The 218,662-nt window shown below is 36.7% G+C and overlaps 12 protein-coding genes and 6 long non-coding RNA genes across 30 annotated transcripts; 9 read left to right on the top strand and 9 right to left on the bottom strand.

Moving 5' to 3' along the window:
- Window positions 1–3,065: 3,065 nt before the first annotated feature.
- Window positions 3,066–6,120, top strand: LOC122974449 (type-2 ice-structuring protein-like). The gene is made up of 7 exons (XM_044342482.1): window positions 3,066–3,127; window positions 3,245–3,339; window positions 3,441–3,491; window positions 3,850–3,959; window positions 4,699–4,833; window positions 5,019–5,127; window positions 6,053–6,120. Exons 2-7 carry the CDS (start codon window positions 3,279–3,281, stop codon window positions 6,118–6,120), a joined length of 534 nt encoding a protein of 177 aa, XP_044198417.1. The 5' UTR covers window positions 3,066–3,127; window positions 3,245–3,278.
- An 8,130-nt stretch (window positions 6,121–14,250) lies between these two features.
- Window positions 14,251–80,445, bottom strand: LOC122974450 (butyrophilin-like protein 2). The gene is made up of 13 exons (XM_044342483.1): window positions 80,359–80,445; window positions 79,414–79,532; window positions 78,739–79,080; window positions 77,468–77,749; window positions 77,293–77,381; window positions 76,345–76,555; window positions 61,918–61,991; window positions 61,169–61,271; window positions 60,507–60,848; window positions 17,169–17,462; window positions 16,953–17,075; window positions 15,946–16,641; window positions 14,251–15,399 (listed from the first exon to the last, which is right to left on the bottom strand). Exons 2-12 carry the CDS (start codon window positions 79,514–79,516, stop codon window positions 16,526–16,528), a joined length of 2,079 nt encoding a protein of 692 aa, XP_044198418.1. The 5' UTR covers window positions 79,517–79,532; window positions 80,359–80,445; the 3' UTR covers window positions 14,251–15,399; window positions 15,946–16,525.
- LOC122974326 lies at window positions 25,604–25,993 on the top strand. Its single transcript, XR_006400333.1, has 3 exons — window positions 25,604–25,629; window positions 25,747–25,841; window positions 25,943–25,993. It is a non-coding gene; the product is annotated as an uncharacterized LOC122974326 (long non-coding RNA).
- On the top strand, window positions 27,306–34,499 carry LOC122974350. The gene is made up of 2 exons (XR_006400361.1): window positions 27,306–27,346; window positions 34,431–34,499. It is a non-coding gene; the product is annotated as an uncharacterized LOC122974350 (long non-coding RNA).
- Window positions 50,878–53,933, bottom strand: LOC122974339. The gene is made up of 3 exons (XR_006400350.1): window positions 53,830–53,933; window positions 53,143–53,154; window positions 50,878–51,988 (listed from the first exon to the last, which is right to left on the bottom strand). It is a non-coding gene; the product is annotated as an uncharacterized LOC122974339 (long non-coding RNA).
- On the top strand, window positions 65,456–69,339 carry LOC122974221 (Fc receptor-like protein 5). Of its 3 annotated transcripts, XM_044342205.1 has the most exons (6): window positions 65,465–65,968; window positions 66,076–66,120; window positions 66,446–66,709; window positions 67,498–67,740; window positions 68,484–68,691; window positions 69,172–69,339. In XM_044342205.1, the coding sequence occupies exons 1-5, from the start codon at window positions 65,938–65,940 to the stop codon at window positions 68,654–68,656; spliced, it is 756 nt and encodes a 251-aa protein (XP_044198140.1). In that variant the 5' UTR covers window positions 65,465–65,937; the 3' UTR covers window positions 68,657–68,691; window positions 69,172–69,339. The 3 variants fall into 3 exon arrangements, with proteins under 3 accessions (XP_044198141.1, XP_044198140.1, XP_044198139.1); XM_044342206.1 differs by having other exon boundaries at window positions 65,456–65,968; window positions 68,493–69,339; XM_044342204.1 differs by having other exon boundaries at window positions 65,466–65,968; window positions 68,484–69,339.
- A 968-nt stretch (window positions 80,446–81,413) lies between the features above and the next one.
- On the top strand, window positions 81,414–100,064 carry LOC122974451 (Fc receptor-like protein 5). Its single transcript, XM_044342484.1, has 4 exons — window positions 81,414–81,691; window positions 81,799–81,843; window positions 98,819–99,082; window positions 99,790–100,064. Exons 1-4 carry the CDS (start codon window positions 81,661–81,663, stop codon window positions 100,062–100,064), a joined length of 615 nt encoding a protein of 204 aa, XP_044198419.1. The 5' UTR covers window positions 81,414–81,660.
- LOC122974181 (butyrophilin subfamily 1 member A1-like) lies at window positions 87,259–95,377 on the bottom strand. The gene is made up of 6 exons (XM_044342145.1): window positions 95,325–95,377; window positions 94,282–94,400; window positions 93,030–93,371; window positions 91,404–91,685; window positions 91,227–91,317; window positions 87,259–90,032 (listed from the first exon to the last, which is right to left on the bottom strand). The coding sequence occupies exons 2-6, from the start codon at window positions 94,382–94,384 to the stop codon at window positions 89,903–89,905; spliced, it is 948 nt and encodes a 315-aa protein (XP_044198080.1). The 5' UTR covers window positions 94,385–94,400; window positions 95,325–95,377; the 3' UTR covers window positions 87,259–89,902.
- Window positions 100,065–108,595: 8,531 nt separating the features above from the next.
- On the top strand, window positions 108,596–119,759 carry LOC122974128 (erythroid membrane-associated protein-like). Its single transcript, XM_044342041.1, has 6 exons — window positions 108,596–108,825; window positions 112,893–113,246; window positions 114,636–114,849; window positions 116,071–116,135; window positions 116,883–116,996; window positions 118,614–119,759. Exons 1-6 carry the CDS (start codon window positions 108,774–108,776, stop codon window positions 119,318–119,320), a joined length of 1,506 nt encoding a protein of 501 aa, XP_044197976.1. The 5' UTR covers window positions 108,596–108,773; the 3' UTR covers window positions 119,321–119,759.
- A 2,768-nt stretch (window positions 119,760–122,527) lies between these two features.
- LOC122974216 (Fc receptor-like protein 5) lies at window positions 122,528–125,584 on the top strand. Of its 2 annotated transcripts, none has more exons than XM_044342196.1 (5): window positions 122,528–122,604; window positions 123,185–123,490; window positions 124,426–124,668; window positions 124,815–124,958; window positions 125,106–125,584. In XM_044342196.1, exons 1-5 carry the CDS (start codon window positions 122,574–122,576, stop codon window positions 125,168–125,170), a joined length of 789 nt encoding a protein of 262 aa, XP_044198131.1. In that variant the 5' UTR covers window positions 122,528–122,573; the 3' UTR covers window positions 125,171–125,584. The 2 variants fall into 2 exon arrangements, with proteins under 2 accessions (XP_044198131.1, XP_044198132.1); XM_044342197.1 differs by having other exon boundaries at window positions 125,109–125,584.
- On the bottom strand, window positions 124,568–127,719 carry LOC122974303. Of its 3 annotated transcripts, none has more exons than XR_006400302.1 (4): window positions 127,630–127,719; window positions 126,062–126,172; window positions 124,770–124,888; window positions 124,568–124,659 (listed from the first exon to the last, which is right to left on the bottom strand). It is a non-coding gene; the product is annotated as an uncharacterized LOC122974303 (long non-coding RNA). The 3 variants fall into 3 exon arrangements; XR_006400303.1 differs by having other exon boundaries at window positions 124,770–124,933; XR_006400301.1 differs by having other exon boundaries at window positions 124,770–124,972.
- Window positions 127,720–128,103: 384 nt separating this feature from the next.
- Window positions 128,104–155,183, bottom strand: LOC122974189 (myelin-oligodendrocyte glycoprotein-like). 4 transcript variants are annotated; one of them, XM_044342160.1, is made up of 6 exons: window positions 154,995–155,183; window positions 151,553–151,933; window positions 151,359–151,445; window positions 150,614–150,729; window positions 150,111–150,513; window positions 149,482–149,924 (listed from the first exon to the last, which is right to left on the bottom strand). In XM_044342160.1, the coding sequence occupies exons 1-5, from the start codon at window positions 155,020–155,022 to the stop codon at window positions 150,487–150,489; spliced, it is 639 nt and encodes a 212-aa protein (XP_044198095.1). In that variant the 5' UTR covers window positions 155,023–155,183; the 3' UTR covers window positions 149,482–149,924; window positions 150,111–150,486. The 4 variants fall into 4 exon arrangements, with proteins under 4 accessions (XP_044198094.1, XP_044198095.1, XP_044198092.1 ...); XM_044342157.1 differs by lacking the exon at window positions 154,995–155,183 and adding an exon at window positions 152,751–153,284 and having other exon boundaries at window positions 151,556–151,933; XM_044342156.1 differs by lacking the exon at window positions 154,995–155,183 and adding an exon at window positions 152,751–153,278.
- LOC122974222 (sialoadhesin-like) lies at window positions 137,855–142,459 on the bottom strand. Its single transcript, XM_044342207.1, has 5 exons — window positions 142,345–142,459; window positions 139,909–140,172; window positions 139,561–139,821; window positions 139,044–139,184; window positions 137,855–138,015 (listed from the first exon to the last, which is right to left on the bottom strand). Exons 1-5 carry the CDS (start codon window positions 142,373–142,375, stop codon window positions 137,963–137,965), a joined length of 750 nt encoding a protein of 249 aa, XP_044198142.1. The 5' UTR covers window positions 142,376–142,459; the 3' UTR covers window positions 137,855–137,962.
- An 8,802-nt stretch (window positions 155,184–163,985) lies between the features above and the next one.
- On the bottom strand, window positions 163,986–175,783 carry LOC122974133. The gene is made up of 13 exons (XM_044342051.1): window positions 175,534–175,783; window positions 173,252–173,436; window positions 172,896–173,036; window positions 171,145–171,283; window positions 170,214–170,388; window positions 169,917–170,058; window positions 167,417–167,560; window positions 167,058–167,110; window positions 166,920–166,976; window positions 166,710–166,787; window positions 165,884–165,946; window positions 165,534–165,634; window positions 163,986–165,450 (listed from the first exon to the last, which is right to left on the bottom strand). Exons 1-13 carry the CDS (start codon window positions 175,693–175,695, stop codon window positions 165,403–165,405), a joined length of 1,488 nt encoding a protein of 495 aa, XP_044197986.1. The 5' UTR covers window positions 175,696–175,783; the 3' UTR covers window positions 163,986–165,402.
- A 2,366-nt stretch (window positions 175,784–178,149) lies between these two features.
- LOC122974297 lies at window positions 178,150–185,903 on the top strand. The gene is made up of 8 exons (XR_006400293.1): window positions 178,150–178,395; window positions 179,221–179,385; window positions 179,559–179,641; window positions 179,955–180,053; window positions 180,489–180,614; window positions 182,374–182,441; window positions 183,186–183,269; window positions 185,834–185,903. It is a non-coding gene; the product is annotated as an uncharacterized LOC122974297 (long non-coding RNA).
- A 1,040-nt stretch (window positions 185,904–186,943) lies between these two features.
- LOC122974238 (low affinity immunoglobulin gamma Fc region receptor II-b-like) lies at window positions 186,944–197,041 on the bottom strand. 3 transcript variants are annotated; one of them, XM_044342238.1, is made up of 6 exons: window positions 196,054–197,041; window positions 195,658–195,754; window positions 191,843–192,109; window positions 191,495–191,755; window positions 187,006–189,453; window positions 186,944–186,954 (listed from the first exon to the last, which is right to left on the bottom strand). In XM_044342238.1, the coding sequence occupies exons 2-5, from the start codon at window positions 195,686–195,688 to the stop codon at window positions 189,314–189,316; spliced, it is 699 nt and encodes a 232-aa protein (XP_044198173.1). In that variant the 5' UTR covers window positions 195,689–195,754; window positions 196,054–197,041; the 3' UTR covers window positions 186,944–186,954; window positions 187,006–189,313. The 3 variants fall into 3 exon arrangements, with proteins under 3 accessions (XP_044198173.1, XP_044198172.1, XP_044198175.1); XM_044342237.1 differs by having other exon boundaries at window positions 187,006–187,564; window positions 189,313–189,453; window positions 195,658–197,041; XM_044342240.1 differs by having other exon boundaries at window positions 191,843–192,106; window positions 195,658–197,041.
- On the top strand, window positions 192,101–195,251 carry LOC122974313. 3 transcript variants are annotated; one of them, XR_006400315.1, is made up of 3 exons: window positions 192,101–193,677; window positions 193,723–194,794; window positions 194,932–195,251. It is a non-coding gene; the product is annotated as an uncharacterized LOC122974313 (long non-coding RNA). The 3 variants fall into 3 exon arrangements; XR_006400316.1 differs by having other exon boundaries at window positions 193,723–194,782; XR_006400314.1 differs by having other exon boundaries at window positions 193,723–195,251.
- An 18,399-nt stretch (window positions 197,042–215,440) lies between the features above and the next one.
- LOC122974239 (gastrula zinc finger protein XlCGF67.1-like) lies at window positions 215,441–217,733 on the bottom strand. The gene is made up of 2 exons (XM_044342241.1): window positions 217,317–217,733; window positions 215,441–216,662 (listed from the first exon to the last, which is right to left on the bottom strand). The coding sequence occupies exons 1-2, from the start codon at window positions 217,401–217,403 to the stop codon at window positions 216,054–216,056; spliced, it is 696 nt and encodes a 231-aa protein (XP_044198176.1). The 5' UTR covers window positions 217,404–217,733; the 3' UTR covers window positions 215,441–216,053.
- Window positions 217,734–218,662: the final 929 nt, after the last annotated feature.

Here is a 218,662-nt window from a genome sequence, read left to right on the forward strand (position 1 = left end):
ACTCATGGGTCTCCTGAGACATGGATTGGAGGCTCTGACAGCCATGGGGTATGTCACGTATAATAACAAAAGATGTCTTATGAGCTTGAAAGTTCATTCTTGACTTTTGAAATTGTACTTTGACACCCATTGTCTGAGGAAGGCCCGAGATGTGGCTAAAAGCTTTGGAAATATCAAATAAATAGACTTTGTAATAAGAATATCAAACCTTTTGGCATTTAGAGTGGTGTTTACATTAGGTTATCTTTATTTATATGCATCAATTGTCTTCCATTCGATCTTCTAGGAGGGTGTTTGGCTCTGGAGTGATGGCACACCTTTCGCCTACTCATACTGGTGCAGAGGAGAGCCTAATGACTACTGGAACCAGGACTGTATTCAGATGAACTACGGAGGTAAACCATAAAATACATTACTTTGCATGAGAGAATTATGTAATTATGTAGAATTATGTAATTATGTAAGTGGTGTAAGAAAGGACGCATGACAAAAACAAGGTGACTTCATGAAAAACTAAAAATGTGCCTGCATGGACATTTCATTGATGATTTTGCTGGAAAACCTGTGTGTCCATAGGCTCTATGGGCTCAGCTTGTTTCTCTGATAACTTAAGATTATATAACTTATAATTTCAAGTTAATTAAACCTAAAATACATTTAAAAAAAATTTTGGTACTGAAAAATACTACTTGAACTGATTAACTAGGAACTGGCCTGCTGCTACGGTGTCCAGTAAGAACTCAGCCAGAGATGTTGAAGTTAAATCCAGGATGTTTATTTAGAACCAGCTGAACTGGCAGATGATGTGTGGTTATTCTGCAATATACATATTAAAATTTAAAGCACATGAGAGGTATAGTATATTAAACTATGTTAAATATAGTTAAAAATAATGATAAGCAAACTACCAATAGCTCAAAAATCTGTAAGAAATATACATAATACATAATATTCCTGACTCCCCATGCCTAAAAGGAATTGAGTTGAAAATTTACAGAGATGTTCTTCAGTGAAATGTGTGAGTGATTAAAGATAATTTGTGGCATTCACCGATTAAGGAAAAGAAAAAGAAAATATTCTTGCATCTAAAGTCTGTTACTCCACCGACCTCACTGCGAGCAATTTTCATTAGAACTACTTTCTATCAAAGAAAATGGTCCTTAAAGTGACAGCATGTCACCTATTGGTTTATCAAGAGTTACAAGTGCAAAGACAATGCTGTTTAAGTTCTTTAAAGGACAGGTTCACAATTTTTCAAGTGTGTCTTAAAACAACAGTCAGGAGCTCAAATGAACATTGAAACATGTTTTTCTTGCTGTAATTATTCCTCCTGTACATACTGACCATTAGAAGATCCCTTCATAATGCACTTACAATGGAAGTGATGGAGGACAAAATCCACAGTCCTCCTTCTGTACAAAAATATATTTAAAAGTTGATCTGAAGCTAATATGAAGCTTCAGTGTCCAAATGAGTCAAATCAAGTAGATATCTTTCAACATTACAGTGTTTTTGTTACTATACTTCCACCACAGCTCAACAGGGAAACATATCGGCATATAACCTCATATTAGCTTCAGATAAACATTTAAATACATTTTGGCTCAAACAAGAAAGCCACTTGTCAAAACAGAAAGTCAGCACTGAGTTACATCATCAGGGTGTAACATGTCTGTCTCTATACTTATTGAAGGAAAGCATCATATAAGGTCTGCATCATCTCCACCATGAAGTTGCTGACCGTGTCTGTACTCATTTGTTCCATGATGGGTCTGGCTGGTCCAAGAACCAATACTAAGTAAATACATTTTAGTAGAAAAACTGAACTCTTTGTTTATTCTGTTTGTTTTGATTTGCACACTTGGTAACTTCCTCATCTAACTTTAGTATCATCTCAATACTCACATTGTTATTTTTTCTGGGCAGCTTTATCAAGTTGCAAAGTGTGAAGAGCTATTTTGGGCACATCTGGTCCATTTTTCCCATAGACAACATTAGGTCACTAACAGTTGGAACATTTCTACAGATTGGATTGACATGGAACTCTTCCAGTTGAATCATTAGTAGAAAAGATGAACAACTGCATTAGATAATATCTGCTACTTTGATGGAAAAAACAATCAAAGGTACAAACTGCAAAACGTCAAGGTCGAAAATAATTATGAATCCCAAGTGCATCCAATCCACTATAATGCCTAACAGTAAATCTTAATTAAAGAAGTAGCTTAAAATAACTTAATCTTGGAAATAAGTTGGAGTCACTCATTTTCGTGAATTTAACATAACTCAATGAATTGTTGAAGGAACTCAGTTGTTTTGAGTGCAATTAAATTTTTGGAGCATTTTGGGTATTGGTAATATAATTCCATTTTGTTAAATCGACTCATTTTCTTAAAGTTGTCTTTACATCATTACAAAAATGCATGCCCTGCCAATGGGCAGCTATAATGCTGAGTATGGTTTTGGATGTTTTGATTTTTGTTTTGTTTTTCAGTTATAAATCATCATATTGTACCAAAGTAAACCAAAGAATGGGTTCAAATGATTCTTTATCATTATTGTAATCATCTCCCAAAGATTTGATGTTAGTTGCATTAAAAAAGTATTACAATCAATCAATTTTGATAATTCATTAATAATGTAAGTACATTTTCAAGTAAATGGCCATTATTTTATGTTTCTAGCTTCTCAAATTTTATAATTTTTTGCTTTTCCTTGTCTAATAAGAAAATTGAATATTTTGGGTTTTGGACTGTTGTTAGTACAAACAAGGCATCTGATGATATCACCAAACAATTAAAATAAAAATCAGCAGATTTATTGAAAATAGTCATTAATTGCCCACCTAAACTTTGTTCGCTCTCCATTCGTATTTGGGCAACCCAGTTAGTTACATCCTGTCCAGAATGCAAACAGTGAACCTGCATTTCACTTTGTCATCTTTACGCCATGGTACTGAAAATCAGGGAGGCATGACCGTTTCGGCCCAGTTTGCACGGATGAAAAGACTAATATTTACTTTAAACAAACTATGTGATGGTTGGACAGATGATACTAGGTATATAAGAGCTGGTCCTTCTCTTGTTCAGCATCTACACTCAGACGGAGGAAAATTATCCAAAAGCAGGTTTGCTTTGCTTCTCTCTCTTCACACTCTTTTCTTCTATTTGGTTCTCTCTCATCATTCACTAAAGTTTATCTGCTTTAAATATCACTAACATGTCTGTCTCTATACTTATTGAAGGAAAGCATCATATAAGGTCTGCATCATCTCCACCATGAAGTTGCTGACCGTGTCTGTACTCGTTTGTTCCATGATGGCTCTGGCTGGAGCTGCTGGTGAGTATCTGACTGAATTTGTGTGTTTTTGTCTTTAGACCTCAATAAATAATAATAATAATATTAATAATAACCTCTAACTGATGTCTTTAACTGTCCAGCTCTTCAAGAAGCAGAGAAAGACAACGAGACAGAGGCAATAATTCAAGAAGGTGAATACATTTATTTATTCAGATTAATATTAGCTGAATGAACACTTACAGATCAAATTTGACCCATGTTTACATTTGAGAGCATTAAAAACACCACAAACATCTTTCTTTTAGCCAGAAATGTTTTTCTTAACATGACCCTGAATATACAAAATTGGAAATATTTTTTATGCAGCTGATACATATTTCTGTACATAGATGATTTTCTGGGTTAAATTTGATCCATGTTTATTCAAAAATTCTAAAATCACTATTCAAACATGTTGTAGGATAGCTACTGTCAGAATGTAAGGGTTTAAGTGCATCACACTGTCTGGAAAGTCAATGTGACCCACTTTTCCCCACCATTTGTGTTCAGAGGAGCATCGTGTTGACAAGAGGTCAACATCTTGTCCCTCCCACTGGACTGAGTACAATGGCCGCTGTTTCCTCTTCATTCCTCGAACCTTGACCTGGGCTCAAGCTGAGGTAATCGAGACGATTTGTATTCACTGAAGAACACTTCAACATTTTCTTTGACTTGCACACTTGGTAACTTCCTCATCTAACTTTAGTGTTCTCTTATTACTCATGTTATTATTTTTTCTGGGCAGCTTTATCAAGTTGCAAAGTATTTTGGGTGCACCCACTTCATTCTCCCCATAGACAATGTTAGGTGACTAACAGTTGGAACATTTCTGCAGATTAGACTCTTCCAGTTGAATCATCAGTAGACAAGATGAAGAGCTGCATTAGATAATATCTGGTACTTTGATTTAAAAAAAAAAGAGAAAGAAAATCCAAGGTAAAAAACTACAATCTGCAATGTAAATCAGCTCAGTTTTTATTTCTGGATCACTTTTGAGTGAATTCTGCAACTATGGCATCACCTTTTGTTTGCAACTTCTACAACAAAGGGTTTTAAATTTATTAACGCAGTGATTCTCACTTCTGACTGGCTTCTTCTCCATAGCAACAGCAGCTGAGGCTCATGGGTATTGTCATATCTTTAGCTGTCCACCAAAATGAGAGACAAAACATGATTTCTCAGTAACAGAGTTGAAATAATTGAAGCTGGTGGTCACAACATAGACCTATCGTATTGTTATAACATCAGTAGAGTCTTGTGTTTCTGTGTTCAGTGATATTGAGGATATTGTTTAAAGAAAGATTAGCAGCACCTTCCTATTCACATCTCTACTCTGTTGTCTGTTTATCTCCACTGTAGAGAAACTGCCAGTCCAAGGGTGCACACCTTGCATCGATTCATGGAACTCGGGAGTACAACGAGATTAAGAAGATAATATCAGATAGAACTCATAGCTCTCCTGAGACATGGATTGGAGGCTCTGACAGCCAAGGGGTATGTCATGTATAATAACAAAAGATGTCTTATGAGCTTGAAAGTTCATTCTTGACTTCAAGTTACTTGATATCAAGTAAATAGACCTTGTAATAAGAATATCAAACCTTTTGGTATTTAGAGTGGTGTTTACATTAGGTTATCTTTATTTATATGCATCAATTGTCTTCTATTCGATCTTCTAGGAGCGTGTTTGGCTCTGGAGTGATGGCACACCTTTCGCCTTCTCATACTGGTGCAGAGGAGAGCCTAATGACCACGGGAACCAGGACTGTATTCAGATGAACTACTCAGGTAAACCATAAAATACATTACTTTGCATGAGAGAATTATGTAATTATGTAGAATTATATAATTATGTAAGTGGTGTAGATAAGAAAGGACGCATAACAAAAACAAGGTGACTTCATGAAAAACTAAAAATGTGCCTGCATGAACATTTCATTGATGATGTTGCTGGAAAACCTGTGTGTCCATAGGCTCTATAGGCTCAGCTTGTTTCTCTGATAACTTAAGATCTAGACGTCCAATGATTAAAATCCTTCATCCGGTTAAAAGCTATAGTTAAAAACAACCAAGATCTAAAAAGTGTTTCATCAAAATGTGGCTTAAAACTGAGTAAAAAGTCCATTTATGACTTTCATTGTCTTGTGGACAACCACAATGCTGACACATGCACAAAGGGGAAATTACATCATTAACAGGTGACCAAATGAAACAGACCATTACATTGATTAAAATTACGGATTTGTCTGGGTTTGAATATTGTTGGAAACATTTGGGATTACATATGTACACAACTTAACAAAATATATAACATAGGTCTAGTCATTTTTAGACATTTTAATGCGGAAAAGTTACATATTATACCTTTCAGGTGTGTTATCCTAGTAGTTAATCTAATGTAGCCTGGAGCTGCTAGCCTCCAGCAGAGATGAGGAGCAGCTACATGGGTCTGGTAACCTCACTTCTTTCTAACTCCACACCCCCACACTTGTAGTATTCAGCCCCAACAGACAATTTATCAGATGTCACACAGCTTCCTCTGGAGCCACAAAAGGCTTATATGACTTTTTTCATCAACCTGGAAACAGACTTTGATGTGGAAAATCAGCTGAGTTCCCCTTTAAGAAACGATAATCTAATCTACATCTGCATCAAAATATTACATGATATGATTGACAATCATGCTGACGTCCTGTGTTTTTACTAATTGCAGGTAACAATTGCTGGGATGATTTACAGTGTGATGCTCACCGGCCATCTGTCTGTGCCAAGAAAATCTGATGATTCCTGAGCAGATAAGAGAGGCATGAAATACCTGTGAAAAGCACAAACATTAGTGGATATGTGTTTGTGTTTATGGTCACAAGTTAATGTGTCATTTTATCATCAGTCTCATATATAACCTTACAGCTTTATAAATCATTATTCATCTTTATTTCTATCTTGCTATCACTGTAAAGCTACTTAAGGAAGGAAGCAACAAGTGACACAAACGGGAGCTGGATTGTCTTTTAGGTCTTGTGCCAAACTGAATGTGTTATGAAAAGAATGCTTTTTCTTACTCTGGAGATTGAACTGTTCTGTCTCATATTGTGCAAATTAAAGATGCAAGCATGAAACAAGCTGGTTTGTAATTCTATTTTAAATGGAACAATTATTATGGGTATCACAGTCAGATCAACATCTACACTGTAAAATATCATTCAGAGAAAAATTGGTACTGAAAAATAGTACTTGAACTGATTAACTAGGAACTGGCCTGCTGTTACTGTGTCCAGTAAGAACTCAACCAGAGATGTTGAAGTTAAATCCAGGATGTTTATTTAGAACCAGTTGAACTGGCAGATGATGTGTGGTTATTCTGCAATATACACATTAAAACTTAACATAGTTTAATATACTATATATTAAGTATAGTTTAAAGATAATGATAAGCAAACTACCAATAGCACAAAAAAATCTGTAAGAAATATATCAAATATATGATATTTATGACTCCCAACAGCAATGGAGGTAAAAGGAATTAAGTTGAAAATGTTCTTAAGTGACACGTGTGAGTGATTAAAGATAATTTGTGGCATTCACCATTTAAGGAAAAGAAAAAGAAAATATTCTTGCATGCAAAGTCTGTTACTCCACCGACCTCACTGCAATCAATTTTCATTAGAACTACTTTCTATTAAAGAAAATGGTCCCTAAAGTGACAGCATGTCACCTTTTGGTTTATCAAGAGTTACAAGTGCAAAGACAGTGCTGTTTAAGTTCTTTAAAGGACAGGTTCACAATTTTTTAAGTGTGTCTTAAAACAACAGTCAGGAGCTCAAATGAACATTGAAAGATGTTTTTCTTGCTGTAATTATTCCTCCTGTTCATACTGACCATTAGAAGATCCCTTCATAATGCACTTACAATGGAAGTGATGGAGGACAAAATCCACAGTCCTCCTTCTGTACAAAAATGTATTTAAAAGTTGATCTGAAGCTAATATGAAGCTTCAGCGTCCAAATGAGTCAAATCAAGTAGATATCTTTCAACATTACAGTGTTTTTGTTACTATACTTCCACCACAGCTCAACAGGAAAACATATTGGCATATAACCTATTAGCTTGAGATGAACATTTAAATACATTTTAGCTCAAATTAATGCTTGTGGGTTTTGCTCCCATCACTACATTGTAAGTGCATTATGAAGGAATCTTGTAATGGTCAGTATGAACAGGAGGAGTGATTACAGCAAGAAAAACATATTTCAATGTTCATTTGGGCACTCATTTTTGAGTTGCACAAACTTAACTCCATTAACCTCCAATGCCATCTAAAACCTTCAAGAAATGAATCCCAATCTACCTCCATGCATAGATGCAACTAGAGGACTGTGAGAAGTTATAGCTGTGTGTCATTTTGGTGGACTAACCCTTCAACCTCCTCTGTGGAGCCAATTAGAGGCCAACAGCTTCCACGCTCCTTTATATTTACATCTACTCACTTCTCTGGAAATTCTTACTATCAGTGGGGCAGATCCAAAACCATCCAATAAGAAAGCCACTTGTCAAAACACAAAGTCAGCACTGAGTCACACCATCAGGGCCATATCCAAGGACCAATACTAAGTAAATATATTTTAGTAGTAATAATATGAAAGTATTAATTCATATGTGATATAAATTGATATGTATAGTTTATAAGTAAATTAATTAAATGGATAATGCTTTATTTTTCAGATCGCTTATTTTATATTAATTTCCTGGACATTTTCAGAGTAACTTCCTGGTATGTAATGGGTAACTTTTAGGGCATTATACAGAAAAAAATCAACATCTGTGCTTCAAACAAAAGCAAACAGATCTGCAGAGGTCAAATGTCGCAAATACCTTAGAATTATAATGTTCTATATGGCATTTTTGGCAAAAATTATTCACATGAAACTATTCTTTGACAAGTTATTAACATTTTAGGTTTATTTTTTATTGCTGCATCGTTGGCACTAAAATTTGAGAAAGGAAAAAGTTCTATCGCAAAAATCAATCTCAAACTTGGTGCTGTAAGGTTCCATCTGCAAAGCACCAATCAGTGCTTGGAATGCAGACAAAAGGACCAATCAGGTTCTGCCTCTTTACCGTGTGACCTCATTACTCTGTGACTGTGATTGGAACATTGGTCGGACAGACTCGAATTATCTACATGACACACCCACTTGGGAAACACCAACTGAGTTAAAGTCAGTTTTCTATCTTGTTTGAACTCAGTGAGAAGCAGAATTTTAACTTTATATACCATGCTAGTCAGCTAGCTTTCCAAGTTTAATTACATAGTTAGCACAGTTGTTAGCAATAATTAACTGTTATTATTGTAAATAAATAAAAAACAAAGGCTTATAAATTTGAAATGATATGCTTACAACTACTCTATAAAATAGACTTAATACTGTATTATGACTTATATTTGTGGTCTGAATAAGACTCACTTTTATAGAAGTTAGATGAAGCATGTGGAATTGGCAGAATTAAATTCAGAAGATGACATACTTGCTGTGTGAAGTGTCATTTCATTAGACTGTAAAGTTAAATCGAATGCTTTATTTTTCAGATCACTTATTTTATATTAATTTCCTGGACATTTTCAGAGTAACTTCCTGGTATGTAATGGGTAATTTTTAGGGCATTTTACAGAAAAGGTGGTGCAGTTTGTTACAAATTATAAGAAAAAATAGAAAAAAGTTAGTAGTGGCCACACATTATATTTGGGTTCATTGTTGTTAGTTTGCAAAAAATCTTATTAAATTAGACTCTTGACAATTATTTAAAGGATAGAAAATACTCAGTTTTCAGTCATTTGGTTTGTCAAAAACTAGATTTTTAGATTATATCGTAGAAAATCCTTTTGACTTCAGTTATACATAAGTTACTTTTAGGAAACCGTTGAGGAAATTTCCTAGAAATTAGTAGGAAAGTAAGGGATCCGTAAAATAAAGTGTTAACGAAATAGTTTAGATACTCTTTCATTATAGTCTTATTAAGAAACAACTTAATATGCTAATATATTTTTGACATACAAAACTACACACTGAAAAATAAATTGTTACAGTCTATTAAAATAAATTCTCAATATAAAATATTGAGAATCAAATTTACTAACAATTTTTGTAAATTAAGAACAACATATTGATCCCCAAAACAATCAAATAAGAATTATACCATCATAACACACAATATACTGGCAGGGTCATGTCCAAGGACCAATACTAAGTAAATGCATTTCGAACCATGAGTTTTGTGATCCGTTGCACCCCTAGTGTTTACATGTCAGCTTTGTAGACTATATTTTGTATGTCGTGCACATAGATAAGAGTGTGTAAGTCATGTATTTGATACATGTATTAATACTTTCTGATGTGAACCTGCACTTTTAGATCTGTGAATGTTTTTAGTGTTCAGTCTTTCTAGTATTCAGCACTGATCTGTTCCTGTATCACATTATAAGCTTTGTGCTACTTTATATATTTCTGTATACTAAGAAAATACATACAGGAAACACGTGTAAATCATGTGATATCTTGTCTGTTTTTGATGAGAACATAAATCTGTTGTCACAATAGAACAATACTGTAAATTTGAATTTCACTTTGTTGGTAAAATCACACATCTGAACCAGTCCATGGCTAAAATGAGCTCTTCTTTGTTTAAAAAACAAAATGTATATGCTAAATGTCTTTAAAGAAGCAGCCTTTACTCCACTCAGAGGTTTTTGTTTTTAAAAGCAAATTGTTTTATTGGCATATAAAATTGCCCCCCACCCCTCCGATTTCATCAGGTGGGGGACAATGATATAGTTTGATGCGGTATGTTGGTTTTCCTCCTGTCCTCCCCAATCTTTTAAGTCACCAGCCGCCACTGGTGTTTTGCAAGAGAGGCCTGAGAACAAGTTACATACAGTATTTACAAGATCACAATAAAATGATTCATTCACATCACATACACTACTTAAAACATCAGAATCTGAATGAATCTGAATCATCTGGATGCATTTCCAAATTTGATGATTTGGTTTTCAGATAAAACGAAGGATTATATGCTCTGTTGTGAGTTTTGAGGATCCTCCTTAGAATGAACCTTAAAACATACACATAGTACAACAACACCAACAAAGATGACCAGAGGGAAAGCATTCCAGTAAACAAGAGCTTCGTTGTGGACCATGATGAAATCACCCGAAGTAACACAGAAAAGCATTGTATATATTTAGAAATATATTTCAGGAAGCAGTCATAGCCAGTATAGCAGGTGCACTTCTACCTGGAACAATAATGTGTGTCTCTCTGGTCTGGTTGATGTTGTTCTGTTGGACTCTACAGGTGAAGTTGTTGTTGTGTCTCTTCTCTACAGTCACTCTGCTGCTGACAGTATAGAGGTCATCAGGACCTCTGACTGTCTCTGTAGGTCCGGCAGAGAGGAGGTTTCCCTCACCGTCCAGCCAAAACACCTCAGGCTCTGGATACCAGCCTTTAAACTCACACTGTAAAACCTTAATGATCCGTGGGGAGACAGCTCCTAATGTTGAAAAAGAACAGTGTGTTTAGATCAATCACATATGCCACTGATTTGTATCATTGTCAAAATATATTAGAAGCAGTTTTAGAGAAAAGGTTGACAACTTCTTCTCTACACTGGTACCTTTTTAGCAAACCATCACCCCCAACTACTAAGTGAAAATTAAATGATTTCCATTTATTTTCCTCCTCTACATTTTGAAGTATTCATCTTCTACCTGTTTTCTTTGTTTTCTCTATGGTTGTTAACTTTTTCAACAAAATTGCATTACTGCTCAGAAACCTGCAATTCATCATCCCCGTGCTGATGGCATGCTTTTGCATCCTTTATGCAATAGTAGAATTTGTGATACATATATCAAAAGGCCTTTTCCTCTCCTAAAAAGCTCAGCCTGACTTACCAACAATGAGTTGGATCTGAGCTTCCATCTGTCTTTGAAAGATGCAACTGTATTTCCCTGCATCAGAGATTTTCATTCTTAAGAGTTTCAGGGAAACATTTCCGTTTTCCAGCTGACCCAAAAACAGAGTTGTACGAGAATTATAAATGGATTTTGACTCCAATTGACCAGTTGTCCATCTTGGTGAACATGTATGTACTTTTGGTCCAAACCAGGTTTGGTCCACTCACTCTGCTGGAACTGGCATTCATGGGAGGTGACATGGGAGAATGACGTCATCACCAAACAAGGCTATGATTGGTTGAGATGGGCAATTCAACTCTATCTGCCCTTAAGGAAAAACACATAACAGTTGGAGAGTCAAAACTGATATAATCAAAATGAATTCAATCAACAGATATCAACCCTGAAGCCATGTAAGAAAAAAAAATCAACATCTGTGCTTCAAACAAAAGCAAACAGATCTGCAGAGGTCAAATGTCGCAAATACCTTAGAATTATAATGTTCTATATGACATTTTTGGCAAAAATTATTCACATGAAACTATTCTTTGACAAGTTATTAACATTTTAGGTTTATTTTTTATTGCTGCATCGTTGGCACTAAAATTTGAGAGAGGAAAAAGTTCTATCGCAAAAATCAATCTCGAACTTGGTGCTGTAAGGTTCCATCTGCAAAGCACCAATCAGTGCTTGGAATGCAGACAAAAGGACCAATCAGGTTCTGCCTCTTTACCGTGTGACCTCATTACTCTGTGACTGTGATTGGAACATTGGTCGGACAGACTCGAATTATCTACATGACACACCCACTTGGGAAACACCAACTGAGTTAAAGTCAGTTTTCTATCTTGTTTGAACTCAGTGAGAAGCAGAATTTTAACTTTATATACCATGCTAGTCAGCTAGCTTAATTTAGTTTAATTACATAGTTAGCACAGTTGTTAGCAATAATTAACTGTTATTATTGTAAATAAATAAAAAACAAAGGCTTATAAATTTGAAATGATATGCTTACAACTACTCGCTGTGTGACGTGTCATTTCATTAGACTGTAAAGTTAAAGTCTGTGAATCATTGTTAGGCTCCTGACCTTAATTACTCTGGTTTATCAGCTGCTTCATTCAATTTAGTTTTACACAACAGCAACAAATTGCCAATAAATGAAAGTAACATCTTAAGGACTGTGTTCACCCTTGTGATGGTGGTTCTGCTGCTGCTGCTGCTGGTGGGACTACTTCACTGTGGGAAACTCAGAGTTACACATAATAACTGATAGTCACATATGAGAGAAACTCACTGATACATGATCAATATAGAGCATGCTGGCAGCTAGTTTGGTCATTATGATAATGAACAAAAACATCCCATCATGCTTTGGGTCTGGGAAAGTCTGGTAGATCCAAAGATACATTTTAAAAACAATCAAAAAGATTTTTATTTTTTTTACTTTCTTCAGCTTTTTAATTCACCTTTATGTTTGATCAAGTCAAATGTTTGCTGTCAAACGTCTCTGCATTACGTGTTCATGCTTGCAGTGGCTGCTGGTGGACTTTCTCACAAGCTAAAAAGGTTAAAAACCACACAGGTACCGACTGATGTATCAACTATTTTTAAAACATGTTTTCTCAGCGCATGTTGTTCTGTGTTTTATTTTAGACGCTTTATATGCTGCTGATGACATGAGACAATGTATTGATGTAAAAGAGAGTTTGTTTGATAGCTTGAAGAGTAAATTGTGTCTATAAGAATTTATATTAAAGGGGGATATAACATGCTTTTCATGATTTTCTGTTATGTTTACTGTTATAATGTTGGATATTAAACACAGTCAAAGTTACAAAACTTGAGGTGAACGATGGCGGTCGTTCCATGGGTTGTTCACGTTGTCTACTGTCATATTTCAGATTAGGTTTCTTCTCAGACATGTATGAATGTATTTGCGAAAAGAGACAGGGGCTAAAACGGCCTGTTTCGGACAGAGGCTGAACTGAGGGGCTGCATAAAGGGCCAGTATAATATAAATAAGGAGTTTTTAACTGTAAATCATGCAAAGATATTCCAGTAGAGCCCCAGAATATAAATATGGACATGTATGATGTCTTTAAGAAATATAGATTGTCTGTCCCAAAATAGCAGAACAAACTCAAAACAGACTTTATACTTAACATAATAATAATAATTAAGGGTGAACATACAGTGTGGCTGCTACTGTACCATGATAGCATTATCACTATGAGCATGGCATTTTTTAGAATAGCAAAGTCATGACACAGCCTACTCTGCTTCTGATTGGCTTACCCTTATAGTCTGACCCTAACTCTAACCAGTCTCACTCCTCATGCCTAAAACCAACCAACCCAACTGACAAAGGCAACAAGTACCAGCCAATCAGAGGCAGAGTAGGGTGCCACTTGCAAACGCTCTCCTATATCATATCTTTAAAAATAACTTAAAACTATTGCAAATATCAGGCTTTGCTGATGAAAGACACATTCTGATGTTCACAAGTCACAGCTGCAGCCACAGACTGTTTTACTTCTTTGTAACATTTTTTAGTTTTAAGCAATTTTGGAGAATACACTTAATGATCTTATTTGTTTATTTGAAAACAAAATGAGTAAATAAAAAAAAAAATGTTTCAAGATGTTAACAAAAGTTTGTCAGCAAAACTAATTTTTCAAAATATCAAAGAATGTACAAATATCAAAATGAACACAAAGGTGGTATCACAACACAATTTAAAAAAAAACAAAAACATTTTTGGTACTTCATATTACTCAAAGCAAATACTGTCAAAAACGTACATCAGTATCTGGACTCTTGAATAAATGGAGTTTCACAAGGTGTAAATTGAACATCTGTTTATCTAGCTTTTTATCTCTTTCTATTATTAGAAAAATGAAAGAAGAAGATAGATTTCTAAATCAACAGTTTATAATGAATTGCAAACAACACAAAAAAAGGAACAACAAACAATATCTTTATTATCAAGCCTGAGGATTTACAGTCAACTGAATATGAAAAATGAGTTGTAGAGACAAGACATGACCACTGTACATTTGTGTTATATCATGTTTTTTTTTAATGAAACAGAGCAATTAATTATCATGATGTAAGTAGTTATTTTAAAAAAAGATGGCACCACCATTTGTTGTCATGGCCCTGAGCTCCTGGCTGTAGCAGGCTTGAGGCTCAGAAACTAGGTTTACATCCTAATGTAGCGAAAATGTGATCATTATAAAAGAAAATTGGAATTAAAGCACGTTTCCATCCATCGCTGTTTTGCAAATATACGTTGGTTCATCAAGATAAACAGCTGGCGGTGCTAATTTTCCATGTAATTTGATGTAAAAAAAGAGTCAGTCAAACCTCAAACAGTGAAAAACATGATGGAAATATAACATTTCTGTCTTTGAGAAGCATTACAGCCTCCTCATCGTTCTGATATGTTTGTCTGTTGCTGTTTTTGTCTCCACAGTGAAGCGAAAGTGTGAGCGAACATTTAAATCACATTATTCATGGACATCTTGATTTATTTACTAAATCTGTTTCCATTGCACTTTGTCATGTTTTCGCCAAGTTTTCCATGTAGCCAAGCATAAAAACCTTTTTGCTATATTTCAGGATATTTTTGAACTTTCTCCATTCCCCTCAGGTTTTTTTTATGTGTATTTAATTGAGAATGAACAAAATGAACAATTTAGATTGATGTTGATGTTGTTCAATAACTGAGATTTAGGTGTGACATTTTGCCTTATCAGTGAAGAGGTTTCTCAATAAAATATATACACAGTAGCAATAAAATAATTACAGTGCTTTACAAATAAAATACAAAGCCAGATCTGCACTTTTCATCCTATTTCAATCAGAACATGTTTTGAATTGTTGAATACAGCACAAGAACAAAAATATGATAATGGATTTGATATCTGAAAAACAAGTGTGGTTCAGTTTATGGTTTCTAGATCAACAAGTTGTGTGATCATGTGTTAACAAACTGCAGGAGCAATTACTGCAGTATTTGGTCACTGCAGGATGATCTGAGTCATGCTGTCCCTAAATCATGTCTGTTGCCTGTGGTTTAGGTTGTGACTTCTCATGGCCATTTCCTGTTGGTGAAAGAGAAAGCAAAATTGTGAAATTAATTTAGTTACTGTTTCCAAAAACAAAGATACACACACACACAGACTCCTGCTGCGCTGTGGCCACTGTCCAGTGAGAGCCAATCCACACCACCTAACTCACACTAATATGTGTCAATCAACCACCCAAACCTGACCCGACCTGCAAACTGCCAACCGTGTTTAGTAAACACCAGTAGGTTCAGTGAGCTGTGGTCAGGAAGCAACACGCTGCTGTTTTGTTGTGAAATGTGAAATATTACAACCTTTGGACTACCAACATGAAAAACAAAAGGGGTAAATTATGTTCTGCTATCGCTCTGGAGCTTGTTTTCTGCTCCTTGTTGAGGAAATAATCAGTCCACAGGCTGATACAGACAATCCAGAAAGTCAGTGAAGGTCTCATTTTAACATAATTTAAACCTTTAATACTACAAACTGAAATATGTGACAGATTGAAAACTCAGGTTTCAGTCTGGACTTGTCTACACTATAGATGACATTAAGAATGTGACTTTAAATTATAAGATGAACCTTCTTGTTCTTGATCTCCAGCTCCTCCTGCTGCTCAGATCAGAGATGAACAGACAAGATGCAGGATGTGATTTTATTTGGGCATGTGAGTAAAGACATACATCACGACACATGAAAGACAGAATATATCTCAGGGTTTGAATTTACACACAACAGAAAAACGTGTAAGACTTTGTTCACCAGTTTATGCAGTTGTCAGAAAATACAAACAAATCTTCAACCAAATTATTTTCAAAGTGAACTTTGAGTTCTGTAGTGTTTCATCCTGCCAGCAGTAAATCTAACACGTCACTTCCTCTCCTGGTTTTGTCTTCAGTCCTTTCATGACTTTTATACATTATTCATTAAATCAAACACTTCCAGTGATCATAAAGATAAAAAGCTGAACTCAATCACAATTAACTGCCTGATTGATTTAAGTGAAGTCATTTGTGCTCCATGTTTCCTCTTTTGAAACCACATCTTGTTTCTTTATGTAAATATTTATTATCTTCTTGCTCAAACCAGACTTTTATTTCTTCATCTTATCTAAGTTGCTCTTGTTTCTTTTTTCCTCAACTGGAAATGACTCTGTTGTGAATTAACTTACATGTTTTTCTCCTTTTAGAGCGAGAGGCTGCATTTCAACATCATCACTTTTAGAAAGATTCTCATTTTCTCCTCTTTCAGTTTTGTACATCTGGTTTCTCTTGGTCTCTGCGTAAAAATAAAAGCAGTAGAATTAAAGAATAAAATACTTTTACTCATATTTTAGGAGGTTAAGTGATGTCAGTCTAACAGGACATAAAATAAACATAAAAACATGAAACCTGACAATATGACAGATTGGAAGTAAAAATAAACACAATGAAGAACATTTTTCAGTAATCCATAACCTATAAAATACTGACATTTTAATCTTTTTAATTTAATTTACACATTTAAAATTTAGATATGAGTATTCCCATTAAAGCCTGTGAGAATAACTTTTAACATTTACAAAGCACAGCAATTGATTTGGGACTTACTGTTTTGTTTCAATTTCTGCACAAAAAAGACAAGTACGCCACTAAGAACGATGCAAACAGCTAAACTAACAGCCAATCTGATTATGGCAGGAGAAGAACTGGACTGGAGCTTAAAGAAATCATCTGAAATTATAAACATACAGAATAACAGTTATACACCTCAGCTATTTGAAATTAAAACAGTAATCACATTATTAAAAAATATTTAATTTCTACCTGAAACAATAATGTGTGTCTCTCTGGTCTGGTTGATGTTGTTCTGCTGGACTCTACAGGTGAAGTTGTTGTTGTGTCTCTTCTCTACAGTCACTCTGCTGCTGACAGTATAGAGGTCATCAGGACCTCTGACTGTCTCTGTAGGTCCAGCAGAGAGGAGGTTTCCCTCACCGTCCAGCCAAAACACCTCAGGCTCTGGATACCAGCCTTTAGACTCACACTGTAACACCACTCCTCCTCTGTCCCTGTCAAGTCCTGTTAAACTGATGACAGGTGAGGAGACAGAACCTGATGCTGAGGAAAAAAAGTCATTTTTAAAACAGTGGTGAGCAACACACTAACAAAATTAATGATTAAGAAAGATCCACAAATGTAATTGTACAATTGTAAAGCTAATTTAATATGGTAAAGCATGTGTGTTCTGTATCTGATGATCAGTCAGTCTCTTAAATCCTTAACTGTGGATCCTTTTAAACCATTAAACACAGTTGGTTCATGAAGTGCTGATGGGTTGTCACATATCTTATTGTAAAATTGGAAATTCAAAAAAATTAAAAGCTGTGAGCCCTGAACGTATTTGATGTCAGTGTGATTTTCTGGGAGTTTAGAAATACAGTAACTGTTGAGATTTTGCAGCCACAATGACACAGCAGTACTCAATCCTTTAACACTGTGGTGGTACAGATTAACTATAGCCATTGTTTGGAGTTTTGTCTGCCATCTTTGCTTATTAATTGGCCATCCTCTAAACCTTTCCCCCAAGCAGTGATAGACTCTTTTGGCAGACATTTTGACTCTTCCAAGCAGGAAAAGCACAGGTGGAATTATTAGCATTCATGATAGCTGCATTACATTTAGGTGAGTATTGTGCACGCTCACTCACTGACATGGCCTACTCTGACAATTAATGGAGTCATTGTTAATGTTAATCATTTATATCTGGGCTTTTCCTGCTTTGAAAGGTCAAAAAGGGTCTATATTCAATCATAGCTCAGTAACTATAACTGGGCACAGAAGGCCTGTTAAGCTTTGTGTTCCATAAAAAGCGTTAAACCTCACTGAACTATAATGGAAATCCATTTTAAAACCTTTAAACTTTAGATATATGATATTAATTTTACTATACTGATATTAATATGCATGAACTTGCTCCACTGCGCCCCCTGCTGGTCGCTCAGCTACACGTTCAAATTCATGTACAGCAGATAAATCAAACCACGTGAATCCAAAACGTTTGATTTGACCTTAAATATTACACGCGATTGTGCACGAGAGTTTAGTTTCACTTTCATCTATAACTGAGAAAAAAGAAAAAAGAAAATATATGAAATGTATCGATTGAGAGCAGACACTTTGATTTTTAAACGTCAAAATGTACAATGGCTGAAATATATTTGCTGTATAATTTCTTACACAATGTATATTTTGAAACATTGCTACGCATTAAAAAAAAGAAATCTAGATATGCGACAGTAGAAACGTGAAACATCTGTGGCTGAGAGAAGACCACCAAACGTGATTTTTTGTGTGTATTTCTTTCTTCTTTTACATAAAAAAACCAAACAAACACTATAAATCCATATAAAGTCTAAGTCGAACACATGATACACGCTGTTTACGAGCATTTCTTCCTCATACCTGTCGTGTGTCTCTCTTCTTCTGCAGGAGCTGCGCGGTCAATTTCCGAGGAACGGGGGAGATGCAGCTTCCGGTCAGCTGCAATAAACGCTGAGCCCACTGTTTACTGGACATCTGTGGTTTTCACCGTGGGATGTAGAACTACTGCTGCATACTGTGAGAAAATATAATAATAACAATAATAATTGTATTTGTATCGCACGTTTCATACAAGGATTGCAGCTCATAAGTGCTTTAAATGACGAAGTCAGGACAGCAGGACAAAAATCACATCAAATGTCAATGAAAATAGATAAGAGGAAAGACAAACAAACTCCATAGAGGGCCAATAACACCTGAAAAAAAATCATTTAAAGGTCATTTAAAACAGAGGCTGGTTTACAGGAAGAGAGGCAGCTGATAAAATATCAGGTTGTAGAAATATTGCTTAGTTGTTTTTTTGAGTGGCCTCCCTGATATGTGTTGGTAGAAAATGCCATAAATCTGTGGCATAGTCTAAAAAAGGGAATTATGAACACATATAATGTAATATAATGTAGGAAATGTTGGCATTTGAATAAAAATAAACTGCTTACAATAAAAAGGGATTGTATTTATATGTTAAAAGCAAAAACAAACAAAAAATGATTTCAGGCAGTTTTGTGTCATTAAGGAGTTATTGTTTCTTTTTTTTTTTACATATATGAGCTTCTTCTTTTCTATTTTTTCTTAAATGTCTTTTCATTTCTGTGGGAAAATGAAAACCTCAACACATGTAGTTTGCTGATTTTACAGCAGGGGGCAGAGGTGGACTTCTTATAAATGCTCAGCACATCTACAGTATGAGATATCAGGAACATAGAGGTAGATACATTTTCTTTTGCTAGTTATTTGTTTGTTTAGCATATTGCAGGTGTAGGACCAGCATGCACCTGTGGAGGGTGTCTATGTTTTTGTGTGAGCTACAGAGGCAGCAGGAAGTGTTTTTATGTTAAAACATGTCTGGAGAATGACTTAACACTAAATCCAGTTAAAACATTACATGTACAGTCACTTTATTACATTATAAGTGTGTCATGGAGAGTAGCAGGAAATGAACCCAAATGCAGATCAGAACAAAACAGAATACAGAACAAGACTGAACAAACAGAAAAGAATGAAGGATCCAACAAAGACGGAACTGAAAACCAGGAAATAAAAACAGGCAGAACTTGTGAGGGAGTGTGGAACAGGTGACTAGACAGAAGGGCAGGCTGGGAGTTGATTGGCTGGGGAAGACTCTGGGAGCAGGGCAGGTCAGAGAAGGGCAAAGCCAACAAAGACAAAGACAACATAAACACCCACACTACACACACACAAAGAGACAGACTGGGAGGCAGAGAAAAAACACCAGGAAGACATAGAGAACAAACTGACTAATTAAAGCTGCAAGCAGCGTTGAACGGGCCCTCGCGCCTCCATACATGTCGGGCTGCGGTGCAATCAAAGGGCTTCTGTCACGGGCATGTAGATGTCTTCAGACCCGGGCTGTTTTCAGACAGTGCAAGAAGGAGATAAACATCACTTCCTTTGTCCACTATTTTGCCTGCTGCTGGGGCTGCTTCCCTGAAATATCATAGGGGGCGACATTCAGCCAGTTTACACGTTGTAGACGTTTTCAGGCCGGGAGAAGTTTGGTGCAGACTGGAGCATTTACAATAAAGTTATAGCAACTTCCTCTGTCATGGCGAAACATCAAATCTCAACGGTGTGAGGATGAGAATTTTCTGCTGGGTGAGACATGTCTGTCTTGCTCAAACCTGTGTCATCAAAATTATGCAAGTTTTGGGCCCATTCACTTGAATTTCAATTAGTAAATTGAAAACTCTTGATGAGTTTGTGTGTAAAACAAATTAATTTCCTAATTTTCATCAAGTCTATTTTTAGAAAAGTAAAGACTTTTGACCCACATGATCTGGTCAAAGTTTGATTGACATGTGTACTGTCAGGTGTGTAGAGACAATAAGTAACTGCAGCTGGACACAGAAAAATACTCATATATTTAAATGGAGAGTGTGAGTGAACTGCTATGTGCTCGGGCCCTAATAAAGAAAAAACTGCAGTACAGAGCTACAAATTTTAGTTTTGATGGTATTTTTCTACAGCACTTTATCAGTAAACCGTCACCCTCACTCCATTTTTTCCCTTCCCCTCATAGGTCATCCCCACTACTGAATTAGACCTATAATTATTGTAAAATAAATGATAATAACACCAAACTTCATACAAAGTTTGCATATAATGTATTGTATGTATACAGGCCTTTCTGCTGTATCCTACAAAAATGAGCTGTATTCAACCCCCACACCCATCCCCCCCTCCTATTGTCTCTCTCTCTCCCTCTCAGTTGGAGAGGAGAATGTCACTCTTCTTGTGAAATCTCCTCATAAATCCCATGACTTTGGCCAAATCTTACATTACAAATCACATTTTTTAGTAGGAAGTTTCGTGGGGAATCCATTGATACAGGTTTGAAAGTGATCAGACTTATAGTTTAGATGTCAGAAGCCTTAGTCCATGCCTCCCCCATTCATTTACATTGTAAGGGGTACATGTGATGTGATGTGGCACAGCAACTTTCAGGGTTTATAAAATCCAAACCGCTCAAGTTTGGCCTCTGTTTGTTCGGAGGCCAAAATTGAGGCAAAGTCTTATATTGACAGGCTAATTGTGGACTTCCTGTTGGATTTAGGTTGGGGGTGTCAGTATATGATTTGTAGGTCTTGATGAGACAAATAATTGAGTTTTGGTTTGATCTCTCTACGACATTCATACGGGCCGTGGCGGCCATATTAGTGACCTAGGTGGTGCTAGAGAGCACATTTTGGCACTTTGGGGGTCAAATTTTTTACCAGACCTGATGTGCGTGGCAAATTTGGTGAGTTTTTGAGCATGTTTAGGGGATCAAATTTAAGGTTTAAGTGGCAGAAAAAAGAAACAAACACATGAAATACAAGTGGGCCTTCGCCCTTTGGGCTTGGGCCCAATAAAGGCAACTAAAGTAAAATCATGTCAGATAGTCTTTCAAAAGTCCAACTCAGAATAAGCCCACACAGTCCAGTCCAAACAAACAAGGGGAAAAGTTTGAGGGTCTCTGGAGGACTGGTGGAGAATGGCAGCTAAACATAGACCCTAGAATCATGTCAAGTGTAGTGTTCATTACAACAGAAGTTCTTTTTTCTTTTTCCAGAGAAAGTCCAGTAATTCAGTCCTCTAAAGGCGCCAAAATCTGTGAAAAATCTATGATGTACCCTGGGACAACATCCCATTTAAAACATAATGCATAAATAATTAGCCATACATATACAGTGTCATCTCTGTGGTCAGTTCATATGTAGCTTACTTGCTGTATTGAGAAAATATTGGCTTTTAATGTCACAGGAGTTCAATCAAAAGTTTCAGTTTTTGGTTTTTGTAGCTCTGACTGACTCCCAGTGGTGGAAGAAGTATTCAGATCCTTGTTAATGTTACAAAAGTATTATCAGCAATCTGTATGTAAAGTATTAAAAGTAAAAGTTCTCATTATGCAGACTGGCTTCTTTTAGAGTGTTATATATCATACGTAGTATATTATATTGTTTGTTTTTATCATTAACACATACATGTAATAGCATTTTAATGGTGTAGTTCATCACTGTGGAGCCGATTTTAGACACATTGGGTAGATTAATGATAATAGTACTGCATCATATTATATGTTTTTTATCATAATAATAAAGAAACTTTTAATATAGCACCTTTCACACACTAACGCAGTTCAAAGTGCATAACAATTTTATATAAAAAAGAAAAGAGCAGACAATTTAAACAACAGTTAGAATATTAAAATATGTTATTTGGTGTAGAATCTTAATCTGAAAAATACTTCCCTCTGAAATATAGTGGAGCATCAGATGGAAATACTCAAGTAAAATAGATGTGCCTCAAAATTGTACTTAAGTACAGTACAGGAATAAATGGACTTAGTTACTTTCCACCACTGGTGATTCCTGTGTTTCCGCTGTTCAACTGCTGGAATGCACTTTTATTAATAAAAGGCCACTCTAAAATGTGCAGTTTTATCACACAACACAATGCCACAGATGTTGCAAGTTTTGAAGGAGCATGCACTTGGCATGCTGACTGCAGGAATGTCCACCAGAGCTGTTGAGATCGTCTGAGACCAGCCACCTGGACAGCTGATGCAACAGTTGGTTTGTATGACCAGAGAATTTCTACACAAACTGTCAGAAACCATCTCAGGAAAGCTCATCTGCATGCTGGTCATCCTCACCAGTTTGTCGTCATAACCGACTTGAGTGGGCAAATGCTCACCTTTGATGGCACTTCTGGCACTTTGGAGAATTGTTCTTTTCATGGATGAATCCTGGTTTTCACTGTACAGGGCAGATGGCAGACAGTGTGTATGGTGTTGTGTGGCGAGCGGTTTACTGATGTCAGCGTTGTGAACAGAGTGCCCCATGGAGGCGGTAGGGTTATTAGACATAAGCTACAGACAACAAAGACAGAAGCATATTATTGATGGCAATTTGAATGAACAGAGATACTGTGACAAGATCCTGAGGCTCATTGTCATGCCATTCACCCACAGCTATCGCCTCATGTTGCAGCATGATAATGCACGGCGCCGTGTTGCAAGGATCTGTACACAATTCCTGGAGGCTAAAAACATGCCAGTTCTTGCATGGCCTGCATATTCGCCAGACATGTCATCCATGTTTGGGATGCTCTGGATCAGCGTATACAACAGTGTGTTCTGCCAATATCCAGCAACTTTGCACAGCCATTGAAGAAGAGTGGACCAACATTCCAAAGGCCACAATCAACAAGTCTGATCAACTCTGTGCGCAGGAGACGTGTCGCATTGCACGAGGCAAATGGAGGTCACACCAGATACTGACATGTTTTCTGCCCTCCCACCCAAAAAAATGCCTATCTGTATCCCTAGTCATGTGAAATACATAGCTCAGTGCCTAATGGGTGTATTTTTTCCAAGATAAAACTGCACATTTTATTGTGACCAGTCCAATGCACACTTGTGCAATAATCATGCTGGTGCAGGTGTGTGCAGCTGTGTTAGTGCACAAGGTATTCCTGAAGAGGATGCTTAATAAAATCCATCCCGGATACATAAAGGTACAAATCATATTTACCATGGATGGTGTCTTTATATTTATCTAAGGCCTACTCCCTTGTTTGGAAATTCTTACTAAAACTGGCACAGATCCAAAACAATCAAATAAGAATTATACCATCATAATACATCATGTACTGGCAGGGTCATGTCCAAGGAACAATACTAAGTAAATACATTTCAATTGTAAAAAAAGGAACTTAATTCATATGTGATATTTATATAAATTGATATGTATAGTTTATATGTATATTAATTAAATTAATATTAATTGATTTATACAAATTTCCTGGACATTTTCTAAGTAATTTCCTGGTATGTAATGGGTAATTTTAGGGCAATTTACAGAAAGGTGGTACAATTTGTTACAAATTAAAAGAAAAGAAACTGAAAAAAGTCTTATGTTGGTAGTGCCCACGGTTATATTTGGATTCATTGTTGTTGATTTGCAAAAATTCTTAATAAATTAGACTGTTGACAATTCTTTAACAGACAGAAAATACTCAGTTTTCAGTGTCATTTGGTGCGTCAAACAAGATTTTAGCATATTAGATTATATCTTAGTAAACCCTTTTGAACAGTTACACAGAGGTTACTTTTAGGAAATTGTTGAAGAAATTTCCTGTAAATTAGAAGCACAGTAAAGTAAAGTGTGACCAAAATTGTTCATAGATGCTGATTCATTATAGTTTTATTAAGAAACAACTTAATGTACTGATATATTGTTTGACACACAAAACTACACACTGAAAAGTACGTTTTTACAGTCTGTCAAGAAATTGTTAAGAATAAAAATGTTTTGCAAATTAAAAACAACATATAGATCCGCATATAAACCAAACTTTTCTTTTTCTATTTTTCTTATAATTTGTATCAAATTGCAACAAAGTGTTACATACAAGTTACATACCTGCAAATTACCCAGGAAACCTGTATATATATAAAATTATGGGACCTGTGAAATAGAGTGTAACCATTAAACTTTCAATTTAACCAGTGGTGTATGGTGGTGTCCACGCAGGTACAGGTTCTGCACTCAAGGTACAAATTTGAGGTACTTATACCTGACTTGAAAAATTGTGAACATATCCTTTAAACTGTGAGTCAGATCTGCTCTTTGTTGGGGGTGGTTAAGGTGACAGCTGTGGCCCAGGAGAGACATGCTCTCCATTGTAGTAGAAATTTATGGAGAGGCCTTTAATTCAAAACTCTACCCAAACTGTACACCACCTATCCAGTTACCAGACACCACCTATCCAGTGGCAGCACAGGATGACTGGATAGGTGGTGTGCAGTTTCACATGGGCTATGTTGGTGTTGGTCAGGACAGGGGCAAATACTTTTTCACAGCACTGTAAATTTTTATAATTAAACATGGTCAAAGTTCATCAGAACTGTTTATAGCTTGCAGGTGACAGATTGTCTCCCATTGTCAAGAGTGATCAGTAAACATGAGTGATGCTATTTGAACATCATAAAATCTAGTAACCATTTAGATGTCTTTTATATATTAGACATCTGTTCAATAATACACCATCAAGTGGGATGGAGCAAGTTGATGTATTTAAACAAATTGTGTGACGCTCAGACAGATAATTCTCTGTATATAAGAGCTGGTCCTTCTCTTGTTCAGCATCTACATTCAGACGGAGGAAAATTATCCAAAAGCAGGTTTGCTTTGCTTCTCTCTCCTCACGCTCTTTTCTTCTATTTGGTTCTCTCTCATCATTCACTAAAATTTATCTGCTTTAAATATCACTAACATGTCTGTCTCTATGCTTATTGAAGGAAAGCATCATATAAGGTCTGCATCATCTCCACCATGAAGTTGCTGACCGTGTCTGTACTCGTTTGTTCCATGATGGCTCTGGCTGGAGCTGCTGGTGAGTATCTGACTGAATTTGTGTGTTTTTGTCTTTAGACCTCAATAAATAATAATGAAAATAATAATAATAACCTCTAACTGACATGTTTAACTGTCCAGCTCTTCAAGAAGCAGAGAAAGAGCACGAGGCAGTGGCAAAAATTCAAGAAGGTGAATACATTTATTTATTCAGATCAATATTAGCTTAATATTAACCATTACGGGTCAAATTTGACCCATGTTTACATTTGAGCAGTAAAAACACCATAAAAACCTTTCTTGAAGTCAGAAATCTTTACGACTTCTCCTAACATCACCCTGAATATACAATTTTTGTTTTATTTTTGTGCAGTTGATACACATTTTTGTACATATAGGATATTTTGGGTAAAATTTGATTTGTGTTTATTCAAAAATTCAAAAGTCATCATTCAAACCTGTTGTAGGGCAGCTACTGTCAGAATGTAAGGGTTAAACTGCATCACACTGTCTAGAAGTTCAAACTTACCCACTTTTTCTCCACCATTTGTGTTCAGAGGAGCATCATGTTGACAACCGGTCAACATATTGTCCCGATGGCTGGACTAAGTACAACATCCGCTGTTTCCTCTTTGTTCCCGAAGCCTTGAGCTGGGCTCAAGCTGAGGTAATCAGGATGATTTGCATTCACTGAAGAACACTTTTATCAAGTTGCAAAGTGTGAAGAGCTATTTTGGGCACACCCACTTCATTTTCTTTAGGTGACTAACAGTTGGAACATTTCTACAGATTGGATTGATATGAAATTCCAGTTGAATCCTCAGTAGAAAAGATGAACAACTGCATTAAATTATATCTGGTAATTTGATAGAAAAAGAAAATCATAGGTACAAAACTGGGTAGAAGCTAATTACAACTCCCAAGGTGCGTTCAATCACAGAGCCTAAAATTCAGTCATGTGCGCCTCTAACGGCGGGAAGAAGCTAAACATTACAGTGTTGGAAAAAACAATTTTACAATCTGCAGTGTAAATCGGCTCCTTTTTTTTATGGGTCACTTTTGAGTGAAATCAGCAACTATGGCTTCAAGTTTTGTTTATAACTTCAACAACAAAACATTTTAAATTTATTAACGCTCTGATTCTTGTCTCTGACTGGCTTCTTCTCCATAGCAACAGCAGCTGAGGCTCATTGGTATTGTCATATCTTTAGCTGACAAAACATGATTTCTCAGTAACAGAGTTGAAATAATTGAAGCTGGTGGTCACAACATAAACCTATAGTATTGTTATAACACCAGTAGAGTCCTGTGTTTCTGTGTTCAGTGATATTTAGGATATTGTTTAAAGAAAGATTAGCAGCACCTTCCTATTCACAACTCTACTCTGTTGTCTGTTTATCTCCACTATAGAAAAACTGCCTGTCCATGGGTGCACACCTTGCATCGGTTCATGGAACGGAGGAGTACAACCAGATTAAAAGTATGATTGAAGAAAAAACTCATGAGTATCCTGAGACATGGATTGGAGGCTCTGACAGCCAAGAGGTTTGTCACTTCTAATTACAAAAGATGTCTAGAGTGGTGTTTACATTTAGATTATCTTTATTTATATGCATCAATTGTCTTCTATTCTATCTTCTAGGATGGTGTTTGGCTCTGGAGTGATGGCACACCTTTCATTTTCTCATACTGGTGCAGCGGAGAACCTACTACGCAGCAATGTTTACAGATGAACTACGGAGGTAAACCATGAAATACATTACTTTGCATGAGAGATTATGTACAAGTGCTGTAGATATTAAAGAATGCATGACAAAAACAAGGTAACTTAGTGCTCTGAAATATTGAAAATCCGCTTTCACACATCTCACTGATGACGTTGCAGAATCCCAGGTGTTTATAGGTGACCAATAAAAATGGGCGTTTTTGGGGTGCAGAAAGCTCCGTCCCAACGAAATTCTGAAACAACCAATCAGATAGCAGCCTCAGGTCACCTGCTTGCCAAAAGTTGAAGGATTTACATACACACTCATTTGGCTGGAGCCCCTCACACAGGAAGTATACAGGATGTATTCAAACAGAAATCAACCAAAAACAATTTGAAACAAATGTTTCATAATTCTACGAGACACAGAGTAAGAATAAACATTTTTATTTCATAGTTATTTTGTAATATATATTTAAGTCATGTTTAACATGAGTCTTTCTTCTCTGGATAATTGGAACAGGGTGATGCTCTGCATTAATGAGCCGCCACTGATTACTTAAGTGTTTACATTAAAACATTAAAACTCAAGGTTCAACCTGTAAATCACTAGTTTGAAACTAGTAGTTTCTAAGAATATAGAAAGGACTTTAAGATTGTCTTGTTTAAACCAGAGAGCAGGCAGGCACATTAGCAATTAAATGTTCAATTAGAAAGCATTTGGAAAGTCTGGCATTTTTAGCGCCTGACTTAAAACTGGATAAAAAGTCAATATATCACAGCTTCTGGTAGACAACCACAACACTGATACATGCACAAAGGGGAAATTATACCATTGACAGGCAACCGAATGAAACAGACCATTACCCTGATTAAAATTATGGATTTCTCTGGGTTTGAACATTGTGTGAAACATTTGGGATTACATAAGTACACAATTCAACAAGATACATAACATAGGTCTAGACGTTAATCTAATCTACATCTGCATCAAAACATTATATCATATGATTAACAAGCATGCTGACATCCTGTGTTTTTAATAATTGCAGGTGACAAATGCTGGGATGATACATATTGTGATACTGCCCTGCCATCTGTCTGTGCCAAGAAAATCTGATGATTCCTGAGCAGACAGAAGAGGCATGAAACACCTGTGAGAAGCACAAACATTAGTGGATATGTGTTTGTGTTTATGGTCACAAGTTAATCTGTCATTTTATCATCAGTCTCATATATAACCTGATAGCTTTATAACTCATTTTTTCATTTATTTCTATCTTGCTATCACTGTAAAGCTACTTAAGGAAGGAAGCAACAAGTGACACAAACGGGAGCTGGATTGTCTTTTAGGTCTTGTGCCAAACTGAATATGTTATGAAAAGAATGCTTTTTCTTACTCTGGAGATTGAACTGTTCTGTCTCATATTGTGCAAAAATCAAAGACTCAAGCATGAAACAAACTGGTTTGTAATTCTATTTAAAATCTGACAATTATTATCACAGGTATCATACTCAGATCAACATCTACACTGTAAAATATCATTCAGGGATTTAGTGGAATTAACTAATTTTGTCCTTAACTTTACTTAAATATGTATGTTTTATAATTTCAAGTTAATTAAACCTAAAATACATTTTTTTGTAATTCAGTACTGAAAAATAGTACATGAACTGATTAACTAGGAACTGGCCTGCTGCTACTGTGTCCAGAAAGAACTCAGCCAGAGATGTTGAAGTTAAATCCAGGATGTTTATTTAGAACCAGCTGAACTGGCAGATGATGTGTGGTTATTCTGCAATATACATATTAAAATTTAAAGCACATGAGGGGTATAGTATATTAAACTATGTTAAATATAGTTAAAAAATAATGATAAGCAAACTACCAATAGCTCAAAAAAATCTGTAAGAAATATATAAAATATATGATATTTATGACTCCCAACACCAATGGAGGTAAAAGGAATTAAGTTGAAAATGTTCTTCAGTGACACGTGTGAGTGATTAAAGATAATTTGTGGCATTCACCGATTAAGGAAAAGAAAAAGAAAATATTCTTGCATCTAAAGTCTGTTACTCCACCGACCTCACTGCGAGCAATTTTCATTAGAACTACTTTCTATTAAAGAAAATGGTCCCTAAAGTGACAGCATGTCACCTTTTGGTTTATCAAGAGTTACAAGTGCAAAGACAGTGCTGTTTAAGTTCTTTAAAGGACAGGTTCACAATTTTTTAAGTGTGTCTTAAAACAACAGTCAGGAGCTCAAATGAACATTGAAACATGTTTTTCTTGCTGTAATCATTCCTCCTGTTCATACTGACCATTAGAAGATCCTTTCATAATGCACTTACAATGGAAGTGATGGAGGACAAAATCCACAGTCCTCCTTCTGTACAAAAATGTATTTAAAAGTTGATCTGAAGCTAATATGAAGCTTCAGCGTCCAAATGAGTCAAATCAAGTAGATATTTTTCAACATTACAGTGTTTTTGTTACTATACTTCCACCACAGCTCAACAGGGAAACATATCAGCATATAACCTCATATTAGCTTCAGATAAACATTTAAAAACATTTTAGCTCAAATTAATGGTTGTGGGTTTTGCTCCCATCACTACATTGTAAATGCATTATGAAGGAATCTTGTAATGGTCAGTATGAACAGGAGGAGTGATTACAGCAAGAAAAACATATTTCAATGTTCACTTGGGCACTCATTTTTGAGTTGCACAAACTTAACTCCATTAACTTCCGATGCCATCTAAAACCTTCAAGAAATGAATCCCAAACTACCTCCATGCATAGATGCAGCTAGAGGACTGTGAGAAGTTATAGCTGTGTGTCATTTTGGTGGACTAACTCTTCAACCTCCTCTGTGGAGCCAATTAGAGGCCAACAGCTTCCAGGTTTCTTTATATTTATCTAATGCCGACTCACTTCTCTAGAGATTCTTATTAAAAGTGGGGCAGATCCAAAACCATCCAACAAGAAAGCCACTTGTCAAAACAGAAAGTCAGCACTGAGTCACACCATCAGGATGTAACATGTCTGTCTCTATACTTATTGAAGGAAAGCGTCATATAAGGTCTGCATCATCTCCACCATGAAGTTGCTGACCGTTTCTGTACTCGTTTGTTCCATGATGGTTCTGGCTGGAGCTGCTGGTGAGTATCTGACTGAATTTGTGTGTTTTTGACTGACATCAATAAATAATAATAAAAATAATAATAATAACCTCTAACTGACATGTTTAACTGTCCAGCTCTTCAAGAAGCAGAGAAAGAGCACGAGGCAGTGGCAAAAATTCAAGAAGGTGAATATATTTATTTATTCAGATTAATATTGATACACATTTTGTACAAAGGGGATGTTCTGGGTTAAATTTAATCTGTGTTTATTCAGAAATCACCATTCAAAAATGTTGTAGGGTAGCTACTGTCAGAATGTAAGGGTTAAAGTGCATCACACTCTGTCTGGAAGTTACCCACTTTTCTCCACCATTTCAGTTCAGAGGAGCATCATGTTGACAAGAGGTCAACATATTTTCCCTATGGCTGGACTAAGTACCACGGCTGCTGTTTCCTCTACGTTCCTTGAGCTTTGAGCTGGGCTCAAGTTAGGTAATTGGGATGATCTGCATTCACTGAAGAACACTTCAACATTTTCTTTGTTTATTCTGTTTGTTTTGACTTGCACACTTGGTAACTTCCTCATCTAACTTTAGTGTCATCTCATTAATCACATTGTTATTTTTTCTGGGCAGCTTTATCAAGTTGCAAAGTGTGAAGAGCTATTTTTGGCGCATCTGGTCCATTTTCCCCATAGACAACATTAAGTCACTAAGAGTTGGAACATTTCCACAGATTGGATTGATATGAAACTCTTCCAGTTGAATCATTAGTAGAAAAGATAATATATCTAAAATAATCTTAAATAATATCTGGTACTTTGATGAAAAAAAAATCAAAGGTACAAAACTGCAAAACTTCAAGGTCGAAAATAATTATGAATCCCGAGTGCATCCAATCCACTATAATGCCTAACAGTAAATCTTAATTAAAGAAGTAGCTTAAAATAACTTAATCTTGGAAAAAAGTTGGAGTCACTCATTTTCGTGAATTTAACATAACTCAATGAATTGTTGAAGGAACTCAGTTGTTTTGAGTGCAATTAAATTTTTGGAGCATTTTGGGTATTGGTAATATAATTCCATTTTGTTCAATCGACTCATTTTCTTAAAGTTGACTTTACATCATTACAAAAATGTATGCCCTGCCAATGGGCAGCTGTAATGCTGAGTATGGTTTTGGATGTTTTGATTTTTGTTTTATTTTTCAGTTTATAAATCATCATATTGTACCAAAGTAAACCAAAAAATGGGTTCAAATGATTCTTTATCATTATTGTAATCATCTCCCAAAGATTTGATGTTAGTTGCATTAAAAAAGTATTACAATCAATCAATTTTGATAATTCATTAACAATGTAAGTACATTTTCAAGTAAATGGCCATTATTTTATGTTTCTAGCTTCTCAAATTTTATAATTTTTTGCTTTTCCTTGTCTAATAAGAAAATTGAATATTTTGGGTTTTGGACTGTTGTTAGGACAAACAAGCCATCTGATGATATCACCAAACAATTAAAATAAAAATCAGCAGATTTATTGAAAATAGTCATTAATTGCCCACCTAAACTTTGTTCGCTCTCCATTTGTATTTGGGCAACCCAGTTAGTTACATCCTGTCCAGAATATAAACAGTGAACCTGCAGTTCACTTTGTCATCTTTACGCCATGGTACTGAAAAACAGAGAGGCATGACCATTTCGGACCAGTTTGCACTGGATGAAAAGACTAATATTTACTTTAAACAAACTATGTGATGGATGGACAGATAATTCTCTGTATATAAGAGCTGATCCTTCTCTTGTTCAGCATCTACACTCAGACGGAGGAAAATTATCCAAAAGCAGGTTTGCTTTGCTTCTCTCTCTTCACGCTCTTTTCTTCTATTTGGTTCTCTCTCATCATTCACTAAAGTTTATCTGCTTTAAATATCACTAACATGTCTGTCTCTATACTTATTGAAGGAAAGCATCATATAAGGTCTGCATCATCTCCACCATGAAGTTGCTGACCGTGTCTGTACTCGTTTGTTCCATGATGGCTCTGGCTGGAGCTGCTGGTGAGTATCTGACTGAATTTGTGTGTTTTTGTCTTTAGACCTCAATAAATAATAATAATAATATTAATAATAACCTCTAACTGATGTCTTTAACTGCCCAGCTCTTCAAGAAGCAGAGAAAGACAACGAGACAGAGGCAATAATTCAAGAAGGTGAATACATTTATTTATTCAGATTAATATTAGCTGAATGAACACTTACAGATCAAATTTGACCCATGTTTACATTTGAGAGTATTAAAAACACCACAAACATCTTTCTTTTAGCCAGAAATGTTTTTCTTAACATGACCCTGAATATACAAAATTGGAAATATTTTTTATGCAGCTGATACATATTTCTGTACATAGATGATTTTCTGGGTTAAATTTGATCCGTGTTTATTCAAAAATTCTAAAATCACTATTCAAACATGTTGTAGGATAGCTACTGTCAGAATGTAAGGGTTTAAGTGCATCACACTGTGTGGAAAGTCAATGTGACCCACTTTTCTCCACCATTTGTGTTCAGAGGAGCATCGTGTTGACAAGAGGTCAACATCTTGTCCCTCCTACTGGACTGAGTACAACGGCCGCTGTTTCCTCTACGTTCCTTGAACCTTGACCTGGGCTCAAGCTGAGGTAATCGAGACGATTTGTATTCACTGAAGAACACTTCAACATTTTCTTTGACTTGCACACTTGGTAACTTCCTCATCTAACTTTAGTGTTCTCTTATTACTCATGTTATTATTTTTTCTGGGCAGCTTTATCGAGTTGCAAAGTATTTTGGGCGCACCCACTTCATTCTCCCCATAGACAATGTTAGGTGACTAACAGTTGGAACATTTCTACAGATTAGACTCTTCCAGTTGAATCATCAGTAGACAAGATGAACAGCTGCATTAGATAATATCTGGTACTTTGATTTAAAAAAAAAAAAAGAAAGAAAGAAAATCGAAGGTACAAAACTACAATCTGCAATGTAAATCGGCTCTTTTTTTCTCTGGGTCACTTTTGAGTGAATTCTGCAACTATGGCATCACCTTTTGTTTGCAACTTCGACAACAAAGGGTTTAAAATTTATTAACGCAGTGATTCTCATTTCTGACTGGCTTCTTCTCCATAGCAACAGCAGCTGAGGCTCATGGGTATTGTCATATCTTTAGCTGTCCACCAAAATGAGAGACAAAACATGATTTCTCAGTAACAGAGTTGAAATAATTGAAGCTGGTGGTCACAACATAGACCTATCGTATTGTTATAACACCAGTAGAGTCCTGTGTTTCTGTGTTCAGTGATATTTAGGATATTGTTTAAAGAAAGATTAGCAGCACCTTCCTATTCACATTTCTACTCTGTTCTCTGTTTATCTCCACTGTAGAAAAACTGCCAGTCCAAGGGTGCAAACCTTGCATCGATTCATGGAACTCGGGAGTACAACGAGATTAAGAGGATAATATCAGATAGAACTCATGGGTCTCCTGAGACATGGATTGGAGGCTCTGACAGCCAAGGGGTATGTCACGTATAATAACAAAAGATGTCTTATGAGCTTGAAAGTTCATTCTTGACTTTTGAAATTGTACTTTGACACCCATTGTCTGAGGAAGGCCCGAGATGTGGCTAAAAACTTTGGAAATATCAAGTAAATAGACTTTGTAATAAGAATATCAAACCTTTTGGCATTTAGAGTGGTGTTTACATTAGGTTATCTATATTTATATGCATCAATTGTCTTCCATTCGATCTTCTAGGAGGGTGTTTGGCTCTGGAGTGATGGCACACCTTTCGCCTACTCATACTGGTGCAGAGGAGAGCCTAATGACTACTGGAACCAGGACTGTATTCAGATGAACTATGGAGGTAAACCATAAAATACATTACTTTGCATGAGAGAATTATGTAATTATGTAGAATTATGTAATTATGTAAGTGGTGTAAGAAAGGACGCATGACAAAAACAAGGTGACTTCATGAAAAACTAAAAATGTGCCTGCATGGACATTTCATTGATGATGTTGCTGGAAAACCTGTGTGTCCATAGGCTCTATGGGCTCAGCTTGTTTCTCTGATAACTTAAGATTATATAACTTATAATTTCAAGTTAATTAAACCTAAAATACATTTAAAAAAAATTTTGGTACTGAAAAATACTACTTGAACTGATTAACTAGGAACTGGCCTGCTGCTACGGTGTCCAGTAAGAACTCAACCAGAGATGTTGAAGTTAAATCCAGGATGTTTATTTAGAACCAGCTGAACTGGCAGATGATGTGTGGTTATTCTGCAATATACATATTAAAATTTAAAGCACATGAGAGGTATAGTATATTAAACTATGTTAAATATAGTTAAAAATAATGATAAGCAAACTACCAATAGCTCAAAAATCTGTAAGAAATATACATAATACATAATATTCCTGACTCCCCATGCCTAAAAGGAATTGAGTTGAAAATTTACAGAGATGTTCTTCAGTGACATGTGTGAGTGATTAAAGATAATTTGTGGCATTCACCGATTAAGGAAAAGAAAAAGAAAATATTCTTGCATCTAAAGTCTGTTACTCCACCGACCTCACTGCGAGCAATTTTCATTAGAACTACTTTCTATTAAAGAAAATGGTCCCTAAAGTGACAGCATGTCACCTTTTGGTTTATCAAGAGTTACAAGTGCAAAGACAATGCTGTTTAAGTTCTTTAAAGGACAGGTTCACAATTTTTTAAGTGTGTCTCAAAACAACAGTCAGGAGCTCAAATGAACATTGAAACATGTTTTTCTTGCTGTAATTATTCCTCCTGTACATACTGACCATTAGAAGATCCCTTCATAATGCACTTACAATGGAAGTGATGGAGGACAAAATCCACAGTCCTCCTTCTGTACAAAAATATATTTAAAAGTTGATCTGAAGCTAATATGAAGCTTCAGTGTCCAAATGAGTCAAATCAAGTAGATATCTTTCAACATTACAGTGTTTTTGTTACTATACTTCCACCACAGCTCAACAGGGAAACATATCGGCATATAACCTCATATTAGCTTCAGATAAACATTTAAAAACATTTTAGCTCAAATTAATGGTTGTGGGTTTTGCTCCCATCACTACATTGTAAATGCATTATGAAGGAATCTTGTAATGGTCAGTATGAACAGGAGGAGTGATTACAGCAAGAAAAACATGTTTCAATGTTCATTTGGGCACTCATTTTTGAGTTGCACAAACTTAACTCCATTAACTTCCGATGCCATCTAAAACCTTCAAGAAATGAATCCCATCAAGTTGCAAAGTGTGAAGAGCTATTTTGGGCACATCTGGTCCATTTTTCCCATAGACAACATTAGGTCACTAAGAGTTGGAACATTTCTACAGATTGGATTGACATGGAACTCTTCCAGTTGAAGCATTAGTAGAAAAGATGAACAACTGCATTAGATAATATCTGCTACTTTGATGGAAAAAACAATCAAAGGTACAAACTGCAAAACTTCAGAGTCTAAACTAATTATGAATCCCAAGTGCATCCAATCCACTATAATGCCTAACAGTAAATCTTAATTAAAGAAGTAGCTTAAAATAACTTAATCTTGGAAAAAAGTTGGAGTCACTCATTTTCGTGAATTTAACATAACTCAATGAATTGTTGAAGGAACTCAGTTGTTTTGAGTGCAATTAAATGTTTGGAGCATTTTGGGTATTGGTAATATAATTCCATTTTGTTCAATCGACTCATTTTCTTAAAGTTGACTTTACATCATTACAAAAATGCATGCCCTGCCAATGGGCAGCTATAATGCTGAGTATGGTTTTGGATGTTTTGATTTTTGTTTTATTTTTCAGTTTATAAATCATCATATTGTACCAAAGTAAACCAAAAAATGGATTCAAATGATTCTTTATCATTATTGTAATCATCTCCCAAAGATTTGATGTTAGTTGCATTAAAAAAGTATTACAATCAATCAATTTTGATAATTCATTAATAATGTAAGTACATTTTCAAGTAAATGGCCATTATTTTATGTTTCTAGCTTCTCAAATTTTATAATTTTTTGCTTTTCCTTGTCTGATAAGAAAATTGAATATTTTGGGTTTTGGACTGTTGTTAGGACAAACAAGGCATCTGATGATATCACCAAACAATTAAAATAAAAATCAGCAGATTTATTGAAAATAGTCATTAATTGCCCACCTAAACGTTATTCACTCTCCATTTGTATTTGGGCAACCCAGTTAGTTACATCCTGTCCAGAATGCAAACAGTGAACCTACAGTTCACTTTGTCATCTTTACGCCATGGTACTGAAAATCAGGGAGGCATGACCGTTTCGGACCAGTTTGCACTGGATGAAAAGACTAATATTTACTTTAAACAAACTATGTGATGGTTGGACAGATGATTCTCTGTATATAAGAGCTGGTCCTTCTCTTGTTCAGCATCTACACTCAGACGGAGGAAAATTATCCAAAAGCAGGTTTGCTTTGCTTCTCTCTCTTCACGCTCTTTTCTTCTATTTGGTTCTCTCTCATCATTCACTAAAGTTTATCTGCTTTAAATATCACTAACATGTCTGTCTCTATACTTATTGAAGGAAAGCATCATATAAGGTCTGCATCATCTCCACCATGAAGTTGCTGACCGTGTCTGTACTCGTTTGTTCCATGATGGCTCTGGCTGGAGCTGCTGGTGAGTATCTGACTGAATTTGTGTGTTTTTGTCTTTAGACCTCAATAAATAATAATAATAATATTAATAATAACCTCTAACTGATGTCTTTAACTGTCCAGCTCTTCAAGAAGCAGAGAAAGACAACGAGACAGAGGCAATAATTCAAGAAGGTGAATACATTTATTTATTCAGATTAATATTAGCTGAATGAACACTTACAGATCAAATTTGACCCATGTTTACATTTGAGAGCATTAAAAACACCACAAACATCTTTCTTTTAGCCAGAAATGTTTTTCTTAACATGACCCTGAATATACAAAATTGGAAATATTTTTTATGCAGCTGATACATATTTCTGTACATAGATGATTTTCTGGGTTAAATTTGATCCATGTTTATTCAAAAATTCTAAAATCACTATTCAAACATGTTGTAGGATAGCTACTGTCAGAATGTAAGGGTTTAAGTGCATCACACTGTCTGGAAAGTCAATGTGACCCACTTTTCCCCACCATTTGTGTTCAGAGGAGCATCGTGTTGACAAGAGGTCAACATCTTGTCCCTCCCACTGGACTGAGTACAACGGCCGCTGTTTCCTCTTCATTCCTCGAACCTTGACCTGGGCTCAAGCTGAGGTAATCGAGACGATTTGTATTCACTGAAGAACACTTCAACATTTTCTTTGACTTGCACACTTGGTAACTTCCTCATCTAACTTTAGTGTTCTCTTATTACTCATGTTATTATTTTTTCTGGGCAGCTTTATCAAGTTGCAAAGTATTTTGGGCGCACCCACTTCATTCTCCCCATAGACAATGTTAGGTGACTGACAGTTGGAACATTTCTGCAGATTAGACTCTTCCAGTTGAATCATCAGTAGACAAGATGAAGAGCTGCATTAGATAATATCTGGTACTTTGATTTAAAAAAAAAAAAAGAAAGAAAATCCAAGGTAAAAAACTACAATCTGCAGTGTAAATCAGCTCAGTTTTTATTTCTGGATCACTTTTGAGTGAATTCTGCAACTATGGCATCACCTTTTGTTTGCAACTTCTACAACAAAGGGTTTTAAATTTATTAACGCAGTGATTCTCACTTCTGACTGGCTTCTTCTCCATAGCAACAGCAGCTGAGGCTCATGGGTATTGTCATATCTTTAGCTGTCCACCAAAATGAGAGACAAAACATGATTTCTCAGTAACAGAGTTGAAATAATTGAAGCTGGTGGTCACAACATAGACCTATCGTATTGTTATAACATCAGTAGAGTCTTGTGTTTCTGTGTTCAGTGATATTGAGGATATTGTTTAAAGAAAGATTAGCAGCACCTTCCTATTCACATCTCTACTCTGTTGTCTGTTTATCTCCACTGTAGAGAAACTGCCAGTCCAAGGGTGCACACCTTGCATCGATTCATGGAACTCGGGAGTACAACGAGATTAAGAAGATAATATCAGATAGAACTCATAGCTCTCCTGAGACATGGATTGGAGGCTCTGACAGCCAAGGGGTATGTCATGTATAATAACAAAAGATGTCTTATGAGCTTGAAAGTTCATTCTTGACTTCAAGTTACTTGATATCAAGTAAATAGACCTTGTAATAAGAATATCAAACCTTTTGGTATTTAGAGTGGTGTTAACATTTAGATTATCTTTATTTATATGCATCAATTGTCTTCTATTCGATCTTCTAGGAGCGTGTTTGGCTCTGGAGTGATGGCACACCTTTCGCCTTCTCATACTGGTGCAGAGGAGAGCCTAATGACCACGGGAACCAGGACTGTATTCAGATGAACTACTCAGGTAAACCATAAAATACATTACTTTGCATGAGAGAATTATGTAATTATGTAGAATTATGTAATTATGTAAGTGGTGTAGATAAGAAAGGACGCATAACAAAAACAAGGTGACTTCATGAAAAACTAAAAATGTGCCTGCATGGACATTTCATTGATGATGTTGCTGGAAAACCTGTGTGTCCATAGGCTCTATAGGCTCAGCTTGTTTCTCTGATAACTTAAGATCTAGACGTCCAATGATTAAAATCCTTCATCCGGTTAAAAGCTATAGTTAAAAACAACCAAGATCTAAAAAGTGTTTCATCAAAATGTGGCTTAAAACTGAGTAAAAAGTCCATTTATGACTTTCATTGTCTTGTGGACAACCACAATGCTGACACATGCACAAAGGGGAAATTACATCATTAACAGGTGACCAAATGAAACAGACCATTACATTGATTAAAATTACGGATTTGTCTGGGTTTGAATATTGTTGGAAACATTTGGGATTACATACGTACACAACTTAACAAAATATATAACATAGGTCTAGTCATTTTTAGACATTTTAATGCGGAAAAGTTACATATTATACCTTTCAGGTGTGTTATCCTAGTAGTTAATCTAATGTAGCCTGGAGCTGCTAGCCTCCAGCAGAGATGAGGAGCAGCTACATGGGTCTGGTAACCTCACTTCTTTCTAACTCCACACCCCCACACTTGTAGTATTCAGCCCCAACAGACAATTTATCAGATGTCACACAGCTTCCTCTGGAGCCACAAAAGGCTTATATGACTTTTTTCATCAACCTGGAAACAGACTTTGATGTGGAAAATCAGCTGAGTTCCCCTTTAAGAAACGATAATCTAATCTACATCTGCATCAAAATATTACATGATATGATTGACAATCATGCTGACGTCCTGTGTTTTTAATAATTGCAGGTAACAATTGCTGGGATGATTTACAGTGTGATGCTCGCCGGCCATCTGTCTGTGCCAAGAAAATCTGATGATTCCTGAGCAGATAAGAGAGGCATGAAATACCTGTGAAAAGCACAAATATTAGTAGATATGTGTTTGTGTTTATTGTCACAAGTTAATCTGTCATTTTATCATCAGTCTCATATATAACCTAACAGCTTTATAAATCATTTTTCATCTTTATTTCTATCTTGCTATCACTGTAAAGCTACTTAAGGAAGGAAGCAACAAGTGACACAAACGGGAGCTGGATTGTCTTTTAGGTCTTGTGCCAAACTGAATTTGTTATGAAAAGAATGCTTTTTCTTACTCTGGAGATTGAACTGTTCTGTCTCATATTGTGCAAATTAAAGATGCAAGCATGAAACAAGCTGGTTTGTAATTCTATTTTAAATGGAACAATTATTATGGGTATCACAGTCAGATCAACATCTACACTGTAAAATATCATTCAGAGATTTAGTGGAATTAACTAATTTTGTCCTTAACTTTACTTAAATATGTATGTTTTATAATTTCAAGTTAATTAAACCTAAAATACATTAAAAAAAAAAAAATTGGTACTGAAAAATAGTACTTGAACTGATTAACTAGGAACTGGCCTGCTGCTACTGTGTCCAGTAAGAACTCAACCAGAGATGTTGAAGTTAAATCCAGGATGTTTATTTAGAACCAGTTGAACTGGCAGATGATGTGTGGTTATTCTGCAATATACACATTAAAACTTAACATAGTTTAATATACTATATATTAAGTATAGTTTAAAGATAATGATAAGCAAACTACCAATAGCACAAAAAATCTGTAAGAAATATATCAAATATATGATATTTATGACTCCCAACACCAATGGAAGTAAAAGGAATTAAGTTGAAAATGTTCTTCAGTGACACGTGTGAGTGATTAAAGATAATTTGTGGCATTCACCAATTAAGGAAAAGAAAAAGAAAATATTCTTGCATGCAAAGTCTGTTACTCCACCGACCTAACTGCCAGCAATTTTCATTAGAACTACTTTCTATTAAAGAAAATGGTCCCTAAAGTGACAGCATGTCACCTTTTGGTTTATCAAGAGTTACAAGTGCAAAGACAGTGCTGTTTAAATTCTTTAAAGGACAGGTTCACAATTTTTTAAGTGTGTCTTAAAACAACAGTCAGGAGCTCAAATGAACATTGAAGCTAATATGAGGTTATATGCCAATATGTTTCCCTGTTGAGCTGCGGTGGAAGTATAGTAACAAAAACACTGTAATGTTGAAAGATATCTACTTGATTTGACTCATTTGGACGCTGAAGTTTAATTTTAGCTTCAGATAAACTTTTAAATATATTTTTGTACAGAAGGAGGACTGTGGATTTTGTCCTCCATCACTTCCATTGTAATTGCACTATGAAGGAATCTTGTAATGGTCAGTATGAACAGGAGGAGTGATTACAGCAAGAAAAACATGTTTCTTAACTTAACTCCATTAACTTCCGATGCCATCTAAAACCTTCAAGAAATGAATCCCAATCTACCTCCATGCATAGATGCAGCTAGAGGACTGTGAGAAGTTATAGCTGTGTGTCATTTTGGTGGACTAACTCTTCAGCCTCCTCTGTGGAGCCAATTAGAGGCCAACAGCTTCCAGGCTCCTTTATATTTATCTAATGTCTACTCACTTCTCTGAAAATTCTTACTAAAAGTGGAGCAGATCCAAAACCATCCAATAAGAAAGCCACTTGTCAAAACACAAAGTCAGCACTGAGTCACACCATCAGGGCCATATCCAAGGACCAATACTAAGTAAATATATTTTAGTAGTAGTAATATGAAAGTATTAATTCATATGTGATATAAATTGATATGTATAGTTTATAAGTAAATGAATTAAATGGGTAATGCTTTATTTTTCAGATCGCTTATTTTATATTAATTTCCTGGACATTTTCAGAGTAACTTCCTGGTATGTAATGGATAATTTTTAGGGCATTTTACAGAAAAGGTGGTGCAGTTTGTTACAAATTATAAGAAAAAATAGAAAAAAGTTGGTAGTGGCCACACATTATATTTGGGTTCATTGTTGTTAGTTTGCAAAAAATCTTATTAAATTAGACTCTTGACAATTATTTAAAGGATAAAAAATACTCAGTTTTCAGTCATTTCATTTCAGTTTGTCAAAAACTAGATTTTTAGATTATATCGTAGAAAATCCTTTTGACTTCAGTTATACATAAGTTACTTTTAGGAAACCGTTGAGGAAATTTCCTGGAAATTAGTAGGAAAGTAAGGGATCTGTAAAATAAAGTGTTAACGAAATAGATACTCATTCATTATAGTCTTATTAAGAAACAACTTAATATGCTAATATATTTTTGACATACAAAACTACACAGTGAAAAATAAATTGTTACAGTCTATTAAAATAAATTCTCAATATAAAATGTTGAGAATCAAATTTACTAACAATTTTTGTAAATTAAGAACAACATATGGATCCTCAAAACAATCAAATAAGAATTATACCATCATAACACACCATGTACTGGCAGGGTCATGTCCAAGGACCAATACTAAGTAAATGCATTTCGAACCATGAGTTTTGTGATCCGTTGCACCCCTAGTGTTAACATGTCAGCTTTGTAGACTATATTTTGTATGTCGTGCACATAGATAAGAGTGTGTAAGTCATGTATTTGATACATGTATTAATACTTTCTGATGTGAACCTACACTTTTAGATCTGTGAATGTTTTTAGTGTTCAGTCTTTCTAGTATTCAGCACTGATCTGTTCCTGTATCACATTATAAGCTTTGTGCTACTTTATATATTTCTGTATACTAAGAAAATACACAGGAAACACGTGTAAATCATGTGATATCTTGTCTGTTTTTGATGAGAACATAAATCTGTTGTCACAATAGAACAATACTGTAAATTTGAATTTCACTTTGTTGGTAAAATCACACATCTGAACCAGTCCATGGCTAAAATGAGCTCTTCTTTGTTTAGAAACAATATGTACATGCTAAATGTCTTTAAAGAAGCAGCCTTTACATCACTCAGAGGTTTTTGTTTTTAAAATAAAATTGTTTTATTGGCATATAAAATTGCCCCCCACCCCTCCAATTTCAGCAGGTGGGGGACAATGATATAGTTTGATGCGGTATGTTGGTTTTCCTCCTGTGGGGGTTGAATGCAGCTCATTTTTGTAGGATACAGCAGAAAGGCCTATATACATACAGTACATTATATACTATTATAACTTTGTATGAAGTCTGGTGTTTTTATCATTTATTTTACAATAATTATAGGTCTTATATTTATAATTCAGTAGTGGGGATGACCTATGAGGGGAAGGGAAAAAATGGAGTGAGAGTGACAGTTTAGTGATAAAGTGCTGTAGAAAAATACCATCAAAACTAAAATTTGTAGCTCTGTACTGCAGTTTTTTCTTTATTAGGGCCCGAGCACCTAGCGGTTCACTCACACTCTCCATTCAAATATATGAGTATTTTTCTGTGTCCAGCTGCAGTTACTTATTGTCTCTACACACCTGACAGTCAAACTTTAACCAGGTCATGTGGGTTAAAAGACTTACTTTTCTAAAAATAGACTTGATGAAAATTAGGAAATTATTTTGTTTTACATACAAACTCATCAAGAGTTTTCAATTTACTAATTGAAATTCAAGTGAATGGGCCCAAAACTTGCATGATTTTGATGACACAGGTTTGAGCAAGACAGACATGTCTCACCCTGCAGAAAATTCTCATCCTCACACCGTTGAGATTTGATGTTTCACCATGACAGAGGAAGTTGCTATAACTTTATTATACATGCTCCAGTCTGCGCCAAACTTTACATGTTTGATAAGAGTCCCAGCCTGAACACGTCTGCATGACAGTATTCCATCAGTGATGCAAACTGGCTGAATAGCGCCCCCTACAAAATTTCAGCGAAGCAGCCCCAGCAGCGGGCAAAATAGTGGACAAAGGAAGTGATGTTTATCTCTTCTTCTTGAACTGTCTGAACACAGCCCAGGTCTGACGACATCTACATGTCCGTGACAGGAGCCCTTCAACTGCACCGCAGCCTGACGTGCACAGAGGCGCGAGGGCCCGTTCAATGCTGCTTGCAGCTTTAATCATTATTATTATTGTTGTTGTTGTTGTTGTTAATAAGCTTTATTTATTCAGGAAATTACACTAAGATTAAGATGTCTTTTGCAAGAGAGGCTTGAGAACAGATTACATACAGTATGTACAGAATCACAATAAGATGTTTCATTCACATCACAATCACATAATCTTCAGACATACTCAGTCACACTACTTTAAACATCAGAGTATGAATGAATCTGAATCATCTGAATGCATCTCCAAATTTGATGATTTGGTTTTCACATAAATTGAAGGATTATATGCTCTGTCGTGAGTTTTGATGATTCTCCTTAAAATGCTATAAGAAAATACACACAGTACAACACCAACAAAGATGACCAGAGGGAAGTGAGCAATCCAGTGAACAAGAGCTTCATTGTGGACCATGATGAAATCACCTGAAGCAACACAGAACAGCATGGTATTTATTTAAAAATATATTTCAGGAAGCAAACATACTCAGTAGGGCAGTTGCATGTTTACCTGAAACATGGATGTGTGTCTCTCTGGTCTGATTGATGCTGTTATGTTGGACTCTACAGGTGACATTGTTGCTTTGTCTCTTCTCCACAGTCACTGTAAGAGCCATATTAAGAACTGATAAGATGTATTTAGTGATTCAGTAGCAAAAATGTCCTTTAGTTAGGCTACTAATTACACCATAGCTGTGTTAGAGTTAATCAGTCTGTGGAGCAACACAGTTTTATGACTGTTGAGCATAAACAGAGTTTAATCTTGTGACTTCATTTATTCTAAGTAAATGTTTTAAATGGGTTACTGCCTCTGAAGATTCATTTTGCATCAAGCTTATTACTAATACACAGACTGTAACAGTACAGGTAATGTGGATTACCGGACAGAGAGAAGATTGATGCTACAGTCACTCTGCTGCTGACAGTATAGAGGTCATCAGGACCTCTGACTGTCTCTGTAGGTTCAGCAGAGAGGAGGTTTCCCTCACCATCCAGCCAAAACACCTCAGGCTCTGGATACCAGCCTTTAGACTCACACTGTAACACCACTCTGCTGTTATCAGAAATAACCTTTATGACAGGTGTAGAGACAGCACCTGGTGACAATAGAGGACTTTCAAACATTGGTTTGATCACATCAAACAAAACATGTCACTTGCCACCTTTACGCATTTTATCAAAATTTAATGCCTTAGTTGGCTCAGTCAGTGTTCTGTTTGCTGCCTTTCCAAAACACAGAGTCTGACTTACCAACAATGAGTTGGATGAAACCTTGTGTCTGTATTGAGGGAAGGAAGCATTTGTATTTCCCTGCATCAGAGATTTTCACACTGAAGATCTTCATTGAAACATTTCCATTTATCAGTTCATCCACAAACAGTCTCGTACGAAAATAGTACGATGGGTTTTGACTCTGATGTACCAGTCGTCCATCTTGGTGAACATGGATGTACTCTGGGTCCAAGCCAGGTTTAGTCCACTCCACGGTCCAGAAACTGGCACTGATGGCAGGTTCAAGGAGACATGATAGAATGACATCATCACCAGCGAGGGCTACAATTGGCTGATGTGAACAGATCAACTCCGCCTGCACTTCAAAGAGAATTAAAGAACAAACAAAAAAACAGTTGCACGTTTATAACTGATTATTGACTAATTGACTATTTTTGGAAAAATGTGAAAGTAAGATTAAATTAATTGACATATAAAGCTATGAGAGCAACATCAAAAATAGGGAAAAGATCATCAAAATCCGAAGAGTTGTTGTACAAAAACAATTTAAAACTTGTCAATGAGCCACACTGTTTCACCAGCTGACATGTTCCTTCGTCATGAAGATTATTATGATTATGGTATAATCTCTTAACTTTGTACTTAAGTTACTGACAATGTACAAGCTAGTGATGCTGTAAACAGAATTCCTGCACACGCTCAGCGGCGTCTGCCTTACGCAGAACTACTCTCCAGAAACTGAAAACATGATGCTGTTATTAGTCTTTGGAGCCATTTTTAAACAAACTAACGTGACCAAACTCTTTATAATGAAGTAACATGTCACCCAGTGCAGCTGTGTGACTCATGGATGTGTTTTTAATAGTTTTTGGACAACAACAGAGGTCTACGGCATAATGGATTAAGATATATCAGGCTTTGGATACACACACAATACTTGTTAGTAGATCAGTTCATTGTTGGTTTGGCTCCAAACATGAGATTTGTTGATGATAAGAAAAATAAAGAAAATCACCAGCCTCTTTAATGCTACATTGTCTCACAGAAAAGGTAAAGTAAATTTTCCCCCTTTCTTTATATGTATTTCTATTTTGATTTCTGACCAAACCTCACAAATGAAGCCATGTTCACTGTTATTAACAAGTTTTGTTTGCCAGTAAGATTGTGAAAAAAACACAGCTAATGTAAGCCTACAGCCACTATTTGGAGTTATAAATAGTGTAACACAGCACCTGTAGCTTTGTGCTTTTCAAGCTACAGAGAAATAATTATCATCTCTGATGGTGCAGAAATACCCTTTAAACCAGCAGTTCTGTGTAAATTCAATTATGATAAAACAAAACACCCATTTCCATCTATAAATCAAAATTTTTGATTACTGTATATGAGTGATCACACTGAATTTATGGTCAGATTGGACTTAAGCGGTTGGCTGAATATACTGAGGAAATCTAATCCACTTAGTGTTAAAGGTATTTTCCCCAAGAGTTTAAAATGTTTTTAAAGATCACTGACTAGCACCAACTCTGTGGTCATGCCAGTGTCAAAGTATACAGTCACTGGTAACTGGCACTGAAATGATTACACTTGACTTCAAATTGTATCTTCTCCTCTGACCACAGCATTGCTGGTACAGTTTTGGATATAAGGATTCTTATAGATAGATGTTGCATAAGTGTTTTGCGTGTAAACTACCTCCAAATAATATAACAGTGACCAAAACAACGATTCCACTGAAGAATCGTCCAACATTGATCATCATCACTGAATACGGCATCCTGGATATCTTAAAATAGGGAAAGAAAAAAGTTTTAAAATGGAAGAAAATGTTTATTCATTCAGTCTTTAGTAAATACATGAATCAAACATACAGTATGTCTTCATGTGTGGATGTTGGACTACTTATTTCAACCATGGAAAGGTTCTTTATGAAATTACTAAGTAAAATAACTTTATATGTTATTAATAAATAAGAGGGGTGTTATGATTATCACAGTATAATAATTCAATTATGATATAAGGCATTCTAAAAATACATTATCGGAACATCAATTTAACAACAATTATTGACTGAAGAAAGATTTTGACAAATAAACAATTTAAATTTCATTCAATCAATATCTAATGAGTTTAATTAACATCTTGAAATTCTACTAAAGCTGCTTAAAACTGTCCAACCTGACTTTTAGTCATTTAAGCTTCTCTTGTCCACTTACAGGTCAGGTTGCCCAATCCAACACAAACTACACAGAGAGGAAGTAAAGGTTGATGTATAGACAAGCTCATGACTATGTGGTTTGAATGTTCAGCCCCAGATGATGTTGTGGTTTGTCTACTGTGGTCAAGGATTGCTTATTTTCCCAGTATTGAGGAAAAAAGAAACTGTATAACAGAAGAAAGTCCTGCCTCAACAACTCCATGACTCCGTGATTTCAAGACCAACTGTCCCCAAACTGTGGCTGGTTATTCTTGAACATTGTATATATTTATAATATCTTCAGACTTTTGACCACCTCTCTGAGTCTATCAGTTTATGTTAGAGTTGACATTTCTAACCCAAGAGCTGCTTAAACACCCAATGTGTATTTTATACAACATTGTGATGACCACTGGTGTCATTTTAGGGTTTGATCTGTTATAAGTGTTTTGTTTGTTAACAGAATATATACACAACATGACACATCTTTTTAAAGTTAAATCTGAGTGGAATGGTTTAGTCCATGACTCACAAACATAGTATCATGAGTCTACACTAACCTTTTGAAGAGGTTATGTAACATACAGACAATGTTCATTTGAAAACAAAAAATTAAAACCCATTTCATGAGGATGATGCTTACCCGCTTGATGTCTTCTTGTCTGATTCATGTGAACTAGTACATACTTCCCTTTCTTTTTATGTGAAAGGAGAAGTTGCAGTGGTTGTCATAGTTATGTCAGCCACACAACCAATAAAAGGGAACAAGGGAACACATTAGAAATCACAAGACAAAAAGCAGATACAAATGAACAAACACAATATACTTCCACCACCTGCAAATAAAGGAGGAGAGCTTTGAGCGGCCACATGGTACTCCTTGCTCGCATATAAGCTTGATGTTGACTGATGTGCATCCTCAACACTAATTCACTTCAGTGAAATCGCCTACTGCACATTCAACATCATCTACTTGCCCTTCAGACTGCACTCCCACTTGCTTTTAAAAGCATCACTTCAGATTTTTGGTTCAGATATTTTAGCCATTATTAACTGCTCTCTGCCTACTGGGGCTTCCTCCTCCAATTCTGAACATGCCAATGTTTACCCTCTTTTAAAGAAGCCCTGCCTGGATCCCTCCTCAGTAATGGTGGACTAATTTCTAAGTTGACATTTGTTGTGGCCAATGGTTGTTGTCCAGGAGTCAGACTATTGTCGAAATATTTCATTAAATTTAATGTTATTTTATTATAATACCTGCAATGTTAGCATAATTTAGCTAAAGTAGCTAACATTAGCTCAAGTGTGCAGTGCTCCGTGTTCCTAGAGGTGACAAGAAGCTGCAACTCTGGGCTTCAAACCAGCTCCAATGACACCAATGGGTGACGTCACACCTCGCAACGTGTTCTTCACTTCACACCATTTCGTTCAATAAAAACTTATCGAAGAGGGAAAATAATGCTCTCCAGGCTAACAAATTTGCTAACAGTCATTTGTCCCTGTCTGATTTTCTACCATTTTTAAAAACACACAATTGTTGACATCCTTCAAATTTGATCCAACCCTCACCAAATGTGGTAAATAATGTGTGGGCTGAGTCAAGATAAACATCAGGTGGAATTTGAATATGCTGCTCTGTTGTTCCACAGTTTATTTTCATAATTCTGATAATGTAGCCTATTTCACGTTCACTAACTTTGAAGCTGTTAGGGGGAAGATTTTTACTTCCACTCGTCCTCTGTCTCTGTCAAGCCCTGCTTAACAAAAGTGGGGCCAAATCCACAGTGTGTCCACACAGTCATTTAAAAGTTGATGTGAAGCTTATATGAGGCTTCATCAGTCTGAGTTAGTCATATCAAGTGGATATCTGACACATTTACAGTCTTTTTAGCATCAAATTCCCTCTGTGTTTCCTCGGACAGTGTTTTCTTGTTGAGCTGCAGGTGGAAGTATAGTAACAAAAAGAGGGACTATTAGCTTCAGATAAACTTTTAAATAAAATACATTTTTACACAGGAGGACTGTGGATTTTGTGTCCCATCACTTCAATTGTAAGTGCATTATGAAGGGATCTTCTAATGGTCAGTATGAACAGGAGGAATGATTACAGCAAAAAAAACATGTTTCACTGTTCATTTGAACTCCTGGTTCCTGGTTTTAAGACAGACTGAAAAAGCTGTGAACCTGTCAGTGGATTATCTGATAAACAAGAAACCCAAAACCCCCAAGTGGATTATCTGTTTTTGTTTTTTGTTTCATTATTTTGTTGTTTGCAGTGAATTATCTTTTCATTTCACTTGATTCATTCATTCTTCTCTCCTGTGTGTTTTTAAACATGGAAGATGCAACTCTTGTTTCCCTTGTTTACTCTTTGATTTGACAGACTCACACTCTACAGGGACATCTTGTGGCCACAAGTTGTCAAAGCAGCTCCCTTAGTGATTTAATACATGTGAGATCATTATTCCAGGACATACAGTATGGTGAAAGAGTTTAGTTACTAGGGGTGTGCCCTGATACAAAAACATTATTCGGCAAAGCACAAATAGTGTTTTTTTTATTTTTTATGAATATGTGTTTCATACAAATATTTTAAAAATTATTTATTTTCAGGAAGAAAAAAAACATGTTAAATACCAGCATGCAGGTCGGTTACATCACTATCTCAGTGTCTCTCCTCTGCTCCACTGTTACATCTATCAGCAGGTCTCAATGAGGGGAGTCACATCCACCTGCTACATGACACACATTTCCTAATTTGGACATCACTCCTGGAGTTGGGGGTGTTCCCCAGAGATAAAGCTGAACTACTGACACAAGCAAAGTGCTCCCAAGAGACTCTCCATAACCTGTTGTTCCTCTTCTCCTTTCCACAAAGTTAGGTTGTAAAAAATATGCAATAAATTAAAAGTGCAGAGCAAGAATCACCTCTGAAGTTCTTCCCTACATGTTACACGCTGCACTGTTTCTGTGTTATGGGTGTATAAGTAGGTAGAGGTCTGTCTGCAATGAGGCAATGAGTAAAGTTTTAGTTCAGTAATCAGCACAGTCATCTATAATCTGGGAGTCTCCAGTTCGAGACCTGATGTGGGGACCTGCTCCGTAAGGTAGTTTATTCATGAACACTTATTGTAACACTTTAATTTTCTACAATTAAAATAGTAATAAAACAAACATAGGATTTTTAAGCCGTTTTCCACTTTTATTCAAATACAAATACAAATAATTTTGCTGTCCCAACAAATACAGATACAAATACTGGGCTCTCTGCACATCCCTATTAGTGACCAACCCTGAATGTCTGCCCTGCAATATATAGTCAGTTAACCCTTCTGAGTCTTGGGCTGTTTTGGCTGTTTTTGCATACTTTCGAATTTGCCTTCATAGACCACATTAAAAAATGTTTACGATGCCAATGTTTGGTATCTTTTTTTTCAGTACATCATCTATATGATCTGACAATTATTTATTCACTTTGACATACTACATCAACATATTGGACCCAAAAACACACAAAATAAATAAAATTGGATTTGGAAAATTGTGGTATTTTTACAATAGAAAACACAAACATGCTCAATGAAGCATTTCAAAGGTTGCAAATATAAGCACAGGTTGCAAACGTGAAAACATAAACGTAAAATTGAGAAAAAATTAAAAAATACAACAAAAAAATCAAATCAGATCTACATTACAGGCCTTGCATTCCCCGATTGTGAGGGCTTTCAAATAATGCAAATATAACATAAATAATATGTGGCCATAGGATATATGTTCCTTAGTTGTCATTATCCACTAGTCCAACAGAGGTTTCTCCCTATGATGTTAAGTCAGGACCAAGTGGGTAGCTCCGGGTCTTAAAGGTGAAACCAATGCAGAAGTGACTTAAACCTGCATTCTCTCTAATGGCCAGCAGGGGGCAACACCACTGGCTCCAAAAAGAAGTCAGATTGTATGGAAGTCTATGAGAAAATGACCCTACTGCTCACTTGATTTATCACCTCAGTAAACACTATCCTAATGAATTTATGGTCTCAATCAAGTCTTCAGTACAGCATTTTGTAAATTATGGTTCCATTTAATTTAAATTTGATGAAAAAGCAGGGTATGCTGCAGACTGTAAATGCACTGTGCTAACCAAGCTAGCAAATAGAATTAGGGTCAGCTCCACCCTCACGTCCAATCTTCTCCTCACTTCTGGCTCCAAAGATCCATGAGGGCGACGGTCAAAATGCCAAACTCGAGGCTTCAGAATGCAAGTCCACAAACCAATGGCTGACGTCACAGCCATGATGATGTCACAGACTACAGTCTATGGTCTGGACTAAATGGAAGAAGGACAGATACTTTGAATATTAAGATTAACTGACTGTTTAATCCTGCATTGTGCTCTAACATTGCCTTAGATGCCCTTTGTGTTTATTGATCTGTTCTCTATCAATATTCATGAATAGATTGAAGAGTAATCTGTAGGTGGACAGAAGGTGGATGTTCTGTAAATATCTAACATGCTAAAATGATTTGACAGTATCAGTCTTTCATATTTTTGTTGTTCCTTATGCTTGTTTCACTTGTATGTTTGTAAGTTTAAAATGTAAGTGTGACACATTGAAGAGAGGATTCTGTTTCTGTGTTTTTGATTTTCTCTGTATTTTTCCTCCTTTGTCCCCAGCCTGTTTTTCCCTCCACACCTGCCCTACATCAGCCTCGTTAGCTCTGCCCTGTGCCCAGTGTTTTCCCCTGGATATCACCTTCTTTCCTGTTTTCCTGTTCAGCTCCTCATTCCCCTAACTCGAGTTTCTCCACCCATCTCCCCACCTGCACCTCATCTCCCCATTAGTTAAGTTAGTATTTTAAGTCCTGGTTTTCAGTTTAGAGTTGTTGGATCCTTTGTTCGGTTTGTTCTGTCTTGTTCTACTTTGCTTGTTATATGGATTAAAGAGTGATATTTCAGTATGTGCTGCCTCCTGCATCCTGCATTTGTCTCCTACTGCTTCCTGACACATGGTTGTTGTTGGGAGCTCAGCTGGAAGCCTGTTGGAAATCTTCTGGTTATTATTATTATTATTATTATTATTATTTTGCCCTATAAGTGGGTATTCTAAACTTAAAAGCCTACAGCAACCAAACTTGGCATATATGTTTAAAGTCTCACTCACTGCTCAAATGTAGTTCAAATATAATCCATTTTTTGGCATGGAATATACCTTGAATGAGCCATCAAAAGAAAAACAGTGTAAAATTTTGATATGTCATCTGAAAGTGTGATAATGAAGCCTATTCTTCACATAAACTGCCCTGAATTGAGTTTGCTTTAAGTTCTGTATAATATTTACCTATGGAGACCCACAGGGGAAAGAAATAAAGTAACAATAATAAAACAACAGGAACCACCCATGGGTGGCAGCCTGTATTCATACTCTGTCAAAACTAATAGCAAACCTAAAAGAAAAGCAGAAAATATATACAGACACTGACCTCTTGGGCGTACTGAGGATGAAGGGGATGAAGAGAGACATGGAAAAAAAGACAGATAAGAGACATTATCTTTTTAAGGCATTAGAGTAATTATACAACACAACCACACCTAAGATAGAAACTCAAGGCTACTTAAAGATCTGATTCATTCAGCATTTGAATTGAAGTACAAGTGAATGTTTGGGTTTTGATCTCAGTCTTGACTTGGACTCGACTAAGTATAATCTCAACCACACAGAGAATGTAAACATGTTCTATAGGCAGGAAAATGATTAATTAAATAAATAATTAATTTAGAAACTTTACATCAATTTTCACACCCACTTCTCACAGTGACTGGTCAGAGTTGTGGAGGTTAGACAGTGTGCAGGGTTTGAACTTTTCTGTCAAGTTCTTTTTCTTTCTTAAAACAACTATTTCTGTCACTTTTGGTACAAAAAAAATGAGTACAACAGTATGAATGTCTCCCAGGAGAAACTGTTTGAGAAAGTGTGGCCCCATATTTAAATGATATCACGTCTCCTTCCTCTCTATGATGGAGACTTTTCAGCACAGCCTGCAGTGTGGCTATTTGGAACATCTATAAGCATTTTTGATTCTGATGTGGTCAGACGACACGTCATACTAACCAATTATTTACTAGTATACTAGAAATCTCAATAGATACAGAAAAATAGAGAGATGAACCTGCTCGTTCTTCTCCAGCTGCTCCATCATTTTCTCCAGGCCGGCGTCCTTCCTCTGATTGTCAGCACGGAGCTTCTGAAATTCAGCTTCTTTTTTTTTAATCTGGGAGGGCAGAGACAATATGAGACATGTTACATTTTAATGCATATTTTAGGGAACATACTACAACAATAAAGAAACCATCAAGCCTGTGTAATGTACTGCTTTTATTTGTATGTCTAGTTTAAGCTGCTGGCAACAGATAAACATCTGTGAAGGTGCTGAAGTAACTCCTGGGAGCCTCTTTTAATGGCACTACTGTAATATCCAGAGCAAAGCAGTAGGTCTTGGATGTGTAGAAGACCTTCTGTTTTGGTTCATACACTGTAGGTGCAGCAGGAGAGGTGGAATATAGATCAGAGGGTGTGGTGATTAATTAATACACTCTAGCACATCACTGGCCTCATAGCTCTGAAACAGAGAAGCAAGATGTGAACACACACCACCACAAATCTGCAGCCGAAGGCAGATGCTGGTTTCTATAGTTGAGCATAATAACATATGATATGATAATAGTTTGTTTAAAATGTGTATATGACTGCATCAATTCAATCTCTTCAGTCTAAGTTCTGTATCACATTAAATTAGAATTTAAAATACATTTCAAGAATAAAACATAAAACGCCACTTTTGCAGGTGTAGCCCAGTCTAAAAATGTTTCATTTTAGACAAATAAATATGTCAATAAATAGACGAATAAATGATTTTAAAATGTTTAAAAAATATTCTATTAAAACCAGTTAAGTTGAATGTTAAATACAGTTCATAGGGAATTAAAAACACGCCATAGGCAGATGAATAAATCTTTGTCATTGTGTGGGTGAAATTCATGCAGTTCAAGTAGTTTGTTTGCTGTACACATAAGAATGGCGTGTTTATCTCAGAACCTAACCCTAGAGGGCCTAAAGTTGTCAATCTTAACATTTTGTTAATTGCTCTGGTTGTTACCAACTTGCCAGCCAATTGGAAAGGTGGAGGGGTGGGATGTAGAGGAGACCGTGTGGAGTAAAGCCATGGGCTAGTCAGACGATAAACAGGAGCTGTGTGAAGATTGTATACGCTGCTGAAGACTGTTTATGTTCATTACTTTGGTGGATGCAGAGTTTTACCGACGGGTTACGAACATAATAGCAACCTGCAGAAGGTAATTAACCTCTGTGTGTGTATTTTTGTTTCGCTACATCACAATGTATTGTATGAAAGATAGATGCTAATCGCGATTACCGCATTAGCACACTAGTTATATCAGCCCATATTTCACTGTAGTAGCAGCTAATGTTACTGTTTGTTGCTAGTATGTGTTAATGCGAATTAGTTTAAAGCTCAAAATGCACTCGCCATGAGAAGTAAAGGAGCTGTAGGACGAGTTAAGTGACTGAGAAAAACTGTCATGTCACCAGGAAACACTCTTTGGACTCTATGGAAGAGTTGATGTCTCCCGCTCAGCTATCACTTCATCTGGACTGTTGTCCACCAGCCTGTAACCTCACTCATCATTCCCCTCATCATGCATCGCCCTGTTCCTCATCCTTCGTCCATGTTTCAACTCAGGGATTTGTGAGTAACAACTAACCAGTGCATGTGCTATTTTATTTAGCAGCTTGCGTTTGCAAGTGAAGTGGCCATTTGTTTTAGGTCACTATGCTCCCGAGCAACGACTCAGGCCTGCAATGTTTTGTTTTGGTTTCAAGGACCGTATTTTATTTTGGTTGCAGAGTGAGTGTGAAGCTTCGAAATTGATAAGATAGAAAAAGTCATAACTTCGGAGAAAGGTTTGAAAAGTAAAAGGGAAACACATTTAAGTTTTGTATAATATTTTTATACCTGTTTAATTTTATTAATTGGTTTAAATATTTGTTTGTAACTAAAATCATTATTTGCATTTTAAAGTACTGTGTGTGTGTGTATGTGTCATATTTACATTTCATTAAGTCGTGATTTGAGTTTAAACAGGGAATAGTAATTAAAACTAAATTCTTAGTGGGATTTAAAATTAGTGACTCCTACTATACATTCCTGTTAAGTGGAGGCACCGCTATACATTTGTAGTTCATAGTCTTGTTAAAAAGTTTAACAGCTGGTAATTTCACTTATGTTATACAGGTAAGCACAGCCAGCCACAGGTAAACGTACCCAGGACACCACCCATAGTACTACAACACTTGTTAGACAGTTGCTAACTAAATAGCTACATGGGACAGGTGTTACACAAGAAATGTTGGAAAAGAGGCAATGATGCACAGAGTAACAATCCTCAGTGATCTCTCACATTAACAGGTAGAATATTGAGTTATACTATGAAGAAATGATTGTGGTTGATTTGTGGCAGCCTGGTGTCATTTGCATACATACAGTATATGTTGTTTTAAAAAGCAAAACAGAGGAAGGGAAGAGGAACTAAAACCAAACAAGTTGGTGACTGGGAATAAATCTTATGAGGAAAATGTACAAATATAAACCTCCTTGGTCTTGGTCTCAAACTCCTTCTCCTTGGACTTCAACTGGTTCTTCAGTTTCTGCAGCTCATCATTCAGTGTCTCAGCTTTTTCAGCTTGCTCCTTCCTCTGCTGCTGCTGCTCCCTGTTGACCTGGATCATATCAAGACATGTGACTGAACATACTATACAATGACACATATAACCAAAAAAAAAAAAAAAGAAGAAAGAAGCATCTGACTTTTGTTGGATAACAAGTAATAAAACTCAGTTATCCATGTAGTAGAGAGGCTGCATTTCAATTAATTGAACAACATTGTTTCCCCTCAAAATAGACTGTAAAAATTCAAATTCTCGACCAGTAGAGAATCCAGTCAACATTTGTCCTCATTCACAATCTAGTGGTGATAAAAAGTGAGGAGGCACCATTATGCAAAAATAATGAATATGTTACAATAATGGATTTGTTTTGAGTCGAGGTGTTTCCTTCAAAGAGTGTGTCGTTACATTTATACAATGACCGCTTACCAAAACAGCAATCTTAGAATACTTGGCCGTTCTTATTGTCTCCAGCTGGGAGGAGGGAGAGATGAAGAGAGACATGGTTACAATGTTAAAGAATGTGAGTAATTATACAACCTGATGACACAGTTACACTAAATCCAATATGAAAAAACAACTTTATATATAATCAAAGGGATTTTATATGCAACATGTTACTGAGAGGAAGTAAGTTTAAGAATGTTAACATGGTGTATGGATCCATTTAGTTTTCCTCAAACAGCAGAGATGATGAGACATTTTAATAAATACAGAAGGATTTAGATGAAGAGATGAACCTCTTTTTCCTTTGTCTCCAGATCCTTCTTCAGGGTCTGCAGGTCTTCCATCGTCCTCTGATTCTCTTCATGGAGCTGCAGCAGCTCCTTGAGCAGATCATATTCAGCTTGTTTGATTTCAACCTGAAGGATTAAGAGAGACGAGATGAGAGAAATGATCATGTATTAACATTTAAACCTTTAATACTACAAACTGAAATATATGACAGATTGAAAACTCAGGTTTCAGTCTGGACTTGTCTACACTATAGATGACATTAAGAATGTGACTTTAAACTATAAGATGAACCTTCTTGTTCTTGATCTCCAGCTCCTCCTGCTGCTCAGATCAGAGATGAACAGACAAGATGCAGGATGTGATTTTATTTGGGCATGTGAGTAAAGATACATACATCATGACAAAAAAGAAAGCATACCTCAAGGTTTGAATTTATACACAACAGACAGAAAACAGAACAACAGAAAAACGTGTAAGACTTTGTTCACCAGTTCATGCAGTTGTCAGAAAATACAAACAAATCTTCAACCAAATTATTTTCTAGGTGAACTTTGAGTTCTGCAGTGTTTCATCCTGCCAGCAGTAAATCTAACACGTCACCTCATTTCCTGGTTTTGTCTTCTGTCCTTTCATGACTTTTATACATTATTAATTAAATCAAACACTTCCAGTGATCATAAAGATAAAAAGCTGAACTTATTCACAATTAACTGCCTGATTGATTCAAGTGAAGTCATTAGTGCTCCATGTTTCCTCTTTTGAAACCACACATCTTGTTTCTTTATGTAAATATTTATTATCTTCTTGCTCAGACCAGACTTTTATTTCTTCATCTTATCTAAGTTGCTCTTGTTTCTTTTTTCCTCATTTGGAAATGACTCTGTTGTGTATTAACTTACATGTTTGGTCTTTTTTCCTTTTAGAGCGAGAGGCTGCATTTCAACATCATCACTTTTAAAAAGATTCTCATTTTCTCCTCTTTCAGTTTTGTACATCTGGTTTCTCTTGGTCTCTGTGTAAAAATAAAAGCAGTAGAATTAAAGAATAAAATACTTTTACTCATATTTTAGCAGGTTAGGTGATGTCAGTCTAACAGGACATAAAATAAACATAAAAATATGAAACCTGACAATATGACTGATTGGAAGTAAAAATAAACACAATGAAGAACATTTTTCAGTAATCCATAACCTATAAAATACTGGCATTTTAATCTTTTTAATTTAATTTACACACTTAAAATTTAGATATGAGTATTCCCATTAAAGCCTGTGAGAATAACTTGACATTTACAAAGCACAGCAATTGATTTGGGACTTACTGTTTTGTTTCAATATCTGCACAAAAAAGACAAGTACGCCACTAAGAACGATGCAAACAGCTAAACTAACAGCCAATCTGATTATGGCAGGAGAAGAACTGGACTGGAGCTTAAAGAAATCATCTGAAATGATAAACATACAGAATAACAGTTATACACGTCAGCTATTTGAAATTAAAACAGTAATCACATTATTAAAAATTATATCATTTCTACCTGGAACAATAATGTGTGTCTCTCTGATCTGGTTGATGTTGTTCTGTTGGACTCTACAGGTGAAGTTGTTGTTGTGTCTCTTCTCTACAGTCACTCTGCTGCTGACAGTATAGAGGTCATCAGGACCTCTGACTGTCTCTGTAGGTCCAGCAGAGAGGAGGTTTCCCTCCCCGTCCAGCCAAAACACCTCAGGCTCTGGATACCAGCCTTTAGACTCACACTGTAACATCACTCCTCCTCTGTCTCTGTCAACACCTGCTAAACTGATGACAGGTGAGGAGGCAGCACCTGATACTGAGGAAAAAAAGACATTTTTAAAACAGTGGTGAGCAACACAATCACCAATTTAAAAAATAAGAAAGATTTACAACTGTAAAGCTAATTTAATACGGTAAAGCATGTGTGCTCTGTATCTGATGATCAGTCAGTTTCTTAAATCCTTAACTGTGGATCCTATTGGACCATTAAACACAGTTGGTTCATGAAGTGCTGATCGGTTGTCACATATCTTACTGTTGCCAATGCTAAGCTGGAAATTCAAAAAGTTAGTAGCCATGAACCCTGAATGTATTTGATGTCAGTGTGATTTTTCTGGGAGTTTAGAAATACAGTAACTGTTGAGCTTTTGGAGCCACAATGACACAGCAGTATTCAGTCCTATAACACTATGGTGGTTGTACAGATAAGTTAGAGCCATTGTTTGGAGTTTTGTCTGTTATCTTATTAACTGGCCATCTTCTAAACCTTTCCCCCAGATCAATGTTAGACCCTTTTGCAGATGTTTTGACTTGTCAAAGCAGGAAAAGCACAGGTGGAATTATTAACATTAATGATGCATTGCCGCATTACATTTAGGTGAGTAGTGTGCACGCTCACTCACTGACACGGCCAACTCTGACAATTAATGGGGCCATCGTTAATGTTAATCATTTACATCTGTGCTTTTCCTGCTTTGAAAGGTCAAAATGTCTGCCGTGAAAAGTGTCTATTGTTCAATCATAGCTCAGCAACTATGACTATCAAGTCTTTCGAAAACCAAAAACACAAGGACACAATTGTAAGGAATGGAATAAACAGTGTATTTGTCATAATGTAAGCTGCTAACATCAGCGTGCCATGGCTAACTAGCTTTACTTATTACAGTAGTAACCTAGCATTAAGGCCACGAGTTAGCATCATTAACTATCTATGAAGAAATACCAAGTAATATATAAAATCTTTTCTAGGTTTATTGTAAAAGGAATCAGTTGAAGACATTAAAATGTCAGTGTTGATTAGTTTGCTGATAAAAACCTTCAGAAAATTGTCAGACAAAAAAATTGATGGGCATGTATTAAAAAATAAAAAGCCTGCTTCTTTGTACATGTTTCTGACATAAAGGACCCATTTTATTATATTTATTTAAAAAATGCTAAGAATGAAGTGTTACATCTGCCACTACAATCTTTGTAAACTGCTGTGCTAAAACACAAAGTTTGACAGACATAAACAGTTCTTGAAAGAGTCAGTTTGTATCTGAATGTGTTTCCTGGATTATGACATATCACATAATGTGTATGTTAAACTCTTGTATCTCATATATACCTACATTAATCAGCTAAGAAAATACTTTCACCATAACATCCATTTACTGAGCTGATCTATAAAAACCCTTATTAACCCTCATTTAAACTGTGGTTTAAGGACTGTGGTTGTTCTTTTCATCTCTGAACAATAATGGCTGAGAGCTGTGTTGATCCTACCAAAATTATTTATTTCTTTGCATAGACGACACCAAACTGCACTATAAATACATACTGTACAATATGTACAAAAATTTGTCTACTTACCAACAAAAAGTTCAACAGAAGATTGTTTATTGAGTGTTGGAATGTTACATTTGTATTTTCCCTCATCAGAAAGTTTCACTTTAGAGAGTTTCAGTGAAATGTTTCCCTGCTTCAGCTCATCAGTGAACAGTGATGTTCGTCCCCTGTAGGATGGATGTATAGTTTGTATGAAGTCCTGATGAGCACGCTGCACATGGACAAATATGGGGTCCAAGTCAGATCTGGTCCACTCCAGTGTCATGGCAGCAACATCCATGGCAGGTTCCAGATGACATGGCAAAATGACGTCATCACCAACTGTTGCCACTATTGGCTGAGATGAACCAATTAACTGGGACTGACCTGGAAAGAAACACAAATGTTCATTCATTCCTGCAGTAAGAGCTAGAAAGATAAATCTGTCCATCTCTTTACGACTATTTTAATTTAAAGTGTTGTGTCTGACATCAGTTGGACACCTGAAAGACAGAAGGTGGTTTGCTGACATGGAAACATTTGTGTGTCAAAGGTTTTCATGTTTTTGGAGGGGTTTTTTGTTGGCCACAGTATAGACTTGTCTCAAGAAATCAAGCAAGCAATATTGGTCAGGTAGGCAATTCAGTCATTCACCACTTTGGTCCAAATATATCAACAATTATTTAATAGATGGTCATGAAAGTTACCTTTACAAGAGTGTGTTAGGAGAAGACTGACAACCAAAACACTGAGGATTTTGAGCGGAGATTGAAGGGATGGTCTGTTTGTCTGGTGAAGCACCCTGCAGTTCTGTAATTTGTACAGAGATCAATGATACAATAAATGCAAAATACGCTTTAGAATTGGTGTTTGGGCAAAATAACTAGACCAGTCAAAAATAAAGTCAACTTTCACTTTTGTCAATACAGATGGACCTATAGTTCTGTAGCTGTACAAGCATATGCAATCTAATCTATGTATAGTGCATTTAAAATGGAGTTATACTTTCACTTTTGTTGCCAGCATGGTTAAGACTATTTTTTACTGATTTTTTTAAAATATTTTGATACTGCTGGACTTGTTTAATCTTTTAGCCTTCATTAGAGTTCTCTATATGATACAAAGTTGATTGTCTTCAGTATTCTCTATAAATATGATACAACTTTTCAATATCCACCAGTTTGATGCCCAAACTTTTCCTGTTCAAATAACACCAAAAGTCAGACTGATTGAATGTGATAATAATATCTATGTTACAATCATTCGATATTTAAAATACATGAAATTCATGTGTGGTCACAATTTTTCTCACACAAAGGTTTTAAAATATACTTAATAATCTGTTACAGAGTATTACTGCAGAGTTGTTATTGTATGTAAGGTGAGACAGAGTTTTAAAATAGAAGTTAGATGAAACCTATTGAAAAGGCTAAATTAAATTCAGAAGACAACGTACCTGCTGTGTGATGTCGGTCATTTCATTAGAAGTCTGTAAATCATTGATAGGCTCCTGACCTAAAATTGCTCTGGCTTATTAACTGTCCAGTGTTCATATGTTGCAAGGTAGAAACGGCCCTGCTTTTCTTCCCCTCAACTTCCAAGTGTAGCCAATCAGTGTTTTTCCCACTATTGTATTGTCGTTGCCTCTGAAATATCAGCTTGTCTAGTTAGATGAGAAAGGCAACTAAATACCAGAGACACAGTACTCTTTTGCAGTCCAACTGCCTTTAATAAATCACTAAAGCGTCTGCATACAGGCTCCCTGAGCTCTGCAACAAGAGAGAAGCCCACTGAACAGCTCACACAACACAACCGTTAACATAAGTACCTCGTCTGCAGTCACACTTCTCTTTCAGCAGACCCCTGTGTTTTGCAAGACAATCAATAAAAATTCCATATATGGTGTTATGCTTGTCTTGTACAGCTTCCAGTTCTTGCATTTTGTTCCTCTTTCCCAATGATCACTTCCTAAGAATCAGGGTCACCATGTATCATGCACCTCAGATAACCTTTTCTGTTTCTTCTTTCCTAACAGATGAGACATTCATTTCATTTACACAAACAAAGTGCGAAACATCTCGGTGAGACATCTTACTTAAAACAGAAAAATGTAGTTACAGCTTATAAAAGGTCAATAGATAAGGTCAAGAGTGCATCATGTTCTTTTAAGGACAAAGTTGATCAACTGAATACACTTCTACACTGGATTAATGTTCATCAAAGTGTTAATATAATAATATAGTATTTTCTCCAATAGTCCACTTCCTCCACAGTATTGTTTTTATTGTGGACCAACAGCAACAAAGTCACCATTAAAACCACATTAATAAGAAAGCCCTCATGTTAGCGACATAATTAGTAAACAGTATTCCACAATTTAAATTAAAATGGTACAAAGTAAATTGAATTTGAGATTTACAAATGACTTTGCTCTTAATCACAGGCCAAATCTAGAAACATATAAATGAGTCAAACATAAAAAACAATATGGTGATTGGTTCTGCTTTTCTAAGCTCAGTTTCACTTTGAGTATGTTTGTGAGCAGCTGAACTTTGAGCTTGTTGCCTGGTAACTGATCACTAATATGAAATAATACAGCTGCAATCAAAACCATCATTTATCTTAGCGATGATGGAAAAGAGGAGTGTTCATTTGATAAATGTTAGGTCTGCTATTTTATTTCTGCTAGACATTTTTGTTACATATACAGTATCAGGCATTTCTATAAAGTGAGAGAATAGGACAGACATTACCCATTTAAATAGAAACATCCAAAGAATGAGATTTGTGTCTGCAAAGTGAAACATTCAGTAGTCATAAAGGTGCATCTGCAGCAGCACTGTGGCCAGTGTGACACTGCCCCAATGAGTTTTAGATTTAGATTATCACTACATTTTTTGTAGTGCTAGTTGTCTTTTTCCGCATCCGGGAGTCCAGGAGAGTCCGCTAGCATCCACGTGATGTAAATTTCGTCATCAGAGGGTGTGCACGTAGGCTCTGTGTGGACATCCGTGTACCTGCAATTTGTTGTGTCCGCACAGAACTGTCAGCTCTAGTCCATGCGGTCACAACACTGTGTTCCTGTAGAAGCTAATCTACTGCGCATGGAGCATGTCCTCCAAGTGGACCCCAAAAAGTAATATAAACAGAATAACTACCTGTCCATGGTGTCCGCAGCTGTCCATATACATGTCCGCTCGAGGGTATAAATGAAGCTTTAATCAGCATTGTATGAACTCATTGGCAAGGGCTTGAATGTAACGGACATTCATTTATATGTTAAAGTTGCGCACTGCAGGTTTAAGCATGGAAGACGCATTGATAACTCTCGTCTCTTTTATTTACTCTTTGATTTGACAGGCTCACAGTCTACAGGGACACCATAAGTTGTTAAAGCAGTTCCCTTAGTGATTTAATAAACTTAGTACAAAAAATAAGGAAATTTGTGTTTGGTAGATCATTTCTTTTTTGTAACAATGGCAATAAATCTTATACCGATGGAAAGCCTGTTTATTTCCCTTTTAAATGGTGCCGTATTTGTAAGGAACATGCATTTGTGGGATGAGCAGCAGAGCTGAGTATGTGGGTTGCGCCAATAAAAAATTTGCCAAATCTTCTCTGCCAATGCCAAACCGCTTATTCTGCCATTGACTCTTGTTTGGTGTTTGGTGGATTGGATGATTGAAGTTTGAAGAAACAAGATATATTGGCAATTAAACAATTTCTTCATTTAACAAACAGGAGCCTCAGTAGTGTGTGGAAGAACCATACACAGCCACAACAGCCTGGCACCTCCTCCTCATGCTGGTCACCAGCCTGGTCACACACTGCTATGGGATGGCATCCCATTCTTCAACCAGCATTTGTTGCAAGTCAGCCAACATGGTTGTGTTGGTCACTCTGGCACAAACAGCACGCCCAAGCTGATCCCTCAAGTATTCAATGGGGTTGAGGTCAGGACTGCTGGCAGGCCATTCCATCCTCTCCACTCCCAAATACTGGAGATAGTCTCTGATAAACCCCGCTCTGTGGGGGTGAGTGTTGTCATCTTGGAGGATAGAGTTCAGTCCCAGACTGTGAAGATATGGGATTTCCACTGGTTGCAGAATCTCATCTCGATATCTCTCTGCATTGGGATTGCCTCCAATGATGACAAGCCTCATTTTTCCCTGTGAGGGAGATGCCGCCCCACACGATCACAGTGCCTCCACAAAAAGATGTTACTCTACTGGTGCAGCAATCAGCATAGCGTTCTCCATGTCTTCTCCACACTTTGACTCTATGATCCAACTGCTGTAGGCAGAATTTGGACTCTGCTGAACATAACGTTCCTCCACATGTTCAGGTTCCAATGCACGTGTTGCCGACACCAGTGCAAACGGGCCTGATGGTGAAGGGCAGTCATGGCAGCCTGGCAGCCCTATGAGACCAAAGACTGACTGCGTGCAGTCTGTTCCAGATTGTCTGGGCAGGGAGCCATCAGCCATATCGTCCTGCAAACCTTGACTGCAAATCTGTAGAAAACAGCCTACGGTACCTAAGTGCTGACAGGGTGAGGAAACGGTCTTCTTGGGGTGTTGTCTTCTTGGGATGCCCACTTCACGGCCTGTCTCTGACATTCCCCGTTATATGGAACTTGGCCTTCACTTTGGAGATAGTACTAGGACTCACTCCAAATAATGCCACAACTTGCAGAACACCAGCTTGAAGTTGCCTTATCGCACAGGCCCTATCCAGATCAGTCAAACATGGCATGCCAATTCTTGGAGCAGACACCTATTGATCACTGTAGCAGGGCTCATGCTCATACCTGGGGGTGCATGGGTGCAACCCACATACTCAGCTCTGCTGCTCATCCCACAAATGCATGTTCCTCACAAATGTGGCACCATTTAAAAGGGAAATAAACAGGCTTTCCAAAAGCATCAGATTTATTGCCAAGAAGTATTGTTACAACAAAGAAATAATCTACCAAACACAAATTTCCTTACTTTATTGAGCTAAGTTTACATTATTCCAGGACATATAGTATGGTGACAAAGTCTAGTGACCAACCCTGAATGTCTTTTCAAAGCGTATCTTATCCATAGTCATGTTGAATGCAGCAGTTTTACTTAATTGAAGAACTGTTCCTTTTACCTAATTAAAGGATTTGAATTTACTGGGTATATTTACGTATAACATTGGAGAGCACTGACCAGATTACTTTCTAGGTTTCCTGAAGCAATGATGTGCAGAGACTCTTCAAGCAACAGGGGCAAAAAAGTAAAAAAAGAGCACCTTTACTGTCCACAGGGCAAAGGTTATACTAACTTTAGGGATACTTGAACCAATCAGAAAGTCAGGGATGGTCGACCCCTCTTGACTGAGAGCCTATAACTCAACGACTGTCAAACCACAGGAAGAGGAAGTTCTGACCTACATTATAATTAAGCTGCATTCAGTCTGACGCTCAGACAGTCAGCAGCAAGACAGCATGGAGGTCACAGCTCTCTGCTTCAGACTGTGTGAGTACTCACCTGTCATGATTTCTTCTCTTTTTATATGTTTTTCATAATCCTGTTCATCAAAATATTTATGTCTGATGTACAACTCTGTTCCTTTGTTCATCCAGTGATGCTTGAAATCATTCAGCTGGGGACGCAAGTTCAGGAAAGTGGTAAGTAACAAATACAAAATCCTAAAGATACTTTTTTTGCATCACTCTCTCCCTCTAAAGTATCAAGGTAGAAGGTTGACATGAACCTTTTGAATCTATGATGTAATTTAGGTTCCTAAAATTTTGTTTAATGTATTTTGTGATAGGTTCAATCACTAATTAATTAATGTCCATGTTGCTAGTGAAAACTTGAATGAATCTTGCAAAGTGAACTAATTTAAACAGTTTCTGTCACAAGGTGGACGCACCTACAATCATTTGTTTTGATCCAGTTCTGGATGTTTCATCGGACACTTCTTAAATAAAAATTACTTTTCGGTTTCAGATGCAGCTTTTCTTCGTATCACTCCAAACAGACTGCAGCACTTTCAATTTGACTCAGTTTCTCTCGACTGTGTTGGGTTTAATGACTCGACTCAGTTGAGAGTGATCAAGAATACTGAGGGATTTACACCAGCATGTGTTATTAAGAGGACGTCAACAGGGTCCTTCTGCACCCTTGATAGAGCCTATCCTGAAGAAAGTGGAGAATACTGGTGTGAGACTGATGGAGGAGAGAGAAGCAACAGTGTCAACATCACTGTCACTGGTACAGTATATTTACTGTGTTTCTGAAACCGCTACATATCCACTTTAAGCTGGTAATTATCTGTTTCTCACCCAGTATGTCCAATATGGCATAATGACATAATGTATAAAATCATTTGTTCTCAGATCAACATGTTCAAGATGATCAGGTTTACTGTAAATTTGGTAGATTTTATTAAATGTATATTTTTCAAAATCATGGAATCTGTATAAGGGAAGAACATTGAACAATGAGCCATCATCTATGTCCCATGTTGCCAATATGCTCCTTATTAAGAGAGTAGATGGCTAAACGACATCATTTAACATTTTATAACCATTCATGCAGAGTCAGGGTCAAACCAGAACCTTTCAATGTTTAAAAGTCTGTCTGTGGTGAAATCTAAAATAATTTCTTTAATTATGATAAAAATCACAAATTAACTATGGTACAGATATGTGGGAACCTCTGCCTACTGCTGGGGTTAGGGTTAGTATTATATACATATATATATGTGTGTGTGTGTGTGTGTGTATGTATGTATGTATATGTATATATATATATATATGTGTGTGTATTTTTCTGTTTTGTTCTGTCTAAATCTGAAACGCATTGCATTCAGTGAAGAGCTTGAATTTGCAGTAAGCAAAAGATGGTGCGATATGAATAAAATTTAATTTGATATCAAGGTAATGGTATTGGATGTGATTTTTTTTCACTCCAGTCTCAATTTTTTCCCAATTTTCTACTGTGTTACTGCAACGTTGTACATAAAACAAATTTTTAGTGTTTTTCAATATGTTGTTCAGATGGTTCTGTGATCCTGGAGAGTCCCGTCCGTCCTGTGATGGAGGGAGACGATGTGACTCTGCGCTGCAGAAACAAGGCAAACTCCGCCAACCTCCGAGCTGATTTCTACAAAGATGACGTCCTCATGAAGAGCACTGCAGCAGCAGAGATGACCATTAACAATGTTTCCATGTCTGATGAAGGACTCTACAAGTGCACCTCTGATGTTGGAACATCACCAGAGAGCTGGTTGGCTGTCAGAGGTGAGACACAAGAGTGTATCAAAACAAAATAAAGATGATATTTTAATGGTTGTATGACCAGATAGTGCATGGTAATGGCAACCTTACTTATGAGAAGTGATTAAAGTGTGTCATGCAGTAAGACAACGACCCTAAAAACACAAGTCATTCTACCAAAGAATGGTTAAAGCAGAAGAAAGATAATGTTTTGGGACAGTCAAGTCAAAGTCCTGACCTTAATCCTAAAGAAATGCTGTGGAAGGACCTGAAGTAGGCAGTTCATGCAAAGAAGTTGAGACTGTTCTATAAGGACAATGGGCTAAAATTCCTCCGAGCCAATCTGCAGAGCTGATAAACAATTACCAGAAATGCTTGGTTGAAGTTATTCCTGCAAAAGGGGTTCACACCAGTTACTGAAAGCAAGAGTTCACATACTTTTGCCTCATACAAATATGTAAGATTGGATAATTTTCCTCAATAAATACATGAAAAAGATGAAAAAAATTAATTTTGTTTGTCTCATTTGTTTAATTGGCTTCACTTTACCTAGTTTTAGATAAATATCTGATCATGGTTTAGGTCATATTTATGCAGAAATACAGAAAATTCTAAAGGGTTCACAAACTTTTAAGCAGCACTGTATTTCCAGATTGTTTATATCTGTAAATATGTTTAATTTTTTAAATAAATGTTTAATGTGTCACATGATGTGACGTGACTTTCCCCTCCAGGGAACAATAACGTTTTTGTTTTTTTTTATACAGTCTTTGCAGCACATCACAAAGATACTCAGTGCTCTTCCTCAGACGACACCTCAGATCAGTCCTATCATATTTACCTCGTCTTAAGGACTGTGTTCACCATTTTGATGGTGGCTCTGCTGCTGCTGCTGGTGGGACTACTTCACTGTGGGAAACTCAAAGTTACATTAAAATAACAGATACCTGCTCACATGTAAAGGTAGCTGCCAAAGTAAGGATGATGCTGGAATGATTTTTATCTTGTAAGATAGTTTGGTCACAAAGTTAATGAATTAGGAAACATGATAAAGCGATTTGGGTTTGACGTCCCTTCAGCAGAGTTAACATGAGGGCAGTAAGCATGCATTGTCTCTTCTGTTCCTGGTGAACCATCACACTTTAAATACACTATGATGGTGTTTTGTTTATTTTTTTATTTTATTTCTCATGTGTATAGTTCTTATATGTTTATTGGTTGGTAGGATTGCCTAATTGTGTACCAGTAAGTTTTATGAGCACGTACGAAACACTGTGGCGGCTTTCATCAAGCAAATTAGCTACATAAGCTGTTAGACTTGCTTCCCCTGTATGTATATTTGTACATTGGCTGAAGAGGTTAAAATAAAAGGTTGAAAACCACAGAAGTAGTAGGCAGACATGTGAACTATTTTGAAAAGGCGTGACTTATATCTTTATCTGTGTTTTGTTTTAGATGCTGCAGATACAGGTGATAATTTGAGCTTCTAAGACGAAGTTGCATAATTTAGAGAAACTTACAAGGTAAGACAAAGCTGGGCATAAATTAAAGTTTTAAATATACAAGATTCAAAGACTTTATTGTCAAACACACAGAGCAGCAGGTTACACATTACAATGAAATTCTTACTTCATAGTCTGTTTACATTACCGTTTATATTAAAAAGGAGAAATAAAATAACAGTATCTGGAATGGCACAGGTTAAGAAGTTTAAAAGCAATTAAATACAAAATAAAACAAATATATAATAATAAATGTGTATACTGACTGTACAGGTTAATACAGTTTGTTCAATAAAGAGTGAACAGTGCAAAACTTGCTGTGTTAAAAGTCCTATGTTTATAGCAGCATAACAGAATAATGTAACAGGGAATATAGATAAATATACTGTTTAAAAATATAAATATAGGATATAAATTGGGTTAAAACTTGTCTGATTGCCTGTGGGAAGTGCTGCTGGTTTATATGAACTGCTGCAGATCATCTTTTTTTATGATGAAAACAATGTTCGTATTATATAAAAAGTGATAAAACAACATCTGGGTGTAGACTATGTGGTTGAGTTAAGATTTAGGCTATTTTTATGTGTTTTATATATTATTTCACTTACCCACAACCTGAAAAATAGTTTTAATGCAGTAACTATCAAGTTAATCATTAATGCTAAGCATAAATGACCATAATCATTGTTTTGTGTGTTATATCATCATTATTTTCATTCAAATGTTTCCATTGATTTGTTAGGTTTTTTTAAATAATTGAATACATCGGTTGTGATGTGTAGTTTGTTCTGGTTTACAGGTTTATGATCTATATGTGAAATCATCAGGTTCTCTTAGCAGTGAGGAACTGGGCATTGCTAAGATGTGGACAGATAGGTAAAACTGTTCTGTAGTAAGTTACATTTTCGTTGAACTTTGGGCACTTATGAATAATTTATGTGCTTATAGTAGACTGTGACTTTCAGCAGTAACAGAAAAGTCCAGTGTTTATAACAAGCCCACCCCCATACTTACCTGAGCAGGTGGTATGTTCTAGTTAGGTGAGAAGGAGATGGTAAAAAGCCATTCAGTGGTCAATAGGGAAGAGAGTAGTTTGCAGCTTGCTGCAGATTTTATTTGTTTGTGACTATGGCTAAAGTTATTTTTGTTGAATTTCCCATGGTTCATTTTTGCTTCTGTTTCATTGATATTTTATTTTTAATAAATATCACTTTTTGTGCACATATTCCGGTCTGCCAACCTGTTTTATTCCAACATCCCTTCATAGGTTTCTAGTGGCCAAATACCATCTTCTGCCCTTGATATTGGGTGACAGCAAAACAGTCCCCGATACAGTGTGTTTCATGTGTGTAAAGTTTGAATTGTATTTAAGATGACATACAGATCCTCTCACTGTCAGTCTCGCAGAGAGTGACTTGCACTCAGAGCTGCTCTCAGTCCCCCTGAGAGCCTGCAGACATGACTGTGGAAGCGTTGTAAACACCCCTTGATGACGTATTACAGAACTGTTCACCATGAATCATTCTGAAAGTGCAACAGTCAATGGGGAAACTCAAACACTCGTATGATGGCGTATCTCAGCCAAAATCTGCAAGCACAAAGGAGATCCATACGTGTGGACATAGAGGAGCGTCTTACACAACTCAAACAGCCACACACGCACCTTATTTTTGCGAGTGGTTTCACAGCACACATGCACAGAATATTTTTGCTTGCATAAGCAATATTGTAGCCTGCAAGGAGAAACCATGCTTTGAATGCACATACAATACGAAGGAGCATGTGGCTATTATCCCCGAGTGCACAATTACTGTCATTGCTCTCCTGCTCGCTCACAAGTGTTTTTTCTTTTTGGCAGTAAGTGGGCAGACCCATTGATGTATGAAGGGAACTGGATACAGCATCAGAGGCAGGGATCCATTTATTCCTATGAAAGTTGCTCAGTGGCGCATGAAGCCAAAAAAGGCAAATCTGCTGTAAAGAAATTATGGATGATTACATACTTTGCATGCTCTATGAGTCGCATACGCCCAGAGAGCATGCTCACTAGAGACAGCTTACACAGCTAACTTCTGGTTTAGCCCTCCAGCTAACTTAAATGGGGATAAAATGATTCAATTGTGCAGCTCCTCTAGACTTTCCAAATGTGATCCGACCAAATTGATCGAATTCTGAGTCATTTTTCAGGGGTTGTGACCCTCAAAAAATTGTATCTGCTAATTTACAGACATCTCATTCACAATGTCAGTCAATAGGGAAAAAGTCTGGGCCAGTGTACATCACCTGACGTTGTAATAACCTGGTTTAGCTGGGATACAATCACCACTGTATCCCTAAATATAATTAGTTGAGCAGGTCCACCATCTTGGGCAGCTAGGTACGGCAACACCACTTGGACAAACTATATAGACCAGTTCTCTATGAAAAGTGCCCTGAGATAACTTCTGTTGTGATTTGGCAAACAACAGAACTCAGACAAACACATTCAAGTACATTTCTCTGTGTAACATTTTGCATACATTAAAGTCAAGTCAAATTTAGTCATATAGCGCCTGGAACAATATCGTGTGTCTCTCTGGTCTGGTTGATGTTGTTCTGTTGGACTCTACAGGTGAAGTTGTTGTTGTGTCTCTTCTCTACAGTCACTCTGCTGCTGACAGTATAGAGGTCATCAGGACCTCTTACTGTCTCTGTAGGTCCAGCAGAGAGGAGGTTTCCCTCACCGTCCAACCAAAACACCTCAGGCTCTGGATACCAGCCTTTAGACTCACACCGTAACACCACTATGCTGCTGTTCTTTGAGGTAACATTTATGATTGGTGTTGAGACAGTTCCTAATGTTGACAGGAGAAATTTCCATTTCACTTCATGCTTTATAAACAGTCAAATGATACCGGGTTAATTTTGACCGAGGAGGACAACAGGTGTCGTTATGTGCTGCCATTAAAAAATTGAAATAGTTTCAAACAGTATACTGACTAAACTTTGACATATACCAGTCTTTGACAATCAATCAACATATTTTCCTTTGATCTTAAATATAATTAAAATAATTCATAATTTCTGCTCTTTTTTTACTCAAAAATGAAGTAAAATTTCAAGTAAATGAGGTCTATTGGCCATAAATTCCATAAATAAGTGTAAAACTTGTATTGAGTTGGAATGAAGTTGGCTAAAAATATGTAACACATAATTAGGTGATAATGTGTACTTTATGCTTTATAAACAGTCAAAGCAGACTGGATCAATTTTGACCCGGGAGGACAAAAGTTGCATGGTCGACGGGAAGACAACAGGAAGGTTAAATAATGTTGCCTTTTACAAAATATCATGGTCACATTAATATATATTATATCCAATGATTATTAGCTGAACTTTAACAAATTACTATTAATTAACTTATTCAATGACTTATACATAACAATCACTTATTTATCTCAATTTACATAAACTATTTAAGAAAATACAGACTGCACTACCGAATTAAACACACATAAACATAACTTGGCTCCCACAGTGTTGTTGAGTGTGATTTCCCATAAACCAGTACCAATAAACCACAGAGGAAATAATCTGAGAAGAGATTAGTGGTGATTACATGACAATACATGCTTGCAGGATTTTAAGATGCACACACTGACACGTTTTCAGTTTTCAGAATGAGGCACCACAGCTTCTCTCCGAAAACCAGAAAATGAATTACAGTTCTGAAAGTCGATGTCTGAAATATAAGGTAAGGGAAATTTGTGTTGTATCCATTTTCTGAGTTATTTGAATCCCATCTCTTACATTACAGTCAGGCAGTACTTCATGGTAAGTATGAACAGCAGGAACAATTACAGAGACCATTGACTATTTCAGTGTACATATGGGCTTTGCGTTTTCTATTAAGAATTACTTTCACACCAACTGTTTGATGTGATGAAATTGCACCATTTTAACTACACTTCTTGAGTTGCCCTCAAGTGTGATGTGACAATGGAAAAAATAAGGGTAATCTCCTGAGATTTTCACCCAACAGCAACAATAAGAGTCATTGCTGTAAAGTCCATAACAGTAAAGGTCTAATCTCCACTTTGAGCAGCTACAACCTTTAAACACTGATTACATGTTTGCACATTATTAATTTCACGCAACTATTATTTAAAAGAAGAACTTTTGACATTTAGATTAACTTTAACAGTCCTTTCTACATGGTTTAAAGTATATTATCAATAAATGTAGTAAAATAGTGAATTAAGGCACGTCTTATTGTTTCATTTACATACTGTTGGCAAGTAAAACAGTACTTCTTCCACCACTGTTAAAGTATGAAATTATATTCAATAAGTATTTCCTGCCCTTATCTTGAAGTTTCACTTTAGAAGGAATTTAGTTTTGACTTTTATAGTCAAAGAAGTTCATCATTCACTATAAAAGGTTTGTATAAAAGTTTGTAATTGTATAAAAATACAGTCAAACTTTTAAATGTATGAAAAATTCAGCATTTCTAAGGCCAATTTAAATAGACTATGATAATGTAATGCCTTATAAAAAAACGTAAAAAATTTGTTTTTGAATACAAAGTACATAGTCTGCACATTGTTTTACCAGTCAAAGCTTTAATTTTTTTAACATTAAGAAATGATGACATATCCAACATTTAACATACATAATAAGTAATACATTTTACTTGGTCTTATCTACAGTATGAAGAACGCTAGTTCTCTTTTCTGAGAGCGAATGTGAAAGGGTCACAAATAAAAAGTAGACTTCCTCATTTCACAAGTCAGATGTCATGTGGTGTGTAATTATGAAATACAGATTATCAGAAGTAAATGAAAATTATTTTTAGTCATTTTAAGGCAAACTGTCTCTTAACTGTGGTATGGTTTTTCTGAGGACTGTATATATTTACAATATATTTAGACCTTATAAAGTTTTATCGTACATGCAACGTAACCACAGTCTCATCCTGGGTTAACGTACAGACTCAGAGACATCAACAATGCAAATTTGCATTACTGACAATTCTTACTAAATAACTGCTCCAAATCCAACATCTTTGGACTGCTCCAAAGATGTATCTGAAGCTTGATTTAACAATGAAAATCAAGCAGTAATAAGTTATAATAGATACACAACAAGTACATGATTGGCTGATTCAGTCATAACACACTAGATCGGATCTTCTATGAGCCGTAGCAATAAAAATATAATTATAACAGAGGGACACATTTAAGATTAGAACAATTCTCTTGTTGCATTGCTGGTCTTAGGTCTTTTGGTTGTGGTGACTCCTGGTGGTCGTATCACAAAAGGACAACAAAAATATCCACATGGATGGTCTCAAAGCAAAATGTGTAGAGTTTCTTTCAGCCCAGTTTATACAATTTGAATCGATTCATTTATAGAATGTATCCCATCAAAATGAAAAGTTGTATTTTAAGTTTACCATTAGAATTATTTATAATGGATGACATACGGTGGCCTTGAGGGGCAAAACACAATAACATTCTACAAATAACGAGATGTCATTCTGAATAAAGTGACTCTCTGATCAAAAATGAAGTACAAAAGTATAACACAAATGAGGTATATACACACTAATATTTATACTACACAGGCCATCAAAATAAACTGAAAGCAGATGCTTCCTGGTTGCTAAATTCTTTTTTTATAACCTAATTTTTCAAAATGTGAGGCTCCATAGTGACATATAACCAAGGTAAATAACAAAGAAAGAAAAAAATGGTAAAAGGACAAACAATAACAATCACAAACACAAAAACGCAAAAAAAGCAAAAATAATAATATCAAAACTAATGAAAGATAACATAAAGTACAAAACACTCATATATATACCCTCCAAACCCCTTCCCCACTCACCCCCTAATCCATACAATAATCCATCCATGTATACATTCAAATTCATATTATTCACAGGTCTTTCTCTCGCCTATTCTATCACTGACCTCCCTCATCCACCCCACCACCGAAAACAGGTCACTCAATGATACAAGTTGAATTACATATACCATCAGGGTAAGGTGCCTGCTAATGAATAAAAAGAAGGGTACAAGTTAAATAACCAATCAATATTTATTTCATAAACCTGATACAACTGGAAAGAAAGAAACAAATAATTAAATACATAAATAGTAATAATGCTGTTAATAAAAATAATGATTAAAAAAGGATAAAAAAGATAAAAGGGTGTGCTTCCCCTGTTGACTCCTCCCAATATCTATTTTATCTAATAGCAATCTATTAGCTGTCTGAATGTCTAATGAAATTACTGTAGGTTACTTTTTGTTAAGCTGAGGTGTAATAACTTCATATCTTCTGCTGTAATATTTTTCCCATATGTTAACTGCTCCATTTCTTTTACTTGCTCTATTAAATCCTTCAGTTTCTCTACACTAGGCCTTAGTTTCTGAAGTCAGTTTTTTGTTATAAGTTTAAGAGCAGTTATCCTTACATTCTAATAAGATACTCATCTTCAGTTCTGACTATCCCCTTTGGCATTTTTCCTAACAAAATGAACTCATGGTTAATTTTGAGGTCCATTTTCAAAACAGAAATGATTTCTGTACAGATATTTTTCTAGTAAAAAAGAAGTGTGTGTTAAGTGTTAAGATATCACATTTTGTGAGCAGTTGTGGACAATTATATAGCCATCTATACTAATATTGGGAACCACTGGTGTAGAGGACACATTGACAGGATGATACAGTAACACACATACAGCTAAACAAATATGAGCAAACTTATAGCTTAATACAACATATATAGCTATTATATACAGGCAAGAATTGCACAACAAACTACATTCATACATTCAGGATTGTTAATACAGTTAGAGGTAGTGAGGTTATTGCACAAGTTTTCAATTACATCTGATTATATGTATGTATATAAAGGTGAAATAGAATTGTAGCTTTTTCAGACTAATTGTTATCAAACCTTCTGTGGCTGCTTTAAGTGTTGAGAAGTGTAATTTGAGGGAAGAAGCTGTTCTTGTGTCTGGTGGTTTTGGCTTGTAGTGTTGTGTAGTTATGTCCAAGGTCTGCAGTGACTCTGGAGGTGTACATGTTCTGGAGGAAGGGTAACGTGGATCTTTTCTCCAGTCCTGACTGTCAGTTGCAGTCTGTTCTTGTCTGGTTTGGTGGTTGATCCAAACAAGACAGTGATGGATGTGCAGAGAACAGACTTGCAGGTTTAACTTCCTGAGCTGATGCAGGAAGTTCATCCTCTGCTGGGCGTTTTTCTGTAGCAGCTGTTTCTTGCTCCAGTAACACGTCTGTCTTCTGTGTCGTTACCTCATTTAAATCTTGATTGAATTCATACCTAGTAAACTATAAAATATTAAGTCATTTGTTATGTCTTTCCAAAATTACACATATCTGTCATATTATGTTCTGGTTGAAACTAAAACATTTGATTACGTTCATCTTCACAGTTAAAGGACAAAAGACAGGATGCAAACCCTGATCTTGCCTGCTTTGCTTTGACTGATGCTTACTCTAAATTACTCTAATTTTTAAATCTAGCTTCCAGTTAGCTACAGAATTAGTTTAGAAGACCATTTGAATGTTTTTAAATCACACAACAGCTTTGGTCCATTGCAACTTGCTGACTTGCTTGACATTCAGTCAGATCTTAAGGTCAAACTAGGACCTAAAGGGTATAGGGTGAAGTAAGTATCCATTATACTAAAATAGTGAGGCATTAAGGCCAAATTACATAAAATAACTAATAGACAAACTCAAATATAAAAAATAAATAAGTAAGAATAACTAAAAATAGAACAGAGGCTAGAGATACACTGGAGAGATACACTGTACAACGATGTTAATATGCTATAGTATAACACACAGTACATTAGTGCAAGTCAGGTGGATATTGCTATAGTAGTAAGGTGTGTGATTGTCCATGGATGTTAGAAGCAAATAAAGAAGATAAAGAGGTAAACAAATATCAGCTAAAAAAAAAAAACATAATCAAAGTGTAGCCCAAAGATAACTAAGTGAGACAGAGGGTGTGTGGATGGGTGTAGTATCCTGAAATTTAAAAAAGACAAGTAAAACAATACCTTAATCTCGATCCCCACAACCGACAGGATGACTATGAAGACACCAGCTAAGCTCAAAGCCAAGATACATTTCATATGCCAAGGCAGGGCTGTGAAGATATCAATTGAAATGATAAACCACAGAACAACATGGTATTTATGTTAATCATATGATACATTTATTAATCATTTCTACCTGAAACAATAATGTGTGTCTCTCTGGTCTGGTTGATGTTCTTCTGTTGGACTCTACAGGTGACGTTGTTGTCGTGCCTCTTCTCTACAGTCACTCTGCTGCTGACAGTATAGAGGTCATCAGGACCTCTGACTGTCTTTGTAGGTCCAGGAGAGAGAAGGTTTCCCTCACCATCCAACCAAGACACCTCAGGCTCTGGATACCAGCCTTTAGACTCACACCGTAACACCACGTTTGTGCCGTTTCTGTTTATCACCTTTATGAAAGGTGAAGAGACAGCACCTAAAATGAGAGAGTGGAGATATAATTTTCCTGCAGCTGATACAAGTTAATCATTATAACAGTGTGTCTCCTCTGAATTCTCACCCACATCTTAAATTTGTGTCGTGTGTATTTTGTTTGTCAGGTTGGACAGAACAACCAAGCCAATCAGAGTCTTTGCTTGCAGGTGGCACTAAAGTTATTGACATACAAAGCTGTGTTCGAGTCAGACAATGATCCACCACCTCCATGGTTTGGATCTGCTTAAGTTTGTGGAACTAAAAAACTTATTTGCTCAAGGTTAGGTTGCTTTTTCATGGTTGACAAGTCCTGAGCACCCTAGTCCTAGAGGTGCTCAGAATCATGGAAAGTTTGAATGACAGTGAGTAAGTGGAACTTGAGTTATATGTGCACAAACTGTGTCAAACGGATTCATTAGGATACATGCAAACACATAATAATGGGCCAAATTAAAATAGATATTAACCATGTACAGATATAACTAATAAGTGTAAATATACTAAAAATCTGTAAAGATAAAATGTGTCTATCTCTTTAATGAAAGGGAAAAAGATGGAATTACTGTCCAGTACTGTGGTCAAGTGTGTCAAATAAAGACTTGGAAAAACTACAATCAGAAAAACATTATCAGAAGGCACATAACCTTGGGTTGGTCATTGATGAAGGACAGGATGGTTATTTCCCTGCTTTGTTTTATTATAAATATTTAATTGTCTAAAATCACAAATGTCCTGCTTTTCATATAACAGTAATGACCATAACGATAATACTCTTGGCATGTAGCAAGAGGTTGTTTTTCACTTCCTGCCTCACAAACTAATGCAAGGCAACATACTGTTATGTACAGAGGAATAAAAATATGGAATGGGTTGCCATCACATGTTACACATTTAACAAGTAAAACTGTTTTTTTAAGACTTTTAAGACTCAAAGCACATTTTCAAATGTCATGTAAAAACACACCTATACATGAACATATATCGTCTTACCAACGATAAGTTTGATGAAAGCAGCCCGACCCAGTGTGGGAGCAAGACATCTGTATGTTCCCTCATCAGAAGGTTTCACCTCAGAGAGTCTCAGTGAAATGTCTCCATCCTTTAATTTGTCAGTTAGCAGTGATGTTCTTCCCCTGTAGGACGGCTGTTTATTAACCACAGATTCTTGACTGTTCGCCCTCACATGGACAAACCCAGGGCTCAGGTCAGGTCTCACCCACTCCAGCCTCAAGTCAAAAGCATTGATCGCAGGTTCCAGGTGACACGGCAAAATGATGTCGTCACCAACTGTCGCCACTATTGGCTGAGATGGACCAATCACCTGAGTTTGACCTGAGTAAGAAACAGATCTGTTTTTTAATTCTTGCTGTCTCAACTGCCATTTCACACAACAAGGCTCTTTGTATATCAGTTTGTAGATCATGATCTACTTTCGTATCAATAACTAGTAAAGTACAGTACATCAGTCTCCATAAAATTGCAGTACAGTACAGACACAACAACCTAAAAATTAAAAAAGCTGCTAGTACTCCAAATCTGGTGGCTATCAATCAGTTTGCACATTTTTGGGGTAATAATTTGGAATCATTTTTTAAAGTTAATGAAGTTTGTGTTCATTGAATCCAGCACACATAGTGCTATTTAAGTAGTTTGCTTTGAAATTACCTGCACATGACTGTAGGACAAGAAAGACAATCATATGATGTAAAACCAAAACTGTGAAGTCACTGAAGGTCAATCTATCACTGGGCTGTATTGGATGCTGCATCGTGGATTTCTGAAAGCTGGACAAAAAGTTGTAAAATGGAAGATAATGCTTATTCAAATTGTATTTATGATATTTTCACAAATCAAATATACAGTGTGTCATCACTTAAAAGTAAAGGAATCTTGAGATAATAAAAACACTTGAGCTAAAGAAAGTTATGATGTAACTACAAGGTAGTTATATCTTGATTTGCGATCTCTCTTTTTCTTGTTTGGCTCACGCCTTTTTCTTTACCAAAGAATGGGGAAGGTACAGCATATCTGCCCTTCAGTGATATTGTGCTGTATATCTGAATGCAATATCTGGTTGAAGGAAACCTCCATGAACTGTCAGTGACAAAAACAGGGTGCAAACACTCCTTGAAACAAAACTACGTACTTTTTTGAATACTGTGCCCCTTTGAACAAATTTTAAAAAATAAGAGAAGTTAAATTCTATTTGACGATTTCATAACTTTATACTCAGACAGTCAAACCAAGTCAACATTTAACAACCTTTGATGGACAAAATGTCACAGTGTGCTTTACGGACAAACACAGTCGTGTCACAAAAATAAGAAAATTCCCAAAATTTGACTTGCAAAATACCATATATACCCAAAACACAACAACATGCTGCTTTATTTTTAAATTCCCAAAGTTCTCAGCTCCACCTTAAGCAGCAACATTAAAATGGTGTTTTACTGTCACTCTTAAAGGAACAATTATTTAAAATGATAACTCACTAACATTTAAATAAACTACATGTCACTGCTAATGCTTATTTGATTTTACTTAAAATGAAAGTCCTTTAAAAGTATCACATTTAGTGGATTTACAGTAAATTAAAAGTTAAATCCTTACCTAGAAGGCACACAAGGAGTCCACTCACCCTCCAACTGTTGTGACGCAGTTCAGAAATGTAGCTGTTATTTATACACACACTGAAAAACTTGTCCTTCCTGTCAGGTGATAATTTGTTAAAGAAATTAAGATATACTGTACTTCTCCACCTCTGACTAGTCTGTGGTTAATTGTGAGATGCTTAAAGGGGCCACATAATGCCCATTTCCCAGTTTTCATTTTTGTTTTAAGACATCTGCATGCTTTCAATTGCAAAAAAAGAAAAACAAAAGAAAAACAAAAGAAAAAAAACAGTTTCACTTTCTGCAGAGGAAGACTTTTCCATTATGCAATTGTGGCCACTGCCTCCTTTGGGCTCTAGATTTATTATGCTATTTAGATATGAAACATATAAAATTCTGTTACTATTCAAACTCATTATAATTCATCACAAAAAGCCCCCAAAAGCACATTTTTAAAAATCATTGTCAATGTGCAAGTCCTGCACTACAGGGGGATGGACTATCACATCATGACTCACTTGTTGCTAAGCAGAGTTAACATGTAATTCAACACAACATCAAATAGTGAAACTGACTTTTCACAGAGTACATATTCAAAGAAAAAACAAAAAAAGCAACAGTGGAAGAAGCACTCAGATGCTTTACTTCAGTAAGAGCACCAATACAGCATTTTCATTTATTCTTCTCACCTTTTCAACATGGAAGATGCAACTCTTGTTTCACTTATTTACTCTTTGATTTGACAGACTCACACTCTACAGGGACATCTTGTGGCCACAAGTTGACAAAGCAGCTCCATTAGTGATTTAATACATGTGAGTTCATTATTCCAGGACATACAGTGAGGTGAGAGATTTAGTGATAAATTCTGAATGTCTTTTCAAAATGTATCCATAGTCAGTTAATGCAGGTTTAAGTGACATTTTGAATGTATCAGTTTTACTTTAATTAAAGTGGTGTTACTTTTACCTAATTAAAGGATTTGAATTTACTGGGCGTTTGTACATTTTACATTTGAGAGTACTGACCAGATTATTCTCTAGGTTTCTTGCAACAATGATGTGTAGAGACTCTTCAGGGGCAAAAATGTAAAAAAAAAAAAAAAAAAAAAAAACACAGGGTAAAGGTTATGCTAACTTTAGGGATACTTGAACCAATCAGAGAGTCAGGGATGGTCGACCCCTCTTGACTGAGAGCCTATAACTCAAAGACTGTCAAACCACAGGAAGAGGAAGTTCTGACCTACATTATAATTAAGCTGCATTCAGTCTGATGCTCAGACAGTCAGCAGCAAGACAGCATGGAGGTCACAGCTCTCTGCTTCAGACTGTGTGAGTACTCACCTGTCATGGTTTCTTCTCTTTTTATAAGTTTTTCATAATCCTGTACATCAAAATATCTATGTCTGATGTACAACTCTGTTCCTTTGTTTATCCAGTGATGCTTGAAATTGTTCAGTTGGGGACTCAAGTTCAGAAAAGTGGTAAGTAATCTAAAGAATCAAGGTAGAAGATTGACATGAACCTTTTGAATCTATGATGTAATTTTGTTTAATGTTGTATATTCTGTGAAGGGTTCAATCACTAATTAATTAATGTTCATGTTGCTGGTGAAAACCTGAATGTATCTTGCAAAGAGACTCAATTTAAACTGTTTCTGTCACAAGGTGGACGCACCTACAATCATTTGTTTTGATCCAGTTCTGGATGTTTCTTTGGACACTTTTTAAAAAATAATTACGTCTCGGTTTCAGATGCAGCTTTTCTTCGTATCACTCCAGACAGACTGCAGCATTTTCAACACGACTCAGTTTCTCTTGACTGTGTTGGGTTTGATGACTCGACTCAGTTGAGAAGAATCAGAAATAATAATAATGAGGAATTTACTCCAGCATGTGATATTAAGAGGACGCCAACAGAGTCCTTCTGCACCATTGATAGAGTCTATCCAACAGACAGCGGAGAATACTGGTGTGAGACCGATGGAGGAGAGAGAAGCAACAGTGTCAACATCACTGTCACTGGTACAGTATGTTTATTGTGTTTCTAAAACCACTACATATCCATTTTGAACTGGTAATTATCTGTTTCTCATCCAGTATGTCCAGTATGACAATATAACACACTATATAATGTATAAAATCCTTTTTTCTCAATTCAACATGTTCAAGATGATCAGGTTTACTGTAAATTTGGTAGATTTATTAAATGTATGTTTTTACAGAATCATGGAATCTGTATAAGGGAAGAATAAAACATTGAACAATGAGCCATCATCTATGTCCCATGTTGCCTGTACGCTCCTTATTAAGTGAGGAGCCATTTAGCACATTTAGCATTTTATAATATGCAGAGTCAGGGTCAAACCAGAACCTTTATGTTTAAAAGTCTGTGTCTGTGGTGAAACTTAAAATAATTTCTTCATTTATGATGAAAATCACAAATTAACTATGTTACAGATATGTGGGAACCTCTGCCTACTGTGCTAGGGTTAGTATTATATATATATATAATTTTTCTATTGTTCTGTCTAAATCTGAAACGTATTCATTCAGTGAAGAGCTTTACTTTGCAGTCAGCAAATGATGGTGCCATATGAATAAAATTGAATTTGATATCAAGGTAATGGTATTTGATGTGATTTTTTTTCACTCCAGTCTCAAATTTTCCCAATTTTCTACTGTGTTACTGCAACATTGTACATAAAACATATTTTTAGTATTTTTTCAATATGTTGTTCAGCTGGTTCTGTGATCCTGGAGAGTCCCGTCCGTCCTGTGATGGAGGGAGACGATGTGACTCTGCGCTGCAGAAACAAGACAAACTCCACCAACCTCCGAGTTGATTTCTACAAAGATGGTGTCTTCATGAAGAGCACTGCAGCAGCAGAGATGATCATTAACAATGTTTCCATGTCTGATGAAGGACTCTACAAGTGTACCTCTGATGTTGGAACATCACCAGAGAGTCGGTTGGCTGTCAGAGGTGAGACACAAGAGTGTATCAAAACAAAATGACGATGATATTCTGCTGGTTGTACGGCCAGACTGTGCATGGTAATGGCAACCTTACTTATGAGAAGTCCAGTTGTTTGACTCTTGGTAGAAAGTTTTTATAAAAGTCTGTTTGAAAAATGGAATGTGTCCAGTATTGTGAAAAAATTATGACTATTAGCTGGAAATAATTTCCAAATGTTTTACAACCATCTTGCCTTTAGTGCCACTTTCCTGCTGAATATTCTTCATATTTCCAGGTTGTTTATATGTGTTAATATGTTTAATTGTTTAAATAAATGTTTAAGGTATCACAGGTTCCTTGTACTGTTGTGACATGTGACTTTCCCCTCCAGGGATCAATAACGTCTTTTTTTCTTATATTCTTTGCAGCACGTCACAAAGAAACTCAGCGCTCTTCCTCAGACAACACCTCAGATCAGTCCTGTCATATTTACCTCGTCTTAAGGACTGTGTTCACCATCGTGATGGTGGCTCTGCTGCTGCTGCTGGTGGGACTACTTCACTGTGGGAAACTCAAAGTTACATAAAAATAACAGATACTTGCTCACACGTAAAACTGCCAAAGTAAGGATGATGCTGGAATGATTTTTATCTTGTAAGATAGTTTGGTCACAAAGTTAATGAAGCAGAAAACGTGATAAAGCGATTTGGGTTTGACGTCCCTTCAGCAGAGTTAACATGAAGGCAGTTAGCATGCATTGTCTCTTCTGTTCCTGGTGAACCATCACACTTTAAATACACTTTATGATGGTGTTTTGTTTATTTTTTATTTCATTTCTCATATCTTTACTTCTTATCATATGTTTATAGGTTGGTAGGATTGCCTAATTGTGTACCAGAAAGCACGTTTATGAGCACGTACGAAACACTGTGGCAGCTTTCATCAAGCAAATTAGCTACATAAGCTGTTAGACTTGCTTCACATGCATCTATATTTGAACGTTGACTGTTGAGATTAAAATAAAAGGTTGAAAACCACAGAGGTAGTAAGCAGACATGTGAACTATTTTCAAAAGGCGTGACTTATATCTTCATCTGTGTTTTGTTTTAGATGCTGCAGATACAGGTGATAATTTGAGCTTCTAAGATGAAGCTGCATAATTTAGAGAAACTTACAAGGTAAGACAATAAAGCTGGGCATAAATTAAGGTGTTAAATATACAAGATTCAAAGACTTTATTGTCAAACACACAGAGCAGCAGGTTACACATTACAATGAAATTCTTACTTTGCAGTCTGTCTACATTGCCGTTTATGTTAAAAAGGAGAAATAAAATAACAGTATCTGGAATGGCAGAGGTTAAGAAGTTTAAAAAAGTAAAATACAAAATAAAATAAACATATAATAATAAAGGTGTATACTGACTGTACAGGTTAATACAGTTTGTGCAAAAAAGAGTGAACAGTGCAAAACTTGCCTTGTTAAAAATCTTATGTTGATAGCAGCATAACAGAATAATGTAACAGGGAATACAGATACATATAAAGCTTAAAAATATAAATATAGGATATAAATTGGTTTAAAACTTGTCTGATTGCCTGTGGGAAGTGCTGCTGGTTTATTTGAACTACTGCAGATAATCTTTTTTTATGATGAAAACAATGTTTGTATTCTTATGTAAAAAATGATAAAAACAACATTTGGGTGTAGACTATGTGGACAATGGTTGAGTTAAGATTTAGACTACTTTTATATGTTTTATATATTATTTCATTCACTCACAACTTGAAAAATACTTTTAATGCTGTAACTATCAAGTCAATCTTAAATGCTGAGAATAAATGACCCTGTGAAAAGGCTGCTTTTCTCCCTCACTTTGAGCAGCTACAACCTTTAAACACTGATTACATGTTCGCACATCATTAAGTTCACACAACTATTATTTAAAAGAAGAACTTTTGACATTTAGATTAACTTTAACCGTCCTTTCTACATGGTTTAAAGTATATTATCAATAAACGTAGTAAAATACTGAATTAAGGCACATTTATTGTTTCATTTACATACTGTAGGCAAGTAAAACAGTACTTCTTCCACCACTGTTGAAGTATGAAATTATATTCAATAAGTATTTCCTGCCTTTATCTTGAAGTTTCACTTAAGAAGGAATGTAGTTTTGACTTTTATAGTCAAAGGAGTTCATCATTCACTATAAAAGGTTTGTATAAAAGTTTGTAATTGTATAAAAATACAGTCAAACTTTTAAATGTATGAAAAATTCAACATCCTTAAGTCCAATTTAAATAGACTATGATGATATAATGCCTTATAAAAAAACATAGAAAATTTGTTTTTGAATGCAAAGTACATAGTCTGCACATTGTTTTATCAGTCAAAGCTTTAATTTTTTTAACATTAAGAAATGATGACATATCCAACATTTAATATACAAGTTTTACTTGGTCTTATCTACAGTATGAAGAACGCTAGTTCTCTTTTCTGAGAGCGAATGTGAAAGGGTCACAAATAAAAAGTAGACTTCCTCATTTCACAAGTCAGATGTCATGTGGTGTGTAATTATGAAATACAGATTATCAGAAGTAAATGAAAATCATTTTTAGTCATTTTAAGGCAAACTGTCTCTTAACTGTGGTTTGGTTTTTCTGAGGACTGTATATATTTACAATATATTTAGACCTTATAAAGTTTTATCGTACATGCAACGTAACCACAGTCTCATCCTGGGTTAACGTACAGACTCAGAGACGTCAACAATGCAAATTTGCATTACTGACAATTCTTACTAAATAACTGCTCCAATCCAACACCTTTGGACTGCTCCAAAGATGTATCTGAAGCTTGATTTAACAATGAAAATCAAGCAGTAATAAGTTATAATAGATACACAACAAGTACATGATTGGCTGATTCAGTCATAACACACTAGATCGGATCTTCTATGAGCCGTAGCAATAAAAATATAATTATAACAGAGGGACACATTTAAGATTAGAACAATTCTCTTGTTGCATTACTGGTCTTGGGTCTTTTGGTTGTGGTGACTCCTGGTGGTCGTGTCACAAAAGGACAACAAAAATATCCACATGGATGGTCTCAAAGCAAAATGTGTAGAGTTTCTTTCAGCCCAGTTTATACAATTTGAATCGATTCATTTATAGAATGTATCCCATCAAAATGAAAAGTTGTATTTTAAGTTTAGCATTAGAATTATTTATAATGGATGACATACGGTGGCCTTGAGGGGCAAAACACAATAACATTCTACAAATAACGAGATGTCATTCTGAATACAGTGACTCTCTGATCAAAAATGAAGTACAACAGTATAACACAAATGAGGTATATACACACTAATATTTATACTACACAGGCCATCAAAATAAACTGAAAGCAGATGTTTCCTGGTTGCTAAATTCTTTTTTTATAACCTAATTTTTCAAGATGTGAGGCACCATAGTGACATATAACCAAGGTAAATAACAAAGAAAGAAAAAAATGGTAAAAGGACAAATAATAACAACAACAAACACAAAAACGCAAAAAAAGCAAAAATAATAATATCAAAACTAATGAAAGATAACATAAAGTACAAAACACTCATATATATACCCTCCAAACCCCTTCCCCACTCACCCCCTAATCCATACAATAATCCATCCATGTATACATTCAAATTCATATTATTCACAGGTCTTTCTATCGCCTGTTCTATCACTGACCTCCCTCATCCACCCCACCACCGAAAACAGGTCACTCAATGATACAAGTTGAATTACATATACCATCAGGGTAAGGTGAATGCTAATGAATAAAAAGAAGGGTACAAGTTAAATAACCAATCAATATTAATTTCATAAACATGATACAACTGGAAAGAGAGAAACAAATAATTAAATACATAAATAGTAATAATGCTATTAATAAAAATAATGATTAAAAAAGGATGAAAAAGATAAAAGGGTGTGCTTCCCCTGTTGACTCCTCCCAATATCTATTTTATCTAATAACAATCTATTAGCTGTCTGAATGTCTAATGAAATTATTGTAGGTTACTTTTTGTTAAGCTGAGGTGTAATATCTTCATATCTTCTGCTGTAACATTTTTCCCATATGTTAACTGCTCCATTTCTTTTACTTGCTCCATTAAATCCTGCAGTTTCTCTACACTAGGCCTTAGTTTCTGAAGTCAGTTTTTTGTTATAAGTTTAAATGCTGTTATCCTTACATTCTAATAAGATACTCATCTTCAGTTCTGACTATCCCCTTTGGCATTTTTTCTAACAAAATGAACTCATGGTTAATTTTGAGGTCCATTTTCAAAACAGAAATGATATTTTTCAAGTAAAAAAGAAAAAAGACAGTACTTACTATACACTCTCCTATCTGTCAGTATCTATATTCATGATAAGTGTTAAGATATCACGTTTTGTGAGCAGTTGTGGACAATTATATAGCCATCTATACTAATACTGAAAAGTGTTGTGTGTTAATGTTTGTCCAATCTATTTATTTTCAATCCCTGATAGAAGGGGAAAATTTGAGTTGCAGCAATTAATCAATTAGTCAGTCAACAGAAAATTAACCAGCAACTATATTGATAATCTATTCATTTTAGTCATTTTTCAAAGAAAAAATTCTCTGATTCCAGCCTCTAAAATAATATAAAATCACACAAATGAATAATTTCTGGTTTCTGTATTTACTGGTAGTAAACTGAATATCTTCTGATAGTCGACTGTTGTCTGCAACAAAAACAAGATATTTGAGGACTTAGACCGGTAAGACTGATGTTCTCTGAGAACAGTTCTGGTTGCCAGGAGATTTGTCAAACAAAACATCCATAACCTGAGGACTCATTTATTCATTTGTTTGTTGTTCATCCATTCATCCAGCTGGTTAAGCTTATAACATCCTGATGCAGGTGAATTGTGAATTTGTCAGATTGGATTTTGCCTCCACAATGAATCTATCACAGATATCAATAAGAAGCCGCTATGTAAAAAAAAAATAGTAAAAATTAAAGTTAGTTGGTGCATTTTTCTCGCACTGCAAGTCTTTTATTGAGTGACAGCAGTGCAACACTCTGCTTTAGCAAAAGGCTTCTCTTCAGGTAAATGGTATTTGAAAGTTGTTCTGTTTTGTTTGTCGGTTGTTGAGTGATTCTGCATTGAATGAATAATTACATGATAGGATCGACCGGTTATTGTTAAGCAATCTCGTCTCCTCACAGCTGCTGTATTCAGCTATGAAAGGATTGAGAGAAAACAGACAATAAACACTTCTTAACCGACAAAAGGAAGAAATCCACCATGAAAAAAGTGTCCAAAAGTGGACAGACTGGAGGTCTTAAAGGATTAAAGTTACCACAGTCACTGGTCACGCTGATAAGAGCTTTATTTCATTTTTGTTGAAAAGGTGAAAAACTGTTTAAAATGTTTAATGTTTTTCCAGAACCCTTAACTTAAAATTATGCTGAGTTTTACCTGAAGTTATCAAAAACTGTCAGATCTAAGTTCATATTTAATTAGAGGTTGCATTGTTGCATGTTTGAAACATGGTGAGATATATAAACGCATTAACAATTTGAGTTATTTAGTCACTTTAAGGTTGTGGTTGGTGATGTAATATTTCATAAATTACATTTATACATAAGCAGTATAAATTCAGTTGTATAAGTTGAAAGAACCTATTTACTTATACTCTCAGTATAGGTAAACTCAGTGAAGAGCAGTGGTTCCCAATCATTTTGGCTTGTGACTCCTTAAAATAAAGCAAAGTCTACCTGGAACCCCTCATCACACGCTACATTGTCTAAAAGCTAAACAAAAGAGGACTTAACTTTTAGAGCCTTGAGGAGATAAAATAAAGTAATTCACAGTAAATAAAAATTTGTGGAAAGCTTGAAAAAAACATTTTGTATGTCAGAAATACGTTTTTTTTCTGTTCTCCTCTCCGATTAATCATCTCACAATCCCTTAGATTAATCCAGCGACCCTTTGTGTGGGTCTTGACCCCCTGGTGTAGAGGACACATTGACAGGATGATACAGTAAACACACATATAGCTAAACAAATATGAGCAAACTTATAGCTTAATACAATATATATAGCTATTATATGCAGGTAAGAATTGCACAACAAACTACATTTATACATTCAGGATTGTTAATACAGTTAGAGGTAGTGAGGTTATTGCACAAGTTTTCAATTACATTTGATTATATGTATGTATATAAAGGTGAAATAGAATTGTAGCTTTTTCAGACTAATTGTTATCAAACCTTCTGTGGCTGCTTTAAATGTTGAGAAGTGTAATTTGAGGGAAGAAGCTGTTCTTGTGTCTGGTTGTTTTGGCTTGTAGTGTTCTGTAGCACCTACCAGAGGGGAGAAGTTGGAATAGGTTATGTCCAAGGTCTGCAGTGACTCTGGAGGTGTACATGTTCTGGAGGAAGGGTACTGTGGATCTTTTCTCCAATCCTGACTGTCAGTTGCAGTCTGTTCTTGTCTGGTTTGGTGGTTGATCCAAACAAGACAGTGATGGATGTGCAGAGAACAGATTCGCAGGTTAAACTTCCTGAGCTGGTGCAGGAAGTTCATCTTCTGCTGGGCTTTTTTCTGCACCAGCTGTTTCTTGCTCCAGTAACACGTCTGTCTTCTGTGTCGTTACCTCATTTAAATCTTGATTGAACTCACACCTAGTAAACAATAAAACATTACATCATTTGTTATGTCTTTCCAAAATTACACATATCTGTCACATTATGTTCTGGTTGAGTTTAGGCAACTAAAACACTTGGTTAACCTCATCTTCACAGTTAAAGTAAACCAGCGGTGACTCTGACAAAGGACAGGATGCAAACCCTGATCTTTTCTTTGCTTTGACTGATACACATTACTCTAATTTTTCAATCTAGCTTCCAGTTAGCTACAGAATTTTTTTTATCCATCATACCAAAACAGATGTTTTTAAACTGTGAGATGAGCCTCCTGAGGGGGGCGCAGAGGGAGAGATGGGAGGTGAAGATACTGTCTGAGATGAAAGGGACAGGTGTTCTACAAACGACAGGAAGTTAGTTGTTGTAGTTTAGCTGCTGATTTGGCTGCTTACAACGCTGTCAGCAGTTGGAGATGCAGAAGGGGCTGTGACACACAGCTCATAGAGGAAATTAAAGGGGCTTTGTGTGGTTTCCTGTTATGAATATATACTGTTATGATCTTGGATATCTATGCTAAATATGGTCAAAGTTCCAAAACTTGAGGTGACTGTATAAAGGCTCCTTGGGGGGGAGGCCTTAAAGAGACAGCAGCTAAAACGGCCTGTTTCAGACAGAGGCTGAACTGAGGGGCTGCATAAATGGCCAGTATAAGATAAATAAGGAGTTTTTAAATGTAAATCATGCAAAGATATTCCAGTTGAATCCCAGAATATAAATATAAATCTGGAAATGTGCATAATATCCCCTTTAAGGAATTCCTTTTCCGGTTCATAACTCAGTCAAATCACTCATACATGATAAACATATTTTCAGATCAATTGTGACTCGTGTGGTGTGACATGAGGATAATATTATATTCAATCAGAACAAATGTCCATAAATCCACTTAAAAATCACTGAAAAATGATGCTCCTTATAACTGTAGAACTTGCCTGAGAACTATCACATTTTTAAGTTTTCTTCAGTATCAAAGTAATCCAGTAGTTGTCTGCACGTACATGAGTAAATTGTAAACAGGAATTGCTAGTAGCTAATTCAGCATACATTTTTAATGGCACCACTTTGCCAAAATCTAAACAAATATAAGCTAAAAAAACACAGATTTAAGTGAGACAGAGTGTGTGTCAATGAGTTTAGTATCTTGAAATTTAAAAAAGACAAGCAAAATTATACCTTTGTCTTGATCCATGTATTATGAATACAGCCGACAGAAAGACACTGATCAAGCCCGAAGCCAAGATACATTTCATATATGAAGACAGGGCTGTGAAGATATTAATTGAAATGATAAACCACAGAACAACATGGTATTTAATGTAATCATATGATACATTTATTAATCATTTCTACCTGAAACAATAATGTGTGTCTCTCTGGTCTGGCTGATGTTCTTCTGTTGGACTCTACAGGTGACGTTGTTGTCGTGCCTCTTCTCTACAGTCACTCTGCTGCTGACAGTATAGAGGTCATCAGGACCTCTGACTGTCTTTGTAGGTCCAGCAGAGAGGAGGTTTCCCTTACCGTCCAGCCAAGACACCTCAGGCTCTGGATACCAGCCTTTAGACTCACACCGTAACACCACGTTTGTGCCGTTTCTGTTTATCACCTTTATGAAAGGTGAAGAGACAGCACCTAAAATGAGAGAGAGGAGATATAATTTTCCTGCATCTGATACAAGTTAATCATTATAACAGTGTGTCTCCTCTGAATTCTCACCCACATCTTAAATTTGTGTCGTGTGTATTTTGTTTGTCAGGTTGGACAGAACAACCAAGCCAATCAGAGTCTTTGCTTGCAGGTGGCACTAAAGTTATTGACATACAAAGCTGTGTTCGAGTCAGACAATGATCCACCACCTCCATGGTTTGGATCTGCTTAAGTTTGGGGAACTAAAAAACTTATTTGCTCAAGGTTAGGTTGCTTTTTCATGGCTGACAAGTCCTAGAGGTGCTCAGAATCATGGAAAGTTTGAATGACAGTGAGTAAGTGGAACTTGAGTTATATGTGCGCAAACTGTGTTAAACGGATTCATTAGGATACATACAAACACATAATAATGGGCCAAATTAAAATAGATATTAACCATGTACAGATATAGCTAATAAGTATAAATATACTAAAAATCTGTAAAGATAAAATGTGTCTATCTCTTTAATGGAAGGAAAAAAGATGGAACTACTGTCCAAAGAAGACAGAAAGTTTCTCTGTGTTCACTGAAAAGGGTTCAAAGCATGTACCTATGATTGTGACATCACAGCTAGTTTGGAGCCAATTGTGGTCCAGTATGCAAATAACACAAGTGTGACATATTCATAGATTCTGGATTTTTATAAGGGAAAAGGAGTAGATGTCATTTTAAGGTTTTTAACACGATAATTGAACTTTATTTTAGGGACAAACCACATCAGACACAAATTATTATTCAAAGCAAAGTATTTTGCATGTTATAAGACATGGAGGGGATCTTTGAGCTTCTTTGAGCTCACATATATAATGCAAATACAGTGTGCCAGGTAAATACTAATCACATCTGTGCAAAAACCAAAGTGTAAAAACAGCATAGCGATGGTTTCACGGGGGTTATATATAGTGTATTTTCATAACAGAAGGTCACAGCTCCCGGCCAAGAAATAGTCTAGTTCATAACCCTCCATAAAACCACAAGTGAGCTTTAGAGGTGCTGGTAGGCAGATTATTTTACCTTTAGAGAGCGCCAGGCTATGATCTTCTCATCTAACTCTCAGCAATTCCCCAGAATGTTGAACTACTCCTTCAAGTAAAAGATCTGAATATTTCTTCCACCACTGACTATTTCTTCGTGATCAGCAGCTTCCAAACATTTCCAAATATTTTGTCTTTATTTGTCATTCTGCTGTATTTGTAACTCCCAAAAGTGGCCATCCTACAATTCAAAGCACACTATATTTTCAAATGTCATGTAAAAACAAACCTATACATGAATATATATCGTCTTACCAACGATAAGTTCGATGAAAGCAGCCCGACCCAGTGTGGGAGCAAGACATCTGTATGTTCCCTCATCAGAAGGTTTCACCTCAGAGAGTCTCAGTGAAATGTCTCCGTCCTTTAATTTGTCAGTTAGCAGTGATGTTCTTCCCCTGTAGGACGGCTGTTTATCAACCACAGATTCTTGACTGTTCGCCCTCACATGTACAAACCCAGGGCTCAGGTCAGGTCTCGCCCACTCCAACCTCAAGTCAGAAGCATTGATCGCAGGTTCCAGGTGACACGGCAAAATGATGTCGTCACCAACTGTCGCCACTATTGGCTGAGGTGGACCAATCACCTGAGTTTGACCTGAGGAAGAAAACAGGATTGTTTTTTAATTCCAGCTGTCTCAACTGCGTTATAACTCTATTGGACTCTTTTTATGCATCATGATCTACTTCTAGTACCAATGATTGGTCAAATACATGTACATTATCCTGCATAAAATTGGAGTGCAGTACAGTAGCAAACATAACAACATAAAAATTAAATGAGCTGCAATCTGGTGGTTATCAATCAATGCAACTGCATTTTTTGAATTTGATGAAGTTGAGTTTGTGTCCATTCACTTCCAACACACATAGCGCTATTGAGAGACTGTATCACCCAAAAAACAACACAATGGGTCATAATGTCAGTCGCCCAATAATGACATATAGCTAGTTACATTTGAGTGACAGATGCCATCTGGTGGCCGTAGTAATTACAACCCAAAGCATATACACTCACCAGCCACTTCATTAGGAACACCTGAGCAATTTAATGCAATTCAAAACAGCAGCTCTTCCATAAATTCTACTTTTACAAAGCTTATATATTTTCAGTTTTTGTTGACATTGTCAGAAAGGTGATAATTCTAAGCTTTGTAAATGTATAATTTATTACAGAGCTGTTGTATGGGATTGCATTAGATCACACAGGTGTACCTAATAAAGTGGCTGGTGAGTGTATAAGTTAACACATTTCCTCTTGTAGAAGTAGTGGGTTGGGTGGGGTCATTAACACAACAGAAGACTTTGCAACAAGAGACGGTTTTTCATTTCCTGTTTCCAGTCACAAGTCTCAGCAACCATGACAACAAAAGTGGCTTAACTTTAAGGAGGTAGTAACTTTAACCCACACCACATGTTTCTCTAACCTTAACAAAACACAAACCACGTATTTGGTCGTTTGATTTGGAGGACTTGTTGGTTATTGGAGTATTTTGCTTTGAAATTACCTGCACATGACTGTAGGAGAATGAAGACGATCATGTGATGTAAAACCAAAACTGTGAAGTCACTGAAGGTCAATCTATCACTGGGCTGTATACGATGCTGCATCGTCGATTTCTGAAAGCTGGAAAAAAAGTTGATGCTTATTCAAATTATATTTATGATATTTACACAAATCAAATATACAGTATATACAGAATCTTAAGACAATATAAACACTTAAGCTAAAGACAGTTATGATGTAGCTACAAGGTAAAGTTGTATGTTGCTTTGTGATCTCTCTTCTTCCGTTCATGCTTTTTTCTTTACCACAGAATGGGGGTGGGGACATACAATGATAAGCTGAACAAAACTCAAAAACTCAAAAAAAAATTGTGTGCAAATGTCAATGCATGTTAAGGAAATGCAAATGCAAAGTCAAAATTGCATGCTTGTAAAGAAACAAATCATGCTTTATTTCTGCTATTTGAGAGACTTTTGCAGAGTCTGCAGTACAGTGTATCTGCACTGATATATTGAAGGAAATCAGTATCAACTGTAAGCCACAAAAACAGGATGCAACACTCCCTACAACAAAACCGCATGTTTTGTTTTAAATATCATGATTAAATACCCCTTTAAACAGTAAAAAAATACTGTAAGTTAAATTCCATTTGATGATTTCACAACTTTATACTCAGACAGCCAAACCAAGTCAACATTTGACAACCTTTGATGGACAAAATGTCACCGTGTGCTTTACAGACCCACACAGTCATATCGCAAATATAAGAAAATTCCCCAAATTTGCCTTGCAAGATACTGTATATATGCAAAACACAACAACGTGCCGCTTTGTTTTTAAATCCCCAACCGAAGCTCTCAGAACTCTTAACATTTAAATAAACATTTCACTGCTAATTCTTCTTTGATTTCACTTAAAATGAAGGTAGTTAACATTTAAAATGCAGGATTCATATATATTCATATTCATATATATGTTGTACCCTTTTTTGTCAGAGTGTCACATTTAGTGAGTTTACAGTAAATTAAAAAGTTTAATTCTTACCCAGAAGGCGAACAAGACGTGTAGTCATTTTAACTTCTGACGCAGTTCTGAAACGTTCATTTACTAACACATGAGCATCAAAACACTTCCTTCCTCTTTTCACATGTGACAGGCTGAGTGATCTGTCAGGAAATAATTTGTTCAAGAAATGAAGATTTATAGAAGTAAATGAAGACTTTTCTATTTTTTCTAAACTGTTTTTTTGAACTGAGTTTTTCAGTTTTTCTGAGCATTATATATATCTCAGACCTTGGAAAGTTTAACCATGTCAAACATGATATACTGTACGTCTCCACCTCTGACTAGTCTGTGGTTAATTTTGAGATGCTTAAAGGGGACATATAATGCACATTTCCAAGTTTTCATTTTCATATTAGGACATCTGCATGCTTTAATGTGCAAGAACAACAACAACAACAACAACAGCAATGTTTCACTTAGCTCAGCAGGGGCAGACTTTACCATTACGTGAGGTTGGCCACTGCCTGCCTCGTGCCTCCAACTGATGGGACCCCAAACTGCTATAGATTCATTATGATGTTTAGATATGAAACATATAAAATTATGTTACTATTCAAACTCATTATACCCTGAAATTCATCACAAAAGGCCTCCAAAAGCACATTTTTAAAAATCGTTGTCAATGTGCAACCCCCGCACTACAAATTAATCACCTCACGACTCACTTGTTGCTAAGCAGAGTTAACGTGTAATTCAACACAACGTCAAATAGTGAAACTGAGTTTTCACAGTGTGCATAAGAAAAAACAAACAAAGGGAAAGTAAAACAATCATTAAAAACTCCTGAAGATAATCTGCTTTTCAACTTTTTCAATACAAGTGTTTCAATACCAGTGTTTCCTTTTTCAGCTCAGGTTTTGTTTTCAATGACAAAACTTAAAGTCACTATTCTGGCTTCATAGTTTCATAGTAATCGGGGAAGAACATTTTTAGAGAAATGACAAACAGCTGATCAGTCTGCAGGTGTTTTTAGCGTCTTTTAAAGCCTTGAAGTTAGTATTTGCACAGTTCATGTGTCCGTATAATAATTAGACTGCAGAGCTCACTCAGCATTGTAGAGGTGTCCTCCAACATGACAGATGATGTGTGAAATATCTCCGCATGTTATACTGTGAACACATCAGTTTGTAACGTTACTGCTCAGACACTGAACGCACATGAAACATTTCCACTGGTGTTGTTTTTAATGTATTCGTTATTTGAGCGTACATTTACTGATGATCTATGACGAGAATATCTATGAATTTATAAGGAAACTTTGGCTGTTAACGTGTCAAAATATACTTTCTAGCAGACACACCAGGATCTTTTAGCCTCATAAAGACAGATATTTGATTAAAATGTTTTTACTGCTGAAGCTCCCTGACTGTAATATTATCCATGATGCAAGTTAAAAATGGGAAAAATGAAAAGAAAATCTTTTTGATGAATGATGAAAGTTGTTTTATGCTTCCTTTATCTATCCACACAACATCTTGTGTCAGAAATGGTGACTTTGGTCTTATTCTGTCTTTAAAAGGGATGAGAAAAAGGCAGAGTAGTAATATTTAACTGGTTCTTATAGTCCGATGGAGGCACATCCTCTGCTATTCCAAAGTGCGACACCATCCATGCATGATATCATACCTCATGTACAGTGAGGGTTTCTCTACAGAGAGAAATAGGGGTCGAATGCTTTGTCAATTTAAAAAACAATATTCCAACTGGAAAGCAAACTTTTGAAATTGAAAGTTGAAGTATTAGACTTGAAAAACGACAAAATACCGGGACATGATTTTGCCCCCAATCTCTTTTATAAAGTCTGGTTACTCAGAGCGCTCACAGGGTTCAGCAAAATCTTTCCCCAGTGTTTGAATAACTTTCATTAGAGATCAAAAAGATGATTATAATGACAAAGGCTGTGTTTCCTCGGACAGTGTTTCCCTGTTGAGCTGTGGTGGAAGTATAGTAACAAAAAGAGGAACTTTGGCACTAAAAAGACTGTAATGTTGAAAGATATCTACTTGATTTGACTCATTTGGACGCTGAAGCTTCATATTAGCTTCAGATAAACTTTAAAATACATTTTTGCACAGAAGGACGACTGTGGATTTTGTCCCCCATCACTTCCATTGTAAGTGCATTATGAAGGGATCTTCTAATGGTCAGTATGAACAGGAGGAATGATTACAGCAAGAAAAACATGTTTCACTGTTCATTTGGACTCCTGACTGTTTTAAGACATACTTGAACAATTGTGAACCCGTCAGTGGATTATCTGATAAGGAAACCCAAAACACTCCAAGAAGTGTATTTTCTATTTTTTTTGTTTGTTTGTTTGTTTGTTTGTTTGTTTGAATTACCTTTTCATTTCATTGATTCATTCATTCCTCTCTCCAATGTGTTTTTAAACATGGAAGATGAAACTCTTGTTTCCCTCGTTTACTATTTGATTTGACAGACTCACACTCTACAGTGACATCTTGTGGCTACAAGTTGACAACACAGTTCCCTTAGTGATTTAATACATGTGAGATCATTATTCCAGGACATACAGTGAGGTGAGAGAGTTTAGTGATAAACCCTGAATGTCTTTTCAAAACATATCCTATGCATAATGCAGGCTTAAGTGACATTTTGAATGCAGGAGTTTAACTTTAATTGAAATACTGTTACTTTTACCTAATTAAAGGATTTGAATTTACTGAGCATTTTCACGTTTAACATTGGAGAGTACTGACCAGATTACTTTCTAGGTTTCTTGCAGCAATGATTTGCAGAGAATAAGTAAAAAAGAGCACCTTTACTGTCTGTAGGGTAAAGGTTATACTAACTTTAGGGATACTTGAACCAATCAGAAAGTCAGGGATGGTCGACCCCTCTTGACTGAGAGTCTATAACTCAAAGACTGTCAAAACACAGGAAGAGGAAGTTCTAACTTACATTATAATTTAGCTGCATTCAGTCTGATGCTCAGACAGTCAGCAGCAAGACAGCATGGAGGTCACAGCTCTCTGCTTCAGACTGTGTGAGTACTCACCTGTCATGGTTTCTTGTCTTTTTATAAGTTTTTCATGGTCATTTACATCAAAATATCTGATGTCTGATGTACAACTCTGTTCCTTTGTTCATCCAGTGATGCTTGAAATCATTCAGCAAGTTCAGGAAAGTGGTAAGTAACAAATACAAAATCCTAAAGATACTTTTTATGCATCATTCTTTCATCTAAAGAATCATGGTAGAAGGTTGACATGAACCTTTTGAATCTATGATGTAATTTAGGTTCCTACAATTTAGTTTAATGTTGTATATTCTGTTCGATCATTAATTAATTAATGTTCATGTTGCTGGTGAAAATCTGAATGTATCTTGAAAAGAGACACAATTTAAACTGTTTCTGTCACAAGGTGGACGCACCTACAATCATTTACTTTGATCCAGTTCTGGATGTTTCATTGGATACTTTTTAAAAAATAATTACCTCTCGGTTTCAGATGCAGCTTTTCTTCGTATCACTCCAAACAGACTGCAGCACTTTGAATACGACTCAGTTTCTCTTGACTGTGTTGGGTTTGATGACTCGACTCAGTTGAGAGGAATCAAGAATAATGAGGAATTTACTCCAGTATGTGATATTAAGAGGACGCCAACAGAGTCCGTCTGCACCCTTGATAAAGTCTATCGAACAGACAGCGGAGAATACTGGTGTGAGACTGACGGAGGAGAGAGAAGCAACAGTGTCAACATCACTGTCACTGGTACAGTATGTTTATTGTGTTTCTAAAACCACTATATATCCATTTTGAACTGGTAATTATCTGTTTCTCACCCAGTATGTCCAGTATGACACTATGTTACACTATATAATGTATAAAATCCTTTTTTCTCAATTCAACATGTTCAAGATGATCAGGTTTACGGTAAATTTGGTAGATTTATTAAATATATATTTTACAAACTCATGGAATCTGTATAGGGGAAGATTAAAATATTGAACAATGAGACATCGTCTATGTCCCATGTTGCCTGTACGCTCCTTATTAAGAGAGTAGACGGCTAAACTTCATCATTTAACATTTAATAATCATTCATGTGGAGTCAGGGTCAAACCAGAACCTGTCTATGTTTAAAAGTCTGTGTCTGTGATGAAACTTAAAATAATTTCTTTAATTATGATAAAAATCACAAATTAACTATGGTACAGATATGTGTAAACTTCTGCCTACTGCTATACTATCTTATTTTATTTTTGGCATTATTTTTCTATTGCATTCTGTCTAAATCTGACACATATTGCATTCAATGAGGAGCTTTAGTTTGCAGTTTGCAAGTGATGGTGCGATATGAATAAAATTATGGATGCCATTTTTTCCAATCCTGTCTGAATTTTTCCCAATTTTCTACTGTGTTACTGCAACATTGTACATATAACATATTTCTAGTATTTTTTCAATATGTTGTTCAGCTGGTTCTGTGATCCTGGAGAGTCCCGTCCTTCCTGTGATGGAGGGAGACGATGTGACTCTGCGCTGCAGAAACAAGACAAACTCCACCAACCTCCAAGCTGATTTCTACAAAGATGGTGTCTTCATGAAGAGCACTGCAGCAGGAGAGATGACCATTAACAGTGTCTCCATGTCTGATGAAGGACTCTACAAATGCACCTCTGATGTCGGAACATCACCAGAGAGCTGGTTGGCTGTCGGAGGTGAGACACAAGAGTGTTACAAAACTAAATGAAGATGACATTTTGCTGGTGGTTTGGCCAGAATTCATGCAGATTACACATGATGATGGCAACCCTTCTTATGAGAAGTCCAGTTGTTTGACACTTGATAGAAAGTTTGTATAAATGTTTGTTTGAAAAAGGGAATGTGTCTACCAGTGTTGTTAAAATTATAACTATTAGCTAGTTAAATAATTTCTAAATATTTTACATCTGTCCTGCCTAAATTATGACCTCATAGGTAAATAAAAGTGACCTTTTAGTGCCACTTTCCTGGTGAATATTCTTCATATTTCTTTAAGTTTAATTGTTTAAATAAATGTTTTATGTAATCCATACATACACAGTTATATATATTGTAGCAAAGAGTGTTTCTGTCACCTCTCAAGCACCTCATGAAGGGAACCATACTGTCCTCCATCGCTCCTCCATCCCCCTCCTGCTGTGGGTTGCTGTTATCATTGTAACAGTGTCCCTGGTGCTGCTGGTGGTGGGATTTCTTTGTATTTGGAGACATGGCAGTACAGGTAAGTATATTCCCAAATATATTGTGTGTAAATAACTACCAAAATAAAGAAAAAGCTTGATGAGAAGCACATGGCACTCTGTCAAACTTTTATCCAATAGTTTATGTACTAATACCAAAGAGCTTCAAAGTCCATCATCAAAACTGTCCTGAAGTACCCCCAACTTTTCTTATATTGGTGGTCTTTATATTTGTCAAGTACTTCTCACAGTAATCCATCTGTCCTCTCCATCTCTTAACATTATGTTGTAACATCTGATCAGTCATGGTGACTAACGCTGCGCATGCTAACTGTCCAGTTAAAGACAAAAGTGTAAAAGGAATAATATAAAAGAATTTCCCCCAAAAGAGCCACAAACCATCAGATTGTAAATATATATATATATAAACAAAAAACAAAATTACTATGAGGGTTAAACATTTATTTCATATCATTTTCAAATCATTAGCCTAAAAACTCTTCCTCCATGTAGTACAGTTTTTTTGTATTTTGGGAAATTCAATAGTATTTAGCCGTACAATAACCTGAGGATGGTAAAATGCATCCACTAATGAAAACCAAAAATGTATTTTTACAGTTTTAATGTACATTTGTGTTTATTTATTTATTTATTTTTTACATTTGTATACAGTTTACATAATTGTACTCATTTGTGCAGCGCGTAGAAAAGACAACACTTGTTGACAACAATTGTTTTTTTGAAATAACAGACTTTATTTTTCCTTTTCTATCTTCCAGCGGTGTTCTGCTTTTCCTCAAAGACATCATCAGGCTCAAGTGAGTACAATCAAATAGGTGAGGATGGTAATTATTGTCACTGTACTCCAGATTGCTCCATTAGTACCAAAAAAATACCATTTTGTTTTATAATTTTTTTTAGAGTAAACAGAAATATAAAAAACTTTTTTGAAGTTTTTTTTTTCTTTTTTAAGCTACAGTAAATTAAATGTTATTATTAAACTTGATTTTGAGGATGTTAATGTTCTATATTTATCTACAACTGTGTACCTGTCGAACTGCCAAACTTCTACTTCAGTGTATAATAATTTAAATGAAGTTTACATTTTTTTACAAACATTTTCTTTTATGTTTCAGTCTTTGGAGACGACACTGTAGATGATCGAAGCTGTGTAACGTATACAGTCATGACCATTAAACAGAGACAAGACAAAGGTTTACTTGACTTTCTATTTAAATTTTACATTAACTTGATGTGTGTTTATATTCTGGAGGATTTGGGGAATTTTATATGCACATTTATATTCTTCATTTTCAGAGACAAGTTCTACTTTCAGCATCTTATATCGCGTAAAACCAGAATGTTGAAATAATGAGAAGAGTTGTTTAGTTTCACTATTCTTCATGTTGAAAGTGACAGTTGAGATGTTGCTACCAGTAAAGGTTGAGACGTGCTGATAATTATTTTTGCAACACCTCAGAGTCTCATACGTGTTGTTTAGATTTAGACACTGCAGGTGCTGCTGATAATTTGAGCCATGACACAAACCACAGAAGAAAACCACAGACACAAAAAGGTAGAAAGGCTCCCTCATCCTGCCAGCAGAAATATTTATAATGTGCTACTTTAAGATGATCTGTGAGTTTGTCTCACTGATGTTTCTCACCTTCAGATGAAGATGAATCATCACGTCAACTTGTTTACTTTGCCTTGAACTTAGATGAGACTCCACAAGCTCTCCAAGCTGGTCCATATGTTTTGTTTTGTCTTTTCAAAATCTTTAAAATCCCCAAATTCATTTATTTTAGCACAACTACAGACATTTCAACATTATGTCTTCATTTGATACGTCCCATATGTGACTACAAAGGTCCACATATACACTTCCTTTGTGGGTCATTTGACCCTAAAGTGACTCTAACTGTCAGTTATGGCAGTAATGATCATTTACAGTTAATCCAAAATATTTTCAGTATTGTAAACGACATTTAAAAACCAAGGACATATTGTACGTAAATAGCAGAGAAATGTTTGAGTCCTGTGTTCTTCTCACATGCACATGGTTGTAAGTTTGGTGCTTCTTTTGATAAGTTAAGAGAAGAAATTATCTCAGCTTGCATGTTGTAAATCTATAGAGTGAAACCAGCCCAAGATTGTCAAGAGAAAAACACAAATTATACCTTGAAGCCAAGACAAGATTGTATGAGTACAATGAAACAGATGCTGACATGATATTTGCTTAGAAAAGGTTAGAAAAACAAATGTTACTGACTCTGCCAGAATTCCCAAAAGGCTTCAGAGTTTTAGTGCATCTAATAACATGAAAGTGCTGAATAGAACAAATAAATAGAGAAAAAAAGATTTTAACATGAAGATATTTGTCTAGAGGAAAGGTCAAGATGGTTAAATCACAAGGATCACACTTGCAATAATGAACGTCAGATAATTTCATTGCAATTTGCCATTTGGATTGTGTATTCAAATGTTGTTTTCCAACACAAATGAAACACAAATTCCATTTGTTTCCAAAGCAGAATCAGGATTATCCAGCTCCACAGTGACCCAGAACTCCACATATCAAAGTTTAACGGAGCAGGAGATTCTTTGTTCACCCATCCAGGTAAGACTGAAGGTATTTCTGGACTCCAGCAGCAACTTTGTCTTTATTTTACTAATTACTCTTTAGAAGGGATCTCAAACTTCCCATGTTACACCTTCATACGCTCCTCTTACTGTGAATGCAAGTGCTGTCCATCAAAAGTTCATCAGGGAATTAAAGACTCAGTACAAAGGTCCAGGCTCGATCTTTCCCTTTACACAAGTTACACTAGTGAACATGCAATTTGCATATTTTCATAGTCTTTGTCCTCAAGCTTGGAGATTCATTCTTAACTTTGGAAACACAAGCTGTGGTAAAATATTCAAAACTCAAAGTTCATTTACTTACATTTTTAAAGCATATTTCATGGTCTTCTGCAGTGAATGAGACTTGCTCAGATGTCTTCACGTGGCCTAAATTGTGTACTTGTGTCATGTGATGAAACATGAGCATGTTCCACCCACTGAAGAAGGCCTGGCTTATGAGCAAAAGCTCAGGGAAGAGCTGAGTAAATTATTCTGAGTTTAGAATATTTTACAACAGATATTGTATTTTCTGTCTTACAGAAGCAGAAGAGGAGACACCTGAAGTTGCGCTGTACTGACAGAAGAAATGACAATTTATGAACTTGTACTTGTCAATTTTTGAAGTTTTTACTTTTTGAAATTTTACTTTCATTACAAATTGCAAACAAGACAAACATGTACTCTACTATCATCCTACATCTACATCAAACCTTTTACATTTGTATTTTGTTTTTTCTGTGACAAAGCAATAAATGTCCATTAAAACTGAATGAAATGGCCACAGACACGTGCACTTTCAAGAGGTTTAACCTGAATTTGAAACAAAGAATTGTAGATTTTGTATATTAAATAGGACATATAGTTATATGCAGCAAAGTTCATGTACACTCATTAGTCCAGATTTTTTTTAATCAGTTCAGCCAGTTTTAGATTAACTTAACTCACAGCATCAGTGTTTAATTTTATTATAGTGGAACAGAGAAACCACCTATTTGCTATATCTGTTCACACGTCTGAGCACACTGTTCACATGAAGAGCGCTGTTTTAAATAGACTCACTGTGGTCGACTAACAGCATGATAGTTTCACATCATCACAAAGCAAACAAAATAGGTTTAAGGCCACTCTGCAGCTCTTTTGCAGGTTCCTTGACTGGCTGATGGAAGAAGACACTGAACCTGGTTGAACCGTGAACCCTCCATGCAATATGTTGTTCTATGTTGTTTATTTATTTGGTTTCAGCAATAAAGTCACAAGTTGTTTAACCAAAGAGAAATAAAAAAAAAAAACTGCAACTGAATTCCTTGATAAATAATAGCTAGTGTTATAATTCTATTTTAACATAAATTACATCATTTTGTCATAGTGTCTGTAAATCTGTAAAGGTTTTGCAACAAGCTCCACTCATCAGAGGTAAAGTAGCAAACCTGAAAGTTTGTCTAATTTTTAATGAAGCTGAGCAAAGATGTTAAACGACCATCAGGCACAAACACATGTAATTTGGTCCATTTTTTTTAGTTCTTCTGAAAATGGAATCTCAGAAATATGCTCATTGCAGAGATGTTTTTTTGAGTTAAAAGAAGAAATGATCTAATTTTGCATGTTGTAAATCTATAGAGTGAAACCAGCCCAAGATTGTCAAGAGAAAAACACAAATTATACCTTGATAAAAGCCAAAACAAGATTGTATGAGTACAATGAAACAGATGCTGACATGATATTTGCTTAGAAAAGGTTAGAAAAACAAATGTTACAGACTCTGCCAGAATTCCCAAAAGGCTTCAAAGTTTTAGTGCATCTATTACATGAAAGTGCTGGATAGAACAAATAAATAGAGAAAAAAAGATTTTAACATGAAGATATTTGTCTAGAGGAAAGGTAAAGATGGTCAAATCACAAGGATCACACTTGCAATAATGAACGTCAGATAATTTCATTGCAATTTGCCATTTGGATTGTGTATTCAAATGTTGTTTTCCAACACAAATGAAACACAAATTCCATTTGTTTCCAAAGCAGAATCAGGATTATCCAGCTCCACAGTGACCCAGAACCCCACAGATCAAAGTTTAACGGAGCAGGAGATTCTTTATTCACCCATCCAGGTAAGACTGAAGGTATTTCTGGACTCCAGCAGCAAACTTCCCATGTTACACCTTCATATGCTCCTTTAACTGTGAATATGTCAAAAAGGGAATTTTTCAGTCTTTATCTAAAAAAAACAGTGCAGTGCAAAGCTCCAGGCTCAACCTTATCTTTAGAAAAGTATTAATGCCCACTTGGTTGTGACTAAGGGTGGAGCCGAATCCAAATACAGTATTTGGAAAAGCACAGATAGTAGGTTTTACAAAAATGTGTTTCATACAAATATTTTTAAAAGTATTTGTTTTGGGGGAAAAAAACAGAAACATGTCAAATAACAGCACGCAGATCAGGACTCGTAGCGTAGCGACCAGGTTACATCACAGTCTCCGTCTCTCTCCTCTGCTCCACTCTGGATGTATAAATAGCTGCAGGTCTGAGTGTCTGGTGAAGCTGAGCCCTTCTGACTGAGTGGTCAGCGCAGTTGTCCTTGGTCTGGGTGACTAGGGTAAAATAGTTTATTGAAGACATATATTTTAACACTTTAATATCCTAAAATTACAAATGTAATAAAAGCAAAACCAGGATTTTTTTATCTATTTACACTTTTATTCAAATACAAATAAAAAATACAATTAATCTTGCTGCCACAAAAAATACAGAGACAAATACAAATATTGGCCTCTAGGCACATCCCTAGTACTGTATTTAATGGAGTTTTAGTGTTTGTGAATGTGCTGCACAGCTTTGGCCACTAGGTGGAACTTTTGAGTAAGTCGAATGAATTTTAAAGCACAAGTAGTAGAAAGTCATGCTGGTCTTACACCTGCTTACCTCCCTGTATGACCTGATAGTCAGTGGTGGAAAGTAACCAAGTACATTTATTCAAGTATTGTACATAAGGACAATTTTGAGGTACTTGTACTTTACTTGAGTGTTTCCATGTGATGCTACTTTCTACATTTCAGAGGGAAATATTGTACTTTCTACTCCACTACATTTATTTGACAGCTTTAGTTACTTTTCAGATGAAGATTTGACACAATGGATAATATAACAAGCTTTTAAAATACAACACATTGTTAAAGATGAAACCAGTGGTTTCCAACCTTTTTGGCTTTTGACGTCTTACAAAAAGCAGTGTGTAGTCGGGGTCACATTTCACATGTCTATGAGTTGTTAACAGCTCCACCAAATAGTGATTTTTCCCTCTAAACTTCTCACATGCTTTCATTTCAATAAATGTTCAAATGATCCAATATTTCAGCAAAAATCAAAGATTAGAGAAAAAGTCCAAAAACTGAAAACAGATTTGTGTATCAGAACTTTGTTTTTTCTTCTTTCCTCTCCCATTAATCATCTCACCACCCCTCAGATTTATCTGCTGACCCTTTGGAGGGGCCCGACCCCTAGGTTGGGAACCACTGGACTAAACTAGCTAACTGTATATAAAGTAGTGTAAACTAGCTCCACCTCCAGCAGCTACAACAGTAACATGCTGCTCTAACACTGATGCTTCACTATTAATAATCTAATGATGTCATATATAATAATATATCAGTCAGAGGGACCAAACCACTACTTTTACTGCAATACTTTAACTACATCAGGCTCATAATACTTATGTACTTTTACTGCAATACTTTAACTACATCAAGCTCATAATACTTATGTACTTTTACTGCAATACTTTAACTACATCAAGCTCATAATACTTATGTACTTTTACTGCAATACTTTAACTACATCAAGCTCATAATACTTATGTACTTTTACTGCAATACTTAACTACATCAAGCTCATAATACTTATGTACTTTCACTGCAATACTTTAACTACATCAAGCTCATAATACTTATGTACTTTTACTGCAATATTTTAACTACATCAAGCTCATAATACTTATGTACTTTTACTGCAATACTTTAACTACATCAAGCTCATAATACTTATGTACTTTTACTGTAGTAGGATTTTTCATGCAGGACTTTTACTTGTTATGGAGTATTTTTAAATTCCTTTAATGGTACTTTTACTGAAGTAAAGGATCTGAATACTTTTTCTACCACTGCACATATCCAACTCTCACAAAACTACATAAAATAAAATGTCTTAAGTCTTAACGTCTTAATGAAGCAACTAGAATAATCTATAATAATCTAATAATTACCTCAAATATTAATAATTAATATAAAAAAACAAAAAACTAATGAATAGCTATGATGACAGTATGTTTTTTAATGACTTGATAGAGATTATTGCCTCAACTGGATCAACTGGTTATGATTGTTGCTGCATTGACTACTGTATGAAGGTATTAAACAACTAATTCTGATTAAAACAATAATAATAATAGTAAATTTTAAAAAAGGTAATAATTCAGATTTCAGAAGTTGCAATAAACGTGGTCATGGAGGCATATTTATTGTAATAAATGCGACTGGAGTCATAAATGGCTTAAGAAAGTGCTGGGAATGTATTTCTCAGCTGGTCATCAGCAGTTGCGTGATGCAGGCGATGTTCACAGTTGATGGAGCAGATTTTATCACTCACAGGAAATCAGCCCTTGTGTCGCAGACTGATTCTCTGCTCTGCATAACAACATTGCTCTTTTTTTCTATTGCAAAACTCGTCACGTTTTGTCTGCTTTATGTTATGTCTGCAACAGCTGCCTGAGACTTCTGCTCTGCGCACCTCCGACACTACCATATTTGTCTAAGACTTCTTGTTATGTTAAAGTCAATAGCAGAAAGTGGGAAACTGCACACTTCCAAAGAAAACACTGTGTCACACACACACACACACACACACACACACACACACACACACACACACAATAAAAACATAACATTTTCCAGTCCCAGACTTTGGTTCCTGACATTTAGTTTACAACATCACAAATAAACATGTGAATGTTTATTGTGGTTATAATCATCTTATTTGTGGTATGCTTAATTTACGTTTTTTAATATATCAGGATACATTACTGAGGAGTTAATTTGTCCAAAATCTTTGTTTCTGTTGATTAAGAACGACACAGTCAACTCTTACTGAGTATATTTTTGCCTCATTATGCTGTTTTATAAAATGTGAAGGCAACTGAGTTAAAGATTTTGCTCCAATAAAAGCTGCAAAACCTTCAACTGCATTCAGGGTGATAGTGGCACTGTTCAATTTTATAATATTACACTGTATATATACATACATACATACATACATATTGATTGTTCTATATGTGTTCAGCTACAGCGTTTGTCATTATGAATGAAGATACGTCAGCGCGCTGAGGTAGGAAGAAGAAAAATATGAGTTTTTACAGCTGTTCCTGAACGCAGCACCATGTTGTCAAATCGAAAGTTGAGAAATGAATGAAGTTCAGTCTGAGTGAGACTCTGCTGAGCGAGTTTTAACAGCCGCGTGAGTCTACAGAGACGTGCTGGGGTTTCTCTGAAAACTTTTTTTCTTTGTTTTTTTGTTTTATTTTTGTTTGTTTTTCAGCAGGAAAAATCCTAAACTTACATTTTCAAGTGATGTTCCATCATCGTCTTGTCTTCGGTGCCGCCTTGCTGTCTTGCTGTACAGGTATGTGAAGTTTGTAAGACAGTTGCAGGAAACCTATTTTTTTAAAAAACAGATTTAAAACATTTTAAATTTCTGTCTCTCTTTCTGCGGGTTTATTTAAAGTTACTCGGTGTTTGTTTTGCCTCGATTTTAGAGCAAATTTCTGCGTATTTTAACCAGCCTGTTATTGCAAAATACAGTAAGTTATAAATACCATAAGTAGGACATGACATCATTTCCTGCACTCGAGCACACGGTCACAAAGTCAGACAGTAAAACACTGCGTCACACTTTGATAAATGATGATAAAAAATGAGTCTCATATTATTGTTGTTATCAGAGTAATTCAAATATTATCAAGCTGATAAAGAAGCCGCACGTGTTTTCAGAAACAAACGAGTATTTATTTTGGCTTTTGTCTTGGGGTTTTTTTTCTCTTGAATACCAAAGATGTTTTAATCTCTGCTGATGTGGAGTTCACAAAAAGAAAACTGTGCCAGAATATAACGTACTAACAATATATTACAATCCCTACGATCTCTTAATTGGTACTATTACCCTGCTAATACTACAGTAGTACTGCTACTATTCTGCTGCTGTGAATATTGTCAACTTAATGAGGTGGAAAACGAAAATCTATAGTACTTTGTTTTCCTTTATCTTGCTTTTTGAGCCAAAAAAAGTTCCAAAAAAGTCCCAGATTCATATTTGATAAGAATTGAGGACGGGGCTTTAATTAAATACCATGTTGTCAATGTTTTTGTGTTTTTCTGAAGGTTGTAACAGGAAGAGAAAAATAACTGTTGATAGATAAAAGCCACAAACATTATATGCATCTTAGACTATTCATGACCTGAATGAGACATACTGACATGCATTGATGCATATATAGATTTAGTTTTTAGTATATTTATACTTGTATATTATGATTATACTTGACACATATCTCCTGAGATCTTATAGTATTTTTCAGTTTTGCATTGAGGTCCATATACAGTATGGTGCTGTTAGGTGTTGGTGGTTAAAGGCCACATATACATTTTACATCAAACATTTACAAAGTGTGGCCTCGTTTACCTCATTATCTGATATGTTATCCATTGACAGTGACTTTAAGTGCCACTAGTAAAGTAGTTTGAGATGGAAACGTGACTGATGTTATGCCATTTATGTTCTCTCGTCTAGTGTATGTTACTGTTGATTATACTGGCTTGTGCCACTTATCAGAGGAATATTGATTTTTATTGACACATGATGCTGCTTATCAGCTCTGCAGATGCTGTGTGTGACTTATGAACAGTTTATCACTCCTATTTCACCAGCAGATACCAGCATTGTTTTAGCGCCATATGTAGGGCTGTAACTAACAATTATTTTCTTTATCGATTAATCTGCTATAATTTCTTAGACCTAAATGTCACAAATGTCCAAAATCTAAAGATTTCAGGTCTCCCTTGAAAAAGAGATTCTTAATCCCAATGAGACTCTCCTGGTTAAATCAAGGTTCAATAAATATAAAGTAAAATTAGTGTAACAGCTGAACTGTGAGTATTGGAGGAAGGTGGTGGAGGAGGAGTTACCACTAGTTAACAATCCAGTAGTTCTCCATTAAAACACTGTAAAGCAGCTATAACACTGGCGAAGTGGAAATTTTTTGACATGCTTGACTTGTAAAATATGAGAAACTGCTGACTCTCAGCCTACTGTTGCACAGGCTGATGAAATTCCTTTTTCCTTCCTGACGAACCTGTTTTCTTGAAAAAGTGTGGTTGGTTGTATTTACATGAGTATCGACACCGTTACGGGGAGTCTCACACTTATGAATGGTGGTGTTTTAACTGAAGAAAAGCTTGAGTCACAAACAGCACTTCCAATTTTTCACAGTTGAAAGTTTCAGACTCGCCCACACATTCGTGCAATATAATACAAACAATTAATTATGCTGCAGGCTCCTGTCAGTCCAGTTAAGAGTTGAGAAAGAACAAAGGAAGTGAATTGTGTAATTCGCCCCCAGGAGGAGTTTAATAAGGAGATGTGTCTTCCTGTGTGGGTTTGTGTATATCACTTATAATTCACAGCACTAATTCATAACTATTAATGATGTGTAACATGAAAAATAACAGTTATAGTATGATGCAAGATTTCTTTCCTGTGCACAGTTTCAGAGCATATTTGGCCACTACACATTTTGCATAATCTTTGAGTTGTGACCAGTTCAACCAAAAATGGTTTCATTTAAATAATTTTAAAATGCTTAAGGAGCTGAAAATACACTCAGCATTGTGCTATTTCAACAGCCAGATTAAAATGAGCTGCAGTACAATCTTTGGCCACAACATAGGAGGCACTGGGATTGTGGCGCCATTTCAATATTTACAGACAGGAGAAATTTGAGTCTTGAGATCTTTCCTGTGCAGTGGGGGTATATAACGGTATTTTTATGTATAGTACATCTTTGCCTCATTATTCCTAAGATTTACACCCAGTTTATTAGCTACAGCTAGCTAAAACGAATGCAGCCCTGCAGCAATCCTACCTTAATGTTCAATTTTTGCTGAATCAGCTGTTCCTGTTATAATAGTCATGGTGACTGGTCAGAATGTGTTGGTATTTGTGTTTTATTAACAATATCATATCAGAACAGATGTCTACGCCTGTTACCACCACTATAACAGGGCCCTAAGTCACTAGTTAGACTCTTCTCCTCTGCAGTTCCCCGGTGGTGGAACGAGTTACCAAACTCTGTTCGATCTGCAGAGTCCCTCTCAATCTTTAAGAAAAGACTAAAGACCAATCTCTTTTGTGAACAACTCTGCACTTGATGAACTGTAGGGAGAGAAAAAACAAAAAACGAGCAAAAAAAAAAAAACCTGCTTCTATGCACTCTAATCATTGCCTTGTTGTGCTGCCTGTTGGCATCTACGTCCTATCGGGCCCAAACTTAAGCTTTATGGCACTTACTGGTGTTGTTGTCTCCTGACTAGATCCCTGCTTGTGTTGTATCAGTCTCATATGTACGTCACTTTGGATAAAAGCGTCTGCTAAATGAAAAATGTAAATGTGTAGCCATTCAAAATGTGCTGCAAAACCGAGTGCAAAGTGGAAATTCATTAGGTTAGTTACACTATTACACCCAGTCCAGTTTTTTGCGACTTGGGCTTTTTTTACTGTGTAACTGATTATTCCAACTTATATTATCAATAAAATATACATTATGTTACATAGTTAGGTTAAAAGATGTTTGAATATAACATTATATGATATAAAGTAACCTCCATCATCGTATTGACACATTAGCATCAGATCTCTTGAAGTTTTTCACAGCTATAGCAACTTAAAGTATGCAAGTTGTGAGCTAGTTAATGCTGTATGTAACTTTGAGGCCAAAAGCCCCTTTTAAACAGCCTGTTCAAGGTGGGAATGTTGCACCGTCATTCTGCCTCACCTTTCTGTATAAAACGTACGAACACGGAAGAGGGGGCATTGTTGTTCCACCATTAAGCCGATAGCGGAGGTAATCACTTTGCCGATCAGCGTTTGTGTAAAAGGGTGAGCCGGCATGGTGGGACAACACACTCTAAACGCCAACGCTGTTGTGTTACACATCATGCCTCTGATTCCAGATCACCACCATGCTATCTAAACTCACACACGCAGGTGGCATTATGCCGGCTTTGTTTGGTTCAGTGTAACAAAGTAAAAGCCAGCATAACAAGGGGTCTTCTTTACGGCAATATTGAGGGATCTCTGTTTAAAAGGGGCTAAAGGTCGTCTCTTTAATCCGATATCTGAGGTGGTTGAGATCATTTCACTTTATATGACCTAAAATATATGGACATGTGTTCCTAACTTTGAGAAATGTATAGTAGGCTGTGTGAACTGATCAGGACCCAGACTTTTTACTATAGCAAGCAATATCAACCAGAAGTTGAGACACAAAAATTGGAAATGGAACAAGAGAAAACGGGGGTGGTTGTATAACGTCAACACTGAAAGGTGTATCCAATATTTTGTCCACCTTGTCTCACTTTGTGTTAGAAACAACACAGAGTATAACACAATACCTAATGTTTAATGTCTGTCTCCAGGTGAATCCTTGGTTAATGGTCCAACAGAGACGGTCCTGGCCTTTGCTGGAGGAGATGTCATCTTGCCCTGCGGCTTCGACATCAATGCCAATGATGACTTTCCAACAGTCGAGTGGTCCAAGGAGGGCCTGGAGTCAAACGTCATCTTCCTGTACCGAGACGGCTGCGAAACGTACGAGATGAAGAATCCTGCCTTCGAGTACAGGACGAGCCTCATCACCAAAGAACTGAAAAATGGAAACATTTCATTAAGGATCTCCAATGTGCAGTTGTCCGACACAGGAAAATACCAATGCATGAGGCTGTGGAATAACCCTAACACCCAGGACATTACAACGCTGGAGCTTGTTGTGGGTACGTCCTAAGTTAATTTAAATACAGTAAAGGTTTCGTTGTTGCGTCATAGTTAAACCACCTTAAACCTGCCTGTCTTATACATGGAGTAGTGTCCATTTACGAGTGCTGCACAGGCCTGAACGATTACTCCAATTCAGCTCAATTCCTTAATTAAATGTTTGTTTGTATAGGTAAATGAAAGTATATAGCATGAACCAGTAGCACATACCACAGCATTTATAGCCTAAGCTAGTTTGTAATACCCGTCCAAAACCAAGTATTGTGTGTGTATCCAAAGCCTGACACATCGTATTTCTCTGTGCTGTAGACCTCCATTGTTTTCCAAAAGCTCTTAAAAATGAGCCACAGCACTGGGTGACATGTTGCTTCATCATGACGAGTTTGGTCACATGAGTTTGTTTAGAAACGGCTCCAAAGACTAATAACAGTGATCATGTTTTCAGTCTGAAAAGTCACAGTTCTGTGTAAAGCATAGTTTTTTTGGACAACAACGTAGTTTTACAGCACAGAGGAAACAATATATCGGCCTTTGGATACACACACAATAGTCAGATTTATTTTTGATTTGGCTCTGCATATGAGATTTGTTGACAGTAACAAAAATATGGAAAACCGTCAGACAAATCTTTTAATGTAGCTCTGTCGAATTCGTCCCAGAGTTTTGATTGGAACAGATTAACATGACCAGATGGAGGTGTTAGGAGAAGAATTTGTTGTTGTTTAGGTAAGAAACATGTGATCATCAAGCTTACAATTCTGTTGCGTGCACCAGTAACAACAAGCAAAGACAAAATATTACACTGTGTAGAAGCCTGATAAAAGACTCAACACTGGGTTCTTCTCTGGTTCCATCTTCTCAATTGTGAGAATTTGCTGATTTTCTCAGTCTTATATTGTTTTTAATTGAATATCATTGGGCTTTGGACTGTTAATTGGACAAAAAATACAATCAAAGATGCATTTTATACTGTTTATACATTGAAGAACCTCCATCAAAACACTGGCTATGATTATTGAATTACAAGATATGGGTTGGGGATCACAGTCATGACCTACATGGAGCATCAAAGATTTGATCAGCGAGTAAACTTTCATATTGTGTTTTTAACCCCAATTGGCTCTTTAGTTAAGCAACTCTCTGTAACCTCACCCAGAGGAATGTGTCACTTTGCCAACATAGTAGGTGTGGTTTCCTTGAAGCCTGTTTCATGTTATTAATGGAAAATTCTTTGAAGTTTTGTGATTTCACCGTATGTTGAACTCTGATGATTTTACATCTCACAGCACACAGATAGTACGACCCGTTTAATGGAACAGTCATTAAGACTGACACGAATGTTGGATGGAATTCAAAGATCACACCTTGTGTAATTATTGATTTTAAAGGTGCTGCTTCCGAGCCGAAACTCTCAATTGTTTCAGCTGAGAGCGGAGAAGTGACTCTTCAGTGTGAGGCGAACTGTTGGCAGCCGGAGCCAGAGATAACGTTTCTGGACGATCAGGGAAACAACATCAGCGCTGAAGACCCCAAAAGAGATCAAAACACCAGTGGATGTTACACTGTGAGAAGGAGGGTGACGCTGCAGACTGCTACCAACAGGTTCAAACTCAGTTCACTCAAAACTTTGATCTCCTGATTTTTTTATCTAGAGCTGTCATCAAGCAGCTGTCATTTGGTCAAAACAAAAGCCCAACACATTCGCTCAATCCACTGCAATCTACTACCAATGGCTGTAGACTCGTAGTCTTGTTTGGATTCATTTTGAAAGTTAAGTAGTCATTTATTTGACTCACAATTTTAAAACACATATTTAAGTGTCCAAAAAAGGATCAAAAAAGAATCATTTTCAACCATAAGGGACATTCAAAGATGGAAAAGTGCAGGTCAAAAAACAGACCTTACATCATCAGTGTGATGAAGCATCACTGACTATGTTTACATGCACACTTATATTCCACTGTTATTCCAAATATGAAACAAATCCAAATTTGGTACGGGTCATGTAAACAGTGGGTTCCCTTTGGATATTCCAAATGAAGCATTTTCTGATTAAGACGTGGGATATGCTGATATTATTCGGGTTGTAGGAGCATTCTTTGGACATGTATACAGCACGTTCAGGATACGTGTCTCAGTTGGGGTTTTTACCGCAGTTTGAGACACACAGCCTGTTTACAGTCATCTCTGTGAGTTGTAAACAAACCAACTAGCCAACAGTTTGCAAGGCTGGGGTTGAGATGCATGCCTGAAAGAAAAGCCCACATTTCTGGTCAGAAGGAGAAACACACCTATTTTCAAACATATTGAAAGACTTGGATATCAACAGGTTCTGCAATTATCACAACGTCAACCTTTTTCAAGAAGGTGGTTGAGTGGGAGGAAAGAGGGAGGCTGTGTTCACACAGTAGAACAAGTCTGCCACTGGTGGAAAACTTTGAAAAAATCCTATTTTGATCAGAGTAAACACAGCTGCATGTAAAGAGGAATATTAATGGAATATTTGTTTTCATAAGCAATGTAAACAGCTTAGTAGGAATACTCTCCTATTTGGAAAAAGGGCAAAAAACGGAATATTTTGTGCATGTAAACGTAGTCAGTGATGATGTAGGTTCTCTTGTGCTTATATCAAATATACTGGAATATTAAACACATTAGACCATGTGTGCAGATCATTTTTTCCAAAGGAAGGACTGCAGTTTAATATGTGGATTGAATCATGTGTGCGGTCAGAGTGACTTTTTTTTTTTTCCATAATAAATCGCTGCATGTATGATTTATAAACTAAACTTAAAACTCTAATCTCTTGTCTTTTGATCACAGGGTCACCTGCAGAGTTCACCAGCCAAATATCAGCCAGACCAGGGACACAGTGATTTCCATACCAGGTATACTGAAGCTTTAACAACACACCTGTAACAGCTGGATTACCAAAACCCTACATTCACATTTACACTTTGAACATGCAGCTGCCATTGCTTTTTTGTTGTTTCACTGTAGGGTTCGGGCAATATTTACTATAACTACTGTATGTAAGTGGATTTAAAAAATATAATTTGTTGTAGCACCATTTTATTTTTTATTTCTTTAATTATGGGACAGTTGCTGGCAGCTGTCTTTACAGAGATCATCGTATTTGTCCTATAAGTAATATTTCTTGATAGCTGTGTTGTGGCTGGCGAGATAAAAAGCTGATAATAGAGAAGAAGCCTATTTTATACTAAACCTAATTTTGACGTCATCATTTATTACCATTAAGACATTATTTAGGCAAAACATATTGGTTATTAGTGCACTTTTTAATACTTTTGGAGTATTTTCATCTTATTTCAGTAACTTTAACATACTGAGATTTTTCTTGCTAAGATATCATTTTCATATTTGACTGTCACACATTTTGACTCATTGCCCTGTATTACTGTATGAAGCCATCTCTTTGAAATTCATCAAATTTCACTTACAGCATTTGACCAACTCTCTTAGATTTAGGGAGCAATGATTTATATATGTGTGATAGATAAATACATGCTCTCACCCAATAACATATTAGTCATGTCATCTCTTTATGGTGAACATAGTATTTATAAAATGTCAGATTATTTACTTACATCAGCATCGTGTTAATTGTCCTTCAGCTGGCTGCCTGAGGTCCTTCACTCTGATCACTGTCGTCACTGTCGGAGCATCTGTTTTACCTCTATTAGGTTGTGGATTAGCTGTTTTTATATGGAGGAGATGTCGCAAATCTGGTAAGTCACTAACACTAAAGACAATACAGTGTTTGTCAAAGAAACTCATTTGTCAATTACATAAGTGGTAAAACTGCAAATCTAGTGCATGTCTGGTTATACATTGACTAGTGGAGTGATCTTTCTCTTGTAGAAGTTTATGAGCCACTAAACGCCAGATCAGCTCCTCTCAAGGAAACATCAGTCACTGAAAGACATAAATAAAGTACGAAGCACAGCTGTTGGGTTTCTAAACATAATATAATTAATTCCTGATCTCCTCTTACCAGCAGGCTTTAACCAAACTTTAGATGCTGTGTGTAAATATTAGCAGAAATACTGAATGACACATGACTTCAACCTCTGTGTTCAGTGACGCAAATTTCAGATAAGTATTACAAAGAAGCTTCCTCAATCACGTGCTTCACGTGGGTCATGTTTGTTAATCTAATGATTCATTCTCCTCCCTACTGTATTCTGTTAAGCTGCTGGTGTTTTGTACTCAAACTCAAAAAAGAAACGCAGGAAGTGTTTAGTTTGACATCAGCAGTAAATTAACACGGCTAAGAGGAGCTGATCTGCAAACTGTTCTCCATTCATTCCATTTCTATTTTATTTGAGAATTCATGGTGACAAAAATAAAGGATAATTCCTCATTATTATTATTATTATTATTATTATTATTATTATTATTATTATTATTATTATTATTATTATTATTATTATTATTACAATTTACAATTTTGGTCTTATTGTCTTTGTTTTGGCCATGATTTTTATTAGTGATGATCAAATTGTTCTCATCAGTGTGATTGTTGAGATTTGGGAGCACAGCGGTGTTGCTACAACAAAGTCAGACAGAGAGAAAACACAAGCAGACAGATGGTAACCAAACCAGTTGGTAACAAGTCGCTGCAAGAAAAGAATGCAGCTTTGTAATAAGGCACCTGTGTTCGCAAATAAAATATACAAAGATGCACATTCCTAGTGGATGACTTTGCGATGGGAACACAATATTTGTGATGCCCAGAAGGGATAAATTAATTGCTACCACAATAACGTTCCAGAGTTGAAAAATCCTGTCTCAAAGTATGAACTACTGTGCAGTGTTTTGGCATCTGAAAATCCTTCAAACTCAAGAATCTGTACTGAAGCAGTGAATTTTATCTTCTCGTTCGTACCTGAAGCAACACTCATACACCAGTGCAGTCGTTGTGTTTTTTTATTGCTGAAAAAAAGAGAGTGAGTGCACCTGAAATGTTGGTGAAAATCCTTTATTGCACAGGAAAACTGTGTGGGCACAACTATGGCAAGTAGGTTAGGACAAAGTTGAAGCAGGAAGTCATCTGCAAACTGTGATCGATTGAGAGATACTTTTAGTGTTCGTCTTTGTTTTCTCCTCCAAATAAGTTTGTCTGACCTGTTTGTTTAAAGTAACTGATCTTCTGATTGTTTCTTGTCCGATCTTAATATTTTCTTCCCAGTGATCAACTTGGTGATTACAATGTTATCACAACTGACAGAACCTGTGGCTAAACCTAAGAAAATGAGCTCTAAGTTGTAATAAACTGGACTTATCCTTTGTCAAAAGATTAATGTGAGTACTAAGGGTGATTTTTTTTATTATTATTCACACAGCAGAGGGACGAAAACTGCCAGTGGCCAGGCAGGCATCAGATGAAAGTACAACGAGTGATGCCGAAAGTCAGTTGCTCCTGAAGCAGAGAGACATAGAGGACCAGCTGAGACGGGAGGTGGCTGACCTCAAATCGAAGCTTTGTGAGAAAGACAAGATCATCCTCAAACTACAGAACGACCGCAAATCTAGGTTAAGTACCGTCGTATGCCAGCACACCCAGCCAACGATTTTCTGCAGTCCTTCCAAATCCTCCCTGGAACCAAAAGCCTTCAGCCCGTCCTCTGACCTCAGCCCTAAAGCCATAAACTTACCCACCGACCACAATCCGAAACCAACGGCCTCAACCGACAGCAACCCTCCTTCTGTCAACTTACCTCAGAGCAAGGGAGCTAAACGTGACATCTCAAGGCAAGACAGCATCCCAGCACATGGCCGTCCAATTCAAAGAAAGTATCGCAAGAACAGCTGTCCAGCTAATTTGAACTATACATTGTTCAGTTCCTCTTCAGCCAGCACGTCAAAGGAAATGCCAGGTGCTGTCGATCGTTCAAACAGTGACTCTTGTGTTCAGCCCCGTCCAAACATTCCCAAGACTCAGCGCAGACATTCCTACAGTAACCGCTTCTCTCTCCTGGAACATGTGACGGAAGAAATGGAGCTGTTGGTGTCGGAAGAAAAAGAGCCCAAAGCAAATCACCAAGTGTGAAAGTTGGAATTCCGGCGACCATGGCAAATACGAGCAAAACGATCAGCACGGCTAGATACCACTAGCAGTGTGTGAGATATATGATTTTACGTAATTTGGGTGAATTTATGTTAAAACATTGTTGTTATTGAGAGTATAAGCTCTATTTTGTCATCCCTGTCATAAGCTAACCGGTTGCTGGCTCCAGCTTTCACTTACCGTGCAGACACGAGAGTGATATTGATCTTCTCATCTAACTCTAACAAAGTAACAAATAAGTGTATTTAAAAAATAAAATATTCCTTTAATGTTAACAGCTCTGTGAACTACTAACCTTGTATTCACTGCTTTGATGTTTCCGTTCTGCACCTCAGAGATATTACCTGTCAATCAAACAGTGTGGGTTTTTATTTAAGTGTAATTATTTGCATGTAATTAAAAAAACATATTACTGAAAGAACAAAAACACATAAAAGGGGACATTTCATTTTACTATCTACTGCCTTTTCACTGGAAAAACTGTCCCTCTTGTACTTTCACTCTTCTTTTATTGAAATAACTGGTATTGTCTTAAATATGCAACGAAACAATTGTAAATACTTGAGATGCAACAATTTTGCCAGTGTTTTTCACAAAAACAAAACAAAAAAAACTTTGAATCAATATCTGTGCATACTTTATTATTATTATTACTATCTTTATTATTATTACTTATTAAAGCATTATTACCATTGGTTTATTCAGAGTATATTTCTATGAAAATGACACTATAAATTCTTGGTGGTTGCACACCAGGAAAAGAAACGGGTGATGTGAAAAGTCCTTTTGTGTTACTGAAAATGTTCAATGAAAATGTTATATACTTACTAATATTTGTACAAACTCTGTAAATAGAAACATTTTTTAATTTGTTTTTTTTTTTAAAGCTGTCCTTTTGTATATCCACTTCACACTGTTGAAATAAAGCTCTTTGACCCAAAAAAGATAAAGACTACCCCCTAGTGGATTAAATATGACAATGCACTCTTTGTTAGCTTTTGTGTTGGATCTTAGGTGAAGGTTTTCATCCACCAGTAGTCAGCTTTTCAAAACTTTTCTGATAGTTTTTGATGAGGTTGAAGTAAAATCTAAGACCAAAAGAAAAAAATTTCAGAATTGAAATGTGAGATTTTGATCAGTAAAAATCATATTTTAAAATTTCATTTGGCAGTTTCTGCTTCAATGTTGTTTTATCATTTGGTATAATTTGGGATAAAATGACACAATGCAAGATGTTCAAATGCATCTTTGGTTATTGTTAAAAGGAACTGCAGCACTTTTGGTCACTTACTACGTGGTTTTGTCTTTAAAGCTGGACTGATCAATATTATTATATCATCAATACAGGAAATGACTCAGTGTAATGTGAAAGGTGTCACGCATGATGATCCCACGAAGAATTATCTTTTCCTCTCAATTCTACACAATCTTTTAGCATCTTTCAGCTCATTGTTTTGGTTTTATGGCCCCCAACTTAACCGTTTTGGTTCACTCTCAGCACTGTCATAGCTTTGTTTTGGGCCGCAGCAGGCAGTTGTCTTCAGAGAAAAAGCTCTAAAAAGCCACAGTACACTACCTGCTCAGCACCAAACGACAAACAGACACAGTTAGCTGTAGACTAGCTGGTGAACATAGTGGAGCATTTAGCAGCTAAAGAGCCAGATATTCCCCTCAGGAGTTGGTAGAGAGTAAAAACAGAGCTAAAGGAGAGTTAATATTGGAGTTACATTCACCAGGTGGACAGAAACACGACTCCAAATGAGTGTTGCTCCATGTCAACTAGATGTGTAAATGAGTGACTGTTTGCTAACACGTTCACAATAACAACTTTATAAGGTGATATTACGTCAGTGATATGACTACAGCTTATTGTGCTGCCCCCAAGTGGCAAAAAACTTAACCTTGTTAGTGCTGGTTTTATGTTTGGGGTTAGGGTTAGGGTTTGGGGTTGGGGATAACCCTAACCCAAAAACCCAAGAGCGGTTGCTTATTTGTTGATTAGTGGTTATTGGTAAGACTAGTGGAACCAGCTATATATGTTGGACAACTGAGCAGGTCATGTTATTCAGATGAAGTTGTCTTTACAGCCAGTTGGGCCATTAACCTAAGTGAAATTGTAGGCCGAGTATCTGCTCTTTGCTTGGGTGAGGATAGGGCTCTTTAGAGGTGTGCTAGGTCAGAGAAAGTTTCGTTATATAACTCTTAGTAAGACTATTGGAGCTAGATAAGTCAGGATGGCGGCTGGACTCCTAAGCAGGGCATGGCATTAATATTAGGTTGAGTATTTTCCCAATTAATCAATTAGTTAATTAGAGCCCAAGGTGACGTCTCTCAAATATCTTGTTTTGTCCAAAACAGTCCACAACCCAAAGACATTTAGTTTACTGTCATAGATACATATAAAGTAATGAAAAATATTCACATTTAAGAAGCTGAAATCAGAGAATTTGAATTTTTTCCTTAAAAAATGACTCAAAACAACTAATTATAATCAACTAATCATTGCAGCTCTAATTCTAATGATACTGCCTGTCAAACCAGCTGCGTCAACCATCGTAGTTTAGCCTGAGCAATACAATGTAGATGTAAGGCTGGGTCTGCTTTGATGCCGAGTCTGCTCTTTGCTCGGGTGAGGATAGGATTTAAGGATGCTAGGTTAGAAAACGTTTTCTGATATAATTATTTGTAAGAAATTGTCAAGCTAGATAAGTAATGGAGATGACGGCTGGACTACTGAGCAGGCCATGGCATTAAGATAATACTTCCTATCAAGCCAGTTGGGGCAGCCATGGCAGTTTAGCCTGAGCAGAAACATTGTATCATCTGCTCTTTGCTGGGTGACAGTTGGATTTAAGGGCAGCTAAAAGATAAGTTAGGTCAGAGCTAGAAGATGGTGTCAACTACCTTGAGGCCCAGTTGATTTATGATAGCACAGCCTAATACCCACTTTAGGACCTCTTTATAGGCCAAAACATGATTTAACATGAATACTGGGCTTCCAGAGGAAAGCTCACCCAACTTTTGGCACATTTTAACTGTGTATTGATAAGTAACTATGAAATTGCCTTCTTACGCTGGAGGGTTTTTGTTTTGCTGCTAAATTCTGAAGGAAATCACACCAGCAGCTACCATGACACCTAACAGAGAGAGAGAGAGTATCTGCGGGTGTAGTTCTTCAGAGAGGAAGTGCGCAGATCAAACAGTCTGTCTGTCCACCAGATAGCGGTGGGACAGGATGCAGTTAACACCGTTCTGCTTGATGATGTGTGAGTACAAACTCTGACATTACTTTAATAAATCTCACTAGTGTGCAATGAAGTTCTATTTAAACTTGTCGGATTCTCTCCACATACTACTGACAGATATTTTAGTGTCTTTTTGAATTAAATAATCATCTTTTCGCTTTATTTCTTCTCTTTGTTGATTCGTTCTTGCATCCCGTGCTATTTTTCTACCCCTCATCTCTTTCTCTCCTTTTTCCTCTTTGCTCAATTCTTTATGTCTTTCCTTATTCCTTTTAATTCTCGCATTCCTTATACCCTTTTCTCATTTTTCATTCTCCTTTTCATATCTCCTGTTTTCTTTCTTTTCACACCCTTTTCTTGCTTTTTGTGCTTTCTATCTGCTCCTTTATACATTTCGAATTTCCTCTGCCTTCTTCCTGTTTTCATCTTTGTATTCTTTCCTTACTTATTTTACTTTCTTCCTTTCTTTTCTTACTATTTTCTTCCTTATTTTCATCTCCCTAATGCCCATTCTCATCACTTCTATGTTTGCTTCTTTCTTTCCTTCTTTCCACCTGTTATTTGTCTTCTCTTCTTTTCTCCTTCCCTCCTTTTCTTTCAGTTTCCCTTAGTTTTATCCCTTCCTCCTCCATCCCTGCAGCCTACCTGCAGGTCAGCCCTGACAGGTCTCAGTTCTTCAGGTACAACACCGTCTCTCTGAGCTGCGAGGATCAGCTCAACTCCACCGGCTGGAAGGTGAAGAGGAAAACGCTGGACGGCGGAGTCAGAACCTGCTCCTCCGGCTGGGGCTTCACCTCCTCGGGCTCGATCTGCATCATCAGAAACATCTACCCAACCGATACCGGGGTTTACTGGTGTGAGTCTCCAGACGGGGAGCAGAGCAGCAGCGTCAACATCACCACCACTGGTACTGCACACAACACTTAAAACAACTGGTGATGTTTACTTTCATGCTGGCTTGAGTTCAACTTAAAACCGCATTTACAAATTTTACATCAGAATCCATGTCTGACAAGTTTTAAATCACAAAGTTGAACTTTAGCAGAAGCCCCATTTCAAGATCTTACAAGGACATTTGTGGAGCTGACAGGAGCTTTTTGACACTGCTGCTATGTTTTAAAGAAAATATGCAAGAGTGAAGGAGATTAAAACAAAACAATAAATCAAATCCTGCACACTATCAGCACTTATGGGGAATTTATTAGATAGTTTTGGTCAGGAGTTGATTTTTCGTTCTGAAAGGAAATATATGCCAATGTTATGTATGTTAGTGACAAAATACGTACAACTGTAATATAAGATATAAAGCCTAAAAAACAGGAAAAACAGATTTTATTTAATTTATATTTATATTCTGGGGCTCTACTGGAATATCTTTGCATGATTTACAGTTCAAAAAACTTGCAGCCCCTTAGTTCAGCTTCTGTCTGAAACAGCCCGTTTTAGCTCCTCCTCTGATCTGATTGGCCAGCTTCAGGAAGCTTCCTCCGGTTCTGGAGCACTGAAAACTACATAATTTACTGCTTTAGAAAGTTGCAGTCGACCTTTGAATGGTGGCAAATGGCAACAGCCAAACAATGTACAGATTTCGTTAAAGTTGCTTATCATTTTTTATGCTTATTGAAACTTCAGAGTTTTGTTTCTAATTGAATGTTGTATTTGAAGTAAGTGAACCCTTGATTGAAATCTCAAGATGAAAAAATAGAGCGTCACATTTTATCTGCTATTAGTTTTGAAGTTATTTTAGACTGTAAATCCAACTATTATAACAAATATGTAGTATGTTGGATGTGATTCTGATGTAAAATCACAATTTTTAAGTTGCAAATTTCTTTTCTTAAGATCGTACTGTGATCCTGGAGAGTCCTGCTATGCCAGTGTCAGAGGGAGCTGCTGTGATTCTGGGCTGCAAAGATGAGAGCAGCCCCAACCCCAAGTTTATCTTCTATAAAGATGGCCGCCCCATTGGAAAGAGTTCAACAGGAGAGATGACTATCCAGCATGTTTCCAAAACTGATGAAGGTCTCTACATGTGCAGCTCCTCTTCAGGTGTAGAATCAATAGGCAGCTGGCTGGCTGTTGAAGGTGAGATAAATGGTTTTCTTAAAGCTGACTAATGCTAGCAAAAATACTGCACATATGAGAACAACAATGATGAAATGCGAGAGTTTCTTTATTTTACTTACTGGGACAGTTCTTTATCGCATTGTTGAATTTATTTCTCTTCACAGCTTCTCTTCCACCTTCATCTCCAGCTCCGGATGCAGCTTCGTGTTCAGTTTCTGTCTCCAGACTCGTGTGTCACCTTGGGGTGGGAATACCTTACTTGCTGTCCACCATCTTATTGGGACTCATGTACAGAGACAGGAACAGAGGTAAGAACTTTGCTCTGAAACAGATTGAAATGGTTTTAAAAGAAACATCTTAATCTGAGTAAAACCTTCACTGATTATTACTGATGATTAATAATAACTTTAATATAAACGTAGCCACTGATGTTGTTTATCTCCTTCTGCTCACAGCAGCAGCTCGTCCGGAGCCAGACAGAAGAGGAAGCAATGACATCATTATGGAAATAGTTGTGTAGTCCTACAAACTGGTAAAGCAGTTCTGCATCATGTGATGCTGCACTGCAGGATGTTCTGGAGATTCAATCTGACCAGCAGTATTGAGTTTAATTATCTGCCATATTTGATGCTTGACAGCAGCAGATTCAACAGTTCAAGACTGTAGTGATCATCCAAAAAGAGTTTACAAATGCTTATGTTCTCTTAGACATACTGAACACCTTACAACTACTGACCACTGAATCCTGATTAAATATAAATCATATTTTGTTGTGTCCTGCAATCTTTAAAGACTCCCTCCAGACATGTTTTAAGACACATAAAAGTATTTTTTTTCAAAGTTGGCGACACAAGATCTCCTGCGTCGCTGAAGTCCATTCTCAGTGTTTGTGCACTGGAGGCTTCAAGTTTCCGCGTCACACTTGTATAAGTTGCATACTGGACCAGGATTGGCTCCAAACTAGAGAAACTTTTCTCCTTCAGCAGATGAATGTGAAAACAAACTCTGCACATACATCATTCTGCACAGAGAAGAGAACAACATCCAACTGAAGGAGCAAGAAACAAAACACTTTTTTCAAAAAAAATCTAAGCTAGATCTGCAACATCAACCTTATTTCATCCAAAAAAAAATTTGATTTAAGCAATGCAAGTACAAGATATAAATTCAGGCATAAATAACGATAATGTGAGACTAAAAGTAAACTTTCTCATGTTTTTTTCTGTTTTACAAACATCTGTGATTGGCTGTTGAACCAAAGTTTTTGATTGGGCCATGTAAAGGACCAGTGTATAAGATTTAGGAGGATCTATTGGCAGAAATATTGGCAAAAATGGAATATAAATATTCATAAGTATATTTTAATTAGTGCATAATCACCTGAAACTAAGAACTGTTGTGTTTTTGTTACCTTAGAATGAGCCCTATATATCTACATAGGGAGCGGGTCCTCTTCCACAGAGTCTGCCATATTGCACCTCCATGTATATACAGTAGCCCAAAACGGCCACCACAGGTTCTTCTACATGTTTGGAAGAGGAGAGGGATGGGAAGAGTTATCAGCTGGTTGCATTCTGCTGCTGCTGCTGCTGCTGTTGTTGTGTGCGAAAAGGAAACGGAGGGGTTGTGAGAGGAGTGTTTGTTTTTAGAGACAGTTCGTGGTTTGGGGTATACACAGTTGTCAAAGTTGTTTTCATCTTGCAAAGTGTTTGAGGTGTGAAGTTTTAGTCCAGGTGTCTACTGTTGTTCTTTGTTTTTTTTTCCTTTTGACATTTCCTCTCTTTCCAGTGGAAACCCCGAATCAACAAAATGTCAACTTTGCAGGAAATGACTGAAAGAGAATTTACTCAAAACATGAAAGTACGTACAATTGTGGAGCTAATCTGAAAAGGTCAAAACTAAATTGGAAAGGCATCGTTTTAACAGAAACAGATAACTACTGTAAAATTGCCTTTTAGCAGTTTATTCTTTTCTCACATTCTCATATAAATGTTACAATACAGTGCATTTAGTGCAAGAGATTTATTGAATCAGCCTTTTCAGGCTTTCTGTGTGGGTAGATCGTGGTTAGATTATCTGTGCTGAAACTAGATGAGTCTCAATTCTCAGAAGTGGAAACAATGAGATGTCCCACTTAAAAACCCACAAATAGGCCAACGTTTGTACTAAAAACAAGTCCAATTTAAACTGAAAATAATGTAAAATGACTAAAGATTCTTAGAAACATTATCTACATACAAAATAAGTAGCACTATCTGTTCTGGTAAGTTTTAGAAATTTAAGATTTTGATGTGGGACGGAGTAAGGAATGACTATATTTTGCATATTTTGTAGCGTGATTTGAAACTCTGGTGGTTTGGCTGCTGAGTGAAATTGTTCTTTGTTGTGTTCTGTGGCTAAAAATACGCAATAAATCTATTGCAAATCTATCACTGTCGCTGCTTTTCCTGGTATATACTGACGTGTTACTAGAATGCAGTGCAACATAACTGGGGCATGATGGTGAAGTGGTCAAATTTTAAACATAAGAAACTATAATTTAATTGATTTTAATTTGATTGATCATTCGTCATCATGTTTGGTTTACTGATTCTAACGCGAACATCAGGTGTACAGCTCCAGACACACTACCAGATCTTCCATCCCCGAACCTAAACAGCAAACAGGTAATTTGTCAGAGCCTTCCATTTAGCATTTTTCTTCCTTTATCACTTAAAATTTGGATATATTAAAACTACTTGGTAAAAGCTCTACTGTATGTGATAAGAAGATCACTAAACATAAGTATCATTCCATTTCCACCTTTCTGACAATGTCAACAAAAACTGAAAATGTATAAGCTTCGTAAAAGAAGAATTGTTGTATTGGATTGCATTAGAAAGTTTGAGAATTCATGTAAAATGAAGAAGAAATATTTAAGATTCTGCACTATTTCTAGGTCAGCAATCAAATTTAAGCAAATCTGTGGCATTTACCAACCTAACTCCTTTGTACAAAAGGTCAGATTTCCTTCAGTTGTATCTCTTCCATTGAAGCGTTCAGATGACTCTCAGCTGGATTTGATTTACTCATCAGAGGCTCATTCAAGCAACTCAACTTGCAGCCAGTGTTTACCTGTTATAAATATGGCTGTGCCCCAAGTTTCCAGCAGATCATTGCTTACTAAGTAGCATTGTGATGGTGGAAAACTACAGTTGCACTAAACTTGTAGTCACTTGCAAGCATATCCCCAAAATAAGCTACGCAATGTCTGATCAAATCGGCCTCAATACTTTTGAAATATATCTTTACGTTCAGATCAGAAAAGGGATGATCTACCACCAAAAGGCACATGATTATGATCTGCTTTCATTGTCAAATTGATTAACAGGTATTTTAATACAAGGACTAACACCAAGGATTAAGACCCTTCTTAGAAGAAAAGTCATTTATTAAACTGAGAAGCTCTTAACATTCAGGTTTTATCTTTGCTGCTGCCAAAATCTTTCAAACTGAAATTAAAAAATCTAGAGGAAAATACTGTATCACAATATTTTGAGAAGTACAGGAGAAACACTTTGGAATTTAAGTTGATATTTACCATTGAAATACCCAATTTGTTCCTTTTTTCAGGACTTGAGACATCACTAGTGGATGGACTAATGTTGAATAGTACAGTTGTCAAAGTTATTGTTTATCTCTTCAAGTATCTTATATACTGAAGAATAACAATGGTAGTTTTACATGAGAAGTTCACATTTACCACAGATAGTCATCCCAGGACTTGACACATCATTGAAGGATGGAGCAGCAGTACAGAGGATGCAGGAACCTGTAAAAAAAATACAAAAGTCTGTACTTTCAGCTTCCTTGTGCACTAAAGTTAAGTTTTTGATTGGATATTCACATTTCAGAAATTTTCTTGCTGTCTTAGACAGACGTATTGTCAAATACTCAAATATATTATAAATTATGAAATTACTGAGGGGCCATTGTTAGAATATTAAGAACAAATTAATACTGTGTCAATGTTTTAGTTTAAACATGGATGAACTATGTAAACCAGTAAAACTTTACCTTATAATAAAAGCAATGCTATTTCTTCTGCCGTGGTCGGTTGCCCTCACTCGATGGCCATACTCAAGAAAGCCACACTGGATTCGACAGTTAACCATCAACAATTCATCCCAAATGGCATCACTTGAGTCCACCCAGAATAATGCCGCTCCTCACAGTAGAAAAAACTCCAAACGCCTTGTGCTGTCCTTTGTGATGTTGCCTGTGTTATTATTTTTTATATTTTAAAAGCCATGATTAAACCTCTTCTTATGTATAATGTGTTCCCCCGTAGAGAAGTGAAACATAATACCCAAAAGCACCTGTGTGGATGTACAGTTCAAACACTAGATATATATAATATACTAGAAGACAGTGGATGTCTTGCTGGAAGAATGACTACATATAGTCTGTTACACAATTTGCTGTGGAGTTTACTGAGTGCAAGTTGCCTGAAAGTAGAGCATAAATATGCAGAGTTGCTAATGTGTCAGAATGGTGAACACATACTGTACATCTGCATTTGCAGCTTGAACATAGAAGTGAAGTTACCTTGCAAATGGGAAATCCACAAGTGCAAGTGTGGTCTGTCCCCTCATACAGGTGAACCTTTCTATCTATAAATATAAAAAATAAATTGTACAGTATTTAGAGAATTTGTATGTTAATTGACCAATAATGTGTAGGCTAGCACACAAGGGGTAGAATCATGGACAGAGTTGAGTAAGAGAAGAAGAAAAACAGTCATCCGTACATTTCTTCACATATTTAAACCAAAGGTGTTATCATTTAATGAGGGTGGATATATTGCATTCAATGATTGTAAGATAATGTCAAGTCAACATTCAGTCATCTTTTTATTATCAAACAACAATCACAGTTACAGCTGCTTAGTATCCAGATGTTACTGACTCAACCATAGTGATTTTGGTTGTGAATAAAAGTATGATTACATCAAAAGCTCGTGTAGTAGTAACAGTAATACATTTTTAATACAGAACTTTACAAAACATATGTTGAAATTTGTTTCACACCTGAGAAAAAAGCGTACATGCTTAAATACACACATACAGCAACATATTCATTCTTTTGGACAGATAAGATTTAATCCAGTTATCCTGAGATAAAAAACTATATTCCTATTTTTTTTAAAAAATCACAGTTAATTGTATCAAAAGTGTTAAGGAAATTTTTTTTTTTTTAAACTTCAGGTAGCAGTACAGAGGAGTACAGTAAACAACTATACAGTACAAAAAGGACACTAATATGAAGAACTTCTGAACATTTCGGTCCAGAATATTACAGTACAAAAGATCTCTTAATATTCACAAAATTTCAGTGAATAATTGTACCATCCTTTTTTTTATCACACTGTTGGAAATTCTGGATAAAAAGTTCATGCTTCAATTCTTGAAGGAATTGTTCCCAAAAGAGGCAGCCATTTCTGGTTTATTAAAATGATCTGAGCTTATTGTGCAATGTGTGAATGTTTGGCCCATACCTGATAAAACAATATTTGGATTGTAGTATTTTGATAGTATTTTGGTAGCTGGGTCAGACCACCAAGAGATATGTTTAAGTACCAGTGTCATTAGTTTCACACATTCAGTTGCACCATCTCATGATTGCCTGCTTGACTGACCTGTGCATTTTGCCTATTGCCTCCTCGCCCACCTCCTCTTAGGACCTATGAGACACAAAACAGGTTTTTATTAATGCCTTCAGTGCATGTTCTTTGACCAACATATGGCGAGGTTTATATGAGTTAAACTACTTGGTTAAAGCTTTATGGCAGTTTTGATGAAATGACAGCGTCCAACACAATCATCAGCAGCATGTTAAAAAGAAGAAGCATCTATGTGAAGCAGCAAAGAAGCCAAAAGAAAGAATGTTAGGTTGTGTAAAATGTAGATTATCACTCCAAGCAGAGTCAATAGCAATGGAGTAGTGACTCTTGTCGTTATTGACCAGGGGTGGAAGAAGTATTCAGATCCTTTACTTAAGTAAAAGTAGCAATATAGCAATGTAAAAATACTCCATTACTAGTAAAAGTCCTGCATGAAACATCCCACTTAAGTAAAAGTTTATAAGTATTATGAGCTTGATGTAGTTAAAGTATTGCAGTAAAAGTACATAAGTATTATGAGCTTGATGTAGTTAAAGCATTGCAGTAAAAGTAGTGGTTTGGTCCCTCTGACTGATATATTATTATATATGACATCATTAGATTATTAATAGTGAAGCATCAGTGTTAGAGCAGCATGTTACTGTTGTAGCTGCTGGAGGTGGAGCTAGTTTCAACTACTAGTACTTGTCAACTACTACTTCATGCTAACTTCTTAAAATGGAGAGGACAGATACAACATGTTCTGTTACAAGAATTAGGCACATGAAATATTTATTTGAGAAAATTAAGTAACATGGAAAAACCTATGAGGCTATTCAAATAAAAACTGCACTAAAATAAAACTGTATCTTAAGGCAGGTGATTTTTGACCCACTTAATGGAAGAGGTTAGGTTCCATTGACTTATGCATATATGGTTTAAAATGTGGAAAATGATAAGAGGAGAAATTTGTGACTTACAGTTCTGTCTTTTGAATAGTATTGCACCAACAATGACGATGACAATGACAGAGATGACACCTATAGCAATGCCAACACTGTGTCCTGAAAGAATAGAGGAAAGATGTCAAGATTAGTTCTTTACTGAATGCTTCCAGGATACAACAATATATCCATTTTCCACACACATTTCTCCTCCTCAGAGTCCCAATGCATGCTTGGATAAGCAGGCACTGTAGTTTTACCATTTAGAACATCATCATGAAATATCAGAGCAATTAGCTCTCCAACAGAAATACTGAAATGACTCAATTAAACGAAATCAGATATTGGTTCATTTTTGTTGCAAAGTGATTCACGGTTACAGAAAGCACAATAAAAATAATTTCAGTGAATATTTAAATCAAAGTTAAGCAAAGATTCTTAGTAAATAAGAGCAAATAAAGGCAAGGAATGAAATGGCTTTGAGAAGAAACAGGCTTTACTGATCTGACCTCCAGAGGGTGATTGTTCCAAAATCAAGGAGCTAGGGCAGCAAATGCTTGAACGCCATAAAAATCAAAGGATAAATCTGGAGTTTTTCTATATTTTTCTTATTGTCAACAAATATCATGTTTGGAGCCAACCCAACAACGAACTGTTCTACTAACAAGTATTGTGTGTGTATCCAAGGACTGATATATCTTATTCCTCTGTGTGGTAGACCTCCATTGTTGTCCAAAAACTATTAAAAACAGGTCAATGAAGCCAACGACTGCGTTGGGTGAGTCTAGTTCTATGTAAGGCAGACGACACTGAGCATGTGCAAGAACAAGGTTCCATTTATAGTTTTGCTAGCTTGTTGTGCTACATATCATTTAATTTTCACAAAAAACTTCAATACAAAATCAAGAAGTTGTGAAATGTAGCAGAGCAAAGCTGTAAGAACCATGTTCCCGCACCAGCCTGTTCTCATTCCCACTGCATACCACCATTTTGTCTGATACCGACACACAAGGCAACTTTAACATCTGTATGAGCTGCACTCAGCTTTCAACTGATTCCAATGTAAACCCATCTGTGTCTTTATTAGATGTCAAGAGACTGATAATGTCTATATAAGGTGACACATTTCCATGTTAGTAGGTGGCAGGTTTGGTGGATGGCTAGATACATGGCAAAAAGTGCACTTTGCTGCATGAGACCACTATTTGCTTCCCATTTCCAACCACAAGTTGATGCACTTTTTTGTCATGGTGTTTACTGTTGCCATAACAACCTTTCATGAGATCATCTTAACACAAATAATGATCTTTCCTTAACCCTAACCAAGTGGTTTAGTGCCTAAACCTAACCAGACCACACCAGTTGCTCTGAGCGTCCAATATTGCCACGGATGGGTTTAGTTAAAAGCCTGGTGCATCACTATACAGACGCCACAGGGTACCTTGTGCATCTTGCATGAGACGCCCTGGGATGAGAACGTGTTGTCACGCACATGCTCAGTGGCATCTGCTATACAAGGAACTACTTCCTGAAAACTGAAAATGTGATGGGTGTTATTAATCTTTGGGGCCATTTCTAAACAGACTAATGTAGTCTTCAGGGCGAAGGAACATGTCACCCAGTGCAGCAGTGTGGCTCATTGACGTGTTTTTAATAGTTTTTGGACAACAATGGAGGTCTATGGCACAGAGGAGTAAGACATATCAGGCTTTGATACACACACAATACTTGTAAGTAGATTAGTTCATTGTTGGTTTGGCTCCAAACATGAGATTTGTTGACAATAAGAAAAAAATGTAAACCCGGCAGCCTCATCCTTTAAACTCAAAAGTAATTAGAGAAATTCCCACTTAAACCCTTTCTTGACAACAAAAAAGTATCTTATTTTAATGCAAAAACATTCTCATTACAACAAGATACTTTTTTGTACAACAAGAAAATGTCGGTGACAGCTAATCAGAATCCAAATGAATAGAAATGAAGATATTTACTTACCTGGATCAACAATAGTGTTGTTTTTATTGTCTCTCACTGGCCCTGTTCAAAATTTCAAAGAAAATATTTAGAGTCTGATCCCAGTTTGAGGAAAAGATGATTTCTAATGTTATTTGTTATATGTTAGGTATATAGGTTATATTAGATAGATATATTAGGTTAGCTGTACTTACCAACAATAAGCGTAACGTTGCCTCTCTTGACCTGACTCTGCAGTTTGGGAACGAAACAGATATAATTTCCTGTATCTTTTTCAGTTACGTTGGTCAGTTTCAGTGAAATGTTTCCATTAGCCATGTTATCATGGAAGAGAAATGTTCTTCCTTTGAATTGCTTGTCTTGAAGACTTGGATCATCTTTCCTACTGCGATAGACGTGCACTTTGGTTTTATTGCGATTCCATTCAACTGTTAGATTCATCACGTTGAATGGGGGCTCCAGGTGGCACGGCAGAATGGCATCATCACCAACAACAACATGAACTGGTTCATGTGAGCCAATCACCTCAGACTCTCCTGGGGAAACAACAGTCTGTGAAGAAGTACTGAGATCTAGTAAAACTAGTTATACCACAATAAAAAAATACTCCATTACAAGTAAAGGTCCTGCTTGAAAATAAGCAGAAGTAAATAAGTATTGGCAGCAAAATGTACTATAAGTGTCAAAGTACAAGTACTCACAATGCAAACTGTCTTCATTTAGAGCATTATATTAACCATACATATATTACTGGGATATTAACACTGATCTGTTGACATGTACAGTACCAGTCAAAAGTTTGGACACACCTTCCCATTCCCTTGTATGAGAAAGTGTTTCCAAACTTTTGACAGATACTATGCATGTTAGCAGCATTTTAATGATGTCCACACAGAGCTAATTTTAACAACTTCTACCATTGGATAGTCTAATCTATAACAATGCTCTTTTCTAAAGATGCTCCTATGTTTTTACGTATAAATTACAAAAACAAATTGTACTTTTTTTGTACGAAAACCAGTTTTTGTCATCCACAAATCTCAATTCTCAATTATTTGGAAAAATATTTATATATAACCCCATCCATCCCTTTTTAGTTAGCCTATTATTATGAGTTATTATTGCATATGTGTCATTATGACATAAATTAGTTTTTATTATATTATTATTTTTTTTATATTATTATAAGGTAAATTAGCCATTGCTTGTCCAACATTTGTTTATGGATGTCATGAATCATTTTATTATCAAAAAAAATCAGTCAACAGCAGCCTGAGCAGCACAGACACACAGCTGCAGGCTCTCAAGTGAAAGTGCTAGCCATATGTTCAGGAGCTGAATGAAAAATAAAACAAGTAGAAGGTTCTGAGATGATTCAAAGATACGTTGGAGCATTGGAGCACCATCAGGTGAGGTTTGAAAAAGTATTTACAGAAGATAGTTGATTCAAACAGAGGAACACATTACTTACGGGTTTATATACATCATATCTCAATTATAAATTAGTCCAAAATGTAAAATATCTGTTTAAAATCAGAGAACAAAAATTCTGAGTCCTAATACTAAGTATTGGACCATTATTATATAAGTTCTCATGTTTTAATGAGAGCTATGGGCCAAAGCATCGTATATGACATTATGACTATGACATCATAACTCGAAATTACTTCCTCTAAATCTGTTTGTTGTATTATTTGATTGATGTTGTGATTAGAAAACACAATTCTGATTTTCTATTCAATGTGCTTCTCTCACAGTCAATACACGGGCTCCTTTCTCACACTTAGATCTAATTGTATCTATGTTAGTTTAGATTTATGTCTTTTTTTACATTCTGGTTTTTGCATACACATAGGCTTCAGCTCCACCGGTAGAAATCAGCGCAAAAGCCCTTAGTCTGGTTCACTTAGGAGCGAAATAAAGACCTAACTGCTGAGTGAAACGTCTTTCAATAAGATTGTTTTTCCTTTAAGAATAAGTAGCATAAAATTTACGCAAGAATTAAAACTTACCTAAGCCGGTCATCGGGAGAAAGGACATCAGCACGACCAGGATTAACTCCATAATGCTAAAACAAATCGGAATAGATTTAAACAAAAAACAAAAAGATCCACTATAGTTTCCCAATAGCTAACGCTTTATAAATTATTTGAAATGAAGAAAATACGGTTTTGCTCTTGTTCCTAAAATAATAGGCTTCTTCCTCTTTCTCTTTCGTCGCCCACACAGACACACACACACGCCTGGTATAAACGCCCATAAGCAACACTCAAAACTTTTACGATTTTAAGTTTCATTTTAAATGACTTACAATCACACAATTATCTATAAGGCAAGGCGAGTTTATTTGTATAGCACATTTCAACGACAAAGCAGTTCAAAGTGCTTTACATAGAGCATAAAGGGCATCAAGACAGAATATAAAAGCAACACAAGACAATGTAAAAAGACATTTTAATACAATTACAGTTTTAATTTTGAGATAAAAAGAAGCTAAAATAGAATAAGACAGATAAAACAGGAGAATAAAGCAGACCTGTTACAGTAGTCTAAACAATATTCCAATTTATTTATTTCAACTTATATTTAGGATTTGCTTCACTATGAAACATAAACGTTTAAATGCTGTTTAAAATGGTTATATGTAACACAGATGTCTAAAAAACTGCAATCAAGCTTAACCTTTTTTTCTAATACAGACGACTTGACATCCTGTGACCCACAAATCTCCAGATCAATAGCATCTGTGTGACTTTTATAGAAATGGGGCTTTGACTCTTCAATGTTAAACATAACATACAGTTATCACCTTTCTGACAATGTCAACAAAAACTAAAAATAGTTCAGTTTCTTCATAAAAATAGAATTTATGGCAGAGCTGTTGTATTGTATTGGATTAGATTGCACAGGTGTTCCTAATAAAGTGAGTATAATTGAAAGCTGATTGTATCATTCTGAAGACTTTGTTCAATAAAGGTTCTGATGCTGTTTGAAGATAAATACTAAAATAAAACATATTAACCAAACAAACAAGGTCAAAAACCAGAGAAGACATCAAGAATAACAAAAATATGTCTCATTATTTCAGCAACAAACAACTAAATGGCTTGAAATGCTTCTTTATAGAGTTTTCCCCCTTAAGTGGAACATTTTGTCTGGTTGTGTTTGTAATGAAAATGTTTCAGATTAAAATGCCCAACAGGTGGAGCAAAACATTCATGTATGCTCTTTGTGAATTTGGATGTTGCACATTCTTAAGTGCTTCAGGAAGTAATGATTCATTCAAGTTTTTACACACACACTGACCAAAGAAACAGGAAACAGGAATCATGTAGAAAGTTTTGAGTTTGCGTAACTGCTTCAAGTCTTTAAGTGATTACTGGCTCAAGGCTCCCAGTAGATAAATGTAACAGGAAGCTGTGAGACTTAACAAGTCGATCACAGACAGATTGTGAAGGAGCGCTGAGATAAATAGTCCTTATAGGGTGTTGACAACAGTAAATCAGGTGAATGAACATGTTGGCGGTGCAAATGTTGTGACTAATGATAACATTGTCCATACCAGACAATAACTGTTGGTTAACTCTTGTATCTCAGTTAAGCCACTTATAACAAGTTCATTAAATCTAATTAACAAACTGGTTTTGTTGCACAAACCTGCATGTTTTACTGTGTTACTGTGTTATTCATTGTATGACTACAATAAATGAGTTTTTAGGTTCTAGGAATGGCAGTGTTGGTCCACTACTGTGATCCAGGATGAAAACGTATTCCCATTAGCATCCATCCCAATTAGTCCATACTGTGACATTTTGTCTACATGGCTGATGATGCCTCTGAAATGTATCTGTCAGCTCTAAAAAAATCTTTGTTTGTCAGTAAAAATGACCAAAAGTATGATAGAGATTATCCCTGTACAACAAACAATCCCAAAACAAATACCTATAAAACAGAAGTCAATTTTATTTATTCTTTGGTAGTTTGGTAGACTTTGGTAGACTTTCTTTGGTAGACATTAAAGTAATATATATATGGAGTCATCAAATGCAAGAGTCCAGAACATGTGCAGTGCATGCATACAGCTTATGAAATGAACCATGTAAATATCACTTTTAAATAAGCAAAAGTCAGTAAAGTATACTTCACGCTTTATAGTAGCTAAGAGATAATAAACATAAGAAAATACAAAATGCTAAAAAAAATTAAGATAAATGTAAAATGAGGATATTGCCTTATATAATTTAGACTCAGGTCGGTCTCTAAATGCTTCGCTCAATGAGACTGAGGACAATCTCCCAGGTATTGCCTTCATATTGGGCACATAGTGACATGCAGTTAACTATGGAGGAGAATGGAGAGAGAGTATCATTTCTGTCAAGGCGTGTCCTTGAAAAATTGTAAAGGACGTAGGCTTAGTGGGTGTTCTTGCCACCATTCAAGCCTCTTCTGTGCATTGAGAAATCCCCAGACTTCTGTTGGCGGAGATCTCCGATTGTCTGGTATCGCAGACTACAGACGGAGATGGAAGAGACCACTCCAATCAGGATAGAAATGTTTCATCATAGGATAAAGGCAGTGACCCTTCCCTCTAAGGGAACAAGTGGACCCAAACCATGCCAGCAACATGCCTCCCACAGCATAACAGAACCACCAGATCCCCTCATTGTAGGGGTTTAACATTCAGATAAATACCAGTTTTTCCTTTAATTTGTCACCTGTCTGTATATATAATTGGTCTTCTTGGAAATAGGACTCATCCCTCCAGTATGAGATGATCAGAAGCTCTTTTCTTTGCTTCAGCTCGAGCTATAAGAAGAGCAGAGAGAACATAGTCTTTTCATTTCATTTCTTTTTTAATTTTTAATTTTTTAATTTAATTCCACATAAGCTGCATTAGACAGTACATCTTTTCATTAGTCATTTGGTCAAAGTCATCTGACCACAAAAATACAAACAGAAAAACAAAAAACACAGAATTCTGGCAATTCATTAACAAACCTACCACCTCTAATCCTTCCAAACCAATGTATAAATCTGAACCAAACCTCTCTCCCTCAAACAGTATCAGTCTTAATTCTGTTGCTTCAATGATGCATTCTGTCTGCACATTAAAAACAATAAAGGTATCCATAAGTACCTTCTTTGTTACCATACATAACAAGAAAAAGATCTTTTTGTTCTTTGAAGATACTCTGCTGAAGTGATGCAAATCTCCCAGTATACATAATTGTAGTGTGAGTGAAATGACATTGCTTCATTGCTTGCTTTATGTTCTTTCACTCCCTGATTTACAGTGGTATTGTTGTTGCTGTGACAACCAGCTCTATTGCTGCTAGCCTCACCTCATTAGCCACAACCAGGTGCCCCTTGCCAAACTTATGTGACTTGCCCCCTCCAAAAAGAAAACAAGTGTGCCAGTATTGTTTAAACTGCAGCGTAGGAGAAAAGGAGGGATTTCTTGCCAAAGAGCAACAATAACAATGTTTCTAAAGTCTAGTGACTGTTCAGTGGGAAACACAACTCTTGATTTTAGGTCCTAAGACTTGAAGTCACAATTATAAGTTCTGAATTTTTCTGGATTTTAAAATGACAACTTGAACATAAAACTGACAAACCAATCTAATTATTATATTTCAGTTAATGACAACAGATACATTGATTTAATTAAGCTGATAATATGAGTTTACAGAGTGCTGAGTTTTAGCACCAGTATGTTGACATTCCGTCTTTGCAGCATCTGACCTCTGACCCCCTGAGAGAGGCCAACAGAAAACATCATCAATAAAGGGATCAATATATTCTGTTATTTTAAGGGTTTTCTGAGGTGTTCTTACCTCGAGCCCACCTTCGGTAAATGATTACAGACACAATGAGGATGATATTGTAGAGGATGAGCAGCAGGATGGTACACAACAGGCGCAGAGACTTAAGAGGAGGAGGAGGAGTGGTAGGGACACTTGTAGGCTGAGCTCCAGCTGTGAGGAAGAAAAGTGTGTGATCGATTAGACTCAGTTTAAGGAAACTGGGAGAAGCCTTAAAAAGAAACAAATGTGTTTGGTTTTTGACTATACAATGTAAATTTACAATTTAGTTTGGGAGTTTACAGACCCCAAAGTTATAGAAAAAATACAGAGGACATAATGTCATTGTCCTCAGTGGTAGCTACAACTCTGGTTTGGAGGTTTTAGTCTAATTAGCTTGAAGTACTATAGTGTTTTAGCTCCACACAGTGGGTTTAAACTCATCCAATGACATTATTTCAGCTTCCAAAGCAGCTAAATGCTGCCACTACAGCTGACCTCCTCCTATCACACACTCTAGTGTCTACAGGAAGCAGAAGATCATTGTCACCTCTCACTGCCAGCCAGCTCTGTGATGACCCTCCTTTTGTGGGGTGTTTACACTCGTAAAGGCCTTCATCAGAGTTGGAAACGGGTTGGAGGGTCATCTTTCCTGCAGGCTGAGACCCGATGAAAACCCCATTTTTGTAGAATGAAGCAGAGAAATTTGATGTAGATTTAATTTCATCTTCTCCCTTGTAGGAACACAGAAGTGTCACATTGTCTCCCTCTGTCACAGGAAGTCCAGGGCTCTCCAGGATCACAACACCAGCTGAAATATAGAAGAATAAACACCAGTGCAAATTTCCATAATTGGTGTATTTGATTCATGACTAATAGAGTTTACATTTAGTATTACCAGTAACAGTGATGTTGACGGTGTTGCTGCACTCCCCCCGCTGGGACTCACACCAGTACAATCCAGTGTCTGGCGGGTAGGCATCCTCAATGATGCAGGAGGATTCAGTTGAGATTCCCCAGCCATGCATGCATTGCTGAGATGTCATTTCCGAGGTGTTTCTCCTCACTATCCAGCCGCTGGAGTTTGCTGGTGCCTCACAGCTCAGAGAGATTCGGTCATACTCAAAAAACTGCAGTCTGTTGGGACTGATGCTCAGTGTGGCTGCAGAGGTTCAAAAGGGAAATAATTATGAATGTATTTAAATTTTCTTCTGTATACATAATTGATGATATGTGTTAAATGCAGTCTGCTTGCTGCAGTTATATTGTTGTTGAGTGGTAACAGTTAAAGCTGCATTAATCAGCTTTTGTTTATAAACTGGAAACACATTTTATTCTCCCTTTTTGCCGAAATGTCTAACGTGACATTTTCAGGTATGTTTACTTAAACTACTTGTTTAATGTGCTACAGCTGGACAGCTAATTAGGTATGTAGCCTGCTAACTAAATGTTTGTTTGGTGGCTCGTTCAACAAGCTAAGCGGCAGGACAAGACACGTTCATGTTTGTAAGTTAGATAAGAAGGAGACTTTAGCAGGAAAGTTAATGTGGATTGTTGTTCAGTCTGTGGGTCTTGTGCTGTGTAGCAGGATGCAATCAGGCTCAGTGTGACCGTCTGCTCTGCCTAAGATAGAGCAACAGGTTATTGCTTCATGCAAATATGGTTTAAAATTAAGTGATTTGATTGGCTGTATGGAAACAAGGTCTCCATTTATGTAGACAGAGAACTAACAATATTCCGTCAAATTAATGCAAAAAAAGAGGATGCCATCATAAAACAAATATAAAATTCTCAAATTTCTCAAAGTAGAACACAGTACAGAGCAGATATGTAGCTGTAGTAGATAAAAAATGCATTTTAATTTCAGTTGGACTTTAAAGGGGACATATTCTACATTTGCAGGTCTCTATTTTTAATCTGGGGCTGCAATACTGATATAATAACTCTTTATTTAACTAATACTTTATATAATCTAAAGAGTATATACTATATACATACTTTATGCAGCCCCTCAGTTCAGCCTCCGTCTGAAAAAGGCCATTTTAGCTCCTGTCTCTTTAAACACACAATATGTAATTTCTGCCGCTAGGGTCACTAATCAAAACTTGTGAAGTAGCGTGGGATCATGGGAGTTGTTGCTTTCATTGTTAAACAACCAGCTTCTCCAGGTTAGGATTACTTCAGTGTTCATCATTCGGGCGTTTGTTATCGGGAGCCAAATTATCCACAGAGGTCTCCTGCTCTCCATAACAAACAGACCCAGTGATTAACACAGGTAAAACACTGAATAAAGCAGTTTTACATTTTACATTACATTAACAGTGTTTCTCCAACACTGTTCGGGACATAAGGAGGTGCTGTGAGCTGCTCTTAATAACTTAAGATCCAGACATTCAGCATGTTTTTATCGGGAGCTGAATTATCCACAGAGGTTTCCTCCCGTCCAAAAACAACAACGTACATGGGGATTAAAACCAGTAAAAACACAGAATAAAGCAGTTTCACGTAAAAAAATCAGTGTTTCTCCGACGCTGTTTGGTGGACAGAGGATGTCCGAGAGGGGCTGTTTGCCGAGCTGCTGCTAACGTTCGCTCAGCTTGTTTCTCTGATGACTTAAGATCCAGACGTCCAATGACTAAAATCCTTGATCCAGTTAAAAGATATAGTTAAAAACGACCAATATATAAAAGTTTATTATAAAGATGTGGCTTAAAACTGAATAAAAGTCCATTTATGATAGTTTCAGGCAGACAACTTCCACTCCGACATTTTATCTTGTATGTGTATACTCTTTGGTAGACGCCATTAACAGCCACAACACTGATGTGTTATCTTGTGTGCGTATAATCATCGGTACACGCTATTGTGGTGGACAAGCACCACACTGATGCATGCTTCTTTGGTAGAGGGAGTATGACATTGACAGGCAACCAAATGAAACGGACTGTTACCTTGATTAAAATGAAAATATATAACATCTAGTCTAGTCGTTTTCAGACATTTTTACTGCAGAATAGTTACAAATTATAGCTTTAAGTCTCAGAACTCAGAGCAGCAGGCATTAAATTTAAATCTAAATTTAGTTGTAACTGCTGTAAGATTTTGCTCATTGCTCGAGTTTGTTTAATCAATTATGTTACAACAACATGTAAATGGAGAAAATCATCAAGGACTTTAGACCAAAGGTTAGACAGATCCTGGTTGATTTATGAGATTCAGAAAAAAATAATTCAATGAAAAAGATACAGAAAGTAATCTGCTCAAGTGGTTGGTAGATGAGTGGGGAAAAAGAAAGAACAGGAGAGAAATATTTTTTAAAAGTAAAATCTCTTACAGAGCATCAGGCAGAGTGATGTGATCTCCATCTTCTGTTAGTGGGGTCTGTCTTCCTCTAAGTCTGCATTTCACACTGCAGTCAACCACATCCTGATCTGACAGGAAATCATCAAAGCCAGATCCAAAATAGAAAACAACATAAAAAAACACTAATGATCTGCAACGAAGTTCATACATTTAATTCATTTAGCAAACTTTCTTGAGCTCAGTCTTCAGAACCTTTAAAAAGAAATCAACCCAGGCTGTAGACAGATGTCAGCATTTTATAAATTATAAAAACATTCTTTAGAAAGTTATGATTTCATTCTGTGCTGTCAGTTAATGTCACTAAATCTCCTAAGGACAGTTTGCTGATGATCTTTTACAGATTTTAACCAAATCGATTCTACTTACTGCTCATCTACATGAGACCCACATTACAGTCAACCTCATCATAAATAGACCACTCTCTTCACCAGAAACCACACAGTCAAACCTGTTGTCAGCCACAAGGCAGGTTATCTGTACGTCATATTCAAGTAAAACAGGATATGAAGCAGCCACATGAACAACTTCAACAAAGACTGCAATAAGAGACTCGATTAAACTCAGACTGCTTTGATCATTTTAGACTGATATAGGGATCCCAACCCATGATCTTCCCCTAAACCTAACCAGACCTTAACCACAGCATTGTCAGACAAATAATGTTGTCCTGCCGATTACTGCCAATAGGGGCGCCAGATTTGAAAACTCTTCACAACAACACTAACAGTCAGTGACGTGACGCTGGAGCAGCAACAGGAACCACATCTTTTCACTTTCAACTTTAATATACATAGCTGATACATACAATCAGTTTAGTTTTAGCTTTGGATTGCCATTATAGTTGTTTAAAACATGGTAGATGGATGGAAGAAGTAGTCTGTATATCACAGCACAACCTTAATGGATACATTCACAGTTTTTCATGTGTCTTAAAACAGCAGTCAGGTATCTGTATGAACACTGAAAGAGGTTTTCCTCACTGTAATCATTCCTCCTGTTCATACTGGCGACTAAAAGATCCCCTTCAAATGTGCTTTCAATGTAAGTGATGGGGGCCAAAATGCACAGTGTGTCCACACAGTCATTTTGTGCAAAAATGCATTTAAAAGTTGTTGTGAAGCTTATATGAGGCTTCAGCAGTCTGAGTTAGTCATATCAAGTGGATATCTGCCACATATACAGTCTTTTTAGCATCAAATTCCCTCTTTATGTTTCCTTGGACAGTGTTTCCCTGATATGCAGTCTGTAAAATCCCCAAGCGTATTAAGAGGGTGTCTGAATTTTTTCGCTCCATATCTGGTCAGTCAGGTGTTGTAAGGTCTCAATAACACAGGCCTACCTCAGAGGTGGGCTGTAAGTAAGTAAGTAAGTAAGTAAGTAAAATGTATGTATATAGTGCTTTTCACAGATATTAGTCACAAAGTGCTGTACATGAGCATGATGCCACAAAGAAATACAAAGAAATACACAATCTGTAATAAAGTTACACAGTAAAACAATATAGAAAAAGTGAACAGAAAAATACACAATAAAAACATAGAAACATAAAATGTTGACTTCTTACAGGTTACCCAAAGGCCTGTCTAAACAGTTGTGTTTTTAGCTGTTTTTTTAAATGAGTAAACAGAATCCTTAAAGGTGCAGGCAGAGCATTCCAAAGCTTACGTGCCACAGCCTCAAAAGCTTGATCACCACGGGTCTTACGGCAGGTGCGTGGAACAGAGAGCAAGTTTTGCATGTTTGATCTAAGAGAGCGAGCCAAAGTGTATGGGTGTAGCAGATCAGCAACATAGGCGAGAGCCTGACCATGCAAAGCTTTGTAAGTAAGAGTGAGAATTTTGAACTGAATCCTATATGCAACAGGAAGCCAGTGAAGAGTTTTAAGTAAAGGAGTAATGCGAGACTGTCTATTTGACCTGGTGAGCAGTCTTGCAGCAGCATTTTGGATTGTCTGAACGCGATCGATGGCAGAGATACTAAGAGAGGTGAACAGTGCGTTGCAGTAGTCAATGCGTGAAGAAATAAAAGCATGTATAAGCATTTCTAGTTCAACTGTTGAAACTACAGATCTCAGTTTACTGGATTTCTCAAGTGGAAAAAATAAGATCTGGTCAGCTGCTTTACATGGGTGTAAAACAATGAGGACTGATCAAATATTACCCCTAAATTGTGCAGGTTGGGGTGGGCAGCAGAGGAAAGAGGACCAATGCTTTTTATAATCACAGGGGCAACCTTTTCTGGGGCGAAAACCAGAGCCTCTGTCTTATCAGCGTTGAGCTGTAGAAAGTTTTCTGCCTTCCAGTTTTTAATAGCGTTAAGACAGTCCAGGAGTCTGGATAACCTACAAGATTCACTATGTTTGAATGAGAAGCAGAGTTGGATATCGTCTGCATATAAATGATAACCAACATCAGAACTGTTGATAATCCATCCCAAGGGCAGCAAAATAGAGAGAATAACAGGGGCCCCAGAACCGAACGTTGCAGGACACCTCAAGACAGTGGAGGGGAGTCAGACACAAAGTCACCGATAGAGATGGCAAAACTTCTGTCAGTGAGATAAGATAAAATCCAGTCCAATGCTATTCCTGATATATCCACCCAATCACAACTTCTTAATCAGGATATGATGGTTTACTGTGTTGAATGCAGAACTAAGGTCAAGTAGTACTAGTACAGAACAATTTCCTGCATCAGGGGACATTAAAATGTCATTAGAGACCCTCAGAAGAGCAGTTTCAGTAGAGTGCTGTTTCTGAAACTCAGATTGAAACTTATCATAAATAGTATGCCTCTCCAGCACAGCGGTGAGTTGATTGGCCACAACCTTCTCTAGAATTTTTGACAAGAATAGGAGTTTAGATATGGGCCTATAATTCTTGGGCACAGCAGGATCTAAATTAGGTTTCTTTAATATGGGCTGGATAGGAGCATGTTTAAGATAGGAAGGGACACATCCTGAAGGTAGTTGAAGGGTAGTTGACAATAGCTAGTATAGCGGGGCAAATAACTGGCAAAACTTGTAAAAACAGAGAAGATGGCATTGCATCCACTGGGTTAAAGGATATATTCATTTTCTTAATCAATGCAATCAGATCTTGCAAGCTAATTGGAAAGATTCCAGAACCAGAGGAGATAGAGTGAGGCTAGAGTTGGGCAGGCATGTCTTAGGATGAATGCTGGATCTTATAGCCATTACCTTATCCACAAAAAAGGTAGGGAACTTGTTGCAATCATTGCTAGAGAAAGATGGTAATGTGGAGGGTGGCATTGAAACAATGTTATTTATAGTGTCAAATAAAATCTTAGGATCTCTTCTTGAGGAAGAAATTAAATTGGCAAAATAAGCAGTCCGGGCTTCCCTAACCAGTGCATTGAAAGAGTAACAGATCTTTAAGATGCAGGCGATGCGTCTCTAGCCCAGTGGCCTTCCATATGTGATGTAAACACCGACCAGAATAAAGGAGGATTATGTGAGATGTAAAGCAGATTCCACCTCCCCTCGTTCTATGGGAGGTGGAATCTCACATCACTGTTAAACTGTTAAAAACCTGTAATGCCCAAAGACCCATGTTGAGAAGACGTCTAATTTAGGACATCTGCTCTCAACTAAAGCTCTCAGTTAAAGACAAAATTAAACATTTTTGTATAAAAAAAAATTAAAAAGACTAAACATGCATAGATAACATGTATTTTAAGGGCTTCTGAAGTCAGGTCCTTTTATTGGACTTGAAAATTACGACATCCTGTGACTGTCTACTCAAAACAGTTTTTCAATCACAGTCAATATCTGATATTCATTCAAGGAGAAATTGACACTCACACATGCATATCTATATTTCAAACATGTGCACACGTCTGCTGAAAAGCAATTTCACTTGAGTTGATTTCAGGTTTATGTTTATTGTTTTGTAATCGCATTTTTATTTTTCAGCATTGTATTTTTCAGTATGTTTAAGAGTAGGCTTAAAACTTTCCTTTTTGATAAAGCTTATAGTTAGGGACTGCTATAGGCCTAGACTGCCGGGGAACATCCTATGATGCATTGAGCTCCACTCTCCTCCTCCTCCTCTCGATCTGTATGTATTCATGTACCAATCAATCATGTTACTAACTTGGCTTCTTCCCCGGAGTTTTTTGTGCTTTCTCATCTCGCAGGAAACCCTGGGTTGCAGGCCAAGCCTTCACAGTCCTGTTGGTGTCTTTCCCTGGCTATTGCTGCTGTTATTGTTATGGTTATGATTGTTGTTATTCTGTCTCCCTCCCTCCCCCTTCTTTCTTTCTCTCTCTCAACCCAACCGGTCAAAGCAGATGGCCGCCCACCAAGAGCCGGGTTCTGCTTGAGGGTTCTACCTGTTAAAAGGGAGTTTTTCCTTATCGCTGTCGCCAAGTGCTGCTCATGGGAGAATTATTGGGTCTCTGTAAATCAAAAGAGTATGGTCTAGACCTGCTCTATGTGAAAAGTGCCCTGAGATGACTTTTGTTGTGATTTGGCGCTATATAAATAAAAATTGATTGATTGATTGATTGATTGAGGTTTGATTGAATATAACAGCAAATCATCAGCTTCTACATACATCTGTAATACTGGACATAGATTATTCTAACATAAACATTTAAACATGATACTCTTGTTTATCCATGTATATATTATGATGTTCATCAACTGCCCGACAAGGGCTGTTCTTTGCTCTTCCACTTAAAATTTCCCCTCCTCCCTCCCCCCACCCTGGTATGACGCCATTGACAGGCGACCAAATGAAACTGACTGTTACCTTGATTAAAATTACAGATTTCTCTGGGTTTAAACATTGTTTTAAACATTTGGGATAATGTAAATATACAACTCAACAAAATATATAACATTGGTCTAGATGTTTTTAGACAATTTAATGCAGAAAAGTTACATATTATACTTTTAATAGAAATGTCAATATGTCTTGTTTGGCAAAACAGCAGCTTAAATATTTCTATCCATTCCACAATAAAGGTATGAGTTTAAACTATCTCATCATCAGCTTGTCTGTCAAGCACTTTGAATTGCACTAACCTATACAGAAGGTTCTATATAAATGATGTTTAATTGATTTGACAGGTTAAACTAATAACAACAGTAAGGTAGTAATAAAGCTGCTTACACATTAATGCATAACTAGTAATAATCCAATAATATATAATTATATAACACTGCCCTATAGCAAGTACTTTGACTTCTAAATACATTTTTCTGATAATACTTCTGTACATATACTAAATTAAGATTTTTAATGCAGCATTTTTAGTTGTAATGGAGTATTGCTACTTTTACGAGTAAAAGATCTGAATACTTCTTCCATAACTGCTGCATTACACACATTATCTGTGCAGCGGGTGATAAACTGGGCTCAGATTAGCGTTTCACATGGTTGAAAACCCAAATGTGATACAAAGACGGCCTGACAGACATAAGGACTGACCTTCAATGAAGAGTGCTTCGCTGTGATAGTGTACATATCCTCACATTTCCTCAAACCTTTCTGTTGGGGGACAAAACTACTTTATGACTACCTGATAGTGTATCTGGGTATCTGCCGTTTTTTATCTATCTCAGTGGTGTGGTTCTATACAGGCTGCAATGTCAGATTGTGGATCAGTCCACCACATTGGTTCAGACTGAAATATCAACAACAATTAGATGGACTGTCATGAAATGCTGTAGCTACAGATATTCATGGTGCCCAGAGGATGAATTTTACACCATTAATAGATGTGACAATGGCCTTTGTGCAACTCTATACCTGTCAGTGATGACACAAAATGACAATAATTAGTAGGTATCCAAAACCTCAATTTACTGCTTACCAATGAGAATCTATTTAGTGTATATTGTATGGGAAGAAGTGAAGGATGAAATGATTTCAGACACAGCCTTCTGTCTTGTTTTTCTCTGTACATGAACATCACCATCTGTAGCTTTATCAGAGGCAGTTTCAACACATGAATCAAAGCTGTCCATTTGTTTTTTCAGAATCAGAATCAGACTTTGTTCATTTATATTAGTGCATATGTACAATTGATTTTTGGTGCAGGTGAAGATGAAGAAATAGATTAGATATTAGACATCAGAAGAAGAATTAAAAGTGATTGACAAAAAATTTTAAAAAGACAGTAAGAGACTAACAATTAATAAAATATGATATACTGTGTGTATTTAAAGTGACTTCAAGGAAAAGGCCCTTTCACATTTAGTCTCTAGTTTTGACAGAGGAATGACCTACCAAAGGATCTCATGTTGCATTCAGGCTCATAGGAAGTCAAGGGGTCAAATATATATTCTGTAGCTAATAAACCCCAACAAGTCTTAAAATTGATTGCGAAGTTTTTTTGGTTTTTCTGCCTCAATGTCTGCCTAAACTCAAAAATGGCTTAGAAGACAACAGACGACGTATTGGACAACTCAACTCCTTTTTTGATAAATCTTCTTTCTTTGTATTTATTAAAGTTTTTCACATTTCACATTCCAGCAGTTGGTTTTCCATGCAAAGTTGCTTTAGCTGGAGTTTGTCAGGTTGATAAACTTTAAATAAAACCATAAAAAGAGAAAGAGAGAAAATAAACATACATTATTAGACTACTGCCAAAATTATAATCGTTACTAATCACATCCAAATAAATCAGATAAACATCAGTACAATGAAGAAATAATTCTTAAATGTATTCCTCTAAATTATACTGATAAGCCTACATTAACATCATGACTCTGTTATCATACAAGTATCATCCATTAAATAAATTTTTTCTGTGACCTTCACCCTGAACTCCTAAACTCAACACTGCCCTCTTGTGCACCATTACACAAATTACACCGCTACTCAAACACAAAGCAACAGGTTATTGATCACCATTGATATTGACAAAGTAACTTGGTTTTGAAAAGTAAAATAAATTAATTAAAATAAAATTCTAGTGACACTTTTAAACTATGTCCTAACAGTGATCATTAAAAACTTGAAATCCACTCTACAACAGACTGACTAACAGACCAATGAAGTGATTTTAAAACCGGTGTGATGTGTTCCCTCCTGTTGGACCTGGCTATGAGTCTGGCTGCAACATTTTCAATCAGCTGAAGTTTGAGGTTTTGTTGGTGAGAAATAAGAAATTAGTAATAAGCACTGCAGTAATCTAACCAGGATTAGACCAACGCATGACTTACTGTATCCAAGTTCTTAACTGATCAAAATTAATTTCTGAGTTGGATAAAACATGATTGAACAACATACACATTGTTAGTCTGTGTAGTGGGGTGTAAATGGCTGATACTGTAGGAATAGGGGGGGCTGTGAGAGGGGTCTTTTTTATTTTAAACTCTACATATGTCACCTGGTTACATCATATTATTATTCAAGGTGTCGTCGGTGATCAAAATTCATGCTCCAATCAGATTTACATCATTTTCTTGACAGGGCTTTCCAGGTCGTAGTCAGTATCCACCATTTCCCTCGTTCAGACCCAGTATGTCCATCTGTGGCTGGTGGGGTTGCAGGATTATATCCTTGAATTCAGCAGCTACCTGACAAATCAAAATAAAATACAAGAACAAAGAGGCAAAAAGGCAAAAGAAACAAATTCAATTAAAGGCTAAATTATACACAATCAAATATAAATATGAAAATATTATCAATACAGTAGATGTGATCGATAATGTAATAAATAAAAGTGCAGGTGAGCAGTCTGTTTTCACTGTCATTGTACAGACCGATGGCAGCTGGTAGGAATGACTTCCTGTAACGTTCTTTGTCACATCGGAGCTGAAGAAGTCTCACTGAAAGTGCTCCTCTGTTTGACCAGCAGATCAAGGAAGAGATCCAAGATGTTCACTATGATGTTTAACAGATGCAGCATCCTCTTCTCCACAACCAGCTCCAGTGTCTCCAGAGGAGTCCCAACACAGAGCCAGCCTTCCTGATCAGTCTGTTCAGTGTGAGGTCGTTTTCACACTTATAGTTTGTTTGCTGTGGTCCGAATCAGAGGATCAGTTGATAAACTCCCTTTGGTTCAGCAAAGAATGCTGCACTTGCCACAACAGAAGATTTGCAACATCTTACTGCTCAAATGAAAGGACCGAAGCTTCCTCAAGAAGTAGTGTCACATTTCAGATGCTGGAAGGACAATAGAACAACAGAATTATTATTTAACTGTCTCTCAAAAGAGTCTGGTATGATTTACACTGCAAGAAGCAACAGTTTATTTCTGACTTACGTTTGGTTTTTGGCACCTTTGTTTGAATAAATATGCACCAACTACACCACCAAAGATTAGTAAGATGCAGCCAACCACCACACCGGAGATCAGAGGGCTCCGACTGGGACGACCACCTGATGGAAAAAGAAATAAAGTAACTAAAAAAAATTTTTTTAAAAACTTAAAAAACTGCATTTACGAAATGTTGCACCAGGAAGTCCAAAAATGGGGAAAAAAAACAGTAAAAGTCCGTTCATGGCTGTCGCTCTCCTTCATCTGCAGCTGCCCGAGTACAAGTGATGAGAGACTGATTGGTGCGGCGAAAGAAACACATGAACATCAATATTCGTGAATACTTTTGCATCTACCATTTATGGTTGAATGTGGGCGTGTAGAGGGCAGGATATGAGGCTGATCGTACATTTCCAAGTGGACTGTGATTCAGAAAGAGAATTATACAGTTTTATAAATCTGATTTTTGGCGCACGCCATTTTTGGCTTTTGTGTGCACGTACACTTCTAGTATGGATCCTACACACTGCTTGGACTGTTTACTTATGGCTTTGCTACAATTGTGCATTAGATACCATATACATACACATTTTATATTTCCATTTCATTTGCAATAAATAAAGTGCTTAATTGTTACAAGGACAGGTTCATATTTTTTTTTTTAAATCTTTCTTAAAACAACAGTCAGGAGCCCAAATGAACGTTGACACATATTTTTCTTGCTGTAATCATTCCTCTTGTTCATACTGACCATTAGAAGATCCCTTATCGTCTGTCCCATCCTTTGGATCAGGAGTTTGGACAATTCTGTGATGTCGTGGTGTCTCTGTCGTCCAGGCTTTGTTGAAGAGAAACAGAAGATTTGAAATGATCACATGAACACATTATAGAAAGATAAACAATCAATGCAATGTTGGACCATCAACAACATCTGAAGAAACTCACCAACAACAACAAGTCGAACAATTGCCGACTGCACTCTGCTCTTCAACTTGGGGATGAAACATCTGTATCTCCCTTCATCTGCCAGCGTCATGTTCATGATCTTGAGTGAAATATTTCCGCGCTCCAGTTCATCTGTGAACAGCTCCGTCCTGCTGAGGTACGCTGGGATCTTCATGTCGAGGTCTTCCTGTCTGTGCCGGTAAAGATGGACGTATGCGGCCCGACTCAGCCGATCTGAGGGGTCAGGCTTCAGATCGGGCTTCGACCACTCCACCGTCAGCCCCTGTACGTTGAACTCAGGGTCCAGGTGACATGGCAGGATGACATCATCACCTGGAGAAGCGATGATTGGCTGAGTTGACCCAATCACCTTAAACTGACCTGGAAAATGGAGGAAAATTTAACCTTCTGAAAAGCGAGAGAAGTCTGGAGTCTTTTTCTGTATGTTGTATGTAGCAACGATATTATCTCAACTATATCTCAAACCTTTTCTGTAAATCCAAACTTCCAGCAACAATGACTGTACTTTACATTTACAATTTAGAAACTTAACAAATGATGTCTTCACATTTTAGTGCTTGTATTGTATGATAAACACTTCAAAACCCAAAGATATTGTTTTACTATCATGTACGACACAGTGAAGCTTCAAATCCTCACATCTGAGAAGCAGCAACCAGCAATTTTTTTGGCATTTTACCTTTAAAAAAGAAAACAAACTAAAACAAAAACTCGATTATCAAAATAGCGGCTGATTTATTTTCTGTCGATCAACTAACCAACTCATCGTTGCAGCTCTAATTGAGTTTATTATCACATAGGACAAAGAATAAAATATATGTAACAGATTATGTAAAATAAAAACAAACTATTATATATTTTATTTGACTTGCTTGTTTTGCGTAATAAACTGTAGGTTAGTTTATCCACATTTAGATTTTAGATCTATTACGTTTGTTTCGTAGATTGTTTAAGTGACGTTAGTGAAAGTTTAAAGACTTTAACGCGTCGTATCAACATTAAAACATAAAGCAGCGATACATCGATATATTAGATATGACGACTAGTTTAAGTTCACATTACAGTTTGTGGACACAGAAAATGAACCGTAAAACATATTTTCACATGTTCACTGATTCATTCATTCATGTGTCGCTCAGATGAAACAAGCGAATAAAAGCGAAACATGTCAGTTTACCTTCAACCGGAATCCAGACGATGAAAGTCAGACAGAGAATAAAAATCCAGAATGTAAACATGTTACTAAACTGCTCGAAGTCCATTTTAAACATGTAAATTACAGACAGACAGAGATGAAACGTCCGTAGAGCTGCGGAACTGTGACTCACTCTGTTGTTACTCTGCTTTTGAACTGCGTGTAAGAACGTGGGCGTTAACATGACGTCAGCGCGTACAGACCGATCCAGACGATTATGGAAGGCACGAGACGTTACACACATGCAGGTTGAGGTCTTCCTGTGTGTCACTCGGTGAAAGTAGGACATATTTATTGCTCCTGCATATAAAACTACTGTGGGGTAAATTGTGACGTTTTAATTCTGATCACATTTAGCTTCACTGTACTTTACTTTACTTTACTTTACTTTACTTTACTTTACTTTACTTTGGAGAAATGTATTGTTTAGATTCACTGACTCTCAGTTGTATTGAATGAATTTGTTTATTATTTTGACCAAATTTTATATTCACAAATCAAAACGAGGTGATTGTTCATATCAAACAATCGATCGGTCACACTTTATAATACAGCCTGTGTTTCACAGTGTAACTTCCCATAACTTACCATGTAATTTACCGGAACTTACAGTGTAATTTTCTCGTATGAATCAATACTTTGTACTATATGTGTACTAAATGTGTGCTAAAATCAAATGTTTTTGCTCATGGCAGTTATGACAATCATTTTTTTATGCATGTGTGTTTGACAGGCAAGCTTCACCCACACTCAAGAGATTTATTATGCTTATGTCTTCCACTTCATTGTATGAATTTGAATAGAACAAGTCGAGAGATGGATCTATACTTTTGAAAATTAGCTCCTAGCAGCCATGTTGGTCCAGCACTGCAGCAGCTCATAACAGGCAAACTTACCTCTCTCCAGTACACAGCTATGAAAGCTAGCAAGGCTAGTTCTGCTGACTAAGTTACCATGGTTACTGAGCTGGGACTCACATAAGCCGCAGTGATGGAGCTCTCACTTAAATTAGCGAGGCTTATCGAAATAAGCTAGGCTATCCCGTTAGCCAGCTTGATGGAACAACCCCCTGTTGTGTTTATAAACACAAGTTGTATCCACAAGGTGGTTTCCAGCTGTACACTTGAAAAGAGGGGGTTGTGGGTTTCTTGTTTGTTGTTTTTGTTTTTACCACTTTCTAAAACAGAGGAGTGTTCCATCAACGCAGCTAAAGAAAGCTGCGCTTACTTGAAAAAGTTCTTCTCAGCAGCAGAACAAACCTGCTGATGAAACTACATGAAGAATATAAAGGGGTTTTCACCAAAAAGGCCAATACTGTCACAATTAACAAGGTGAAGGAGATGACTCGGCACAAAATTGATGACAGATTAAATGCATACCTGTAGGCAGGTAGTGATGGCCTAAAGGTTAGAGGAGTGAACCTATCATTATGAGGTTGACAGTTCAATCCCACATCCAGCTTGATGAGTCCGGGTGGGGAAAGTGAAGAACAGCGCTTGTCCCTGTTCATGATTTTATCTTTATTTGTTAATAAATGAGCATTCAGCAGTATTGCCCTTCAGATCAGTGTGGTTATATTATCACTGGCTAGATAATATCAGACGTATAATTAAAATTACATCGTCGGCAACTTAAGAGAACCAACTTCCCAACATTATCAAACTCTTTGACACATTTTCTCTTTCACAAAATGTCCATTAACAAGCGTCGATGAAAGTTAAAAATTAAGTTGCAGTTGGAGATAAAGAAACTGGAGAAGGATATAAATACAGTCTGTCTGGGTCAAATATCACTATAACATCATAACAGAAACTTTGAAAGACTTCATTTGACTAATTTAGATGGCGGAAGCTGTTGATCAACTCCACATGAACTTTTAAATGTCAGACATTCTTTGACATGCAGCTGACTTAAGCTTGACCTTTAACCTGCCACAGAGCAGCTAGTTCAGCTGACTGAGTTACCATGGTTACTGAGCTGGGACTCATATAAACCGCAGTGATGGAACTCTCACTTCAATTAGCAAAGCTTGTCGAAATAAGCTAGGCTATCCCGTTAGCCAGCATGATGGAATACCCCCCAGATCGATCCCAACTATTTATAAACCACATTCTGTTATTTCACACTGAGTTTATTATTACTGATTTATCTCTCACGTTATCACTGTCACGGTGACTGTGCGGTGACGAACCAACATGACTCATCATTATCAGATTAGTGACTCACCCAGTAAACAAACAGAGGAGTTTTCCATCAAGGCAGAAAATGAATTCCTACCAAGACCTCACTTGCTTTATATTGATAAGCCTCATTGATTTCAGAAAGAGTTGAATCCTCTCTCAGTAACCAGTTAGCCATCCTGCTTGTCACGACTTGTTCTTGTCATATTTCTATGGTCACTGCACACAGAAGCGGATCCGCCGTTTGGACAGCTAGGTACGGCAACACCACTTGGACAAACTGCATGTCACAATTTCAATTTCCACCGTGAATGTGGGTCGTGTAGATTTTTATATTGTTTATTAAACTAAAACTGTTTGGTTCATGTTCAAGATCTAATTCTTTTGCCCTGGAAGTAATAAAAGTAGTGTTAAAAAAATAAAAGTATGCAAGCTTTCAGTATTTGCTTGAGCATTTGCTCTGAAAAAGAATGTATTGTTAATGTTTTTCAACATGAGTATAGAAGAGTATATGATTATAAGAGAAATGCATTTGTTTTGTTATGTGATGTATGTATTATGACAGGGTTAAATAAAACCCAATGTGATGTAAGGTAAAGGTCTTTACTTGTATGTTGAGAAAAAAACTTTACTCTGGAATTCTTTCATATACACTGTGTATTCTTCTGATAGTACTAATGCTATAGAAGAAGAATATTTACTTGCACAAAAACAGGCAGAACTTTTGTCTGACCCTACAAACCCCTGGCTACATTCACCATGGGGAACAACAACTGAGGAAGTCCATCAGGTGAAAAGGCTGGGGTAAATCACAGGGTTTGGAGAAGATAGAAGAAGAAGGGAGAGGAAGAGGAAGAGCTGTGACAGAACTGACAAGTGTGATGGCTACCCTTGTATGTAAAAAAATAAAAAGTGCACATCAAACATCACACAAAGTATAAAATCCTATCCTTTTTTTGCTGCCAAAACATTAATGGGAAATCCAAATCCAGCATCACAACACTGGACTTGGTCTTTCAGACACTGGGCAATATTTGTTACAAATATATTATTATTATAATAACATAATAAAATAATAACAATCATATATATAATAATATAAATATATTATTTCCCAGAGAGGTGAAATGAACTCTGACGAGAAAAAAATGGCCAGGACCTCCATGCTTTATCTGAGGATGATGTACAATGCTCTCACCTACAGATAAAACAAAGATCGCCAACATGACACATCATCATCTGTTTTGTGTATCAGCATCTTTACAGATTACTTAACAGATCTCATTTCATAAACAAAATCATTTTAAAGTCTACATTTGAAACTTGTTTCTTTTCATCTGTCAGATTGAAAGCATTATGATACCCAGAGATCCTGGTAAACATCAGCTGAGTTTCTGATTAACTGCAGCAGAGAAGTCCATATACCTGGCAGTTGGATTGCTGGGAAACAAGGAAGTGCAATGACGATGTATGAAGTTGTTTGGATGAGCGGAAATGTATAAAATACCTTATAAACAACGTTACTTCTACAACCTTGATTTGCTTCTTCTGCTTCATTTAAAATACAAATACCCTGTTTTATGGTTTTATCAGGGGAATCCATAAATAGATGAATACACATTTTCTAACTGGCAAAAAATATGGTGGACAGATAACAAGGTACAACTACTGAATATGGTTCCATAATTATGAACAGAGCACGCTCTACTTTAGAGGGATATTCTAACATCTTCAATAGTCTGGTTTGCTGTTTTACCAGGAGTTAGATGAAAATATTGGTATGAATTTCTCATTGTCTGTTCAGAGATGAATCCACAGTGTGTTTCCTCATTCTTTTTACTGACTCACCACCTGTTTAATGTCACAGGGCATTCCTTCCACACTGAAGTCACACCTTCGACTGAGCATGTGGTTAACCTGGAGCCTGTGGGGCCCCTGAGGTTCTGGGCCCCATGGTTATTAAAAAAGATCAATTGAAAAGGTCCAGGAGGAGCCGAGTGATAAAAAAAATGAGTGTATGAATTATAAATAGAAGTTTGGATACATGTGTAAAATAAATTTTATTGTATCTGTTTCAAAGCATCTGAAATGTTCAAATAGTGACACCTCCTGGCCAAACATTGGTATTGTTTTTGAATGGAAGCAGTTGAGTCAACCAAGCACTTTATTAGGGACGCCTGTGCAATCTAATGCAATCCAATACAAGAACTCTGCCATAAATTCTTCTTTTGAACAGAATATTAGGAACACTTTACAATCTAATGCACTCCAGTACACCAACACCACCCACTACAACCTCAATGATAAACATAAAGTACAATTATCACCTTTCTGAAAATGTCTACAAAAACTGAAAATGTATAAGTTTCATAAAAGTAGAATTTAATGCAGAGCTGTTGTATTGGATTGGTTATGATTGCACAGGTGTTCCTAATAAAGTGAGTATAAGTGAAAACTGATGATATCATCCTGAAGACTTTGTTCAATAAAGGATTTGATGCTGTTTGAGGATAAATTTCCTTTAAATATGGTTCAGACATTCATGTTCTGCTTCTAGATGAACTTTGATAACTTTGGTGATGTCCTGACTGTAGCGCCAACATCAGAACAAACTTTTTTTTGTCCTATCTAATATCAGTAAAAGTGATGCCAAAGTGCAGCTGCTATATGGCTTAGACTTTTGACCGACTACACCTGTGCTATCAATACCTGATTCAACAGGTGTTTCCTCATTCTTTTTACTGACTCACCACCTGTTTAATGTCACAGGGCATTCCTTCCACACTGAAGTCACACCTTCGACTGAGCATGTGGTTAACCTGGAGCCTGTGGGGCCCCTGAGGTTCTGGGCCCCATGGTTATTAAAAAAGATCAATTGAAAAGGTCCAGGAGGAGCCGAGTGATAAAAAAAAATGAGTGTATGAATTATAAATAGAAGTTTGGATACATGTGTAAAATAAATTTTATTGTATCTGTTTCAAAGCATCTGAAATGTTCAAATAGTGACACCTCCTGGCCAAACATCGGTATTGTTTTTGAATGGAAGCAGTTGAGTCAACCAAGCACTTTATTAGGGACGCCTGTGCAATCTAACGTAATCCAATACAAAAACTCTGCCATAAATTCTCCTTTTGACCAGAATATTATGAACACTTTACAATCTAATGCACTCCAGTACACCAACACCACCCACTACAACCTCAATGATAAACATAAAGTACAATTATCACCTTTCTGAAAATGTCTACAAAAACTGAAAATGTATAAGCTTCATAAAAGTAGAATTTAATGCAGAGCTGTTGTATTGGATTGGTTATGATTGCACAGGTGTTCCTAATAAAGTGAGTATAAGTGAAAACTGATGATATCATCCTGAAGACTTTGTTCAATAAAGGTTCTGATGCTGTTTGAGGATAAATAAGAACTTATTAATCAAAAGAACAAAGCCAGAAACCAGAGAAGACATCAAGAAGAACAAAAATATTTCCATTCCAACTAAATGGCTTGAAATGCTTCTATATAGAGTTTTTCCCCCTTAAGGGGAACATTTTGTCTGGTTGTGTCTGTAGTGAAAATATTTTAGACTAAAATGCCCAATAGATGGCGCAAAGCAGTCATGTATGATGCTGTTGATCAGCTTTATTGAAATGTAGGTGTTGCACATCCTTAAGTGCTTCAGGAAGTAATAATTCATTGAGGTTTTACACACACACACACACACACACACACACACACACACACACACATAAACACACACAAAAAAACATAATACACTCATTGCCTGAGAGACTGTCCCAAATGTTGGAGAGCTGAAACAGGAATCACGTATAAAGCTTTGTGTTTGTGTTTGTGCTTCAAGTCTAAGTCTGTTAACTGGCTAAAGGTCAACCCTCCCAGTAGATAAATGTAACAGGAAGCTGTGAGACTTCCAGGAGCACTTAGATAAATAGTCTTTATAGGGTGTTGACAACAGTAAATCGTGTGAATGAACATGTTGGCGGTGCAAATGTTGTGATTTATGATGATATTCTCTATACCAGACAATAACTGTTGGTTAACTCTGTATCCCAGTTAATCAACTTAAAACAAGTTAATTAAATCTAGTTTACAAACTGGTTTTCATGCACAAACAAGTCTGTTTTTACTGTATATGTGTTATTCATTGTATGACTACAATAATTGGGTTTTTAGGTTCTAGGAATGGCAGTGTTGGTCCACTTCTGTGATCCAGGATAAAATAACTCAAAAACTAACAGATGGATGTGTCACCGTGATATTCTGGACAGACATTTGTGGCTCTTGATGATCCTCTGACTCTTTATCTTGCACCATCATGAGGTTCACATTTGTAGATTCAATGTCATAAGAACTATTGCATGAAATTGGCATAAAGTTTTCGACACAAATTAAGATGAATTGTAATAACTTTGTTGATTCCTTAACTTTTCATTGAATACTTGGGTTTAACTTAAAATGTATTCAGCTCAGCTGTGTTTAGCTAAATGTTAGCAGACTAACAGTGAACATGGTGAATATTATATCTGCTAGACAGCAGCATGTTAGCATTGTCATATGTGCGCATGTTAGCATGCTGATGCTGATGTATCAGATGTCAGAGTAAAGTCATAAACAGCTCCATTAATTAGTCCATACTGTGACATTTTGTCTACATGGCTGATGATGCCTCTGAAATCTATCTGTCAGCTCTAAAATGTCTTTTTTGTCAGTAAAAATGTATGATAGAGCTGCCTGCTGCTGCTTGAAAGAGAGCAGATAAGAGTCCAGCTATGAGGTATGATGATGCCATATGCACATTACATTCTTTTAATTTGATTTATTTTAAGTAACATCTGATGTGTGTTTATTGTTGTTAGGCAGTGAAACTAACCTGTAAAACCATCAGCTGATGAAGGATAATGCTAACATTAGTTAGCTAACATTGTTAGCATCCTATTTTGTAAACACGGTTACCATCTGACGCAGCATGACGTTAGTTACTAACTTATCTAACGCAGGATCCTGGTGTCTAGTTACTTAGCTTGGTGACTTCCTGTTTGCTCAACTAAAACATTTTTAATTGTTTATTCTCAGATGTTGTTACGTAGCTGTGATATACGGTTTTATTCTGAGGCGGTGTTATGTAGCTGTGATATGAGGTTTTCGGAGATGCTGCAGTAATGAGTAGAGGTGTCTCTGAGGTCCTCTCATATCTGACATTAGCTGCATTTGTTCTATATCAAACAGTTAATGATTGACTTTCACCATATTCTCCTGCATAATAGCATATGTATGACATTGCACTGTTATGTAAAATAAAGAGTTACTCTCAAAAAGGACAGACACATATTTGCAGTTTCAAGCTTTCTGTGTAACTTTGAAACCATCTCAGGAGCAAGTAGAGATGTCAGGAAACAGCTAATCAACACAAAAAAAACAGTGAAATGGGCAGTTAATATTCTGAGAGACTTCCTTGCACAAAAACAAATGGACTGTAACTGAAAACTATACCGCCAATGCTCTGAATGAGACCCTGTGGGGGTTTTATGCAGCTGTCCAGTCCACCAAAGCAGAGGAGAGTACAGCGTTGCCAACCTAAAGAGTCTGAGGGCAGGTATTAACCGTCTTTTAACTGAATTCAATGTCATGACTGACACCAGATTCAAGACCAGTAATGCAGTGTTTAAAGCCATACTTAAACGTTATAGGAAAAGCGGTAAAGATACCAGCCTCGACCATCCCTGTACCTCTGAGTCAGACCTTGAACTCATTAGAAATTCCATTGTCTTCCAATACACCCCTCGGTCTGGTCAGAAAAGTCTGGTTTGACATCCAACTATGTTTGGCTCGGCATGGCAGGGAGGGCAACTGGCAGTTATCCAAGGCATCTTTCATACTTCAGAGAGACGAGGATGGAGTCGAACATGTCAGCCTGGTGCACAATCCACAAGCTAAGAGTCATAAAGACAAAGAGGTTTTATGTTTGCCAGGCCCAAGGATCCGCTGGGTCCGGTCGCAAAATTCAAGTTAAATATTTCCAAATGTCCATCAGATGCCAAATCTTTCTATCTCCACCCGAAGCACGCCGTGACCTCCAACATGTGGTACAGCCAGGAACCTCCACTGTCCACTACCTCAGGAACATGATGAAAAAGATCAGCGAAAAGGTGATCACGCTTAAAGTCTATTGGCTAATAAAGAAATGACAGTCTGATAATTTTGTATGACACTAAATAATGTTTTCTCCCTCCATCCCCAAAAGATAATAAGTATCCTTATTATTCTCCCTTTCAGGTGGGTCTTTCACGGGTCTACACAAACCACAGCCTCCGAAGCACTGCTATAGGCCAGCTCTCGGACGCTGGCCTGGAGAGCCACCAGATAATGTCTGTGACAGGCCATCGCTGTGAGGGCAGCTGGCAGGCTTACTGGGCTCTGTCACTGCAAGAGAGATGAGAATGGAGCCATGTCTTGTCTTCTTCCAATGCCCTGACAAGTAGTGCCTGTCATGGCCAGTCCTGAGCTGAAAAACACCCTCCTTCAAAGGCTGCTATGCTGGATTTGCCTATATCACTATCAAACTTTACAATAATTGGAAAAGTTGAATTTAATTTGAAATAAGACAGCTACTGTAGGTAGCACATAGTTGATAGCTGATGCAAATTGTTAATTCAGTCTGTTTTCTATTCATATGATTTCCATTGGCTACAATCTGTAGAGTGGAATTAATTGTTGACATGTGTTTTTGCAATAAAAACACGAATTACTACCTGTGGTTTTTAATTATTTAAAACAAAATTGTTCGACAAGCCCATGACTACAACATGAAAAAGCACAATACATCCAGTCAGCCCACTGTATGAGCAATATAGGTTAGGCCTAAATTTTGCAAGTCTCATAAAAACGGTCCTGTTAATACAATATATCTAGTCTGGCCTACAAACCTCTGCTGACATTGGCCTCAGCTGGCTTTGGATACCTCGACTTTGGAATTAAATTAAATGAAAAAAAATCTGAATATCTTATTTACAACACTGAGTGCAGTCCTTCAGTGCTTCATAGCTCATAGCTGAACCAAAGGCTTCTACAAGCTGAGTGGACAAGAAAAATATCCTGTTGCTAAATCTTATCCAAGGTGCTTCCTGTTTACCAGAATAATTAACTACATTTCCATTGCATGAGAACCTTATGAGATTAGTGTCACTGGCGTTACACGGGAAACAGAGTTATGTCTTGTGAAAAGATTTTGATTGCAAAATGCATGAAAACATAAATAGTGGTGTTAATTTATTTGTTCTCTGTGAAGTGACCATGGTATAAGATAATACCCGACGAGGTGTCCATAATCAGGCATTAATGGACATAAATTCCTGATATCAAAATTTTGTTGAGTGGACAACGTGAACAACACATGTAACAACCTTAGCAACAACCTTAGCATTCAAGGCTACAGAGCAGACGCACTTTAATTGACATGTGTAATGAGCTGACATCAGCTTGTCAGCAGGGTAGAAAAGACTGCTGCAACACGAATTGTTCAGAGCAAGATGAAGTTTTGGACCTTTGAACACATTTAACATCCAACATCATAACAGGATATAAATGACAGACAATCACCCTGCTACATCATGAGAGAGGTGAACAATAGAAATAACATATTAAAGAAAACACTGATCTGCAACAAAATTCATACATTTTGCAAACTCTATAGAGCTGTGTTCAAAACCTTTAAGAAGTAATCAACTCAGGCTGTAAACAGATGTCAGCATTTTATTAAATATTAAATTATAAAAACATTCTTTAGAAAGTTATGATTTCATTCTGTGCTGTCAGTAAATGTCACCACAAATCTCCATAGGACAGTTTGCTGATGATCTTTTTGCTTCTCATCTGTACGAGACCTACATGACAGTCAACCTCGTCATAAAATAGACCACTCTCTTCACCAAAAACCACAAACCTGTTGTCAGCCACAAGACAATTAATTTGTCATGGACTGAGCCAGGCCACTTTGCTTCTAAATTACTAATTATGCAGTCAGCATCAAAGATCATCTGAAACAATAAGATGTTGCCTATTAAGGTCAATTAATGCACAGAATTAATTTATGTAGTTGACAGTAACCATAAGTTATTCTTACCTGAACAGTGATACTGTGGAAGGATTTCACATGACATTAGGGAAGCTGTAACACAAAATAATGAGTATCCTACTGTGACTGTTCTAATGTAACACTGTTTTTGTAATCTGTAATTCATGTTACCGGCAATCTTATAGAATTCCTCTTTAATGTAGCAAATTCTTCTGTGGCCAGGGAAGGTGATGCAGATGTGTGCCAATGTTTTTAATGCCAAATACACATTTCTGATGGAGCGGCAAATAATGCCTTCATTCAGATTTTCAGTATCTCCAAACGAATATAAGAACATGCCACCTGCAAAGAAACATAGTGCAACACAGATCATCTGTGGGATGTTGAGGGCGTGGCTCCGTGCTGTGCAGTGCTGAATTTAGGGACCCCACAGTCTGCACAAGTAACAGATGCCATCACCGGAAAATCAAGACCTCTCATGCAAGTAGTTTCGGGAAATGCCAACAGGTCCGACCTGTCCCGAAACTCTCTCTCACGTTGGAAAGCTCTTCTCAGTATTAATGCTTCTTCATCTAACACGTCATCCAAAAAAGAGCATGCCATTGTGAAGGAAGAAACACACATGAATGGGACTTTATGTATTGTCCTTGTGACTGACTTCATTGAAACCACCTTTGCAACTTCATTAACCATTTCTAATCATCTCAACAACTGCAATAATACACATATCCATCAAACCTCTGACAGCAATATGAACAGCAGTCTTCATAAACACGATATAACAATAGGCCTAACAGTAATAATGACTCACATGAATGATTATAAAAAATGATAATGGTTACTATTAAAATAATAACAGTAGGCCTACTTAACTGAATGACAATGTATCTGTGGTATTTTAATGCAGGCTATTTAAAACGAGGAAAAATACATACAGAAGACCATGGAAAAATTGTAAAACACATTTATTTGCGATCAGAGTGACAGCTGACTGAACTGATAAGGCACCAGGATCAAGCAAGCCTGGCTGTTAGCCTGGTCTGGAGCAGTTTTGTGCAGTAGCCCTCTGGTCAGCCAGGTGTTGTAAGGTTTCACTAACACAGGCCTACCACAGAAGTGGAATATAAACACCAACCAGAATAAAGGAGGATTATGTAAAATGTAAAAGACATAACATCACTGTTAAACTGTTAAAATACTGTAATGCCCAAAGGCGTTTATCCCATGTGGAGAGGACGTCTCTTTAGGACGTCTGCTCTCAACTAAAGCTCTCCCTTAAAGACAAAATTAAGCATTTTTATATAAAAAAATAAAAAAACTTCACATGCATATATGTAGATGTATTTTAAGGGTTTCTGAAGTCGGGTCCTTTTATTGGACATGGAAAAGACAACACCCTGTGACCGTCTGCTCAGAACAGTTTTTCAATCACAATCAGGATCTGATATTCATTAAAAGGAGAAATTGACACTTACACAAGCATATCTGTATTGCAAACATGTGCACATGTCTGCTGAAAAGCAATTTCACTTGAATTTCATGATTTCAGTTTTATTTTTATTATTTCATGATCACATTTTTGTTTTTCAGTACTGGAGGTTAGAATATAACAGCAAATCATCAGTCTCTACATACATCTGTAATACTGGACATAGATTATTCTAACATAAACATTAATCTAACACGAAGCTCTTGTTTATCCATGTATATATTATGATGTTCATCAACTGCCCGACAAGGGCTGTTCTTTGCTCCTCCACTCTTTAAGGTTTCGAGTCCTCCCTCCCCCCACCCTGGATAGCACACACGTAAGACAAGCCAAAAAAGGGATCGAAAATTTAAATTATTTCAGTTTGATTTCATGTTGCTGTTCTTGCCATCAGGGCCACTTTTGGCCGTAGTGGGGCACTTAAGACTTAATACTCATATACTCATATATTTGATGATGATGATGCTGAAACATAATCATCTGAAGATCATTTTAGCCCAAAATGTTGATTTAGAACAGCATGTATTGTTGTCTGTGGGTTTGGTTTGACATTTGACCCAGAATTTTGATGTATTTTGTTTTTTTTTTATTTATAAACTCTGGCACCCCATTCTTATATATGATTTACATCTGTTTTGCATCATGAATGTCAATTGGCTGTTGCTTTGGAATGAGTGGATTATGAATCATATAACTTGATCTGATTGACAAAGACTGTGCCATCCAGTTTTCAACAGCATCAAAGGAACAAATGAACGTCTTCTTGAAAGGTTTAATAAGGTTAATGAAAGGCTTTGGAAAACATGTATTTTAGTTGCTTGCAGTAGAAATTTTCAGTTTCTCGTGCTCCTCTGTTGTCAGCTCCCTCAGTAGTTATCACTGCAATTGCTGCATCCCATCTATGGACCACCTGCCTTGTCTTTTCTGTGAAAATGCAGAAAAATTGGTTTATATCACACTTTGTTTACACAGTTAAATAACTACAATAAAAAAGGTTTTTGACTTACATATCTCCTCACAGCCCATACTGCAACGCCGGCAATAATGCCCACAATTCCAACACCAAACACAATGATAAAAACTTTGCCAACACCACTGTTTTCATGACCTGAAAGAATGTATGCAATATGTTGACATGAGAAGCATCAATATCTGTGCTCTGTCTAACTTAATCAACTTAAGAAAGTTATTTTCAAAGCGTGTCAAATGTTAACAATGAATCTTGAATGATTTTGTACAGTCAAAACTCAAAGAATACAACATTAGGTGCTTAATGGAATTGTAAAGAAGATATTCTAATGTTTCCTAGAGCAGAGGTGAAATTGTATATTTACTCATTGTAGTAGTAAATACTTACTGTATATGGACTCATCTAGCTCCTTCGTCCTGTTGCTCTGAACTTCTGTTTCATTTTCAGGGACTGTATAAACAGGTGGCAAAATGAGAGCGAAATTCAGACTCAAGACATTAAAGGATTTCACTGCAAAACACCATATGTCCATTTTAGCACAGGGATATCTAATGCTCTCAGTAAACCCAATGTTTAGGCTTATGCTATCATCAGAGGCAACTGAAAGACTCAGGGAAGGCCTTGCCAGTTACTGTGGCAGAGGTCAATGAGGTAGTTCAATAGCCCCAGTGGCAAGATACCAGTGATGGATGAGATTTTCTCTGAGATGGATAACTTCTTGGTCGACACTTCTAACAATGGCACAGGTGGAGCAGAGTGCCTGTTAACTAGCAGAAAGCTAATGACCAGGTGCTTTGTGTGATCAGGGCCGTAGTCAGGGTTTCTGTTTCGATTTAGAGTCAAGTGTGAAGTGGCTCAGATACAAGTCAGCACCTGCAGAGAGGCAATCAGGGCATTGACCTGCATTAAGGTAACTTGGTTACAGTCAGCTTTTACCGGTAAGCTGATTCATTAAATGTCATGTAAACGAGAAACTTGGTTTCCCAATCGGGGTAGGGGATTAGAGAAACCCGATTTCCTCAGGTAGATTTCTCCTGGATAATGCAGATTTCTGATATGTATACATGTAACCAGGTTTGTAATCAGCTTTTTACACATGACCATGTGCAGGACAAACACTTCAGACAGGGCAAGACAACAAGCTCTTAATGGCATAAGATGTAGTGTTGGTGAGGAACTGATGATTGCTTGAGTTCTTCTATGATTCACTTACTGGAGGGAGCGATGGTTGTACTTTGTGGGGCAGTTGGTGTGTTTGTCGTAGTTGTCGGCAGCATTGTGGTGGTTGGTTCTGCAAGTATCACAAACAAAAATAATTGAAACATAAAATAATTGTGAAAAGCAGCAAAGGAAATGTAAATATGAATTTATGATTGGTTGAGCTGCTCTATAATTCACTTAATGAAGGGAGCAATGGTTGTACTTTGTGGGGTAGTTGGTGTGTTTGTTGTAGTTGTCGGCAGCATTGTGGTGGTTGGTTCTGCAAGTATAACAAACATAAAAAAATAATTGTGAAAAGCAGCAAATGAAATGGAAATAAACATCAACGTGATCTACTCACCGTTTCTAACGTTTACAATCACACATCGAAGCTCTGAGTGATACTTGTTCAGGCTGAAAAATTAAATCAAGAGCGTTTTTTTAAACAAAATTAAATATTTGCACAAAATAAAACCAGGAAAATGCTGCTTTGTTAATAGGCATCATTTCAACAGTTTGAATCTTGTACATCACAGAAATACTGATTAATGTACCTCCAAAAAATACTTTTACTTGTACTAGTATTAAGTTAAAGATTTGCCACTGTGAGAATAAGGAATTATGATGCACTCTTCATACTTACATTTTCATATTACACTTTAGCAAAACTATGCATATAATTTTAATTACATTAGATTAGTACAGGGGCAACAGACTGACTTGTTCACTGCCTGGACTACAAAGCAGATGGGATGGTTTTCTCCATTTTCCTTCTCTGATGTAGTCCAGTTCAAGAGGAACTGTCCCTCTAATCCAGTCTGCTTTACCATGCCGTGCGGCCCACTGAAGAAAAGCTGTGAAACCCTTTAAAAACACAAGACACAGCATTCAGAGATAAATTAGACTGTGAAAGAAAACAACAAATGTTACGACTTGAAACAAATAATCAACAACACAATATTGGCTACATTAAAACATACTACTGTATTAATACTACACTGAACAAAAATATAAATGCAACACTTTTGTTTTTGCTCCCATTTTTCAGTTGAAATAGTTGAAATAGAGTTGAAATAAAAGATCTAAGACTTTTTGTATGCACACAAAGGGCTTATTCCTCTCAAATTTTGTTCACAAATTTGTTTAAATCTATGTTAGTGAGCACCTCTCTGCCTAGATCAGGGGTGTCAAACATACAGCTCGTGGGTCAGATCAGGCCGGATCAATTAAAGAAACTGCTGTTCTAAATGTGTCCACTGGATGTCGCAATAGCAATTCTGTTAAGCAAGCAAACCCAACATGCTGTGGACATGAAGCGGTTCAAAGATAAAATTACAGGAGTATTGCGGGAGTTTGAGCAACGCTTTGGTGAACTGGAGAAAGACTTCACAGTTTTTTGCTCGACATTCACCGTGAATGCCTCTGATCTGCCTGTCAACATCCAACTTGAAATAATAGACATGCAGTGTGACTCAGATTTGAAGGGCAAATTTGCTGCAGCTGGCTTGGACACATTTTATCGGTATCTATTGCCAGGTCACCCCAACTTGACAGCCCTTGCTGCAAAAGTGTTGTGTATGTTTGGAACCACATATCTTTGTGAACAGGTTTTCTCTGCAATGAACATCAATAAAACAAAGCTGCCCTCAAGGCTCACGCACAAGCACTTGAATAACATCCTGAAATTGGCTGCCACTCAGGATGTGACGCCTGATATTGATGCACTTGTGAAAGCTTAAAGATCCCAGGTTTCAGGAGCAAAATAAACAATAGGTGACCCCACTTAAAATGTTGCATGAGACACTGCACCCTGATATAGTTCTGTGAAAATGATTGTCTTCTGTGGAAATTTAACAAAAGTGAACAATGTGTGATTTTCTGTAATAATATTAGTCACTTCAGAGATACTGTAACAAGATCCTGAGGCCCATTGTTGTGCTATTTATCCACCGCCATTGCCTCATGTTGCAGCATGATAATGCATGGCCCTATGTTGCAAGGATCTGTACACAATTCCTGGAAATTCTTGCATGAAAACAGATTTGTGTATCAGAACTTTGTTTTTTCTTCTTTCCTCTCCCATTAATCATCTCACGACCCCTCAGATTTATCTGGTGACCCTTTGGAGGGGCCCGACCCCTAGGTTGGGAACCACTGGACTAAACTAGCTAATTTTATATTAAGTAGTTGAAACTACCTCCACCTCCAGCAGCTACAACAGTAACATGCTGCTCTAACACTGATGCTTCACTATTAAAAATCTAATGATGTCATATATAATAATATATCAGTCAGAGGGACCAAACCACTACTTTTACTGCAATACTTTAACTACATCAAGCTCATAATACTTATGTACTTTTACTTGATTTTTCATGCAGGTCTTTTACTTGTAATGGAGTATTTTTACATCGCTGTATTGGTATTTTTACTCAAATTAAGGATCAGAATACTTCTTCCACCACTGACATTACTCATACTGAAACACAATATTATTTTGCTTTTATCATTTGTGAGATTCTGTTTACTTACACCTTAAAAAGTGAGAGTCCTCAGACTCACTCTACACACTGCATGTGGCAAATAAAAGCAGTATGGCCTTAATCTGGTGTAATACATGTCTTCATATGAATATGTTTAACATGTCATTCCAATTCATAATATTACACCTTTAACAATACTTCACAATTAGTATATCTTATAAAAAAAAAAGCATGTGTGAATTTATGATGCCATTTTTTTACACATGTATCACATACAGGCACATGTTGTTTTCAGACATTCCACTTATAATAAATTCACATGATACAGGGATTCAGGGAATTTCATGTATTTCACATGTCTAACATAAGATATCTTGCGATAAATAATCCTGCTACATATAAAACAAATGTGGGTTACCACATGTTAAACAGCATTTCGTATGTGATGGATTTTCATACTATAAATGGTATTTTTTGTGAATTTGTAAATGGAATGAAATGAAAATGTGAATTTCATGTGTGATTTTTGTTTTGTCTTCAGTCCACATTCTCCTTTTTTTGTTTGATTTTTTAGTTAGACATGATATCTCAGCAAAAAGCATAGAAAGGTGCTTGTTACATGCTTGGGTTGGTGTACAAAGCATGTGACTTTGCCACCAGGGACCGGATTCCTGTCCCATGCTTCGAGTCACAGTGTATTTTTAGCCTTTAATGTTTTGGTTTTACTTTTCACTCACTGGGACTTTGTTGCCTCTGCCTTGATGTTAATTTCCAGGGGCTGGTTGACATATGCGATCAGCTGCGCACCTTTGGCTGGAGTTGGAGGCAGAAACCTGGGCAGATACTTTCCCTCTGTGCAGCATGGCACAGCAGTGTCCACTGAAATTGAGATAATCCAGGTGAAACAGGTGCGGACTATGTGTAGCACATTTATTTTTTGTGAGTGAAATGAAAGTTATTGAGTAGGTTTGTTTTCCTGCTAAGTAAATAAACTCTGTCTTCACTGAAAAAAAGTAGAGTGAGAGATATCCTACCCATTAAAACAAATCTGATCGGTATTTTGCTGAGAGCATCACAGGGAGTTCTTGTTTCCACACCATCACTTTGAAAGAGGGAGATAGTGTGGCGGGGGAAGTCCTCCATCTCCAGCTGTACCGCATACGGACCTTCATTACTGCTGCTGGTGGAGTGAAATGATAAAGTACAAGTCTGAAAAGAGAGAAAATAGACAAACCATTGTCAGTCAATATAAGTTGTCTTTGTTTTGTACACATGATGACATCATTTCTGAAATGGTTTATATCCATTTTATAGTAAATCTTTTACCATCTGGCTCCTATTTTACAAACATCCACCTTCAGTCTCATTGTTCATTGTCAGGGAAGCATAAATGCAAAGACACGACGGCTTGCAGGTTTCACGGTTAAAGAAGAAAGTTAATGTAGTGTCAAGGTTCTCACTCTAACGTCTGTTCAGCACCAAAATCACTTCTGGACGCTGTTACCCTTATCACACCTGGGCCACCAGGTTAATTGATAAGCCCCGCCCACTACCAGCCAGCCAAAAGGAGAGAAGGAACTACTAATGATTACTAAAGAGCAAACTGCCCAACCTAACAGTATTGTAAAATCCTAATCTGATAAGTAACTATTAATTATAGTTATGAATTAATATAGTGGAATAAAAAGTAAAATACTTCCTTTTGAAATATATTATGGTAGAAGTACCTCACACTTGTTGTTAAGTACAATACTTCAGTAAATGTATATAGTTAATTTCCACTGATGTGTATACCACCAGATGTCATCAAAGAGCCATAAGTTTAATAAATAATACAAGAATATACATATATGTACCATGGTTTCCAATCTTAAAATGTCACATATAGTGCAGAGTGATTAATGCTGCAAATAACCTGAAAGTCTTGTAAATTTACAATCCATGATGTAAAAAAAAACAACTCACTGGTGAAATGGTCAGAACAGACGGTGGTGTGCAGGGATTACATTCTTCTGCTGCTGTATTTCCATATCTGCATTTCACCTCGTCTCCATCAGCGTCAAAGGCCAACAGGTTGTAGTCTCGCTGACAGTTTGAAGGAACTCTAGCAAAGTAGTGAGAGACAGAGACATCAGAGGCAGCACAGTGTGTAACCTACTCACTTTGATAATGCAATGATTACAATGACCAAGCTTAAAATCACTTAAAGTATCTTGTCCAAAGTCACCCCAGGAAAGTATCATAATTGAAAAGAAAATGATTTGATGATGATGATATTTGATTTAATTAGCCCCAAAAGTCTGAAAAAGAAGATAAAGATATATCGTTTACATAGACTTTGATTCAGCATGTATGCTCTCACTGCTAAATGTGTTCTCTGTGAATAAAGGTCCGAAAATCTGATTAGGCCTATGTAGCTTAAGTGCATTTGCATTCTTGATTTTGACATTTTGTCACCTCACATTCCTCATCAATAAAAGACCTTGTTACAAACACATCAGTTGTGAACAGAGTTGTTGCCTCCCCTGTATTTCCTTAAAGGACAGGTTCACAATTTTTCAAGTCTTAAAACAACAGTTAGGGGTGTCCATATGAACACTGAAAGAGGTTTTGCACAAAATGCATTTAAGAGTTTGAGCTTATATGAGGCTTCAGCAGTCTGAGTTAGTCATATCAAGTGGATATCTGCCACATTTACAGTCTTTTTAGCATCAAATTCTCTCTTTGTGTTTCCTCAGACAGTGTTTCCCTGCGGTGGAAGTATAGTAATATAGTATAGTAACAAAAAGAGAGACTGGCACTAAAAAGACTGTAACGTTGAAAGATATCTACTTGATTTGACTCATTTGGACGCTGAAGCTTCATATTAGCTTATGAAGGAATCTTCTAATGGTCAGTATGAACAGGAGGAATGATTACAGCAAGAAAAAGACAGGTTTCACTGTTCATTTGGGTTCCTGACTGTTGATTTAATACAAAAATGAAAAATTGTGAACCTGTCCTTCAGATGATGCACTTCCTTGAGTATAATTCCAATATGCAGAGACATTATGACTGCAATTAATGTCTTTTTGACAAAGCTCACTTTGTTATTCCTATTATCATGTGAAACACTAAGGATTATGTGGTGTTTATAGGTTGTCATTAATGACTTTTGGGAACTTTTGGGTTCCTGGGTTGTTGGGAATTTTATGGGAATTTATTATCGTCATTGAGACTATGGATCACTATCCTCAGCAGTTGGTAGAGAGCAAAAACAGAGTGAATATTGGACTTACATTCAACAGGTGGACAGAAACACGACTCCAAATGAATGATAATGTTGCTCCATTACTGCTGGATGTGGAAATGGGCAACTGTTTTTGTTTGTTTGTTGCTTTTTTTTGCCCTCTAGTGAGCTCTACTAAGCTTTAAACTTAAAAAAAGGTTTAAGTTTATTTGAGATTCAACCATCACATGATGCTATTTTTTTAATAGATTAACATTTTATTTTTTGTTAGTATTACTTTTTTGAGTGATATGTGTTCCTTGCAAAGTAACATGTTTCCTGGTTTTTGCTGTGAGGCAACATCACTTTGTGCCATAAAGTTATCAAACAGCTTTTACTCCAGGTCTGATGAGATAACGGGCAGTGTGCAGCCTGCCTGAGTCATTCTTATTTATTCACAGATATTATACGGATGTATAACAAAACTGAAAGCAGTGAAGAGGTTTACCGCAGGATTGGCAGGATGGTGGTCTGAGGCGAACTGTTGGGTTGGCCCATGTCGGACCGAATCCTCAGGTCCACCTTGGTTACAGCCCTCCAGCCACTGATGCCATTTTTGAGACCACTCATCCAGTCGCCACCTTCCAACCTTTGATGGAATTTCATTGGAGGTGATGAGGTTATTTTCTAAGCCTGAATAAATCTAGCAAAGTCTGTGATATAGTTCAGGTGGACAACTAGCACTGATACAGGCAAACATGAGTGTACCAATAGTTTGACCCTCAATGGATGACAAGGCTGATGGACTTGCATTGCTGATTGTCTGGTTGTGTGATGTACTGTGTGATATGATGTGTTACTAACCGGAGCTGAAACAGAGCATTGGTGGAAACCTGCCGAAACATGACTCCTTCCCTCTGACACCATATTTCAGCCTCCTGATCCACGATGTACAGTTCTACACTTTCAGTCCCACAGTCCCCGCTGACACATTTCCACGAGTCCTCATCTGTGCACGAGTGGAAGTTCAGCTTGTAGTGAAAGACCACCTGCAATATCATAACGATATGTCCTCTTATGACATTATAAATTACTCATATTGATGCAAGGATGGAAGGTGCTGTGTTCACCCCCTATAGGATTTTAAAGGAGGATGTAAAAGGTTTGTAGTTTGTTTTCTAGAGGAGAATGTGGGCTGAGCTCAGCTTGGATCCATGTCAGTTAAGCTGAATTTATACTTATGCATCAGAAGGTTTTGGCGAGGCAAGCGAGCCTATGCATGTAGTACATGCGCCTCAGAAATGTGACTACCCATCAGTGACTATGAGGATACCACATGGACAACACATGGCAGATTGAAGAAAGGCTCAGTAATCATCTCCCCTTAGGATCCAGCAAAGTCATCTCCACAGCGGACTCTCTGCTATCTCTATCACAAAGTGAATACAATTATGTAAACATCACTTCAGCTATTAATTATTGCTCATAATTGTACTACATACACCCCTATGCTCGTTCACCTACATGCAGCCTGAAGAAGCAGAATTAAAGCTTTAGGGTTCTGCCTAACCCAGCGTCAACTGGATCGTCATTTCTAAATTTCCCAAAAAATGACATCTGTTGACATTCAACTGACAAAGACCTCAAGCAGCCGTAGTTACAGTTACAAAATAACCCAAAAACTGCCATCAGATTCTGATTCAAATATTGCTAAAGTCCAATTTGTGCATGGAAGTATGTGATGTCAGCTTTTCCCACATGAGCCCCGCTTACTTTACCAATGATATGAGCACAGACAACAAAAAACAAAACCAAAAGTAAATACAGAAATTTTGGTGTTCATGGTGCTCACAATAAGAAGCTGATTGAGAAAATAAATTGTCAGTGCTTAATGTTTATTGTCATTACTGTTGTATCATTGTTGTGGACTCACTGCATACAATAGAATTACAGGATATAAATCTATCAACAAAAAAATATTTAAACTGATATTCCCTTATATTTCCCAAATGGGAGGTCACAATTTACAAGTCAATTTTAAGCAGAAGATTGATTGGTAATTTGTTACATCTTGTTTTATTTTGGTGTTTCCTGTTGATCCCTCTAGGTTGATGGGAAGGGTTAATGGGAAGTGAACACCTACCTATAAATCACTGGATTAAATTTCACCCAGTTTGGGTCAATATAGCACCAACACAACATTGGGTTAACTTTACCCAGCAGCAGTCTGTTACACACAACAAGCTTTACATAAAAACTACAAAACAATGTGCATATGACATTCAAAAGACACACAAGCTATTAACAATCAATAACAAACTGCGACATGTAAGTCTAAAATGAGTAGAGTAGATTATAACAAGCTTTAGTTTGGGTAAATAATCCAACAGTAACAGTAATAACTAAAACTGGGTCAAAACAACATCACCCCAGTACCGTGTTGGTACTATATTGATGCAAACTGGGTAAAATTATAACCCAGTGATTTTTAGTGTGTAGAACTTACACTTTATATATGTTTAAATAAGGCTTTGTGCTTCAGTGTCCATGCATTGTAATCTAACAAGGCTGGAAGGAGTTAAACAGTTCCACATATCAAATTGAAAAGATGTCACTGACGAATAATATTAGGTCAATAAGTGAAGTGACAGTTTTCCCAATATTGAGAAACTCCCTCCACTTTGCTGGACATGTTTATTTTATTATTTTGGCCACAGCAGAGAAAGGGAAGTAAAAGAAAACAGTACATGTACAGTAAACATTGCACTGTATAGATAATATTAAGAAAATATATATTTAAGTGTGTTTGGAGGCTTATATCACTTAATCTATCCAGTAAATTTGTTTTATATTACCTTTAAGGAAATGAAGGTATATTAAGATTAAAACTGACAGCAAGACAACAAAAAATGAGAACAGGAGAGACAAAAAATAAAGACTGAGAAAGTAAGAAAACAACATAAGGTAGTAATTAAGAAGTACAATAATATATTATATATATATATATATATATATATATATATATATATATATTATATAATATAATTAGCAACAGCAACCTTGAAACAAAATTTAGGATTTATATCTGCAAAATTAAATGCAATGAAAAGGCCTGACACTGTTATCTTTGTTGTGGTTGTACCTACCCTGACAGATTCATCATCTTGACACATCCTGAATTTGGGGGTGAAAGTCATCACTGTCCCATGGTAATGAGAAGCCTGGGAGCCACAGAGCAGCAGCAGAGGCAGCAGCAGGGTGACAGTCATAGTGATATATAATCGTCGCTCTATACAGACAAACACCATACAAACAGACTCTCTCGCTCTCTGACCTAATATATCTCTTCAAATCTGAAATCAAACAATTAACCCAAAAGGAAGCTGTAACAATAAAAAGGATTTTTTTTCATGGGAGGATCCCTGAAGTTTTGAAGTCCTCTTCCTCCTTTACTTTCCCAACTTCACCACCACCCCTGTACTAATGACAATTAAGAAGAGACAAAGCAAGGAAGTGAGTGGAAAAGAAGGTAGTTCAACGGCGTTCATTAAACGTCTTGAAAGACACAGTACCAATGATTTAGCACTGAAATAGCTATAATACAATATATCTACAGTGTATAGGAGATAAGATGATAACTGGCCAGAAGGGAGGAAATAAAGAGGAAGCAAGAGACAACAAGCTTACTTTCACATTTGAAACTGACAGATTACAGCAATTACTCACATGAGTGCAAGATTTCACATATCAGTTTTGATCATGTTACATGCAATGAGTGGCTGGTGAATCAATTTCATAGCACTGTGAAGCACTTTGTAAATGAGAGAAATTGTTCTCACAATGGGAAACTGTGGTGTGGGTACACCCAAAATCACAAATGTATTGGGACCTTAAGACAAAGTATTAAAGTACCCAAAAAAGAAAAGCAGCATGTGAGAAACTCGATATGAAATGGTGATGATTATTAGCTTTTTTTCAGTTTTATAGATTTGTAATGTGGGTAATTTACTCTTTACTTCCTTAGAGAAATTGAAAAAAATGTCAGGTGTGTAAAAGTCATTTTCGTCGCACCCTCATAAACTGAGAACCCTTTCTTCACATTAAAGTGTCAGTTTTGACTCCTCACAGAACCATCTCCTCACCTCCAGACTCTCCCAAACTGTGTGGGACGAATCCCAAGTGAAATATATGACACTTACTAAGAACTGCTACATTCTTTATCAACTCAAGTTTCAGATGATACTGCATTAATTATCATAATGAAACCTCATCAATTTGTTTGATGAGTTTGGACAACTCTATACATACACACACACCCACATTCCAAAGCACATCTTCCCCAGTTGTTTTTCACTCTGCTGTGACTTCAGATGAAGTAAGTCCAAACCTGTATCATAAGTTCAGTTAGGGCTTAGCTTGAATTTCTGTGTTCCTTAAAGCCAGAAGTTTGATTCAATGTTTCTTAAGTATATAACCATCTTGTAATCTATATATTATTAGTCACAAAGCAATGCCTGTCAACTGTATAATTAATTTGCAGTTGTTCACGTTGTATAATGGATAGCCTCATTTTTGGGGGTATTTCCTGATTTCATTGTTTTAATAGGTGCAATACAATTCAGCACACAAAAGTTTCCGCTTGTTCCATTATCCAACTTGTACAAAGATTATTGACAGAGGAAGTCAAACAGCTTGCCTTCCAAGTAAAAATTACATGTTTTGAAGCATGTTGGCTGCCACTCAATTTAATGAGAGCTACACTAAATAAATAAACAAATAGCCTAAATAATGAACATAATTCATAACTTCTTTTACAGATATTAACATTATATACAGGTGAGTCCAACTTTATGTTTGTGGTCTTGTTGTGTGCATGACTTTATCGAGGTAACCTCTCCAACCAAACACAGTTTAAATTGTTTACCAGCCTACCACTGTAGCTAACTGTTAGCTTCAAAGGATAACCAACGCTAGCAATGCTAATGGATTTGTGGATAAACTCCCTGCTGAAAAAACCAGCACAGACCGGCTTAAGTTGGTTGCTGGTTTTAGCTGGTCTTAGCTGGTGTTAGGCTGGTTTAGTTGGTTAACCAGACTGGACAAGCTGGTGAGGCGGGTCTTGCTGGTTTGTCAGTATAGCTGGCCAGCTTGATATGGCTGGTCACCCAGTCAAGCTAAGCTGGTGTGTGCTGGTCAAGCTGATTGGCCAGCTGGCTGGCCGGACTGACCGGCAAAGCCCAGCTGGTAAGCTGGTCAAGCTGGTTAAGATGGTTTGATCTTTTATGTATAAACTCATTTATTGTTTTCCCCTCAAACCTATAACTGAGTGAATTCATAATGACCTATAGACCTGGTTTGTTCTGTTCTTTCTCTCAATAAAAGATTTTTTTTAAAAATTCAATTCATTTATTTTACTTTAAGTAAAATGTAATTGATCAATTTAAAATAATTATTTTAAATTAAATAAATAAATCAATATATCAATAATAAATTAAATAAATAAATTAAATAATAAATAAATTCATATAATCAAACAATTTAACAGTTTACTATAATTGAGGTGGCATATTCCATGTTCCATAGTTTACATGCAGGAACTGTGGTTTTGATTGACCAATGCAGTGGTATTATTTAACAAGGCAATTTACTGTGGCTGTGGCTCAGTGTGATGCATCATGGCTAAAAAAAAAAAAAAAAAAAAAAAAAAAAAAAAAAAAAAAATACAGTATATGAAACGCTAAAGGGCTTTTAATTTGAAGCGAGGGCTTTTAATTTGAATCTGATACAGGAAGTGGCATTCGGCCGACCAATAGTGTAATGCCATCACTCAGTCACGTGACATTCGGTCGCTCGATAGTGTAACTCGGGCTGGCCCCGCTGTTGCCAGGCAAAAATCATCTCTGTGTTCAGGACATGCGTAGTGCGACATCTAGTGACGACGGTTGGCGGGCTTCTATTTTATTCACCGACAGCAAATTCACCGCCACTAACTGCCGACTGCTACTGCGGTAAGTGGCCTAACTTTTATCTGCCTATAATGTGACGTTCTCTTAATAAACCGTCCTACACTTATAATATCAATGTATTGTTTTTCTAAAGAAGGTAAAATCACATTCAGAGTGACCTAGCGTTAGATATGACCCTCGAGAATTAAGGCAATTTACAGTTTACTAACGTTAACGTTAACGTTAATTTGAACTCAGCTGTGTTCAGTGAATGTTTTAGCTAACGTTAACTGTTAGCTAGTACAAATTAACCTAGCTGACATACTATAGCACTCGACTTTATGCAGCCTCTCCCAAAATCAAAGGCGGTAATGTTATATCCCCTGAAAAACAGCAAGTTGTCTTTCTTTGTTGTATGGACGAATACAACGAATGAGATACAACAAGTCAGCTAAATTTGTCAGTTTCAGAGGTGCTGGTAGGCAGATTACCTTTGGCCAGAGCTAGGCTAACTGTCTTCCCTGGTTTCTAGTCTTTATGCTAAGCTAAGCTAAGCTAACCAGCTGCTGGCTCCAGCAATACAATTAACGTACAGACATGAGAGTGGTATTATATTGATCTTCTCAACTAACTGGTGAATAAGCATATCTCCCCCAAATGTCAAACTATTCCCTTTATTGTGTTATTAAATGAATTTGAAGGACACAAACAAAAAAAAAAATTAAAAAGCAATTGTCTAATCAAGTTCAAATTTGAATGTAAGTTACAATTTACAGTTTTGGACCTGGGAACCATAGTTTAAATTCTAGACTAGGTAGACTTATCTGCATGATGGATGACTATACATACCGTTTTGCCATACCATTATATTTAACATGTGTCTGTCAGTTTCTGCGGGCCCACTGACAGCCAGACCCCTAGTGTGCCTTTTATGGAATGGATGGCACCACCTGCCCCATCTTACTTCAGCCAGATAGACGACTTTTGTCCCCATCCTCTTGGAAGGAGCCACTCTGCACCGCCATGGCACCAGAACAGTCTGACACAGAGAAGGTATCTTTACAACAGGTCTATATTTTTGTATATTATTGTTGTTTAGAGGCAGAATAATTAAATGAACAATCATGAAATGCTACTTTTTATAATGATTGATATGTGATCATATCTCTAGTAAAATTATTTCTATCAGGTTTAAACACTGTGTTTCATACTATGATTGTACACAGGCTGAGATATGTACAACTCTGAGCACCCTGTATGAGGTCATCAGCAGCAACAGCAGTCCTGCAGTAAGATTCATAACCAGCAGGTAAACTCTGCATATTCACAAAAACACATTTTTACAAACATGGCTGTTTATGTGGGTTTTTTGTTGTTTTTGGGTGTTACTATGTAAATACTAGACTCTTATATCTTAGTATTAAAATGTTCAGAGTCTCTCCAAATTTATTTCTCGGAACCCTAAAGAATATAGTTTATTATATTGTACTTTTTAGAACTTTCTATCATAGCGTACAGAATCTTGAATTTAAGAAAGCAAAGACAGTCTATAGATCTGTTGTGTTTAACTGGCTACATCCTAAAAAGATGGATTTTGGACTTTTAAAATCTCCAACCTCTAGGTGCTGCTTTATCCCAGTGCCCTGACTGGGAGTGCTGGCCAGTGTTTTGAAGTCATTGAAGAGAGAGGGGGGTCCTCTAGGGGAGAACCACCTCCACAGGTTGGCACCACTGTCGAATACCACTAGTGTATTTCATTGAATTAAAAATGTATATGTTTGTTTTGGAAAATAATTTCTTTGTACAGAAGCAAAAAGTATTTTAATAGTTAATTGGATAACTTGGTTTGGATCATTTCATGTGCATCAGCCTGGCTAGTCTGTGATCGCTTTATGCTAAAGGGACAAGAAGGGTTAAAAGAACAATGCTGGAAGATGCTCAACAATTACTAGTGTCCTTTCTTGAACCTGACATGTTGTCAGGTTCCAGCTTGATAGGTACTGCTCTAGGCCGACATAGATGTCTGATCCAGAGGCTCCTGACCTTTAATAAATAAAAGTAAATAAAATAAAATAAAGTAAAAAAGACTAGAAAACCTATTTCATGATAAAACTTTTACTCATTTCTAAAACATGTTTTGTTTTCATCTATTTCAGGTCATAGGGTGTCGTGTGTGGCCTCTTTGTCAAGGAGTTAGCTATGGCCATTTGGGGACAGCTACCCTGAAAACAAGGAGCCCAACCACCACCCCCTGACCCCGACAGAATTGAAGTCACTGAGAGGTATGTTTACTGATGAAAAATTTGGATTATCATTATAAGAATTATGTTCCATCAGTGGACCAATCGCATCATGAGTGACAGAGATAATTATGCATTGATCCCACATGTCTAAGCTTCATACTGATTTTTTTAAAATTCAAACTGAGATTACACATAATGTGCAGTAAACATTTCAGTGCAAGAGCTGCTCTAATAAACTGACAGCTGTTTTACATGTGCACAGAGTCACAGTGTTATAACAGAGGGACATGCAGAGGTTTTATTGTGAGCTGAGGCTGAATTCACGCTGTGTAATATTTGTTCGTTCAGAGAAATGTTCAGAGGATGAAAGTAGCCTTCTACCAGAACATCTCACTGTAATAAATCTTGAAGAGTCAGGGTAAGATTGCCAGTATTAGTAGGTCACTTCATAACATATCTGGCATTATCAATAAACACATCATTCACCTGAATGACTAACTCTTGAAGTATCCAGTATTGAGTTTTGGAAACATTAAGTCTTAAATCCAATCAAAGGTTGCAAATTATATTCGCTGTTTAAAGTTCCTCAAATTTCATAAAACTATATCAGCACATTCCCTTTCTCACTGTCTATAGGATGGTGAAGTAACAAAACACTAAAGTAGTGACTGTTATGAGCCACTGAAGAGCTTAGCCCGTTAGCAGGAAAGAGTGGATGAAAACTTCAACAACAAAAAGAGAGTATAACTTTTATTTATTTTGAAAAAGACAGAGGTCATATGACAAAAACAAGATGATGAGGAGTTAATACATCTGTACATCAACTGTACAAAGATTAACCATCTCTTATAATCATCTTCTACATGAAAAAGTTTTTGTTGACATTGTCAGAGAGGTGATAATTCTACTTTTTACATGAGGTTGTAGTGGATGGTGGTCGTCACACATCACACCTTTCCAACCTCACAGTAGTTGAATCCAACAATTCAACTATTTCTAGAACTTTTTTTAAGCTTTTTGGTGTCGCATGACAGTAAACTGAATTATTTGGGGATTTGGGACTGTTGATCAGACAAAACAAGACATTAAAATACATCAGCTTGGACTTTACTGAAAAATGGCATAAAGACATAGGCCATAAAGGCTGTTGCCAAGGGCGCCACGCTGTCTGATGGGCACTGGTCGGCCTCAAAGAAAAATAAACATACTGTGCGCAAGCCCGGACTTTTTGACCCTGAACTGCCCTGCATGCTGTGACAGCTAGGCATGATAGAAAAAGAGAGAGAGAGAGAATAGATGGCAGTTACACTTTGCATTTGGCAGCAAGTGCATTTAGTGTGGCTAAATGACTTAGCAGCAAATGGACAGTGGAAAAAAGAGGAAGAGTGGAGCAGAGAGAAAAAGAGAAAAAAGAAAGGTAAATAAACGTGCTAGCTAACATTTGCTACGTAGCTAACATAGCTAATGTTACCGATGCGTCATTATTGTCCCGTCAATGTTAAAGCAGCCAACATGGTAGAGCATAATACCCTACTAAAATACTAAATACTGAATTTCACCAGAATGGAGGAAATCAAGTCTTTGTAACTAAAAATTTTCCCAGAGGGGGACCCCCAGACCTCACGCTTAAAAAGTGGCCTGGCTGGAGCTATATTTCACACTATATTTCCCGGCGTGAATGATTTTCCCAGTCTGGCCCTGACTGTGTGCACTGAAAAACAGGGATGATGCATCACAGACCAAGTCTGTGAGGAGATGTCAAGAGGCAGATATTCACATTTTATATCATAATGTAAAGGTCCAAACCTTCAGGTGCACAAGGAAGAAAACGGAGATAAGAGGAGGAAAAGAAAGCCCAATATAGAGGTATGTTGTCTTATGTTAGCAATAAAATGCCGTTTTGTGTGTAGATGTTTCATTTGTAGCAGCTAGCTAGCGAAGTAGCAATAAAGCTAATGCTAGACAATGATGCTACGATAGCTGCTGGACTCAGATAACGTTACAGAATGAAGGATATGAATCTGAATGGCAAGTCAGTAGCAGCTGTCTGGATAACTGCTCCTTCCTATAACGCAAGGCATTGTGCTGAAATTTCAGACCAATGTCAGTGATAATGACTAACACTATATCCATAAAAACGTAGATTTCTGCACTTGGTTGCACTAGCTATGTGTCAGCTTGTATGATCCACTTGGTATTGTAGCACATTGTAGTAAGCTAGATCAATATTGAAATATCATATCAATAAATTAAGTCTATACTGGATTACTGTGTTGTAAAATGGCAGCAGTTAATGAAAAAATTACGCTGTGTGGCAGAAAAACCGCTGTTTTGCGATCAGTGAGTTCTGTGACATGTTATGATTGACACCTACCCTCAGAGACGTGTGTAAATATTTAGTTATGTTGTAACTTATCTCTGTGGTGCAAGATTTTATTTTAGTGATGCATAAATCACAACTTAGTAATAATTTATGTTATAACTAAGTTTGAACTTAAACACAGCTGTTGCAACAGGCTGCAGCACTTATTTGTCGTTAGCTACATGTGTTTGTCGTTAGCTACATGTGTTTGCTTGTAACAGGCTAATATCTACTCTATAATTATCCAGATGCTCTCAGGAAACATCTGCAGAAGCCTCCAGCCGCTGGAGAAGTTACATCTGATCTCCCATCTACACCAAACTCTGAAGCAGGTATGTTCAGCCAGTTATTTGTGGTCGCTGTGTAATTGATAATACACTGTAATGTTGTCATTATTATTATTATTATTATTATTATTGACTGTTACAGTTATGCCTTGTTACTAATTAAATGTAGGTCTTAGTCAAATTAAATATAGTTTATTTGTACAGTGCTACTTTATATGCAGTAGAATGAGACAAAGGACTTAGTGCAGTGGTGTAACAGTCTGGATGTTCTGTATGTTTAAACACAGCTGCAGGTCAAAAACATCTAACATCATATCAAACACTGCAGCAGATGAGCTCTGTTAATTGTATGTTACAGCTGCAGTTATGTAACTAATGTTAATATGGACAAATCCAGACACATTTCTGCTATAATTCTGTCAAATATTCACAATCAGTTATGAACGTACATCCTGTACATCTGAGTCAAAAATGAAACTGGGTTTTCAAGCACCAAAAAACTATCCTACAACTTAAAATTTCTTCTTTGTTCAGGACATTAGAGTGTATATTGTTTAACTTAATATTATTTAACTTAAATTAATTTTTTTTTTTTTTCAAAAAATGGTAATCAACCTACATTTTTACTCTGATTTCTTAACAACGTCCCCTAAAATGTCATTCAGTGTAGTAAAATTGATAATACAAAAAAATCTTGTATGGCACAAGAAAATGGATGTGTATGGTTTATTAAAGTACTATATTTAAGCACTTCATTGAAACTCAAAAAAAAACCCAAAGTGAAATCTGTTTAAAATACAATATTATTTAGTTTGATTATATATTTTTGCATATATTTTAATAAACAAAATTCATTAGCATATTGCTTGATTTTTGTATTAGTATATGCATTACACTGAATGACCACAACTTCTTACACTGAATGACGCTTTGTTAAAAAACCAATGTAAAATTCTACCATCAGTGCCACTATTGTTGTAATATTATCATCATTAGACTACACTATTCAGAATCCTGAATAAATGACATTTTATTTTACAATTTTATTGAACAATGAATGTGTGGTAAAATGCTGTTATCAGAACAATTGGCATAAGATAGCACTTTATGTTGCTTAGTGTAATAAAACATGTTGAAAAAGTTAGAGACTTAAATCAAGAATGTTTAGAGGTATAAATTATTGCACAGAAAATAAAATGTTGATTCAGTAAATCTCTTTCAATGTGCATAACAGGTAGGCAAACAATGCCTTAATAAATTTCAAACGTATATGGCTACTCAAAATACTTAATCATATTTTACAGGCAAACACTAAGCCACCTATATCAAACAATGATCTTGACCTACAAAGTTAATTACAGTTATCTAAAAGAATACATGTGTTTAGATTTGTATTTTCATTGTACCACAGGATGAAAAGATGAAAATATCTAATATTTATTATTTTATTTTTTTTATAAATAGGTCTTCAGGGGTCCTTTTGATGATGTCACAGATTGTCACATGACTATCAGTTTGTGATATGATTTCAAAATGGCTTCTTGATCTCATTACACTGAATGACCTCAAATGAACCGAATATTTGAGACAAAAGTCCCCTGATGATTTTAATATCAAAACAATATGCAAAATCCTTTTAATACAACAATAATGGCATTCATAAAAATATGCCTAGAAAGTGAAAGTGTACTTTTATTTAGAATTTTATATATTTAGTTAAAAATGTAGTAGTGATATTGAAGTTGGGACCATTACACTGATTGACAATTTTGCACTTCATGACATTATTTCATACATATATTTCCACTTCATTTTCTTCAAATATAAGTGAAATGATAAAGTAGACAATATAGTTTAACTTAATATGTTATAAATGTATTTACTTCTCTTTTTTGTTAATTTAATGTATCCGGAATGTAATTTAATGTAATGTAACCAAAAAAAAGGCTCGTCTGGTCTTTGACCCATCTGGAATGTTTTGTCTATTTGTCCACAAATGGATGCTGGGGAATCTATTTTTATCATATTAGTACTTTGGCCAAAACTTCATTTTTCATTTTCTAACCCTTAACAATGACAGAAAGCCATTTTCATTTTCAGTCATTAATTCATTCATTTTCTTCATTCATTTTTAGGCAGTATCGCCACCTACTGGATCTTTTTTTTTTTTTTTTTTAATTCAAATGAGCTACAACTACACTGAACTATGGGTCCATTTAAGAAAGTTTCAAGTCAAATACCAATATGATCTATTATTAAATGGTTTCTTACATATTTGCATTGTCATGGTGACACTAGTGCAATAAAATATATTGAATCATAAATATCATTTCTATATTAAGAACAGGAACATAGCTAACTTAAATACTAATCATTGTTAGACTGTTAGTTCTCTACAGGACACATTAAAGCTAAAATAACTTATTCCCATCAAAAATAATTTAAACCTGGAAACTTGACCTTTTTTCACTCATGTAATTGAACAGTTCTGGTCAACCGTTATCTATAATTTATGCTCCAGATGTGTTTATTGCCTGATGTGTTGTAATTTATGAATCATTGTGTGTTCTTACTAAAGGATTAATAACTATATTTGCTTGTATGTTTAGATTTGCCTGCAGGTGAAGGAACAACAAGCACAACATTCACTGCTACTCTACAGCCTGCAGACACCATCAACTGGAACAGATCCTGAAGTATGTGAGTCCATCAAGGCAGCAGCTATAGATCCTGTCTGATATGATGAGGACGGAGTTAGTCAGCAGAGATCATATCAGGTAAAATAAGACTCTACATTTCCACAATGACAGGATGGGAGAAGTTCCCATCACCACCACTTTTACAGAAAATTAGTGAATAGAGAGAAAATCAAGAGAAGCTGGGTGGTATATTCCAAGAAAAAAAGTCTTTACTGCTTCTGCTGCAAGCTGTTCTCACAAACTAATCAGTAATGGACTTAATGACTGGAAAAATTGCAGTGAAATACTCAAAACCCATGAGAACAGTACAGTACATTCTGGGTACATGACATCTATCCAGTGTAATCTATAAATAACCAAGTGCCAGTGTCTTGGATGTTACTAACAGGTAGTTGGTAATACAGTCATGTATGATGCTGTTGATCAGCTTTTCGTGAAATTTGGGTGTTGCACATTCTTAAGTGCTTCAGGAAGTAATAATTCATTTAAGTTTTACACACACACACACACACACACACACGAATGAATGGGTGTATGAACATCTTGGCGGTGCAAATACTGTGATTTATGATAATATTGTCTATACCAGACAATAACTGTTGGTTAACTCTTATGTCCCAGTTAAGCCACTTATAACAAGTTCATGAAATTTAATTTACAAACTGGTTTTGATGCACAAACCTGCATGTTTTGAGATTCTAGGCTCTGGGAATGGCAGTGTTGGTCCACTACTGTGATCCAGGATAAAATAACTCAAAAACTAACAGATGGATGTGTCACCGTGATATTCTGGACAGACATTTGTGGCTCTTGATGATCCTCTGACTCTTTATCTTGCACCATCATGAGGTTCACATTTATAGATTCAATTGAAATGTCACAAGAGCTATTGCATGAATTAGCACAAAATTTGGTACACAAATTAAGATGAATTGTAATAACTTTGTTGAGCCCTTAACTTTTCATTGAATACTTTAGTTTTTGGACCATATTCCCATTAGCTCAGCTGTGTTTTGCTAAATGTTAGCACACTAACAGGCTAAACTAAGACAGTAAACATATTTGATGATGTACCAGATGACAGAGGAAAGTCATAAACAGCTCGATTAGTCCATACTGTGACATTTTGTCTACATGGCTGATGATGCCTCTGAAATCTATCTGTCAGCTCTAAAATGTCTTTTTTGTCAGTAAAAAGTATGATAGAGATTATCCCTGTACAACAAACAATCCCAAAACAAATACCTATAAAACAGAAGTCTATTTAGAAGAAGTTTATTTATTTATTTAGTGATTTTACAGGGACAATACAAATTAAAATAATGTAATATATATATATATATCTATATGGCATCATCAGATGCAAGATCCAGAAAAATGTACTTTTGACATGTGCAGTGCATGCAGACTATTTATTAAGTGAACCATGTAAATATCACTTTTAAGTTAGCAAAAGCAAGCACAGTATACTTCACACTTTATAGTAACTAAGAGATAATAAACATAAGAAAATATAAAATTCTAAAAATATATATATAAATGTTAAATGAGGTTATTGCTATATAATTGATCTTCATGGAAACAGGACTCATCCCTCCAGTGTGAGATAGTCAGAAGCTCTTTTCTTTGCTTCAGCTTGAGCTGTAAGAAGAGCAGAGAGGACGTAGTCTTTTTAATTTCATTGTATGTATTTTAATTTAATTCCACATAAGCGGCATCAGACAGTTCATCTTTTCATTAATGTTGTGTCATTTTTTTTAAGTCACCTGTCAGTAATCTTGATAAGTTGTCACCTGCATGTACCATGTCTACCCTTAGCTTTGCATTCTTTCACTTCCTTTTTTAATTTTAATTTTTATTATTGAATCACAAAAATACAGACATAAAAACAAAAAACACAGAATTCTGACAATGAATTAACAAACAAGTGAGTCCTACCCTCTCAAACCCTCCTAAGGCAATTTACAAATCTGAACCAACCCTTTCTCCCTCAATCAATATCAGTCATAAATGTTATTACTATCCTTCAGTTCTCACTGTACTTACATCTTACAGCACAGGTAACATGCAGTGCTAATACTGTAGAGCAGCACTGACATAAAAAGATGAAAACAATCATTAACTTGATTCAAAAAAGAGAAAAAAATAAAAATGGTGGTCATGGATTGATTTCTATAGTGATATTAAATACTTTTCACTGGCGTCCATGTTACAGTGTATTCTGTCAGCGTATTATTTTGCAGTCTAAAGGCTAGTCTTGTTGTTGCTGTGTTAGGAGTAAAGGGGGCGGGGTTTATAGTTCCTCTTTCTTCCTTTCCCTTTCCTAAACTGGACTGGTTTTCATTGAGAAGATAACAAGGGGGTGTGGTTAAGCTGCGGGTTGATAAAAGGACGTCACGGTGAGGTGCGCGCGCAGCCACTGGAGTAACGTGATGAGGCTCAGCTGGGAAAGCGCGAACATTGAAAGTGAAACGAGTTGAGTTAAAGCCCAGAGAGACGTCCTTTTTAGAAGCGTTCGAGACCTTACAGCTGCACACCTTTCCTGCGGCCGGACCCTTGAGTAAAACCAGTCTTGTTCTTCGGGGACCCATCCCCCAACCACCAAAAACTGAACTGAACCGCCAGAAGGAGCTCGCGGCTCACGAGAGCAACGCCCAGCGCCGCCGAATCGGAGGGACTTGAAATGCTAGTCGGCGTGGAAACCCGATAAGGTAACCCACCTCCAGACTGTCTATCTCTAACATTGGAAACCAGTCCGTCTTCCTCTGTGTTCTTCCACGTTTCCTCCTTTTCTACACCCTCCAGGTTAGGACTAGTATTGGTTCTTAATACTGAAGCCCCTAGACTTGACTAGTCCGTAACAGCTGTGACAACCAGCTCTATTGCTGCTAGCCTCACCTCATTAGCCACAACCAGGTCACCACTTGCCAAACTCATGTGACTCGCCCCCTCCAAAAAGAAAACAAGCGTGCCAGTATTGTTTAAACTGTAGCGTAAAAGAAAAGGAGAGATTTCTTGCCAAAGAGCAACAATAACAATGTTTGTAAAGTCTAGTGACTGTTCAGTGGGAAACACAGCTCTTGATTTTAGGTCCTAAGACTTGAAGTCACAATTATAAGTTCTGAAATGTTTGATTTTAAAATGACAACTTGAACATAAAACTGACAAACCAATCTGATAGTATCTTTGAGTTAATGACAACAGATACATTGATTTAATTAAGCTGATAATATGAGTTACAGAGTGCTGAGTTTTAGCACCAGTATGTTGACATTCAGTCTTTGCAGCGTCTGACCTCTGACCCCCTGTGGAAGAGGCCGACAGAAAACATCATCAATAAAGGGATCAATATATTCTGTTATTTTAAGGGTTTTCTGAGGTGTTCTTACCTCAAGCCCACCTTCGGTAAATGAGTACACACATAATGAGGATGACATTGTAGAGGATGAACAGCAGGATGGTGCACAACAGGCGCAGAGACTTAAGAGGAGCAGGAGGAGTGGTAGGGACACTTGTAGGCTGAGCTCCAGCTGTGAGGAAGAAAAGTGTGTGATCAACAATTAGGCTCAATTTAAGGAAATTTCCCAAAAAGTCAGCCAAGGAAAAGAAATCTCTCCATTAATTAATTCCAAATTAGTGCCATAAGAATATTCTCAACAGTCTTCCAACTCTAATTTATTATACTATAAGGTCTGTAGTGGTAGGTGGCAGTAATGGTAGGCTTAAACATAGAAATTTCATATTTTCTGTTCTGTGAATTTGCACACACAATGATTCTATTGAGGACAGAAATTAAGTAATACAAGGGTATGAATTTATAAATTGGTTCACAAAAAATATTAGTTTAGGGCAAGACCATAGTCATGATTTTAGAAATAATGAGGTCATGAGTCCCCCATCATTCATATTTCATTTATTCGGTTAAAGGACAATTTTCTATATTTTTTTTATTGCCAACAAATCTCATGTTTGGACCCAAACCAACAATGAACTAATGTACTAACAAGTATTGTGTGTGTATCCAAAGCCTGATATATCTTATTCCTCTGTGCCGTAGATCTCCGTTGTTGTCCAAAAACTATTAAAAACACGTCAATGAGCCACATCACTGCACTTTGTACTGAAGTTTGTTGAGAAATGTATAATGTATCACAAAGTCAAGAGGTTGTGTTATGTAGCACAACAGGCTAGTGTAGCTCTTTAAACTGAACCACGTTGCCGCAGATGCTCCGTGGCGTCTGCCTTACACAAAACTACTCTATGGAAACTGAAAGCATGATCACTGTTATTAGTCTTTGGTGCCGTTTCTAAACAAACTAATGTGATTGAACTCTTTATAATGAAGGAACATGTCACCCAGATCAGCAGCGTGGCTGACTGACGTGTTTTTAATAGTTTTTGGATAACAACGTCACTGAGGAATAAGACATATCAGACTTTGGATGGACACACAGTATTGCAGAGATCAGTTCATTGTTGGTTTGGCTCTATACATGAGATTTGATGACACTAAGAAAAATATTAAAAAATCACCAACCGCATCCTTCAACAGTTCCATTTTATATTCTGTACATTAGAGAAGACAAGAGACAGATTCTAACTTCTTCTGTAGCAAAACATTTTCTAGAACACAGCCACACAACTTCTAGTCTACACTTCCAAGCCACTGAGAAAGTACATTGCAATAAGTGGGGCGGCAATCTGGATCTATTGCTTTTGAAACGTGAAGTATTTTGGATACATAAATTAAACAGTTTCTCCACATGGACTGAATGAAGAGCTAGACTTGTGTTTCCTTACGAGCTAAGTTTAACTGTTATTATTTAGTTTTAATACAATTTGTTGGAAATTATATTGGAATTTGGTTCTTCGGTTTGTTCTTTTGGCTGGATTGATGCATTTTAATTTAACCACAAGATGGTGCCATAATGTGTAAAACAAACACATCCTATAAGCTGCCTTATGGAAATCTATAAAAAGTGGTTTTCAACCCGGTATTCATGTTTGGCCCCTGATGAAGGCGTAAGTTGAAACATTGGACTTTGATTCAGCACAATGCTATTCAAATTAGAAGTTGATGAAACAAACAAGTCTGTGTATGGTCCTCCTCCTTCAACCTGTACATTTGATTTCCCAACATTAAGGTCTAAATGGTGTTTTAAAGCCTTAAACACCAGGCAGGAATAAGGTTTGGTGGGAAAATACTGAATACTTTATCTGTTGATCTACAGTAAATTAAGTCTAATTCATTGAGACAAAAACACTGGGAGAAACCTTAAAAAGAAAGATATGATCGGTTTTTGAATATGTAATTTAGAGTTTATAGACCCCAAATTTCAAGAAAAAATACCACAGACATAATGTCATTGTCCTCAGTGGAAGCTACAACTCTGGTTTGGAGGTTTTAGTCTAATTAGCTTGAAGTACTATAGTGTTTTAGCTCCACACAGTGGGTTTAAACTCATCCAATGACATTATTTCAGCTTCCAAAGCAGCTAAATGCTGCCACTACAGCTGACCTCCTCCTATCACACACTCTAGTGTCTACAGGAAGCAGAAGATCATTGTCACCTCTCACTGCCAGCCAGCTCTGTGATGACCCTCCTTTTGTGGGGTGTTCACACTCGTAAAGGCCTTCATTAGACCTGGAAACGGCTCGGAGGGTCATCTTTCCTGCAGGCTGAGACCCGATGAAAACCCCATTTTTGTAGAATGAAGCAGAGAAATTTGATGTAGATTTAATTTCATCTTCTTCCTTGTAGGAACACAGAAGTGTCACATCGTCTCCTTCTGTCACAGGAAGTCCAGGGCTCTCCAGGATCACAACACCATCTGAAATATAGGAGAATAAACACCAGTATAAATTTCCATAATTGATGTATTTGATTCATGACTAATAGAGTTTACATTTAGTATTACCAGTAACAGTGATGTTGACGGTGTTGCTGCACTCCCCCCGCTGGGACTCACACCAGTACAATCCAGTGTCTGACTCGTAGGCATTCTCAATGATGCAGGAGGATTTAGTTGAGATTCCCCAGCCATACGTGCATTGCTGAGATGTCAGTTTCGAAGTGTTTCTCCTCACTATCCAGCCGCTGGAGTTTGCTGGTGCCTCACAGCTCAGAGAGATTTGGTCATACTGAAAAAACTGAGATCTGTTGGGACTGATGCTCAGTGTGGCTGCTGGGGGTTCAAAAGGGAAATAATTATGAATGTATTTAAATTTTCTTCTGTATACATAATTGATGATATGTGTTAAATACAGTCTGCTTGCTGCAGTTATATTGTTGTTGAGTGGTAACAGTTAAAGCTGCATGAATCAACTTATTTTAATAAATTCGTGTATCATGAAAATGATCCTGTTAAAGGTTAATGAATGATTTTACTAGTTTAACGAGACATAAAGGCAGAAATTTTTTTTCAACAACATGTGATATTACATCACAGAAGGGAGTCACTCTCCTCGTCCCAGCTGCAGTACACTGAGCAGTGCTAGGTACTAATAAGCCTGAGCGGTCGTTATCTAGTGATTTTTTTGTTTGTTTGTTTTTTCGCTAGTTTTGCATTTCATCATTTTTCATCATCATGAATAATTTTGTTTGTGCAGGCTGCACAAATTCCAGCCTGTCAGGACCTGAAGTCCACCTTCCTCGCAGGAACAGCAACAGCTAGCTTTCATGCAGTTGAAGAGACAGACTTCACTGCTGCCTATGTGACTGTGACTCATTTTAGACAGGAGGGTTATGTTATTTGCGATATGATGAAGTTCAGCATGGAATGTCAAAGCCAGGACCGTGTGAGGCTGTTAGCTGGTGCGGTTTCTCTGGTAAACAAAGCTGCTTCATCAGTTCTGCCTTCAGCAGCAGTGCTGACTAGAGGGATTCAACAAAGAGATGAACTGTTCTGGTAAGTCCTTGTTCCAATGTTTTTAACTTCGAGATCAGTCAACATGCTAGCTTGAATTGAAAAGTAACATCTGATGTGTGTTAATTCTTGTGAGGCAGCGAAACTAACCTGTAAAACCACCAGCCAATGAGGGATAATGCTAATGTTAGTTAACTAACATTGTTAGCATCCTATTTTGTAAACGCGGTTACCGTCTGACGCGGCATGACATTAGTTATTAACTTATCTAACGCAGGATCTTGTGTCTAGTTACATAGCTTGGTGACTTTCTGTTTGTTAAGCTAGAACATTTGTAATTGTTTATTCTCATGTGGTGTTATGTTAATGTGATATAAGATTTTTATAAGGATTGACCTTCACCATATTTTCCTGCATAATAGCATATATATGACATTAATGTAAAATAAGAGTTACTCTCAAAAAGGACAGACGCATATTTGCAGTTTCAAGCTTTCTGTGTAACTTTGAAACCATCTCAGGAGCAAGTAGAGATGTCAGGAAACAGCTAATAAATAGCAGGTGAGCCAGCTGATTGTTCAGCAGCATCTGATAATGTCTCAACATCATGTAAAAGCCTTCAGTTCCTTTTCCCAACATCTTTAACTTGTGTTGAGTCCAGAATGAACAAACCATTCCTTTAATGCCTGGCATGTTGGTAAAAATTGTATTCTGATGTTTGTAGTTTAGTTTAAGTTGGCTGTTTTTTATGTCTAACATTTTCTTTTCAACATATTGTTTCTGTTCTCAAACAGGTCCAGGGAGGCTTTGGATGCAGGCATGAAGGAGAGGGAGTGGAGAACCTGAGGCTGTGGAGGCCAGCCGTCATCAACCAGTTAGCAGTTTCAGTCAGTCAACACTAAATGTGATCTAAATATTTTTATCTCCCCCAGCATATGCATCAGCACTGATGGAGTCTCTGAGGGAGAACTACTCCATGTCACCAAAGAGTACACACAAGAGTGCACTGGAGTCCCTCTGCAGATCCTGCTAGCAGATCACTAAACACAAGGCAGTCAGCCTGTAACCTGCACAGCCTTGATGGTTTAACACAAGACTTTAGTGTGGAATCCAACACAGCTGTTGGGGATCTTCATTTACAGTTTGACATTATCATTATTATTATTATTATTGTTATTATAGATTTTTTTTACAATTCATATTTACCAAGAGGTTACATTTTTAGTTTCAGACTGACTCATTTCCTTTGCTGTTTATATTTATGTCCTGGTGTGGGTTTTGACTGTTTCAGTGGAACTACTTAGTTCCCTTGAAACTGTCTGTTCTTAAATAATGCTCTGAGTAAAATGAGTGACCATAGCAACAGGGGCACAATGAGAGCCTTTACAATTTATTGCAACACGTTAACAAGCTAGTATCTAATTACAACAATGAGTGACTTCAACATTTCTTTTAACTTATTTGGAGACTATGACAACTTTGGTGACTGGGATGCAGCTGAAGAAAGAGAAATTGAGAAGAAAAAGGAGAAACAGCACAAGGAGTTAACACTTAAAGAGGAGAATTAAATCAAAAAGAAGATCAAAAGGATGAGATCAACACAAAGAAAACAACACTGAGAGACTTCCTTGCACAGAAACTAATGGACCCCAACTTTGAAAACTATGAGTTTTCAATCATATATGTCCAAATGTCCATCAGATGCCAAATCTTTCTACCTCCACCGGAAGCGTGCCGTAACCTCTAACGTGGTGCAGGCAGGAGCAGATGTCCATTACCTCAGGAACATGATGAAAAAGATCAGCAAAGAGATGATTATACTTAATGTCTATTGGCTAATAAAGACATGACACTAAATAATATTTTGTCCTTCCATCCCCAAAATATAATTAATATCCTTATTATTCTTCCTTTCAGGTGGGTCTTTTGCGAGTCTACACAAACCACAGCCTGCCAAGCACCATTTCCGTTGCATACGAACCTAATGAGATGGTAATGATAGTGGTATGATAATCTCTTCTTACTCAAACCCTGCGGTATTACCAGAGAAACAAAGTTATGGCTTGTGAAAAACTTGAGATTTTGATTGCAAAATGCATGAAAACATAAATTAATGGTGTTCATTTTTTTTCTTTGGTAAGTGACCATTGGGATAAGGCCCGACAAGGATTAATGGACATTAATTCCTGATTTCAACACTTTGTTGGTTGGACAACGTGAACAACACATGGAACAACCTTAGCATTCAAGGCTGCAGAACGTACGCCCTTTTATCGACATGTGTGATGAGCTAATATCAACTCGTCAGCAGGGTAGAACACGAATTCTTCAGACCAAGATGAAGTTTTGGACCTTTGAACACATTTAACATTCAACATCATAACAGGATATGAATGACAGAAAATCACAAAAAGCATGATATGTCCCCTATAAGATTCAGTTTAAATGCCTGTGAAACTGACAGCACCTGTCAGCCTCTTTTTTTATTTAAGATTATTATTTTGGTTGTACAGCACATTAATGGTGTCGAAAGATTGCTCAGTCTCAGAACTCAGAGCAGCAGGCATTCAATTTAAATCTAAATTTAGTTGTAACTGCTGTAAGATTTTCTCAACCAGATACCTATGTGTCATCAGTACACATTGCTCGAGTTTGTTTCATCAATTATGTTACAACAACGTGTAAATGGAGAAAATCATCAAGGACTTTAGGCCAAAGGTTAGACAGATCCTGGTTGATATATGAGATTCAGAAAAGAAGAATTCAATGAAAAAGATACAGAGAGTAATCTGCTCAAGTGGTTGGTAGATGAGTGGAGAAAAAGAAAGAACAGGAGAGAAATATTTTTTAAAAGTAAAATCTCTTACAGAGCATCAGGCAGAGTGATGTGATCTCCATCTTCTGTTAGTGGGGTCTGTCTTCCTCTAAGTCTGCGTTTCACACTGCAGTCAACCACATCCTTATCTGACAGGAAATCATCAAAGCCAGAGCCAAAATAGAAAACAACATAAAAAAACACTAATGATCTGCAACGGAGTTCATACATTTAATTCATTTAGCAAACTTTCTTGAGCTCAGTCTTCAGAACCTTTAAAAAGAAATCAACCCAGGCTGTAGACAGATGTCAGCATTTTATAAATTATAAAAAACATTCTTTAGAAAGTTATGACTTCATTCTGTGCTGTCAGTTAATGTCACTAAATCTCCTAAGGACAGTTTGCTGATGATCTTTTACAGATTTTAATCAAATCGATTCTACTTACTGTTGTAAGTGAGACCCACATGACAGTCAACCTCATCATGAATAGACCACTGTCTTCACCAGAAACCACACAGTCAAACCTGTTGTCAGCCACAAGGCAGGTTATCTGTACGTCATATTCAAGTAAAACAGGATGTAAATATAACACATGAACAATTTTTGTTTTTTGAAAGCACAGACAAGTGATGTTGTCCTGCTGATTACTGCCAATAGGGGCACCAGATTAGAAATCTCTCCACAACAACACTAACAGACAATGATGTGAACCTGGAGCAGCAACAGGAACCACATCTTTTCACTTCTTTATTTGATTGCTAAGTCTGCATGGTGTCCACCCACCATCAGACTGCTTCTCTGTTTTAACACTTTGTATTATATGTCCATCTTAACTCAGTTACACCTCAATAATGTGATTAATTTAGTAAATGAATCAGTATTGTATTACAGCATTGCTTTAAGAGAAGCTAGATATAATCCAAGTGTTTTCTTGTCCTACCTGTCATTTTGAAAGGCAACAGTAGGCTGTCAGTGGCAGTCCTGGCTGTTTTGGTGCCCTATACTATAGGTGAATTTTCATCCCATCATTATTAGAGATATGTATTGTTTGAATCTTAACTACAGCCTACTACTACTATTATGAAAGCTGCTTATTGGTCTCTTACTTTATCAATACTCTTATAAGTTCAGGACAAGATTATATTTTATTTATATGTATGCTGTCTCAGCCAGAAAGTCGAAAAAGAATTTGCTCCATTTTAAGACACATAGCTGATACATACAGTCAGTTTAGTTTTAGCTTGTTCATAAAAGTTTGCCATTATGGTTGTTTAAAACATGGCACAACCTTAAAGGACGTGTTCACAGTCAGGTGTCCATATGAACAGTGAAATATATTATTTTCATTCCTCCTGTTACATACTGGCTACTAAAAGATACAAATGTGCTTTCAATGTAAGTGATGGGGACAAAAATCCACTGTCCATACAGTCATTTAAAAGTTGATGTGAAGCTTATATGAGGCTTCAGCAGTCTGAGTTAGTCATATCAAGTGGATATCTGACATATTCACAGTCTTTTTAGCATTCAATTCCCTCTTTGTGTTTCTTCGGACAGTGTTTCCCTGTTGAGCTGCGGTGGAAGTATAATAACAAAAAGAGGAACTTTGGCACTAAAAAGACTAATGTTGAAAGATATCTATTTGATTTCACTCATTTGGATGACTGTAGCTTCAAATAAACATTTAATACATTTTTGCATAGATGGAGGACTGTGGCAAAAGCATGCCTGCAGCTCCAGCTTTGACTCACTGGTCTATCTCCTCAGTTTTATACCACAGGCTTTGCAGATTTTAATTTCTGCCCATAACCAGACAGTGGTCAGAGAGTCCCAAAAAGCTGCACAGGGAACAGAACAATATGTGTCCTTTAATGTGGTCTAGCAGTGGTCCGTTGTGTTTTTATCCCTGGTGGCACACTTGATATGCTGTCTGCAAAATCCCCAAGGGAAGAAGGGAGTCTTTTACACCCCAAGCTGGATATCTGGTCAGCCAGGTGTTATAAGGTCTCACTAACACAGGCCTACCACAGGATGTAAACACCGACCAGAATAAAAGAGGATTATGTAAAATGTAAAAGCAGATTCCACCTCCCCTCGTTCTAGGAGAGGTGGAATCTCACATCACTATTAAACTGTTAAAAACCTGTAATGCCCAAAGACGTTTATCCCACTTGAGAGGACGTCTCTTTAGGACGTCTGCTCTCAACTAAAGCTCCCATTGAAGACAAAATGAAACATTTTTATATAAAAAATAAAAAACTTCACATGCATAGATGTAGATGTATTTTAAGGGTTTCTGAAGTTAGGTCCTTTTATTTGACGTGGAAAAGACAACACCCTGTGACCGTCTGCTCAAAACAGTTTTTCAATCACAATTAGGATCTGATATTCATTAAAGGGAGAAACATAAACATGCATATCTGTATTGCAAACATGTGCACATGTCTGCTGAAAAGCAATTTCACTTGAATTTCATGATTTCAGTTTAATTTTTATTATTTCATGGTCACATTTTTGTTTTTCAGTACTGGAGGTTAGAATATAACAGCAAATCATCAGCCTCTACATTCATCTGTAATACTGGACATAGATTATTCTAACATAAACATGCAAACATGATAGTCTTGTTTATCCATGTATATATTATGATGTTCATCAACTGCCTGACAAGGGCTGTTCTTTGCTCCTCCACTCTTTAAGGTTCCCCCTCCTCCCTCCCCCCACCCTGGACAGTACACACGTAAGACAAGCCAAAAAAGGGATCGAAAATTTAAATGATTTCAGTTTGATTTCATGTTGCTGTTCTTGTCATCAGGGCCACTTTTGGCCGTAGTGGGGCACTTTATACTTAATACTCATATACTCATATTTGATGATGCTGATGCAGAAACGTAATCATCATTTTAGTCCAAAATGTTGATTTACAACAAGAATAAGAAAGATATTTGGCATTATGAAATCACACAGTCATTGGGATATTATGCAGTCAATGTGCTGTGTCATCCATATTGCAAAATTGTAGTCCCTCAGTTTTCATCAGCATCGAAGGAACAAACAGAAGTCTCCGTGAAAGGTTTAATAAGGTTAATGAAAGGCTTTGGAAAACGTATTTTAGTTGCTTGCAGTAGAAATTTTCAGTTTCTTGTGCTCCCCGGGTGCCAGCTCCTTCAGACTTTATAGCTGAAGTAGTTTACCCTCTGTTGCGAGCTCCATCGGAAGTAGGTTACCCTCCTCCCATCTATGTCCCACGTGCCCTGTCTTCTCTAAAAATACAGAAAAAATGGTTTATGTAACACTTTGTTTACACAGTTAAATAACTACAATAAAAAGGTTTTTGACTTACATATCTCCTCACAGCCCATATTGTAACACCAGCAATAATGGCCACATATCCAAGACCAAATACAATGATAAAAACTTTGTAATCAGTGCTGCTTTCATAACTGAAAGAATGTATGCAAGATCAATATCTGTGCTCTGTCTGACTCAGTCAACTTAAGATAGTCAAGGTTCTTTTAGTTATTAATGTTATAAAACATTAGGTGCTTAAAGGAATTGTAAAGACGATGTTCTTATGTTTTCTAGAGCAATGTTGAAATTGTATATTTACAAGATCCTCTGCACTCCATCCTGTTGCTCTGAACTTCTCTTCCATTTCCAGTGACTGTATAAAATAACAGGTGGTAAAATGAGACTCTAGATGTTAAACAATTTCACTGCAAAACACCATATGTCCATTTTAGCACAGGGATATCTAATGTTCTCAGCAAACCCAATGTTTAGGTTTATGCTGTCATCAGAGGCAACTGAAAGACTCAGGGAAGGCCTCGCCAGTTACTGTGGCAGAGGTCAATGAGGTAGTTCAATAGCTCCAGTGGCAAGATACCAGTGATGGATGAGATTTTCTCTGAGATGGATAACTTCTTGGTCGACACTTCTAACAATGGCACAGGTGGAGCAGAGTGCCTGTTAACTAGCAGAAAGCTAATGACCAGGTGCTTTGTGTGATCAGGGCCGTAGACAGGGTTTCTGTTTCGATTTAGAGTCAAGTGTGAAGTGGCTCAGATACAAGTCAGCACCTGCAGAGAGACAATCAGGGCATTGACCTGCATTAAGGTAACTTGGTTACAGTCAGCTTTCACCAGTAAGCTGATTCATTAAATGTCATGTAAATGAGAAACCTGGTTTTCAGAATCGGGGTAGGGGATTAGAGAAACCTGATTTCCTCAGGTAGATTTCTCCTGGATAATGCAGATTTCTGATATGTATACATGTAACCAGGTTTGTAATCAGCTTTTTACACGTGACCATGTGCAGGACAAACACTTCAGACAGGGCAAGACAACAAGCTCTTAATGGCATAAGATGTAGTGTTGGTGAGGAACTGATGATTGCTTGAGTTCTTCTATGATTCACTTACTGGAGGGAGCGATGGTTATACTTTGTGGGGCAGTTGGTGTGTTTGTTGTAGTTGTTGGCAGCATTGTGGTGGTTGGTTCTGCAAGTATAACAAACATAAAAATAATTGAAACATAAAATAATTGAAAAACAGTAAAGGAAATGTAAATATTAATTTATGATTGGTTGAGCTGCTCTATAATTCACTTAATGGAGGGAGCAATGGTAGTTGTTGGCAGCGTTGTGGTGGTTGGTTCTGCAAGTATAACAAACATAAAAAAATAATTGTGAAAAGCAGCAAATGAAATCGAAATAAACATCGAAGTGACTCTACTCACCGTTTCTAACGTTTACAATCACACATCGAAGCTCTGAGTGATACTTGTTCAGGCTGAAAAATTAAATCAAGAGCGTTTTTTTAAACAAAATTAAATGTTTACACAAAATAAATCTAAGTAAATGCTGCTTTTTTAATAGGTATCATTTTAACAGTTTGAATCCTGTGCATCACAGAAATACTGATTAATGTACCTCTCAAAAATACTTTTAATTATAGTTAAAGACTGGTGAGAATAAGGAATTATGATGCACTTGTCATACTTACATTTTCATATTAATCTTTAGCGAAACCATACACATAATTTAAGCACCATATTATGTCTTAATATTTAGATTAGTACAGTGACAACAGACTGACTTGTTCACTGCCTGGACAACAAAGCAGATGGGATGGTTTTCTCCATGTTCCTTCTCTGATGTAGTCCAGTTCAAGATGAACTGTCCCTCTAATCCAGTCTGCTTTACCATGCCGTGCGGCCCACTGAAGAAAAGCTGTCAAACCCTTTAAAAACACAAGACACAGTATGCAGAGATAAATTAGAATTTATCAAAACATCAGAACGTGGTTGGCCAAATGAAAGAAAACAACAAATGTTATGACTTGAAACAAATAATCTACAATACAATATTGGCTACACTAAAACATACTACTGTATAAATACACTGAACAAAAATATAAATGCAACACTTTTGTAAAAATAATAAAATTAAAAATAAAAGATCTAAGACTTTTTGTATGCACACAAAAGGCTTATTTCTCAAATTTTGTTCACAGATTTGTTTAAATCCATGTTACTGAGCACTTCTCTGCCTAGATAATCCATCCACCTGACAGGTGTGGCATATCAAGTTGCTTATTAAACAGCATGATTATTGCACAGGTGTGTGTTGGGATGGTCACAATAAAAGAATGCAGTTTTATCACACAACACAATGTCACAGATGTTGCAAGTTTTGAGGGAGCATGCGCTTGGCATGCTGACTGCAGGAATGTCCACCAGAGCTGTTGCCTGTGAATTGAATTTCATTTCACTACCATAAGTGGTCTCCAATGTTGTTTCTGAGAATTTGGTAGTGCATCCAACCGGCCTCACGACAGCAGACCATGTGTAACCACCCCAGTCCAGGACCTCCACATCCAGCTTCTTCACCTGCAAGATCGTCTGAGACCAGCCACCTGGACAGCTGATGCAACAGTTGGTTTGCATGACCAAAGAATTTCTACACAAACTGTCAGAAACCGTCGTAACCAACTTGAGTGGGCAATTGCTTACCTTCGATGGCATCTGGCACTTTGGAGAATTGTTCGCTTCACAAATGAATCCTGGTTTTCACTGTACCGGGCAGATGGCGTGTATGGTGTATGGGGGTGAGCAGTTTGCTGATGTCAGCGTCGTAAACAGCTCCACCTCCAGCAGCTACAACAGTAACATGCTGCTCTAACACTGATGCTTCACTATTAATAATCTAATGATGTCATATATAATAATATATCAGTCAGAGGGACCAAACCACTACTTTTACTGCAATACTTTAACTACATCAAGCTCATAATACTTATGTACTTTTACTGTAATACTTTAACTACATCAAGCTCATAATACTTATGTACTTTTACTTGAGTGGGATTTTTCATGCAGGACTTTTACTTGTAATGGAGTATTTTTACATTGCTGTATTGGTATTTTTATTTAAATAAAGGATCAGAATACTTCTTCCACCACTGACGTTACTCATACTGAAACACAATATTATTTTGCTTTTATCATTTGTGAGATTCTGTTTACGTACACCTTAAAAAGTGAGAGTCCTCAGACTCACTCTACACACTGCATGTGGCAAATAAAAGCAGTATGGCCTTAATCTGGTGTAATACATGTCTTCATATGAATATGTTTAACATGTCATTCCAATTCATAATATTACACCTTTAACAATACTTCACAATTAGTATATCTTATAATAAAAAAAGCATGTGTGAATTTATGATGCCATTTTTTTTTTACACATGTATCACATACAGGCACATGTTGTTTTCAGACATTCCACTTGTAATAAATTCACATGATACAGGGATTCAGGGAATTTCATGTGTTTCACATGTCTAACATAAGATATCTTGCGATAAATAATCCTGCTACATATAAAACAAATGTGGGTTACCACATGTTAAACAGCATTTCGTATGTGATTTTCATACTATATGGTATTTTTTGTGAATTTGTTTTAAATGTAATGAAATGAAAATGTGAATTTCATGTGTGATTTTTGTTTTGTCTTCAGTCCACGTTCTCCTTTTTTTGTTTGATTTTTTAGTTAGACATGATATCACAGCAAAAAGCATAGAAAGGTGCTTGTTACATGCTTGGGTTGGTGTACAAAGCATGTGACTTTGCCACCAGGGACCGGATTCCTGTCCCATGCTTCGAGTCACAGTGTATTTTTAGCCTTTAATGTTTTGGTTTTGCTTTTCACTCACTGGGACTTTGTTGCCTCTGCCTTCATGTTAATTTCCAGGGACTCGTTGACATATGCGATCAGCTGCGCACCTTTGGCTGGAGTTGGAGGCAGAAACCTGGGCAGACACTTTCCCTCTGTGCAGCATGGCACAGCAGTGTCCACTGGAACAATAGAGAAAAAACAAAAAAACATAGGGCCCACCATACAATAAGTTTACTTTATCTTTCTGTAACAGAACTGCTAACTAATCAGAGCCTAAATCAAGGTACCACAGTGATTATGCAGTGAATGTCATGATAATAATATCTTTCAAGTTATTCTGATGGCATAAATTTTGTTTGTAGAAAATTGAGATAATCCAGGTGAAAGGTGCAGACTATGTGTTTCATTGAATGAAATGAAAGTTATTGAGTAGGTCAGTTTTCCTGCTAAGTAAATAAACTCTGTCTTCACTGAGTTAAAACTCCAATCTGTAAAGGTAAAGTGAGAGATATCCTACCCATTAAAACAAATCTGATCGGTATTTTGCTGAGAGCATCACTAGGAGTTCTCCTTGTTTCCACACCATCACTTTGATTGAGGGAGATAGTGTGGCGGGGGAAGTCCTCCATCTCCAGCTGTACCGCATACGAACCTTCATTACTGCTGCTGGTGGGGTGAAATGATAAAGTACAAGTCTGAACAGAGAGAAAATAGACAAACCAGTGTCAGTTAATATAGTTGTCTTTGTTTAGTACACATGACATCATTTCTGAAACGGTTCATACACATTTTATAGTAAATCTTCTGCCAGCTTCACCTTGACCTTTGAGAAATTTTGCCTGATTTGTGCTATGAAATTTAGATTGTTTCTCCATAATCCAAGTGTTGTCTTTTTGTTGATTTTCTTTTTTCTGACCAAACTCACCACAATTTTGCACTTCAGCTGCTATTTTACAAACATTCACCTACAATCTCATTGTTCGTTGTCAGGGAGGCATAAATGCAAAGATGGAACTGTTGTTTGCCATGGCCAACAGTGGAAGAAGTATTCAGATCCTTTACTCAAGGAAAAGTACCAATGAAACAATGGTAAATACTTAAAGATCCCCTCCAGACATGTTTTAAGATGTATGTAACTGTTTGTGTCTGCTCAAACAGCTTAAACATCCAACTGTAGGAACAAGAAGAAAAACACATTTTTGAGAGAAGGGGGACTTTAATTAGTCCCGCAGAAAAAATACAGGTACAGAAGTATTTATTAGCGGAATGTATTTTAAGTAAATGTGTTCTGCAAGAAAAAATGGCCATTGGGACTGATATATTATTCAAACCATGACATTTGTTACTGTTGTAGCTGCTGGAGGTGGAGCTAGTTTCAACTACTTTATATACAGTTAGCTAGTTTAGTTCAGTGGTTCCCAACCTAGGGGTTGAGCCCTTCCAAAGGGTCACCAAATAAATTTGAGGGGTTGTGAGATGATAAGTGGGAGAAGAAGAAGTTCTAATACACAAATTAGTATTTACTTTTTTTCTGATTTTTGCAAAATATTTTCACAAAGCACCAACTAGACAACTAGACAGTGCTTTCTTGTAAGGGGTCAAAAGCCAAATTGGTTTTGTAGCTTATTAGATGATCATATGTTTTAAGTGTAAAATCATAATCTGATAAGTAACTATTAACTATATGTGTTAAATAAATATAGTGGAATAAAAAGTAAAATACTTCCCTTTGAAATATATTATGGTAGAAGTACCTCACACTTGTTAAGTACAATACTTCAGTGAATGTATTTAGTTAATTTCCACTAATGTGTATACCACCAGATGTCATCAAAGAGTCATCAGTTTAATTATAATACAAGAATAAAGAGGTGGTTCTGTACTCATTTATTCAAATTTAAATGTGGTTTGAAAGTTTACAGCATTATATGACTAATTTAATTTACTGCAAAATGTCTGGTGCTGTAATCCATTACACAGTAGCATATAATTACTGTGTTTTATTTTACAGATACGTACAGCTACTGTAAAAGTAGATACAGTACCATTAAATTACTGTTTCATTTTACAATTGCTACTCTAAATAACAAAGTACACTTACTGTAATTTATTTTACAGAAAGTTTACTGTGCTTATATTTACAGTAATTAACTGGCAGCAATTGACAAGTAACTTACTGTAATTTATTTTACAGTAAGTTACTATATGATATATATGATATATGTATCATGGTTTCCAATCTTAAAATGTCACATATAGTGCAGAGTGATTAATGCTGCAAATAACCTGAAAGTCTTGCATATTTACAATCCGTGATGTAAAAAAACCAAAAAACTCACTGGTGAAATGGTCAGAACAGACGGTGGTGTGCAGGGATTACATTCTTCTGCTGCTGTATTTCCATATCTGCATTTCACCTCGTCTCCATCAGCGTCAAAGGCCAACAGGTTGTAGTCTCTCTGACAGTTTGAAGGAACTCTAGCAAAGTAGTGAGAGACAGAGACATCAGAGGCAGCACAGTGTGTAACCTACCTATGCTGCTCTAACACTGATGCTTCACTATTAATAATCTAATGATGTCATATATAATAATATATCAGTCAGAGGGACCAATTCATAATATTATACCTTTAACAATACTTCACAATTAGTATATCTTACAAAAAAGCATGTGAATTTATGATGCTGTTTTTTTTACACATGTATCACATACAGGCACATGTTGTTTTCAGACATTCCACTGATACTAATACTATACTAATAAATTCACATGATACAGGGATTCAGGAATTTTCAAGTATTTCACATGTCTAACATAAGATATCATGTGATAAATAATCCCGTTACATATAAAGTAAATGTGGGTTATCACATGTAAAACAGCATTTCATATGTAATGGATTTACATATTGTACTGTATGTAGAAGTTTTTGTGAATTTGTTGTAAATGTCATGAAAATGTGAATTTCATGTGTGAAGTTCTTTTTATTTTGTTTGGTTTGTTTTCTTAGTTAGACATTATTTCTCAGCAAAAAAAGCATAGAAAGGTGCTTGTGAGATGCTTGGTTTGTGCACAAAGCATATGACTTTGCAGCCCATTCTCACTCCCAACTTGTCACATACCAAGGCTTGGTCAGGACCCCATTGCGTCACTTTTTAATGCACTGGGTACTCATTTAGCATCATTTTTCAACATGCAGGGTTGTCCGATAGACTTCTGTTGAACTCCCACAACGTCTGAAATAGACACCATGAGACCAATGACGTCTATATAAGGTGATAAATTTCAGCCTGGTCGCCAGAATAAAACCATTGGCATTGTATGTTTCTGCAAACCACAGATACGTTGAATATCTACATTTTAACACCTGTAATACGGAGCATATTAACATTTCAACAATACGTATCATATTAACATTTCTGAAGTGACGTACTTCATATGACATCTATATAAGCTGACTGTCTTATTAGGAGGTGAAGGGGTTGGTGGATGGCTTGCAATGTTGTTGGCAGAAAGTTGGAAATTGGTTCGAGACCACCTTGCCATTTTTATTTTATTTTTTAAAACCCAAACCATGATCTTTCCCTAACCCTAACCAAGTGTTTTTTGTGCCTAAACCTAACCTTAACCACAGCATTGTCACACCATAAAATCTAATTATTTTTTAAAAGTGACTGCCGTGACACTGCACGTTGAAAAATGACACTAAAGGGGTACCCAGTGCGTTAAAAAGTGATGGCACGGGGTCCTGACCAAGCCTCGGTACGTGACGAGTTGGGAGTGAGAATGTGTTGGACTTTGCCACCAGGGACTGGATTCCTGTCCCATGCTTCAAGTCACAGTGTATTTTTAGCCTTTAGTTACAACTGCATCGGTCATAACCTGACCTGACTCATCAGAAAGGATTAGATGATATTTACTTGGTTTCTAGGCAGGTACATGATAGGCAGTCAGTACAGGCAAACAAGTCCAAAGAGCCAAGGCAGACAGGCAGCAGTTTAAAGGCAGGAATGTGGCCTGGTAGACAATGATTAATGGCAAACGGAGTGGCAGGAGTGCAGGCAGGTGCAGAGTAGAGTGACTGGCAAAGGCGGAAACACCCTGAGCACTACTGATGGGCAGGAGAGGAATGGCTGGTCTGCAATGATAGGACAGATTAAAACAAGAGGGACTAAACAGCAGATGAATAAGATGAAACTGCTCTCGCCATGACAACCTCACCCGATAAGGTGCACCCTAAATTTGAATGATTTGGCAAAATGGTGGCTTGCCTTTGTTTTGTTTTGTTTATACTTTCTGTTTGTGTCATGACTTTTTCATTCTGATTAAGATGCACATTAGCTTTAACATTACACACTAAAAATCGCTGGGTTAAAATTTTACCTAGTTTGGGTCAATATAGCACCAACACAACATTGGGTTAACTTTACCCAGCAGCAATTTGTTACACACAACAAGCTTTAGATAAAAACTACAAAGCAACGTGCATAAGACATACAAAAGATACACAAGCTTTTAACAATCAATAACAAACTGCGATATGTAAGTTTAAAAAGAGTAGAGCAGATTATAACAAGCTTTAGTTTGGGTAAATAATCCAACAGTAAAATAAAAAATACCTAAAACTGGGGCAAAACAACATCAACCCAGTACTGTGTTGGTGCTATATTGATGCAAACTGGGTAAAATTGTAACCCAGTGATTTTTAGTGTGTAAAACTTGCACTTAATATATGTTTAAATAAGGCTTTGTGCTTCAGTGTCCATACATTATTATCTAACAACAGTTCCACATATCAAATTAGGAAAATATGTCACTGACAAATAGTATTAGGTCAATAAGTGAAGTGACAGTTTTGCCAATATTGAGAATATTTGACTCTTTCCATTTATGGTTATGTTACCAAACAAAACATTGTCAAATTTGCATTTAAAGGTCCAGTGTGTAATATGTGTGGTATTTAGCGGCATCTAACGGTGAGGTTCTAGATTGAAGCACTCTGCCGCTCACCCCTCCCCTCCCTAAGACTTTGGAGAGATTCCAGAAGCTACAGTGGCCTTCAAGGACAAGAAGCTATTTGCTGAAGATGTCATCGTCCACGACAAGTTCGAGCATTTCTAACAAGTCAAACGATGAGGTGAAGATGTATTTAATTATTTAGTCTATAATACTATAGGTTATAGCTCACAAGTAAGATAGCAATTATGAGTGTTTTACTGTTTTGGTAATACAAGCTAACATTAGCAACGTAATGCTAAACAAAACTTACGTTATTTTATTCTAACGTTAGGTGTTATTGATAGCGAGATAGCGTTGGCAGGATAACATTACATATTTTATTATCTGTTTGCAGAGTCAAGTACTGGAGGTAGGAGGAGGTTAGAGGAGGAGGAAGAGGGCCAGAAAGAGGGCGAGTTAGCGGTTCTGCTGCAGGCGGAGCCAGGCGAGGGAGGAGAGCAAACACCGGCACTGCGGAAGCAGGGGAAGAGGATCAGGGACAAAAAATATCTTTTATTTAACAGAAACATTTTTGGACATCCTTTTCAATCTGGACAATAAAAGGATAACATAAGCATGCAGCTTTTACTGTTCAAACAAACATTTTGACAGCTTATTCTGTGTTCTTCAGAGTTGACTGATAAAGACAAAATTATCTATCAAATCATTAGTCTGTTTGAACACTAAAAGCAGTGTGATTAAACTTATCCGATCACCGTCCAGCAGTCAAATTGCTGCACATATAATAGCTGACAAGGGTCAGACCAATACCACACCAAAGGTACTCAATTTACTGCTCTGGATGAAGATGCCCTCATGGCAGGAACAACACCCATGATTCACTGGCACTGCTGTTCCTCATCTGCTCCAGGAGCTGTGTGTAGAGCAGCAGCTGCAGGGAAAACTGCTTCTGTGGAAGACAGTACCATTACACATAGAGTTAATTTACTATTTCATACATTTTATATCTTAGTTGTCAGTCAATGTGTTGTCTTACTGCCCCAGAAAATGAATAAATCGTTGGGTTATTAGCACGACATTGCCTCCGTGAGAGGCACAAACTGAAGCTAAAGTGTGCTAATATTTAACGATACATGGTGGCGTTTCTTTTCAGGGAAACTAATGTACTGCTAATAAACATTGTACATCATATAGGTTTTGAACCATTACCAGCGGGGCAAAATAAATATACATTACACTCTTACCTGTCCAGCAATAAACAGGAAACTTTGGCGTCAGTCTGCAAACATTTCTCTCATCAGGGATTTCCATCTGGGTTTATCCTCGTTTTATGCCGTTGCTTGTCCCGATTTCATTTAGCTTCTTCGTGTTTTTGTTTCTTTGACGACGACAATTCACGCTCCTGTGATTTTCTAAATAAGTATGATCCTCCATTTATCAGATTTTGGTTTCAAAAACTTCTCACAATACAAAATGTTTGGTCCGTTCTTCTTCTTCATTTTAAAACCGATGCATTTCCGGTAGTCGCCCACTGAATCTAAAACGTGTAAGGCCCTCACTGGAGTCAGTGTTAGGTTTGTCCATTCTGCGCTACTGTAGAAACATGGCGATGCAACATAGCGGCCACCGTGGAGGGGGACCCGCTCCCATGTGGATATAAAGGGCTTATTCTAAGGTAACGAAAACACAACAATTATTATTTTCAGCTGATTAGACACTAATTAAGATATTCTTATAAACAATCTATTCAATTTTTACCAAGTCTGTTCTTTTAGATGTTACTAAATACTACACACTGGACCTTTAATCAAATAACACAAATGATTAACAATTACACATTAAACCAGGGGTCAAGGGCTCCCAGGGCAGTTGCCTGCTTTTCTCTATTGGTAATGCACCCATGATGAAGTCTATATAAATTGTTAATCTCTGGCAATCTCAGATTTAGCAATACTTTGGCATTGCTATGCCTGTCATTAACTGCCAAATATGCAATACTTTGGCATATTTGGCAGTTAATTACAGGCATAGGTGTGTCATTATTTCTCACATTCTCAAACTCTCTATATTAGGCAGGCATATTCAGGCATGTCATCTAAGTGGGCATGGTACTATGACTGTTGGTCAGGTACTATGACTACAGTACACACAAACATACAGAGCTGCATTTGGTGAGAGACTGTGATATAAAGGATTAATAATAATCTAATAGAGATGTTAGCATCACATTTAATTTGTTTTGCATGAACAAACAGGAACCAATTATTTTTGATTGTATAATCATAATCTGCCACATCTTTATAAACATATTGTGTTATAAAAAAGTTACATGTTGTATATAAAATACAGTATGGTGGCAAGAATCTACTTCATATCAGGGTAGACAGATGAAAACCCACAGAAGAATTTGCCAAGAAATCTGAAGACACTGCATGTTTATGCAGGACACCTTTTTGAGGCGCAATAACAGCAGATGGCTTTTTCTCCATTGCTATGATAGAGTGATAAGTGAGGACACATATCAAGCTCCAGCATGTGGTGTCTGGGATGGTAGGATGAGGAGGAACATCAGAAAAAACAGATAAGATGAATTCATTCAATCACATTGGCAAGTGCTGACATGAAAGATGCATAAAATCAACGCCAGCTTTATGCCTATTTATGACAGAAAATATCGTAATGTGTGTTTGGAGATAATTATCAAAGGCGTAGACACACATGACGACTGTTGAGTTAATTATGATTATGGTTTGGGCGTGACAATTGATGGAAGCGAGTTGGAGCAGGTTTTTACAGTCTGGGTTAGAGTTAGGTGTTGAGGTTGACAGTTGGCAGATAAAATCATACCATGTGTGATATGTAAAGATTCTCATTTGAAGTCTTCAGATCCAGTCACTGCCAGTTGTTTTCACAAAGCTTTCTTTACACGACGTGTCACCCGAGCCGTAAAGAGAACAAAAGTCACTCTCCTCACAGGTTTCCCTGCAGCTGAAGCAAAGAAGAGACCTTCTCATCATCTCACACTGGAATGAAGAGTCCCGTTTCCTGCTATGAAGCTAAACTTTGTGAAAACCCACAAAGCTTTATTATAAATTCCAGTGGAAAAGATACCAAAGATACCAAATATATCAGGCTATGTATTGTCAGTAACTTAATTTAAAATCATCCAATTAGAAATTGGATTGAATTGATTTTCTTGTGCTTTTTTTTACAGTTGTCCCCTGAGAGCAAGCGAAATGCTGATGTATTAAAAGGACAGCATGTGAGGCGACAGCGGCAAGAAGTCCCTCAGAGCTCACAGCCCAGCACCGTGCAGCTCGATTGGCATTCTCTAGAGAACACCAGCATCGGCAGGTCCGCCACTGGTACACCCCGTTCTCTCCACAGATGAGAGCAGGTTCACACTGAGCACATGTGACAGGTGTGAAAGAGTCTGGAGACGTCCTGGTGAACGTTATGCTGCCTGTAATATCATCCAGCATGACCAGTTTGGCAGTGGGTCACTGATGTTCTTATCCTTAGAGACCTCCACAGTGCTGGGTTGTGAGCACAGGTCCCACTAGAGGACATCAGGCCCTCATGCCACCCTCATGGAGTCTGTTTCTGACAGTTTGGTCAGAAACATGCACACCAGTAGCCTGCTGGAGGTCATTTTGTAGGGCTCTAGCAGTGCTCCTCCTGTTCCTCCTCACACAAAGGAGCAGATACTGGTCCTACTGCTGGGTCGATGCCTTTCTATGGCCCTGTCCAGCTCTCCTGGTGTAACAGCCGGTCTACTGGTATCTCCTCCATGCTCTTGAGACAGTGCTGGGAGACACAGCAAACCTTGTTGCGACCGCACATATGGATGTGACATTCTGGAGGAGCTGGACTACTTGTGCAACCTGATTGGGCTGCAGGTACTGCCTGATGCTACCAGTAGTGACAAGGACACTAGCAGAACACAAAACTAGAGAAAAGTCAGTCAGGAAGGATGAGGAGAGAGCAATTGTCTGTGGCCACCACATGCAAAACCATTCCTTTTTTGGGGGTTGTCTTGCTTTTGCCTCTCCATTGCACCTGTTGTCACTTTCATTTGCACTAAAGTAGGTGAAATTCATTCACAATCACTTGTGATTCCTAAATGGACAGATTGATATCCCTGAGGTTTAACTGGCTTGGTGTTATACACATCTTAAGTGTTCCCTTAATTTTTTTGAGCAGTGTATATATGTATACATGTGTATATATACAGACAGGTGACAAATTAAAGGAAAAACTGGTCCAGGTCTGAATGCTTGACCCCTACAGTGAGGGGATCTGGTGGCTCTGTTCTGCTTTGGGGGGCGTTTTGCTGGCATGGTTTGGATCCACTTGTCCCCTTAAAGGGAAGGGTCACTGCAAATCAATACAAAGTTTTTCTGAGATCTCAACCTAGCTGAACACTTATGGGAGATTTTGGACTGATGTGCTAGACAGTGCTCTCCGCCACCACCATCAAAACACCAAATGAGGGAATATCTTTTTGAAGAATGGTGTTCCTCAGCCTTGGCATTGATTCTACAGTCTCTGGAACTCTTTTGGAGGGATGAACACTGTTCTCAGATGACTCAGATGATGGCCTGATTACTGAATGATATAATTATGCTACAGGTTCCCTTGTGTGATGATTGAAAATTTATAAGAAGTGGTTTTCAACCCATTATTCCCTTTTGGTCCCTTGGTGAAGGCGTAAATTAAAACGTTGGGCTTTGTTCCAACGTAATGCTGTTTGAATAAAGAAGTTGATGAAAGGAGCAAGTCTGTCCTCTTTCAAACTGCCATGTAATTAATAAAGGCTTTTTCCTCAATATTCCATATACTCCCTCCCCTCTGCTGTGATTTCCTGTTTTCTTTGCATCTTTGAAGAAAAAGTGATATTTAAACCTCAACATTTGTGAATGCCCTGTTTGGCCAAAATAATCCAACAATTATACATTTCCACTTTTCTTTCCTCTATTATAAGTTTTATATCATAGTAATTAGTATACATGTGTCCTTTTCAGGTACCCAATTTTTAAATGATTCCCAAAACATTCTTTAGTGCATACACATAAAAACAGATAAATGCTGTAATGTTTCAGTATTAGTGTCCCAGGATTTGTAGTAGTTTCTTCTTTTTTAACACTGTTTTTATTATGCTTTTAACAATTGAAACTTGGAAACAAAGAAACATCTGGACCAGCATGATAGGAAGGCTTAATCAAATGACTATCAGTCAGCTCTCTCTGCCTGTGATAGTTCCACTAAATATTGGAATGTTAATCAAACAAGTATCTGGTCATATTTCCAATAGATCATCCGTGGTTGAAGCTTTTAATCACCATTTCCTCTCCTCTGGTCTTTTATTTGATAATATGCCTGCAGATTCAACTGTGGACAATTACCATATCTGTCCAGCAGAGGGAGTCCATAATGCCCCAGCCTCTTCTGACTGCACTTTTTTTTTTAGTTTGGTAAGCAGTACAGATGTTCACAAACCTCTGCTTACCTTAAAAGCATGCAAAAACACTGATGCAGATAATCTTGACCTATATCTTCTTCATCTAGGTGCCCCCTTAATCTGTCCACATTTAGCACATATTTTTAACCAAACTTTTTTAAACAAGCATGATTCCAGCTTCGTGGAAAAGTGCCTTAGTTGTACCCTTACATAAAAGTGATGTCACTGATTTCAACTACCGTCCAATATCTAAATTTCCTTTCTTAGCAAAAATCCTAGAATTATTGGTCAATTTACAATTGCACACCTTTATTTATTCAGTAAACTTACTGCAGCTACAAGTCTAGTTTTCGCGTGGGTTACACCACAATTACAGCTGCACTTTCAGTCATTGACAACACTGTCTCCTCCCTGGTTAAAAAAACAATTTTGCACAGCTCTCTTCGTTGACCTCTAACCATTTGATGCTGTCAATCATAAAATCCTACTCCACAAACTACAGTCTATAGGTTTAGATGAAGCCACGGTTCATTACAGAGAGAACTCAGACTGTTGTTGCTGATGGTCCTCAGTCAAGCCATCATACCATCAGAAATGGGGTGCCACAAGGGTCTATCCTTGGCCTATTACTGTTTACATTATACATACATAACATAATTCTTCCTAATTAATACTTCAATTCCCATTTTTGTTGCAGACATACAATTTTATATGCCCCAGACTCCTCCCTAGCCCAGGCCCTGACTCGTCTTACGTCTGCCTTTGATGCTTTCCAATTATCACTCCTTAATCACGGGTTAGTTTTAAATGCAGAAAAGACCAAGTACATAGTATTCTCCAGTGACTATCCTGCCATTAAAACTTTAAATGGCACCCATATTACTCTAGCTGAGTCATACAAATACTTACGAATTTGGCTTCACAGCAAACTATCATTCAAGATTCATCATATTCAACATTTGACCCAAAAATCATCAAACTAGGCTTCTTGTATAGAATCAAAGGATGTCTGTCTTCCTCCATCTGTAAAACTATTGTGCAGTCAACCTTCATATGTGTCCTTGACTAAGGAGATATTCTGTATTGTCCTGCTGTTCCATCAACACTTCAGCAGTTAAACTCTGTGTATCATAGTGCCTTACGCCTCATAACAAATTACAAATTTCATACTCATCATTGTCCTCTGTATTAAAAAGGTTGGTTGGACATCCTCGTTGTCAAGAAGAGAAAAAAACATCATGTTATTCATCTATAAAGCGCTACCAAGGGCTTCCAAACTACCTCACATCTCTCCTCTCATTAAAATCTAGTAACTGCAGCACATGATCCAGCAACTACTTAACCCTATCTATATATATCCCTCACCTAATGTTGACAGAACTGGTTTCAGGTACTATGCACCTTCAAACTAGAGGCTTTCATTCCCCTTGGAGATTTTAAAAGCTTTATCTGATGTTTTTTTATGATTCTTATAACTGTTTATATTAATTCCTTGTTCATTGTGTAGCTGCGTTTCTGTCTTCTGATTGTATTCTTGTCTTATGAGTGTTTTTGTTCTCAGGTTTCTCTTGGAAAAGAGATCTTAATTTCAATGAGACTGCCTGATTAAATAAAGATTAAACAAAATAAAAATAAGTAAAATATGCCATTCAATACAAATACACCACATATTTCATATACTCTTTCTCCTCTACGATGATTGAAGTTTGTTTTGATGCACATTTTTGAAAGAAAACAAATATTGATACCTCAACATTTTTGAATACATTGTTTACCAAAAATAATTTAGCAATTGTACAATATTTCCACTTTTCCTTCCTCTATTATAACTCCTAGTTTTGTATCCGAGTAATTTCATACAGGTGTCTTTTCAGGTGTCCGATTTTCAAATGATTCCCAAACATTCCTCACCTGAAAATAAATGCTCTAATGTTTCAATATTAGTGTCACAGAATTTATAGTAGTTTCTTATTTCCAAACACTGTTTTTATTGTATTGAAACAACAAACTTGGAAAACATAACTTTCTGCATACAAAATACAAAATGTAAAATGATGATTTAAGACCATTTAAAAAAAAAAAAAAAAAAAAAGCTAAATCATAATAAAAACGAAATAAAAATGAAAAGTAAACAAATAAAAAAGGGGTGGACGTCTAACCACTGGACTAAACTAGCTAACTGTATATCAAGTAGTTGAAACTAGCTCCACCTCCAGCAGCTACAACAGTAAGACTGATGCTTCACTATTAATAATCTAACCATTTCATCACAAGGAGCATTTTGCCCAGACCTGAGCTACTTATGGACCCCGGGACAAATAGTTGCAACCCAAGTAGCAACTAATGGGGAGCCTAATAAACAAATGACAGCACACACTACACAGGCTGTTTACATGATAGATGTTTTGGGTCAAAATCTTTTTAGATTGTGTTACAATGTTACATGAGTCATATTTTAAGCATTTCTACGACTTGGATCGACATGAAACTCAAGGTGAAAAAAACAAAACAACCTCTCAGGGTAGAAGTGAACTACAACCTATCAAGAGATTAAAATTTGGTCACAAGGGCCACTAATGGCATACAAGCTGATTCTGAAGTTACAATTGGCAGTCCTCAGTTTGTAGAGAAGCTCAAGAGGAGTCGCTAACCTGCCTCTAAAACATGTTCAACACGATGCTGAATGACTGCGTTGGTGGGCTTTTAAGTTAGCGCCCTGAGTGAAAGTTATCCCACATTGATCACACCAGTACAGTTTCTCTCCAGTGTGAATGTGTTGGTGGGTTTTTAGACCAGTGTATTGAGCAAAAGTTTTCCCACATTGTTCACACAAGTACGGCTTCTCTCAAGTGTGACTGCGTTGGTGGTTTTTAAGGTAACGGTCTTGAGTGAAAGTTTTCCCACATCGCTCACACCAGTATGGCTTCTCTCCAGTGTGAATGCGTTGGTGGTTTTTTAGACCAGTGTATTGAGCGAAAGTTTTCCCACATTGTTCACACCAGTACGGCCTCTCTCCAGTATGAATGCGTTGGTGGCTTTTTAAACCAGTGTATTGAGTGAAAGTTTTCCCACATTGTTCACACCAGTACGGCTTCTCTCCAGTATGAATGCGTTGGTGGCTTTTAAGTTGATTGTCTTGAGCGAAAGCTCTCCCACATTGGTCACAGCTGTACGGCCTCTCTCCAGTGTGAATGCGTAGGTGGCTTTTAAGGTGACTGTCTCTAATGAAGGTTTTCCCACATTGGTCACAGCTGTACGGCTTCTCTCCGGTGTGAATGCGTAGGTGGCTTTTAAGATGACTGTGTCTAACGAAAGTTCTTCCACATTGGTCGCAGCTGTGAAGTTCCTCTCCTGTGTGAACTTTCTGATGACTCTTTAAATAACTGGATGTCGTGAAGGCTTTGTCACAGTGCTGACAGCAGTGATGTTTGAGTCCCTTTCTTCTTGTTTGTTTCTATGACAACAGACAAACATACAGAGAAGAGAGAGAGAGTAAGTGGGTGCGTGGAGCATGGTGGAGCATGTTATCTAAAATCACTGCGGGAAATGTAGGAGTGTTTTAAACTTGACCCTGACTGCAGACTAAAACAGAATATCTAGACCTCTCCTGACCTTTGTGTGAACACTATTAGTTTTTTCCCGTTCAGTAAAATAATGATGTTCATTTGTACAATATTTATATATTTTGTACTAATATAAATAATAGTAGAAGTAAACAAAGCCACAATAAAGCATAGTATCTGGCATTAACTAGAAATCATCTTCAGAAACATTTTAAAATGTCTGATTTCTGTTTTTTCTGAGGCGGGCATTTAAACGTGGCGTACTGCACATGCGCAGCGCCGGAGAATGGAAAACTAAATAAAGAGTAAACGTAGATTATTTTCTAGCTTTGTTTGCAACAAGGTGAAATCGGGAAACACTGAAACCTTTTTTTTTGTAGTTTTTACTACCTAAATACTCCGTGAACACAAAACCTGGAAGTGTGCATTTCCTCTTTTCAGACTTTCTCTCCAACAACAGAATGAGATACACGGACCCTCGAGACTCGTCCTCGTGTCTTTAGTCTCGTTATGAAGCCGGTTTTATCATGAAGTCATGAACTGACCTGTTCATCGCTAGCAGAGGGTGAACCTGACTCTTCCATTTTAATGGGGATGTCGATGCGGTTCTCCGGGTTCTGGTTCTCCTCCATTAGCTCTTCTGGTGGACCTGGTCTGTGAAATCCAGCAGGTCTCCTCTCTGACTGGTGGTCGTCTTTCTCTAACCACTTTTCCTTGACCTCGATGGAAAACGCCACGAGGTCAAGGAAAGATGTGAGGGAGAAGTCATGAGGAGGAAAAAAGACAACTGCGGTGCTGAGAGTGCGACTGCACTTACACCGGGCTACGTAATAACGCGACGGCGGATGTTATTGACGTAGGTCTGCTGTGGTGAAACTACATTGTTCTGAAGATGGACTACAAAAAGCGCACCTTACTTCGCCCCGGTCGTTCTTACGGTGTTGTTTCGATATAAATGTGTACAACACGCTGAAAAATAAGTTCAGGTCAGAATTTTATTTAAAAAAGGAATAGGCTATAACCTGTAAGTCACAAAACTGAAACGAAACTATCACATTGACAATGTTTGCTCACACTCAACCTCCTGAATCCCAATTATTGTATAAAAATAAATGTTAAATGTATGACATCACATGGTAGGCCTACAAATCTACTACTGTATATATATATATATATATATATATATATATATATATATATATATATATAATTATGGTTAATGTGCCGATTATAATCTGTTATTAGCCCATAATGCATATACTAGTTTAAGAACCACCACATAGAAACCCAAACACCTTGAAATGTTGACTTGTTGACGAAAACGGGAAAAGCACATGAATTTCTGTTTTTTTTTAATTCATACGAAAAACGTATAACGCTTTGTACATTTGTTTATTGTATTTTCAAACATGCTGAACACAGTTTTGGAGGAGGGGACCCGGACCGCTGTGTAATGTGGGTTTAATCGTTTGAATTTGCGAATGGTGCGTCGCTTACTGCCGCAAGGAATTGTGGGACGAGATTATCTCCTTTCCTTTCGTAAAGGATGGTCAAATGTACCCTATACTAAAGGAGATTAGAAAGGAAGCATTGAAGCACCTTTCCTTAGCAGTTAGAATTCGACCAGCTCTTATCATGGCTGCCACTTAGATACTTCCGGGTCATTTCACTCGATAAGGAACCTTCCTGAGCAAAAAAGACCTATTACTTATTGTAACACTTTAATTTTCTAAAATTAAAAGCGTAATAAAAACAAAAACAGGATTTTTAAGCCTCTTTCCATTTTTATTCGAATACAAATCATTTTTGTGTCTCAGCAAATACAGATACAAATACTGGGCTCTCTGCACATTCTGCTCCGCTCTGCTCCTATTAACTTTCATTAACCTTT

Source organism: Thunnus albacares, chromosome 22, assembly GCF_914725855.1.
Source record: "Thunnus albacares chromosome 22, fThuAlb1.1, whole genome shotgun sequence".
NCBI classification, from domain to species: Eukaryota; Metazoa; Chordata; class Actinopteri; order Scombriformes; family Scombridae; genus Thunnus; species Thunnus albacares.

What these genes read in the sequence shown, in the direction of transcription:
- LOC122974189 (XM_044342156.1), bottom strand. Translation starts at nt 153,057, where the DNA reads ATGTCCTACTTTCACCGAGTGACACACAGGAAGACCTCAACCTGCATG. An exon ending in TGTTCGACTTGTTGTTGTTG is followed by an intron (nt 151,446 to 151,552) that starts GTGAGTTTCTTC and finishes TCTTCAACAAAG; the next exon opens with CCTGGACGACAGAGACACCA. An exon ending in AAAGGTGCCAAAAACCAAAC is followed by an intron (nt 150,514 to 150,613) that starts GTAAGTCAGAAA and finishes TTGTCCTTCCAG; the next exon opens with CATCTGAAATGTGACACTAC.
- LOC122974450 (XM_044342483.1), bottom strand. Translation starts at nt 79,516, where the DNA reads ATGCAGCATCCAATACAGCCCAGTGATAGATTGACCTTCAGTGACTTC. An exon ending in GACACACATTATTGTTTCAG is followed by an intron (nt 77,382 to 77,467) that starts GTAGAAATGATT and finishes ATATCTTCACAG; the next exon opens with CCCTGCCTTGGCATATGAAA. An exon ending in AAACCAGACAAGAACAGACT is followed by an intron (nt 61,992 to 76,344) that starts GCAACTGACAGT and finishes ACAGTTAATAAG; the next exon opens with CCAGAGCAATTTTAGGTCAG.
- LOC122974238 (XM_044342238.1), bottom strand. Translation starts at nt 195,688, where the DNA reads ATGGAGATCACATCACTCTGCCTGATGCTCT. An exon ending in ATCACTCTGCCTGATGCTCT is followed by an intron (nt 192,110 to 195,657) that starts GTAAGAGATTTT and finishes TTGAACCCCCAG; the next exon opens with CAGCCACACTGAGCATCAGT. An exon ending in CGTCAACATCACTGTTACTG is followed by an intron (nt 191,756 to 191,842) that starts GTAATACTAAAT and finishes CCTATATTTCAG; the next exon opens with ATGGTGTTGTGATCCTGGAG.
- LOC122974222 (XM_044342207.1), bottom strand. Translation starts at nt 142,375, where the DNA reads ATGGAGATCACATCACTCTGCCTGATGCTCT. An exon ending in CGTCAACATCACTGTTACTG is followed by an intron (nt 139,822 to 139,908) that starts GTAATACTAAAT and finishes TCTATATTTCAG; the next exon opens with CTGGTGTTGTGATCCTGGAG. An exon ending in TTACCGAAGGTGGGCTCGAG is followed by an intron (nt 138,016 to 139,043) that starts GTAAGAACACCT and finishes CTCTTCTTATAG; the next exon opens with CTCGAGCTGAAGCAAAGAAA.
- LOC122974221 (XM_044342205.1), top strand. Translation starts at nt 65,938, where the DNA reads ATGGAGGTCACAGCTCTCTGCTTCAGACTGT. An exon ending in GACGCAAGTTCAGGAAAGTG is followed by an intron (nt 66,121 to 66,445) that starts GTAAGTAACAAA and finishes TTTCGGTTTCAG; the next exon opens with ATGCAGCTTTTCTTCGTATC. An exon ending in TGTCAACATCACTGTCACTG is followed by an intron (nt 66,710 to 67,497) that starts GTACAGTATATT and finishes TATGTTGTTCAG; the next exon opens with ATGGTTCTGTGATCCTGGAG.
- LOC122974216 (XM_044342196.1), top strand. Translation starts at nt 122,574, where the DNA reads ATGCAGTTAACACCGTTCTGCTTGATGATGT. An exon ending in ACCGTTCTGCTTGATGATGT is followed by an intron (nt 122,605 to 123,184) that starts GTGAGTACAAAC and finishes CTTTTCTTTCAG; the next exon opens with TTTCCCTTAGTTTTATCCCT. An exon ending in CGTCAACATCACCACCACTG is followed by an intron (nt 123,491 to 124,425) that starts GTACTGCACACA and finishes TCTTTTCTTAAG; the next exon opens with ATCGTACTGTGATCCTGGAG.
- LOC122974451 (XM_044342484.1), top strand. Translation starts at nt 81,661, where the DNA reads ATGGAGGTCACAGCTCTCTGCTTCAGACTGT. An exon ending in AGCTCTCTGCTTCAGACTGT is followed by an intron (nt 81,692 to 81,798) that starts GTGAGTACTCAC and finishes TTGTTTATCCAG; the next exon opens with TGATGCTTGAAATTGTTCAG. An exon ending in GACTCAAGTTCAGAAAAGTG is followed by an intron (nt 81,844 to 98,818) that starts GTAAGTAATCTA and finishes TCTCGGTTTCAG; the next exon opens with ATGCAGCTTTTCTTCGTATC.
- LOC122974449 (XM_044342482.1), top strand. Translation starts at nt 3,279, where the DNA reads ATGAAGTTGCTGACCGTGTCTGTACTCGTTTGTTCCATGATGGCTCTG. An exon ending in GGCTCTGGCTGGAGCTGCTG is followed by an intron (nt 3,340 to 3,440) that starts GTGAGTATCTGA and finishes TTAACTGTCCAG; the next exon opens with CTCTTCAAGAAGCAGAGAAA. An exon ending in TATTCAGATGAACTACTCAG is followed by an intron (nt 5,128 to 6,052) that starts GTAAACCATAAA and finishes TACTAATTGCAG; the next exon opens with GTAACAATTGCTGGGATGAT.
- LOC122974181 (XM_044342145.1), bottom strand. Translation starts at nt 94,384, where the DNA reads ATGCAGCATCGTATACAGCCCAGTGATAGATTGACCTTCAGTGACTTC. An exon ending in TTTCATCGAACTTATCGTTG is followed by an intron (nt 91,686 to 93,029) that starts GTAAGACGATAT and finishes CTCTCATTTTAG; the next exon opens with GTGCTGTCTCTTCACCTTTC. An exon ending in GACACACATTATTGTTTCAG is followed by an intron (nt 91,318 to 91,403) that starts GTAGAAATGATT and finishes ATATCTTCACAG; the next exon opens with CCCTGTCTTCATATATGAAA.
- LOC122974133 (XM_044342051.1), bottom strand. Translation starts at nt 175,695, where the DNA reads ATGGTGTTTGTCTGTATAGAGCGACGATTATATATCACTATGACTGTC. An exon ending in CTGTTCTGACCATTTCACCA is followed by an intron (nt 170,389 to 171,144) that starts GTGAGTTGTTTT and finishes CTCTCTTTTCAG; the next exon opens with ACTTGTACTTTATCATTTCA. An exon ending in TACAACCATCGCTCCCTCCA is followed by an intron (nt 165,947 to 166,709) that starts GTAAGTGAATCA and finishes CTGTTTATACAG; the next exon opens with TCCCTGAAAATGAAACAGAA.
- LOC122974239 (XM_044342241.1), bottom strand. Translation starts at nt 217,403, where the DNA reads ATGGAGGAGAACCAGAACCCGGAGAACCGCATCGACATCCCCATTAAA. An exon ending in CCTCTGCTAGCGATGAACAG is followed by an intron (nt 216,663 to 217,316) that starts GTCAGTTCATGA and finishes CTGTTGTCATAG; the next exon opens with AAACAAACAAGAAGAAAGGG.
- LOC122974128 (XM_044342041.1), top strand. Translation starts at nt 108,774, where the DNA reads ATGTTCCATCATCGTCTTGTCTTCGGTGCCGCCTTGCTGTCTTGCTGT. An exon ending in CTTGCTGTCTTGCTGTACAG is followed by an intron (nt 108,826 to 112,892) that starts GTATGTGAAGTT and finishes GTCTGTCTCCAG; the next exon opens with GTGAATCCTTGGTTAATGGT. An exon ending in CACAGTGATTTCCATACCAG is followed by an intron (nt 116,136 to 116,882) that starts GTATACTGAAGC and finishes ATTGTCCTTCAG; the next exon opens with CTGGCTGCCTGAGGTCCTTC.